Source organism: Drosophila teissieri, chromosome 3L (assembly GCF_016746235.2).
Source record: "Drosophila teissieri strain GT53w chromosome 3L, Prin_Dtei_1.1, whole genome shotgun sequence".
Taxonomy (NCBI): Eukaryota; Metazoa; Arthropoda; class Insecta; order Diptera; family Drosophilidae; genus Drosophila; species Drosophila teissieri.
The window spans coordinates 433,435-684,441 of record NC_053031.1 but is presented as its reverse complement, the minus strand read 5'-3'; the positions used below and the strand labels follow the sequence as shown (position 1 = coordinate 684,441).

Sequence of the window (251,007 nt, the reverse complement as noted above, 5' to 3'; positions counted from 1 at the left end):
GAAAATGTTCTGCTTCGTTTCATTTATGGCCATGATCGTTGCGTGTTTTCCCAACTTGGGGAGCTGGTGATCTGGTGAGCTGGTGATCTGGTGAGCTGGTCATAGTTGCAGGATGGGTGTGGAGTACTGCTCTGCAGAGTGGGCGTGGCCACAGGCGGGCGGTGGATCCAGGTGCTGCGTGGGCCAACTGCAGGTGTTCCCACAGACTGATGGGCGCCATTAGCAGACGCGATGTGGGCGCCGCGGAACGCCCATTTCAATGAGAAGGCGCCAGGAAAAGCGCAGCGGCGATCTTTGATGCGAATTCCTGCGCGGCCGCGTCGCTCGGCAGTATGCAAATTACCCGCGACGGAGACTCGGCGACACTCGGTGACACATAAAACGCAGTTAAAGGTTGGACACTAACTGGTTGTCCGACTGTCGTCGCTCCAAGTGGCTTGCAATGCAGTGGTATGCCATGTGCTGTGTGCTATGTGCTATGTGCCATGGGCAGCAATGTCAAAGGGGAGACACACAATTACGCTAATGGGACACCAATGGCAAATTAATTAGACGCAGTCAACGAAACTTTAAGCAGCTCTGACAGCGGCGAGAGAAATATTTCTGCAAATCAGTAGTAGTTTATGGCAGTGCGGTAATGACGTACTAAACAGATATATTCGATTTGCACTCAACATGTACAGATATACTTTTTATGGGTCAATATATTCAACCAAGTGCAAAAGCAGCGGATCCCCAGGAAGAAATCCCTGAGTTTAGCAAAAGTTGCATGCATTTCAGCAGCATGATTGCCGGGTAGGCCGCTGCAGAAGGCATCTGCTAATCAAGTTTAATTGGCAGCGAATCGCGAGCATTATGGCATCGGACAGGTGTCGATCACAAAGGCGCACTAGATCGCCTTGCTGCCCAGGTGTAATTGGATAGATTCGGTAGCCGTTTGTGGAACCGCCCTCCCGATCGCTAATCGAGTGCAGTTCGAATTGCTGGCGCCGCGGCAACATGTAGATTTCGTTGTAAGCCACGAGCAATAACAATAATGTCCATAATTACACACACAGAGCGCAGCCAAAGTCAATGAACAAGCGGCGACAACAATGCCAACAGCAACAGCAACAGCAGCAGCAGCAACATGTACGGCAGCAACAATGGCCAGGTTCTTATCGCTTACAACTTGTTTCGATTCCGCTGACGCTGACGCTGACCAACTATGGTCAACGCGCCTAATTTGGCCAACTCGGCGTAGGCATTGTTGTTGCCGATTGTTTAATTGCCCGCGTATGCGGCGCCATAAATGCCGCACAAAAGCCCGCAAACCGGAGGAAGTCGCAGGAAATTGGAGTAGCAGAAACCTGCGATCCGTAATTGCGAGGGAACAATGCCAATTGATGGCATCGCAAGGATCCAGAACCATGTCGCCGGATCCGCAAGTCTGGCGGTGGCTAATGATGGGCCCCTGCCAGCCCATAAAAGCGAAAAGAACATCCACTTGAAGCGCAACCAAAGACGGTCAGCAGATCGCCGTGACTCCGCCAATTGGTGTGAAATTGGCCAAGTGGCTGGGTCGCCTCGCTGGCCTTTTCCAGGAAGCCGCAACACCCGAGCCGTGTAATTAGGCGTATGCCCGCCCGATCTCGCGGCTGTCGAGGATGTTTAAGGTCGGGGCCCTAAAGCTGTTGCTGCTCGCATTTATCAGTGCAAACAAGCGCTAAGAGGCCGCTTAGCCCAAAATCGAAAGCCGCGAGAGGCGAGGCCAAAATGCGATATCAAACTGGAGACCAAACAGGCGAACTTGCTCGATATGTGATTCCTATATGAAATATTTCTACTTAACAACCAATTAGGCTCAACGTTTGCCAGAAAATCTATGCCCTTCAAAAGCGCAATAAATTGTATATATAGAGAGTTTAAACTCCTCTCGTGCTATTTTTAGTTGCGCTCATCGGGTGTCCACTGTACGCCCTTCGGCGAGGGGACCGATGTTTTATGCCACAACTAATAAGGATAATTGCAACGCCGACTGGGCGTTAAGTGAGCTCAGACGGGCAGTTTCCACTGGGCTCGCGGCTTTGGGCCTTAGTTTTAAGTTGCGCTTTAGCCTCAGCTCCAATTTCGATGCGGAAATTTGACAAATTGCCATCTTGGCGGCTGCGCATGCGCATGTTGCTGCTGCTGCTGTTGCTGCAGTTGCTGTTGGGTTGTTGCTGTCGTGTAAACGGTTGCAGGTGTTTCGGGTGGGCGTGGCCGCTCCGATTTGGACTCGGATTGGGTATGGGATTGGGACTGGGACTGGGCATGGGTCTTAGACCCTCGTAGTGCGATCAGTCCGATTTGTATCGCTGTCCAATTAAGCGGCGCAACATGCGGCAGCAACATGTTGCCGCTGTGCGATATTGCTAACGAACCACTGACAATGCAACTGCCGTCACTTTGACACTCCCGCGAAAAAAACGCAGAAGGCGAAAAACCGGAGGAGAACCGCGAAAAATTCATTACGATTTCGATTTAAGTTGAATAATTATTTATCTAGATAATGCCGACTGCCGACTCTTGGCTCTCGACTCTCCGTCGCGGCCTGTGATTCATATCGCCGCAATTGCAGGCGTGTCAGCGGCAACAGTTGTTGCTGCAGTTGTTGCTGCTGCTGCTGCAGTTGCAATCTCGTCCGGCAAATGGCAACGGCCGCTGCTGCCTGACACAAAACAAATAGACTGTCAGTTTATGTAGCGTTTGGTATGACTAAATGCCGCTGTGATTGTGCCGAACGCTCTGCGATTTAGGTGGACGCTGTGGGTGGACGGAGGATAAACGTAATTGCAACGGCAGCAGGAGTGTTAGCTGCGACCTGAGATCCCCCACAGGAAGTGCAGCATTTGGCCCAACTGGAGGCACAACTAGGAATTCAGAGATATCTAAACGATTCGTGTAGTCATTAGCATGGAGCATGGAGAAGCGGTTAGAATGCGATACGAGTATATCGCTGATATACAGCTGATGTAATGCCGCGATTAATGTCACAGCAATGTGGCCATATAGGGAGCAGCGCGACTTGGCCTGAACTCTGCCTCTGCGAGTGACGATGGCGATTTGCAGAGAGCCACTGCACCTGTCAGCTGCCATCTGGAGAAACTGAAGGGGGAAGGGGAGCACATGTGCTTAGCATATTTCCCAGGTGGAGCGGTACAGCGATAGAGCGGTAGAGCGGTACAGCGATTCAATTACATTTGGCCGGCTGCACACGACATGTCATTATCGCCCGCCGCAGATCGGATATATATATATGCGATAAACTTGCATTTGAGGGGAGGGGGCGTAATTAAAAATGCGTGAAAGCGCGCAGAATTTTATCTGGCCGCCGCCGAGAGGAACTGGCATAAATCAAAGCGTGGACCAGTTTGCAGCTCAATTGAAAAGGCGAAAAATCAGCAGAAAAACATATAAATAAATAAATAAGGGAAATCCATTGGCGGGCAACGGCAATTTTGAGGCAAGATTTATGTGGCCATAAAGGCGATTAGAGAACCAGGCGAAACGTCAAAAGACAAAATGCGGCGCAAGAAATCGGAAAACCACCATCCAAGTCCGAGTCCAGTTTGCACTTTACACGATTTTGTAATTTATTTCTGACGCTTCGATTGGCGGCGACGGCGGCATTCTAATGGCAAGTGCACACATCTATGGTAAGTGTTGCATATTGCAAGGGGGAAGTTGCTGCTGCCACTGCTGCAGTTGCTGATGTTGCTGCTGCTGCGGGGCTGTTGCCACTGGCTGTGTTCACACTTCCAATTGCCAATTTGCATATTTTTGGCATACGTAATGCCGACAACAACAGCAACACATGCAGCAGCAACAGCAACACATGCGGCAGCAGCAGCAGCAGCAACAACACGAGCATAAATCAGAGCCGCGTTTATATGCCTTATCGCCCGCCAACATCTCCGGCTGGCAATCCATCTCGCACTCAATTTCCCTCCATTCAAAGCCATGCCATTCCGTTTCATTCGTTTTGTATTTGTTTACGCGGCGCATAATTAATTCCATTTGCACATGCGAGCGTTGCAAGCGTTGCGCATACGCCGTGTGGACTCGCAGGCAGAATGAAGTCGCGTGACACGGGCGAAATTGAGCCATTGAGCTCATAAGCTCGGAATTGAGCCATTTCCTTGAGGAATATGAATGAAAGATTTTAAAGTTTATAACATAATCAGTTTATTCTGCGTCTTTTCTTTCAGTTTGCTTTATATACTATATTACTTTATATTAAAGATATAGCCTTTTGTGCCTTTATATTAAAGATATAGCCATGCATTTTGCCATGCTCACGACGCCAGCTCTATGTTTTGCCATCGACTGTCTTATCGTTTGAAGTGATTTGCGAACCGCCCCGTTTGAAATTGGTCTCGCCTCATGTGGGTGTCTGCAGCTGGATGGGCTGGCGATTTCCCAGCCTTTTCTGGCCTGGGAAGCTAAGGTGCCACAGAGCTCAATCTCCAAATGCGTGGCCAGTTGGCTATTGGCCTGCTCCATTGGACTGGGCCATTGGCCATTGATGCTGCTGATGTGTTTTGACTGCTGCGCTGATTTACGGCCAGCGCCTGCCGAGCGGCAATTTGTTTGGACGTTTAGTTTGGACCAAGGCCACAAACGAGGAGGCAAATTAACGCGCCAGTCGGCACATAACTCGCCGTACGCATAAAACACGTTAAGTAATCAATTGCCGGCACCGGGGACCTGCAAGGCGGCCAAGCAGCGAAATGGCTAAACGGCAAAATGGCAAAACGGCAGCCACATAGAACATCCAGGCAAGTGTTCATGGCCAAAGCCGGAGCAAAGCCAGAGCCATTGCCATTGCCATTGCCAGCGGCCAGGCAACAATTGCCGCATTTTTAAGGGCCGCGAAACACGTGCAGCTCCTCCTCCTCACTTCCGCGCTTCCTCGCTTCCTCGATTCCTCGCTGAAACTTCAAAGTGTCCTGCGGCATAATGCGCTTAATAAACCATGAATCACTGTCCGCGAGGAGGCTGTCAGAGCTTCAGCTGCAGCGGCAGCAGCATCAGCAGCAGCAGCAGCATCAGCAGCAGCATCAACATCCCCGCAGCAAGATCGCAGCAGCAACGGCAGCAACAGACGGCCAACATTGATTTTGTCACGACGCAAACACTTTAAAGGCAATTGCTGAAGTGCGCTGCTCTGCGCTGCGTCCCTGTCTCCTTTTCAAGTAAATGATGTGCGCATGTGATAAAGGGCCGTCTTGGCCACAAACGAGCTTTGGGCCGGGTTTACTCCTCTCCTCTCTGCTCTGCTCTCCCCTCCTCTCCTCTCAGTACTCCCCAGCTGGGATCTCCACTCGAGCTGGGATCTGCGAGACCCTTGTTGCAATCCCTGTTGTCGCCGCTTGAGTGGCATAAAAAACGACTTGGACTCGAGCGGGTTCTCCTGCCGCTTCTTCCCCTTCCTAGCCATCTCGCCACCACTCCCACTCCGTCGGCTGGGATCCATGGGGCTATCAACATTCTCAGGTGCGCCTGCGCGGCCTTTGTTTCGGCCACGGCCATTGGGCATCGCCATCGCCTTTGCCTTCGCCTTCGCCAGCTTTTGTCAGCTCCTTACTCAGATGGCCGAAAATTAACTGGACATCTACGCCTGCACGTTAAGAAAAAGTGAGGACCCAAAACTACAGTCCCGAAATGGAAAGGCAAAAGAGTTTGAAACTCTTTAAACTGTACTGTACTGTAGTAGAGAAGATAATGATAACATTTCTCGCAGTGCTTTTATTGGTAACCCTTAGCCCACCGCTGAACTAGTTAAGTTGTTAGCCGGGCCTCGGGGATTTGGCCGGGGTCTCGGGAGTGCAACCCCATCGGATTCTGCAGTTGCTTTGGCCACTGCTGCCCCACTCCGTCGCTGCCCATCCCGGCCAGGCATCATTAATCAGTTTGGGTTCATCAGCGGCAACATGGTTCATTAGCTTTGGTTGCTTGCTGCAACAGCAGCAGTTGCAGTTAGTGCTGCAGTTGCTGTTGCTGTTGCTGATGTTGCCGCAGTGCCCGTTTGGCGGCCTGCTGTCGACGATTCTAATCATAAGGCACAGCACCAGGAACGAACTTGGGTCTCCGGGTCTCTCCGGCTCTCCTCTGCCGCCGGCCAAGTTAATTGGCTAGAAGTTTTGCATAGACCTCTATGTCTATGCCGAGCTCAACCTCAGCGGCAACTTTGTCGGCTGCTGCTGCGGCCAAATGCGAATCGTCTGCCGCTACTTATTTGGTAGCAGCCGAAACCGCAGCAACCTCGGGCTCTATCAGCATCTGAGGCGCAAATCCTCGGTGGACCCAGCATACACACTCACATGGCACATAGGGCTCAAACCATATAGCATATAGCAAAGCTCTGGCAGGGATCTTGTCGCATAGTCACGTCCGATAATGCTGACAGTTTCCAGCTGCTCCGGCAGCTACTGTTGTTTACTTGTTGGGTTGTTTGGCTGACTGCACGAGCGTGGGAATAAAGCTGGCAGCACGCTGGGACTCCGACTTGGCCGCCTGTTGCTACCGACTGCCCACACTCACCACTCACCCATCACTGCGCCGATATTTGTCCATCTCCTGAAACTTACAAAGTAAACTGCAGTCTTTCTTGGTAGCTGTCAAGTCACTTCTCCTAAATCTATCGTTGTATTTAAGCTTACCAAGTGTGGTGACCGCGCCCACTTCCTTAGCTTCGGTCACCATAAGCAGGGCTATAAAGTATACCTGTCTATTATGAAATGTACATGGGAATAACACGGGAATAACCCATGTAAAGAGAACTCAGCACTCCCTAGAATCTGAGCACCTCACCTGACCACTCCACTCCACTCCACTCCACTCGACTCCACACCAATCCAATCCAAACCAGCCGCCGTGGAGTCGTTGACAAATCGCGTCGGCAGCCAACAAGTCTATCAAGGCTTGACAACATTTGCATCTGGACCGGGCCAACTCGAGATAACTCGACCACATCGTGGGGCAACTTGCTGCGGCTGCCGCATGTGGCTGCTACCGAGTTCCGCGACGACAGGATGCATAAAATTTATGAAACAACGACGCCTTTTGCGCACATAATTAAATCAGACAAAGCGTAGCTCATGTAAATCCCGAGTGCCGGGTGCAGCCCATTTCATCCCATCCCATCCCATCGCATCCCAACACATCGCATCCAAACCGAAGCCAAATCACAGAGACACCAGCCACATGGCCACCGGATACTGAGCCAGAAATGCAGCTTGATTATTTTTAATTACCGGGCAACATCTGCTCCATCTCGAGCTCCAGCTGCCAGCCAAAGTGGGGTGGCCTTCAGTGATGGACACATCGTGGTGAGGATTGCATGCTGAATAAAAACTCACTTGGCTAAACTACTCTGGAAATAGATAATGAAAATTAATAATAAAACGGGCTTGATTAATGTAAAACAGAAAATATGCTAAAATATTATATGATCTTATAAAATAGTTTAATAATGTTGGATCAAATTTAGTCTTTATCATTTCCTGTATAGTCCACTAAGTTATAGTTTATAGCTCATTGATCAACTCTACCCATATAGATTCTGAAAAGAGGTGCTTAGCCCCGCTTGTTCCTGCGTTTTCCCACCTCTGGCTTCCTGGCAGGAGCACTCTAATTGTTGTGGTTGTCATGCGGCTGCGGATGGGATGAGATGGGATGGGTTGGGCTTGGATTGGGGCAGGTGATCGCTGGCGGTTCAGAAAGAACCGATGACACATAAAACAAAACCAAACGTAATACTAAGATTTAGAAACATGGTAAGTGGTTTAAAAAAAACTTTGGCAATGCTTTCGTACTCCGCATAATTTCGCAAAAATTCCACATTAAATGTATTGTTTTAATCAAGCTAATGCGCTTTTCTGCGAGTGTAGGCATGCCGCATGCGAATCAATTACATATTACAGCCGTCGCAGCGATTAACTGCAGTGACTTTAGAGAACTGTTCAACACTAACCTGTTCGAGTCGTCGATGCCGCTTTCATTAAAGTGCAAATTATGACTTGCCAGTTCCGCCAGGTGTTGTGCCCGCCTGGCCTATTTGTCTTGAGTGGCCGCTCCTCGTCGGTGGGAAAGAGCTACCACCCGGCGGTGGCTCAGTGGCTCTGTGGCTCAGTGGCGGGGCTCTGCCCTTTGCGTATGAAGTTATCAACGCCATCGTCGCAGCGGCCACAGCCCCACTTCATTTGCCCATTTGCCGCACTTGCCACTTTAATTGCTACCTGTGCCCGGAGTTGCAGATGAATCGCAGGCAGCGGGCTTTAGATCTATATATAGGCTGCGGTGAGAACTGGAAAGGTATTTGATGTGCACCCGATGAGCAACAGTATTCATTTTAATGCAACATTTATTAAAAATGATAACCAGAGATCAGCAAGTCAGTTATGTATTCTGGATTGAATCCTTTATCAGAATGTCTCTTTTTGGCTCGAATTAATGGCAATAAAATAACTTATCCATAAAATTACTCTCATGTGGCTTTGCAAACCAAATCCAACATGTTCAGGTCACTAAGTGCACTTCATGCAGCGAATGTTCTCAATGAAGAGCAGATTGTAGCCCTCAATCTTGAGCACTTGGCTCTGGATATTCTCCTCAATGTGCTTGTAGGCCAGGTGCCAGCAGCAAGAACTGCTGCGTTTCGCATTGATGATGCTGCAAAACAAAGGTAGCTAAATTCGTGCACATACTGCAACGGCTTAGATCAAACTCCTTACCGGCACAAGTACTTCATCACATCGTACATGTGGTCCAGTTGGTCGCTGCTAATCATATGGGAGACCTGCTGGTGAATGAGATCCACGTCCGTCGGCTTGGGCACCTCCTCGCGACTGACCCACTCGTTCAGCAAGTCCTTGTAGTTGGCCCCCATCAGCAGCTCGGGCAGCTTGGGTTTTGGGATGATCTTCAGGATATTGGGATTGACGAACTTGGGAAGATCCTCAATGTAGTCGGCCACAATCTGATCCGATCGGATGCCCTGCTCCTGCTCCTTGCGGTCCGTACGCCTTTGCATTCTAGCCACAGCCGCCCGGGAAGTAGATGGCTTAAGATCGCTGGCGTTTAGCGGGCTCACATTGGGTGAGCGGTTGCGTTTTGATAAGGGCGGTGAGTTGAGGGTCGGATAACGTGGAGGAGCCGGTTTCCTAACCTTTCCACCGCACTCGGCTATGGACAGGTATTCCTCCCTATGGGCCAACACCTCGAGGCGTATATCCTCCGGCAGCTGTGCCAAGACATCCTCATCCAGCTTTGGCTCCAGGGGTACAACCCGAGTTTTCGGCTTTGGAGTTTCCTTTTGACCCTTGTCTTCGCTCAGCTGGTCACGTTTCCTGCTCTCCGCTGCTGCCGTGAGCATACTCATCACATTCCTGGGCTCTCGGGGCTTAGGTTTAGCTTCAACCACTGCTGGTTTGTTCGCTGCAGATAGATATAAAGGTCTCAAATATGCTGGAAAGTTAACCATTTGCGGCTAAAATACCTTTATCATCGCCTGTGGGCTTTTCGGCAACTGTTCCTTGGGTTACAGGTTTATCTACAACTTTATGTATATTTTAATAAATTGGGTGTACAAATTTGGTTGGATTAAATACCTTTCTTCATCTCGGACATCTTGCCGAACATCTGCATGATGATGTTCTCCTTCCGCACCTCGCTGGCATCCTCCAGCTTAGTGAGGTGTATGCCAATGCCACGCAACTCGTGTGGCGGTAGATCGGCTTCCTTCATCAGGTTGAGGACCAGCGAGGTTATTACATTTACGTCATCCGTGGCATGTTTGATCAGTGAGGACTTGTTGATGGTGTCGCAAACGCCGTGGCCCATGTACTTGGAGGTTTCGACTGGCGCTTCGGCGGCGCGCACCATTATCTTCAGATTAATCGATCTAGCCTTGCGCTTGATCTCAACCAGACGCTTTGTAACCTCCTCGCTGAGCTGGCGCAGAAACTGTTCGCACTCGGCGGATTTGGTAAAGCGAATGCCGAAGTTCATTTCGGCGGAAACTGTCTTGCGGGTCTGCTCATAGGCCAAAGGACGATCATCGATTCCCTTGCAGTTCTGGAACAAATTCTGACCGAGCTTCTTGCCCAGCACCGTTTCCAGCTTCTCCAGCGATGAGTTCTGCACATCTCCGCAATTATTGAGTCCCGCCAGCTTGAGCTTGTGGCTCATGCTGCTACCCACTCCTGGCAGTAGTTCCAAAGACATCGGCGCCATATAGGCCAATATGTCCTTTTTCGCATCCAACAAGAACTGGCCGTTCGGCTTGGCCTCCTTGGTGGCCATACGTGCCAGCAACCTGTAATAATAGTTACATAGAATATATAGTAATCGTAAAAGATTAATTTGCTGCTCACTTGTTGCCTGCCACCCCTGCTGAGCACGGACATCCCGTCTTGGCGTGCACCTCCTGCCTGAGATGACTCACAAAAGCCATCACATCAACATTGAGTTCGCAGACCAGATCGGTTAGCTCCACAAACATCTCGTCGCAGCTCACGGCCTCGATGTTCAGGGTGTACTGGGCCACTGTGTCGTACAGAGTGGAAGCCACCTCCTTGTAGCCTTCAAAGTCATAGGGAATCGTCTTAAGCTCGGGACAAAGCTTCAGAGCCTGGCCCACAAACATGCCATTGCGGATGCCCTTCTCGCGAGCCTCGTAGCTGCAGGAGGCGATCTCCGAGAGCGACATTTTCTTCTCGAAGCCCGAGCGCACCTTTTCCGCCTTGTCGCCATCGTGGAATTGGTGCTCGAAGCGCTGGGCAAAGAGTTCCAGCTCTGCCTTTCTGTCCGCCTGTGGATGCACCGGCACATCGGTGGCTGCGTTGCCTCCCTTCGAGTGGGTCACCGCGATTGGCTGCCCACGAAGCTCGGGACGGGCTCTCAGGCCCACGGACACAAAGAAGCAGTCCATGTCGATGTGCATCACATAGCGCTCCGATCCGTCTCGCTGGGCTCTTGCGAGGGACTTCAGTGTCTCCCTCTTGGGAAAGCCCTGGGAGCCGTGATCCAGACGCAACTGGCAGACATACTGCTTGAAGCCCGCGCCCAGAGTGGCGATGTGATGCAGCCGCGAGTTCTTGTAGAATTCACTCAGGAAGTTCGGATCTGCGGCTGTGCGGGCGGTGGTCGAGTTGCTCGAGGTGGCTGATAAGTTAGTGATCTTGCCATCTGATACACTGGTCTCCTTTGCTGGCGAAGTGGCCACTGCCTGCTGCAGCTCCTTGAGAATGCCGCCGAGCTCCATTTGCATTTCATCCTTGGAAGAGTCCACCTCCATTGGCGTTTTATCTTTCGGCGGCTCCACATCCACATCCAATTTGCTCTCATTTGCGCTGCTGTCCTTGGGTTTCCCGAAGATGAGCTTGGGCTGCGATGTCTTCTGGTTGGTGTACAGCAGATAGGGCTTGTAGTCCACTATCTTCCCTTTTGCCAGGCAATCCACCACCCACTTGGCGCCGATGAACTTGCTCAGATTCATGTTCCGCACCTTGACATCGGGCAGCACGGAGGCTATTATGTACGTCGTGTGGCTCCTCTCGTAGTGGTGGAAGGTCCCGCCGTGTACCATCATGATCCGCTTCAGTTCATCCGCCGAAGGGTCGGTCCGCCCGTTCACAAATATGGAGATGCCTTCGAATAAGTCCGACTTGCGAAATGGATCGCTGGCGGCGGCGAACTGCTCCTCCAGCTTCGATTTCTTGGCCTCGAAGTAGCCACCCTGAAAAGAGCGGGTTTGGTTGATACTTTTCAGCACTTTATTTACAGCTTACCCATTCACTAAAACCATTATCCTCGTTGCGGGCCATTTTTAAACGTTTAAAAGCATAGAAAAGCTAAAATTGAATTTCGCCAATGCCGCTCAGCTGTCGCACTGATGCCTAATATTTTTACGCCAATCTGGCAACTCTGTTTTCGCATGGCCGCGTTCCTTTAAATTTGCAGGGGGTTTTTCTTTCGATATTTAAAAACTAATTTAAATTAAGTAATCGCCAGATTAATTAGTACAAATACTCCGATTTAATCTAGTAAGTACTTAGCTTGTGAAGATGAGTGATTTCAAGGCGTCGACTACGCCCATGTCTTTCTGCACAGCTGCTTGCGAGCATACAGTTTTGGCGTTGTCCAGCACTTACGTTTTGCTTTGTGTTATCGGCAACAGTGTCATTTGCCGTCTATCGCTTATCGTTCTGTGTGATATTTTGTTTATTTTGTGAGAAATTTGCGAAATGTGGAAGTACGGCCAGAACCAGGGAAATCAGGGACCTGCGGGCGGCGGCGGAGGAGGCGGTGGCCCCAACATGATGCCCATGGGCGGATTCGGCATGCAGCACGGCAACATGCAGCAAATGCACATGTCGCCGCAACATCAACAGCAACAACAACAGATGGGCATGATGGGCGGACCGGGCGGCATGCAGATGAATCCCCAGGGACCTGGAGGTCCTGGCGGCCTGATGCCCGGCATGTCTCCGCAGCACCAGATGCAGCAACAGCAGCAGCAGCAGCAGATGATGCAGCAGCAAATGATGGTGCCCCAGCAAGGTGTGGGCGTTGGAGTGGGAGCGGGTGTGGGTGTGGGCATGGCCGGCGGCTTGGGAATGGGCGGAGGTGGCGTGGTTCCCCAGCAGCAGCAGCAACAGCAACCCCAACAAAACATGCCACAGCAGAACATGCCCCAGCAGCAGCAGCAACTCAATCCGGGTGCAGGAGCTCCGCCTGGTGGAGCCGGGGGCAACAACAATATGCTGGCCATCTCGCAGCAAAATCCACACAAGGAGATCAACATTGTGCAGCTGTCCCGTCTAGGCCAGGAGACCGTGCAGGACATCGCCTCGCGCTTCCAGGAGGTCTTCGCCTCCCTCAAGAACATCCAGCCCACCTCGCACAGGGACAACAACACCGAGAAGAAGGTGCAGGAGTACTTCCGCACCATCCGGCTGCTCTTCAAGCGGGTGCGCATCATCTACGAGAAGTGCAACGACGCCGGCATGGATTACATGAGCGCCGAGAGTCTGATTCCCTACCGCGATGAGCCGGAACCGAGAATCGAGCCATCGCAGTGCGATGAGTACCGAAAAGTGCTGCAGGAGAACCACGAGCTCATCGAAACAGTCAAGCTGAAGAACAGGCAGCTGCGCGAGATCATCGACCGGACGCGCATCATCATCTGGGAGATCAACACCATGCTGGCCATGCGGCGCTCATAGGCTTACAGATTCTAGACATGTAATAACGTATAAATAAAACTAAGAAACATTGCCAAAAAGCAATTGTAAAGGATTTTAAGGTTTCTGCGATTCCAAAGAAAGTATAATGGAGTATTTATCAATTTAAAAATAAGCGGCAATCGCAAGGCAGTAATCGCATCACTGCTGCGACCTATCGATTTTCGGCCATCGATAAATGATTGCCAGGAAGAAGCAGAGTTTGTTGTGGGCGACTATTTGAAGACGAATTTAGCCTTGGAAAATTAGCTAATCTAGCAAATTAAAGTTAGTCAAAGCATCGGCAGACATGGCGAAAATGGCATTCCAGCACCAGGCCGGCACGGCGATGGAGTGTTTGAGCGTAAGTTGCGACTGAACTAAACCTGGCTCGCACGCACACTCGCCTGCGTGTGTATAGGTGAAATTGGGTCGCTGGAGAGTACAAAACAACAAAAAAAAACAAGCTACTTTCAAACTCAACGAGCAATAGATGAAATGTGACTCACAATTCCCACAGATACCCATCACGCTGCACAAGGAGAAGGACTACGACCAGGAGGGACGCGAGATCCTCAAGTGCGGCTTCAAGATCGGCGGAGGCATCGACCAGGACTACAAGAAGAGCCCGCAAGGATACACGGATTATGTGAGGAACTTGGGCTACCTTAGAACCTAATTTTAGGCACGAAAGAGAGCTCTCTATTAAAGTGCAAGAATTGGGTTTAAGCTCTGTTGCTTCAGTTCACAATGTGTAACATTCTTTCCCATTTGAAAACAGGGCATCTATGTGACGGAGGTGCACGAGGGCAGTCCCGCCGCCCGCGCAGGTCTGCGGATCCACGACAAGATCCTGCAGTGCAACGGCTACGACTTCACCATGGTCACCCACAAAAAGGCCGTGAGCTACATCCGGAAAAACCCGATACTCAACATGCTGGTGGCCCGCAAGGGCGTGACCTCCACATAAGTGGTGCTCGGAGCGGGGTCTCCACGGACTACAGCAGTATTTAAGCGGCATTTAAACTATCCCCTCCAGCGCCCCTCGGGGCCAAGGATCTCTTTGCCTCCTGCAACCTATGCGAATACTTAGATTTACCATATTATACCATACCATTATACATATATTCATTACGCATGCATATCGCGCACACATGTAGCCAGCCGTAAACGTAGCACCTAGTAATGCTTCTTGTTGAATTCGATTTCGCATTTCTTTGCCTCTCCAATCCAATCCAATCCATCACTTGTTGAACGAATCGCCAAGCTCCAGAGCATAAAACAGATTGCCAAATACCGATATAAACAAACAATCCCAGAAACAACCGACTCGAGTATAAACAATTTTGTACTTTTATACGTGCAGACCATTCCAAAACCAAACTGAAGCAGCAGACGAACGCAGAGTTGTTGAAACGAACATACATTCATAGTACATACTTGTGATAAATGACTTTAACTGTGCAGATATGTGCGAGGAAAGCGCATCACTTAAGTTTAAAATTGAGTTTTTAATGTTATATTGCATTTGAATAAATGTTTGCTAAATAAATGTGCAAGCTCGATGTCTTCTTGTAATTCTGATGCACTTAATGGGATGTATTGATTGAGATCTGACTAATTGTGCACCTGTGTGTTTACTCAGGCACATAGTTTACCTATGTATGTTACTGCCAAGTGAAATCCGCCAGTGCCACCTTGTCTACGACCTTAATTACGCGATTGCGCCAATTGGTACGCGTCAATGATGCCAGCGGTCACCGAGCGCGTAAATGAGCAGCAAATTACATGACAACAGCGAAAAGCCTTTTTAATTACAAAGTACTTTGGATTACATACATACGCACACTTGCACACATCGAAATGGGCGAATACTACACGAAATTTGGAAAGAAATATTCACAACTAGAGGCAAATAGAAATTGCTACCTGAGCCATCATCAGGTGTAGTAACTCAGGAACTTGCGGAACGGCAGAAACGAGGCAAGGCAGCAAGACAGCAGCTGGCAGCTAGCAGCTCTACTTGTTGGCATACCCGTTGGGGTTTTGGCTCTGCCAGCGCCACGTGTCCTCGCACATCTTGTCGATGCCCCGCTCGGCCTTCCAGCCCAGCTTCTTATCCGCCAACGTGGCGTCCGCATAGCAAGTGGCCACATCTCCGGACCGTCGGTCCACCAGCGTGTAGTTGACCTTCTTGCCGGAGGCCTTCTCGAACGCCTTCACCATGTCCAGCACCGAGTAGCCTACGCCGGTGCCCAAGTTGTAGGCGAAGAAGCCCGTCTCCGCGATGTTGCGCAGCTTGTCCAGCGCCTTCACGTGTCCCTCGGCCAGGTCCACGATGTGGATGTAGTCGCGCACTCCGGTGCCGTCGTGCGTGGGAAAGTCGCTGCCGTAGACACTCAGGCTGGGACGTCGACCCACGGCCACCTGGGCGATGTAGGGCATCAGGTTGTTGGGCTCGCCGTTCGGATCCTCGCCAATCCGGCCGCTGATGTGGGCACCCACCGGGTTGAAGTAGCGCAGCGAAACCACGGCCCAGCGCTGAAAGAGCGATATCTTTAGTACCGAACTTATGGTCATCGGACAAGAATGAGAGCATACCTTGTCTGACTTGCAGAGATCCTTGAGAATCTCCTCGGTGAAGTATTTGGTCTTGCCGTAGGGCGATGTGCAGTTGCCCGTGGGATGCTCCTCGGTCACGGGCAGGAACTTTGGCTCGCCGTAGACGGTGGCGCTGGAGCTGTACACGAACTTGAACACATTGTTGTCGGCCATCGCCTCCAGCAGGACATTGGTGCCGGTCATGTTGTTGTGGTAGTACTGCAGTGGGATGCGGCAGGACTCGCCCACGGCCTTCAGGGCGGCAAAGTGGGCCACCATGTCGATTTTGTGCTGAAAGGGATAGAAATATACTTATTAGTTTGGAAAATCCATATCTGCAATAACTATCTGTACAGTAAGCACAACTATAGTTTCATATTAAGTAAATAATAATATAACTTTGATTTCAAGGTGATTAATAACAATTAAGCGGTTTATAAATAGCTGTGATAGTGCTGATTAGGTAAAATTCCACCAAAACAAATATTGCTTATTCTACTCAGTAATCAGTGCGCGTAAGCACAAAGCTATGTCCATTTAGAGTTGAATAGAAATATGAAAAACACTCAAGTATCAACCTAAAGTTTGGGTTAAGAAACTAAGATATTTCATGGCTATTCGGGCAACAACGTGCATTTTAATAATGTTTATCAAATTCATAAACGTCGATGGCTAACGAAACCCCACCATTCGTTGAGCATCTCAAGAATGCGTGAAAACCTGCTCCAATTGGCGAATTCTCGTGGTTATCAGTTGATGTAAACACTGCAATCTGGACTGCCTACAATCTGGAGTGCAGTGTACGTGCCCGGGAGCTGCTATGGATGTGGATGTGGATGCCAGCGCACCAACTCGAATGCGACCTCGCCATGTGGGTCTTTCATTCAGGGTCGATCAGCGCGGCGGCTCGTCGGAAGTGCCCCACCACTTGAGCAAACAACAAAACGAGCGCGAACGAGAAAAAAAGCTGATAGCGCGCATGTCAGATAAGCTTGATTGAATGGTATCCAGTTGGCACATTTAGCCCAGAACCTACGAACTGCTGACGTGCCAGCTAAGCATCTGTACATATGTGCTCACCTCCTGGAAGACGGAGCGCACTTGCTCCCTGTCCGTGATGTCCACCCTATAGAAGTTGACCTTCTTGCCGGTGATCTCCTGCACCCGGCTGAGCGCCTCCGGCAGCTTGGCGCCGCTGCTGTAGGCGTTGCACAGGTTGTCCACGCAGATGACGTTGTAGCCCGCATTGAGCATCTCCAGAACCGTGTGGGAGCCAATGTAGCCGGCTCCGCCGGTGACCAGTACCGTGGGTGGGGCCATCCTAAGTGGCGAAAGGGGAAAACACACGAAATTAGGCCACACGAGTAACGCGAGTGGAGTGAGTTCTCATTGACGTCACCAAAATCGTTCGGCAGGCGTGCGAAACAGCCGTCTGCTTGGCGAAAAACGGGTAACTCACCTGTTTACAGGTGATTATGGTAGAGAAGCCCCGCTCAGTGATTCAGATTGGCTCTGGCGTCTAAAGACGTGCCCTTGAAACGATTCCGATGCGGATTCCGATGCCTAAAAACGCCTCCGATCTCCGACGAGATTGCAGATGATGTAGATGGCGTAGATGGTGTAGACGGTGTGTGGATGAAGATGCCAAAGATCGCTGACCGTTGAGTGCTATCGCTTGCTAACCCGTTTCGTGCACTCTTCCTCATTCATCTGAGTTGTCGTACGTCTGTTTTGATCTGCGGTCGCTGGCCAACTGAACTGCTGCCTCTCCACGGCGCCTATTTAACTTTAACTTGTTCTCCGTTCTCCGAACGCGCACTTCTTATCAGTCTCGTTGGGTTGGTAGACTGCGTGCGCTGCGCTGCTGTCACTTGAATTCAACTGCTAACTGCTGGCTGACTTGGTCGCCGGACTGCCGAGGTCACCTCGAAGTGCATCCTTATCGCCGCTGACCGTTGACCTCCGGTTCCATGCCCATTTATGCAATTTCCAGGTGCTCTTCACTGCGCTCTCCGAATAAAAGTAAACAAAGTCGTGGCGTTGCCACGCGGCGTGGGTCGTTCAGCGCTGCCACATCCGCCGACTTTTCAGCCGTCTGGTCCGACCTCGATAACTTTCTTGGCTGCCTATCGATATGCACATTTTAAAACCAAAATTGCGCTCATATCGGTGTTTGAAATTTAACAACATTCGGAAGAAGCTAATAAAAGTGTTAAACTATCGAAAACAAACTGGAACTTTACATTGCAATGCGGCCTAAGGCCGACAAAACAATTGGATAGACAAATGGTAACAAAATAACACAAAAATCATAAAGCAATCTAACGCATTCTGTCCCAACTAGATTTTATCTGATCTGGCATCACTGCCACCTGCTTCTGTAAACTTACATGTAGATAAATTGGAATTTTACATGACTGATTAGCGGAAAAGATTCAAATTTAAATGTAACACATTTTTCACTCGTGAACTCGACGGTTGATAACAAAAAACTTTAACACTTAACTAGAATCGCAGTGCGGACAGCTTTTTGGTGACCCAAATTCTGATCAAATCTTTAATGATAAGCGGAAGTGCATGTGCTCAATACGCAATGGAAAAGACCTCAGAATGTTTACAACTTAATTGAGAATGTATTTGCGCAGCGACGAGTCTCTCAATGAAATGCGTCTGCCGGCGGTTCTGAATGAATGGAATGCATGAATGGATCGAAAGCTTTGGAGCTTTAACCTAGATTGGCATTTGACCAGCACTCTGATTGGCTTTATCTTATGGTTTTTGGATTGTCGACAATTGGTATTTGACTGGTTCTATCTCATCCAATAAATCAGTTTAATGATTATGGGTACTGTAGCCCTAAGAAATTGTGGCACAAGTGTCCCCAAATTAGAACAGACCCTCAAAAACTGTTTTGAACACAATAATCTACATAATCATCTTGAAACGAATCGATTCTCGAAGGCGGGGGAAAGCTCACTCGATACGATAAGGCAGACGTCTTATGTACATACCACAAGACCATGCTTACCGCACACCGCATGTACATGCATACATATGTACATCTGCATACATATATATTCAGATTCTCGGGCACACACACACACACTGACAATTGAGGATCCGGCCGACACATAACCGGAAATGAGTTAGTTGAACTTCCGTCATTGCTCGCCTCTGAATGGCGCTGGCCTGCAATATTTTTTATGTGAGCGACAATAATTTGCACAGTCACAGTCACAGTCGCAGCCACAGAAACAGCAACACCAACAGCAACAGCAACTGAAACAGAAACTGAAACGGAATTGGAAATGGAAATGGAAAGAGAAGGAGAAGGAGAAAGACAGAGCGGACAAGTCTCCAAGTGGAAGTGGTCGATCCTAAAGCAATGTACATATGTACATACATACATAAGTATTTGTACATAGTGTGCTGCGGTCTGGTCTATATACTCGTACATAGAAGCGAGCTCCCAATCCGATCCCGCCTGCGCTGCGTACATATGACATTATGAGGGGAGCATTATGATACGCTATGGTTATGGCATCGGCATTATCAGTGCGGTCCGAGAGTCGGATTGCTGGTGGGGTTAAGGTTTTCGGGGGGTCTGGCCGTAGCCCGTAGCCCGTAAGCTATGTCCGTCTTCTTGGGCGAGCGATCGCCAGATTGCGGACTTTAGAACGCTCCACAGGGAGCCAAGTAGCTCGAACCCTGGCGCAGATAAATAAAACATTTATATTCGGAGCTAATATGTTCAAATTTGAGCGATAGGCTAGGTCAAACCATTGCCAAGTCTCCGCTCAAATCATAATGTTACTTTACTTTTATTACTTGCCACTCCATAAAGTTTGCTTGTACTTATGGTAAATTTCGGTTATCCATCTTAATAAAACCAATTTTCCGCATTATTGTTTGTGCCCGATAATCATCTTTGTACGACGTTCTGAGTTCCCCGAGAAGAGCCCACCCCAGATAAACCCGGCCTCTGGCACTTCAATTTGATCTCGGTTCGGTTCGGCCTGGGTCGGGAAAATGAACTGGGAAAATGGGGAAATAGTGAAAGTGCTGCACTTTTCACATGGCCCTGAGCCGACGGAGAGCGACTTGGCACTGGGATCGCCTGGGCCACCATAAATGCTTATCACAAATTAAGCAATTTATACATACTACATATTTCGTGGCGTTTTTCGTTTTCGGTTTTTCGCCTGGCAGAACCCGCATGGCCCGGCTGAAAGTTTTTCAATTCGTAAATTGAAGATATGGAAAATGAAATTCAAAACGCACATGAACATACAATTAGCCAATTATCTAAAACTTTTCTATGCGCGATCCGAAGTCGAGACTACACACATAAATTCATCACACTTGAATGCTTTGCTAGCTGGGTGGACTTTTGGAGTACTTCGAGTCGGCGACAAGGCACTGAAAGAAAATGTGACTACTCTTCTTTCTCACTTTAGTGTGATAACTAAGCTTTTGAGCTGAAGGATATGGTAATCCTTTGTATGATTAAACTATATTAGAACTTGGAAGAAAGGAACCTCTTCTATACCTATGCTTTATGTTGTGTTGTTGAAATATATCTCCAATTATCTACTGTGATTGCAATACCTATGTTTGTATACTTTTGTATAAAAGTTCTATCTATTATTCTCGAGTGAAGAGCCCGATTCTGGACTTGAATTTGAGTGCGAGTACGATGCGCGATCGTTTGAGTAAGTGGAGTACACGCGCATGTGCGGCGTTTCGGCAAAAGTTTCTCACCAACAACAGGAGACACTGGGAAGCAACAACGACAACAACTACAACTACAACAACGAGTACAACTACAACAACTATAATAATAATAACAACAATGATCAACAGAGCAACAATGCCCACAACAACAACTACGACACGACTGGGCAGAGTTTTACGCAAGTTCTCGACTTTCCAGTTGTCAGTGATCTCATTTCGTTGCTTTTTTTGGCAAAACTACCACAAAGGCTTAGAGGGGTTACGGCTTGGAGGGGTGGGGGAAGTTTGGGTAGGGGGGACAGGGGCTGGCACGGCCGTGGGGTGGGTATTTAGGGTATCTCTCGGCCTAGCAACAGGCAACAAATGATGAACACGTGTGCTGCTGGCTGTGGCGGGTAAGATATAGTCAAGAAACAGGGGCAACCACCCTGAACGGCATCGGGGATCGGGAATCGGGGATTGGAGATCGGGGATAGGAGATCGGGGTGCTTTGGGCACCCTCCGGTTTCACACACTTTTACGAGCTATTGATGGCGGTGGCAATGGGCGCTTATGAATATGAATAGATCGCCCTACTTCCTACCTGGATCTTGGATCTTGAATCTTGGCTCGCCAAGGTAATGGCAACTTAATAAGACTGCTTCTGCCCGAGGATCTCGAATCCCTTCGAACGGGGTTAATGCGACAAAAGCGCATTCATACCATAGAAAATTTAATTAGTTGTCTGCTGGCTGCCTGCCCTCGGGGCATGCTTATTGTTGCGAAAATGGGAAAAATATGAGCCACGAGGGCTGGGCTGCGCTGCGGTGCGGTGCGGAGCGGTGGTTGCTGCAGGATCGGGATGAAGCCAAAGGACACGAGATACATCTGCAAACGTGATCGTACACGATGCGCGAAACAAACTTCAAGTAGCGCCGTCCTTTTGAAATTTATTCTGAATCTACAGGATTTTCACAGGGGTTCCTTGTGCGTCGCTATGTCAGCCCAACGCGATCATTAACAATGTTTGTTTGCGTCTTACACCCTTTTTAATTGCTGCCATTCAGCTGGGTTTCTAATTATTGTTTTTGCGACTCGTTACTCTAATTACCAAAGCAAGGTGATAGCAATAACAGCCCTAAAATAACACGCTACCATCTTTATAACATCAATTGCGATTGGGAAACTCTCTCTGCGAGCAATTTCCTGCAAGTTTCCGGAACAATGCAAATCAGGATCTGTTAACCGCGTTTCCTTCGCCGCGCTGTGATATAATCTCCGTGGGAAATTTGAGGCGGAAAACGAACCAAATGGAAACGTGAAACGTGGCCAAGTGAAGGCCAGCCGAAAACCCAACCCAACCCCAACCCAAACCCAGATCCAAGCCCAACCCACATCACTTGGCCAAGAGTACAATGGAAAGTGCATTAGCAGAGCCGCCGGTGATTTTTCTCTTTTTGTGTTTTTCTATTGCAGCAATTGCGGCTCTTTTCTCTTGGCCCACCAATGTATCTGTATCTGTATCTGTATCTGTGTTCGTGGCTGCAGCTACATCTGTAGCTGTATCTGTAGCTGTATCTGTGTGGAGTGCAGAGCGAGGCTTTATGGCCAAAACCCCATGCCCCCCTCCTCGCCCGCAAAACTTTCCCGGTTAGTGCCACCGACATTCCAATGCGTATCCGGGATTGTGAAATGTTTTCATTTCAAGAAACGAAGACACATTTACCGCCGTCTAGCGTCTGCAGACCGTCTGTATCTGTATCTGAGCATGCACTGTATCTGTATCTGTATCTGTTTGCGTACACTCACAGAAATGTGCCCAATGTAGGGTAAAATTAGCTGAAAGTACTTTCAAGCCATAAAATACTATACTCGCAGTTGGTGTTAATAACTTCTTGTCTTCTGAAGAAAACCGCGTGGCTCTTGGTCCTAAAGTGCGATCAATGAATTTGGTTTTCAGCTCCAGTTTCGGCGAGTGTACCCACGAATGTGCTTTCGACTGTTTCTCTTTCTCTTGGCCACTCTCCTTCGGCTACGTGCCGCATTTTAAACAATATCAGCACAGTTCACTGCGAGCCAAGGAATCGCAATGCGATGAGCTAAGCTTGGTAGAAGTTTCTCCTGGCCAACTATTTTTGTATCTTGGCCATTTACAACACTCGGATCGATTCTATTTATAAGCATTTTATTGCAGAAAAGCCACATTCCACGTCGTTTATGGCCCTGAATTAGAGGTATCAACATGGATTTTGATGTTTACCCCCACTATAATTAATAATGCCTGTGATTAGCGATTAATTTGCACACAAAATGCGCGTTTATTCTCAAACACATTTGGTTGATAAGGTCTACAAAGTCTTAAAAGTGAGCATGTAATACAATAATTCAATATATGTAATTTGGTAGTAAAGTAGACATTAGAGTAATGATTACAAAGTTTATGCAAATTATGCAAGACCAAAAACTTTGGAGCTTTATGGATAAGCACCAAAAATCCAGACTGCTAGACTCCGGCATTTAAGTAGACATAAACAGGCCGACAAATACGTGTTTTCGGATATCTCTCGGCTTTGATCTTCCATCCTAATGAGGCATAACACAATAACTGCCCACTAAATCGCCATGAAAAGTGGCACATCTCGGGCCAATAAGGCTTTTAAATTTAGTTACACAAGGGGCATTCCAGTCCGTCGTCGTCGCTCCAGTTTGCATAGCATGCGAGTCATTTATTGGATTCTAGGAAATCGGAACCGGGAAGTGGGGAAGTGGGGAAGCGGGGAAGAAACAGCTGCAGCTGCCACGGGGCATTTAGAAAGTCACCCCAAATCCAAGTGCCCTATTCCTATTCCTATTCCGATTCCTATTCCAAATCCAAATCCGAATCCATCGCATGTACATACATGCATACAAGTATGTTGTACGTGCACCTATGTGGAAATCGATGTGTGTGTGTGTGTGTGTGTGTGTGTGCATGCTGATTAGCACCTTGGCATGTGCTATATGCCAGAAGCTATAGCTATGTACTAAGCGATATATGCTGGCACTCATACTTATGTAAGCCAACGCGTGTTTGTGCTGGAAAATAATCAATTGGTAAATATGTTTATCACGACTTTTTCGGCTCCTCTCCACCTCTCCAGCTCTCCCACCGCTGTCCAGTAGTCCAACGTGCTCCACTTTGTCGATCGTTTCATGAATGAAAAACTTAAATCGTCGGTCGGAGTTTTCGGCTTTCGGTCTTCGACGGGGGTTCATTGCCCAGGTGGATCGGATTGGATGGGATTGGATCGCCTCGACCGGGTTACGTATGATACCTATGCGTACTATACCTTTAACTACATACATACTACTACAGCGCTTATCGCCTGCGCAGCGGCGTTATCAGCGCCGCGTTTACGACCGACTCAAAAGGGCTTTTGTAATGGGCAAACAAAGCATAAAATACCAACATCAAGTTGTTTAGATTCGCTCGCCGCTGGCATGCCTGGAATGCTGTTTACCCAAGCGGGCCTTCATTGACTCCGACTCCGATTCTCATTCTCAATACGATTCCGACTCCGACTCCAAACTGAACAGAAACGACTCCACACTCCACGTCCAACTTCAAACTCACCTTGGGATGACAGTCGGAAAGGCGAAATAGAAATACATTGTAGCTACAGCAACGGCGCAGGCGCGGCTTCTACACTGAGAAAAACACAGCTCAGTTCATTGAATGCAACCCCAAATTCTAGCTCATTAGAAATGACATTTATCTGAACATTTAGCATAGATGTTTTATTCTATGATTAATGTAACAGTTATAAAAAGGTGTAATATGTTATACAAAATACATGTTTTTAGAAGAGTAATAGGCAGTTTTAAACATATCACACTATTTAACTAATTTATTATCAAAAAATAATGGAAATTCTTAATTAGCTGGTTTAAGATTCTTACCAAAAGCAAGCTCATAGAGCCATAGCACTGTACTCACCACCTTCGATTTCCCATCACCATCACCAACTCCATCCCCATGCCCATCATCTCGATCCAACTTTGGATCGGTGTCGGCATTAGTTCAAAGCTTTGTTACACGATATCGCTATATCTGTGTAGGCACAGCGCAGTATAGCACAGTGAGCAACAAAAAAAATCGACCATCGGAATGTGGAATGTGGTATTCATTGACAAAATCAGCTTTCAAAATGATCTCACTTGTATGAAAAACAGTCAAACCAAATCGAAAACCGGTTTCGTAGTCAAATCATTGGAGTTACAAACGCTTTTCGTTCGCTTTCCGTTTTTCCTCTTTCGATGATCGTGGTCTTTATAAAGCAACAGCAACAACATATCACATCAACAACAACAAGAACAACATCATCATCATCTGTATCTGAGCGCTTTTCACGCACGTGCCTGGCTCACATTTAATAACTATAATTAAAATGTATGTCAAGTCGACCGAAATTATACGCTGCCAGTTAACACTTTAAAAAGCAGCGAAGAACGAAGAACGAGCGACTCAAAAAAAAAAAATAAGATCCACAAGAGGCGAGAATAAAAATACCTTGGCTAGCCTAAATATTTTCACACGCGCCGCGAGAGAAGAAACGATCTTAAGGTTTTAGTCTGTCTTTCTTTCTTTTCTTCTTTTTTGTTTTGTTTCATAAAAATAGCACACAATTAGTGGCGCTGAGTTTTTGCTTTTGGTTTTGTGGGTTGGGGGACGTGAACTGTAAAACGCCTGTGAGTTATCAAATTGGGGATTACATACCTTTATAAATAGTTTCTGCGCAGGCGCGCCCGTATTTCTCCAACTGTATCAGTGTATTGGTGTGTACACTCACACACTCACAAAATACACAATCTCCATTTAACAATCATTAATTTAGACGTCGTTCCAGCGGGAAAGGGAAGCGTGCGAAGGGAACGGGAACGAACGGTGGCGCTGCTCCCGCGATGATCACACGCTGCTGGGAATGGCCTGGAATGGGAATGAGCTGGAAGCTGTGTGGGAAAGTATGCGCCGCCGCCTCTGCCGCCGTCGACGTCGCTGAAATAAACAAGACCAAAAGCAAAAGCAGCAGCAACAACAACCCCAACTGGGCCCCGAAAATTAGGTCAACATTTTTTCATTCACTCTTTTTTTTTGTGTTGCTGCCATATTTCGACACACATATTTTGTGTGTGTTTAAGTTTTTAGGTATTTTTTATTAACACAAACTTTCTATTGAGCGGCGAATAGTTTTTGTTTCTTCCCCTTTTCCCCTTCTCTTCCCCCCTCTTTTCACATTTCTTTCCCACTCTTCGCAGCCACACACGAAACTTCAGCAGACCGTAGCTTTTATATTAACCGTTAGCTTTTTTATAACACATTTTATGGCGATGCGACGGGCGGAACTTGACAATACAAATATCGTTTTTAATTGACATTTATGATGTGATATAAAAACGCACAGCACAGCCTGCTGCCCTTTCCTGTAACTCCTTCCTTCGTTCGTTCGTTTTTCGAAAATGCAAATTGACGGGTCCGAAAAATCGAAAACTCCGTTCTCGTTCTCCCATCGATAGCATATCGATATTCATTCTGCTGACTACGGTTTCCACGAACGGGAACGGGGAAATGCAGACGATGAACTGCAAAACAAACGGGATAAGTCAGAGCGAAGAGAACGACCCGATGACACTGTGGAAAAATGTGACATTTAGTATCGCATGAAATACGAAGTTATGACTCTGCCCCTTTTATATTCTAGCAAGTTTAAAAACCTTTAAGAACTCAAACCAAATAAATCCTGCAAAGGATACTCTAGTGTCATAGTTTCTTTAAACTCTTCTAACTCCTCGTAATGCAGATAGCACTTTTACAAGATCTTATTTTCATGTTCACCTTTACTCCTCTTATTTCTCGCAATGTTTTCCGCTCCCTTTTCCCTTCGCCTGTTGCGCCATCCCGCTCGCACCCTGCCGCCGCGTGCCCCGCTCTTCTTCTTTTCTCAGTAAAACGGTTCTTCTGCTTGTCGCGCCTTCTCTTTCCGCCACTATTGCCGTCTCGCCTGTCTGGCAACCGCATTCTATGCTGGTGGTTGACTTGTTTGTGTCTCCGTCTCCCCGCCTCTTCGCCTTTTTGTGCTGAGTGATGCAACTTTTATGACTGTTCCCGTTCCCGTTCTCATTCCCATTCCCGATTCTGTTCCCATTCCCGTGCTGGCGGCGGCTAACTCCTGTTCCCAGCGAAGGTTAGGATCGTCGGGAAGAAATGAAACGGGTCTCGAAAACCCACGCTCAGTCGCATGACTCACGCTTGAAAAATTTCAATTTGAATTTCTAAATAACAGCACACACTCGCACACACACACACACACACAGCATCCATCCAATTTCAGCCAATAAACGGGGCTGTGTGTGTGCGTGTTGTGTGTGAATTCCGACTTACGAGTGTTCCCATCGAAGGTTAGGCTTTATTTTTTCCGTTCGGATGTCAATGGAACCCGATCGGCCGACGACAAACAGTCTAAAAACCGAAAAACCAGTTTGAAGACATATTTTCTATTCGCTGCTGCTTATTCTGCTGCTTGTGGTGCTGTTGCTGCTGCTTCTTCTTCTTCTGCATTCCACACACATACACTGGCACTGGTACTGAGTTCGAGTTTAGTTTTCCACTTTCCCCCTCCTTCCAGCGTTATTTGAACTTTCTGGAATGCGGTTGTGTCTGCTCTCCTTGGTACCTCCTCGCTGGAACCGCTTTCCCGTGTTCATTTGTTTTAGGTTCATGTTCATGCTCAAGTTTAAGTTAAGTTAAGTTAAGTTAAAGGTGCGTTTTGTTTTTATACATATGTACGTACACACATATGTTAAAAAAAAGTTAAAAGTTCACACTTTGGCATTTATGTGTTTCTCGTTTCGGTTTGTTGCGCGAACAGCAAGAGCAATAGCAAGAGCAAGAGCAGGCGAGAGCTGCACAACCATGCGGCTGCAGCTACGAAATTTTACTGAATGAATATTTTCTTTTCTTTTGCGCCGATCATTCGTCTTGGCGTTGGAATTCGAAGTCGGCAGAGGCAGCGGCGGCGGCGGTGGCAGCGGCTTCGGCGTCGGCAGAGGCAGCGGCTGAGGCAGCGACTTCGAAAAAAGTTGTACCTTTCGAAAGTCATTTTCGTGTGTGGCTGCGTGCGTGTTGGTGTGTGTGTGTGTATCTGCTGGATCTGCGCCGCGCTTGTGTGTGTGTCGGTGTGCTAGAAAGTTTCGATGCCGAACTATGTTTGAAGTCGCATGCATAAGAAACTTACAAAACGGCATTCCACAAACAAACTGACACTGCCCCCCTGCCCCTGCCGCAGCCCCTTCCAGTCTTCCCCCCCCGCTTTCAGCCGTTGTCGTCTTCCAAGCCGGCGAGAAAAGTATCTCTATCTGCATCTGCATCTGTATCTGTAGCTGTATCTGTGCTACTTTTGCATTTTGTCACATCAGTATCGGCGTGTAGCGCCCTCTCCTTCTCGACCCCCCCCCCCCCCCCCCCCCCCGAAAATTCTTCAGCCTCTTCTTCTCGCGTTTTCCTATATGTTGTAATCTACGGAACAATAAAAAATGTTGTGTGGCTTTCGTAAGTGTCTTTTTGGAATTTTTGTGTTTTTTTCTGTTGTTGTTTTTGCTTATTTTTTTTGTTTTTGTTTTTCTTTGTGTGTTTGTAGCTGGTGGCGTTCTGTTTTTTTGTTTTTCGTAAACAACGCACACACACACTCTGGAAAATTCGTCATTGAACGGTAAAAAACAAAAATTCCAACGTGTTTGACTTTGTCTCTAGACAATCTCGCTCGTGTGTGTGCGTGTGTGTGTGTGGATTTTTTCAATTACAAGTTTGTAAATGGAATTTCTGAACTTTATGTGAACGAGGTCATTTACAACACACACACACTGGCACACACATGTGTGTGGAGAAGGGCGCGGGGCTAAGGTTGCTCAGGGAATTTTTGTTACATTCGTCATGAACTTATTTATAGGAAATTCAATAGGCTTACTGGTTATTTATGGCCGCAGATCGCTGGGGGGATCTACTGGGCCCAAAAGCGGGGGAGTGTTGTATCGTTGTATCGTTGAATCGGCTGACATGCATATCAAATGCCAAATGGGACAATCCCCAACTGCCTTGGAAATATCACGAAAACGGAAATAAATCAGAGCCCAGTGATCGGGGTTTTCACTAGCTACTAGAAGGTAAAGGTAAAATCTGTTGAGATCTAGATCTAGATCTTCACCGGAATGTAATTTATGAGGTTCGTCGGGTAACTATCTTTCAAAAGAGATATGAACTTTAAATAGATTTCATTTATTAATAAAAGGCTGAGAATGGAACATGTGCAAACTATAAGATAAGATCCCGATAGGTTAAGCAAATACAAGATTTCTATTTAATTGCGAGCGCACCCCTTCTATAAATACCGCCAACTATGCCAACTCCTTTTGCTTACGCTTTGCACCTTTCTGGCGATTGGCAATTCCCTGAATTCCTGGCGCCAGGTGTATTCACGATGGCCCACAATCAACGCAATCAATCCACCCAACTGCCGCGTACCGTATCAGTGCCATCCATTGACCACCTTTCCTGCTTTCGCGACCCTCCAGCCCTCCAGTGAAGCAACTCGGGAATCAGTGGCTGGACGACGATCGTCTGAGTGATAAGGTTTTCGGGGCGGCTACTTGACGCAAGAATTTCTGGAATTTCGAAAGTGCACACACACCTGTGGATCCCCTCGGAAGAAGCGGACCAGCCAAAGCCAAGCAGCCCAGTCACAAAGCACGCGCCCAATCTACGGCTTATCAAAAGGCCCACGGCGATAGGCCCATTTAAAGGCCAAACTATAAACGACATGTGATGCCATAGCCATAGCCATAGTCGTGGCCACAAAAATAGGGCCAGGGGTACGAAAATGCTCAAGCTTGAGTCACATGCCTGGCACTTACCGGGCGGAAATTGAGTTTCTGCTGCTCTGCTCTGCTCTGAAGGAGAAAATGAAAAATGTAAAAACAAAGGGAAATTCCACGACGGAGCAGCGGAGTACAGAGATTTCCCAATCAAAAAGCTTCTTGGACTTTCGACCGACTGTTTGTACTATTTACAACATCAACGGAGCAACGTCAAGACCATAAAAATAATTAATACATCTTATCAGCAGGGCCGCGATATACCACCACCACTTGAGGAGGAGCACCTATGACGTGGAGGCACTGGCATTACCGTTTCCATTTCCATTCCCATTTCCATTCGCAGCCCGGGCTGCATGGTCAGCGATCGTACGGTAGATGCGATGCGATTCGATGGCAAAAGAATTCCCCCACTCGGTGTAATTGCTTTTGGCCTGGTCGAAAGTCGGCCCGAACCACACCGAAGCACACCGAACCTAATGATAATACCCGCGATCTAATAGGAAGCACGTGATGCGCATACAGCCCACCGATCATTAAGAAGCCGCAATGCACTTGGAGAAATTATCTTTTGTTTTTTGATTTCAGAAAGAAAGATAACTTCTCTCATTGCAAGTAGCAAAGTGGTTACCTTTACCTTGGCACTTTGAACTTGTATGAATACTTCAATCCAAAAACAATAGATAAAAGATCCAGTATCCTATCCAAACTTCCTTTATGTGCACCCGTTGGAGGCGGAGTGCAATGGAATCGGAATCGAACTGCAGACCGTAGACCGTAGACCAGAGACTACTGTCTAGAGACTAGACTCTAGAGACTAGAGACCAGACCCCTGGCTAGACAAATTGCACATAATTTCTACTCGAGTGAGCGCGGTCAGCCGGCAAAAAGTGCACCGAACCTGCCCAAAACAACGGCAACGGGATGGACGTGGACGTGGATGTGGATGTGGATATAGCCGGTGGCTATATAGTGGTACTGGTACCACTCGGCTTGGTTAGACGTCGGAAAAAGACGTCGACAACGACGCCGCACCGGGAGGATCCCAGCCATTTCATGAAAAATTATGTCGTGTACAATTTTATGCATGAGAGACTTGCACAGCACAGCACAGCACAGTACAGCAGAGTACAGCAAAAACTGGGCAGCAAAAAACTTGGCAAAATTAACAGTGGCTCGTCAGTTGCACTCGCAGTTGCAGTTGCATTTGCACGGTGGTGCAGAGGAGCAGTGGTGCAGTGGCCGCCAGGTTGGAGGAGATAAGCCGCTGACGCTGACGCCGCTGCAAATGGGCACACGCACACTCGAGAGTCATCAACTGCAACTGCAATTGTGGCAATGGGCAGGTACAGTGGGTCAAATTGGTATGCTACCAGGATACAAGGTGATGTCTGGCCGGTAAGAATTCCTACGAGAATCTGCCACATGTAACAGAGGGCTTAAAGAACATAACTGCATCTATGTAAATGCATAATAATGAGATAATAATAATAAGGCATAATGTTTTTTTGGTCCCACTGTGCTGGGAAAGCGAAGGCTGTTGCATTAGCATACAAGTGTTGGGCAGCGCCACAAAGTCGCACAATTGAAAGGCAAAAAAGGAAAAAAAGAGCAGAAAGAAAGAAAAACAGAGGCAGTAGTGACAACAATTGGCCCGCTAACGAACCGCCCGACGGACGCCGCCCCACCCACCAGTCCCCATTCCCCATTTCCCATTTTCCATTTCCCTGCTGAATGAACCCGAACCCGATGATAATGACGGGCGGCCGGGAAAGGGGAAATTAGGGGGAGGCGCAGGAACCGGAGCAGGAGTGCATATGGAAATGGCAGTGGATGTGGCTGTGCATGTGGCTGTGGAAGAAAGCGCAGTCGAGCGTCTTGCCGCTTGCATCTTGCCACGCCAGCCGACCCAAATTCCAGTTGAATGCACTGGCCACCGCCCGCCTTTGTGGCCATAGTATGGTGGCCATTGGATAGTTGCATCCGTATCTCTGTCGCTTCCCAAGTCCGTGTCACCAGCCCACCGCCGACAGCTTTTGTTCTAACACGGCGAGTGATAAGTGGTCGCTATCGGTGACCTTTCAAAGATGTCCAGTAATCTTATATAGTATAGTTATAGTATTCCGATCAACCAACATCTAGGTAAACTCCCTAAACAGCATACAGCCCGTTCTTTGGCATTCGCATTCCTCGCGAGGCGGATGCAGAAAATCGCGGAGTGGCCAAGAGCTCTCTCTTCGCTCGGCTGGCATAATAATAGCACATTCCTCGGCCAGCCAGCAAACTGGCTGCAATCGGATGTGGACGTGGATGTGGATGTGGCCAAGTAGGAGTCGCAGTCGCAGTCGTCGTTGGAGTTTGGAGTTTGGAATCCGCTCCAAATGTGGGCGTCGCCCGGGGCACCGCTACACTGCCTACTAGATGCTACGATGCTACGAGATGCTACTTCCCCTGCGTCCCTATTTGCGTGGCCCCCGCTGTCAACGCATGATTTGCTTCCCGCTCGCATGTCCGGATCTGATGTATTAATGACATTTGGCCCAGTTTCGGTGCCTCCATGCCTCCATGCCATGCGAGTGCAGCGTGGGGCACTGGGGATCGAGCGCTGCGCGTGGAGGAGGCTCATTCATATTCATAAATTTAACGTCTTTTTGCGTAAGCCCCGCGGCGGAAGTAGTGCCCCTCCCACAATCGCCGACGCCGTCGCCACCGCCACCGCCTTTCCTGATCCGAGACCCATTCATTCGCCCTTTTTCGCCACGACTATGGCTAAAGCTAAAGCCAAAGCCAAAGCAGCAGCAGCAGCAGAAGTAGCAGCAGAGGCAGCCAGACAATTCGCCGCTCTATTTTCGATGCATTCCCAGCCAGAAAGAGTCAGACACACACGAAACGACAGGGACGGCGGGCGGGGGAAGGGGTGCGAGAGAGGGAGACGGGGCAGCTAAAGTTCAAAGCACTATTGAACTCGGGGCCCAACAAAAACAAATTCCACCAAACACTTTCGCCATAAATAGCCGTCGGTGCGGAAGCGGGAGGGGTGGGAAGGGGAGGGGAGGGGAGGTCGGGACTGGGTTTTATCAACGGAAGCTAAAGTGGGGATATATATGCGTGCATATATGTAATGTGCATATGTGGGGATATGTGGGACACATGGTGGGAGTGGAGACGGGGACGGGGGCGGGTGCCTCAAGAAGTGAAAACAAAAGTGACTAATGCGAGTGTGCGAGCATTTCCGCTCACTTCCGGTGCGTCCAAATGAGGAAGTGCTGCCAACTGCATTTTTGGAGTGGCCAACATACAAGCACACCGAGAGAAAAGCGAGTTGGAAATGGGAAGTAAGTTGGAAAACATTTCAACTTCGGAGATTCGAATTTCAACTATACAGATTGCTTTTCTTCGGAAGAATAATTCTCAGATTAAAACGGTTTTCAAGTTTGTATTGTATGACCATCAGATTTCTTTAAGTGTGCAAAATGTTGGGACCAAAGGCAGAGAAGTGGCAGCTGGGGAGGTGAGGAGAGGTGAGGTGAAGAGTAGTAGTAAGTAGGCAGAAGACTATGCTGCTGATGAAGAAGAAGTTCCGACGCCCCAGCTATAAATAAAAATACAAACCCAGCCAAAAGCCGCCAGGCCGGAAATAATGTGACCAAAACCACACCGAACCAAACACGAGTTGTATCTGTGTGTGTGTGGGTAGCTGCACGTGTGGGTGCGCCAGTGCGCGTGTATGTGTGTGTGTGAACTTCATTCATTCATAACCGTACAGAGTACATAATCACAGTTGTGGGCAAGCTAATAGTAGTCATAGGGTAAATATTAGTTGGATAGTACCCATTTTTGGTGTGTCCACTACGACTGATACTGTATCGATGGAGCGTATATACCATTTTATTTATAGTTCGGTTCACATTTATTTTTGTAGGCTATTAGTATAATCGCCCACCGGAAGTCCGTTTAATAGAGTTTTTATTATTTTATTGCCATAATTGTGAGCACAATCGTGTATTGTGAATGAACGAAATCAGCACATTAATGGAGCTCGGATGGGGCAGATTCTCTGTTATGCTCGGGTCGATTGCGACAGTTCCAGAGCCCCCCTCCCATTCCATTCCCCCCTTGCAGTCGATCGTATTGAATGACTGACCCCATAACAAACAACGACAAACGATAGAGATACGGATTGAGATACGGATCCGATCCGATCCGATGCGAACTTATCAGTTATTGTTGTTGCTGCCGTGCTATGCGTGCTCAATGAAATTTCATTGAAATTTAGAACGAATCTATAAAATGCAACGAAGCCAGCTGGCGGCGGGCGGGCGGTGCGGTGCGGGGAAATGGGGAAATGTGGAAATTGTGGAAATGGAGACTGGAAACGGGAACCACGGTGCTACGTTTGCCAGAGATAAACCAAGAACACAGCAAGAAATATATGGAAGATTGTGAAGAAAAGGGGGTTTAAATAAATAGCTGGTAAGTAGGCTACATTATTTTTGTAGAAAGTGGGTCATGTTCATAGTTTCCTTCTAAACTAATCTTAAATAAGCCGATTCCTACCTAATTAAACAAATAAATTTAGTTTGAAATATTTTTTCTTTAAATAAGAACTTCAAAAGGTTTTGTGTACACTTAGCTGCCTAATACTATTATTTTTAGCATTGGCATATCCTATGTCCTTCGTTCATTTCTTGCAGTGCATCAGCAGCAGCGGCATGAGCGCATTCGAGGTTGCTGCTGCCACAGTGTTGCCGCTCTTGTTGTTGTTTGTGGAGCGATGATACGAGACGCCGACGCAGGCAGAGGCAGTGGCAGTGGCAGAGGCAGCGGCCGCAGTGGAGGCGTGGGAGGAGGAGGGGCGGCTGTTGCTGCTGCTGCTGCATGAATTTATGAATGAATCGAATACGTATTCGTGTGTGCGTGCCGTCGCAATCGGGGCATGTGTGTGTGTGGGTGTGTGTGCTGCGCTCGCATTTAATGAATGAAAATCGCAGGCAGCGACAAAAACATAATACACACACATGCACCCACACCCACACTCACACTCATACTCACATCCCATATGCACGCTGACGACACCCACACGCGCGCACACTCGCGTACACCCATTATAGTAGTAACGGAAGTAAGGCGAGCAACAACAAACACAACTCAACTAACTCATTCAAGTCCAAATGCGAGTGTCTAAATAAGTCGCTTGAATGCCCGCTTGATTCCCAGCCTCTTGTTCGGATTATATGGGCTTTGATATGGCACATGGTCGCGGCAGATGTATCTGAATCTGAATACCCAAGGCGATATGGTCGCCTCCGATACCCAACCCCTCAGTCCCTCAGCCCCTCGAAACTCCCCCACTTTGCCTGAATTGTCCTGGATTTGCACTAGTTAGGATACGCTTCACTTCAAAGAAGTGCCACTGAAGGAAAGGTAGTTGTGAATATCACTTTTTTGCTCTAAAAACAAAGGGAGTAGTAATGGGCAACTAATTAGGGCACTCACTTGTCTGTGTGACAGATTTTGGCCGTTATGGCAATGAAACTATATTAAAAGTCTCACTGTCTCACACTAGGAAGAGTTAGTACAGGTTAGTTAGCTGTACAACACAGCACTTCACTAATCTACATGGCCCTTCTAAGACAACTTATTATGATAAATGCATTTGGAAGTTTTATTGCTTGATTACAATGAGCGATTCCCAAAATTGTTTTTTAAAACCCGTCGCAACTCGCCGCAAACTGCTTACTAAGTCCGCTGATTCACGAAAAATTCTGTAAAATTCGGGCGACCCTTGGGGTTTGTAGCGATTAGAAAACGGCAACGATTTGATAGTTCCCAGAATAGGAAATGGGATTTGCACATTTGCAGATTGAGTCACAGGCGACCTATGAACCAGTCCACGACCAGCTCCAAGTCCGTATGCAAATGAGTCCAGAATAGCCTGCACTTAGTCACATCACTTTCGGGGAAACTCGATGAGTGCGATCAACGACCGCCGACAGATTAGGAGTATATAGAAAGCTCCTGCGCAAGTAGATATGGAAATATCCAGGGCAGTAACGAGATCGAGAATTACGAGAATTACAGAAAACTATGACGCACGCAACGCAACTTATGAATGCGAATGTACATATATCTGTGTAATTTGTGCAGGGCCTGGACTTTTACGACTTTTACGAGTTGATATTATTATTGGAGATGCGGCGGCGATAAAATTGCAAAACAACTACTGCCCAGAAGGGAAAGAGCCGTGGAAATCGCTGCCGCGCAAATGACGCACAAAAACTTTACAAGGTTGTCTGCTGCGGCAATGTAAAGGGGTGGTGGAAGGTGGGAGGTGGGCGGCGATTGTTGAGAGGCCAATGTGTACGTCATCGAGAGCTGAATGAAATCGAAATTGACTCGGGCCATTTTACGTCAGAGCCAAACACACAAGAAGCTAAACGAAGAACGCTAGGCTAAACGATTTCCAGGCAGTGCCGCGATTTCCTCTCAGATCTCTGAACTCAGATCGCAGATCGCAGGTCTCAGATCTTGTTAATATTTGTTTGGCCGCGTATTTGGATTGCGATTATTTATGCTGCTCGATGACGTTCGATTGTAAAAGACTTTGGCCAGCGCCTTAATTGCGCCAACTGTGCGCCTAATTATGGCAGACACTGTGGCAGATATAGCTACCCAGAATCAGAATCAGAATAAGAATCGGAATATAGCTGGCAAGGAGAAGGAGAGATCCGTCGCGGCATTTATAAATAAATCGCTGTCTATACGAAAATAACTAAACGGATCATTATCGTCGGACATGTGCGACAGCGTCTGGTCAATTAAAAGCCATAAAATGTCATAAAGCATCTAGCATAGAGGGTGTCTTTCAAATATACTCATTTTGAAAACTTAAAAGGTGAATGCAGTGAGAGAGAAGTTTTATAGTTTTAAATGCTGGGAACTTTCATTTCTACCAGGCGTATACGTTATATTTTGGTTCAAAGCTCTTGGTTTGGCGTATACTTGATATTTTATAGATCTTGGATATTAAAAAGATAATAAAATTGGATAAGAAATAGAAGAAACTTTTTATACCTATTTCACATTTACTTGCGGTTTTCTGGCTAAACGTATTTTCCACCATATGACATAAACATTCGGTTTTTGAAGAGAAAGTAACATGCTAATTGGAGGCCTGGCCAACATTCCTGCCTTACCAATTACCAATTTGTAGTTAAGCCCTTAATTTCTTGCCATTATGCTTTGGTTCCCACAAATTAAGCAAAATATTCGTGTCAAATCGAATCGAATCGATCAATCACGAGTATGCAACATGGAGCATGTGGTTAAATGTTTAACTTAATTTTACCCCCAGAAAGCGAAATTATTTTAATTCTTGGCTCGTGTTTTTTATCTGCAGCCAAAGATCTGTGTGGATTTCGCGGATTTGGGCTGTGCGATTTTGATCAGATTCGGACGACGAATGATAAATGCGTAAAACTCAAACTGGTTCAATTTTGTGAATACTTTGATCTTGTTACCGCCTCTGTTGTTGTTGTTCTCTTGCGGTTCGTGTTGTTGTTGTTGTTGCGCTGCCACGGGCAGTGCCAATCTTAATTGCGCATTTAAATATAATAGAAAGACAGAAACTACTACGGAAAGCAGAAAAAACTACCATACAACACACAACACAATAACTATAAACACAGATACAGATACAGATACACAGATACACATGGCGACTCGTTTGCCAGTTCATTCCCTCGATGCGAACTTGAGGCTCCGATGCGAAGAAGGCGCCTCCAAGTACAACAATGCCAACAACACCACCAGCCATTTAGAACTGGGTAGCCCTCGTCCCTCTCCGCCCCCTGAAAACAGCGAAAACCCCTTCCGAAAAACTATTGAGTGTTTAGTGTGTGCCCATCTGTATCCGTATCTGTCGGCTCTGTACTGAAGCTGCGCATATTGCGCCTTCACTGTTTATTATGTACTATATGGTACGTAGTAGTATTTTTACGGACAATACGCAATGGGGCTGCAAACTCATTTTGCGCACTAGTTTTGCCGCTCACCAAATTGCCGCGGCGCTTTGGCAACCCTAATGGGTTTCAAATTACCAGAGGCACACAACAAAAAAAATATTAATAATAATACTCGTAACAATGATCAATTATCGAATTAAGTGATTTCATTCAAATGCGCTCGATCCACGGATCTACGCTAACTGGGTTACAGTCGATTGCTGTAATTGAAAACCATTCCCGTCCCTTCTGAACTGAATTTAATTCAAATTAAATAGTTCAATAATAAATAATATCTGCTTAAAAACTTACAACTTTTACCACCGGCTTTAAACGTTATTTAAAGTATGCAACACTTTTTTAGTGCACTACAAAATTCTCTTAACAAGAAAGAATTATATTTTTTATAATTTTTATATTAACGAATTCAACTATTAATTTTGAGTATAACCTTTGAGTTTTATTTGATAAGTTTGATAATTAATTGTTATCAATTGACCCGTACAATATTAGTTCCCCTTAGTGAAGTTTGCCTGTACTTGGGTTCACTCAAATAACCGTAAATGACAATCTGGCAACGCCGCGCGGAGAGAGCACTCGCTCGCTCGCTCTCCCTCTCTCGATTGCGGTGTCGGTTGCGTATACTTGATATTTTTTGGTGCGCAAGAAAGTCTCTCAATGGGAATGCTTTAAGGACACATGGCTGCGCAGCCGGTGTCGCAGTCGCTCTTCTTGTTGCTTGTTTTTCTTTACTTATTTTTTCTTTTTTAGGACTTGCAATCGAACAGCTGTTTTGTGTTATGGCAAACAGCTGTTCGCGTTGCACTCACATGCACACAAGGGCGCTGCACATTTTCCCACACGTAATAATGAAATGAAACAGTTTTAAACAAATTGCATTCAATACTTACAAACAAAGCCCATTAGACGGTGATTATATAAGCACTAGACTGCCAGCCCTGACAACTCAGTGTGATGGTGTTGGTGTTGGTGTGTCTGTTGGTGTGCCTCTTTGTGTGCCTGTTGTTGAGTGTAGTGTTGGTGTTGGTGTAGCTGTGCTGTGGTGTGTTTTCATTTTTTTTTTCGTTTTCCGTTCGCTGGTGTTGGTGTGCGTGTGTGCCAGTTTAGTTAAATGCTGAGCACACGCACTGAAATTCAGCAACAACAACAACAGCAGCAGCTACAACAACACACCAACAACAATAAGGCTAGGCAGATAGGCAAGTTTGCCTTTTAGTTGTTTCTGTAGTTTACTTTGTTGTTTTATTTGTCGACAGCGGTCTGACTGGCTAGCTCTGGTCTGGTCCCCGCCCCCTCGCAGCCCCCTTTCAACACAGTCCCCGCCCTCCCCCCGGCTATATGTCGTATCTAAAACATTTGCGCTTTAAATAAATACACAGAGGGTATTATAAAAAGGCATAAGAAACGAAACGAAACGAACGAGGAAAACTAGTCGCGTACAAAAAACAGCAAGAGCAACAACGACAAATTAGTTCAATGCACGCCGCCAAAAGAGTGTGTGTATATAGAGCTTATCCACTCGCACCTTACACCTCTGTTATTATATGGTGTGTTTGTTTTGATTTATCTTATAGCTCGGTATCTTCTAGGCCCTTTCATTGATAGTACATCGGTCGTACATCAGCGTAGGGCAGAGTTTCATTCATCATTCATCGCTGCCTTAATCATCATCTGCGTCTGTAGTCTCATTGTCACTGGTACAAAGTTCACATGTACACTTATACATATGGACATGCAATCAAATAAAATATTTTTGATTGTATAAGTTCACAGATTCTTTGTGCGCCATTTTTTGTTCTTTCCAAATACTTATATACGTACGTACGTATGTATAAGCGTTTCGGGTTCTTTATTTGAAATTTATTTAGTGTTTTTTTTCTCTCTTTTTTTTTGTATTTACTTTTCCGCTTCTAATTTTAATTATTCAGTTGCGAGGCTCAAAAGTCGCGAGCGAGTTTGTTTTTAATTCTTGTTGTTGTCGCGTTTGTTGTTGTGTTCCCCTAGTTTCGCCTCTCTCGCTTAAGGTTTTTTTATTTTTTCGATTTTTTGTATTGTTAAATACGTCGTTTAAGTTGCTCTTGGCTGGCTTGCTTTGTTTTCTTTGCAACTGCGTCGCAAAAAAGTTGCAAAATTTTGGGCAAATTAAGCTTTACGTACACTACACTTGTTCGGCGACACTTTTGCTTAGACTTCAAGATTCGAAAATTGAAAGAATCCCGGCACGTTACTTGCCAAGAACCCTCTTAGCAGTGTGACCAGGTGCCAGCGACAGTCCTACTCCACACACCACACACCACACACCATAGACCACAGACCACACTCAACACTCTACACACTATAATTCCCAAGTGCTGAGTCCGGCTCACCGCCTCCTCCTTCTTTTCGATGGCGCTGTCGGTGACGTACTGAAACAAATGCCTCACGAAACTTTAGTTTGCGGCGGAATGAACGACACACCAATACACCAACACACCAGCGGGGAGTTCACACGGACATCGGCTCACGGATGGATACACGAGCGCAGGCACAGAAACAGAAACACACACACTGACAGGGGCAAAGCAACAAGTATGAATGAATGAGCGCTTGCCGACGCCTCTGCCGACGCCTCTGTCGGCATCGCCCGTAGGTGTGAGTTTGCATGTAATGGTTAACGCCACACAATCCGGGTACTCGGCATCGGCATCGGCATCGGAATCGGGGAATCGGAATCGGGGGCCGGCGGAGGGGGGGCCGCGGAATCTAAAATTTTTTAGCCCGCTCTGTCTGCTTTTGTTGTCGTTGTCGCTGCTCCTCTGTGTTCTGAAAAACATAGCAAACAAACCTCGCGCGCACACACACACACACTCTCGCCCAGATACTCGCTCTGTCCCTCTCTCGCCGCCTGCAAAAGCCTAGCTGCCCGACTGCGTTGGTGTGCGAGAGCGGCGTCTAAGCACAGCGAGAAATTTTCATTAACGAAACGATCGAAAGCAAAATGGCGGATTTGGCAAGGCAATCATAACGGTTAATCGCACGGTTTGCGGTTTTTGGGGATCCCACACTTCGAAATGGTCTTTACATTATTCTAATTTTTGCATACATTGCATATAAGGTTACAAAGTTTTACTAAATACAATAACACAAAGAGTTCATTTTGTGAAGTATTTAATTACCCAATCAGATTTTCAACTTGTATTTGCCTTTGAAAAGTTATAATTTTTATAACAATCCAATGTACAAAAGCTAATTTTAAGCTTTGCTAGAAATATACATAATATTACGGTATAACCTAAGGTGTTTTCTTCTTTTATTGCCTTTGATTTCATTGATCAGTTATTTGTAATTTAATTAGGGCCCATATATTCGTATTTACTTCACCTAAATCAAACCGAATACGTCTAAACCATCAAGTACGACCACCGTTTAGCAGAACAGCATGCTCATGTAAAAGGCTACTTAGACTCAAAACAATCAACTAATAATATTTAATGCTATTAATAAGCGTAAAACGAGTTTATTTTTATTGATATCAGCTTTGTAATTGCACTGGCATGTGATTGAGGCTAAGTCAAATCGATTCATGGCGTTTTCTAACAATTGTATAGTACTTTATGTGATAGAAACGCCATTGGAAAGGAAGATTTTAAAGTCTGTGTAGAGTAATTAGTTGCAATTAAATATACATTAAGTGCAATTCAATATCTTATGAATATAGTTGCCTAGAATAAGCCTAAAGAGGGATATTACGTAAGACGAATACTCCTTATATAATATTACGATTTTGTTATAGGAAGACTCAACTCACTCAACTTTAAAGTAACTTCAGAGCGTTATTTTCCTAGTACCACCAAGCTGGTCTCGAACTCGCATCACTGCCTGGCTGCGAACTTCACCCGCTTTGTGCGCAGTGTAAAGATTCACACACATACGCACACGATCAAAAGGCAGCAACAAAAAGGCCCAAAAGAAATCGGACAAAAAAAAGAAGAACGAATTCCTGTGGCGGAGGCGCGCGAATGGGGAGCATTTTCGGGGTTCGAGGGACCGCGACTGGGGATTGGGATTGGGTTTGGGTTTGGGGTTTTGGCTTTTGGGTTTCGGGGGACTTGGAGAGCTAGTTACGCACACTGTGAAGATACAGATACAGAACCAGTCAGTGTGCCATATGAAATATGTAACATCAAGCTCATGTCACAAGCGAACGACAGCGACGTTGGCAACTCACCGACACAGAGATACGGATACAGATACAGCTACAGCTACAGCTAGAGGTACAGATACAGATACATTTACGAGTACTACGCCGTGTGATTGTGGGTGTGCGAGAGGGCTCTCAGCTGTGTGTGTGCGTGTGTGCGCGTGTGTGTGCCATGGGGGCAATATTTTCTTCTAGAAAACGCATTTCAGATCAAATCATATGGCACCCACCCTTCACGGCCATCAGGGCCATTTGATGAAATGAATGACGAGCTGAAGCTGAAGCCGAAACCCTAAGTAGACCCTTTAATTTACCTATTAAGCGACTTCTTGGAAAGAACTACGAATGATATGCGACTGATATCACTCCACTGTTACCCCACCCCCCCTCACCAATCCCCCAGCCACGAATGGGATCCTAAATATTTCGAGTTAATTAAACGCCTTAATAACAGTCCACGTGCTACTGCTGACGTAAGGGTCGTCGGTCGTCAGCAGTAATACGACAACTCATAGGGGCGTGCACAACATCCAATACCAGTCCGAATAAAATGAAAACCACCACACAACGATACTTTGTTGTGCCTTGGTATTTTACTTATTTTTTCGGAGCATTTCTCACGCACACATCGAAGACACATGGCATCGAAGACTCTCGCAAGGCAAATAAAATATTTGCAAATTTCTACGCCCTAAATATGCCAATTAATAACGAACCCCACCAGTAATCCCCCCACTTGCCACCCACCAACTATCCCCAGTCGCCAACTGAGCCCATTTAAGGAGCAGCGGAACCTCCAGGACGTCACCCAGTACTCCCCCACCCAGAGTTCTTGGTCGAGAGCGCATCACGTGGTCACCCACCACAAGCCCCAAGCCCCCACATCCCCCCGCCCTCCTCCTCCTCACTCCCAAAAAGCAAAATGAAACAGCAATCCTCTCGCACAAACACAGACACACGCAAAAGTCACACAAGACAGGCACCCGAATTTAGCAATAATCTCGCCGAGAGCGAAATTCACGCAAAAAAAAAATGTATATAAAAAAATTAACAACAAAAAAAGTACAACAATGAAAGAGACCGAAAACAAAATGGCCGTCAGGTGTAGAAATTTCTGTGGACGTGTTGAGTTCCAATTCCAAAACTTTCGGCCATTTTCTAACCCAATGCATTTGCATTATCGACTGCTCGAATTTCACACACATCCGCCGTGTAAATATGCGTTTGCATTGTATATATGTATATACCATATCCACATATGCATATACGAGTATATATAGTGATATGATAGATGCCAACAAAATGGCGCCGGTCCAGAATGGCGTCGGTTTTATTTGTAACTCTGCCCTGTAACAATATTTTTTCCCCATTTCGTTTGATACGCGATCGGCTTTGAACTTGGAAATCGAGAAGCTCCAAGCGATATTATCAACAACAAGGATTTCCCCTACGACTATTGTTGATAAACAGTGAGGAACACAAGTGTTCCCAGAAGTGAAAACTGCACCCTTGATCATAAGTTAAAGTTGCAGTGTTTATTTGGATGTTCCGAATGCATTAGATGATATCTACCTTAAAGCTTAAGTAGTATTCTTTGATTAGTTATTTGAGAAACGGGTAATCCATGTAGTTTTGTTTATTGCGATATTCTTACCTATTCATATTAACTATGTATAATATCCATTAAAATCGTTGGGCTAAAGAATACAGTACCAACTCAAAAACTCCTGTGAATGCAACTATGTATCTGAGCAGTCAATTTATAAATCCCATAAGTCACACACATTAATGTTTATCATAAAGATCAATTGAGGGCTAGAGCCCTCATAAATATTAATCGAGCTGCAGTTTCAATTAAAACTCCCAACGGTTGTCAATTTGAGCTGCTCCATGTAACATTATTACCATAGTTATAGGGCTATTATTCTTATCATGGTTTTTAGGCACCAAAAAAGCACCGAAAAGTAATACAAGTGCCTCCAAGAAGCATGCCAGCCAAGTGGCTTAATTAGTCGAAAAGTGGTGCGCTCGAGTTGCATGTGTCGCAAGTTAGCCGCATAGTTACACCGATTAGGCATTTAATCAAATTTGACCCCAATAATTGGCATTCTGCAGCATTTGGCCGCACGTACACCTCGTTTGCATCCGAATCCGAGAGATTGGACGGGCGACAGCCTCCATTAAAATGCCCCACTAACTGCATTCCAAGAATTTACAAGTCAAAGATCGAATGTGCGCCGCTCAAACGATAGTGTCCCGCCCCCTTGGGGCGGCCCCCTCTTGGGTGCCCCTGCCGGAACCCCCTCTTGGGTGCCCCTGGTACCCCTGGTGCCCATCAACATCATCAATAGCCAGATGCATTGTGTTTGCGAGCGGAGACTGTGGGTCCAGGGCCACCGCCAGCGATCAGCAGACAACAAAGACTCAAATTGAATAAATAAAGCGCAAGATTTATGCATACGAAATTAATAAATTGAAATATATGTACAATAAGTATTAGGCGCCAACAATGCAGCAAGCTGAACTGCATCGGACGTTTCATTTCAATGCCCACCCATCGCCCTCCCGGCTGCGTTTATCAGTGGGCCACGGCCCGAAAAGCGGAAAACCCGAAACCGAAACTGAAACAGAAACAGAAACCGAAACCGAAAAACAACAGGGGAGATTAACATTAACACACGCACAGCTACAGTGCGAGAAACCAGATATGAATTATGTGCGATAAGAGCGAAGTGCATTGGTGTCAAAAAACAAGAATGGAACGCTTAGGGCTCGCAGTGCCGCCGCTGCACCGCACACTCGAATACCCTGGCTGATCTGCGCTGCAGGTGCTGATGGATTTACGATCAGGGATCGCTAAGATCACTAGTTTCACATGAGCTGATGCAGTGTTAAGATACAGGATGTTCATGGATATATTACCTTATTAAAAACATCTATTCACCCATCTTTATATGCCAAGATTACCTTAGGGCTCTTCGCCATATAAAGTTATGAAGAAAACTAGGGATATGCGTGTTCATTGGCTCCTGATAATAAACTAGCAAACTATTTTGCATAAAGTCTAAAGTAGCTGAAGAACCTTCAACACCACCCTTTTTACCACATATCATTATATTACTATATATTACAATATATTACTACTATAAAAAAGTGATTAAATATGGGAACTTCAAATGAATGCTAGACTGCTCCAATAAAGCTGCACCCATGCTATATAGAACTGGGAGGTACTTAATTCAGTTTTCAGGGCTATGCCCCGTTCTACATAGAGTATTCCAAATAAAAACACAGATCGGAGTGATGAAATGCACGGCAAAGTCGGTGGAGTCGGCGAAGTGAAGGTGGTGCATCGTGCAGCGCCAAAGCGGTCGGCTGCATATAATATGAGTACTATGCTATATAAGCCAGACCAGATCTGATCAGCCGGCGTCTGCGTCGGCAGCGGCAGCAGCAGCAGCAGCGGCGGTGGCGGTGGCAGCGGCGGCGACTGCGACAGCGGCAAGTTTTATGAATGAACGAGTGCAACTGCAACTCCGAGGAAAAGAGACGGGTGGAAACGGCTTGTGAATGGCAAGCGCGAGATCGAACTATTGTAATTACTACGAGATTATGCAAAATGCATATGCAATTAGTGGCAACTTCCCCTCGCCCTTCTCCCCACCCACCCCATCATTCGACTTCTGAGTCATGGGGCAACTGGTTTGACTTGACTGGCGGCCTGAGAACCTAAAAAGTGAACACAGAATGCTGAACACCGAACATGCCGAGAACAAGTACAACTGTGAGTACTCGTACTGGCAGTCAGTACTCCAATATGAACTCATATGATTGGAATTTCTGTGCCGTTGCCGTTGCCGATGATGATGATGATGACGAACCACCAACATCCAAACCACCAGCCACCAAGCACAGTCGCACAGAAGCTCTAGAAGATTGTGCAATTGTGCCCCAACCTGTTTGCCACTTTGTAGCACCGAGTAGTATTCTCCGATCTCGAGATGCACATGCACATGCAGATGCAGATGCAGATGGCAGATGCACATGCACTTGCTGCGAGTCACATCGAGTCGAGTCGAATCGAATCAAATGGAATGGAATCCACATCCACAGCCATTGTCCCTCGTTTGTCCAACATGCACATTCCATTCTTTGAAAAGCGATCAATGCCAAGTCAATAATAAAACGATGCCGATGCCGATCCGTTTGGTGGCGGAGAAGAATATAAATTTCTGGCCTATCAGTTGGCTCCGTAAAAGAGGGTACCGAAGCACTGATAATAATGTCGCCTGCGAGAATTCCTTTAGCGGCATTTAGGGCCACTTAATTATGACCCCCCCGCGTGCCCTTTCCCATCCATCCCTTCCCTTCCCTTCTCATTCCGTCACTCGCTTGGAAAGCAAAGAAGAGCCCAATCCTAAATTCCTGGAATTTCGACTTGGTCTCTTGTTAAATAACCAACTGCTGTATTTGTTCATGTCGCTGGCCCTTCACTCGGAGAAAATGGGGCATGCTTTTTGGGAAATGCATCAGGAATGCAGTTTCAGAAGGCTATCAATAAACGCTGAAATTTTTAACTGCCAGGAACAATTGAAATAGTTTTTGGATTTTCATCAACATCAAAAGGACATTCAATTTCAAGATGATAAGTTATTATCTCATAAATTTCCCTAAATAATTATTCCAAAATTCTAGACATAAGTTTTCCCCATTTATTAAAGTGCTTACCCAACTCCGCTTAACTGCTTAGTTGTGGGGGTACTCTGCGTTTCTTATGGCCTGGCCTATGATGATTGTCCACGAAATTGGCAAGGCGAAAAGGTGCTTCAACATCATAATCCACGTTCCGGCGATGGCAGATGAGAACGAGGCTCGGGGAGACGACTTGGACTTGGTTCGATGAACCAATTAGATCAAACAACTTACACCACTCCGCACACACACACACATACACACACACCAATACTGGGTGCAACAATACAACAACAGAGGAGAAGACTGCGAGAACAACAAAAAAGAATTCTTTACGAGCCTCGCTCCGGTGCACGGTCATCAAGTCAGCTCGTTCAACATTCAAGAGGCATCGATGATAATATTCATTCATTTGATCAAACCGCCGACGATGTCGACGGACGGAGATGCAGACGACGATGGAGACGACTTTCATTATGGGCCTGGGTCTCCAGACCTCGTCCCCAGTAGTCCCCCATCCGAGCTCCATCGCCATCCACCTCCGTCTACTGGGAGGCCGCCCAAACGCAGTCGAAAACCAAGTCAGGAACCAAGTCGGTGGTTCCAGGGGAAGTACAAAAACATATTGCCAAAGTAGCAGCAACAGGCAAAGCAACTACGGCAACATCATCGACCAACAACAGCAACACGAGAAATCTCAACAGCAGCATTATGCATCATTACACTGGGAGAAACAAGGGCAAGGGGCACACGAAAGGTTTGGGCAAGCTGTAAGTGGTTGGATGGATCAAAAAGGATACTCTGGCAAAGAGTATACCAAACGTCAATATAAAGTATTACAATTTAACTAGGATCCGCAGTAATAAACTAATCTTTATCTTTCCTTTCTAAATGGTAAATTCTATTCTACTAAAATAATAACACACAATAAACATTAATGAGTTTCTTGTGGAATAGTTGTCCCATTTATTCTTGTAAGCCACACACTTTCTTTCTGGCAGTGCACTCAATCGACACATTCACTTATAGGTCTCAAAATCGATGGGAAAAAGGAATATGTTGAACGGGTGGTGGCGGTGGCGGCGTTCGCTTGTAGCACGGCTCAAAACTGCTGTCCGTTGTCCGCTTGTCCGTTTGTCCGCCGTCCGTCGATCGTCCGCTCACACACACACAGCACACAAGGGCACGGACACACCTCCACACACACAGCACACGCACCCAGAGTGCATGTGTATGCAGACGAAGCCAAGACCTCTTTTTAATGTATTGCAATTCCAAGAATTTAGGAAGAGGAACGTGAGAAACTTTGTTTTTGTTATTTTCTTTTCTTTGCATTTCATTTCAAGATACGATGCCGATCTCTGACTCCCTGCCCCGCCCCCTACGCCCTCGCCCACTGGCGGTGTTTACGTCTCGAGCGTCCAGGCTTCATGGCTCTGTCCACTGGTGCTGATAGCCTGGCTAGCAAATCTGGCTGTTGTCCTTTGAAGATTCTTCCCAGGTCTTGGGACTTCAAAATTCCCAGTTAGGCATCCTACTCTTTTGGCTACAATCTTGCTAGACACACTTTCCGGTTTTTTGAGAAAATCTATTAAAAATAGATTCACCTAACCCAAAAATGCATTCTTCACACATTGCAATCGGAATTACGTACACAAACGGACTTATATGTATCTTCAAACAAATGTTTACCAATAAAATACATTTTTCAACTGCTAAATATGGAGATGATCTGGCTAGTATGCTTCTGAAAATAGCTTGAATACTTTCGCTTGAATATTGCATTTGAGGCATACATATAGTTTGGCATAGTTATCATATCATAAATCAATGTGTAATTCGTCATATTTTCTTTGTTTCTGAAGAAAAGTGCCATATATTGTACACATACTAGGTCTAAATGCAAATTATGGTTGTTTCATTATAAACCCCAATATTCAAGTTATCTATAAGGAGGTGATCTCTTTCATGAAACTTGGAACTGAAACCTCAGATCTAGCTTTTTTTCGCCACTCCCATGTGGGCAGCTCTGGAGGCCCAGGCTCTCGTATCCATAAGTCACCGAGGCGTCTTCGTCTTCGTCTTGGCCTCCGCTTCTTTTTGGTCTTCGGTGGACGTCGCTGCCTCTGTTGGCGTTGCAGTTTGCAGAATGCCCAGACCCAGACATTCATATTGTATACACTTAAGATTCTTTGTGGAATTTCGGTGCAGTGGAGTTCCGCGACGGGGGGGAGCTGGGCGGTGGGTGGTGTTTGGTAAGTGGTGAGTAGTGAGCAGTGAGTAGTGAGTGGGCCGGGCTCTTAGTGGTGTGAGTGCTCGAGTACTGGAGTGCTGGAGTGCTCGGTGTCTCTGTGCAAGGCGAGTGCAGACTTGGCTAATAAAGCCGGCGACAGGAGAAAGCCAAATTCCAAGAGCACAACATTGTAGCACTTGGGTGGTGCCGAGGTAAACAACAGTTCCATGGCACAACAGGGGCAGGGATCTCCGTTTCCATACCCATCTCCATCTCCAGATCCAGCTCCATATCCCGCGAACTGCATTTAGTTATTCTGTTTGCTCGCCAATCGTTTCCTTTCTGCATTCGCTGCAGATTTCGCCGAGTGTATGCGTGTGTTTGCTGGTGCGTGTGCTGGGCGCATTTCTTTTTGGGATGCCGCTGATCGGAACATGGATGTGGCTGAAGATGAGGATGAGGTTGTGGTGCTGGTGGTAGTGGTGGTGGTGGCTGTGCGCCTGCCTCCGGAATGTGCAAACCCATAGCCATTCGATTTTGGCGAGAGGCACTGAATCAGTTTCAAGTTAAGCTCTTCCAAAATAATAGAGCACTTAGTTTACTCCATGAAAGGTCGTGCTTTTACAATGATCAAACCATAATTGTAAGGTAGTTTCCTAAAATCACCCGATGAAGAGCTTCCTTATCCATTTCCATTTCATGTTATTTCTATCTTACATCATATTTTAAAACAAGCAGTTCTTCTAAAGATCGGATATTTGGGAACAAAATATATGACTGGATCTTTAGCCCAGGGTATCCCTTATTCGATCCTTTACCGATCAGCATTTTTTTAGTTTCGGCTTTGTATTCTTGGCCTTTTGGTTCTTTTTCTCCTTTTTACCTTTTACTGTGTGGCGCAGGGCAGCAGCGACAAAATAGCAGAATCCTGTTGCCATGATCGTTAACAAGATGCCAAGACAACGAGGGAGGGGGGCGGTTGCTGCAGGGGGAGGTGGGGAAGGCAGATTGGTGAAGGAATCTGGAATCTGTGGGAGCTTCGAAAAGTTTGCGGCAGCCAAATTAAATAGGCGCAAGCGCTTTGAGTTAGCCACGAGTTGTCCAGAATCCAGAATTCAGAATCCAGAATGGGATTTTCTACTTAAGTTTGTTGGTGTTGTTGTTGAATTTTTGTTGCATTGTTTGTTCGTGGTGTGCTGTTGTTGTTGTTATTGCTTAGTTGCTTGTTGTTGGGTTTGTTGTCGTATTTTGGTGTATTTTATGGTGTTGTTGTTATTACTGTTGTTTCTGTTTCCGAACCTTTCTCGTTGCCTTTTTTTGCGAGTGGCTTGCGAGTTGATTGTCCTGTCCCCTCAAGTTTTTGGCAGGAATGCTGCCTCACGGGTAGAAAGAGAGAAAATCTTCTCACCTGAGAAAGGCGGTGTGGCGAGGGGGGTTTCCACAGGGGGAGTGGCGGAGTATGCTGCAAGCCAAGGATCGAGATGCGGTTCGTTCTTGTTTTTCTTTTGAATTTTAGCTTTGTGTGCTGATTTCGTTTTTTGCTTTTTTGCTTTTTCGCCGGTGTCTGTGGCCAACTACTTGGAGTTCTCACATGTATCTGTGAGTACATCCCCATCACTGAACGAAATCAGGACTCCTAGACAAAGTTTAGGTAACGGCGAGTGTAGTTATATTTAAAACCAAGATTTTCTTCTCTATTCTGTTAGTATTCTGGTAGGTATAGAAACTCTTATGATTTAAACATCTTAATCAGAATTAATGGTTTAATTAAAGAGATCTTGCAGATCTTAAATCCATGGGTAAGATTCATTCATTCCACATCTGCAGTTGTGAGGATTTTGAGCATAATAATTCTTAACTAAAAACTTCGATTCCAGCTGGATATTTTTCCGCAGTGCACGTACGTCGTTTATTATGATTATTTTGTTTGGCTGCCTTTGGCCTGTGCAAAAATCCGCACATAATCTGGCAAAACCAGTAGAACAACAACACCAAAGGATGCGAACAGATCGGCTTGTTGGTTGTGCGTGTGTGAGCCAAGGCGCAAAATCCCTATCCTCACTTACATACCATACCATACCATTCCATACCTCTCGGTTCGGTTTGGTTCGCTTGGGTCTGTCTGTCCATAGGGTCCATAGGAGGGCTGTCCGATTGTCTGGCTTTTTATCTTTTCGGGATTTCGCCTTTTGTCCTGCTCAACGCATTCGAGTTTTCCCAGAAATGTTAATTATAATACTCGCAAACATACATAATTACTCGCATTTCGCATTTAGCATTTCGATGCCCGTAGTTCCCATATCTCCCATATCCTGTTTACGTGGCTCCGGATTCCAACCGTCGATTGTCCGTTCTCGTTTCTCGCATTGCGTTTATTAATGCGGCAAATAAATTTGCATGCCGTGCACATTTTTCGCCGTTCATTAATGCTTCTTGTTTATTTATTTTGAATATTTTTCTGCACTTTCCTGGCCTTGCGTCCTCGGATTTGGTCAATGAAAAGGGTTTGCTGCGTGTGAATTGTGCAGATAATAGAGGAAGCACCACCGGTGCATTGAGATTTGGGAGTGACATGTCAAGGATGCCACTGATACCACAAGGATACCCTAATAATGAATGGCGATCGAATTCTTGCGACTACATTAGCATATTTTCCCATTGTTCAGTTAGGTCTTTATCTTGGGGAACTTTGAATAAGGTAGACAAACATATGTAGTCCATATTGATGATACAAATTATTGGGAAATAACATTTTTTAAAGAAAGTTTCAATAATTTATAGTTTAAATTAATAAAATCTTTATAATTTAATAACTCAAATATATTGTTGGAGATCATTTGGTTTAAACATAGCCACAAAAACGTAAACAAATAAACAAACATTGTTGTTTCGCCTTAATTTATAAAAATATTTAATGTGGAATTAATTTCAAGTTTATGGAAAAATATAAAATAAATTTATAAATAATATAAACAAAATATTGGCAATAAAACGTTGAAAGCGGTAAGAACGAATTTGCATTTGCATTTTTGAATACCGTAAGCCGTTTTATATAATTAGTATAATAAGTGGATTAGACCAACTAATCAACGGAAATGGAATTTGTCAACCGATACTTAATATTTAATTGCTTAATTGACACAGAATTGGAAATTGAAAAACAAAAGCAAGGCAAAAGCCATAAAATTTAAACAATTTGTTACAACGCAGTTTTTAAAAGTTTATAATAAAATCGCCGCCATTATGTTTTTGCTGCCCCACCGCCCCACCACCCCATTTTGCTATTCGCCCTCTCCGCTCTCGCCCGAAAACTGAAGAGCGCAAAAATATACGACGGCCTCCCCCTGCCCCCTGCCCATGCCCACCCGCCAAAGCACAACAACAACAGCAAGAATGTCAAAAACTAACAAAAACCTAAACAGCAACGACGTCTCTCTCCCAAGCACACATACCAATACTAAGACCGATATCAATACAATACCAATACCACTACCAATACCAGTAAATAATGCCAAATGATCGCCAACTCTCTCGCACTCACACACACGCGCGGGCGCCAATTTATCACCTACTCACTCACGAACACACTCTGCCCCCACACACCCCAGTGCGCATGTGTAGGTGCTCTCTTTCGGGCACACACCAATACCAGTGCGCATACTAATCGCCGTGGAGCGAATAACAACAGCAACAACAACAACAACAAGAGAGCCGATCACGTATTGCGCAGATACGTGAGCGTGCGATTCGAATTCGGGCGGAGAGAGGAGTGGGGCGGGGCGGATGGGGGGGCCAACTAACGCCACCCTTCCAGCAAAGCGATAATGGACAGGCAAAGCGACAAAGAGCGAGAGCGAGAAAGAGAAACCAGTTGCCGTGGCACGTCGACCACATTCCAGGCGAAAGAGGTTAGACCTCTTATTTCATTCACAATTTTCAACGTTCGAGTTGTTGCGTTGTTGTTGTTCTTCTTGTTGCGTTGTTGTTGTTGTTCCCCTTGCAGTGACGCCGGCGCAGTCGTCGACTGCAGTAGAGGCGGTGGCAGCGACTGCATTTGGGGGCCGCATTTTGGAGTTCCACTGTGCCTTGTTTTTTTTTTCTCGTTTTCTCCACGGGATGCTTGGCGCTTGGCATGCGACACCCCAAAGAAAAGAGACGAAATAGGAAGGGGGAAAACCCTAAGTGCCAAGGAATAGGGGCATGCGAACTTAAAATATCCATTTCATTAAGGAATATAGTAATATTCCTAAACATTATATAATAGATCCATTTTCATGCATCTTCCATATAAACGTCGATATGTACCCCTAAACTGTCCCAGTTTTAAAAAGGTAACAGGGTCTTATGAAAGCAGCTACTCCTATGATAGTCTTCATTATAAACTTGGAAAGATATACTATTCCTTCGCTAAACTTGGTACATAATGCAAACTTTGCCTGGGAGCCAGCGGCCAAAAGAAGTGGCGCCCACTGCAGGGCCCGAAGAAGAAGAAGCAGCAGCAGGAGGAGCAGCAGCTTAAGGCCGATCAATCGCCATCGATATCGGGGTGCCTTGTATTTGTTTATCTTTCGCCAGCGCCTTTCAATTCATTCCATTTCCATGTTGCCTTGCAGATAAGGAAACTGTGATAACGCAACGCCCAAGAGAAGAAGAGCAGAGTGATAAAGAGACGGCGGCGAGCGGCATTTCAAATGCCCACAATTTATAACCTGTTTGCCTTAATTTCTTACTCAAATGGCTAGCGAATTACAATAAATTCCTTAACCAGGCATGTAATCGCGTTATCATCATTATTTACAATTATAACAGCGGCACGCACACACATGCACTCAGACGCACACCTTCGTATCTGGGAAATGGATGTGGCCGAAGAACCAGCAGCAGACTTTGCTTGCACCAAGAGAAAATGTGCTTACTTAATGTCTGATAAACAATTCCACAATCAAATATACAAAATATTCATCAGATCAAGCGGGAAAAATGTGATATTTGGCAGTTTATCTAGAGATTTGGTATCATTTCTCGATTTTAGCCCGGTTACTTTTAATATCCCTAAAACTTCCCCAAGTGGTGAGCATAACTTATAGATATGCATGGGTATCTCTAAGATAGTTTCGCTGTGGCACATAGCAGCAACAGCAACAAGTTGCCCACGAAGCGGACGCGAAGACTCGAGACTCGAAAGAGTGTGCACAGTGTGCATACCTACACATACTTCAATGTTACCTAATTAAAGTTTACATCCAGCCATCCAAGTACGGGGCTTTCTGTCGCTAGTTATAAGGCGGCACCATCAGCGGCATGATTCATTGGAATGCAAAGAATTTTTATATGTTTCTATCTACATACGTTGATGGCTGTTGCTTGTTGGCTGTTGGCTTTTACAATTTCAATATGTGTGTGCGATGAATGATTTTGTAACATCTGAAGCAGCAGCAGCAGCAGCAACAACAGCTACGGCAGCAATTATAACAACGGCAACACCAACAGAAACACCCTAAAAACATCAAGGCAAACACTGTGCATGTGCAGTAATGGGCCAACCATAACAAAACAACCCAAAAATCGGTGGATGGGGGGATGGGGCCAGCAAGGGGGGCCCCCAAAAGAGGCGGCGGGAGGGGGAGGGCCGCCGGACACAAAGTCCGACGGACGGACGGACGGCAAGTCAAATAGACAAGCAGGCAGACAGACAAACAATCCAATAGATAGACAAATAAGCTTGGCACTATTCGTATCCGAGAGATACGAATGCGACTACGGCGACTACGAGCACCATGCTCCAAGCTCCAAGCTCCATGCACCATGCCACACATCGAGCGAATTACAAACGAATACAAATGGAAATGGAAATGGAGACGGGGAGTATGGCATATCTTCCAATCGAACGGCACTCACTAAGCAGATCAGATTAGAGATCCATCAATGGACCAAAAACCATTACGCGGATAAGATCCGTGGAGTGGAAGCGAGTGGCGAGTGGAGCGCCCAAATGGAGCCCTCACACTTCAGATGGCCAGCGACCCAATTAAAGATTGGTTCATCGGATTAAGTAGGGAACAAACCAGGATAATCAAATGCGCGATATCAATAAGTTTCATAATTCCAGAAAGATTCGATTAGTCAGTTTGTAAAACAATATTATGGAGATTTTACCGCCACTTACAATAGTTCATTATTACATCAAATTACCACCCATTCTCGACTTCAGCACAGCATTTCCCAGCGTCCCTTTTCCCTTTTCCCGGAAAAGTCAACGCCATTAAAGTAAACAAAATTTATCAGACCCCGGATGACCTTCGAATGCTCTGATTGAAAACCACTTTCCCTCGATAATTTTTCCCATTTCCCAGTCTCGGTTTCCCAGGCTCCGCAGCTCAGGGCTGGCGAGAAAATTAGTTCCAAAGGATAAGAAAATATTATGACGATCATGAATGGCATTTACAGCCGTCGACACTGCAACTGACCCGAATTCCTAGCCACTTGTGAGAAACGGGAAAGTATCTCACGCTGCTTCTCCCTCTCCCTCGCACACACAAAACGCAGTATCGATAAAAATTGATTGCACATATACAGTAATCCCGAAAAGGTCTCCTCAGGGCGATTCCAGGAAGCATCTTTGAGATGCCGCTGCCGAAAACCCAGAAGATCGCCTGGAATCGGGGATGGGAATGGAGATGGGATGGGTTTGGCTTTGGTCGGGACTGAAATGTCGTCGGGTATCCGTACTTGTTTGTAATCAACACATCACTTCCCACACTTGACGACGCGGCGATCGATCCTTTGATATTGGCACACCCACACACCACACACATGGAATGTCCCATTCGTGCACTGGAAAAAAACAGGCCACTTTGGGATATTCAATGACGGGTGAGTTACGTTTAAGTTGTGAGTAATACTTAGCTATTTGGGTGAAAAGCGAAGCTGGAAAAGAATCTTCAAACTCTTCAATATCATAACGTTATTGTTTTCAAATTGAAATGTACATCTCTATTTATCTCATACAAATGCTGCGCAATTTTTTCAAGTGCACCCATAGCTCGTCCTAATCACTTCACATTTGTATTCATTCTGAAATCTGTGGCGTGGCACAGGAAGTTATTGTCAGCGAAATGATTACACGCTGGCCAAATCACAAGTGTCCACGGTGGTCTGCCCCTCTACGTTCTTGGAAAATCGATTCGAGCACAAGGGAAACACTGAATGCTGGTGACCAATCTCTACATGAGGAGGTGCCCATTGCCGTTCAGTGGAACGTCCGTGTCCATCCGATCCTATTTCAAATGGCTCAATGACTTCTACGAATTTCGCAAGGCGGGCGAGCCACTTGCCACTTGCACCACTGGCACCACTTGCACCACCGAGCCAAGGGACCAAAGAACCTCCACTGGGATGTCGCACGCAGAGCTCTGCCCAGCGGGTTGGCCAGAGTTGGTTACGGGTCCAGGGTGCAGATCGGACGGCATTATGTGCCCAATTTGTTTGTTGTCGATACGCTTTTTGAAATCGCCGCCTACAATGCAGTTGCCGTTGCAGTTGCAGTCGCCTTATTAATCCTCGTTGCTCCGTGCACTTGAGTATTTCGATCTGGACTCGTTTTGTTGTGTTTTCTGCGTCTGGCCAATGTCTGTCTTTATCTTGGTGGGAATACGATTGCGGGGAGTTCCCACTACTACTCGAAGTGCATCGAAAGAAAGTTCGATTTATAATTGAAAAGTCACACAAACATGCAAGCGATTTGATGGGAAATCTTCGAGTTTCTCTGCTTTGGGCATGGATAATTCAGTGATCATGTAATACAATTCTAAATATCACTAAACGTATATGTTTCGAAATAAAAAAATGGCTGGCTGATGCATAATGTTCTTCGAGTTCAGAGAGCCAATCAAAAAACCGTTTTCGTGAAACTGAATAGGTTTACTTAAAAGCAGGCCCATTCATCCACTCGACAAATTCCGAGAATCGACAAAAAATTCCATCAGCGATTCATTCTTCACAGCGAACCGAAACCAAAGCCTTAGCCGTAATTTGCCCTATGAATAGTCGGGATGGACTGCATTCTTGATGCCCCGCGAAGTCGTCGAGGTGTCAAGAGTTTAATTTTCAATAATTCCCAATCGAGGAACCTGCCACACCCCCTCACCCCGCCCCTGCTGCCCCATGATGGGCGCTGTAAATTGGTTTCGCACCCACCGACAGCGCCAGTTGCTAGTTGCCAGTTGCCAGTTTCCAGCCAACTTTGTTGGCCAACTCTTTCTCACATTCTCGGCCAGGTTCAAATCGACTCTCTCCCCCGTGTTTGCTCAGCTTTTGAAGTTGCAGCGACAACATCATCACCATCGCCATCGCCACAGCCATCGCCGCGTGTTGTGCATTGTTGTTATGTTAAGTGCGGCTCAGCCACAAATCGACGTACCTTCGGATGGATGCACAGCGAGAAAGTAGGGCTGCTTTCAATTTAAATGAATACATCATCTAAATGGTAGCCTTTGCCTGATTTGCAGATAGGAAACTCGCGTTGCACGTACAACTGAGAGGCTTCAAATCATTTCAAAGCTTTTAAAGCAGTCGCAAAGGATATTGTCTTTCGCAACAAATCGTAGCATACTTTTTATGCGCCTAACAAGCCAAATATCTTGCCACACCCACAAAACCTAAAATATATACTTATTTACTAGCTTTGCTAGTTTTGGGAACTAGATCATGAGGCTGAAAAGCTTTTGGAAATATTGCATTGATCATTTTAGGTCGCATTAAATTGCAAACGAAATTTTCGTAGTGTAGCATCGTTGGGTTTTTTCTTTGAGTCCGAGTCCGAGTCTGAGCCCAAGTATAGGTTTAAGTTTGCTTTTGAGTCTGGGTCTGGCTGCATTTGAATATGAAAAACGTCGCGCGTTGTTGTTATTGCTGTCGCCGCTCTTCGTCGGAATGCGAGGAATGCAGTTTTCCCCGCTGATCTCCGACCCTTTTCCTTCGTCTTGGTCTTTGTTATCAGCTGGAGGGCCCTCATCTGTTCCTAATGCCTGCCATACATAAAGTTTGTCCATCGCTACACCGCGAGAAAAGGGATGGTGTTCACTAGGCTACATAGTAGTACCCTGGAATGTGTGGGTAGCTGTATCTGCTGCATCTGCATACAATACATGCAACACACTGGTCAGCCAGATAAAAGGCATGGCTAATTCTTGCCGAATACGGTTGCCAAAGCCAAAGCAACCATCATCATTACCAGCTGCAACTGCAACTGCACTTGCCCCTTCTGCCCCCTGGAAATCGCAGACCCAGTGCAACGGGCATTTTCATGCAAGAACGCGGAAGAATGACTCAAGAACTGTGCACAATAATTCGAAAATAAATGCAGAGGAAAGCAGAAAAAAGATGATACTACTGGATGATGGCTAGCCGAATGTGGATATGCCCTAACAAATACTGCGAAACTGTATCAGGGATCGATGAAAATGGCAAACCAAAAGATTACTAACTAAACTGCTGGCAGAAATAAGTATGATTTCCTAAAATTATATTAGTGAGCAAATGTAGCAGAAACACTCGGTGGAAGGGCATGAAAAGCGCTTAGCGTTCGCATCTCGGCACATGCAATGCCAACTTAGACGGATGCGACTATAAATGCGACTCTGCTGTGGTTTTTGCTGCTGCAATTGTTGCTGCAGCGTTGCAGCAGTGTTTGTTGGTCTAGACCTGTTCAACCACTGTTGCACTGGAAGGTTGTCTGCCGTCTGCCGCTCGCTGAATGTGGCCACTGTTGCCAGGAGCGGATCGAAGACACCTTGGACGGAATGGTATTGGGATGGGGATGGGAATGGGCTTGGACGACTATCAATCAAAACATCAACGGCACTGGCCGAGCAGCGGGGTGGAGCTGGGGGAAATTCAGAGGGGGCCGCGATGGGGACGGTCTAAGTTTAGACCGCCTATTTGGCGGTGTTCGGATTCAGATACTCAGATGCTCAGATGCTGATGTATCCATAGGAATAGACGAGCGACGCACACACATCTGTGGCGCTGCTGATCTAACTGTCTGTGACAAATTTTATTTCTGTAGCGGATCTGTCTGAGTCCCCCTTCTGGCCAAGCCCCTCGGCGCCCGCCGGCAGCCTCGGCCGCGGGAAAATCTAATGTCACTTCGCAGCATATTTAAAAGCACATAAAGATGTTTTAGACAAAAATAAAAACCGAAACTTCTTAGCGTCTGCGTTTGTCTCCGCCGCCAGTTGAACTGACCGACGAATCCGCGACGATTACACTGGGGGAAGAGCTGACCAAGTGCGAGATTCAATTGAAAACTAGGTTGAAAATATAGAATATGGAACTTGAGACACATCACTGAACATATTTCCCTTGCTTACAAGGAAATTGCCTCAGTTTATGTCTGTGATAAGCGAAGTGCTTTTTAATTAAAAGGGTACACACACTGTGCTGTTTTCTCGCTCTGTACTGAGCTTCCTGCAGACGAAAACATGGCCGAAAATAGATCGCAGACTGGCCAGACGACAACGTTGCGCGGATAATGTCGCAATGGTAATGGTACTGGTGGCGCTACGCCAGCCAGGGCTTCCATTTCCTCTTCGTGCCAGGGCTGCACCACTTCCGGCGCTTATCCTGGGGCTTTGAATGTTAAGCATTGCCTACCTACAGGCGCCTGGCGGAAGTGAAAGCAGTTCGCGCATTCCTGCCATTACATGCCTCACCTCTCGAGGCCGCAGCCCTGGTGCGCAGAAATTCGCACACAAATTAAACATTGTCTGGCCGGATCGCAGTCTCTGACCGACATCAACATCCACAACCACATTCACATCCACATCAACATCAACGTCTCGCTGGCAATTCTTTCGCGACGCTTTCTTTGAGTAATGGACGCAGCAGAGTGCGCATACGCACGTAGACAGCCGAGGTCAAGGAAATAGGATCGCTGTCTGACGTATTAAACGCAATTTCACAGAAAGCTAACGACTCATTAACATGACTTAGCAATAGATAGAATATACTATATTATAATTACATTGCAGAATACGTAATACCTCGCAACTCTTCACACTGCGAAGTAAAATGGGAGATGGACACGACTATATAAGTACTATACATACCAGTTCCCTACCAAACTCAAATTCAGATTCACTTGCCCACCAAATTAGAAACTTAGCAACAACAGAAATACATTTGTCGCCGGCTAAAAGTGGCGACAATCTCCACTAAGAAGTCTATCTTAATGGGTTTAGTCAAACTACGGATCTTCGTTGATTCAACTTCTTTAAACGAAAACCAAACGAAATTCAAGTTTAGAAAAACAAATGGGGAAAATGCATTCCGAGGTGATGGTTGCCTCTAGACACGTTTAGCTGTTTATAGAATAACAAAGGCGACTCCTACAAGGGGCAATATGCACACCTCCCGCTGCCTCCCCCGCAAATTTTATTTAAAGTTCTTTCGGGGAGGAGGGGGCGCTTGGCCATCACTCCAAATGCCTTTGTGTTCCCTCGCTCTCGGGGAGCATTGTCTGGGAATGCCCAGCGCCGTCGGTTTGGTTTGCCGAGTGCTCCTCAGTTGGCGCAGGAATGCGACGTAGGCGTCCCCCATTTTTGGACGATAGTTTGATGCCTGAGCAGATGGGAGAACTTGAGTAGAACACGCTTACGAACTTACGGAGATGTTTTAAGGAAAAACACAACAGTACAAAGATAGTTTATAGATGTAAGAACACAATCTCACATCTGAATGTGGGCTAAGTAGAGGGATAAGTTGACTAAATGAAGTACCTATGTCCACATTTAAACATATTTGTTTTATATTTACTTTCGGGTATCTCCCCACAACTTTTTCCCAAGTGCAGGGCGGCTGACTGACACGTGAAGACGCTGTTGTGGCACACATGCATTCCATTCATCCTCCTGCACATGGGGGATGGACTGGAGAGAAACTAGAACTATGGCCCAATCACTACAACTCAATCATCGGTCGAAAATAGCAAATTTCTCCCGAGATTCCATCCGTTGCCCTGCCATATTTTTGGAAGCCATTGAGGGGTCCAACTGCCGGAAGAGCACCCCAGTCACGCGGATCCACCCACCTCATCCCGCCATATACCGCCACATCCCACCATTCGCCCAGATTCCCAACCGAAACGCTGAGGAGATCTCCCCGTGATTTAGGAACACTAAATCCGAGCCGACATGGGGGAAAGAAAATGCGCGCAAAGGTGAAACTCCAGCGGGAATGTTCTATTTCGGGCATACCGGAACTGAAAACTTTCTATCTTTATTTACAGGGGAGGATTCCAATGCAACTGCTGCTGCGTGCTGTTCCGCATGCAGTTTCTGAGTTTCGGAATTTCTCTTTCTGAGAGCTCTGTAATAAAATCCAAGCAAATGGTGATAAATCCGTGTGTTTACAACCTTATATATGGAAATCGATAGAGATTTGTCACTGCTAAAATAGGTCAGTTGGCATCTAAGAATAATGAATAGTTTCAGAACTAACGAATCATACGCTCATTGCGCTTGCAAAGTAAATGAGTGTGACTAAATTGAGGCGTTCTCAGAAAATTATGAAAAACAGAAGCACCTTTGTCACACAAATCAGGAGTTCGATAGGACACGGTCATAATCCCGAACCCAATAGCACCAATAGCACCACCCCGAAGTATCGTATTTCACTCCCGACTTCGGTTCCCATCAGAATCAGAATCAGATTCAAAATGAGAATCAGAGGCAGAGGCAGAGGCATTTTGGCGAAGAGGGCAAAGGGGCTAGGCCCGTTGATCTTCACCGATTTCCTGCCGATCGCACGTAATTGGGTGTCCCGCTAAAAAAGTCATAATCACCTGTCCATCCTTTATCACGGCAAACCCGTACAGACAACTTTGGGAAACCGACGGCCAAACGCCAAACGCCAAACTGAGGCCCAAAAGTTTAAAACTCCGTAAGCGATTTTTATGCACCAAGTGCATTCGGACCTGGACCAGCAAAGAAAAGCAGAATCAGGCAGAACAGAAAGCAAAGAAAACGAAAAGAAACGAAAAGAAACCAAAAGAAAAGAAAAGAACAGAGCCGAACACAACAGAAAGACCAAAGACAAATTCCTGCGTTTTTCCAGGAATTCACTCAATAAACTCAAACAAAACCCAAACATTTAACAAACGAGCCCCAGCCACATTCACATCCACCGTCCACATCCACATCCACAACCATATCCACATCCCAGCCAGACGACGGCGAGGCGAAGATGCTGACCAAGACGGAAGGCGAAGATGAGGATGAGATGTGGGGGCCTCAAGCGGGGAATGCTGGAGGAGGATGGTGATGTGGATGTGGATGGGGAAGGGGGACGACTACGATGCGAAGCGCTGAGCAAAACACAAAATAAACCAAAAAGCAGCCAAGGAAGGAATTTCAAACAAGAACACCATGGTGTTGTCGCACTCCACGAGCCTGGAGCTGTGAATGTGAAGCGGACGGTCATAGACACAAAAGTGGATGTAGTAAAGTACGGTATACGGCACAAGAATGTCCTTCATCGAAATAAATAAATATTGATACGAGGGTCGTTTGATAAGTCCGTGACTTTTTGTATTTGCCGCGCACCTGCTCTAAATACAACACTGCTCCTGTCAGCAGTTATCGATTAACAGCTGACTGTAAAATTTTGAGAAAGCTGCGTTTTTTGGTTTGCGTTTTATAGGCATTGAAAGCAGACGATCTCGTGAATTTTGCTGTTCCATCAGGACAATGCACGGGTGCACACGTGTGTAGTCAGCATGGCAAAATTTCATAAATTGGGCTACGAACTGCTACCCCATCCAGCATATTCTCCAGATTTAGCCCCCTGTGACTATTTTTTGTTTCCAAACATGAAGAAATGGCTCGGCGGTAAGCGATTCGGGTCAAATGAAGAGGTCATCACAGAAACAAACGACTATTTTGAGGGCCTTGAGAAAACCTATTATTTGGAAGGAATAAAAAAATTGGAAAAACGCTGGACTAAATGTATAGAGCTAAAAGGAGATTATGTTGAGAAATAAAACGCTTCTTTGACGAAAAAAATATATTTTATTCAAAAAGTCACGGACCTATCAAACGACCCTCGTAGTACTGATATTGATAATAGCAACCATTTGAGTCTTGTTTTCTTCTCTCGCCTAAGTAACACATCAAGTTCATCCCTCAGTTTGTATTTCTTTGACCCAAATGATCCCCAAAAGTTAGTTTCATTAGCTTCCCAGGTACTTAATGAACCCGGCTGCTCCTAGAGCTCTGGTGTCCGTTTGTGGCGCGGTGCCGAAAAGGAGAGCTGGCGAGTTGGGGAGGTGGAAAGGTGGCAGTGGCCATTCTAGTGGGCGAGCAGACGCAGGATGGCGGATCCCATGGCGGTTTGGCTGCATTCCAAGTCACACAGAACCAAACAGAATCGAATCCGAAGAGCAGAAAGAAGTGGCTGCAGTGGAAGCAGCCAAACCTAATCCGACGAAGACGACGACGACGACCCAACTCCGATGAGATGAGGAGTTGTCGTGCCAGGAGAAACAGGAGAAGCTGCCGGCAGCACAGGGTTTAGCTTTTATGCACGGCAAGAAAATATTCACACTGCGTTTTTTCTTTTATGAAAAATGTTTTTGGAATTGTAAAGGTTCGAAAATGTATTACAAATTAATATTAGAAAAATCGTTGATTATGTGTGGAAAACAAAAGAAGGTGGCGGTAGCAGTAGAATTAGCTGTTATGCACTGTCAACAAAAACTAGCTATTAATCTGCAATGTATTTCAAAATATTTGCTTTTCCGACTTTGGTACATCTACTTGAAATTTCATTAGTTTTATCATTTACGTTTCATGCACATGAATAAAGAAAAAATTGTTATCCAATAAACTATACAACTTGTGCATCTTTGTAAAATAAACTTTTAACTTTTATATTTGTTTTGCTAATATTTATTATCAGTGTAATGACGCTGGCGCTGCTGGTGCGGTACTTTTGCTGCTGCAGCTTCTAAAAACTCCACTAAAAATTATTTATTAACATGGTAGAAATTCGCAAACAGGTTAAAACGACCAATCAAAGCGGCAAGAACAGCAACAACAACAACTACAGCAACAACAACAACAAAAGCGGCGGCAGCCAAAGACCCAAAGTGCAGATAATATTAAAAGGCAGTCAGGCAGCCAGCCGGAGTTGCACGAGGATCGAGGGACCGGCAATGGGGAATGGGGCAGGGGGGTGGAGGGGTATCCAAAGGGGGTTTCGGGGCATCTGGGGGCGGAGAAGGAGGAGGAGGGGGGGGGGAGGCGGAGGAGCTTTGGCCCCGACTTCCAAGCCAGACACATTTCGAAAAGGGCCAACACCGAATTCCAGGGGAGTCGTTGACTCGCCTTCGCTTGGTTACTTTTCTTGGGAAAGTTTTTGTTGAAAGTTGGACAGTAACTGAATTTTGCCGTTTTTGTTATTTTTTAGCTCGCTTTTTAGTTCGCTTTCTGCAACCGCCAGAGAGCCAAGTTGGGTTGCGGCGATAAGGCGACGTAGAGCAGAGCAAACAAGCTTTGTAGGTGGTAATCAGCGGAGTTGCACCTCCAAAAGGTCTGCAGACTTCAAGAGGCTCGGGAAAATCCAAAATGCACTGGATAATTTACATACGATCAATGGAATTCTTATCACATATAAAGATCCCTTTCTAATACTCAGAGTCCTTGTTTTGTGTAGGCAATTAGTGTAGAATTATTTGTAGATCGTATTTAATAGCATTATCAAATGTTCTTCTGCCTGATTTTTTGTTTTATTTGGGAAATTCCCTTTCCCGGCAGTTCGAGTTATGGCATTCCGAACAAAGTCCAGCATTCCTAAATGCCGATCAAAAAAGGAGAGACAAAAACAAACCGACAATTTGACAAGCAGAATGCACGGAATTTCAGGATCCCTTTCCAAAGAAATCCGACCTCAAGTCGTTAAATTCGCGTATTATTTATAGCCAAATCGAATGGAATTGGCCAATGACAACGGAGAATGGGTGCTGCCAAAATAATTTGTGGAATGCTGATACTTCTTTATAATTAAGTTACTTTTATCAGCGATAAAATCATAATAGAAAACGGAAATCTATTAACTCAACACACACTCGTTGTGCTTATCTACAAAACATTTTAAAATTAAAATTAGTTTTAAAGTAACTACTTGGACCTACAACTTAATTTTCTAATATTTTCAATCTAAACATATTTTTTTGAATTTGCCGCCAATTTTTTGTGCCGTGGCGCCACCTAGTTGGAAATAACATGACTACAGTTTTAACAGAGCTCTGTACTTAGCAGAAGAGTAAGCCGAGACTCCCACCGTCAGTAGACCGCCAGGTGGCGCATACAAATCAACTAATTTGAGCGAAATTTTGTTACTTTGCTTATTTGTATTATTAAACTGAAGTGATATGTAATTAAACATTTTTCCGGTTCTACCGTTAGATGAAATGATTATGAAATCGTGGAATTGTTCAACACTGGGGAGAAAGCGCACTGTTTTTAGAAGAAACACAAATGAAAAGCAAAGAAAGTGATAAGAAAGTCGTTCTTATCTGGGCAACAGTGTTTGCTTCGCCGAGTAATCAGTGCAGATTGCAGATCGATACTAATTTGACAACATGAAACCAGAGATAACCGCAGCACTCGGCGAAGATAAAGTGCCATTTTAATCCGGCTCGGCATTTGTATGTATGTGTATGCATGTGTGTTCCGATGCTCCGAGGTCCGCGATTCAATTCGATTCGATTCGAAACGAAGCCCTCGGAATTGGAATCGGAATCTGGGGGCAGCAGCTGCTGGTGATAACGAGGCGGATCGGCTTTCGTACAAAACAATAACAGAATGCCCCCAGCTCACGTAGTTCGCCGGCTGATTTCAGTCGCCAACGTTCGACGAGAGTCGCAAGTCGTCAGTCACACGTCAAGAGTTCTCGAGCGACATTTTCAGAGATTCCCGGCAAGATGCGCAGCCTCAGCCGCTTTCGCCTCATAACCTTCGATGTGACCAACACCCTGCTCCAGTTCCGCACCACTCCCGGCAAGCAGTACGGCGAGATTGGCGCCCTGTTCGGCGCCCGATGCGACAACAACGAGCTGGCCAAGAACTTCAAGGCCAACTGGTAGGAGGCACAGATATATTATATTATATCATATGATCCATCTAAACTGAACTGATCTTTCCAGGTACAAGATGAACCGCGATTATCCCAACTTTGGGCGCGACACGAATCCGCAGATGGAGTGGCAGCAATGGTGGCGTAAGCTGATAGCAGGTGAGTGCCCGCGAAGTGTTTGTCTACTGGGGGGTGATAAACATTGCGGCTTGTTCCAAAGTGCATTTGGCGCAATCGCCACTAAAAGTGCTTAGTATCCGCAACTTCTCTCAGCAACAATGGCTAGAAACACCGCTTAGTAGGTAGCGAAAGCAAATCCGATCATGACAAAACTATTTGTATGATTTAGTGTAGAAAACTGTCGAAAAGAAATATCTATTCGAAAACATTGCATTAGGCACATTAGCTAAAAGTTGCAGACGTCAACAACGATGGCGCTCCAAAGATTAGAGATTAATGAAACTTCTCTTCTAATGCAAAGATCACACAAGCGTTTGGCACCTGCTAATTTCCTGTCGATTAGAACAGTTATAAACTCTATTTCACAAAACACCCAAGTGGTTCAGAGTTGATCATTCATCGATGCTTAAACACTAACCAAACTGTCCGACTCCATTCGCAGGAACTTTTTCGGAGAGCGGAGCGGCCATTCCCGACGAGAAGCTGCACAACTTCTCCAACCACCTAATCGAGCTCTACAAAACCTCCATTTGCTGGCAGCCGTGCAACGGCAGCGTGGAGCTCCTCCAGCACATCCGCAAGGACTTGAAGCCGGAGAAGTGCAAGCTGGGCGTGATTGCCAACTTCGATCCGCGGCTGACGACCCTGCTGCAGAACACCAAGCTGGACCAGTACCTGGACTTCGCGGTCAACTCGTACGAGGTGCAGGCCGAGAAGCCCGACCCCCAAATCTTTCACAAGGCGATGGAGAAGTCGGGCTTGGACAACCTCAGGCCGGAGGAGTGCCTGCACATTGGCGACGGACCAACCACCGACTACCTGGCCGCCAAGGAACTGGGCTGGCACTCGGCGCTGGTGCACGAGAAGAGCTACGCATATCTGGTCAAGAAATACGGCGAGGACATCGACCGCGATCACGTCTTTCCCAGTCTCTACGACTTTCACAAAAAGATCTCGGACGGCGTCGTTGTCTGGTGATTGATTGTACACACATTAAATTAGTTACACCAAAGCAGTCCGCGTCTTTTGCTTGGAATGGGTTTAGAGTGAAGTAATTTCAGATGGGAAATGCATAATATTATGCCCGAATACCATACAGTAAGAGTAATCTTTAAGAGCACTATCTTTAAAAGTGTAAATCACTAAAGTCGACTGTAAATGGAAAGTACGCATTCACTTTATACTTTTCCATTTTAAACCAGCCTTATTCACCTAACAAGCGCCAACCTATTGAAATTCACCACACGCACAACTAGCTCAGACAACAACCAGAAATCTATCGAATGAGAATGTGGGGAATTAATAACGAATCAAAGTATGAAATTCAGATTTGTTCTAATTCACTTTTTAAAACTATAAAATAAGCTTTGTTTATCAATAACACAAGATAACACAAACACACAGTGATGGCTGTTTTTTACAGCTGATTGACCATACCAAAGAATATTTTAGCTTTCTAGCTGCTTTAAACATTTTTTTTTTTTTTAATTTTTGAATTTTTTATAAGGGGTAACATCATGATTTTTTTTCAAAAAATCGAAAAAATTTAAAAGTGTCGGATTTAGACGCCAATAGTATGAAACAAAAGGGAATTTAAATACGATTTAAATAAGCTAATAATATTTGAACCAATATTTTCAAAGCTGTGGCCAAAATACTCTTAATTTTTCAAGGATAAATCACCATATGGAAAAGTTATAGGCTTATTGAAAGGCTTTTTGTCAAGACCTGATATACAAATTGCTCTTTAAAAGTGGTAAACAAACTCGTAAAAAATAACAGAAATAACAACGGGTGCCAAAGCACTTGGCTTCCGTATCTTATCCCGCCAAACATATGTTTATATTTGGCGTGCAAAAAAAGCGTTATCAGTTGAAGAGTGCTTCAGTTGATTGGTAAGTGGCCCATGGGATCAGGTGATGGGTTAGGCTAGGCATAAATGGGTTAGGTCAATGGAATACCCATTTCACACCCACACCCATTTTTATCCACCTTATTAAGCATAGACATAGCATAGCATTAAGGGGTAGCCCAGGTATCCCGCAGTCGAGACTTCCGTTCAGCTGTTTGGATTTTCTCTGGCCCAAAGAGTGATTCTCTTGGCTGGCAGTCTCTCTGTTTGCTCTCCGTTCATTTCGATTTCATCCACTTTTAAGTGGCGCAGTGGAACCGCTGGCGTCAGTTGCTCGCCACCCTCGGAACGGAACGCATCGGATTGGCTCGGAAACCCGCGAAATAGCGACTAATATACACACTGCACCTCAGCTCGCCGCTTTATCACTAACGAAAGCAAAACATTCTGAACGCTCACACAGCTGCGGATACGGATTTCAGTTATTTTGTTTAGCCATTTCAGCCATTTTAACCATTTGCGTGCGACACTCGCCTTGGGCCAAGTTTGAGGCATTTTCCAAGTTGGCATTATTGTAATTAGCCCGTCCGTCTGTAGAGACTACAAAACGAGACGAACACAAAAATAAAACGCAGAATAATTGCGCTGGAAATAATGTGCGCGGCTAAAAGCGCTAACGTAACGGCTAAATAATAGTAGAAAGTTTTTTATTGTTATCTCTTCTTCTGAGCCGCAGCTGCCAAAAACCGAACAGCCATAGCAAGAGCTTTAAAATTTTGCGTGTGAACAGCAAAGAAAAGAAATCCGCATTCGGCCCCATATCTTCGACTTAATGTGACTGTGTGTGCCCGGCTTACCAAATTGGCCACGTTCGCACGCCGCCCGGTCAATAAAGCCAAATATCTAAGATACGCCATAGTCAAAATACAAAAAATACAAACACAAACTAACCAAACAAAACCAAAAACATGTCTGCTCCACTGCCCGAAATCAGCGAAGAACAACGCGCCATACTGGAGAAGGTAAGCATTTCCCGTGGGTCTCTTGGGGGAAGTACTCGGTATTTGCCTGGGGATTCTTGGCAGGGGGAGCATGCAGATAAAGCTCCAGCTCCACAACGAGGCTGTGTTTACCCACTTTATAGTAATCGTTTTGGTTCAGGGACTCATTCCGAGAACATAGTGGAGAAGTTAACAAATAACTTAATCAGGTAAACGTGTTTTGTCAAAAGAGAAACTTATATAGTTTAAAGCCAGTGAGCCCTTTATGATACTTTCTATGATCGATAGGTTATCAATTAATTTATAAGAAAGTTACAGATATTTCCAAGCAAACTAATTTTGTTATATTGATGCGCCTCCAAGTGCCAAGAATAGTTTCAGCAACGTTCTTTATTCAACGTAGTTTGCAACAAATTGCCTCTATGAATTTCCCAATGATCAGTGATTTATTCTAAACAAAGTAAAACAGAACAGTCATCGTGCAGTCAGCGAAGCATATTGATGGCTGGTTATGGAAATGAGAAATTGCTCGCTTGACTTCCCTTTTTAAGTGTTGGCAAATTCATCAGACTCTGCCAAAGCAGAATCAACTGCAACATATTAAGTATACTCCATTATCTACCCAGAGCTGTAGTCGAGGAAATAATGGGGGCTACTTAAAAGAGATTGATATTCTGTGCAAAAAGCCATAACATCATAAGAAGTACTTTAAGAATAATACTATTGAAACCCTCGAAACGCCTTCCAACTTCGCCACTGATGCATGTTTTTAATGCAGTTGCGCATTGTTGACGTCTCACGAGTTCTTGGTTGGCACACCGAAAACCGCTTGCGAAACCAAAACTCAGCTGAAGTCGAATGGTGACACACAAACCGATCAGTTCAATGAAAATATGCAAATAAAATACACATAAAACGGGCAGCCGAGGAGAACGCCTCATAAGGCGCTGTTAATAGTAAGCGAAACTAAATTGGACACTTGTAGATAAACTACTCAAATAGGTAGAATGCATTGTATGCAATGAGAGAAGTAAATCAGAACCCTTGCAAGTAATTAAACAATGAATAAAAAGGGCAATTAATCCATCATAATAGGCGGATTAAGAGCGACCCCTGCCCTTTTTTAATTGCCCGCGGGATGCTAAGTGCGACATTTGTGCAATTTCATGACAACGACTGCGATTATCCGTATGAATACACATGAAGTGTTTAATGATAAACGCGACCCAGTCGTTAAGCGAGGAGCATTGATCCAGAACGAAATCACCCAGGGATCGACCCTTAGACCCGGCGAGATCTACTGTACAAATCAGGTAGAATTAGCATAAATCAAATCATCCAAGCAACAGGTTTCAGCGCAGGTGTCTTCGACTGCCTAAAATCCGAATGAAAAGAAGAGAAACTTCGTTGTCTTCTGGATTTCGAGCGGAATGCAAAACGACTGCAACATTGCCCATCGTTAAATGCTAGGCTAGCATTATTCAAGCGGCAGACTGAAGTGTAGGGCGACCACGCCAAGTATAGACTCAATTTCGAGTGGCTCAATGGGTATTAACCTTTCCGTCTGTGTGGAAAACTCAGTCAAAGTCAGGCCAAGAAGTGGAAGAACAAAGCAAGTGGCCAAAAACCCAGTCTTACGGCCCGCCGATAAAACGAGGAAGTACGCACAGCCAAAGCCAACAGAACTGGGCGCTAATGACATCCACAGGCGGGTAGTAGCCACAGCTTGGTCTTTGGCCAAGTTTGCAGCCAAGCTGCGAAAAGCGAAAACTAAAGCCGAAAACAGAAAAAACCAAATAAAAGAAGCGGTTAGCGGCTAGCGGTGAGACGGCCTCGTTATTGAATTCCAAGTGGTTTTTGAAGTCGAGCCTGAGCCGAGTGACTCAGCAGTTGGCAAGCAACCTAGACGCGAGTCAATTAAATGATTGAAATGGTGCTAAGTATGCACTTGATCGAATGCAAATTGAAGTACGTGATGTTTACGCGACAAATAAGTTAGTTAGCAAAAGGCCTCAAAGGTGCTGTGAGCTCTGGCTCGTAAAACAAATGCAGCCGATTGAGTGAACTCTTGCTATCAGCTGCTGTGCGAATCAGCTTTCGTTGACCACATCCGAATTTGGCAGTCGGCACAAGGCCAATACAAATTAACAGCAATTAAGACAACAAAGGCCAATATGCAGGTGCGCAGCCCCAGACCCAATAAACGTTATCGCTTGGAGATAGGAAATTTACCCGCTCAGCTCTTCGAACAATCCGTCAAAAGCCGTCCCTCTGCACGGCCTTCGGCAAATAAATCATTCAAACAAATTGGATTATAAATCAGATTGAAAATAGCTGTTTTTTAAGCTGGGGTGAACTGCAATCTGCTGAATCTACACAAGTTACAGGGCAACATTAGTGCAATAACACATATCACTTGCATCTAGGCCGCGTTATCTATGTAACTTTGGCTCTAAGTCAACAACTCCTAATAGAGGTAATAAAACTGTGCTCGCTAACGCTTTAAAAACAATTCAAACAAAAACTTTATGCATATAAGCTAGCAGTTATTTGAGATATATTATAAAAGTTACCCTAACACAGCAGCTTTTACTAATTTTAAACGTGATCTGCGATTTCTTTAAGTGAAAGTTTCCTTAAGATATATTTGAAGCCTGAATAATATATCACTGCACAATATGAATCATAAATATGGTGCTCAAGTATAATGATTCATATCAAAAATTGTAATATATAGTCATTGATAACAACACATTTATTGTACTTACAGTTTCGCAAGCAGATGGATGATGCTTTGGTGGGAACCCACGACGATTACTTCTTGGTGCGCTGGCTGAGAGGTAAGTTACTACTTCAATATAACCTAGATGAAAACTATATTTCCTTCCGTTCAAAAACAGCTCGCAAATGGAATCTGGAAGCCGCGGAGAAGATGCTGAGGGCTGTAAGTACAAAAAGGATTAAAATGAATGGCTTTACTGATTAAACTGTGTTATTACCTCGTAGAGCTTGAAAACCCGCGCCATGTGGAATGTGGACAACATCGAGAAGTGGGATCCACCGAAGGCACTGCAGGAGTATCTGCCCTACGGCCTCATGGGCTACGACAACGAAGGATCCCCGGGTTGGTGGCGAATGCTCGGCACAAACAAAGCCACAAACTAAGCAACTGCATTTTCCTTTTCAGTGCTGGTCTGCCCCTTCGCCAACTTCGACATGTGGGGCATGATGCACTGCGTCACGCGCTTCGAGTTCCAAAAGTACCTGGTGCTGCTGCTCGAGCGCTTCATGAAGATCGCCTACGACCAGAGCCAAAAGCACGGATGGCGGGCCCGCCAGCTGGTCGTGTTCTTCGACATGCAGGACGTGAACCTGAAGCAGTACGCCTGGCGACCGGCAGCCGAATGTGTGATCTCAACGGTGAAGCAATACGAGGCCAACTTCCCGGAGCTGCTGAAGATGTGCTACATAATCAACGCGCCCAAGCTCTTCTCGGTGGCGTTCAACATAGTGAAGAAGTTCCTGGACGAGAACACCACCAGCAAGATCGTGATCTACAAGTCCGGAGTGGACCGCTGGCAGGAGCAGCTCTTCTCCCACGTCAACCGCAAGGCATTCCCGAAGGCCTGGGGCGGCGAGATGGTGGACAGGAACGGAGATCCCCAGTGCAAGGCACTGATGATCTGGGGCGGCAAGCTGCCGGAGGAGCTCTACATCGACCAGAGCAGCCAGCAGAGCGACCGAGACTTTGTGGAGGCCCAGGTGCCCAAGGGCGACAAGTTGAAGCTGCACTTTAAGGTCAACGTGGAGGAGCAGAAGATCCTCTCGTGGGAGTTCCGCACCTTTGACTACGACATCAAATTCGGCATCTACAGCGTGGACGACAAGACGGGCGAGAAGCGCAGCGAGGTGCCCCTGGGAACGGTGTACTCCAACGAGATGGACGAGATTGGCTACATCTCCACGCGACCCCACACCACTTGTGAGTAGAATAGCTTCGTTTTGGTTACCTCTATTAATGGCATGTGAAAATCATCCTCAGACACCGTGGTTTTCGACAACTCCGCCAGCTACCTGCGCAGCAAGAAGCTCCGCTACTGGGTGGACCTCATCTCCGAGGAGGAGGAGGGCATAGCCGAGCTGACCACCCAGATGGACAACACTCAGATTGCGAATCAGCAGTGAACGGGATCGAAGCCCCGCGCGACCAGCAACCAAGCCAAATACCAACGGGAGTAGATAATCTATAGATTATTAGATAGACGACAACACAAACTAACCTCGGTGCAATAGTCACAAAGCATTTGGCCAGATCTCCGCTGCCATCTGCTCCTTCGGAGTCGGAGTCCGCATGGCAGCAACTCTGGCGCGTCTGCAATCGAACTATGTGATAGAAACAAATTAGCAAAGGAACACACAAGTATGACTCACACCTATGTACATTTATAGATAATCGATAATCGTTTTATTACATACCTAGCCGCACTGTTTAGTTAACAATTTATAATCTTGGATGTGTAATTTGTTTCCATGCCCAATCTTTCAGGGAGTACAGCACAATAATAAAATGTATATAGCACCTGATCCCCAAATGAGATATCATGTCGTGCCTCTCTTTTCTTGGGTCAGGTGGCTGCTGCCAAATGTGCATGCAAAACATTTTTGGTCCTTGGTCAACAGGAACACCGCAATATTGGTGAAATGGAATCTTAAGGACTACCAAAGCAGACTTTCATTATAATATTTGACATATTTGACACATTTGACAACTCCAGTTATGTTTGGAGTTGCCAAATACAAATGAATTAGATACTAGCATTAACTAAATAGTGTATCGTGGAGTGGATCGATTTCTTGGTATGTAAACAATCTACAAAATTATAGGGGCAGAAAGCGCACCATGTGCAGTTTTGCGAAGCTTCAAAACTGCTCATGGATTACTTCGTTTGCTACGACTTTTGAGATTCCAAATCGACTCACCCCAGAGCAGAGGGTGTTCTGTGTACGCTTATCCAATAAACTCGCTTATCCCATAAATAATCGATCGCCGTTCCGGGTTGCCAGCTCACAGGCCTTCAGCTCACGGCTGCTGCGAGGAGGCGCGGCGCTTGCGCCTTCATCACTGCGGGCCACCGGGATTGGGGCCCATCTGCGGGTAGCCGCCGGGACCCACTGGACCCTGGGGTCCCACCTGCTGGGGCAGCTGCTGCATGGGCATCATCGGATTGGGACTGGATCCCACTCCCACTCCGACACCCACACCTACTCCGACGCCCACGCCCACGGGAGGTCCTATGGATTGGTTGGGCGGTGGCTGTGGCATCTCTGCGGCCAGCTGAAGATTCGTCAGCAGATCCGTGATGGCTGGGAAGAGCGTACACTGATTCTGTTGCGCATTGAACTCGGCAAAGCGGCGCAGAAGCGTGCTGGCAGCGGTCATTGTGGGCGAGGTCACTTGTCCCGTGCGTTCCGCCAGCTGGGTGACGTTCGTCTGAATGTCGTACACAATGGGCAGCACCAGCGAGGGGCTGTCCTTCCAGTCCTTGCCCACGCCCATGCCCGCGCCATAGGGTATCCTCGTGATCTGCAGGAAGAACAGTATCTTCATGCGTCCCAGAACCACGCAGGCATTGCCGCTGGGCACAATGGGCACCGCCGAGGGCGGCATGCGCAAGCACATCTGCACCGTCCACTTCAGTTGGTCGCCACCCAGTTCCGGCTTCAGCTCCAGACGCATGATCTGTACGAAATCCTTGAGTACCTGGGCGGGCAGGTTCAGCAGTCGGCAGATGCTGTGCAGGGAATTGGGTCGGTATGGTGGAGCTGCCACTCTGGTGTCAAAGTACTGCTCTATGACCAGCAGGTCGTCCTGGCTAAGCTGGAACGGCGGCGGCAGCTTGTCGGGCATGGGCGGCAGCTGCGAGATTTTGAGGTGCAGCGTCTGCATGTGCATCTGGTTCAGCACCACCTGGCACTGCAGTCCGTCCACCTTGAAGAGCACCACTCCTGGTTCGGTGCTGTTCAGCGCCGTAAGCGTCTCCTCGCTCTGGATGTTTCTGTGCAATTGCCTCCTCATATAAACGCAGCCCAGAAAACGCTCTAGCGGACTCATGTCCTGCACATTGATGTCCTTGTTGGGATGCGGACTGGGCCGACACAGAGTCTCCAAGGCCTCATGGGTGAGCAGAGTAGGCACTGCTCCAGCCCAGGGCCGATTGAGAGTGCCCCGAGAGCCGCCTCTATCCGCACCGCCGGCTCCTCCTGCTCCACCACCTGTGCTTTTGTGCTCAGGACTCTGTCCGGGTCGTGGAGATGGACGCGGCATGCTGGGGGATCCGGGCCAGTTGTTATTCGCCGGCGACATGGCGGTGAAGGGAGAGTCCTGGTGGCTCTGCATGTACAGCGTGTTGGGTCCAGGGCTGTGGACCATGTGCGGACTGGGCTGAGGATTCAGCGGAGACGAGGGCATCAAGCCGCTGGGCGACGGATGCGGCATGTGCGGCGCTGGCGGTGAGGTCAGGTTGAAGTTGCCATGTCCCTGGGGTCCGCTGCCGCCACCTGCGCCCGCACTTGGATGCGGACTGGCGGGTGTGTGCGGATTTGAACTGGAGGGCGGCGTGTGGGGGGCAGGAAAACGCAAGCCACTGTCTCTGGGCGACTGCGGTCCCCGCATTCCAGTTCCCAAAAATGGTGAGGAGCCACCAGCACTTACCCCCGCAACACTGCTCGGTCCACCGAAGTTGTCCTCCATTCCCATGGGCGACAGCGGATTGTCGTCCTCGTGGGAAGCCCGTCCCCTGTAGACCGCCGACTCATCCACGTACTTGGAGAGGAAGGCTTTCAGGCCCTGGATGGGCGTGAACTCCTCCACCACGTTGCGCTCGAAGCGACTGCTCGCTCCATCTCGGATGGACACGAGTCGGTTGGCACGGAAACGCAACTCCAGACAGTAGACTGCCTGGTAAGTCAACCTTATCAGGCACGGCGATTGTGCCAGCATGCAGAACGATAGCACTGGCACCTGAGGGCGCTAGAATCGAGGGATAATGTAATGATGTTTGATGCACAGTAGCTAAGTGTACTTACCGGTATCCCCAAGAAGGGCAGCACTGGCAGCTTGGCAATGGAGCTCAGCGGGTTGTAGGTTTCATGCAGGATCTGGGCGACCTGGGTGATGCTATGCTGCTGGTTCAAGTGTTGCGCCAGCTGGTCACGCATCATTGAGTGCGCGTTTACGGCTGACATTCCACCCACGAACGTCAGTCGGAAGCCGTGCGATTGCACCGACCAGTAGATATTGCAGCTTACCTCTTTTTTGGGTCCGTAACCGAGTAGCAGGTTCATGTAGCTGTATGACTTGACCACCAGCATGTCGCACAGGGAAAGGCGTTCTATAAATTGAAGAGAAGTTAATAAATGCAAAAGAATGCACTGGTGTAAACTCACTGTTTCGCAGCTGCTCAGCAAAGTCGTGCACCAGCGTGTACAGGTACACGATTTTCGACCAGTCGTTCAGCAGATCCTCAACTGTCTTGGAAAAGTCGTGGTTCGCCTGCTCGTAGGTGAGGTAAACAGTCCGCCGACTGCCCTGCTCCTTCTGGTGGCTACTTTGCAGCGGCGTGCTGTAGAAGACGAACTCCACTACCCAGATGCGGACCTGGCTGTTCTTGTTGGTCTGCGAGCGCACCGAAATGGAGAGAACGCGACGCATCAGGTCGTCCCACACGTGGGGGTCGATTTTCGGCAATCCTGAGGCCCCACCTGGCTTGTTTTCCGCTGCTCCGGCAGGTGCTCCCTGTTGCTGTGGTTGTTGGCTTGCAAAAGTTGTTTTGCCTGGCTGTGGTAAGGCCAGGATCTTTAGCACGAGTGACGTGGCATTCGCCTCCACCTGAAGACCGCTGTGGGGAATATTGTGCTTGGACAGCGTCTGGGCTAGGTTCATGAAGGGTATCTTTTCGTCACACATGGCCACCACGTGAGCCAGCTCGGGAATGAAGTAGGCAGGAAATATGGTCTTTTGTTGTTTGGCCGGAGGAGCCAGCAAATCTCCATTCGACTTTCGTTTGTGCGGGGAAACCTCCGCTAAAAGATTCATTGTTTAATTAGGTGGTTCAAGGATTTAAAGTGCCGCTATGCTCACCGTCCACCTCAGTGCCAGGACCATGTGTGGCCACAAAAGTATCAAACTCGATGAGGCGCATCAACTTGGTGTAACACTTTGGAATGTCCGAATGCGGCTGGGCCACTACAGACACCAGCTGCTTGGCGGAGTCGTCTATAACATCCAACTCGTCCTTTTGGAAGGCCACGAAGCCCAGGTGAAAGGTGTATTCCATTTCGTTGGGCATGGTAGTCTTTTCCTTGAGTTGAACCACCTGAAAGAGATCAAAGTTGTCATATTTTCTTAATTACACTCACTGAATGTATAATTACCAGCACAATATTGGGATGCCTGTGCAGTTTGACATAAATCTTGTGTCTGCCCGGCTGCAAGAGCTCCTGATCAGGCTGCACAAGAAATGGAAGTGTCTCGGTGGCCGTAGCCGGAAGATGTTGTAGGGTTTTATCGCACCTCCGATGGGTGATCCAGAAGCGCAGCTCCGAAAGCAATCCGGGCAGCTTGCTGCGATCCCCATTGAGGCAGTCCTGCATCTCCTCCGTGATCGGACAGTCCAGATGCTTGGGCACATGACAACGGAACATGCCCGTGTGGGTGTCAATGGTGATGTGTATCTGCTCGGCCCTCAGACAGGGGGAGAGTACGGGCACGGTCAAAATGGCAGGAGTTCCTTGGAGGTTGACTGTCGAAAAGATGACCGGAATTAGTTAGTCCTCGCGCACAACTAGTTAAGCTTTACGTTACACTCACAGTCAACATCCTTCAAAAAGGCCTGAAACTCCAGCTTGAGATCGCTCAGCCTGGACACCGATCGTATGTAGACAGTATGCACAATTAGGCGCTCCATGGAAAGGTGCTCAGAGCGAACGGCCCGGTCCGCCACTTCGGCAGACTCCTTGGCGCCCAGTGAGGGCACGTGGACCACTGCCAGCGGACGCCCGATCTCGCTGGGATCCGACTGAACGGTGAGGCGGTAGCCCAGCTCCGACTTCAGGTCACGCCAGTACGAGACCGTCAATTTTACACCTGGGACGTACTCCTCCACCGTTATGTTGTTGTCGTCCAGTCTTTCGTAGTTCAAACGCAAGGTCTGCGTGTACAGAACCTCCAGCTGCAGGGATTGGCAGAAGTAGTGCAAACAGTTGTACACCTCGCTGAGGGCATTGGGATTCTCCACCAGACGTGCCTGGATGAGCTGATGGATGTAGTTGACCTGCAGCGGATGCACCAGGGATTTTCCATCTAAAGACAATGATTTCAGTACATTATATAGAATTGGAAGAGAATATTAGATTCCTTACCTCCTGTCTCCTTGTCCTCGACGAGCACGTCAATGTCCAGCAGCCGCCAGGGAACTGTGGGATTATCTCCCATTACGGTCAGTGAAACGCTGAACTCGTGCTTCACCTCGAAGGTGACTCGTCCGTTGCGAATGCGGAATTCTCTCATCTGCGGCAACAGTTTTCCTGTGACCAGGCGGTGCTGGATGACCTGGTTCAGACGGAGCAGTGTCTGTCTCTTCTCCGCCGGCGTAATTGCATCGGCGGGCACGATCCGCTCGCGTATACAGGTGGGTAGACGATTGTATGTGCCAGTGGTCAGAACTTCAACGGCGGCGGGTATGTGAAAGTTGGGCAATCGAGCACGAACCAAAGTTTCGCGGGACATGCGCGCCAGCATGTCGGCGGTCTCTACAAACAGCATGTTCTGCTTGTCCAGGAAGCTCATTATCTGCGACGATTTGTCCACCTTCGACACCGAGTTGCCCCATTTGACCAGCGCATTCAGTCGGGTGAACAAATGGCGAGTGCGTGCCGCATAGTTGTAGATCTCCACCTTGCGTTCCATGTCCGTTTTGCGGGGTAAGCTGGAATATTCACGGCAATCAAGCATATGTAAATGTTGTATACATGTTCAAACATGTACTTACAGTTCAGCCAGTACAGTTAGTTCATGGTAAGTCCGCTGGATGATGAAATCGATCAGCACCGACATGGACATTGTGTTGATCCGGGGGCCGCCCTCCTGTGATGCACAAGTGAATTATATATCCATAATATAGGAATGGGACAGGGGAACTCACCTGGGCAGCGGGCAAGTAGCCTCCTCCGCCGCCGCCAACACCGGGCATTTGCTCGAGGGGCAAGGGGGTGGGCGCCATGATGTTTGCTGCTTGTTCCCTGGCTGCTCCGCGTCTTTTGCTTTGCGTTTCTTATGGTTTGTGGATGCCCTTTCTAGTTGTGCATATTTTAGTGCAGTTTTTGCCCGCTTTTGTGCGTTTTCCGGTCAATTTCGCGAATATTCGGAAGCGCAGCAAGTTTCTATTATTGCCCGATTGACGGCCGATAAACGTGTCATCGATATGAGCAGGCGTTAGTTGTGTGAAGGTATCGGTGTTACCGTTTGACTTGTCACGTATACTCTTTAGTATTTTACATTTATACCGTAATCCAGTAATTTACGTATTTTGACATATCATTTTTAAATATTCTACATACAAAATATGTAGACAATATTGAATCTTAAAAATTATCTTTTCTCATATTTATATAATAGAAATCCTGTTTTTGCGTTTATCTTAAATCTATTAGTTACCGCTTTTAATTTATAAGGTAATTAATATTTAATTAATAATCTTATGTAGTTCAGAGTTTGCAGTGTTCTTTTGTTGGTCTCTATATAAAATATTAAATTATTTACTTAAATATATAATTATCCTACTCCTGCAGGCTCATAACCAAATTCCGCTGGCACGGCCAATTATAGACAGCGGGTAAAGTTCATTGACCAAGTCCGCTTTCCATTACCATTACCACTGGCACTCGGGTGTTTTAGTTTTCCTCATGTGGCGGCTGTTAAAAATAAGGAAAACAAAAACATTTCCGCTTTTGTTTCTTTGAATTTTGACACGGTTGATGTTTGGCTGCCATTGCACATGGCACTCGGAGGCTACCCTCTCCCAATCCCGATCCCTCTCCCGATTCCTCCCCCAATCCGATCCCCAATAAACAGCCACTGATTCAAGTGGCGGCACATGCCAACCCTCCGTCTCCATCCTCATCTGAATCTCCACCCACCAAAACCAAAACACATTCGTATGGGCCTTGCAAAGTGGCAGCCACCTTCGGAATCGCTCCACTTGCTCTTGGAAAGTTCTCGCAGATCGGAGGCCGGGGATCGGGAATCGGGACACGGGACTGGGTACTCGGTACTTGGTACTCGGAGTTTGAACTTCCCGCAACTATAGCTCTCCCCTAATTGGTATAAATAGAACTTTATGATCTCGCCACGGAACGGCACGATCCAAAACTTTGATTCCGCGCCCAGGAATTACTCACACTCACATATCCGGCCAACCTCCCTTCCTCCCTCCATCATCCACCATCCATCCGCATCCAGATCCAGATCCATTTCCATATCCATCCGACCAAACCCTTGAGCTGCGAAGGAATTCCCGTAAACAGGATGCGGCTGGACCTGAAATGAGGTGCTGAAGTTACACTGCGCCGCATAAATTATGGCCACTCGAGATCAGACCAGATCCACGGATCTGATTTCGATCCATCACAGCGATTGGGGATAAGGTACTAACCCCCATCATTGGGCAATTATTTACCAAACAAAGGAGGAGCAAAGTGTTTCTGTGTTTGCCGCTTTCTTCGCTTTCTTGTTGAATTTCGCATTACGGCGGATTTGGCTTATTTATCTGCGTAAATAATTGGACACCCTCTGGAATTTGCGGATGTGGATTCGATTCACTTGCGGATCCAACGCAGACGAGGTGGTGGCCACATACTTTGCTACTTCAGTAGCCAAGTGCACCACACAGCTCTCCGCCTTTTACCTACGCAGAGAATCGGATCCGAACCACCCGATCTTGATGGCAGCAGTTAAAAATAAAGATCCAGGGGCACTTAATAAGCGGTCATGCACTGAGCGAAATAACATTCTCATGGGCTTGAAAACACTCAAGTAACTAGGATAGTTCCAAGTACAAGCTACCTTACGGATAACTCGTTCGAACATCATTGTTTTTATATAATATCCTATGAGTATGTAAGGGTTTTCTCTCAGTGTGGTGTGGGGCAAGGAGCTGCGGCATGGGAGACTGGACCCCGCAATTGCGCAGCAAGTGGGAAACGAGTGCCGATCACCGACGGGGTCTGGGACCTGGAGGGACTCAGAGGGTTGGGGCACTGAGGCTGGAACCAGGACGAAAATAGATTTATGGCCGCCAGTCGCGCCGTCGTCGGCGGTTTTCCAGAATCGCACGCTCCGGGTGAGGCCATGGATTATGGGTATACTATGGGTATGGGGTGTACTATGAGACGGGCCGATCCACAGTGATGAGCCAACTTGCTGGGCTGCAAGCTGGGGACACTTCCTTTGTGGCACTTCCTTTCTCGTCTTATTAATTGCCGTGATTAAAGTCGATGCACGATGTCTTTAGCACATGTCACGTTGGCAGCAGAAGGCCTTTCCCGGGTCCAAAGCTCCGCCGTGGCGGTGATGGTGATGTATGGCTATGGCCCATCCTGACCTTACCACTCAAATTGCATTTCCATGTTGGCGCCAGACAAAGCCCACCCTTCCTCCCTGCTTTCCTTCTACGCCGCTTTTCCACCAGCCGATTTCCTTTGTCTTGGGCGCGTGGGCTGCAAGTTGCAGAGTGTGAAAATGCCACGAGAAGTGCGAAAAATCGGGGAGTAAAGGAAGCACTAAACAGATTAGTTGGAGAAGGGGTGGCCTTATAAATAAACCCATTACAATCGCCGCCCAACTGTAAAGATCTTTTGTGAAACATCAAAATCCAATTCGAACCAGAACCAGAACCAGCAGACCGCCGCTCGGCATAAATCAAATCGAATATATGCATAGATATATAGAAAATACGTTAGCACCCAATACATCTGAAGAGCCCAAGCGAAAGAAAAGCACCCAAAGGGGCGACATTAAGTTCATTACGCCTGAAAAGCCGAAAATGAAAATGGGAAAGTGGAAAGTGGAGGAAGCGAGAGCCAGCGACAACACCTGCGAGAAATCCGTTGGGGCTCTGCGTTCTAAGGCCAAAGGAGGGAGGGGGAATTCGCGGAATGTACCATTTCGGGGGAGGATTGGGTGGGGCGGTTCAGGTGAGCGAGTCTATTTTGGATGTCCGCAACAAGTACGCAGGCGAGGAAAATGCCAAATTGCATGCGACTGCGTCACTCTTCGCGAAGAGCACCCATCCCCATTCCCATCCTCATCCCTATCCCCATCACCATCACCATCACCCATCCCCATCGACCAGGAGAAGAATCTGAGCAGCAGGAAGACGAGGGACTAACGAAGAAACTGCCCAACCACGAAGCGAGCGCACTGCCTCTCTCTCTTTCTGGGCAAATCAGCATGGGGCAGGCGAAAACACACTGACACATGGGGCAAATTCCCACAGCCGAGGTCACCGAAATAGCACTCACTACGGATGTAGCCATCGGTCTCTCAAAGTGATTATCTCCCAGTCAAATCGAACTATGAAACAAGAAGGGGAAGCTAATGAGTAGGCTTCTAATATATTAAACATTTGTCTTAATATATGGTATGCATGCCTCTACTTCATCCTTTCTACAAAGATATTAAGCAGTTCGGGTAATAAGATTCAAAAGTAGTTAGTTTTGTTCATTATTCTTGGGAAGTACTCCTAGTATGCCATCCCCGTCTGTTCTGCAGCGAGTGCGCAAGGTTTTTGACACTGACTGCGGATCGTTAGAAGAATTCTGCGCAGTGGTCCTGCCAGCAGGAGCGTCGTCACCTCGGCGGGCGCAGTTTTCCCTTTCGGAAAATGCAAGTGGAAAGCAGTGGAGAGCGGGGGGAGAGAGAGGGGTGCGCTGCGCGGAGAGCGGTATCATAATGAAAACATTATTTTTATTTTTAAACGACGCACACTTGTTCCGTCGTTGTTGCGTCGTGGTTCGTTCTCGAAGTTATGTTCGATCCGATCCCGATCCAATGCGATCCTCTCCTCGGCTGTACACGCAGCGAAACGGGGGGTGCCATGCCAAATATAAGTCAAGAAACATGGGCAGTGTTAAGGGAAGTAATTATATCACTCAGCAGTTGCTGCACGTCTGTATTTCATGTACAATCCCCGAATGAAAGGCTACTTTTTCTCAGTGCAAGAAGACGTAGGAGAGGATGGGAGGCCGTGAGGTGGACGCCGCCGGAGGCAGAAGAACCGCCGCAGCAGCAGCAGCAGAAGCGACAGCAGCGGCCGCAAGATGTAAAAACTGTAAGTGGTCTGGCGAAGAACGCTCAGTTCTTCCTGGGATCTCGCTGCGTTCGCTCGTTCGCTCGACTTTACGGATGCGCCATCATCCGTCCGTGCGACTAACCAATCGGTTTGACACTTACCAAAGCATCAGTGCGATCCCCAACTCCAGAATCCCAGCAGAATCCAGAAGCAGTATCGCGGACTCTTGGCGGGTGATGAACCTCGTGTGATATAGCATTCACTTCTCCCAGCGGCAACTGAATCATCCGTCTAAATTCGAGGCAGACCGACGGGGTGGATTGTTTTCCGGAAACTATTCGAACTGCGTGGGGTGAGTTGGCAAAATGGGCAAAGTGGGTTGGAAAAAGTGGGCGAAAGTGAACTTTACCTTCACCCTACCTTTCGGTTACACAATAGAACACACATAACTTTCTGCCCAGGAACCGAAGCAACAAGATCGAAAATCTGCTTGGCAAATTGGGCCAACAGATTCGCGTGACTGCGAATGGGCGGCGTTTTCCGATCCCCAATTTGTACCCCCAACCCCCTTTACCCCCTATACCCCCTCCACCACGAACAGAACGGACCGCACTTGTTAAATTAATATTATTATTTCTTTTGATATTTTGACATTTACGTGAGCAATGTTTGCATTGGCAATGAGCTTCCCAGAACGGGAAATAGTGACCGAGTACAGTATAGCTGCTGTGGCATCTTTCCGCATGGCTATATGGCTATATGCATATGGCTGTAGCCATTGTCTCGCCTTCTCGCGGTGCTAGATGCGTAGATCCTACGTCCAATTTAGGCGCATAAACAAGCGATCAGATATGCAGCTGATTAATGGGGGGGTTGGGGCTGGCGGATAATTAACCGCCGTGATTTACAGGTGAAGCCTGCTCCTTTGTGTCCTTTCCCGTCCAAATGTTTATGCCCCGCGTTCGTAAACAAACTGAAACGGGAATGGGAATGGGAACGGGAACTGCAGTCGAGGCAACGATTGATGAGGGCCTGCGATCTGGGGTAAACAAAAACTGATGCCCAAATCCAGCAGTGGGGGTGGTGTGGGTATACTCGCACATACTCGTAGGTATACCCATGTGATGTACACGCTGTCTGCGGTGCATGGCATTGACTCTGGACTGGGAGGCAGCCAGAGGTTGAGGCTGGCGCTCCGGATTTTGTTTATTGTGCACTCGCTTCTTTGCTGAACTAAAATGTAAACTATGCTGGGATCACTGCCCCTCCCCTGCTCCCTGGGATCGCATCAGGTATTTATAGATGCACTGCAGCGAGGGGAAGACGCATGTTAAGGCCACCGAAGCCAGCGAAGACAGCGAAGCCACCTCTGTTGGCCATCGCCATTCTTCTTGGCCTCTGCGAGCATTAACAGGACTTTGAACTCTTCCCCGGTCCGGCGAAATACGGACACGGTCTACACGGCCGGAGATGCGAGATGGGAGATCGCAGATGGGGGATCGGAGATCGGAGGGCGGAGACCACGCAATTTGCGCAGATCTGCGGCGGCATGGAAACGAAAGGAAAAGGGAGGAAAGGAGAGGAAAATGGCAGGCGGAAAGTGAAATATTTTACCCGGTCCGTGGTCCATTGTTCGGCGCACATGGAGCGACCAAGATGCGGATGGGGGAGCAGAAATGAGTCAGCCAACTTCTGGGGGACTCTAAGCAGCTTAAATACACTGTGGGGAAAACTGTGTCTCGCAATATAAATATGTGTGTAAAACTATTTACCAGGGGACATATGAATCATTTACCTATAAGCAAATGGAACAGTCAGGGAAAATCACAAATAGTGGTATATATTTCAAATATTTTCGTTCTGCTCCAACGACTGACTCCCCGCTCAAGAAGCTCCCCATGTTCTCCATTGGACTTGGCGATCCCTAGCCACCTTCTTCCTGTCAGCCGCGATTACCGATCTGCAATCGCACGGGGCCGCGGAATAATTAATTAACGACCTGTCACAGAAACATGCGACATTTCGTATGCCCCAAGCGAAAATGACATCGGAAATATGGCACACACACATTCATTTCTTGGGGAAGGGGGAAAGGGGGTCTTGGCTTTATAAGATCCATAGAGGCGGTCCACCGATCACTTGTCAGCTGTTTTCCCCGGCGAATTCTCAGACGCATATTGTTCTTCAGAGACGCGAGCATTTCGTGTTCGATGGAAATCGGGTATTGAAAATGACGCGATTAGGTGGAAAATGGCATACATTTGAGCGCTATGTGCTATATTTAAATGTATACGGCAACCACCTGGGAACAGTGGGAAAATCTAGGGGAACATGGGGAACAGGGCCTCAGGTGGTGGGGAATCTGAATAGATGGGGGCCGCAAATTGCCAAGACACAAATTATGAACGTCTGGCGGTTGGTTGCTCACACCCACTCAGCAGGGGAAAAGGGGTAAGGGGAAAGCGGCGCGAAAGTATTTCCTTCATGGAAAACCACTTTCGCACATCGCACACATCGCACACCTTCGGCCACCTTGGCAGCGATCATTCCGCTTAATTGCCGCAGAAACATTTTGATGTACTGCTCCCCAAAGAAAAGCCCCCCAGGAGGATGGGAATTGGCAATTGGGAATTGGCAGCTAGGCGGGCGCAACAGGTTGCAGAATTCGTTGGCGGGGGCGGATGGCAGCTGTTCAGCTAGTTTGATTCGGCGGGGGGTGGGAATTTTCCCCCACATTTTCCCTCGGTGCCGAAAAAAGAAACACACATCAGGCGGCTGGCCTCAGGCGAAATACAGAGAGTGTTAGAGAAACAAACAAAAACGAAAGCAAGAGCAATTTCAAAACAAAAAAAAAAGAAAAAACCAAAACACCAGCAGAGTATTGCACATGACCTCCTCAAGAGTGGAAAAACAGCGGCGATCCATCGATTCTTCCAAATTTCTCAATGGATTTCGATTATTCGGAAAATCTTTTGGGGGCAGAAAAATAAATGAGAAGACTTTCACATGATAAACAAACGGTTGAGTGCGGTGGGGAATATACAAACCGAATATAATGGCGCCGTTCTGAAAGAAAAAAAACAACAATATTTTGAAGAATATTACAAAGTGAAGGCATTCATATTTAAGGACTTTCAGCTTGGCAAACAGTCCTGAAACGCAGGTACAGTGAGCTCCAACACATAACAGTCCGAAGCCCACCTGACTTTCGGATGCGCCAATTACGAGCGAGATTAATCAATGCCACAACAACATGTACAAATTAAGCGCACTCATTTCGACATCAATTTATTTGACCACGCAAATAGGCGAGGATGGCGAACACCGGCACCACCGAGCCACAAAACAGCCAACAAGTGCCAGAATCAGAAGCAAAATCAGAAGCAAAATCAGAATGCGAGATGCAATATGCAGTATGCAACATGCGGTATGCGGTATGCGATGACGTTAATCATACGCCCCGTGGGCACTGCTAACCCTCAACCATGTGCGATAATTCCTATTCGGCAATGATGATGATGCAGACGACTTTGGCTCACATCTCAGACGCCGAGTGTGGCCTCTCGACTCTGTCCTTAATTATAAATTGATGCATTTTCAAATAAACAAACTAGAATTATGGCGTAAGCACAAGCAGGGAAAGATCTATGATAGGTGGGATGATAGATGGCGACGATCGCACTTTGAATGCGCGATCCCATGGCGGTTTCTCATGCCGAATAATTCGATTATTGGTGTATTTTCGGTGCACTTGCAGAAGCTATAACGAACCACTAATTGGGTAAATGTGAGTTTAATTAATGAGCATATCGCTGATGTGAGTTCTTAACACCACAATGGGGGAAATGGGGCAGAAGTTGCAAGCTACACTATTACTCATTTTATTTTATTTAAAACACACCATTGACGATCTAGTGGCTGATATGTATTAGCTGGGTGGTGACGCACCACGTGCGCATTTAGCGGGAAATATTAGGTGTCTAGTCATGCTGTTTTCATCATAGAAAATCCCCGGTGCTTTTCAGGCATTTGTGCACCTCTTCAACGCGATGACGAAGGACCAGCAGGCGACACCCATTCCCGAGGAGCTGTACAATCTCACCCAGCTGGCGGAGGTCACTCTGTCGGTGGGTCCGCTGGTCACAGACGAGGTGAAGCCGCTGCCACTGCCACTGTACGCCTCCTCCTCGGACGACGACTCCAACTATTACAGCCACAAGGTCTTCGATCGCAGGAAACTGCGTCGCTGCACCATCTCCGATTCGAATTCCTGCACCAGCAGCAGCTCCAGCTCCACATCCAGCCGACAGTCCTCGGAGGAGCACCTGGGACTCCAGGGCCACTCGTCGGCGCACCACCACCATGCGGAGCAGGGCGAGATCCTCAACGGCACATCGCTGCTGGAGGACGAGCACGTCTGTCCCGAGTGCGGCAAGAAGTACTCCACATCCTCCAACCTGGCGCGTCATAGACAAACGCACAGGTAAGTCAGCAGCATAAAAACCAAAACCAAAACCAAAAAACATTAATACATTTTTCATGGTTTCGTAAAGGTCAATCATGGACAAGAAGGCGCGCCACTGTCCCTACTGTGAGAAGGTGTACGTTTCGATGCCCGCCTACTCGATGCACGTGCGCACCCACAACCAGGGATGCGAGTGCCAGTTCTGCGGCAAGTGCTTCTCGCGGCCGTGGCTCCTCCAGGGCCACATCCGCACCCACACCGGCGAGAAGCCCTTCAAGTGCGGCGTCTGCGAGAAGGCGTTCGCCGACAAGAGCAACCTGCGCGCCCACATCCAGACCCACTCGAACACCAAGCCGCACACGTGTGCGCGTTGCGGCAAGGCCTTCGCCCTCAAGTCCTACCTGTACAAGCACGAGGAGTCCTCCTGCATGAAGAACCGCGGCGGTGGCTCCGCATCGGCATCGGGATCAGCATCTGGTAACCGGGCTTCCACTTCGCCCAAGAGGCAGCAGTCGGAGATGGCGGGCGGCTCCATCTCGGCATTGGGTGCTGGATCTCCAGCTGCAGTGGTAAGTTCCCTACATAGAACTGACTTCTCTTCAGTTACAGTCGCTTTAACGTTTTGGTTTCTTTCAGTGCACTGCCTCCGACTCAGCCAAGTCCACGCTGGCCAACAAGCTGCTGCAGAAGGAGAAGGAGCGCAGGCAGGCGGCCCTGGCCTTCCAGGGCTTTCCGGCTGGCCCAGAAGCCACGGCCTACGAGGAGTACGAGAAGTTCAAGCGCATCAACGTGATCCAGCCGAAGGTGCTGCCGCACAGAGTGCCCAGCCTCTACCAGGACCTGCTGCCCAATCCCCACGTGCCACTGGCCTTGCCCCTGGCCATGCCGTACCACTTTCAGGGCCAGGCCACGTCCACGTCCACGTCCTTGGCATCGGACACCAGCTCCGTGCAGGAGCAGCCCGTTGACTTCTCGCCCAAGAACAACTTCACGCACTCGGCCAAGACGAGTCCCTTCGAGCTGACCGGGAACTACGCCATGGTGGCATAGGATCTGCCCAGCCAGGAAACCCAGAAAAAGACACCGGAGAGAGCAAAGCAGAGCACTACCCAAAGCCATTCACGGAGATCCCAGTCCCACTAGATCCCACTAAGTCCAAGTCCCTTCAAAGCCCACCCCAAATCCAGGACACTTTCTTACTGTAGTCAACGAATATGTGATAAAAATGCAAAAGAGCTAAAGTACCATTAGAGAGTAGATGATTCCAGAGCGACGAGGAGCACGCACAACTCATCATCTTCGCGGAGAACTCCAGAGACGGCGAGGTCATACACCGTAGATATAACATATAGTAGAGAGACAAGGTTGGATCGATTGGATCGCGATTGATCGTTTGATCTTCACTTAGTTGTAATGAGAGACTTCTTAGAGACTTGCCAAGAACAGCGACAAAAAACCAATGTAACCAGTATTTTTTTATAGCACATACGATTACGATTACCGATCGGAGGGCCGGAGAGATCCCAGCATCCCAGATCTCCCAGCTCTCCGGACGATCGAACTCCGCAGCAAAGCTACAAACTTTACACATAGTCAACTAGCTTTATGATTTTACAAGAACTAGGCATACGAGTATCCCAAGATATCCACACACTTACACACTCACACACCATTACTAACTCCATTAATCACTTCGCATTAAGGCATCGGTCGACTTCCTGCTTCCGGCACGGAAGTCGGTCCCAAACGAGAGAATTTCTAGTCTTTACATTTAAATTCAGCGCACACTTGGCGGCAGAAGGGGTATCACCCATCTCCTCACCTTTGTGCGCGGCCTTATTTTAAGCACTTTACGGCCGCATGTGGTGCAATAATTGACATAACTGTATCGCTAATTAGCGCCAAGCACTTTGCCATATTGCAATATGTATATCTGTATATTTCTACGTTCACGACTCGGAGCAATCGTCCATCTCATTGTAGCCCCACCACCTACTCATCGAGAGACAGACACCCACTGCATTTCGACTCGACCTACAGCTAATAGCACCAAAGATACTTCGATTTAGATGCGCACGCATACTACCTTTATGTACTCGTACTTACCATATACACCAAAATATATATACACGTATACGTAGCTCTAAATGTACTATAGATTTGCACATTAACTCGAATTAAACGAGCGATCCGCTGATCCCCGAGAAAATACAAACCGAAGTGTTCTTATTTCCAAACTGGGCGGAGGCAAGGGTTGCTTCTTTATTCAAATGCATTCAAATGAGAAGATCATTGATTTCAGTTTATTAGTTTATTAGTTGCCGAGGGAAGATGTGCGATGACTGATAATTTTGGACTGCCAAGCGTAAGGACCCCACTGTAGTATTCCAAATCCCAAGTACAAAGGTAAGTGTAAATGCAAACAAATCCAGTAACAAAAAATGCAAAATGAAAAAAAAACGTTAAAGGTTCTCCCTCGGAGTATCGCTTTCGCGAAGTCCGAAGCCCAGGCCCAATCGCGAAGTCGATGTCCCCGAGCTAGGCGACGATGCCTGCGAATAGGGAGTTACGACCTTTATCACCGGCTGATCCTTGATGTCGCCCACTGTTTCCACGGGGGTCTTGCGCTTGCCACCGCAGCGCACGACCAGGTCCTCGTAGCTCTTGTTGTGCAGCAGGCAGACCAGGATGACGGTCATGTTGTCGCCGCCCAGGCCGCTGTTGTGGCCATCCGGAGCCAGGCAGCTGCTCATCAGCTCCTCGCAAATGAGCTCCGGCTGCATGCCGTCGCATATGCGGCTGCGCACGAACTGGCAGACGTCCGAGCTGCTCATCACATCCCAGATGCCGTCGCAGGCCAGCAGGACGAACTCCCAGTCGTCGGTGATGTCACGCACCTCCACGTCGGGATTGGCGGTCACGATCTGCTCCTCGGGGCTCTTCTGTGAGTTCTTCTTGTAGATGAAGTCGCCGAGGGCGCGGGAGAGGGCCAGATTGCCATTGACCCGGTTGAACTCCACCCAGCCACCGCCGGCCAGGATCCGTTGGGTCTCCCCCGCGTCGGTCGGCTTGTGGTCCACGGACAGGGCGTGAACCACTCCGGCAATGCAGGCGATGGCCCGCGAATCGCCCGCGTTGGCGCAGTACAGGCGCCGCTCGCGAATGAGCACCACGACGGCAGTGGAGCCTGCCGTCTGCTCGCCAATGGTGCCATTGTGCAGCATCTCGCGATCGAAGTCGAGGAAGGCCCTCTTCAGGGCCAGCACCACGCCGTTGTCCCGATACTCCGGCCGCTTCGTGACGAACTTGTGCAGATGCTTGCCCGCGAACTTGGCCACCGCCGCTCCACCGTGTCCGTCGTACACGGCGAAGAAGGCCGCCTGCGGATCCTCCGGCAGCGCCAGGATGTGGGTGTGGGCGTCCTCCATCTCCACGCGCCATCCCTGCATGCAGGACGAGCCCACGCGGTAGCTGGCATTGCCGCAGCAAGCCGAGTCCTTGGTGGTCACCGGTTCCGACAGCGTCTGCCCCATGATCAACCTAAGCACCAAGTGGGCCTTTAACTTCATTAAGCTACTAGGCGAAATGCTCACCTGTTGCCCTTCGATCGGTGACCTTATATCGCGATTTCAGTTGGGCTATGTCCTCCTTCAGGTCAGCTACGCCTTGTGGATACAGGAATAATAAATAACAAATGGTTTGATTTTTGTTGTTGATAATTTTGGTTTTGTATTTGTTATCGTTTGTCGTTTTTTGTTTCTCTTTATTTTTTCCTTGATTTTTTATAATTTGGTTTGGTTTACTTTGTTAGCGTTTGTTTTCATATACACAAATACATCTAAGTATATATTGATACGCTCATATCGCGCATATTAAATCTTGTTCGTTTCATATATAGACATTTACTTTTAATTGTTGGTTGTGGCTGTAGATTACTACACGTGTATCCTTTTAGGCATATGTACGAGAGTATGTAATTACCATAATTTATATGCATCTGCATCTTTGAGTAGGTGTATCTGCAACTCCTTCTGCTTCTGTATCTGAATTGCCCTTCGTGTGAGTTTCAAGTTTCTTAATTAATCCGTTTTGTATATATCTCTTTAAAGTGTAAAGACACTAAATTTCACAATGTTCGATTTCTTTCCCCCCCATTTGGGCTACTCCCCAAAATTTCCGAAGATGGGTTTGGGAGGGGTATTCCAAGCCAGAACTAGCCGAAAATCATTTGGGGAACTAAAGTTAATTTGTCGTGTGGAGTATGTTTGTGTCTGAGTATGTAAATAAGTTACGAAAATCTTCGGGCTTATTCATAATATATTCGTGTATGTATATAATTCTATATCGATATAGTCGTATTATAAAATCTCTAAACAGCCATAAAAGTCAAAAGTTCTTATTCATATCTATTAATTATCTAGACGCGTTTACACTGCCACTAAGTTGACGTAACTTGAGTTAATCTTTATCATATCTTTATCATTACCTTTATTGTTAATATTAATCTGTACTTTTTGTATTTCTCGCTTAACTCGCTTGCTGCCTAACTCTTCTGAAATCGGAACTCGATTGTTATAGGTTTTATCTGTTGGTTAGGGAGGGAACTCTATACATAAATACAAACGTTGCGGCTCATTGTTTCGTTTCGTTTCGATTCGTTTAGTTTGATTGGTTTTGAATTTGGGTTTTCTTTGCTTTGCTTCGCTTTGGTTTGGTCTCGAGACTTTTAATTCAATTCATTCACTATGGCTACGATTATTTGTATTTGTATTTGATAAATTAGCTGACCTCCTAATATCTTGGGGGCCCTCAAAAAGGTACGCATATCCGAATAAGACAGAGAGATATACTTATTACTTCGCGTATATATATTTTGATTCGCATCTAACTCTAGTATCGATAGCTTATCAAGTACAATGCTAAATGTATCGGTGTGCTTGGTTTTTGATATAAGTTTGAATTTCATTTCCGTTTCCGTTTCCTTCGATTTCCATTTCCTTAAGCCTAAATAAGAGAGGACACCAAGTAAAACATTCAGTACACGTTCATTGGAATACTATTAGAATACAAAAAGTGTGATTAAGTACGATTAGAGTGTTTGTGGTTGAGTGTTGGTGAATACTAGGAATGCGGTAATGGTGAATTTGTGTTGTTGACTTTATGTTATGTGTTGTTGAGTTGATGTTGGTGAAACTTTCAATAAGATGCTGTTCAACTGAACTGCTGTGAAGTGTTTGGTGTTGCAGTGTTGGTGAAACATCTTGAGGGTGTCTCAGTGTTGGTGAGCTGACTTTGACGAAATGGAGGTGCAAGGTCAAATCTCTTCGTTGACGATCGAAAACATTCATGTTGCGGGTTGCGTTCTTGGGACAGGAGCTTCTGGTTCCACTTGCCCGGCAATTCGTTGTTGTCTAACCCAGGGATCCCTTGATCAAATCTGAGGTCGGGGACTCGTAATCGCGATACTAGGACTAGGGGTCAAGGTCATGTACTACCTATGAATATGACTTGGTGCCCACGAGAAGGAAAACCTAGTGGGGTGGTGTGTTGTGTGGTGTGGTGAGTGATTCAGAGTCTTTTGAGTGTTTGGAGTGAGTGGAGGAGTGTGCGCGCACTTTGATTATCCGTCTTTGGTTTACTTCCCTTCACTTTGTAGTCGAATGCAAAGCCTGGCCTCTACTCGCTATTTTTGCTAAACGTAAATGTATATGGAGTCTCTACTCGAGTTCGTATATAAAAATATTTAAATTCTTTAATCTGAAACGCGCAATCGCCCAAAGTGCGGACTGCCCACCGCTCTAAGTACATCTAGATTTTCGTATATTTCATATGTATATAAAAAGCAAATCCCATAAAAGTGCTCTCTCTGATCTTTTAAAACATATATTGTTTCGATTACGTTTGTTCATCACCCAATGACTCCGCTTTGCTCTGGCCTCTTCAAATTCTGGCTTGTTTTGAAATCAGCAAAAGGTACGATCATTTAAATTCAATATCTTTACCGTTATTTACTAAATATGTTCGACTGTGAGTATGATCTCAGCTCTAGCTGCTATTTATCATATCATATTCGTTTGTATTTCGTGTATATATATAACACATATTGTTCTGTAATTTGGTTTTCTGTAGGTAGGAAATATGCTAGTCTTATAAATTTCACACATCAACATTTCGGTTATCGTTATGATCTCTCCACTTGCCTAGGAAATAATTTCTTAGTTAATAAAATATATATCCGCATATACATATATTCTGTGTGTGTATTAAAAACTTCTAATGTCGATCCGAACCACAATTTTTAAGAGAGTTTTAGAAGTGAAGGGGTTCTTCAAGTGAAGGAAACACGAAGAGAGGTTATCGATATCGTAATAAAGTTACTGGCCTACTAAGCCTACTAAGTCGCTATTATGCGCATCCGTAAAATTATGCTATCATTAAGTAGGAGAGGGCCCCTGCTAAGTTTTTGGATCTCGCTCCAGCTGTCCAGTTGTTCAGGTCCAGCTCAAACGAAAGAAATCTAATTATGGACGGGTTCTTATCAATCTTGTTTGTCAACTCCTCTAATCTCCATCTCCAATGGATCCAATCTCCCTCAACCCATCTGCTACAGATTGGTTTTGAATTTCCGGTTCCGGTTCGGTTTCGGTTTCATTTTCGGTTTCGGTTTTGTTTACGCTTGCTCTGTTTTGGTAAATGCAAAACAAAATATCTTTACTTTCCGGTAAAAGCTCATCAATTGTTGGTCAATCAAACAACTTCGTGGAGGGTGGTTCAAAGTTCAACGTTCAAAGTTCGAGGGGTGTGGCGGGTCGGGGCGGGGCGTGCGAAATTAATCTATAATCTGCAGAAACCTGGTTGGTCTTGAACTAAATCTAAATCAGCTGAAGCTAGCCTCTGGCGGGGAGCAACTAGACTACTAGGTCCCCGAATCTAAAATGAAATTGTTCGCACAATTTGCTTTGACTGGCTAATCGTTATCGATATAATTGCACAATAACTATGATTATTATTAAGTTCATTCACTAATCGTTTAAACTTAAAAATTATTTACTCCTTTGTAATTTGGTGGGATATATGTTGTATTTGTTGTTGTTCATCATCATCATCTCCGCGTGATCGCTTTTGATTAAGTTGTTCTTAAAGCACTAAGAAACGAAATAATAAGGAACTGAAGAAAAACGAAAATTGCGATATCTGTTATGTATATTTACGATCTCTATATTTTGTAGGACATAAGTAAATGTAAGCAATATATATATGGTGTATGTTGTGGCTATGTTCCATTATTAAACAAAGTTAAGCAAAGAAACAAAGTAAATTAAAAGTACATTTAAATGGTTAAAATAGTAAAGTAGGGGAAACTCATCCGAACTCAGTACGATTAAACAAGTACATATAAGTATGAAATATAGTATAATTAGTAAACATCGATCGGCATTACTCGCTCTACAGTATCAGTATCGTATATCATATCATCATATTTTGTTGTCGGGAATCGAGAGGACGACGAGTACAAATACTAAGGCTACACAGTTAAAACATTTCTCATTTAAATATATATACTATATACGTATATTAGAGTGTTTGTGTGGATCTCTCCGCTCACTTCGCTGGTGGTGGAAGCCACCCAGAGTTCCTCCTCCTAAATACAAGTGCTCCGACAGTGGGCCACAAAAGTCTGCTAACGACCGGGGTGGCTCCAGCTGCCTGCTGCCTGCTTATTGAGTGTGAGTGTGAGTTTGTTTAATATAAGTTTAATTTGTTGTTGTGGATTTTCTTTAAATATAAATGTAATTTGTTGCTTGTTAATATAAATTTAATTTGTCGTTTAATATAAATTTAATTTGTTTGTTTGTTTGTTGTTTTCATAAGTCTATTAACGTTTCGTTTTTGTTACATTTAAAGCGTTCATGATTTGTTTTCTTGTTTTCATGTTTTTTGTTTTTTGTTTTGTCGGTTTTGCTTTCTCCTAATTGATGCTCCTAAATATTGAGTAGAAAGAGAAGAAAAGTTCGTCTGCCCTCGCAGATACAGATATTTAGCATATACATAATATATATATTATAATATAAGTTCGCACACTGAGTGGGTGCAGGACAAGAAACACAAATCGGAAACACAGATCGCAACTTTCCGCTGACATCTAAACGGTCACACAGCTGTTTTTTGTTTTGTTTATACAATATTCATGCTTATTTGACTACATGCTTTAGTTGAATGGTCCATAAAATTTCTATAAAAAAAGAACTTGCTGAATACATCTATGTCTATTATCTAGATAAGGTTCTCTCTCTCTCGGCTTCAAACAAGAATCTTAAACTGCCGAGTTGTGGTTTTCGTTTATTGTTTATTACAATTACAATTGTTAGCTGCTGGTTGCCGTTATTGTTTATACACAAAATATATATCCATAATATAAATGTACTCGAACCACGTCTAGAATCTAGAAACTAGAATCTAGAGTCTAGGTTTCTATGTTTTCGTATTTACTCGTATATATTCACAACACTAACGTTTCTTAATTACGTCTATGTATGCTACAATTTATCTCCTTTTCCTACTACAAAAAGTGTTATTACTCGCTTGTTAAAAATGTATTTGCTTGGTTAAAAAAACGATTTGTTGTCGTGCTAACGCTATTGAATCCTGCACACTAATTAGTTAACATATAGATGCATATTCCGTATCCGTATCCGTATCGCAATTGGTTATTCGTAATTTTAGGTAATTTCTATTCGCCGCCGACGGCGACTGACAAAAAACTTTTGCGGACTTCTCTGCTTGCTTCTCGCTCGTTAAAAACTACATCACAATAATTATATGCTAGATCATTTCCAATCGTCGGAGTTAATTTTAATTCAACCCGATCCCGAAATAGCTTACTGTACACAGCTGAATTGGGAAGGGGCGAAGGATGGTTTAAATATTTCTGCTCTGTATCAGTATAATTCATTATATAGGAAGTGCCACCCTCGAAGGACCGATCTTTCTAAACTCCCGGTTGAGACAACCGAGTAATCGAGCCCAGGAGGGCGAAGAATTAGTTGCTGCTCGGTTATTTAATCGCGAAGAGTTATGTTTAATTCTAACTACGAAATACTTTAGGAAACCTATTTAACAAGATTTATAGTTTAGTTTATATTTTATATTAAGGATCTATAGTGGGCGAGTTAAAGTAAGCCAGGTTTGTACATATCAAAATTGGATTCTATATATTACATCTTCTTCTCTGGGGAAAAGCCTAAAACAAGGGACTTGTAGTGGGACAAACTCTAAAAGCCTAAACTGCTAGATTGCTTGTTATTTTTGTTTGGTTTTGTACTTTAGTAAACATTCTTATGCGCTTTCCCCATTTAAGAGAATAACCAAAACGCAGATCTTGTTCCGGGACACAGAGAGGTTTAAAAGAAATGTGAAGTCTAAAAATTAAACGTACCGCAGACTAACTGGCTTCGCTGACCTGATTTTGACAACTGATCAGTTTTAAAATCGGCTTTTAGTTGCCGGAGCCCAACTAGCTTTAGTACCGATATATATGTAAGTATATGCGTATTATGTACACTTGTTCCTATAATTATTTGTTGTTGCTCGTTAAACATAATTTAGAATTGTTATCCGTTATCTGTTATTTGTTAGTTGTAATTCTTTTCTCGGCTATTCCTATGAGTGAGTTACGAGTGTGTAAAAAACGTTCGCCCTTTAACCTTCTCCCGTTCTATCCACTAAATCTATGATCTATGTAATTGTTAAGTTCTTTGTTGATATCTCCTAGGGTATCTATTTTATTTGCTTGTTTGTTTGTTAGTTTGTTTGCTAGTAAGGTTTTTGCGGTATTCAATTTGTTGTGGTTCTCTACTAACCTCGTCTAACTCCTACTCCTGCATCATAATCATACTCATACTCATAATCCTGATCATAATCTTCATCGTCTTTCGTCGTCTCAATTTGTTTTGTTGCTTGTTTTGTGTAAAAGGCAAATTGCATAACAATGTTGTTTATTTTCTTAGCTTTTCTTGCTGTTGTTGCTGCTGCTAGGTTTTTGATTTTCTGAGGTACTTGCTAGGGAATTTCGAAGCTTTCTCTTACTGGCTCTCTGGCCTAATGTTGCAGTTGTCGACGTGCCGTAAACTCTAGTTTTGTTTAGCATTCTCTTGATATATAGTATTCATAATAATAGTGTTACATATGCATGTATATAATATATAAGTGGATAATAGAGAATATTATGTGGAAGTTATCAATAAAACACACAACACACATTAATAAAACGCTTTCGTTTCGTGAAGAAAAACATCGCTCGATATGCACCTAATTCGCATATTTCGAGGGTATAGAAGCTATAGCTGTAGTGTGTGTGTGGGTGTGGCGCTGTGCTAATACACAACTAGCCAAAAGTTTACCTGAGCACTGTACACCCAGCTGCGTGTAGGAGTGCTTTACATTTATATTTAATATTATTTAAAAAAATAATAAAAATTAATAGTAGCAGAAATGAGACCCCACGGGACCTCGAAAAAAAACTAGCTGAGAACTGGCAACGAGGTTCGGGGACTTGGACATGGCTTAATGTTGGCGGCGTGCTTTACGTGTTGCGCTTGTGTCTGAGGATGTTGCTGATGCTGATGCTGCCGTTGCTACGGCGTCGTCGCTGCCCGCCTGCAGCATGGAGTTGTTGTGGATGATAGTCTGCTGCATGAGCAGCATGAACCACCAGCACTGAGTTAGCTGCAGCTGCTGTTGCTGTTGCTGCAGCTCTTGGCTTTGCTCCGGCTGATCACCTGAATCGCCCGAGGCCACAAAAGATCTGGGAATGGAAAAAGGATATACGATCATTAGCCGTTTGATTCATGATTTGATGGAGAAGTCTGAATTCGGCTCGGCATCCCGGCATTTTCGACTCACTCGAGCGTTGAATCATTCGATCGGGCTCTAGCTCAAGATCATAACAACAGTGGTGATGGTGGTGTTGTGCGGTGTGTGGTTGGGTGGTTCTTAGTTCTTGGTTCTTGGTTCATGGTTCTGGGTGGGTGCACATCCTCGTCCCGCGTCTCTCCTCATCGCCCCTCTCCCCGTCAACTCCCATCGTCGGTCTACTCAGCCCCATACCATATGTTGGTGGGCGCGAAGTGCGCCGCGTGTTTGCTGGCGGCTACCTGGGCAGGACTGAGCGGTCCAAACTGGCTGTACTGGGTGGGTATCTGAATGTGAGCTGGCAGCGGGTGTGATGGTATCACCTGAGAAAACAGTAACATGTAGCGATTAGCTTCGATTGAATAAAAGGTAAGATGTATAACCGAACTCACCTGACGACTGGAGCTGTTGTGGGCCGGAGGTGGGGCCACCACCGCCCGGTTGGCGTAGGCATAGCTAGGTGCCGCCTGTGAAACGAAAACTGTGGGCCGGCGATAAATGTCGCCCTGCGCATAAATATCCGGCTGCAACAAAGCGGCCGCCGCCGTCGAGGATGGCGACCCGCCCAGCGGAGTTCCGGCCTGGTGATGATGATGTCCATGACTGTGATGATGCGGATGCGGGGCCACACTTGACGGCGGTGGCTGGGTGCTTCCTGGCAGTCCCACGCTGCCCGGCGGCGGCTGTGATGGCTGACGATAGACCTGTGGAGGACCCCACGATGGGGGACCGACGCTGGCCGCCGCCGCTGCAGCTGCAGCAGCTGCTGCGGCAGTCGCAGCGCTTATCGACGAAGATGATGATGTGGAGCTGCTCTTGGAGTGGGCCAATGGTGGAGCCACAGTCGGGGCCACATAGCTTATTGGCGCTACAGAGGGAGCCTCGCGCTTTGGATGAGCAAGCGGCAGAGCGGACACCCCTGAGCCCGAAGATGTGGGAGCCCAGGAGGAGCGCTTCGTGTCCAACTGTTGCGGCGGAGCCGCTGCATACTCCGGATAGAACTCGGCTGGCTCCTGCTTGGTGGGAATGTGCGGCAAACTGGCCGAAGATGAGGGCTGGCTGGGTGCCTGCGGCTGGTAGCCACACTCGCTTTGGGCCATGGCCAAGATGCGTTTCTTTTGCGACTGGCCGGGCTCGTACTTGATGTTGGGCTGAGGCTGGGGCAACACCTGCTGCGGCGGTGGCTGCGGTTGATACTGCTGCTGCTGCTGCTGTGGAGGAGGAGCAGGTTGTTGCTGCTGCTGCTGCTGATGATGATGGTGATGCTTGGGACTTCCCACGGCGGCTGCGGCGGCGGCATGATGACGACGACGGGCATCTTCCGGATCATGATCACCTACGGTTACGCATGGAATTACTAGCTGGACGTGCGATGACTTATGGCGACTGAGATGCGACTGAGATTGGGAGGAACTGGGGCAGAGGACAGGGGCACCAAACTGAGCGGAAGAGGAGGACATGGCAGAGGAGGAGGAGGTGGGGGCGGGATGATGGGGATGATGCTGATGGTGACTGGAAGTGGAAGCAGACGTGGAGGAGGACGTGGACGTGGCTTGGTAATGAGGATGCGTCGCCGGCTGAGTGTGAGTCGGAGGCTGTGACTGAAGCTGATGCTGAAGTTGCGATCCCGATCCCGCTGCCGATCCCGCTCCCGTTCCTATTCCACTTCCACTCGCTGGCTGATGAGGCGGATTCAGATGATGAGACGGATTCAGATGATGAGGGTGGTGGTGGTTGTGGTGACTACTGCTACTGTGGCTACTGTTACTGCTATGGCTACTGCTATGCTGGCTACCCTTGCCGCTGTTGCTTCCCAGTTGGTTTTGATTCGGATTCGGATTCTGATTCTGAGTCTGAGCATTACCATAGTTTATCTGCTGCTGCTGCTGTTGCTGTTGCTGCTGGGGATGTGGATGCGGCTGCTGGTGGGCGCTGCTCCTGCTACAGGAGGAGCTTGGCGCGTGCTGCAGCAGACTGCTGCTGGTCTGCGACTGGGCATGCGCCCGTTGCTTCAGCACCGGCACCTGGGCTCCTCCAGCCTCTCCGCCCTCGTCCTCGCTGTCCGAGATCGTTATCACAGCCGTGGGCGAGGGCGTGTCGTGGATGGTTATCGTCGGCTGCTTCACGTGCTGCGGATGCTGCGAACTCTGCGGATGCGGCTGCTGGCCATGCTGCTGGTGGGCATGTGCCGGTGGCTGTTGGTACACCACTGCTCCTCCGGCTCCTCCGTTGGCGTTGCAGTTGCTCACAATGTGGTGACCTGAGGAGCTGCTGTAGGGCTGGGCATGGGCGACGGGGACGTGATGATGGTGCGAGCTCGACGAGCTACCATTCACAATGTCTGGGGGAGAGGGAAAATATCAAATTAGTGGATCTCATGCATTATTCCATTCAATTTTCAATAGCTCAAAAGTTTCAAATCGAAATGAGAATGGTCTGGGAAGGTTTCATATTGCATCTGGACTCACTGCTAGCGGAGGCAGCCGAGGAGGCCACCACCGATCCGGCACTGGCGCTGTAGCCACTGCCATTCCCGTAGTTGCAGTTGTGGTGCGTGTGGTACTGCGGCGAAACGTGGGCTGCGCGCTGGTACCGCTGCTGGTGGGGCGGCGAGCTTTCCTTCACCCGCTTCTTAACCGGCGACAGCTGCTGGTGCTCCTTCTTCTCGTGGCGCGGCACGCGATAAGAGTTGCCCTTGCTGAAAGAAGGTAAGTCAAACATAAGGTTGGGCTTTTCTCAAGGAGTTGCCAGTTAACACTCACGCGATATGATGAGCCGGCGACTCCTTCTTGAGATCGTTGCGTGGCAAGTTGAGGTGGTGCTTGGGATAGATCTCCTCCACATTGAAGAGAGGCGTCGAGTCCACGATGAGCGAGTGGGCGGGCGCCTGCTGTGGCCACGACGGCACCAAGGCCATCTGCCTTCCAGTTTGTGGCCAGGCTACTCCACTGGCCTGCACACGATTCGTGAGAAGCATCCTCTGACCAGAAGTTGGCTCCACCATGGAAACCGGTACGGGCACATTGACGTACTGCTGCGGCGGCACCTGCAACGGTGGCTGCATGGTGGCACTGCCCACCACCACATGTTTGGTGGGGCTGGGCATCGTCTGGTACGAGGGCGGGCACAGGATGTTCGAGACCAGCTGGTGCTGGAAGCTGTCCGTCCGGGTCTGCGGATACTGTCGGGCCACACTGCGTCCGTTGTAGATCTGGTAGAGTCCCTCGTAGGCCAGAGGACGACCATCGCGCACTAGGCGCTGCACCTGGCTGGTCAACTGGTTGTTGATCGTGAACGTCATGTTCTCCGTGCTCGAGGGCACGAAGTTGGTCACCAGCGTCGACGCGGGCTGCACCCTGTCGGAGATCAAGGAATTGGGTTATTATAAGATAATAATTCGGTTACCTAGCTTCTCAACTTACGTGTGGAAATCGCCTCGGCGACACACCTCCATCATCTGCACGGAGGCCTTGACATTGTTGCAGTAGACATAGTCGACGAGATGGGTCAACCGTGTAAACGAGTGGTTCAACGCTTCAGCGGGCGTGAGTCGCCGCTCCTGGTCAATGGTCAGCATGCGCTTCAGCAGATCGATGAACTCCCGCCTGTCCGTCTTCTCCGCCAGCAACTGACCTCCCTCCAAGTCAGTGGGCACATTCACCTGGCCAATGTCATCCAGACAGTTGAAGATGTACTTGCGCGCCTCCTTGCTCTTCGTGTTTGTCTCCGCCTCATGCTCCTCGGTGGTCTTCAGCCGCCAGAAGGGATACGTCGAGTCCACGTCGCGGTAGAAGAACTTCGAGGTCTTCGAGGCGCTGTTCAGCATGTGCTCTGTGGGCAGGCCCTGTGTCTGTGAGATGTAGCGGATCTGGTCGAACTCCGAGCTGCCCGGATAGAGCGGCCAGCCGAGGAAGAGCTCTGCCACCACGCAGCCCAGTGACCACATATCGATGGCCTCACAGAAGGGCAGGCCCAGGATGATCTCGGGAGCACGGTAGTAGCGCGACTGCAGGTAGGTGTTGCAGACCGTTTTGCTCACGTGAGAGGCGCTACCGAAGTCGATCACCTTGACGCGGTAGGGCTGACGCACTGGGTCCACCAGCATGATGTTCTCGGGCTTCAGGTCGGCATGGATCAGACCCAGTTGTTTCAGCTTCAACAGGGCAGTCAATACCTAGGGTACCAAGAAGAGCAGAATTAGTTAAGGATCTCCGGTGGCTTTTAGAAGTGGTGACTCACCTGCTCCAGAATGGGCCTTATGTACTTGAGGGGCAGCGGCGAGAACTTGTTCTGCTTGAGGAAATCGTACAGGTTCTGCTCCAGCATCTCGAATACCAGGCAGGTGTGGTTCTTGTGCTGGAAGCACTCAAAGGCCCGCACAAAGTTGAACTCGTCGGCATTCTCCTGGCTGAGGCGCGAAAGGATCGAGACCTCGATCTGGCCCTGCCGCGCATACGAAGGATGGTTCTTCAGGATCTTGATGGCCACGATCTCGGAGGTGCCGCGCTTCCAGCACTTGACCACCTGGCCAAAGGTGCCGCGGCCCAAGAACTCCAGTACCTGTAATCAAAGAAGTGGCTGTTAGTAGCCGAAAATATACTTTCAACAAAGCAGAACCCACCTCATACTCCGCCGACAGGGAATAGAGCACCTCGTGCTGCACCAGCTGGTAGTCGCCATCCGCTCCACTGCTCGACCTTTTGCTGGGGGGCTGCGTGTTGGCATGACCCCCCGAGGTGGCGACCTTTGTGTGCGCCGTCTTGAGGCTGCTGATACGCCCGATTCCGTCTGGTCCTGCTCCTGCTCCTGGTCCCGATCCCAATCCCGATGCCGCTTTCGATCCTCCAGATCCTGCTCCCGCTGCTGCTGAAGAGTCCTGCTGCGCTGGCGGGCCGTGGCTGGAGTTATATGAGTCTACGCAGCCGCAATCACAATCTGAAAGATTCGCAAAAACCAAATTGTATTAGTTAGCAATTCATTTGGTATCACGGCAACTCAAGCTAATGGTCCACCTTTTCTAAAGAGCCTTCTTATGACTAAGGAGATCATTGTTCTTTGTGTACGTGTTGTGTTTCTTCCGCTTCTTTGTCAAGGAAAATTTCCTGTCGCCACCTTTTTCGATGTCGGGCAATTTCGCTACCTCGCTATCTAGCCGATAAAATGCAACTGAACGCAGTTCCACCTTTCCATTCTGCCCGAGACGCACTCATATTGTATGGCTATATGGCCTATAGAATCTGTATCTGTGCACTGCACTCGCATCACCATTTGCGACTTGTCAACGCCCCCAACAAAGCGGCGAAGAAAGCGCCGAAAAAAGGAAAACATTATGGGAATTGGCCAACAATGATGAAGATGACTAAGTGAATGGGTGGACAGGGAGTGTAGGTAGATATGTAGATGCCACGGAAGTGGAATTATGACTTTAGGCCAAGAAATTCATTAATGTGCTTGCAGAAGTCATCAGCTTTCGAAAGCTGTAAACGATGCATCAGCTTAAATGGGTGAATTGAATGTGTGACTTATCTTTAAATAAACCATCATTTCATTTTGTACTTTAATTGTGGGAATTATGGTTCCCTTAGAACTTGTTCAGCACAACGTGATGCGATGGCATAACATCATTATGGCGAACACATGTTGAGTTCCATGCCATCCACTTCGCCTGACTTGCCCGTAGTTAGCAACTAAAAATAGAAGCAGTTAACTAGGCAGGTCAGGTCTATGGCAACCTCCCAACATCGATTGCTACTTCTTCACGTATTCACATAACCTAATTAATTTACGTCAAAGGACATTTGATATGAATGGGAGCGAAGGGCGGAGGGCGAAGGAAGGACCCTCACCCACGCACTCTGGGCAATTATATATACCGGGAAAGGAACGGCTGGTTTCCTGGGCTTCCCAGCAGAAGGGTCGGGTCACGTGGGCGTGGTCAGCGTGGGTAAGCTAACTGGACAGCGGCGAAGTGAGGAGTGAGAGGCAATCAATGCTAAAATTAAGGACACACGCGATGGAAACTGAGACGTGCGGTGGGAAATTTATGGCGAAACTTGAGGCGGCGCCAGCAGTGAATGAAATGAAAATAATTTGAACTAAAATAAATGCAATAAATTATGCAAAACGGGGCAGAGAGAAAAAACTTGAACACCAGTTGAAAACCGAAAGACGAAATTGAAATGGAAAGGCAGGCAAAGGCAGGCAGCCAATGGAGGTCACCGCGAAGGCAAAAGTCGCCGGCGGAGGCAGCGAAGGTCAAATCGAAGGTTGCCCAGTTTCCAAGCCTCCTCTGCCTCCCCAACCACCTCACCCCTCCCAGCCAGCCCACAAACTCGATTGCTCTCTCGTGGACCAGTTCTGCTCCTGTCGTGGCAAGGACTTCTTGCACAACGCTCACGTGGCAAGAGCATTTGCTGCATCATCCTGCCAGCAGCAACAAGTTATATGGACACACTCGCAGAAAACATGTTAGCCTAACAAAAAGGTGTTGATTACCAAATACTTCAATCAAACTATTGGCAACTTGAAATCAAAGATGTAGAAAAGTATGTTGTAATATACTTTAAACGATTTTTAGTGCCAATCAGCTGTAATTTAATTGAAATGGAAACACTGCTCAAGCTAACCTTTCTTATTATCATGTTTATATTTTATAAGTTATGCAAGTGCATATGTTTTACTGTCTGAATTGTCTTAATTTTCCCCTGCAAGTGCACATTCAGCACAAAAGTTGCCAGTGCTTTGACATCATTTGTCCCTCGGGTTACACAACGCAGCAGCGCCGGAAAAAGAAAAAATATATAATAAAACCGATTTTGTTTACGCAAATCTCGGCAGCAGTAGCTGAAATTTAGAGAAGAGGGGGAGGAGGAGGGGCAGGAGGCCACACGGAGGCAAACTTGCAACGTGACGCAGTTTTAGCAAACAAAACGAATCTGCGCTGCCTGCGGTTTCCACTCGTATTTGTCTTTTAGTTGCCCCCTACCCTCCGCTCACCCTCCTCTGCTTTTTCCAATTTCTGTGTCTGTTGCATAAAAGATGCAGCCAACTGTAAATGGTGGTGGGTGTGGGGATGGGGTATGGGGGTGGGGGTAGGAGGGTGCATGAACCTAAAAGGGGGCGTCGTATCGAGTGATTTGCGGGGGCGTTTGCCCGATGCAACCGATCAGCTCTCGGGGATCCAAATTGAATTGGATTCGCTTAGGCAGCTCTATTCAAACCAATATCGTTAGTCCAATGGGTATTCAAAGTGATTGAAGAGTGCAACAAAAATTATTCCAAACTACGCTTGAACAAAAGAATGTCGGTGCTAGAAATGTTTAATGCGAAATATCCCCAGTTAACACTTATAAAAACCCTAGCCACTACTTTTAAAGTTCTCCCATTAAAGAATGTGGAATTCCCCAAGGTATACTTGCGTTTTTTTTTCCTAGTTATTCGAACTTGTGTTCCATGTTAACCCCTTGCTGCCCCAGTGATTTCAAGTTGCCATTATCGCCGATGTTGTTTGTTATCGGTTAATGGTTGATCGCCCAACGAGTTCATTGCTGTTTTTAAGCAGAAAACTGATAAACACCCCGGTACTGTGTGACTGGATGGGAAATTGGCTTGGGTTCTGAGTCGACTTGGCAGCCAAGGGGTTTCTCTTCATAGATGTTTGTAATCCCATTGCACAACTTCAGAACGCTAGTTGGCAATTATAAACTAATCCCGAGAGAACACGTGCAGTTATTGCTTAATTTCGATTACGACATTCGAGGAGGATAAGTTCGATGTCAGGGAACTACTACAGTTACCATTGCCTTAGATAGATTTGCCAGATAGATTTACGAGTTTTGGAGAAAGTTTTGAGAACTTTTTGGCTATGTGGTGGGACTTTCCAGCATTTCACTTATGTATACGCCGCGTTGGTATATGCTTTCAACGGGAAAATGCAAATTCACCACTTTGGCTCTTGTGCTTTTGTTAAAATGCAGCCCAAAACCTTGCAGCGGAAGTGAAACAAAGCGAAAAACGAGCATAATTATATAGCATCGAGAAATTCAAAATAAATTATTTACAAAACGGAAGCGGAAAGGCGCTAAATGAAAAAGAGGGAAGGCAGCAAACGCGCTAAATACAAAAACATAAACAGCAGCAGAGCTGCGAGGGGAAAACACTGTGAAAGCAACAGGTTAGTTGGCTTGGACCCAACTTGTCTGAACTCCGGCTTTAGCTATAGCTGCGTGCCTGGGCTCCATGGAGCCATGGCTCCTCCTATATTGTGGTCGTTGTTGTTGTTGCTGTTGCAGTGCGTTTGCCGCATATTAAATGCGCTGATTAATCGCCGCAAACAATGAACAAGGGATGGGAAAGGGGCAGGGGATCGGAAAAAACGGGGCCAAGAACCGGGAGAAGTTTACACTGAAATAACAGAAGTGTAAGCTTACATTTCCATTTTAATATATAAATATTTACTCCAAGTTGCTACTGAACGTCATAATATTTTTGAACTTAATAAGCACTTAGAAGCTACCAAACAAGTTGCGGCCAACTAATGTGCATGATTGCAAACACTAAGCGCATTATAATGAATGTGCATTATCACGATATGATATAGAAAACCGGGAGTCAAGGTGGCTGCCCTGAAATCATACTGCTGAAACACTATAATTTCTGTTTCTGTGTATCGCAGTCGCAGTCACGACGAGGGGCTGGAGGGGGGGCTTTGGCTTTCGGGGTGGCTGGGCGTTTGGGCGAAAAGCGGGCGGCTGGCAGGGGAGGGAGGGGGAGGACAGTATAAATATTTGTCGCTGCAATGAGAGCAATGCACGGGCAAGCATTTCCACTTGTCAACGCACCTGACGAAGCCAGCAACAACAGCAAAAGCAGCAACAACAACATAGGTGGCACCTACAAAACATGAACCTACAGACACGAACAAAAAACAAGTTCCAAAAGCAGCAGAAAAACAGCAGCAACAGCGACAATTGCCCGGCCAACAAAGTTGCCGGCGACCTCTCCGCCCCCTTTCCACCTCCTACTCCGCCCCTCACCCTCCTCTCAGCAATCAGTGTGAAATGGGAGCAGGCAGAACGTGCAAGAACAACGGAGAAAGTCGGCGCTGAAAGCCGAGAAAAAAGAGACGTGGAAGGCGGAGCAATTTACCAGAAGCTTTCGTGATTCTTCTGCTGCCGCTGCTGCTGCTTCTTCTTCTGGCCATCATTATTATGGATGTTGCTGCTGTTGTTAATGTTGCTGTTGCAGCTTTTGTCAATGTTGCCGTTGCTGTTGCTGTTGCAGTTCCTGTTGCAGTTGCAGTTGCTGCTGATGTAGCTGCGGGTTTCTCACATGAACAGCCTTCCTTCTAACTTTATTACTGCCGTTGCTGCTGCTGCGTTTTTCATAGTTGTATCCACTACTACTGCTGCCACTTATGTGGCTTATGTTGCATAGACATAGCTTTGTATTTTATGGTGTTGTATCAGTGATGTTGCAGCTTGTTTTCCATAGATATTTCTGATGTTGCTGCCGTTTCGTGCCAGAGACGTTGCTTTCATTGCTGCGGATGCTTCATGCATTTGTGCACTTACTGTTGCTGATTTTTCTGATTATGTATCTGACTTCGCTGCTACTTCTGCTGCTGGCGTTGCATATTTCATGGCCCGTGTTGCATATTTAACACCCGATGGCAATCTTGCACTCATTTGCATACTCCACCCGCCACTAGCGCCCCCCTCTTCCACCACAACCACTGTGATGTTCCCAACCACAATCAGAAGACAAGTTATCCCAGGCAAAAGCAGCGAGAAAGAAGCGACGATCTTTAAAATTTCAGATAATGTCAGATGTGGCACTCGTGCAACAAATTGCAGCGACATGTTGCTGCTGCACGAAGAAGCGGGCCATGGAAACAAACTGTCGCCTTTCTAAAAAACGAAGCAGAAAACATCACATGGTACTTTCACAACTTCCAGCGAGAGAAGATGTACCAAAAACAAGAAATAAAGGAGAATCACTCAAAATGCATCGTTTCATATTAACAGATCCCCTGCATTAACGATCGCTGTAGAGATATACTAAAGACTAAAACGTCATTAGTCTGTGATCAGCTCGTTTGCTGAGCTTCTCCCCATTTTTAATCAGCGCAATGGCTTCAGGTTCTCCAACCAAATCGATGTGTTATCCCAGTTAGTGGCTGGCCACCAAGTTAGACGGGTTCTCGAGTCCATCCAAAATGCATCGTTAGCTCTCCAGCTGGCAACATGGCATCGATGGATGATGATGATTGAATCAATGGCCCGGCAGCAACGGGCGTTGCATGCAACATGTTGCCAAGAAACGCCATTTACATATGTATAAATATTTTCCAAATGGCAATCGGAAGTTCGTATTTTCGCATTTGCCACGCTTAGCCAAATGGAAAATGCAATAAATCAAATGCACCAGCGGCGGCAACAACAACGCTTCAGTGCATTTCTTACTTCAAGTTGGCAGCTCAAAATAAAAGTTGCCACTTTTATATGTATGCTTAGACCCCCCCTCATTTCGTCTCGTTTTGATTTGTGCGCCTTTGCAGCTTGGCAACAATATGGCCAAAAGCCGAGGCCACGCTGGCGATAACGACGCTAGAAATACCCTCGATTGCAGGATATAATTACTTCTCTTAAGTAATGTGGGAGCAAAACAAATTGTGAACTTTCAAATGAATATTTTTGTTAAAATTGTACATTCATAATAGTTTCAGAAATAGTTTCTGTAATTAACAGCATTCGAGACTACCCGACTTTTAGGCGAATTTCTAGGGTTATCCAGAGTAAGCAACAACAAAGTGCTGAATAATGCTGAAGTTACTGCAATTGTTGTTGCTTTAATTGTTTTAGTTTTCCTACTGCTGCCTCTGCTGCTGTTCTGGCTCGTTGTTGTTGCTCCCTCCATTTGTGTAATTGCATTGCACACTTGATTGCATTCAAGACGTCGACCGAGGCAGCGCAGTCCACTGCAATGACGCCAATAAAGCCAGCGCCCAGCAACAACAAATCCCCAACGATCGCTCCCGCTTTGCCATTCGATATCGCTATTTCTCTCTGTGCACGGCAAGAAATTGTTGCTATTTCCCAAGAAAATAAATGGAAACAAGGCTGATGATCAAGCGGGTCTAGACAGTGAAACAAATCGACTCTTTGTAAACCCCTATTGATTATTATTATTTCGCAAGACATTCAAAAGCTTTTCTCTGCGTGGAAAGCATAAGCTGACACTGCCATTGGTTAATGCTCGAATCGGGTTTCTTTCGAATATTGCCATTATTGCCGCGGAGCCACAACAATGCAGCCAGCAAACAAGATTCAATTACAGCAAACACAATAACACAAAATGGCCTTTAAAGAGCAGCTTTTTGTGCTGCTTTTTTTCGGTGCCGCTTTGCGGATCTGCCAAACAGACAAAACAGCACAAAAAGTTAAAAAAATCAAAGAAATTTCCATTGCAATTTCAATTTAAATTGCGCGGATCTACGGCAGCTTGGTTTCTGAGAGTTTTCCAGGCTATTGCGCGGCGCAGCTAGAGCGGCAAGAGGAAAAATTAGGTAAAAGCAAACACCCACAACACGATACACACACCCAGTATATAATGTATGTATGAGGCATTTCTTGAAACAATCTTGTTTATTTATTTATAGAAGGTCTGTAGAAACCATAAAAATAATGATTTCGATAGGTCTCTGTTTAACTTATTTATTTTCCGACACTATTCTCTTGGTCGCGAGTGTGCGCGGAAAGGTAAACGCTTGTGGAACGCAAGTGGATTTATTTCGCTGTGCGAAAGCTTTTGGATGCTGACTGAGCAACGGATACGATGGCTGGTGGCGTTTACCTCCACCCACAATGCCACCCCCTTTTCCCGCCCACCCAAAAACCCCCCCGCGTAACGATCCACTTTTTGATCGCTTTTTCGGTTGCTTTTCGCTGCCTTTCGGTTAAATGTTGCATGCAGTTGACAAGTCGACAGCGGCAATAGCAACGAAATCATTTCAAATTAAACGTAATTCATGGCAAAAGAAACCGAAAATACCCAACACAAAACCGAAACAAACCAACAAAATAATACAAAATTAAAGGGAAATTTGTTCGCCGGCCACTTTTCGGCGGGTGAAAGTTTTGCTCTTCGCAGATTAAGATCAACCATTCGAAATGAACCGAATTGAAATTGGCAAATTGCACAGAAACTTGAAATCGGACGATGAATGGCGGGCTATGTAATGAAAGAAATGCAGAATCATTATGTTATCTGAATGGTTTCGAAACCAAAATGGCAAGACTCTTCTATCGAAACAGAAAACATTTAAATTCCAAACTAATATAGGTTTGTGCATGCTACATAGAATATAGGTAGTCGATAGACCCGAACCTATTGTTTGCTATTCAGCATTGTTAGAACATGTAAATAGTAGAACCCTAAACACTCTTTGTTAAATTTGTTCAAACTGTGCAAATGGTAAAGAGCTTCTTAGGATGCAATCTGCTATCAAGTTCTTTCATCTAACCCCTGGAAACAGTGGCTCTTATCACCCCAGGTTCCCGCATTCCTCGCATACTGGTTTATCTGATAGAACCCATTGTAATTAGGAATTCTGAATCTTTCTCAGTTTTGTTTGCATTTTTCCATGTGGCTAGACTAGCGAAACGACTTTGTGTTGAAGTAAACAAAGTGTTGACGACCGCTTAAAGGTCGCTTGGTTTTTATTTTTTTTTTTTTTTTTTAGTCTGGCCATAGAATGACAACTACAACAAAAGTATAAACATCGGGGCGCATAACTCTCGCAGTCACAGTCACAGTCGCAGTCGACGTCGACGTCCTTCAAGCGAGCATTAGAAGCGTAACGCCAGCTGCAATGACCTAAAGTAACCCGGCTGAGAATCGCAGAGAGGGGCGCAGCGTGTTGCACAATGCGGCGACAAGAGGGAGGCAAGTGGAAGAGGCACGAGGGCGCAGGGGCGTGAGACGACAGCCGACGGAAGTGGGCGTGGGCGCATAACTCTTCAGGTGTGCTGGTACAAGTGGGCGGGCGGTGGTGGGTGGTCTTTTCAGTTGGAAAACAACTTTGGCACAAAAAGAATCGAAAAGAAATAGCCATGAGTGTGCGGCACACAGAAAATTGGCAGCTTCAAAAAGAATAAAACTGATCGTAGATGCTATGTTTTCTAACGAATGGTCGCTATTAACAAATCAATAATTTCAAAATCTTCTGAAGAAGCGGTTTTTCTAACACGAAAAACAACCTATGCAAAATATTAATTTATTATTATTCATAATATTCCTGTTTTCTGCAACTTTTTTAAGTTATTAATAGTGCTATTAATGGGCTGCTGCATTCAAGATCAAGATTATCTAATCTGAAGACAACCCTAACTTTGGTTTCGAAGAAGATGAATCTCTTAAATGGTGAGGATTGATTTGTTAGTGAATGAACTCTGTGAATTGATCATATAGCGATAAGAACGTGCATATGGCAGGGTATTTTTGTAACAAACAATTTGAGAAGCGCCCAGCCAAGCGGAGTTAACTTCAATTGAGGTCAAACGCGGGTGCACTGGAAAGTGGAGTGACATGGGGGTACGGGGTGGATTCTATGGAGGGGTGAAGTCGCCTCGAGACGCGACAAGAGCTGCAAAAACAACAGCAACCAAATAAAAATAGCATCAGCTAACCAGGCCTCTGTCCGTCTCTTTCGCCCAGCATTCTCCCTCTCCTTCGGCCGTGCGTCAAGTCTAACAAGTCTTCATCATAATGATCATCGTCGAGAGAACTGGAACAACGACACTGCATCTACATCTATCGACAGTCGACGGCAACAACAGCTAATAAAACTGGAAAATATTTTGACGCATGGAAGCAGCGCAAATAAAATAAAGTATGGAAAAACAACATAAACAGCAACTGAACAACAGTCGGACAACAGTCACTGATTAAAATCATGCACTTCGTGGGGTGGACATATGGTTAAAAATATTGTGTTACTCGCGATTGGAAAGGGCACATTTGAATTTCAGATAAGCAATCAACACTCACTGTCAAGGCACATATGGAAAATATCACAATAAAACACCCCTTCAAGCCCTTTAATATCAAGCCGGGAATTTAATTAATGATTTTATTAGCCTAATTATACTGTTTTTTTCTTCAATCCTCAAAAGTTCGAGTATCATATACTCCCCTCGCGATTTCCCACTCCTGGGGATCATTTACGAAAAGTATCACATTTTTGCAGCGGCATTGTTCAAGCCAATCCCACAATCCGCGTTCCCAGCAGACCCAAAATGAGAAAAACCGAGCGAATCGTTTTCAAATTTCGGTATCCAATGTAATTTAAATGCAAATGCAAACAGCCTGCAAAAGCAGACGGGCAAAGGAAATGAAGCAAAAAGGGAAAGCGTGTCAATTTGATTGAACACACAACATAAGCAAAACAAGTCGAAGGGGTTGGCCAAACGAAAGGAAAAGCCAGCCAGCAGCAGTCAAGAAAAATAATAAAAACCGCGCTGCAAATTAGAAATCGAATGAAAATGCAGAAAGGCAAAACCAGTAGCCAAATGCAATCTAGATATAAAACACACGACTTTTCAATTATTTCCCGCTTCTCTTTCAAATTAAAACATTTCGCTGAGACTTTCGAAACAAACAATGTTCTTTTTTCATTTTTCCACGATTTTGAGTCGTTTGAATAGATTGTAGATTATTCATAAAAAGCCTGATGCAACTTTTCACTTATTTGCAGCATTCCCAATAAAATATTTCAAATATTTCTGGTTTAAGCTAATTTGAGGAAACATTTTGATTTTGTTTGTCTGTTTTTATTTTGCTTGGCGAAAATAGAACCTAATGCTGTCCACCTGCACTGAAATCGCTCGTTCGGTTTAATTTCGTAGGATTATGTTCGTGCCTCATCATTAACATCATTATCATTATCGCATCCATAATATATTCATGCTCGTTGTTCTGCTGGAACTGTCATTGTTGTTTTTTTTTTGCCCACAATGGCGGTGACGAAGAGAGGAGTTCAAGAGTGCAATGACATTATTATGTCATCCCGCCCTTCTTCTTTGTGCTAAATACACTAGCAAATATATAGCTATAAAATCTTCATATAGTATGTTCATAAACACATGGCGATATAACTGCACTTTATTTAGGAACTATTGATAAGGATGATGCACATTTGTTCTAGCAGCTGTGAGTGCGATAAAGGAATCGCGAGTTCGCTTCGAGTAAAAGCAACTAGTTATCAGAACTATTGTTTCAGTGCAATTATCGGTGCGTAGAAAAATGTAGAAAACTCGCATTGTAATCGGCTTGAAGTGGACATGAGTTATGGGTCGGGAGTGCGACACTTGAGTGATGAATTATTCACCCCGCCCCCGATTAGTTTAGCCTCGTTTCTAGACGCCCAACCTCGTGGAAAACGAAAATAAGCCAATTCCAATTGGGCTGGTCCGCTCGCTGTTTGTGTTCGGGCATTATAAAATATGGATCAATCGATGCAATATGAATTATGGCTACAAGCAGGGGCGCAGGAGGAATTCCATATAGCCGCTTGATTGGTTGTTGGCCCGGAATGTTGGAATGGCGTGATCTAGTTAATGTAATTGACACGCCTCTTTTGCATGGGCATTTTAAATTTTTCAAAATGATTGTTCAGAATAGGCCTCGAAATCGGGCAAAAACAAAAGACAAAAAGGCATATAAATGCCCAAGAGATCGGGCGAAAGAAACAGCTATAGCGTATCCAATTTACCATTGCAATTTTCTCTGCGTTAATTGCGCCTAAGTACATCTTGTATTGAATAATTTTAAATGCATTGAGGTGTACGAACGAAGCATTTCGTTAGCAAGACGAGCGAGCGGACAAGGGACCACACGACGTATGCGCAATAAAAGCACAAAATATTACTCATACGCCAGGCGAACGCATAAAACGCACGAAATGTGTTTCATTTCAGGCAACAGCCATAAAGTCGAGCCAGCTGTAGAACCCAAGCGCCAAAGAACAACAAAAGGCCACATTTAATGTTATGAGCCGCAAAAACGCACGAAAACAAGTTCAAAGACCCGAAAGGAAGCCAATACCGAAGATCCCCCCTTTAACGAACATTCCCATAAAAGCGGGCGCGAAACTTAACCCCCGAAAATAGTTCAGCGGAAATGAAAACTTCAAGTCGAGCGCTAGAAATTCAAATGGAATTATAAGCATATGGCATGACAGGAAGAAGGAATAGTTCGGAAAAGTGTAATAAGAAGGCTATGGCAGACCGAGAAGGTTGAGAAATTGAGTGGCCAGCAATAAAAGGCCATAAAAAAGGGAAAATTGTTCATAAATTAACATAAAAATGAACCAGAAAAAGAAAAAGTAAAGCAGCAAAAAGCTTATGAAATTTCATACGAAGAGAACAACTAGCGAAATGTGGAAACGCCAGAAGGAAGAGCACTTCCCATAATAGTACCCAAGTTCCGAGAAAACCCAGACAAAACACAGCTCTGATAGCCGGGAAAAGCAAAAGGGAAGAGGCCAAGACTAAAACCCAAACAAAAACCGAACAAAACACAAACTTCTTGTTTTCGTTTGGGGTGAAAACCAGCAGTGACATTGGGCTAGGTTAAGGGTATGAAAGGGGGAGGGCATATACTATACTATATAGACAGCGGATCCCGCTGACATCACTGCTCTATAATCCATTCTTGGGGTGGCTCGACCGACCAGGCCAATAGCCACAACTGCGGAGTGAGTTTATGTTGCAACATTTCGCCGAACGAATGGCCAATGACTAATAGAAGTGGAAGGAGCTGGCAGCCATCAGCCGGGGAAAGTTCTTAGCCGAAGATGTAACACGCTTTTGGGATTATGAAGCAGGCAGTATATCGATGCGAAATTACTTTTAAGCTGGCGGAGATGGGACGCAAGCAAACTCTTTTAAAAGCCATATCAAGATAGCCTTTTATGCTTCTAAACATATACACATTCGTGTGAAAATCAAACAGAAGGGTTACTTTACATCTAAATGCCTGCTTTTCAAATGCGATATTCGTCATTAATCGGTTTAAAATACATCCAAATAGGCGAAGGTTTAACCAGTGCAACTGCTTATTAATTCGAATACGTTTCTAATCCCATTTAAAGCTTTCTCCGGCAGATGAGTCACTTGTCCAGAGGCAACCCTTTTTGGGACAGGGTATGCAAAATGTTTCGCAGCAAATGGAGGCAGCGAGCAAACAAACTCAGTGCAAACTATGACTCAGAGGCGCAACCGAGTACAGAGCAACCAGGGGCGTGGCAAAAGGGGGATGTGGCAGCAGCCACACCGCGACGAGACGAAGAGGGGCAGCAACAAGGGGCGACTAGTTTCACTTGGCTCGTCGAGTGGGCTGGTGGAGAAGTTTGGCGCCGTCGTCGTCAAATGCGAATGCGAATGCGAGTGTGGGCTGACAGTTGGCAGCGGTTACACCCGATCCCCTGGCCACCCCCTCGCCGCCCATGGACGGCCCCCCACTTCCGCCCCCTCAGCAATTGCAAACTGATTCAGCAGAGAAACCCGAAGAAGGACAGACTCACAGGCGGAGAGACAGCGGCGAAGGCTATTAACATAATTCATCACACAAATAAGCGTTCATTTAATTAGTAATACAAAAATGTGAAACATTAAATTCATAAATTATACAAAAATGCATAATTAATGTGCGAGTGGCTGGTCGTTACTGTCGTTAATTCCGCTCTTTGCACGTATTAATCAAATACCAAACAGCAGAGGAGTGAATGCCAGCTTAGATTTATGATTGTTTCAAGCGAGTTTAATGAGACGAGCTCGGGAATTGGGAAAAGTGATGGGTGGAACCCACCCACAAAATGTAGAGAGAGGTACAGGAAAAAACCTTAATTTTCGCAAACAAATGTTTATCTTTAGTTATCAGCGTTTCATTCGCACTTTTATTATCAATCATAAACCGAAACAGTTCTTAAAGATAAGCGGCGCCTATAAAGCAGTATATATGGCTCTATAAATCCCATTGCATTGCAGCAATCAGACGAGAATAAATATAAACAAGATTTTTACAGGAAATTAAAAACTGCAAATCAGAAAAGAGATAGCTGTGCTTAAAACACAGTATTCCAACCGATTTTCTATTTTAATGAACCGTAAAGCCAACAATGCTGTGATTAAAAACGCCATTCATTTCGGCGGACTAAAATTAAAATGAAAACAGCAGCGAAAATAAATGAAGTGAAATGCATGCAATGTCCAAAAAAGAATCGCCAGACAGGGAATGAAAAGCAGAAAGAATATTTTCAACCTAATTGCCCAACCAGCAAGCGAGAAAACGAGAAGAACGAGCACGGCCACCTTTTGCCGCCCAGAAGACGGGCGAATTTCATTTTAAATATTTAAATTTGTGTAATAAGACAAGAACAAATATATATGTGGAAATGTGCACATGTATGCATGTATGTGCGCCGCCTTAAAGGCAAAACAGGCCGAAACAAAAAAGAAAAAACAGCTAAGAAAAGGAGAGCGACCACAATGTTGCCTAACTGCTCTGCACTTTGGCTGCAACTTTTTGCTTTTCTTATCTGCATTTTATGGACGAGTTTTACACGGGAATGTTTGCCCTTTTCCCCCCGCTTTCCCCGCTTTTCCCCGCCTTTTCCGCCTGCACAAATTGCAGAGGGACTGGTGGGGGGAGGCAAAGGGGGCTACATTTCTGTCGCATAACTTTGCCGTGTGTTTTTTATGTTTTCCTTCGCTTATTTATGCCTGCCAACATCAACAACGTCGAAAACGTCTTTTTGCATATTCAATATTTTCATTTTGCTGGGTTTCTTCCCTGGCTCTCGAGTTGAATCGCTTGAAATGCACAATTTAAGATTGAAGGAACTGGGCGTGGTAATTTAAAACAAAAGTAGAACGAAAACAACACAGCGAATTGCCAAGAAAATCGCCTTTAATACATAATGCGCACGGGCAACTTGATACTTTGTGCTCAATTTAAAAGCCGAAAAAATGCACGGGCCAAATTTGCTGGAACCAATTGCAATTTGCAATTTAAAACACCTTGATCAGTCGGGTCTATGAAGCACATTCATTAAAATTGATAAATTAAAGTCAGTAGAATAGAAGGTTTTGTTTTTTTCTCTGTTCCTCAAACAGACGCTTCACACAACCTTGACGGCTAAACAAATTTGTCTAATCCAAATCTACTTATATCCGCATATCAGCGGAGAGCCGAGCTGTATGGAAATACAAATGGAGAACCAAAATTTAATATAAAAACTCCAACTTTGCTGCCTTTTATGTGGCGTGTATTGTGTGGAACGCCCCGGCACGAACGTATGAAAACAACAACATCAATTAATAATGGCGAGTAAAAACAGTTGGAAACTTGTTTTGGCTTTTAAACGCAGCAGAAGGCAGAAAGGTATAGAAATAGCGAACAGCTAAACAGCAAAACAGCAAATCTCCCATTAGTCATACGATTTCAGCCCCGAAGCAAAGCAACAACAAACATCTACACACCTGTAGAAAGCGAAAATGACAATAATAACAGGTAAACTACGGCCAGATAGTTCGATAAGCGAAATAAAACCTGGGAAAAGCCGAGAAAAACGGGGTGGAGTGCGGGGTGGGGTAGCAATTTCTGGATTTTAGCTGCTAAGCCGACAGACTTTGCAAATGAAGGCCTGAAAAACGGCTACAGTGCGCCCCCGAGAAGTGAATCTGTGTGTGGTAAGCTGAAACCGAAAAATGTATCTCCAACATGTGGAGCAAAATCTGTGAGGTGAAAGCTCAGCTCAGCTCAGCGCAGCTCGGCAAATGTCTCATTTCTCCTGCTACAGTTTTCTCCGCAAGTATTCCTGTAGGCACTATTTGAATTTTCATACTTTTCTCGCATTTCCACTTTCCTCCGGCACCCGCACCCGCACCCCACCCACTTTGTTTATCTATTCCCACAGCGAGGAAAGGATTTTAATAGAAACTTCTCTGCAGGGCGTCCCAGCATGCAAAATGGAATTAGCAAAAAGCGATGAGAAACCGAGGGAAAACTGTGGGGTCTGCATGAATCGCACACTGAAAGAAAACTCTAAGGTACTCTAAGGTGCTACACAAAGATGATAAAAATAATAGAAGAGTTTTTGTTTAAAACTGTATCTGATCAATACTGATTATATATAGATATGATTGTGAGATAGATATCTGATTCCTTACTCATATATGTACAAATCTCAATAGAGTATCTCAAAATGGCGGTAAAGTTCTTCCAGTGTAATTGGGAAACGACCCAATCTGGACAAAACAGGCAAATAGAGGCACGTGTTGCGGTGGTTTTCCTCTCTCCTGCCAACGCCGGATGAAAATGTATCCGAGCTTTTCTTTTTGTGTGCAAAACCAAGTCGCATTTGACGTTGATGTCGTTGATGTCGGCTTTTTCTGTTTTTTCTGCAGCCTTTCAACGCCCGCGCACAAGTTTGTTGCCTTGCCCGATGCTGTTGCTGTTGTTGTTGCTCTTCAATTGACTTTCTATAATTGCGTTTAATGTGTTGTGACGGAGGCAAAGACAACCACCCCCCAATTAATGCCGCCCCCGACCACCACAACTATATATACTATATGTATGTGGATACCACCCTCGCTGAGTTAGTTGTGTAAGTCAGAGAATTCTATTTCTGTGCCCGGTGTTCTCTGCATTTATTTCTGCTTTTCCTTGCACCTATCGCCCTTCAGCACCTTTCCTCCCCCCTTGGGAATCTATCCCCCCTGAATCTATCCTTGGCTTAAGCAGCTTTGATAGTACTTAATTTGCTGCTACAGTGGCCACTGGCTTAAATTATTTGTAAATATTTAAAATTACTCCTAATTTTGAACTAGGTTAATGCCACAGTAAACTTCAAGTGGAGGAAGAGCAACTATGTTGTAATTAGAACAAAACCTGGCACTCAAGGCGAACTTTCACTGTATTTACTTTTAATGCTACTTTCATTCATCTCACTCGTTGTGAATTCCCTTCTAATCTGTTTTCCTGCTCTTTGCCTTGCCTAATCCCTCGCAATGTAAATGTGCGTGTAAGTGGGCGGTGGGCGGTGGTTTTCCAAAGGTGTTTCAAGGCGGGTGCCAGAATAGAAGCCGGCTTGGGTGGCACTCCCAAAAAGTTCTGAGAAATTTCATTAAAATTGATTGATCGAAATGGAAATTGAGAGCGAAGTGCGAGGGACATTGATACGGCGCAAGTGGATAAGCAGCTATGGTTAATTTAAAACCTAATTTAATACCTGCTGAATAAATTCCATTGGATCTTGTAGTATAATGAATGGCTTTCATTGGAGCTCACTGTACTTGGGGCAGCGCACAACATTTCGGTGCTTTTGCCACTCTGTTCCCAACGTATCTTTTCATTCTCTGCTGATTCCTGGCTCCCTTTTCCCCCGTGTTGATGCAGTTTTTCGTTTAAATAACAGTGGGAGCGGCGGGGAGGTGCCAGATCTCTGTCCATTAACACTTGTTAACCCAATTTAGTCTCAATTTCCATAGACGACGCACGTATCTGTATCTGTATCTGCAACTGTAAAAGTATCTGTATCTCGGGTGTGTGCCCAGTATATGCTGGAACGTTGTGGAATACAGTTCGAGTAAAAGGCCCTGCATTGTCACACGCACCGATACACAGATACACAGCTACACAGCCAGCAGACAACAGAAAACAGACAACAGACAGGCAATAAAACAAGTCACGCAGACATTGACAGCCCGCTCTACAATGGCAGCAACCTCAAGGCTTACCGCTCGACAGTTTAAAGGGGGATACACACCGGGGGTCAGCACAATAGCAGCAGCAACCATGTTTTTACTTAAATAGGTTAGGCAAACAATATATAGATGTTGAAATGAATGCATCAATAGTCGTAGCACGGATTCCAAAATATTACTCATTTTAAGCAGATTACTCATTTTAAAGCATATTACCCAACCCATTCTACATCACAATGCCCGCAGCTGTACTGAGGGAAGCTGAAACAGTTAAGCTTTTAAACCAACTTGTGTTGGCGAATTTTCTTTATACCGCTTCTTAACGCGTTTATTGTTTTTTCTTGTTTAAGTTTTTTTAACATTTTATGTTGACCTCCATTTGTCGCCGTTCCCCAAAGCTGCAAACTAAAGAGCGGAAACTCCAAACGAGTAGCAGAGAGATGAGAATCGAAGGACGTGGCGCTTAATGGCAAATTAGAGTTGCCCTTTATTGGACCTTTGAGTTATGGCACCCATGGTGTAAAGCTATCTACATTTCGCAATCTATCCCATATCCCAAAAGAAAGATTCTTACTGTACGTACAAGGTATCCTTTAGTCGACTTCCCCACATCCTCATAATTCTCACTTGTTTTTCGGGGACTGCAAACTCAATTAAAACTGCCAACTGTATGCGCAATGAACGTCTACAGACACGCGAAACAAGTTCTCAGGCTGAAACTGGTCCGATTTCTCAGAGGTGCTGCTGCTCGGTGCGGTGAAGATCTTTCGGGGCACCGAGACCCCAGCTCAGAAACCAACGAAAAACGACCGAAACTGACTTGAAATCAATGTATGTACATCCACGAGGAGAAAGAGACGGCTGAAAGCCATCTAACCGTGAACGAAAGAGCCTCAGCAACAGTACACAAAGTTCAGATCTCACCGGGAGTCATCATATTCGAATACATCAAATGGAAACTCACTTCAATCACTTCGTGGGGATCATCGAATCGATTTTTGGCTTACCTGCAACGGAAGAGAATGAATATGCAATTAAAATATGGCAATTAAAAGGGAAAATCATCATTGAATTATCAGTTAATTAAGTGCCTAACAATAAGATCGGGTGGGGAATTGTAATAAAATTACAGCTTGGGTAATGAATTGTAATGGAATTGCAGGAGGGCTATTGGAAATCTGATATGGATTTAAACTAGGTTTTCGTACTTCTGGGTACTTCTGGGAAAATGCCATCCATGTGGCCTCGACTAGCTGACCCCATCCACCATATATCAGCAAATATACGGACCACGTATGACAACACCAGAAGCAAAAGTCAAATTTGGTGGCATGTCAAAAATAATTGAGGGAAAAGCTAAGCAAACTAAATACACATCATAAAGATAATTTGGTGCCTGTCCTCTTTTATCCACTGTATCCACTGTATGTAGTATGTATGTGGCCTCTCGTTTTTACTGCTGCCTTGCGTTTTGGTTAATTGAAATGTTTGCCATTGCCGACTTGAGCTGAGTGTCTAAGTATCCGTGCATCTGGCAGATACACACAGTCAACAGTCTACAGTCCGCAGTCATCACGGACAGCTGTCATTTTCACGAGTTTCCCTGAGTGGCGGACCCTTTAAGTGCCCGCCCAACCCCAGTTTGACCTTCCCGCGTTTTGAGTTGTGGAAACACAATTTTATTTCTGCCATTGATTGAGTGCGGATGATCTCGCTGTATCGATCGTAGGATCCTTCAGTCCGCCAGATATTCACCCCAGAGCCATGACTACTCGTATATTCATGAATCTGCAGCGAATCGGTGTCGTTGGCTCATTTAACCATTCCGAAACCAAATTTCAATCTGAATTTTGTTTACCCGTTTTGCTGTTTTCTGTTTTCGTTGTCTCTGCACTTTGAGCCTACGTGATGTCTTGCATGGAAATTTCATTTACATTTCTCGTCCGCATGTCTCTTTGGCTCCGCTTCTCGTCTTTTCCTCACATGTCAACCAAGCAGCCAAAATATATTTTCGGTCGGGCCAAAAATAAAAGCCAAATCAACAATAATATCATTGGAAATTAGTCAACATTTGCCTAATTTAAATCACAATGAATGCCTCAAGTATGTAGTTGTCCCTATCGACATACAGGTACTGGTTTATTTTGAAGCTCTGATGAATTTTAAAGAATCATGAGAGCTGTGAAGCTGGGAAAACATGAAATATTAATTTGAAACTAAATTGAACTTCTCTCCTCAGCAAAAACAACGTAGAACGTGTCAGAACGACACTGATTGACATGTGAGTTTGCCCTCCCGTTGGCCGTCTCGCTCTACGCCGTATTCCCCTCTCTGTCGCTCTCTGGGGCTTCACTGTAGTAGTGCGTGGGCTTGGTAGAAGAACGCCTTTGAAGAAACCTTCGCTGCTTTTGGCTTTATTTTCTGTTTTCTGTGTCGCAAAAGGGAACACCGAGAGGCACGCACACACAGACGCCATTAATGTATCACATAACCAAGTGGCAAGTAGCAAGTAGCTAGAGAAGCGGGGAAGGGGAGAAAGGGACCCAGAAGAAAGGCGGGCGGAGAATAGGGAGCCGTCTGAGTTTTAATGAGAGATGCACGCGTGTACCAATTTCCCTTTGGGAATTAATGTTGGACACGTTCGACATGTGGAACCTGTTTGTGTTTTGTTTTCGGGAACCCAGACGGTGGAACCTGTTCCCAGATTGCTCCCAGCCCAATCCAGGTAACTCCGAGAACCGGGCGCATCTGGTTTTCCTCCATATACGAATATTGTTCAATTGTGATTACCCCACATTGAGTCATCACACTCACGATGCCATCTCTAGAGTATAGAATAACGGTGTCAGGCTGCGGCAGAAACAACGAGGCGAAGTGAAAGATTCTCGTTATTAAAGATGGCCAAAAGAAGAAGGGGAGCAGCAGATGAGAGCAGTAGACCAAGATTTAACTGTCTCGAATACTCTTGTGGAAAGGGTTTTCGTTGGAATAAGAAGTTCCAAGTTCCATGCAGTACAGAATAGAGTGTACCATTCGAAGCCTTACTAATTTAAACTGATTATCATCAGATACAAATACTATATCTAGGACTGCAACACTGCTCGCCAAAGTAACTCCTGAAATATCCTAACGATTTTAAAGCTGTAACGTCCTCGAGCAGAAAACAGAGATACCCTCAGAAAGTGAAGCGCAGGAGAGCAAAGGAGAGCAGACAAGGCGCACCGGTTATGGGCATGTGTTGGTGTGTATCTGTGTGAGCCGGGTGAAATTGCGAAGAAACAGAACGCCTACACAGGCCGGCGGAGAAAGGGGGTAAAGGGGGTCATAGGAGACCTGGAGCCGAGGATGACTGGGCTGGGCGCACAGCTGGCTAAGCTCCTTTCACCCACTCAAAGCCAACGTGATCCGTGGCGAAATCTTCGGCGGGGTTAGGGCTCAAACTCGGCTGAAATTATTAGCAGCCGGCGGAGATTTATGGGCGAAAGTATACGTACCGCTGGCTATCAGTAATGAAAAGGCAACAGAGTAAGCGGAAACTTTTTGATGCCGCTGATCGACAGGCAGCGGGAAAAAAAAGAAATAAGTGGAAAACCGCAGAGGAAGTCGAGAATGCTGAGCGAGAAGTGAATTAGGGCAGAATGAAAAGACACGAGAAGAAAGCTGAGCTCACCTACTTGTTTGGCTTATACAAACTTTTATTGCTACAAGGTAATAAAATTAGACGAAACAATTATCCCAAAGCACTCAAACCTGTAATGTACATACTATTTTTGGCAGAAATCAATAACAAACGTTTTCAGTCGATAAGATTGTGGAAATAACCAAATATCTAACCCCTGACAGCCCGAAAATCAAGCGCCACTCACAAAATCAACATGTTGATATCGCAAAATGCGAACATTTTCTGGCTATACTTCAGAGCAAGACCAGAAATAAAAGCATCGTATTCCCGTATCAAAAATGAGAAAAATAAAAGCATTATCTCGATTAGTGGCCAGCCAAACAAAACAAGATAAACATTTCGCAGAAGAGAACAGCAGCAAAATGTGGGGGAAAAATTACCGAAAAACAAAATAATACAACGAATTCCAGCCACTCTGATGACGACAACAAGCAAACTGAAAAACTGGCAAACTGGCGAACTGGCGAATGGGGAGCGCAAACAACAACTGGAATATTTTTATAAGTCGCAATAAGCGAAAAATAAATAAAGCGAAGGAAATACTGAAAAAACAGTCGAGCAAAGAGGCGGAGCTCTTTTCGCTCAAAAGCGAAAACTTAGATTGGGAGACAATTGGGGTGGTAATTGCGTCCGCTGGAATTTTCAATGAGCTCGGGGAAAAGGAGATATCAAACAATAACTCATACCATTCACAGCGCAGATAATGTGAATGAAGCCAGGCAGCCAGTCGAGCAGCGAAAAAATCATCATCTCAAATTGTAAAGGGATTATGGCAGGAAAATTTCCTCAAGCGCCCAGGCAGACATGCTCGAGCATGCAAGCGTAATCGCTATCGCGGATAGCGTGGAAAACTCAGCGATACCAGCCAAAAGTACAGAACAAAGTCTGGGAACGTCCGCAAACCCAAAAATACAAAACGGCGACAAACCACCATGCGAATTATCGCCTCCTTGCTTCCCCTCCCCTCTTCACACCGACAAAAAAGAGGGAAAAAAGAAGAAAAAAGTTGCCATGGCGTCTGGGGGAAAACGGGCGATAAGAGTGGCGAGAAGAAGTAGAAATATGGCACGGCAACCAATAATAATAAATATTGCGCCTAGTATTACTAAACAACGGGCGCGTGTGTGATAACGATAACTCGAGCAAATCAAGCGATTGTCACAATAATCGATGAGTGCTATCACCGCGGAAAGGGGCAATCAACCGGACGAAATGAAAACAGCTGGCAAATAACCCATGATTCATTCGCCAGACTGCTGAAGGTGATGCCAAGCTCAGCACAAATTGATCGGATAACTTATTTAACCGGATAACTTATTTATCACTTACATATATCGGTGTCCTAACATATCGAACTCAAATGTTATCGATATAGCATTCAAATACTTTTAGGGGGATTTCGAAAGCCTAGTGAAAATCTCTAGTAACTATGGCTAGGAAAACTCACCTGTTTGACGTTTTCGCTTGCTGGTTGCTGCTGCAGCTGCTGATGCGGTTGATGTGGATGTTGCAGGTTGCCGTAGAGTGTGTTGCTGCTGCTGCTGTTGTTGTTGTTCCTGGTGACGCGTCCCGTCCGCAGCTGCCGTTACCGTTTGATCGCCGTAGAAGGACGTCGCCCTGAGTGATAGACCCGCTCCTAATCCCGGACAGAATCCGGATCCCCCGCCCCCGGCAACGGCGTAGTCAACGAAATCGGACGCTTTTGGATGGTGGGACGTTTTCATTGGCGCATGCTATCCCGCTCGACGTGGTCGGCTGTCTCCCTCGCACTCAGTTGGCTTGCATTGGGGTTTTGGGTTTCGGGTTTTCGCGTTTTGGGTTTTGGATTTTGGGTTCCGTTCTCCTATTTTTCCTATTTTCCGACTGCGCTTACAAACTACGTTTGTACAAAACGTGGCGAATCACTGGCGAATTTCGAGTGACCCCGTTTGAAATTTCCAAGTGAATTCAATATTTTAAGACTTTTTGAGTAAAATAATTTACGAAGAGGATGTATTTACAAGAATATACTTTTTTCAAAATACAAATACGATTTATGCCAAATTAAAAGAGAATCTGAAAGTAGAGTGAGAACACAATAGCAACACAATTAGTACGATCGAATAAAATTCGGCAAAAATCACGTTCCAAAAATATCATATCATCACGCTCGCACACCTGCCTCGCATTCGCCCATTTTTATTTTAATTCGCTTTTGAAACTTTCCATTCAAATAAGTTGTCCAAAAACAGACACACACACACACACACACACCAACTATTATTTCAAATTATTTACAAATATTTACAGGGCGGACTGGCTATAGTTACAATAGTTACGTTGAAGAAACTAGTTACGTGGTCTGTTTGTGCCCTTGAAGGGTTGGTAACTTCTTGAATGCTGCACGCAGAACTTCCTTATCTAGGGTCCACTGTATTTGTTTTGATTTTTACTTGATACCGCTTTTAAACTACGCAAAAAGCGGCGTGGAAGAGAGCAAACTATAAAAACAAGCAAACACATTCACATTTCGGGTGTCGGTGTCGAAAAATGGGAACCACAAAAGAACGCAAAAAACAAACAACAATAAAAACATTTCGGAGATTACGCACTTGGCCCCGCACACAAACAACACGCACACTCGCGCACTTTTGGCCCACACGGATACACACGCACATACACACACCACGAAACCCTTTTCTACGCACTTTGCTGAAAATTCAACGAGGCCCCTGAAATTAAACCTAATTGGCAACTTTCGTATCCAAAAAAACAAACCCGAAAAGCAAATCCACCAAAAACAACAACAAATTATAGCAAACACAAGCCGGTTCCAAAGTTATTAATGGATTGCCAGCGAGTGGAAAAGGGAGAGATGATGCTGCTGAATGGATTTTCGTTCTGCAGCTGCCGGGCAAATGGATATCCGTAGGATGCGTAGGATACCCTGCAGATACTTCCTCTGCGGACATCTACTGCATGGAATAGGAAACCCCAAAGCAAAAAATAGCTTTTCAAAATACCAATAGGTCAGCGTAGTTGAAACCACACTTCGTAGGTAACTACTAAAACAAGGTTTTTATGGCACTCAACCCAACTCAACCCACAATACCCTACCTACTAGGTCGATTAGTAACTCGATAAATTAACAACTTTCATCAGTGAAGATGAGCAGTGAATACATTTGAGATGGGACTTTGGGAAACCCAATATCCTTTCCACAATTTACACGCACTCTCTAACTAACTAACGTCTAGTACGACGGCCCTTAGTTAACGACGTCGGCGGGAGGAGAAGAGATGATGAAGGGTAAGTGGAAGAGAGAGACGGAGAAATCCGAAACCGGGCTAAAACAAGTTTCTGGCAGTGCTTCCTCTTGCCGCTGTTATTGTCCATCATCTCATTTTGGGTGTAACCAAAATTAATATTTATGCCCGTTGATTTGTTTGCGGGAAAATTGCAAAACATAAAAGGTTTTCTTTCGTAATATTTCACCGCATAGCACCGCACTCACACACACACTCGCACACACACACAAGCAGAGTTCAGAAAACACCTGCCAGCGAGTCCGGTGTTTATTTATGCATCTTAATTTGTTTTGCACCTTTTCGCAGCAGCTTCGCCTCACTCATATGTATATGCAGATATATAACTTGGATTTCTGTAGCTGCCACTTCCTCGACGGCTGTATCTGAAAATGTATCCGTATCTTCTGTGGCTGCAACGTCCGCTCGCGAAGCCGTTTGTGGAGACTCTGAATCGAAGAATTGAGGCACCGAAACTTTGTTGCCACAGAGCCGAAAAACCAAGAGAGCGGCCTCTCGCCGCCGCTCTTTCTCCGCTCCGGATTCTTCCAGGCGCCTGCGCAAGCCCGGTCTCCTCTCTTCCGCCTCCTGCCGCCCCCTTCGCCTTTCTCCTTTCTCTTTGCTCCTACTCCTTCTTCCCCCCCCGCTCAATCTGCCACTTTTAGGGCTCTGCCCGGGGGACGAATCGCGAAATTATTTTTGCTTGCTTTCGCTGTGGTTGTTGTTTTGGTTTTTCCTTCGTTTGCTACCCTGCAATGTCCTGGGTCGCTCTAATCTATGGCACAACGATTACATGAACCCATTACCACTCCATATAGTAAAGTTTATAATCTGGTCAAGTAATTAAGTCGTTTAAACAAGCAGAAATGGGTGAAAGCGAGTTCTAAGTTCCAAGTTCCATATAAGTGTTAACTGATGAATAATCCCACTAAAGAGTATTCCCTTGTCGGATAGCTGACTCATGGCTTGATTGCTTACGTGGTTGTCCCTCTTCGGGCGCCGTCGAAAAGTGTGAGGGCTCCATTTGACACGTAAGGATTTGCGTCGGCAGCAGAAACCCGAAGAAAGGGGCGGAGAAAGCGCAAAGGGAGGCCGAGAACCGGCGAAAGGGGCACCTTGCGAAATAGTTTTTTTTTAGTTTTTGTTGAGGTGGGTCGCGAGGGGGTTGGGGATGTGTGAATGGGCCAAAGTGGTTGCGTGGGGGGCAGCCGCCGGGTGCAAAGAGGCGCAGAGGAAAACTTGCGTCGTGGGCAGACTTAATTACACACATATAGAACAAGATGGAAATGGCTGCGTGGTTGGAACACACTTTCGAGCCGAGGAACTGCTTCAGTTTCATGGGAGAAAGGTACAAGCTGTGCCCTCTGCTTTTCCTGCAAAAGGATCAAAAGAAAGCATATGGCTTCCAGCATGCAGAACTGAAAACTTGATTATACTACGCCTCATTTTAGACAGCGAAATAGGGAATGGCGAAACTTTCTTAGAAGAACATGGACTTGGAAAGCGAAACTCAACAACCTTTCTGATGAAATTCGCAGTACTCTTATGAAAATAAGCCAGTGCTTCAAAGAATTCCATGCATGCCATTTTCTTTAAGAGAAGGTAAAGCTTAAATATAGTATTCCAGTTTTTGCTCATCATTTCGGTAGTTTGCCATATTGTAGTAGCTTGTCGTTAAATCTGGAATGGACTTTCGGGATGTACTTAGCACAGCAGGATGCGAGTTGGACAAGTCTGTGCCCCCGGGGGCTCCCGCAAAAGACTCGATTAGTTGCAGCTTGAACGAGTAGGGTGCTACTTTCCGTGGCGAGGTCAGCCGTCCACACCCCTTGCACTTTCCTGCAGCGACAACGCCACAATTCAATCAGCAATATGGTTGGCAGCCTGGGCATCAATTACGGGCCAATAAAGCTAGCTAGTTCTCCACTTACCCCCCCTCCACCACCTAATCTCATTTTCCAACAGCTGTTCGTGGGCGGGGAGGAGACCTGTGGGCGGGACAGCCAACATATGGAAGCTTCGGGTTTTCATTTTTTCTCCCTGTAAGCTTTAATTGACAGCTGCCAAAGTGGGCGACTGATGGATGGAGGAGGGAGGGAGAGAGGTTTACGCCGGGAAAACCCACAAGCTGTAAGCCGCACCCCTCCCCCGGCCAAAGGCTCGTTAAAGTTGTGCAACAATTTCCCTTTAAATGATTTACATAGAAAACCCTCGGGGAAATGACGAGGGAGAGGGAGAGGGCGGACTCTCTCGGTCTCTCTCGTTCGGTATCCTTGAATGGAGGCAAAGAGAACATAAGTGGAGAGAGGAAAGAGGAGAGAGCAACCGGCGGCGGTTTCTTTGATGAATCGACAAACGCTGATTATGATGACGCAGCGTCACAGGACGACAAACGAGTGACAGAAGAGAGAGAGAGAGAGAAAAAGAGGATAAAGGAGAGGAGGGATAAGGCAGTTATTTCCATTTCCGCCTGTCAGTTATCGTGCCTCTTTTGTTTTGATAAATGCCAAAAGAGTTGGCAATAAATCCCAAACAATAAAATTGCCCGAGGGAAGGGGATAAAAGTCCCAAAAGTGGACAAATTATTCAACCTACTGAGACTCATTCTGTTGCAGAGCATTCTAGACCAACACATTTCATGGAAAATGAATGAGATTTGCCATATTATTTTAAGTTGAACGCCTTTTTTATCTTGTTTTACCCATTAGACAGAACATGATTTTTTCTCAATAAATATGTGAGTTCCTATATCAATGAAAATAGAAAAGGGGCCAATAAGCATATATATTCTATGGCTTCGACCCCTACTGTTGATTAAAGGAAAGCCACGCCGATTGCGGGTTTATTGTGTGCGATTGTGAATTTAGTCGCGTTTGCTAGGGAATTCAAACACAAAAAAACCTTAATTAACGAGCGAAAGAGAGGGCAATACCAGCACCCGCATTTGAGAAAAACAATGGAAAACCCGAGTTTTCCCATGTGGAAACCGCCCCAGGAGAGAAAGAGAAAAGTCCGCTGCACGGAACACCCTGTTAGTAAATTGTTGCTAACAAAAGGCAGTCGAAAAACGCGAGAAAAACAACAATTCCATCGCGAAAACAAGTTAAAAATGCAATTGAATGTTGTTACGCTCTTTGTTTTTCTCTCCCTCTCTCTCCCACGCACACACTCACACACACACAAGCACCATACTAGTGCGCTACTTTGAGTTCATCGTTTTCAATTCATTTTCGAGAGTTTCTCTTCTCTCTTTGCACTGCTTCTTCTTCTTCCTGAGCTCAGCAAACACAACACAGCAACAAAAAAAAACACGCTCCCACACACACACACATGTACATGCACTCGCAGCCAAGGGAAAAGGCTTTTCGTTTCATATTTCTCTTACTTTTTTAGCTTCATTTACGATTATACGTGGAAAGTGCTGTGGAAATTTGATTATAAAAAAACACTCGCCATGATTCCGATCCTCTCAAACTTTTCGCGTTGTCTCACTCACGCACACGCAACACTCTTATTTTCTGTCTCTTTTTTCTCGCGAGCCCGACGAAAAATTCCGTCCGCTAAATATTTTCCACGATTTTTTTCGTCGAATTTTGAAATGGAACTAAATGAAAAATACCCTTGCGTGTGCTCACAAAAACCCTAATAAATACCAAGGGGTATTTTGCAGTATACCAGAAGCATACCGCAGCAGTGTAGGGTTGCCAGGCAGCAAGAAGCCAGTTTACTTAAGCTGGTCACTCTGACTCCGCCGGTTTTTAACTATTTTTCTGAATACTCGCTAATTTAACAATAAATATAATTATGCTGTCCCTGAGCGAACCCGGCAATGCAGGGGGCATTCCCGACAAGGCATGGCAGCCGCACTTCGTGACTCTGGAAACGAGGTGAGTCTGGTATTTGCATTCTACAGTATCCGCTCGAAAAGCACCGATAAACAATTGATGTTGAGAATTTGTTTACCACTTAATTTGCATCCTGCAGCATGGGAGAAATCACCGTGGAGCTGTACTGGAAACACGCGCCCAACACGTGCCGCAACTTCGCCGAGCTCTCGCGGCGGGGCTACTACAACAACGTGGTCTTCCACCGCATCATCAGGGACTTCATGATCCAGGGCGGCGATCCCACGGGCACTGGCCGCGGCGGAGCCTCCATCTACGGATCCGAGTTCGGGGACGAGCTGCACGGCGATCTGCGGCACACGGGCGCCGGCATCCTCTCGATGGCCAACTCCGGACCGGACACCAATGGGTCGCAGTTCTTCATCACCCTGGCGCCCACGCAGTGGCTGGATGGCAAGCACACGATCTTCGGAAGGGTGTACACGGGCATGGAGGTGGTCAAGCGGATAGGCATGGTGGAGACCGACAAGAACGATCGCCCCGTGGATCCCCTGAGGATCATCAAGGCCAAGGTGGAGAAGCTGTGAGGCGCATCTTGTAGAGAAACTGCTAGAATAAGTACTATTTGACTTAGCGAAAGGTAGCTTTCCATGCGAAAGAGTTGAAAGACACTGCAATGTTTAAACACTGATTAAATGTATTTACGGAATGACTAGAAACACAAGATCTTTTTGATTGATTCATCACAGGATAGCATAGCCCTCTTTTACATGGTGCTGTCCAACATGTCCACCAGCCGCTTGATCTGCCTTCTGCAAAACAGAAAACCCATTACATTTGGGACATTGGGGATCTGAATTGGACCACTTGGGCCCACTTACATGCGCTGACCCACTTGCTCTGTGGATTTCATCGACTTGGTGATTTCCTCCGTCTTGGCGAGCAATTGGTACTGGCACTTAATGTTGGCATCCAAGGTGTCCGTCAGCTTGTTGACGGCGTTGCGGTGCACCTCCACGTTGTCGGCCGTTATGGAGGAGATGGAGTGCAGCAGGTTGCCCAGGTTCTCCATCAGATTGTCCACCGAGCTGGCCAAGTACTGGGCTTCCAGCTCGATGTCGCTCAAGACGCTGCCGTCCACTTCGGGAATGTTGCGCGACTGAAGGAACCTCCGCGTGAGCAGACCGTTGCCGGAAGTGCCTCCCATGGGACACATGGAGTTGAGGGGCGTGGTGTGCTCCGAGGAGTAGTCAGAGGCCGCCACTCGTTCGCGCAGCTTGGCTTCCAGATCGTGGGCCACAAAGTGGCGCATTCCGTCGGAGTCGCTGGTTTCACCCTCCAGCTCGTAGGGCACAGCTGCAAATGGAAAGATGCTTAGTTTAGTTAGAAACTAGAAAACCTAGAACCTACTGCTCTCTGCTTTAACTCTGGGCCTCTCGATGTCCCCGGAACTGCCCTTGGAGTTGCTATTCGAGTTGCTGTTGTCCTCCTCCTCGAGGGGATCGTCTTCCTCGTCGGGATCCTCGCCAGAATCCAGGTTTAGGTATCTCTCGCCGTTGGGTCTTGGCTTTGAGCTTCCGGGGATTGCAGGTTGGCCAGTGGCCGTGGGCGTGAGATCCTGCAGCACGTGCTCTGGCACCGCTCCCGGATACTGAGCCAGAAACGGAATTTCCGTGTACGAGGAGGCGGGCGTGGCTCCGGATCCGGAGCTCCTAGTTGCCCCGTCCACTGGGCCACTCTCCTCGGCCACATACCCGTAGCGCGGGCGGATGGGAATGTCCTGGTGGCGGTGCGACATTCTAGTCCACTCTTGTCAAAGCTCGACTGAATCAAAGGAACTTTAGACAAAGAAAGAAATTCAAGTCGATTTTTGCAAAGTTCTCAATGAAAACCAAAACAAAGTATTTATTGGTATATACCGAAAGACAGGACCAGGTGTCGATTACATCTACGTATCGAGTGTCTATGAATTAGGCCCTGTTCAGGCTGAGGTCGAACTTCTCTACTATCCTGTCTTGAAAAAAAAAGTTAGGCAACACAGTGTGGATAGGTTTTATTTGGTAACATTTTTTTTTAACGCAGTACCAGGTTTTTATTAAAACTATTTAGTTAAGGGTGTGAAAAGTTCGATAGTATCGTACTGAACGAAATTGCGATTACAAGATCCACGATTTTGTATCATCCCAGAAAAGGTCACACTTCAGCTCGCACTATCGAATCATCGATAAGCCCGACAAATCGAAGACAGTCGTGTTTATAATTTGCGGCTCCGAGGTTTGCGGCGCGCATTGAGCAAACTAACACAAAATTAGTTAGTCGGTAAACAAGTTAATGTGCAGCGTTCTAATTTAATTGCGCGATAAACGTGTAGAAACACACCTACGTAAGGCTGCAACAAGAGCCACCTTTGATTTTTGTTTATATGTTCGCGTTTTCATCGTATTCCGCGTCTTAATCGTTTTATTTGTTAATGCTCGTACGCAAAGTGAATTGCCAACAACTGGGGGGCTAAAAAGTGCCAAAAAGAGCCAGAATCCAAAAGGAAAAGAAGCGGCTAAAGAGGAATAAGCGAAAAGGAAGCAACGGAAACGGTGTTTTGCTCTCTTTCTCCTCTCTCATCCTCGCCATGTGTGTGCGTGTGCAAATGTGTGTGTTGGCGTCGCTAAAAAGTGCATGTGAATATTAGGAAGATATTAAGAAAGCCTACGAAAAGTAAAATAAAAATCAATGCACAAAGTAAGAAAATTGGTGACAAACAATGCATAAGTGGCATACACGAAATAAAGTTTTTATGTGAAAAACCAAAATCGACTGCAGTGCGTGCACTTGTGTGTATGTGCCGCTGCATATGTGTATGTGTGCAGTGTGGAAATAACGCAAAAGAAAAAAAACTGTTTTTGCAGCCGGGGTACAAATTCCAATTGGAATCTGAAGGAGCATAAAATCCCATTCGACGCATGCGTGGCTGCCAAAAAAAAGCAAGTAAGTTTAATTGTTGATATTAAAGAACATATGCAATTAAATATTGTTAAAAGTGTACAAAAAAGAAAATGAATTTTTTTTTTGCCTTCTCTGTTTTCTATGTACGTATGTATGTGTGTGTGCTCTCTTCTATTTTGTTCTCGACTTCTTGTTCTTTTCTTCTTCTTAGCCAGTTACTCTTATTCTTTGTCTTTCTTCTCAGGCCGTTCTGCTTCTTTCTTTTAACTGCAATTTGTGCAGTCAGCTAGTGTGAGAGCGGGAAAGAGACAGCGATCGTTTGTTTCTTTTTCACCCACCCACTTCTTCCCCTTCTCCCCTAGCGCCCATATTCGCTTTTTTGTATTGGTGCTTTTCCTATCTATATCTACCGTTATGTTTCGATTGCGATTTCGTAATAACTGCGATAATATTTGCTCTCTCACGCTCTTCTTCTCTTTCGCCATTCCACTCTCTTCACTTTTAGTTTTGTGTGTGTAGCTGTGCATTTGAATTGTTGTTGTTTTTATCAATATGCGTGGGTTGATTTTTATTTATCAATATTTTTTTTGACATCGATAAAGTGCAAAGAAAAGTTGGATTGATAGGTGGACAAGAAAGGCATGTGATTAATCAGGAGAATGGAATTACCTTGTCTATTTGCTTCTTTTAATATAAATACAATACTATAATATAAAAAAAAAAAATTAAATTAAATATTTGTAAATTTTATTAACTCGTTAAATGTGTAAAAACCCAACAATCCAAATTAAAGAACCCAATTTCTGTATGCTTGTTTTGTTAAGTATTTCCCTACTTCGCACTTCGAATTCCCTTCCATTTCTTTAAACAAATGTCGTCGCACTCTTGTTATTTATTTACATCGCATCGAAGAGAGATTTCCATTTGCAGAGGCGACACTTGAACAGGGTTTTCTCTGGCCTTTTCCCACAACCATTTCCTCGTCGAGCACTTGAATGAAAATGTTGTTTTATTTATTGATTTCCATATTGCATTCATCTCGCGTTTTCCCGCTCGCCCACTCGATGACCCGCTGACCCAGCGGGAAATGGAAAACCGTTTAATGGTGCCCTCTTCCTAGATTTCCCACCACCCGCCCCTCTCGTGAGTTTCCCCATTTTCCTCGGGGCGGGGTTAAGGCGATGCCTTGGAGCAGATTAAACGCGCGTCCTAATGCGATTTGCATTCGTCTTTCCGTCTTTCCCCCGGCTTTCCATCGACTTTCCAGTACATCGTGCCTGGTTTGGGGTCAGCGACTGGGAAATCTAATTGAGGAAATTCATATTATTTTCCACTCGCGCGCCGCCTGCTCTTTCATTTTCATTTTCCCCAGCTTAACCCCAAAGTGTTTTGGCTTCAACGCTCACGTGCCGAGTCTCTTTGGGCCAAAGTCCTGAAGTCCCAATATGCCAAAATCCCATCTCATGTGCGTGGCCAATTTTGGCCAGGTCTTGTCGGCCTTTGAGCCATGTTTCTTCCTCCTCCGAGATAAGCGTGTTAATGGCTCATTAGCAGAGGGACGGTTTAGGTCACTTTGGAGCCAAATTGCCTAACCGAAGACGTAAAGATAACCGAACTCTTGATGAGTTTTTAGGCCCAAATCTCTCCCACACTCTTACCGGCTTTTAAATGGCGAGAAAATAATGGGGAAATAAATAAAAATCATCCAGCGGGAAGTTGAAAATTATTGAATTCATAAAGGAAGCGAACAATCAATCCCAAAGAATGATTGTCAATATCTAATCTCCTAATGCTCGATTTCGCTCAACACAATTGGGTGTAATGCCACTTTCCTATAACTGTTTTCCTCACATTTTTTGTAAGCCAAATTAAGGTCAGGAAAATTCTTTCAACTCTTGTTCTCTAAAAGTGAAAAAAGTCGGCATACAAACTTTTGCCCGATCATCTCTACACTTATATTGCTTTGTTTGCTCATTTTGGAACTAATTTGGGTAGGAAACTTCAAAAGTACATGAATTTATGATCATTTGGGGTTCATAACTTCATAATAGTTGTAGGTTATTAGAAAGCAGTACAGAATAAATAGAACACCTAATACTAGGTATATATGTATCTCTTCGTCCAAGAAATGTCTTTCTAAAACAAATAACAAATATAATTTTGTAACTGACATTTTATTCACACCCACTTTTAATATAACTTTGGTGGCACGCTTTTACTATTTATCTTGCATCATTCGCCCTTATTTCTGATGCTTACCACTGCACACCCTTCTAGGAATTCATCCCCTGCATTTGAAGTTGTTTGTTATATAACTATCTGTAATACTGTTATACTCACCCCCCGACTTTAAATTTCCACCCGATGCAAGCGCACTTCATTCTTCCTCGCCAGTTTAATTACAGCATTCCTGATCATTGATTCACTTGCTTCGCTGAGCAGCTTTTACAGCATGATCTCATCTGGATTTCCCCACCCCAAACCCCACCCCCTTAATTATCAGTTTCATATACTCGTATATGGTCGAATTCATTCCGCAACGTTCCCGCGCTAAATAGACTTTTCCACAAGAAATTGCACAATTTATTGCGGAAATCTTTCGGGGAGCTCTTCATTTGATTTTCCCTAAGTGAGCTCACTTTGCTTTGCATTTCGCAAGCGCCTGTCGAAGTTCCGTAAACATTTCATCTCCAAACAACTGAGGTTCTTCTTGTGTATTGCTGCTCGTTCCACTTATTCCGCCAATATGGATTGACCTCCTTTTGATTTGTTTACAGCCAGCGGAAAACGAAGGGTTAAAGGAGAAGGAGGGTCAGGGGGCGGTGCAGTGGATGGCTATGTTTTGTGGAAGGTGTAAAATGAAAAGCGAACCGTTTACCTGGTACTTTTTTGCTTTAGCTGTTGCCTTGGTCTGGTTTTTCCTATTGGGAAATGGTTTTTCGTGGCCACGTAAATAGAATTTGGAGGCATACTTAAGAGCAATTCAATCGCAAACCTAATTTTTTATAATTCCAACTGATCGTACAGTATATATTGTACTCCGCACCTGTTTGATTTTGTTTTGATTGCGTTCGATAAATGAATGTGCATCTGATTGACGTGAATCATCTGAATCAGCGGGGTCTTTTCAATTTGTTGATCAACTTGCGATGAGCATTTCCCCTTTCCCTTTTCCAGCGCACAACTTTTCCTTTTTTCTGTATTTTTTGGTGTCCAAATATTGACTCCGCTGTGTCGTCTTCTGTCTTCTGCCTTCTCCTTTTTAGTTTTCCCGAAAATATCTTTTTCGGCTAACGATGTCCGCATTGTTTGCAGCTCATTAATTTTCCAAAGGTTTTTCTCTAAGTTTTCCCCGCTCTTTGATTTTTTATCTGCATTTCCGCATCGAGTTGGTGTTTTTCTCCTTAGCTTCTTTTGACGCACACGAACATGCAACTGTTTGTTGCATGTCTTTTCGGGGGGCGGGGTAGGAAAGGCACGCCCACAAATTATGTCAAACTATCTGTAAACGAAAATCTCATTTGGCCACTGTGTCAGCTGCCGAAGTCAATCACCAGCCGGTCGCTAATTAATTTCCATCTTTTGCAGCAGCAGACGAACCTGATTGTCTTTGTATTGTTCGGCAGGCTAATTTGTTGCTATCAGCGTTGATTATTTTGCATTTGAAATTAACCTTGAATTCGCTAGACAAACACACCAAATTTATTCAGCAAATTCATTGGCAACCGGTTCGCATGTTGTTGTTTAAATAGTTTCGCATTTTTCAGCGTTTCTCGATGGAGAATCAGAGGTGTGTCTCGGGGAGGTGTTCCAGATCTTGTTTGACTTATTCACTAAGCGGTTTGGGATTCTCTCGGCCTCCGACTTTTCTGCCATTTTTAATCCATTAAGCTATAAAACGTTTATAATGTGGAATTCGAGACTAAGAACTAGGTATTCAAATCTTTTAATAAGTTAACCTCCTAAATATAGGAGTGATTTGCAATGACTACCACTTTTCAGTAGTTCAAAATATTCATAGTTTTGGTTAGTTGGTTAGTTATTGCTTGGTTTTTCCGAGGAAGTGTTTAAAATCCCAATTGCATTGAACGATGTTTACAGCCAAATCATTTGGGACATGAAAGATACAAATGCTATTTGACTGCAACGCAATTAAAAGTTTGTTAGCCAAACTCCTGACCACCTTATAATTGAGGTGATTAACTTGGCAGGAATGCTACAGCCGCTAAAGTATCTGAGATGTACGCAAAGCATTCTGAATTGGTGCCAAGTCCAGATCGACTATTTGGAGTCTAGCTATTTTCGGTATTTTGCTTGCATCTCGCATCTTGGTGATTCTTGAATTAGGCACTGCCGCTAAGATGCTGGGATGCATCCGCCAGAGGAAGATACATTTCAAAGGCGCGCTGCAACTGCGGTGCGTATCTATAAATACGAAGCGAAGCCATTCCATCATGACTAGAAAACAACTCTATGAATAGACCGTATGAAGAAGCGCCTCGAAATGATGAAGCGCTCGAGGAATTTTTATTATCAGCTTTGGAAGTGGCAGTGTAACTTGTAGATCTTTCTTCTCCGCCAGAATTAATTGTGCACTCTTGTGCCTTCTTCGCTCGCTCCACTTCTTCGATTCTCCGATTCTCCGACTTTAATGAACCACAGCGCGATAAGCGAGGAGTTGATGGAGGGAATTCTCCACGGGAATGGGGCTTGGTGTTATAAATAGTGCTCGAAACATGTGCGACATGCACTGGAAACACTGGCGAATTGTGGAGGGTCGATCTTCCTTTGCCGGTTGCCATTCTGGAAGTCAGGGATTTGATTTACAGCAATTTCCCTTTTTGACAGCTCGGAATTTTCCCCATGTCGGCGGTGGAAAGAGATCTAGGAAGAGGGGGAGGAACTGCTAGAAGTGCTGTCAAAGTTCTCAGCTGGAATGCAACTGATGGGCCTGAAATTAAACCAAATTGTGTGCGGATGGATCGGAATCACTCGTTTATGGGGGGACTCGTAATCGGGGATCGAAGGGCAAAGTTCATTGTTGGAGGGTGATTTATGGTCAGGCTAAATCGGGAATACATTTATGATCTTAATAAAAGATTAAAATTTTAGGTTCCAAGATTCAGCTTAGAAAATACAATCTTGTAATGAATGATACAGACACAAAATGCATCTCAGGACCAACTCAACCACTTTAATCTGCGCAATGGTCCATGTCCGCTTAGTATTTATGGTCACTTCAACGCCTTCGAATATATGGGTATCAATGAAATAGCTCTTAGAGTGATTGACTGACCGACTGTTTACAACCAAATGCACTTTCTGCCGGTACTCTTAATTACCCGGCGAACAATTAATAACCCGAAACCTGTGAACCGAAACCGACGCCAAACGCCATGGGCCACAAACGAACAGGGAAAACGGCTCGAAAAGGCCGCCGCCAAATGAGAAAAGTAAAAGTCCCACACTGACCTTTGCAGGAGGAAGAAAATGTGGTCGGAAAATCTCCGAAATTCCCACACACAAGCTCAGGCTTTTGAGCACACCCGAAGATCTCTTTGATTTTGCATTTTTTGTTTGCTGGCTGTCAACTGAAGAATTTTCGTTTATTTTCGGCTTGATTGCGGCTCAAGCGAAAGTCGTCGCTAGTCGACGGTCGCTTGGTTTTCCTTGCTACCATTTTCAGTTTTTGTGATTTAATGCGCGGCTTTTCCTCTCCTCTCCTCTCCGCCCCGCCCCACCCCGCCCCGTCCATCATCTCGCTCGCTGCTCGCGATTTTCCTGTGGACCAGCGGAGATCCCGATTTGCATATCGCAATGCCTGATCGGCCATGGCAAATAAAAATTTATGCAATTAAGCAAATCGGATGGCGGATAACGAAATGAACCAGCCAGCAGTCCTTTAGCCTGCTCCCCAAACGGGTGCCAACCGCCTCCTCCTCCTCCTCCGCCGATCTGATCCGATCCTCCCCAGCTCACACTACTCCCAGCTCCTCCCACCCAGCTTGACTTCCTCCCGCTCATGTGTGGAGTTGGGTGGAGCGTGGTGGCTCATCGGAAATCGCGCTTGCTGAGCTGAGCATTCGATAAAAGTGCTACAGTTTTGGGCTTGCAGATGGTCGCGTGACACGAGGAGAACAAGAAACAAATGGGTCTTTTTTAAGCCTAAAGTTTCACAGCTAAAGAAACAAAGCTACCGAAATGGAATGTTTGGTGGTCGTATTTATTTATAAAATTATGAGTTTGATGACATTTCCATGTGGTAACCTGCTCCATCTAGATGCTCTCCCATCTCTAACTAATCGCATTAGGCCCGCTTTGGAACCGCCGCCGGTGCGGATTTTGGGATTGCAGGAGGGCGTTACGCTTCGTCGGGCGATAGTCATCGCAAGGAGATCGCTAGGCTCATAAATTAAATTGGCGAGCTCTTTAGTCTTGGGTGGGGAAGCCTTGAGCTGCAGTTTTCCGAGGCATTTGTCATGTGTGTGCATTTGAGTGTGTGGAGGAGTGTGTGTGTGGATTGGAATGGCCGCGCCCACACACTGGTTACTGGGAAAGGTAACACGGTGTCCATCAATTCTTCACTTCACTTTACTTCACTTCACTTTCATTTGAATTTAGCAGGAGGCTTAATTTTCGTCGGCTTGGTGGGTGTTTCGCTTAGTGGGGCACATTTTGGAGTGGATTTATTTATACTTTTATTTTGGGGCCTGTTAATTTGCCTGCGCGGCCATGTGAAAGTTTGCTGCATGCCGCAAATTGCACAGACGTGCGAATGTGGCTCTAGGAAGGGGTGGGGTGTCTATCCTCCGAGTTGCCTTGGCCGGCTGGTCACCTGTCCCTCTGCTCGACTGTTCCGCGGTTGCACGGTTCCAACATTCATATTTCATGGCGCATGGAGGAGCCCCAGGGCAGGACAATGAGTCTTAGGTCCATTCGCAGTCCATAAATCCAGCAAATGAGGCAGTCCATCTTGTTTTGGTCCAGAGCCGTGCTTTTGGGCCATGTAGCTCGGATAGTGCTAAGCCGAGATAATGGCCAGCTTTCAGTGCTTGTCTGGTTCGATTTAGCTGAAAAGTAAATTGAAAATTGCTGATGGGTCGTAATAGGAGCGAAAAGAAACGAGAAGGAGAAGATTGTTGTTAAGTTGTGTGGGAGGGCTAAGAAGGGCCGCTAAGCCCATTACAGAATGTAGAATAAAGTGGTTCATCGACTTGTGTCTAACAGGCAACTTTAGCGATCTTCAGACTCGTTTCAATTACTCTCCTTAAAATAAATTTCTACTCGACTTACAATCTTGTTGCCCGCGGGCTAAGAGAAAAACCACATTCAGTTAGCTAATAAAATTTGTTTTATGACTATTAAATAACAAGTTGCATACTTTGCAAGTCTTTTGGGCTTTATCAAAATGTTTTCTCATAATTTTCGCAAGTAACCCGAGGCGGACATAAATCTCCCCATGGGTCCAAAAGCCCAACCCAACTGAAACCGAAGCAGTAAACCTCCACTTAACCTCCATTTCCCATTGCCATTCCCCATTTGTGGACCCCACAGAAACATGAGCATAAATTGAGATTTTGCTAAACATTCGCAAAACTTATTAGGACTGACAAATGTTGACAATTGACGAATTGACACGCGGGGGGCGGTCGGCAGGCAGGGCAGGGAAATGAAATCCGTCAGAGGCTCAAACAAGCGGTTTTGGCCCGGTCTTGTCGCTTGTTTTCCCTCCGTGCGGTTTTCCTCCCCGCTGGCAAATTGGTTTGGCTGCCATTTCGGTGACATTAATTTACAGTCGGCCAATTGCGCTGAGGAAAAAAGAGAACAGCGACAAAACTCATTAAAGAAACACTCTGGAGATAAGCGAGCAAACCTACAAAACCTAAACCAAAAACCTAAAAAAAGAACCAAGAAAAGAACTTACGAAGCTGAAAGGCGCACAGTTTATTGCCGATTTTTGGCAGTTTTCGTTTGCTCAGAAATTACTTTGGCCAGTAAGCAAAAAATAATGAGAAATGAGCCACTACTTCGCATGTAATGCGATCTGCGGATCTCAATCCAGAGATCAATTGGTACAATCAGATGCGATCATAAATTAGCAGCGAAGTAATGTTTTTATGGCTCCATGCAAGAAAAGAAAGTTAAACGCAAAAAAAGGAAGTTAACTGGTGTTTAGCATACTCTCTTGCTTCGAGTTATTGTCTTGTGTCTTTAAAATTTTATATACTGTAGTATTTAATTCTTAAAAATATATATTTTCTTTTAATATGTTTGACTAAAGATTTGAAGCATGCAGTTTCTAAGACCCCCATTTATTAGAAGCCATTTTAAAGGGTAATAAATCGAAACTGTTAAAAAGTTGCATTCCATTCATTGGGACTAAAACTCTTTCGACTGAAAAACCGAGGGAAGATAAGCTTCTCCGCACGCACCCTCGTACAAAAGCGGGCATTATGCAATGATCCTCTGACCACTTTTGTTGTTGTTTTTTGTTTTTTGAGTTTGCTGCATTTTTCTGACCACCGAGGGAAATGAGGTGAATGCCTTCTTAGCAGGCGACAAGCAAAACAAAAACCAACACTGCGAAGCGGAGAAACTGAGCAATTGAGAGACTGAGAAGAGGAAGCGGCAGCCCAACGTCCGTAAGCCAAGCGAAATCGATATTTTTCAGGGACGCTCCGCACCTCCCTCCCTTCCCCCCTTGCGGAAAGCCCCCTAACTCCTCCCCATTTCCTTGCATTCTTCAGCTCTTTCCTTCGTTTTCTTCTTGCTCATGTGCACTGAGAGAAACACACACTCGATTATGATTGCTCTACAAAAAATAGATTAAATGCTTACTTATAGGTTTGTTGACAAAAAGTAAAGATTCTTATTCATTTTTGTTCACAAATATAAAGTGAATAATACATTTGATCGCTCAAGAACGAGTTGTTATTGCGTACATTTCTCGTTTCCTGTGTATTCCTTGCTGTTTTCAATGCGGTTTTAGCAATTTCGTGCTCATTCAGAGAGGGTGACGTTTAGGGAGGGGGGTGGTGAGTGGTGACTGAGTGGCTGAGGGGCAGGAGCAATCCAGGGAATGACTAGTTTCGAACTGGGCGGTGACTCACCCACAGAACATTTGCCCCAACTGGCAGTTCTCTTTGCACTCGTATCTGAGTATTTGTATCTGCATTTGACGCTGTTTGTGTGTTTCAGTTCGTATCTTGTGGTTTCGTGGTTTCGGTGGTGCCGCCTTTGCCGCTGACACACGTGAAGCCACATCAATCCATCAGCCGACTTCTGCACCTAAACGTGTCGCATGGGCTTGGCCCATTCTCTGGTACTCTTGGATACTCTTCAAGAACGGGTGGAATCTCAGAGGTAGTTATTTGTTATTATTGGAATTATTGGTATGCCCAAATGATATACGCATTAAGTAAAACTAAGCATTTCAATAAATCCTAGTGTCGGGCTAATGAAAGAGCAGTAAATAATTAACAGCACTATTTTGCCACATTTGCATTCCTCTTAAACTCACAAGCATTCACTGCACTCCAGCACCAACCCGAGTTTACTTTCACATTCGCAATTCTCGACGCGCAAGAACATAAACCTGCTGCAAGTTATCGCCACATCTTTCACTCGTTCTTGGACTTTCCGAAGCCATCAGCGCGGAGTACTCTGAGCTCCTCCCTGGAGGCGATACTCAATTACCTGCACTTGTCACAGAATCCAGATGGCTTAGCCGGGATAATGACGAGCACTTAGCACATGATCCATTCCATGTAGTTAGTAGTTAGTGACTGAAGAGCGCGGCGTCATCGCGCGAAGCCCGTGATTAGCGGCCAAGGCATAAATTCTGAGCTTTATCTCGTAGATTGCGTAACGGTTTCTTTGAGGTTTGCCCAGACTTTCCCAGATTTTTTCTGCTTTTCCTCCTCGCGATCGTGTGAGCCATAAATGGCAAGCACTAATTGCTAGGCCGCTGTCATAAAACGTGGAAATGTTGGTCGAGTGCAGGGGCAGGAGCAGGAGCGCATAATCGTTAAAACAAATGCTCGTTTTTAACTCCGGGCCAATGCAAATATCTAGGTATCTGAAAGGAGGGGAAAGCCAATCGATTCAGCGATCCATCGATTCACCGATCGGTTGTTCATCGAAATCGTCGGTCAGGCCCTTAGCCTGCGGCCTTGTTGAAATCACTTGTTTCTGAATTATTTTTGGGAAAGCATCGGTTGCATAAGTAGGACACCAGGGCGGGGTCCTCGAATGGGGATTTTGGGTTACCGAAACGGAGAAAACAGGGAAACACAGAAAACCGAGAAAAATGCCCGATAAGGAAGCGATTTATGTGGAGAACTTTTGCTTTTTTTTTCTTCTTCTCGGTAACAGCACATAGCTGACCTCTTTAGATGAAATTTTCTGTGTATTGGGTGGGAATAACAAATGCTCCATTCAAAATGTCACAAAAATGTCACACCAACGAGTGGCGCCTTCGCCTCGTCGAAATGTGTGAACAAATGTGCTCTTTGCCACGCCCCCTGATCGCCACCCCGCCCACCGATCTCGCCCAGAAAATGCAATTAAATTCTCCAAGAGTTGGAAGTTGCCTCAATGTGCAGTGGTTTCGATTTGGTCTTTGCTTTTGGCCTCGTTTCGGGTGTGGATGGATACATGTGTGAGGATTCGGGGAAGCGAGTTGAGGTGGCGAATTCCTAGGGGAAATCAGGTTTATTTATAGGTTGTGTTGGGCTGGTGGAGCTATTTAGTCGATTAAGAAAACATTTAGTGGAGAATATCTAATCCGTCAAGATAAAGTATCATTCTGTTCAGAGGAACTGTGTAGGAATATTTATAAAACTTCCCTATTTAACCTTTATATTAATCTATTTTATTTCTTTCTTTGCAGGTGAGTTGAAAATGATATATCACAGATGGAATAATATGACGTAAGCAAAATCACTAGGCATTTCTCCATTTAACTCGTTAAGTTAACTATTTCCTAAACGACACCCGCTGATTTCCCGGTCAGTAATGTGATTTCCCTTTGCATTTCCGAGCAGGCGGATTAGATGGCATCTAATGCATAATTATGCACACGTAGGCCGGATATGGACACAGTAATCCGTATGCTAATCGTATGCAGATGCGGACAGTCTTGATCCATCTAGGGAGTGTAGGAAGCATTGCCTAACCAAAATGCTTTGGATTGATTCAAATATTCAAAGGTTGCTAGCTAGTTATTCAAAATATATAAAAACAAACATAGGGGCTTGTTACCATTTCAATATTATTTAATAATCCGAAACTGCACTTAATTTGGGGATTAGGGATACAAACAAGTTCTGTAATTCCTCAGCTTCTTGAATCCTTTGAGGTGTGGGGGCGTGCGATGCGGATCGGGGGGCAGTCGCAAGCAGCGGCGATGCAGTGCCATCATGGCCAGATCCTTGTACTGCTGCTTCCGCTGCCTGTCCATTCGCTTCCACAGATCACTGGCCACTCGCTGGAGTCGCACGAGGTCCTTGAGGCTCAGCCTGTAGTTGGCCAGCTGCTGTTCTGGCCGTAAGCCGTGTAGTTCTCTCTCCTGTGAGAGTAATAGTTGGTAGTAGCCCTCGTACATCTCCCGCACGAAGTTCTGGAAGGCAGATGTTTCCGCCTGCCTCACCGCATCTCGGGTTTCCAGGTGCTCCAAAGTGCTGGGCGAGAAGCTCACGTGGCGACTCGTGGATGGAATCACAAATCGGGGACCTCGTGGTTCGCTTCGCAGACTTAAATGGGTCAGCAGGCTCAAATGACTTCGGGAAACGGTCAACAAAACGTTGTCCTCTGACCTTTTAGGTGGATCGGTGAGGGAGTCAAGTACTCGCCAAAGGTTTTTCCAGTAGCTCCGCATTTTCAACTAAGGGCAGGATGCGTGGACCAGCATGGCCTGCTGCTCAGTTTTCACCCCCCTCCCGTCATCTGTCGTGAAATCTGAAATAACAGACATATTTTACTTGATTAGTCTCATATAAACTTGATCATAAAATGGTGTAAAATTAGACAGCAAAAAACGCAATCTATTGCAATTCTTAACTCAAAGCAATATCCCAGATATAATTAAACAGAATGAACTTTCAAGTGACAGCGAACTCAAAGACTTCTGTGCGGAATCTGAAAATCATGTCTGAAATCCAGGCTTTTCGAGATCTGTGAAAATGTGTTCATATTTAAAGATTATTACTTATATTTGCTCGGGCGGTTGCAACATTCCTTACAAATTCCTTCAGTTATCACCCATTAGGCAAACCGATCTCGACAATTTATCAAACAGAAAATAGCTCCAAAAGGTAATCCCCTGAATCAAATTAATTAGAGATCATTAAGGCTGTTTCGCTCTCTTTCTGCGGGGCGTGTCAGGGTCAGTTATGAAATCGCCTCGAATCGTTTATCAAAGTCGATGGGTCAAACCCAAAAGGGTTTGGATGAGGTGTGGTCCGTGGATAGTTCGTTGACCCACTGAGCCACACCAAGACGAAGAGCAAACCAGACCAGTCCAAACCAAACCCAAGCAGACAGTGTTGAGTTGGGCCACCTGAACAAATTCAACGCTATTTGCGAATCGAACAGTTTTCCCGCTTTTCCTCGGCTGTGGCTTCCCATTTGCATTTTCATTAATTTCTGTCGTGTTCGTGTTTGCCTTAGATACCCTTTGAAGGGGTCCTTTGGATTCTTATCATCCCTATGATAGGCACGAATAAATATATATCTTTAATCAAAGATATCCAGTTCTTTTTAACTTTATCAATTCAAAATGGATGCCCTATCTAGCTGCCTAAGAGGGTATCCACATATGCGGTGTTGCTGCCACGACTTCCTAGTCTTTTCTTTGTGTGGCGTCGCCTGGGCGGCAGAGGATTCTGCTTCTTGCCGGCGATAGACCCGCTCCTCGGAACCCCTGGATAATTTTGGTTTTTATTTTTATTTTCACTGTCTGTGCGGATCATTTTGAATTGACAGCAGCTCGTTTTGCTTCCTTGTTTGCCAATTGCAATTGCATTGGCAAGCGACTTGAAAGCATTTGCATCGGTGGGTGGGGGTTGGGGGTTCGTTGGAGGAGAGGAGAGGAGGCTAGGCAGACACTCACTCAAGCACTCAATCATGCATTCATTCATTCATTCAGCCAGTCGCTCATTCAATCATTCGCCCGCCCCCTCCCGCGCTGCCATTCAAATTTGGTAACTGTTTTGTCTGCCAATTTGACATTTCTGCCAGCTCTCCTGCGATTTTTCCAGCCCGAAGTCCCCGAAATCCACCAAAACCCCTTTAAGCCTCGTTTGTAGGTGTGTTTTCGCCGGCTTGTTTTCCTGTGCGTGGTTTGCTCCCCCCTTCGGCCCCAAGAATACGATGTCATGTCTTTGGCTTAAATGCAATAAATTTGCTAATACAATTTAATATGATTTTTCGAGTGGAGTTTGTTTGCAGTTCGTTTGGGCATTGAGCAGCGGGATTGAGGGCACTCCCTGAATTTAATTGGAACCCTGGGAACCTATCTGCGAACTGCGAACATGATGTCAGAACTTTGAGTTTGTCGTGTTCAATCCAAAGAGGAGCAAAAAAGCTAAAAAAGCAAGCAACTTTAAAAATAAACAAATGAAAGGAAACATTTGATATGTTGACAGCTCACAATTCAGCGTAATTAAAGCAAACGAGGGGGAATAAAAAAGATTATCACAACCCGCATATACCAATGTACATATGTATGTTGTGTGGAAACTTGAAGTACAGTCCACAAAACATTGTGCATGTCGTCGGATAAGAAACGGGTGCGTTCTCATATAGGAATTGCTGAAAGATTAATGAGGAATTTATCAGAGAAGTTAAGAGAAACTGGTTCCACAGGATGATGACTAATTGGATTATGCTGTGGAATGTACAAGAAGTGACTGCTTTATACACTGCTATGTGTAACTTTGTTTCTATTTTCAGTTGATTTCCCTCAGAATTGGATTTATTTATAGACGTAATTATTTGGGAAGTTCCCGACCCTTTTTAAACCCGAGCAAATCACTTCTCATATTAACAAACAATGCTGAAAAATTAATGCATTTTTGTGCAATGCTCCCTGGTTCCCATTACTGCTGCACAGCCACGCCTTCAACCCACAACCCCCCACAAACCCCGCCCACTTTTCCAACTCCCCTTTTGCGGCCTTATTGTGCGTGCGTGCTGTGTTGTTGGTAACATCCAAACAACACAAGGAAGCAACTGCAAACCAATCCAGGCCACTCCCCCGATTTGGCCGCCCCTTTTGCTGCCTAGCCAACTGACATGATTCCCAAGGAAAATGTTAATGGCATCAAAAACAACAGTTATGTCTCAATTAGGCTCAAACCAGTTTGCAAGCATAGCGAAAAGCCAGCGAAAACAATATCAAATTAAACATTAAGAAGCAGCTAACAAATTCATTATAAAAACTAAACACGAGCCGTCAGCCACAACATTGCTGGCAAACAATGTGCATCGTAAAACATTACAATAAAAAAAGAAAATAAGGAAAACAGCTAGTAGAAAAACTCCACGCAATGCAGCTTTTCCTGCTTCCCATGGCCCCAAAAACAAAAACTTGGCCAGCGCAGAAAATTGTTTTTCATATAAATTAATTTCCTTTTGGCGGCCAGCAGCTATGGGAAAAATCCCAGGATGCAAATCCGATGGTAGCTGAAGAGGGGAACTGAAGGTGGGCAAATGGAGTGAGCCTTTAACCTTAAGCTGCAGGGTTTGCACTGTCCGTTTTTGGGAAATTCGTTGATGGGGAAAAACCCACGCGGACTTCGCTACTTCAATGGAGACATCAAGCGGTGGCTTCACTCATGGCTTCTCTGTGCACTTTTCGTGTATTTGTTGTGGCGCCGCAATTGCTTTTAATGGTCACTTGTGGCGCTCCTCTCCAATCATAGAAAAACCCCCCTACAATCGCCCTCCTCAATGGCCACTGCACTTTCCGTTTGTCAACTGTCACAACTCTGTTAAATTTTTATTTATGTTTGGCCACTCCATGAGGGGTCCGTCCATATGCTATTCTGTATATACTCTCTCATTGAGCAGTGGCACGCACGCCCCCGCTTTTCCAGCAGTTTTGCTCATCCACTCGGCAAACAACCAAATGTTGCACTCTAATATTGCCCCTTGCTTGATTGCCATTGCGGCATTGAGTGGCATTTGAAAATCTATATATAACTATCAAGATATATTTTGACATCTTGCCGGTAAAAATGCTATCTATAACTATGGTTCGGCGTCCAGTGTTGTTGAAATGTATTTCAATTGGAGACGCCATTACTTTGTGCATTAAAAAATAGCAAAGTTGTACTGCATGCAAATAATTTTAATTTAACACTTAATTTACTTACTTAATTTCAAGTCGCGCATCAAATTTTCCCCATAAATTCTTTATTTTACATTTATGAAGTTTGTCCAATTGCAGGCTTAGACTCGCAACTCAATCAATAGTCGATATTCGATATGAAACTCATGGGTTCCACCCAGGGTCGTTCCGCTTTGGCTGTCCAATGCTCTTGGCACGCAATTAGCATTAAAAATTGAAATATTTTCCTATGCTCTAAGGTCTGGCTCAACTCGGTTGGTTGTCATTTGAATATTTCATTACCAAAGTCAAGCTCGGATATCGTTGTACTATGATTTTAATGGGTTTGGCTTTGAGTCGTTCGAAATTTGGATTTTTGTGGGTGCTTTGTAATAAGAAGTGAATGAGTGAAGATGGTGAAAAGGAATAGTATGAATAGAAACATTGTTAAACGTAGAAATATAGGGTTAATGTAACTGCGTTTGCCTGTATATTGTACTAATATTGTACTTAGTGCATCCAAGAACATATCTAGAGAAATGCACATAACATAGCTTGGAGAAAACTGTTCTTTTATTATTTTTCATTACTGTCGGCTTCGTTGAATTTGCAGGAAACTTTCGCGTTTCGAGTTCTGGTGTACTCGTATAATTCAATTTCGTGGAACTCTGTTCACACCCAGAACGAAATCGGTTTTCCTTCCTGCCCCTCTGCCGATGGCAGCCTGCAACCTGTTCCCAAGTAAACCAAGTCCATTCATCAACCCGACTGGGTTTCCTCCTCCCCCCGTAACGCATTTACCTCGTACCTGTCTGCCCACCAGTTCAGTCCGACACTCCACTACACTTGACTCCACTGGCCGGCACGCACTTTCCGATTGCAGATATGAGCCAACCGAAAAAGCCGAAAGAGCCCCACAGATAATGAACCGACTTTCCAATTGACCCAGTTAACACCGTACCTCCAACGGCTTACTCAATCCGCTGCGAAATGGAGCGCAAAAGGGTTCGGGTCTTATACATGTTAAATGTGGGAGCCCTTGGGCTTTATAAATAATCTGGCGGCAAAGGTTGGCTGGGCTTACGATTAATTGGAGGAACACGTGAGACAAATGCATTTTGATAAGTTTATCGTGAGCCCATCGCGGAGATCGAGCGAAAAGATTCGTTGCATCATTAGCACTTCCAGTTAGGGGTTTTGAAGTGGATTTCTGTTTGCGAGCGGAAAATGTTTCCCTGAATAAATTATGTGAGCTAACTGATAAAAAGTGTAAACATAAATAATTAAAAGGGGAGAATTCGTAGACTTCAAATACACCTTTATAAAAAGGAATATATGATACAAATTGTTTAACTGGACTTCATATTTTTATATAAATCCCAGCATATCTTTCAGTGTCAACATTAAGCAGTTTAATAATATGCTATCAATATACCAGGTCATTTTCTCAACGCCAAATGGAGTCATTAAGTTTTTTGATTAGGCCACACCTAAAATTGATTTTCGAAATTAAGCAATTAAAGTTCTGCCACGGTCGCACCTCCTACTCCGCGTTTATCGATCAAAGATCGAGTTCTAATTGAATGCTGGTGGTGTTTGCATTCTGCCACGCCCACTTTTCCGGCCGCCGCTCCATTTTATGGAACCGTTAGGAAAACAGAGATGATAAGTGCATTCGCACTGCACTTCAGATACTCATAATAGCGGCGAGGAAAAACAGAAGAGGAAAATCGTATCCATGACTGCATTTACGCGCCCAAAACAGCTGACTAATGGTGCAGGAAAAATCGGGGGAGAATGGGGTGGAAAAACACGCCCCCCTCAGATTAAAGCGTGTAATTGGTTTTGGGTAGATATCCCCCATAGCAAGAAGAAGATGATTGCGGAAGGAGAAAAACGGGGAAAGGGGATCAAGTTCATGAAGGTCCAAGGTTGGTTCTAAACTCGTCTCTCAACAATAAACTGTATTTTCCATTTACCATGGCAATAAATGGCGAGCATTTTCCATGTTTATCCATCAACCAACGGCCGTTGAAGTGGGCGAAGGGAAAACCATTCATGTTTTATTCAAGTTGCGGCAAACAAGTGCATGCAAAGCCAAAATCAATAAAAATTAGTCGACACTCTCTGACAATGCATTTTATTTTCCAAGGAGGCGGGCAGAGACTTTTGCCAGCTGTCAGTTCATGACATTCAGACATTGATATGAAAAGGAGAAGGGACGCGACCAATGACTCTGACTTTGCTTTAATGCATTTTCCAGGAAGGAATACACCAGTTCACCAACACACCATTACACCACTACACCATACAGTGAGCTAAGCGTCATATGAAACCATTCAAGTTTTCCCATGCGCAGCAAAACTTGCGAGTGGTGGTGATGGGTGATGGGTATCCTGTTTGCATATTCAAACAAAATTGATTAAACCTTGCCTGCAATTCCTTTCTCCCAAGATTGGTTTATTTTGTACAAGAAACGAAGTGATTAAATGGCTGTTACTTTTTCCTAATCCCAAAGGCTAACTGTTTTATGTCCATAGCTAAATGCGAAATGCAAAGTTTCCAAAGTAATTAGCTGAGTTCAAAAGGTCTTATTGATAGGACTGTCGATCGTAATCGGCGATGGTAATCGGCAGTCATGTTAATCATTTGTCAGTGGTCTGTCTGAGGGTCTGGGTCTGCCATCGCATCGAAACAATCAGTTAAATTAATTAAAATTGCCTTACAGTAGCGGCAGCTACATCAGCAATCACAACTAGCAACCAGCAACCTGCAACCTGCAACCAGCAACTAGCGGCGGTCGCAGCATCACGTCATGTCGCTTAAAAACGTCATTAACATCAGCATTAACCTAACCTCCTCAAACAACGGCGGACTTTTCACCTTGGAGTTTGAGCCCCAGACGGCGACTGCAATTTTCCAAACGAGACAGAAATCAACTCATTAAAGCCGCCCGTCCGCGGAGAGAGTCCAATGCAATGGAAATGGAAATGAAAACGAAAACCAAAAACAAAACCAAAACCAAAACGCCAGACTCGCGGAAAAGAGCAGGTGGGAGTTGCAGTTTGCATTCGGAATCAGACTAGTTGATGGCGTAAAAGTCGGGGCTAAAAATCAATGCGGGTGTTTGGCTCTGTCTCCTCAGTCTCCTCTGAGGCAACATTCACTTGTCGCCGGCGTGGAAACAGAAGCAGCATGCGATGTGGCAAGTTGCAAGTTGCAACTGCAACTCCACCAGGGGAGGATGCAGTGGGCGGTCTGGCGATGGCTACTGTCACTGGTCAGCGGTCAGCGATCAGCAGACAGCGGACAGCGGTCGTCTCCTTGTCCTGTCCGCCTTGGAAAAACAAATGCGAGATTTGAAATGAAATTTATCACATGTAATTTCGCAGCCAAAAGAAAGCCCACACACATCAGCCTTTGGCGCCAGTCTATGAAAAGTGCCATAAAAGTGTCAAAAAAAAAAAATAACATGAAGCATGCAAAACTATTTAACTTTAAACAACTTTGACCTTTCTGGAAAAGATTGGGTTTCCAAACAAAGACGCCTTTCCGATATTATTCATCCTATGAAGACCACCTATTTAGCTGAGAAGGAAAAGTTAATTAAACAATAAATAAGGCAAACAGATTTAGGCTAATGGAAAACTGAAGAAAGCCAGGAGAAAACCTCGTACTTCAAGCTCTTTGCATACGCATAAGCATACGCACAATTTGACTTACTTTTCCTGCAAATTTTTGTCGCTTTTCCCTCCGCCAGCTTCTTCAGCTTCTTGGTGATTCTCTAATTTTCACCTGCCATCTTCGCATCTCCTCCTCTGGGGCCACGAATTTCACCCATCAGGCCAAAAACTCTTGACAAATTAATAAAACAACTTGTCAAGTGGCTTTCCGCACAGGAACGGAACCTGCGGCTACTCACTCACGTTTTCGGTGGTGCAGATTGGCGGTGGTTTTTGCTTTTTCCTTGGTCCGGTGATCTTTTGCAAATTGCATTCTTAATGGAGACTGTCGAGCCCCGGGGCCGAGAAGCGAGATGCAAAGACTTGGGCGTTGGATTTGGGGAATGGCATTTGGAGAGCTGTTTGCTCAGCGCCATGTCACATTTTCGTAATCTTTCTTGGGCGGGAAAACTTAGCACGCAATGTATGTTGCTTAACAAAGAGTAATTCGCTCTTAGTAAGTAAATGGAATGCAAAGTGTACAACTCATTTGAGTTTCACCAATTTTCTAGTAAAAAGCGCTTGCAAGCGCTTTCCACCGCATCATCCAATTTATTTTGTACATTTTACTTCGTACAAGTGTCATTAAGTGCAATTTGAAATACTTTCAATCGAATGCCGCCCTCGCATGCCAAACGGTTTGCTGTTCAATTTCGCTGCGGTTGTCTGATTTATGACTATTTAATTACCATTGGAAGGCAAAGAAACAAAAAACCAAAAATGCATTATTAACAATGCAAATTGCACGAAGAGCGAAAAGAGACACTGTCCGAGGCGCCACCTGGCGGCAGGTCGTTGAACGTTGGTGCGCCGATTGCAAAATGCAAAACCGCCAATAAAAGGGGTTTAATTTTTTCCGTAATTATAAAAGGTCTCTTCGCTGGTGCTTTGGAAATGTGTTAAATTTTCGCTCACACTCGTATTTACAGTATTTATGGGCGGGCCACGCCCACTGCTGCGGCCAGACACAAGTGCTGCTAATTAAAATTCAACGTCTGCCCACCACCACCTTTAACCGGCTAATTTCAGGGGGTAAGAAACATACAAACATCAGTGCCATCGAAAAACAACAAAGGCAACAACAACCGAGCTGCAAAACAAAAGTCGCTGCCGCCGGCTTCTTTTTCGTGTTTTCGTTTTTTAAACTTGGCTCAAACACGCGATGGCCGCGAACTTCGCAGAATGCACTGTACACAGAGTTTAAGATACCCTTCTTGGAGGCATTTCACGTTTTAAAACAAGGGCATTGCACATATTATTTTAGGGATAAAACAACATCTTTAAGCCAATAAGTAACACTCAATGATAACCTTTTGAAAAACTGTTCCCATTTGAGCGTAACAAATACCTAAAGTAAATAACTCCGTTTGGCAGTGTAAAAGTTCACATAGTTCGCATGTCAGAGATCCATAAAAAGGAGAGTTCACGAACGAAACCTTAATTCTAAAAGGCGGGGGGTCTTTGCCCAACATTGACATTCAGGAAGGACATACACACGTGAGCAGAGCCTTGAATGGAAGTGGAGTATACTATATTTGTGCAGCTGTTGAGCAGGAAGAAGTTTTCTGTGGGGGTGGGACACACACCCAGCCACCTGACCCAAATGCAGTTCATTTGAAGCGATTTCACCGCACTAATCACGTGAACTCCATCTCAAGTTCAGGCTGCGACTCAAAAGGTAACCTTAACCCCCATGATTAAGCGTTGAGAGTTACACTTTCGGCCATTGGTTTCACCCAATGTGAAAGTGGCGAGTGCGATATGGTAAAGCAAAGCACACACAATGCGAACTCCTAGTTCGAGTATCTAGTATCTGCTAGATGCATTTATGAAATGCACTTTTCGGCGCTTTCGGTTTCTTTCTTCTCTCTTCAATATTTCGGCGGGCACGTACACACTTTTCCCAGCCTTGAGATCAGACAATGAGATCTACTGAGGAGGGAGGAGAGTGGTGGGGGATTTGGTAAGACACCTGAAGCGGCGACGTCGGCGGCCGTTGCATGTCATTTTCTGACGCTATCTCAATAATTCATACGCAATTGTATTGAACAATAAATTAATCACACGAACGAGCCGAAACAAACGACTGCAGTCGCGGCAAACAAAACCAACCCAGCCACACAAAACACACATGACTCTTTCGGCTTCCAGCTCTGGAGTCCCGGACTCCGTGATAAACGTCATAAACCATGAGCTAAGTGAGTTCGCCTGGAGGTGGGATCGTGACACGCGGGGTGGAAATGGAGGAAATCATAAGCAAGCTTAACAATAAATGTTAAATGTTTAAAACGTTTTAAATATCATCATGGGTTCAGCAAGAAGGAGTTGATATCCCATTTCACTCACGCTGCCATCGCTCGACCAAAAACGGTTGCACAGATGCACATTTGGAAAAATGCATAAATATTTATACCAAACACGATCCGCCTGAAATGTCGGTGGAAATTAAAAGAGCAATTTCCCAATTGAATAAAGACGACGAGAAATGGCTTGCGAGGAGCAGCAGCAGTTAGGAGCAACTAAGAGCAGCTAGGAGCTGGCGAGGTGGCCGCCAAAGGAAGCAAAGATCAAACAAAGATCGAACGTGTTTTGGGTGCAAAAGTCAATTAATCATTAGAGGAAAACCAAGCGAAACAACAAAAGCCGATTCCATGTTGCATGTCTCTCGGTTTTGATGAGGCACAGGAAGTCCAATGTTCGTTTGCCAGTGCCTGCCGAAGTAAAAGTCCCGAGCTGTGACAATGGCAGAGTTTTATTTTGTGCAATTAACGAACATTTTCCAGATGCCGGCCACACGCTTTGGATACGGCTGATCCAGCTCCAACTCCAGCTCCAGCTGCGACTTCTGTGATCCTCGCCAGATTCCAACAAGTATTCCAATTTCAATTTTGGACCTAGCGTCCATGTCGCTCGTTGTGAACTGTTGCTGCCTACTTTTTGTTTGCAGTGTGCTGATGCCTTTTTAATTGCTCTGCGACTCTGCGCTTTGTTTCTGTTTTCCCGTCTTTATAAGCCACTATATCTAGGGTGCCCCCGCCTATCGAGTCATATGTACATATACTGAATACTCGTATCAAGTATGACTTGCCTCAGTTGAGGCAGTCACTCAGTTAGTCTGTCAAACGAGAGGCGGCCTCTCATATCGGCTGGTTTTTCATATGCGAGCGAGGACTTTACATAATCGACACCAGGCGACCTAAAAATAAAGGAAAACTTGATATTGAGCAATTCTCGTTGGCCAATTAAAAGCAAATTGGGGCAGCAGAAAAATGACCAGATTGGGCTCGTATGGCAGGGCTAAGTTGCGAACAGTCTCGTGAATGATTTGTATAAGCTACCTTAAGCAAACATAAAGCAGCTTATTAATCTGTCAAAAGGGGTGTAATTATGGAAACCATTAGTGCTTAATACAGAAGTTACTTGGTGAGGGTTAAGATACCTTTCCGTATCTGACATAAGCAGTTCCCAGCCAATAAAGACCATTAAGCACATTAAGTATTGCGAGCGAAGATCACTTTTAATGCTCCCAACTCGACATTATCTTCAACTCATCCACAACTGCCATTTAGTTGTCACTGATCTATCGCAGACATCTTGGCCCATTTGATCGTATCTCAAGAAAGATCTCTTCAACTTGTCGTTTGCTGATCGCTGATACATGATACTATCCAGCAATTGTATCTGCAAGTTGAAGATCACTTTGATTTCATTAACCCCGAACCAAAAGCAGTCACAACGAACGCAAATAAGACCACCTGAAGATCACCAGTTCGCTGTGAACCTTTCACACTTTCAATCAAAATGGAAATGGAAATGGAAGTGTAAGTGGAAAACGAAAGTGAACCGCACCAAACCGAAGTGGATACAAATCGAGACTCTAATTGTTGGACTGTCTTCCTCGGTTTATGGCTTGTCACAGCTGGACGCGGGCTTAATTGAGTTGCGAATAAAATGGAGCTGTAAACATATCAATTATCCAGCCGACCTGCCGCTGAACGAGGCATTCGTTTTGGCCCAATTATCGCCAGTCGGACACCAAACTACCATATAGATGTGCACATGTGTCTCTTACGCACGCCAGATATTACCCATTACCATTACCCATTGCTCATTACCCATTGCCCACTCTGCCCCGATTTTCCACTCTTCCCCGGTTTTTCACTCCGACTGCGATTATTTCGCCTGCTTGCTCTCGTTTCCTCTGTTTACCTGCTGCAACTGCAGTTGCAACTGCAATGGCAAAAGTTCGTTTGCAAGATTTATCGCCAGGCGGTTTGCAGCAGCGCCATCTCCTTCCCTCATTACGACGCCGATTCTCACTTTTTCTTTCTTCGCCGGGCTCCCAACATGTGGCTGGCATTTTATCAAAATCGAATCTATGGCATTTCATTCCAGTCTCTGTGCTGCCCCGCATACTGAAAACCGAGTGCCGAGTTCCAGCCCACACATCCCCAGCAAGTTGGGGACACTTTTGCTGGCCACACATGGGGGTATATCGACTACTTGAACAGAGGTGGATCAGATCGTATAAGAAATGATTCTTTAGGGTGGCCTTTTCTCTCTCTATATATAGAATTTATATATAATTATATATGATTAACTTTTCTAAACAATACTTTAATCTTTTAGGCAGGGTGTAGGAAAGCGAGCCTGAATACGAGCTTAGATCCGATTTTGTTCGACTGTGTTTGGCTGCTTTCGTCGTGTGTTTCCACTTTCGAGCCGCAGTAGCAGAGTTTGTCATTGTTTCGCGGCCATTGAGAGGAGCCGTCGCAGTTGGAAGTCGCGTCATAGCTGAGGAAAGCATTTTATCTATGAGTTGTCAATGCTCAACTGCCAGGCATTGTTTTTACTGCTTGGCTGTCTCTCGATTTGCTGCCTCTGCGCAGACGACTCCGAAAGTGAATCTCAAATATTTCTTGATGGCTATCTCGGCTGGAAAAGCGCCAAGGATGGTGTCTCGTTTGGGGCATGTGGATGTTGAATGTAGGTAGATGTGTAGATGTGGTTGGTGGCACCCATGTTCGATGCACGTCAACAGAATTTGCGAACAAGGTCATGGGAGCTGGGAGCCCAAAGGGGTAATGGTTGGGAGGAGTATTGGGAATGGGGGGCCTGTCCATAACACATATCGTCGCCATCTCGCGCTCATTTGGAGGAGATTTTCCATAGCCATAGTGCAAGAGGTTTGTTTTGTTTTGTTTTGCCAACGCATTTCACTTTCTACTGCATTTCGAATGCATTTCTCCCTGTCACTCTTCCTCTTTCGCTTTCGTTTGAGTTTCGTTAATGAATCAAGAGGGTTTCGGCTTAAATCTCCATCGAGCTGGTTCTTTTCACGTGAATCACACGAATTGAGATCTCTTTCAGCCGTCGAGAGTTCTGTGAAAGCTCTTGATGTCAGTTTTGGTTGCATTTTCGTGCCTTTGTTGTTGGTGGGGCAGCCGAAAATGTTGCATTTGCGTCTCACCTGACAGAATTTCCGTCTGTTCCGCATCTGAGTTTTGCACTTTTGGCTTGAATTTCGTTTTGGCGGCAAAAAAAAGAGGAGCGATACAAACAAAAGAGTTATGGGAGCGTTGGGTAAGTGGAGAATGTGCTGGGTGTTTGAATAAAAGGGTTCTAGAATTACTAAAAGGAATGTGTATGAAACTGAATGCAAATGGAAATCACGACAGTACAGTTGCGCATATGATCATTAGGTTACTGATACTGATACAGAGCACATGGAAAACGAATATAATAAAATTACAATTAAAATCATAAATAATATTATGTAGTAATTTTCAACCACCGCACTTAGGACTTTAATCGCATCTGGCGTATGTCAGATACTCTTAGGAGCCACAAGAAAATTTCCATTTCCCACTGAACCAAAAACGGGGCATTGAGTTTCCATCCCAGTCGGGGGCTCTTCCCCCCAAAAGCTCCCCCCGGAAAACCCCTAACTCGGAGACCGACTTGGAAAGGGATCCAATTATCGCCTGGAGACGTTGTCGTCGTCGTCATTTGTGGCTTTGTTGCTGTTGTCGACCGCTGACGATCGGCGTTTGTGCCCATTTCCGACTTTAGCAGCTTGACCACAGAGGCACCCTGCTGCCCCCTTTCCCCGACTCCTTTTTGTGTACTTTTTGTTTATTGTTTGTTCATTTTTTTTTTATATTTTTCTTCTGTGACTTTGTGTTGAGTAGTTTTACTTATTTTGGTTCGTGCAAATTTCGCTGAGTTTGCAGTTATTTGCTGCGGCTGCTGCTGCCGCTGTTGCTTTTTACAAATTGCCTGTAAATGATATTTTCACAACTCGCATCGATTGACTGGCTTACTGACCCCCACCTCCCCCCTCGAGCTCCACGAAGAGCGAGAGAGTTCGCTGGGGTTAATGCGACCAATAAATTGTTGTTGCCGATTTCGGTGTTCGATGCTGGATGTTCGATGCTGGATGCTTTATGAGCCATATTGTGCCTCTCTGTTCCGCTCGCGAGATACGAATTTTGGGTCGGGAATGCCGTTTTGGCCGTTGTCTTTGGGCCGCTGAGGCTAACGGCAAATGACGGGAAATATTGAAATTTCGCAGCGTAAAATTGTTTTCAATTTAATCGACATTGTTCAATTTTTCATGTCCAGCTCGTCGGGGAGTCGGAGTTTCCTCTCGTTTTCCGTTTCTGCAATTTGCAATTTGAGTGCAAATATAATTAATGATAATGAATTGTTATGCGAGACGCCCTCGGTCAAATCTGCACCGACAACAAAACCACAAAAAAAATGTCGTGCAGCGGTCGGAGTTTGTGGGAGTTTGCTGGCAAGTATCTAACTCTTTTTGTTTTGGCGGGTTTTCGGTGCAGCTGATTTATCACTGGAGACAGCTCCGAGGTTGCGGCGGTGTCTGGCGAAAGGTTGCCATAAAAATGTTGGAGCAATAAAAGCTCAGACTCAGAAGTTGGAGCTGGCAATACCCTTCTTTTGGTACATACACTTTCTTACTGTAGCTAACTTATAAATAATAACATCTTACTGAGGAGTCCTTGAAGGAATATCAAGCCGTTGTTTCCTGGTGGAGAGTTACGAAACCACCAGGAAAACAGCAGCAATTCTTCCACTTGAACAAACCATGGGACGTAAATGGTAATTGTACAGTGAAGCTTTATATAAACTAATTTCCAGCTGGCCATCGAATTTATGATGCCCCCTGCTAGGGTATCCAAATGTTGCCAGACAAATATTGGCGGGTAAAAGTTGCTGTTTTGTGTTTTGGCTCAGTTTCTGCGTTTGGCTTTCCATTATGCAATGTCTGTGCCAAGTGCTAATATCAAAAACATTGGTAAACAATTTTCCAATTTTCCTACGCTATGCTATCTGCTTGTTGCTGTTGTATGTTGGCATTAGTCAAACTCCGTTTCCGCTCCATTCAAACATTTTCACATCGATTCGCTTGTTTGTTTTAACACGCGTTTATTTATCATCTCCTTTATCTCGTTGCAGCCGAAAGTGAATTGAATGGCATCGAATGGATTGGTTGGATTGAATGGATTGGATGGATATGTGCTCGCCGCAAAGTCAGTGAATGAATTTTGACTTTCGCACATTTTGCGCTCTTTTCACACTCGATTATGTGAGTAATTGTCTGTTAATTAACTCTGCGATGCCTTTTTGGGAGAAAAATAGCTGTGCTAACAAGCGTTTCCATCCGTATCTCTCAATCTGTGCTTGCTTTGCGGCGTAATGGGTTAATTAAGAGACATCATTGCGCTGCAAAATGGTAGCTACTAGGAAGTAGGCCAACTCCAAGTTCAAGGCAACGCTGCGTATGCGCAATGAGGAAAGTTCAGCTGGGAGGATAAAGTCTATAGAGATGTGAAGGCATCTCCACATACTTTTTCTATTTATTATGAGCAATATATTTTGAGTTAGTTGCTATAATTCATAAGCTACACTCTGTTTCCCCTGGCTAATTAGCTTCTCTGCACGACTTTAAAGTGTTTTAAGTTTATGTTTTTTGCCTTTCCTGCACCACTTAACCCACTAATTTGCTAGCATATTGCCGGCTGATCGCCGGATTGGGGGTGTGACTGTGGGTGATTTACTGCTTCGCCACCTGCCATCCGTCGAAAGAGTGGCCGCCTGTTCGTTTGGTGGGTCAGTTGGTGGGTCATAAGAAACCACTTCTCCACGCCCCTGAAGGCGTGGTCAAATCGGGACTAGTTTTCCCAAATCCATTTTTTTTTTGTTGTCTGCAGCTTGATAGCTTTTTGCTGTGTGTCATGTGTAATGTGGTGGGGACCCCAAAAACGATCGCAGAACACACGGAAAACGTGTTCGAACCGCAAAAACAGACAAAACACAAAACATTTATCATTTATCATATGCTCAGGAATGTAGACAGGTGTGCGGGGTTAGAGGGGGGAAAATGGGGTGTGGGGCATTGGGAGAAGTAAAAAATGTTTATGGGTTGTAGACAAATTTTTGTTAGCGACAACTTAAAAGCCGCAAACTGTCGAACGGCGCCAAAGTACTTTTTATACTCACAATGCACTACCGAGGCATAATTTTCTGAAAATATACGATAACTAGGATGGGAGGGTGTTTGGGAGGTGGCGATGCAATGCGCGCATGTTAACCAAATTTGTCCCCACTTTCGGAGATACGATAACTTTCGTTGTTTTCTCGGTCTCCTTTATTTTTCCACTGGCGGTCCACTTCTCTAATTGCTCTTGCGCCGAAAGTCCAGAGGAGTGCAACCAGCCAAAAGAGTTTCCTTTTGTTTTGGCCCGGCTTAAGTTTTAACCATGTTCCACGTCGCCATGTGTCGCTCTACACTTGCAGTTGAGTTTATTGGTGTTTCTTTTTGGAGGAGGACTTTTGACTTTTGCGGATTGCGGCAAAGGAACATGTCTTAAGGTTTCAGTTAAGAGTGAGGAAAATAAACAGTAATGAACCAAATAAGCCAGATCGGTATAGAAGTAAACAGTGAAGAAAGGAATCGTTATGGCTTGGTGAAAAACTATGGACAACAATTGTTGGCTACCGTGGGCCATACAAGTGGGGAAAAAGAAGACGTTGTAATAGATAACCAAATAAAGAAGGCTAATAAAAGGAAACTACCAAGAAACTGTGTATCAAAGAACTAAGATAGTTTATGAAGAAGTGAAACAAGTGATTATTAAATATAAACCTGCTTAGCTTAAATAAGACTGTATTTCAAAATGTGGCCACCAGATAAAACCCTTTTAAAACTAGATCACTAACTACGATAGTTTCAGTTATCTCCCCACCATCGCCGTATCTCATGTACTGGGCGATAAAAGTTTGTCAAAGTAAGACACGACCACAACAAATTAAACAATTCATTGTCTCCGAGGCCACAAGAAAAAAAGTATGACTTTGTGGGCAGACCGACCGCCTTAATTTAAAGTAGGTTGCACTGGACCACATATTGTGATTGTTTCTGTGCTTCGCCGTTTCTGCGGTTGCCTGGTGGCTGCGCCAATGCCTTTGCCACGAAGTTGGTTTACAAGTCAATATGGTTATTGTTATTGTCGCCAGATTGCCAGCGATTTGGCCACTTGGCCAGCACTCACGTGTGCCAAAAGTGACGCCGCCTCCCCCCTCTGCACTCCTTGCAGCGTCCCTGCAGTTGACAATTCATTAGGTGCTACTGCTGCAACAGCTGCTGTTGCAGTTGCAGTGGCAGTTGCAGCGCTGTTGCTGCAGCAACTGTCTTTGGCGATTGGCAACTTATGGCAGGCTGGCTGCCTTTGGAGGAGACCCCTCCAATCATGGCTTTCGGCCTGGTCAACTCGGCTTGAATGGCCAAATCGGTGTAACACAGTGCTGGCAGTGCCAACGCGATTCTTAGAAGAATTCGCAGACAAGTCGCTTGGCTGCTGGCTCATATGAAATATAGCTGCGACTGCTGCAATATATAAACAATATTTTAATTACGCTTTGGTCTGCGGAATGTCGTTTCCTCGATTGTCCAACGCTGTGTTCGACTTGGTGTCTGCCAGCGATTTCAGCTTTTGCAATTAGAGATGGTGTTTCTGATCGACTGCTATAAAGTTATTTAATTGAACAAACACTGTTTCCAACTTCTGATTTCCTTTCCTTACAGTGACATGGAGAATTTGCCAGTGTTAATATATGTGTTAATTATTCATAATTGAAGTAGTGTTGATGATGCAATGATTCCTTTAAATGGTTTTTTAGTTTGCGATACTTGTTAAAATCTCAGCTCTGTTAAATCACTCTTACTCATGACTTCGCACTCAAAACCAGCTGATGACTAAATTATGGCCCAGTACGCGGACGGCCAAGACTTATTGTGGCCAACTATACGATTTTCGAGGTCTTATCTCGACTGGGGCCCCAGATAGTGATACCTCGTATTAAATTGATTTCATTTCGGGCCACTCGAGTGTCGCGGAATTGCCTTATCGACTCTATCTAATCTTGGGGCACGAGTAAAGTTCATCGAAAAACTGGGCAAACAAAATAATTGGCTTCTCAGTGGTTGGCACTTGATTTTCTTAATTTGGTCACCGAGTTTTCCAGCGTGTGAATAAATAGCGATTTAGTGAGTGGGCATCCGGTTTTCGGGGGTTCTCCGTTCTCATTTCTTTTGTAATGGAACAAATGTTTGGCAGATAAAGAGCAAAACGGAAGTGAGTGGAGTTCAAAGTAAGTGAAAATGAGTTGAAAAGGTTGGGAACAAGAACAAAGAAAGTTTTGTTTTCGTTTTCAAATAGTTCTTCAAGGGAAATCAAGCGTATTTGAAAGCAAAAGTGTATCAATGGATTTCTAAGTTTAAAAGTACATTGGGTGTTCTTAAAAGAGTAAGTCATTAAAACATGTGCAATTTCAACAGCATTTAGAGATTTATGAGCTGCGATACTCCAGTGGAAATTGAAAGTTATTGTTACCCAAAAAGATGGAATTCTAGGCCCCCCAAAGTAGATTCTATTGTCATCTCTCCCGGCATTTTATGGCGATGAGCAACGAGCCCTGGCAGTTTTATGAGCTTCTCGAAAACTTCGTGTCTGGCATGGACAATATGGACAATATGGAGGGAATGAGGGACCTTCGATGTGGAAGACCAAGACCCCGCCACTGAAACCACTCCCAGCAGTGCCATCCACATGTTTGTTGACTTCACTTTGGTTTCGTTGGCTTATTTTTACGCAAATATTTGTCTATTTTTAGCCCTCCCTTTGGCTGCCCCTTTACTGCGGCTCCTCTTTGTGCTCATTAATGGCCTCTGCTTTGGCTTCTTCTTCTGCTCTGGGCTGAATGGGGTCTCGGATCTCTGGGGTCTCCGATCTCTGGGGTCTCAGATCTCCGAGGTCTGCGGGCCTTGTGGCCAAACTTTATGTTCCACATGTTTTGGTCGGGCTTTTGACTTTGCTTCGCCAAGATTCGCTTGAAGATCGGTTTTCTTTGGAACTTTGGTGCTATTACCGAATGTTTGCAGGTGTCTTATGCAAGAGTTCAACAGGTGGTCAAACAAAGTCAAGAAAAGATTGAAAGGGAAACTCTCCAGGGCAAAGTGAGTTATTATGCGAAAGTGTTAAATATTTAGTAGAGACATAATGAGGGAATCAATTTGCATATTTGTGAAGCTTTAATCATGGCTTTATTGTGCACTTTACAGAGATTTCAAATGCGTTGTTTGATTGTCAAAGAGTCACTAACTGCTGATTGCAATTGGAAATAACAATGATAACTCGGAATTCGTGGCACTCATAAAGTTAAATTAAAAAGAAATTACCTGAAATGGCCCCTAACTTGTGCCATTTCCATGCGGAAGCTCGAAGCCAAACCTAAAAGCCTGAAACTTGAACAACGTAAACTGGAAATTCGCCATTTCCCAAACGAATAAAATAAGTTGGCAAGGGGAGGAATTCGAGTATCTGTTTCTAATTTTCAACGCCTTTCGACGGCCTTTCGGTTGTTAGCCATTCGCGGCTGCGAACTCCCATTTTGCATGCAGGCCGAGTGATAAAATTTGCATAAAATGGGAATCGGCAGACGAAATCGTCCCCCATTTTACTTTCTGAGTCATAAACCAAACGCTTAATTTTATGGCCAGCACGTTAAGGAGTAAAGGCATCCGCCGCATTTATTACTCAATTATATAATTAATAATTGTTTGAGGCTCGCAAAAAGCCATTAGTATGGTTCGAAAATAATGGTTCTTTGAAATGGAAAACGGATTTTAAAATAAGGTAGGGTAAGGTAATATGTACGGAATAAGTTAAACTCTCACTTGAAATGTGTGGTAAAAAACTTAAATCCGATACAGCTTAATTCAGAATTCAACAATACTACTAATTATTTGGATGTAAATAGCTTAGCCTGGTTTGGGCCACTTTATTTTGGCGATCTGTTGATTATTATATAGATTATTCAGACGTCGATCACTTAACTTCCGACTGCAATCGTGTGAATAATGGGCTTAAACTCCAATTTGCGTTTGTTTTTACCCTTTTTTTTTTTGCCAAAAGGCCTGGGAACTTTATTTACAGCGCTTAGCATTGATTTGTTTTTCGGGGCACACCCTCCTCCCTCAATTACAACCACATCCACCCACTTTTTGTTGCCGATTTTATTATTTTCCACATTTTTCCCTCTTTGGTATCCGGCGCTCAAGTGGCTAAATGAACGCTTGCAGGCCACTTTTGGAATTGCAATTGCAATTGGACAACTTGCAACTTGCAACTTGCACCGCCTTTTCGCCAACCAATTTGCATACGAATATGGCCCACAACTGTTTTTCGCGACAAATTTCGTATGAAAATTTGATTGCAGCGCGATTAGAATCGCGTTCATTGTTTTTCATTCCTCGCTGTGTTCGTTCGGGAGTCGTTGACCAAAGCCAAAGCTCTGAAATTAAGTAATATTTTGCATACGTAATTACTATAACTTCCCCACTGCCCGCCAACTCCTTCGCTTCCCGTCGCTATTACGTGGTTATAAAGTTGGTTATCCGCGGTTCACAGTTGCTTTTAATTGTCGTTTACTGTTTCGTTTGTTTACTTTGGAGTGGGTGTGATGATATGTGATACGAGATATGAGGTTCTGATAGGGCCGCTGCACTCGGCTGAAGTTCTACGGGAGGTAATTATGCAAAAGTCTGGGACGATTGGAGGGGTTAAGATAAGCGGTTGTTTCATCACAGCAAGTGTGTTGCAACATCTGATAGCTCGCAGTGGTGTTATACCAGAAAATGTCTGCTTAAATAGTGGGTCAAATGGGGAAACATGAAGTTATCTCCTGTAAGCCCACAATATGTTTGATACACAATTAGTGCCCCTTTGAAAACTTCACTTTTTCCGCCTGAACGGCCAGTGGTCATTTAAATTCTTCATCGACGAAATGCACATGCTAGCAACTAATGAGATCCGCCTAATGCAGAAGATGCTGCAAAGAAATGGTGTAGGAAATGAATCCATATTAAAGACAGACCCGGCACAATTCGCTTTCTGATTTTAATGGCTTGCCTATAGTAATAATACCCATCATTAGTAGAAGCAAAATGAGAAACGAATAACTGCAGTGCTCTGCTAATTATGCTGCCCCATGAGGTGGCCCCCTCGTATCATAATCATCATAATTATTATAATTATCATTTCATCTCCGCCCTCCTATTTTCCCTCTAATTCGTACGATTTCCTTTCAAATACGAGTAATGTGCAATTTCCCTGCTCTCCTATTTCGTTTCAGTGGAATTGAATTAGATACGCAAACTAGCCGACATTTTATCAAAATAACGAAACAAGTATTTTGCATAAAAACGAACGGAAATCGAAAGGAACGCCCTGAAGGTCATTGCCAGGGAGCGGAACGGCGGCAACGGAACGGGAAACAATGGAAACAGGAGGAAGCCAGGCAGACATGCAAATATTGGGCGGCTTTTGAGGGGTTCGATTAACATAACTCGCTCTCTAAATAGCATATAGCATATAGCAGCCATCCCCCCATGGAAAATAAAGCCAAATAAGGTTGAAAAACAATGGAAGTGCAACAGGAAAGCGAAGCGGGAAGAGGGGAAGGGGTAATCCCGAAACCAGAGAAAGAAGTAGCGTTGATAAGTAACCAAGAGACTGAAAAAGCGGCCATGAAAAATGGTGGAACAGAAGGTTCGGCGCGGGATTCGGAGTCCCCAAGCGAGACCGCCACCACCCGAAATAAAGAACACACAACGAAACCCCTTAAATTGGATGGCATTTTCGCCATGCCAGCCACGCCCCCCAATAGGGGCGGCCTAACCACAAAGTCGGCCAGCAGTAGCCGCAGCAGTTCGCTCAAGAAGCAGAGACGCGGATCCAGAGGAGGTGCCACTTTGAATGCAGCAGGAAACGGGGATGGAGCTCCCAAGAGCAGCGCCCCTGGCGGCGGACAGCTGAACTATGGCAGCAACAGTGCTGGAAACGACCTTATGAAGCAATCGCAGTCCATGACGTCACTGCAGGCCTCGAATGAGGAGCAGCAGGAGAGTCGTGACGTCATCCAGGCCAAACTGCACCTGGAACGTCCCTACAACAGCCTCAAGGTGAGTGATCCCAAAAATGGGCATGTGTTTTTTGGGTGGCGAGGAGTGGAGAGGGGTGGAGTAGTACGGCTCGGTCATACGGGCATACTGTATACAGGTAGTGGCTGTATCGTGTGCGCATAAATTTGCAATTGATCATGAGATCAAGAGTGGGTTTCGCCTTAGCCAATACCCTTTCTCGGAATATTAAGAAGAAAAACTACAAAACTTGTTTACATACACAGTATTTAAAAGTAAAATCAGTAAATTAGGATGGGAGTCACTGTTTAATGTAAGGATTTTGAGCAATTGGAGCTAGAGTATTTTATAGCTTGACATGCAATTGGGTGACTTACTCCTCCATAGCTGTTGCACTTTTAGACTTCGTTCCACACGCTAACGAGTTTGGTCTCTTAAAATGACAAGCGGCCGTTAGAACTATTAGCTCTCTTGTTCTTAGTGGCTGTCTGTGTCAGCGGAAATTGCTTTCATAAATTAATAATTAGCATGCCTTTATGAAACCGAGTTGCAACGGTTAAAAGTGTGCAACTAAGTTGGCGCCACTGGCCGTGGACACAAATTGCTAATTTATGCTCCAAACTGGAATGTCAAAACAGGCCTCTATTCTTCTTCTACGGAGGCGGAAAATGATCATATTGCAAAGAAATCTGTAGTAAGAAAATCCAAAAAATTAATCAGCTTTAGGAAAAGGAATGCTGAGTACAAGTCTTTTCAAATTCGTAATTCTTACTTCAATAATTGCTCAAAATATAAACAACGGCGTTAAAGTTCAGTGGCGGAAGAGGGCGTGTCCCAATCGTTCAAGTAAATCTTATCAGCGTGCGGCCAACACAAAATCTGCATACCAAATAGTTTTTTGGTCCAGTTCTCACACTCATGGAGATTTATATACTTTATTCCGCGATATAAATCTGTTGATTTTTACAAGACCGAGACCACAGAGATATAGTTTTCAAGGCCTCCAGGTGTCACAGCTTGCATATTTTACAGCTCATTTGTCGACAGACTTTTCTTAGTCACTGTGGGCGAGTTTCTGCCCGAAATGCGAGTCACTCGGCGATAAATCCCGCCCCACACCCCGTTTTCCTACTCACTCATTTAATCAATTACTGAGATCGACAGAAACAGCAATCGCACAATTTCATTTTCAATTTCGTTTGCTTTTGGGAGTATGATTGTGTAAATAAGGAATTTCCTTCCACGATTTCAGCGCGAATCGGAGACTTTCTTGGACAAATGAGCAAAATGCATTAATTAATTGCGCGCGCTTTGCAATTTGAAGTGAATAAAAACCAGTTTGCTTCGGCTGCCAGCCGGGAATCTGAAACGCAAGCTCCCAAGATGGCCAAGCATATTGTTTCGGCCGTATTTGGCACGCCTCAAATTGCTCATTTATTAAAAACTCTAAGCGGCTTCCCCTTCCTCTGTTTCTCTGTTCACTTTTGGTGTTTGCCACTTCAGGGGCTTTATTTTGAGGTGCTTAAGTCAATCAACATTTGTCAACATTTCTTTGTTTCCCATAAATATGGTTTGCATTTCGGTTTGTGTTTTGTTTTGGGTTTTTTAATTCGTATCCTTGTGCATATAACTAGTTTTTAAGTATCTTTAAAGCACTGTACACATTTTTTAGAACTTAAGTTTGGAATTTCTGCATATTACACTTTCAGAAAAATTCGCATAGCAATAAAATGCACCGTTATTCGTGGGGAAGCGGAAACAGTCAATGCAGCTCCACCAGTCTGCACAGCAGCGCCACCTTGGGGCTGGGCTCGTCGGGCAAAGACGACCTCTGGGCGGCCATTCAAACGAACTACAACTACATCATGGACACGAACCTCTTGGACACTTGCAAGGAGGCGCGCTGTGAGATAGAGGGCGCCGCCACGGTGTTGGAGAAGTCCAGTGAATGTTGTTTTAAGGTAAGAAAAAATCACAAACTTCTAAAACTAAAAATATTAATTTGTTAAATTCGTGAATGCACCTGTTTCTTTAGATGCTCGATGAGACCCAACGACCGGAGGGTCTCTGTGAGGATCCCAAGGAGTTGCGGCGTTGGCTGCGCGAAATGGAGAGTAAATTGGAGAGTTCGCCGACAATCACGGAGCTGACTTTGTTTGGCAACGCGGAATTGCAGCGCCACCTAGCAGTACACTCGGTAAGCAAGCATGTTCATTTCACAACTTTTTTATTGCATACTTCGAGGCGCGAAGAAATACTTTAAAATCGCATTGCCTAATTTTCAGCAAGTTTTAGTTGTTTGAATCATGAATTATCCTAGATTAAAATATTTACAAATTATACTTTTAACTGTTTGTAACGCTGCAATGCTTGAGAAACGTTTGGCCACTGCCAATAATGATTATTTACAATGTTAGTATAATCTCGTGAGGTAAAAGTGTAGCAAATCGTAAACAGCTCGAAAAAGGCAATTTCACGCATAATGTTTTATTGTTTTCCATACGCGCCACAATGACTTGTGTTTTTTTGCCCCTTTTCTTCTCGCTTCTTTGAGTTTTCCTTTGAGTTTCATGCAGCGGCTTCCGTTAGTGCGTTTTGAAATTGTGCAACTTGTTTTGTATCTCAAACAGCGAAAAAACACCGAATCCGTCAGTCATTCTCATTGCACCCGCCAACTGCTTGAATCCCCTCAGTTCGTCTGTCCATTGGCTTCCCCTCGAAAATCAGACAACAATGTTCCCTTGTTTTCTTCGCTCTTTTTCTTCTATTTTTTTCTTGATTTTGTTACGAAAATTTATTGAACAGAAAGTGAAAACTGCTGCGAGGGAGAGGAAGGGGTCTCGAGATAACCTCCTCGAACCCCTGCTTGATAATTGGCATTCGGACGTTTGTAACACCTTCAATCGAGACTGAATTCAACGTCTCTGAATTGCCCACAGATTTGTTTCTGCACTTTTCGGTTTTCTTTTTTCTTTTTCGAATTTCTGTGATTTAGGGGGATTTTTATCTGAACAATATTGTCTGTGAGCAAGGCTCTTGGCTCCCCACATTATGTAATTGTGTGTGAGTTTGGGAAATCTAAGACGGAAGAGTGTCTGTGGCTTTGGTCTCCGCCTTTGGCTTTGATTTGTGTCGGATGCAGTTGAGCTTTGACCGTGACAGAAGTTAATCGGTGCAAACAGGAAATGCTCGAATTATTACAAACTTCGTAGTTATAGCAGTAGAATTTTCAATGCTGTAACTCCTCTAATAAGTCTACATGTTTAGTATTGCCTTTGAACTTCCTCTTTACTTACGTAAAACACAAAGCCTTTCATCACCCACTTTCCTGACCCATTCAGGAATTATTTTCTATTTTTTGGCTAATTGAACATTCCTATTAGGCACTTTTCAATGGAATTCCTTGAAGGAAAAAGCGCAGCCGGCCACGAGCCAAATGAAAGTAAACAAAGCCAGCAGGCCAGACGAAAACTCTATAAAACTCAAGATTGCATTGTGGGCAGTCAGTCGAATGCGATGCCGAAGACAAAAGCTTAGCTGGCTAAACTCCGGCTGGCTGCCCCTGATTTACGACAATTGTTTTGTCACGCTGTCGATGGGAGAAAGAGAGTCTCGCAGATAGAGCTTTGCTTTGCGAACGCGAACTAGGCAGCATCGAGCAAATGTCAATTGCCCAAAATGGTTAAACATATTTCCAATAAGTTGTTAGGCGTTTGTCTCTGTCAATTGTTTGCGGCTGCCGTTGTTGTTGTGGTTGCTTCTGCAGTTCCCGGGGGCGGAGACACGCATTCGGTGTCCAGGTCCCAACTGTTAACTAGAGTTCCACTTCCAATTCCACTTCCAATTCCAATTGCAGCTCCAACTCCACAAGCCGATCGACGCAATCAAGCCGCACAGACAGCCACTGGCCACAGACCAAGTGGACCGAATGGCAGCCGGGGAAGATGGCGATCGAGATCGAGATTGGGTCTGAAACTGAGATTGGGATTGAGATTGAGAGATGATCGCCGTGAAGCAAAATCCAAAATTTGTCAGCTGCCGGACAATGTCGGTGGCCATAACGAGCGGAGATCTCTGCTGGTTCCCCAAGGTGCTGGCTGCAATCTCCTTTTATATTGGAAACCAGCCAGCCCAGTGGCTATGCTTGAAATTTATTTGTGTTATGTGGGAAAAAGCTGAGGGAGGACCTACTATTCAATGGAATGCCCCCAAACTCGCCAAGTTTCTCCAAAGTGAATTAATAGAATTTCTCAACTTAAAATTGGTTGTTTGTGATTGTAGACATACCTCCTCCACAAAGGTTTTAAAATTCAATGGTAATCAAAGATAAACTCTTTAGCAAGCACATGGACTAATGGCCAAGCACAGTGTTTTCGGCATTCGCTGTTCTGGTCAACTGAGGCGTAAACTCTCATGTTCCCTGTCGCCTGCAACGACAGGATGTCTTTGTTTTCCGCCAAACCTGGGCCTCCAAAAATGGTCAAGACAAGCGGCAGCAGCAGGCAGCATGATAAAGCGGGAAAATAAGTTTGTTTTCCCTGGTTTCCGTGGCTTCCCTGGAAAAGCCGCGGGAAAAGTGAAGGTGGTGCAATTCGGAGTCTGGCCGCGCGATTAGCTAAGCGGCTGCGACTATATAATCGCATTGACAATTCCGATTTGTGTGCGGGAGTCGAGGAAGTGCTCCACTTTATGGCAGTCATAATTTCATGTCTGAATGTTTAAATGTTCGAATGCTTCGCCTCGCTAGGATTCGGATTTGAATTCGAATTGGGAACTTACGATTTGCGATTTGGTCCGCTGCCCGAGCCGCTTGTCCGATTCTATCGAATGGGTGTCCATTGTGTTTGCGGCAATCTCCCTCCGCCAGATTTGCATAACAATTGCTGGCTGTAACCTTTCGCCCAATAACTTGGCTGCAGTCCAGCTCCAGCTCCAGTCTGGAGTTGGAGTTGGAGTCGGACTTGGATGCGGCCCATGTGGCCAGCTGCAGTTGCTGGTGGCTCGTTGCTGGGCGGCAATAAAACATCCACCACCGAATTAGCCCAGCCGGAGAGTAGTTAGTGCAAGACCACTTAAAATTCAGTTACGACTGCTGTCCACTTGTCCAGTTGTCCAGTTCGGTTCGGTTATAGTTCAACTTTCGCGTTAAATGAACCTTTAAATAAACTTTCCATTTTATTTGGCATAGTTCGGTCGAACTTGGGCCTAACTGAATTGCAATATGCAGTCACGTGCAGTCACTTAGCCGTTGAGGTGTTGATTGAGGTCACGAGGTACTCGGGGCAATTAAGTGTGTTTGAAATGGCATTAAAAAGTGCTTTGAGTTGGAACTGGATTACATTATTACCGAAACATTGAAACTGAAAGCCTACGCAACTATGGCTCAAAGTATTTGAAAACCTTTCTTTCCTTCATCGATCCGGAACACGCCCAATTCCACACACGAGATGGAGATGAACTGGGGTCTCTCGAGTTCAATCGAGTTTCACTTTCCTTCGTGATTTAAATTAACAATTAAAGCGGATAATTAACAAAAAGAAAACAAAAGCAGGCACACCACATCGCAGGCAACTCCCCCCGAGTGGCCAAGAAAAATATTATTACAAACTGTTGGATAATTTATCAAATGAACTGCGGATCTCGGGCGGCTGGGCGACGGCGACTGCGACGATGAAGTCATTACCACAGACCAATAAAAAATGAAAAACCACACAAAAGGAGAGACAGGCCCCAAAAAAAAAGACTACGTCACATGTGAGGCGGATCAAATGATTTCGTCATAGTCGAGCAGCAAATTACTATTTTTCCCCCTAATAGAGAAATAAAATTGCCAAACTCTGGGCGAGAAATTTACTTTAAACTGGGAAGTGGAAGGAAGTGGAACCTACCTGAATGGTAGCAGCAGGCTGTAAAACCAAACCAATCTGAAACTGAAACTAAAACCGAAACCGAAATGAAATGTGGGGAAAATTAAGAAGAAAACGGTAACAATAAATCTTTTGGCAATAGGAAAAACAAAAGCAGCCACAAAAAGGCCCCAAAAGCATGTTCACAAAATCGACTTTCGAACACAATTTATTTTTATATTTTTGTCTGCTTATTTCTATGGTTTTTGGTTTGTTTTTTTTTTGTTTCTACCAAATCGCTTGAGAGTTTTTCTAGCCAGCGATTTAATAACCCGAATCGAGTAAAGCCCCAAATGAAAAACAATGAAACATTCATGTACGATCCACTCAGGTTCATCATTGTCGCCAGATCGAACCGCAGCAAACCGGGGGAAAAGCCAAAGGGAAAGGCGGTTGGCTCTAAGAGTGTGTCGAGTGTTTGGCTTTGAGTGGAAGGCTGTGCTTTGTCGCCAGTTTAATTGGCTCAAATTAAAGACGAGCTGGGACTGGGTTTTATGGACACGACGGAGGAGGAGGGGGAGTCGTAGATGAGGAGAGGATGCAGCTGCAGTTTAGAGGCGTCTCTTTATTCCGCTGATTAATGATGAAACGAAAAAATGAAGAGACGAAAAAATGCAGAGACGCAGAAATTTCCCCTGGACACTTGTCACCTTGTTAACGACTTTATGTGTCACTATTCGCAAATAACAAAATGTGCGAGGTGAAATTACATTTAACAAAATTTAACAAAATGTCTCATAAAATAATCAGCGAGCCATTGAAGCCACTTGATGCTGCGGACCATAAAACAATTTTCCCAGCTGTAAAATGAGGAAAATGGAAAGTGCTGGCCACCAAAGGGTGTTAAGTACCTTGTTTTACAAGAATGATTTCCTTTATGCAGGGAAAAACGTACATCATTAAGTTGAGCTATACATCTGTGTACTACATAATAATAGTAAAGTGCATTGCTGTAAACTAACAGAAAGATATAATAGATAATTGAACCAAAAGAAAGTAAGAAAATGTTCGATTTGTTTGGTAGTTTATTAATGCCGAGTCGATTCAAAAAGGGTTGTGCTAGTCTAACCGTGGTAGATGTGGTGTCCGTAGGCGGGCACACCGTAGGACTTCAGCACAGGCACATGCTGCACCACTGGCACATGCTTTACCACTGGGACGTGCTGCACCACCGGGACATGCTGCACCACCGGAACAGACTTCACCACAGGAACCACTCCGTAAGAGGGCTCGATGTAGCCAGGAGCAGCAAGAGCCATGGCAACCAGGGCGAAGAACACAGCGATCTAAAGAGATAATATTCGTTATAAGCAATCCTGAGGATATACTATAGTTCCTTGCACTTACGAAGCGGAACATTTTAGTGTTTTGTTTTGAGCTGAGAGCTGAAAGTCTGTGGTTATCAAACGTTTGAGTGAGCCGGACGACTGTTGATGATTGACCATCTGTGGAATCATTATATATAGTAGTTAGCACCTCAGCCGAAAATAGCCCCCAAATGACTTCTGTTCGAGTGCCACGCGCCAAACCAGTTTAATTATCTCCAAATTGGTATGTTCGATTAATGCGCATTCTATTTGGTTTCATCTCCAGCGGCGAACTTCCCGTTATCGGTCGTTATTGCCTAACCTTTGGACATAATCTCCATTCAATGACTCCTCAATTGTTGGCTGTTTTCAGATCCGTTTGCCTATTATTGTTTACTTCCAAGACCATTGTCATTATAGCGATCGCTTCACGCGTTTGTGATGAGCCAAGAACCAAGGTCACGACCACAAAAAAGACCTATTTGACGCACCTACATGAGGTCAACTGATAGATCCATTCTATCAACTAAACCGAAGAATTATGGCCAAACACGTTTGCTCGTTTAGAAGTCATTATTGAAGTGATTTTTGGCTATATAAACTAACTGATCCATTGGTCAACATCAACAGTCGTCCGACTAGCAGCCTAGTGACAATATCTCCCAGTCAAGTTGCAAATCTAAAACCAAATACCAAAATGTTCCGCATTGTAAGTGCATGGAATAGTAATACACCTTGGTTTGTTCATAATCAACAATCTCTCTTTAGATCGCTGTGTTCTTCGCCCTGGTTGCCGTGGCTTTCGCTGCTCCTGGCTACATCGAGCCCTCTTACGGAGTGATCCCTGTGGCTAGCGTGGTGCCCGTGGTGAAGTCCGTGCCGGTGGTGAAACACGTTCCGGTGGTGCAGCACGTCCCAGTGGTGAAGCATGTGCCAGTGGTGCAGCATGTGCCTGTGCTGAAGTCCTACGCTGTTCCCGCCTACGGACACCACATCTACCACGGTTAAACTTTGGAAGAAGCTCAACCGATATCGTCCCGGAATAAATGAAATACTTATGCTCGTAAAAGAAATGCTGCCTATCTTTCTTCTCACTCTACAAACCCAAGCTAAGGCAAATCAAAGGCACTTTTAAAGAGTTTATGCAACTTCTGTGCTTTATGGAGGTGCTATTCGCAGTCTATGCAGATTGTTTTCGCATCCAAAAACCCATTAGGAGCTGCAACAGAATTTTCCTCCGTCTTGACCGATAGGAAATTCTTCACGCAAGCCGCAAATGCGCGAAAATCTGGCACACGAATAAGTATTCCTCTGTTTTTGCGTTAGAGGCTTTGTAGTTTATTTGGTGCGGATCGAGTGATAAAAGCCAAATGTGCGCCTCGTTCCAGGCACCCAAAAGATACGGAGATTGAGCGGTTGCGTGGAACACATTTGGCAGGCTGTTCGGAATTGACTCTTTGGACCGACTGAAGGTGATTAATGAACGCAGCCAGCAGTGGAGTGGAGTGGAGTGGATTGGAGTTCAGTTGAGAAGAGTTGGGAAGAATTGAGATTGAGAGTATCCGTGCGATTCTTCTTAAACGGTAGTTAAAATCTAACTAACACGCGAGAGAAAGAGTTGCAGAGTTGGCTGATGGAAATGCCTGCCGCTGGCATTGAAATCTTCTTTCTATAAAATGGAAAGGGGGAGGCTTTTCTTGCTGACCCACATCGGGCAGACAGAAAAATTTATTTGCCTTTGCTGGCTGGACTCTGCGAGAATTGTGAACAGCAATTTAGTGTAGTGTATTCGCTTCTTCTGCGGCTGCTAAGTGTATTTTATTGTTTGCCAATTGCTGTTGTTGTCGTGTTAACGCTTTTTATAGCCGCTTTTTGCTTTTCGGCCAACTCTATTTGTCGAGTCTCGAGTCTTTCGCTCCATGCAGATGTATCTCTCAGATACATTCATTAACTTGTTTGCAGTTACAGTTTCCCCATTTGCCCGCTCGCCCGTTTCCCCTCGCCGGTGATTTATGCCATCGCCAGCTTTTGTTCGTATATTTAGACATTTCCTATGTGTTGTCACCTCAATTTTTTCCTGCACTTGCTCAACTTTTTTACTTTAATTGCACTTTTTGGCTAATTAAAATAATCAGGTAATTGTGCAGTTATGAGGAGTGTCTCCAGTCGCCGGAGCAGAGGATGATTGTGTGAACATGAGAGACCTCAAATCTCAAATCTCGTTATGACTATGAATATGCATCGGCGCTTGATGAGTTCCCCCTTCTCCCCTTCTCTATTTTGCAAAGAAGTTGAAGGCGTGCCCAGGCAATTAGTTGGGAGTTGGGCCCTTCGATAGAAACCTTCAGGGCTATTTTGGCACGTTGTCAGGAGGTGGAATGCTGGAATCAGGCATTGACTCCGGGCGAAACTTGTTCTCCACACCCAGTATCCATTGAATAGAACAGGGTTCTGGGTTCTGGGTTCTCTATTCAGGATGGGCTCATAAATAGAATAAGTTACAGGCAGCTTTCGACTTTAATAGTTCTCACTTTAATGGATGTTGTACGCCCATGCTAGCTCGTTGAGATCGTGGCTTTAATAGACAGTATTCAACTATTAGAGTTTATGAAGAGTTCAATAGCATATGTAATGCCCTTCCTAACTTACATTCATGAAAACTCCGGAAGAACTGTAGCTTCCACAGCTGTATGTGTATTAATCGATCCCAAAGAGCCAAAGAAACATATATTAAAGGTAGGCTTAAACTGTAGCTATCTCAGTCAAATATGTGATTGATTTTCCAATCTTTCCCCACGAGCTCTTGAGAAGCACTCCACTCCGGCCTGGAAAACTGGACTTGACGGCGATGTCATCCATATGCTTGTGGCGCGGCCGACAATTGGCAAATAAGGGAAAAACTTGTCAGCCGCGCACACGTTTCCTTCTTCTGCTGGCTGGTGGCTGGTGGCTTTGGATGGCTTCTTGGAAAAGCGGGGCCAGCAGAGGAATCTCTTCTATTTCCTTGGGAAACATCTCTGGCATTCGTGTTGTGCGTTGTCTTTGATTCTTATATCGAGCTGCGATTCTGCATTCTGGATTCTGGTCGCTCTCGTTTCGAAGAGATGCGATCTTTTAAAAGGCAGTCGTTGCTCTATGATCTACTTAATGCATCGCTTTTCAGTTCGAGGCGCGTGCGAAGACCGCAAATCGATGCAGGAAATCCGATTTGTGGTAAAAGTTTTCCTTTTTTCTTCGGCTCCCCCAGTTTTCCTCATCTGGGTTTTGCTTCACTTTGGTAAGTTGCCGTTTAAAGTCGTTGCACTAAGTAGAAATATGTGCAAAACGGCGGTTGTGGGGCTTCTGGGAAATCAAAGCCGGTGGTCTCGAAAGGCGGAAGAGCGGGGCTTTGGGTGGGCGATAGGTGCCAAGTGTTAAGGGTTGCCGTGGGTTAATAGTCGTTAAACGTTAGCGGGGTCAGTGGCTTACCAGGGTCTAAGGATATTTGAGATGTGGAGTTTGCTTGGAGTGGAAAATGCAAATGAAAGAGTCAAGCTATAATTGCAGATAGTCAACTCGAAGAGCGAACTGTGTGGTTTACTAAATCTTTAATGTTTATCATCAAGCTGAAAAACAAGAGAGTTCTTTTATAGACAGCATCTTCCTATACAAACTTATCGCTAGTAAATCGATATCTTGAATTCAGCTCTATAAACAAATATATGAGAAAGTCTCAAATATTCCGAGAAGAGGCTCTTCCAAAACATCAGCAATTTGGCTCTATCTCTTTTCTTTATTCTGCGCCTGTCTTCTCCACCATGACTATCATCATTAAGGCAAATCCGCAGAGGCTCTAAAACAATCGGATCGATCTATGCAAATGATACTCTAATCTTCGAGCGCTCCTTCCTGTGCCTTCCCGTCTCCATCACGAAGAATAGCAATTCGTCATTATGGCAAACAAAGATCGAAGACCAGTTTTCACCTCAATCTAATGATGTTTACCTTATTTATCCTGATCCGCTGTGATCCGCTTGTAATCAATCCCCATCCATCCTCAGCCGGGGGCAAGTTCAAGTTGCCAAGTTGCCAGCTCTCCACGGCGATCTGCTCGGTTCCTTTATGATCTCGAGTTTCATCCTTTCCACTCCACCTGGCTTGAGTGGGTGGCTCAACATAATGGGGGGATCTGCCGTTATTCGGCTGTATCCCGATCACAGCCGCAGCTGCAAATAAAATAAGAGTCGACTTCAACACTCGACTTGGCTTAATGCCAAGTGCCGCTGAAGAGAGATGCGTGGGTGGGCCCACATGGGAAGCCAACTGGGTCTGCGACTGGGACTCCAGATAGACTTTGGGATAGCTGCACTGCCAAAAATTATGCGACTTAAATCGTATGTCTATCCTGAGAAATAAATACGAAAGCTATTTCGATTCTTTTTAGTAAATTAAACTGCCCCCATGAGATTGAACGATCTCTAAATAATCAAAAGCAAAACACCATCAACTATGACTATCTATTACTAAATAAAACTATTTCTCAGTGAGCGATTGTGCTTCATTAACAGTCGCCGCTCGCTCGCCTCTTTCTCTTCAAGTGCCGCTTTTTGTTTGCCGCAGTTTTTGACACCAAACTTGGCGTCACTTCAAAGCCCTGGCGATTAATCTTGAGTGCTGCTGCTTGGAAAGGAGTGGTGGTGGGGCGGTGGGGCTTCTCCAGAGCCAGATCTTCCAGATCCGGTCGGTCGTGTCGGCAATTTGCGGGCATTTTGTTTTGCATTATCCAAGATTCTGTGCTGGCGCAAACAACAAGCAACTCATTTGCCACTTTTCACACCCTTGAAGCCGAGTTTTCACCTCTCTTTGGCTGAGCTTTAGCCGCAAATGGAGGAGCCGCCTCATAAATCATCGCCCAGGCCACCGGTGGGCGTCGTCCGACGTCCAATATTAGAAGTGTGCGGAGGCGCAGCAGCTGCTCACTCACCCCCTCTACCTCTGCTCCCCGCAATTTCCCCAACTCATTGTCAGCTGCAAAGGTGCCAAAGAATTGCACCAACTTCGCGGCTGATTTGGGCATTTGGCCAGCCGTATATCCATTCATATTGTTCGCCAGATTGCCAGATTGCCAGGCGATTGTGGAGCACTGGGTCAAGCCAGCCAGTCGGTGGTAATGCAGTCAGTCAGTCGGTGAATTGAAGTGTGAAATTCTAAGGAAATTGCTTTATTGTTCGCTGATTGAAATCAATTTGGCGTGCGAATGAGATTTTCTATACTCCGAGATCGCAGAGTTCCCATAATCCAGAGATCCCACTGCAGTAGACTTAGTGAGACATTCCGGATCAGGAGTTCATTAGACCGAGCGGTTTTATGTGTATGATTAGGATTGGTAACAATCGCTGGGCAGGATTACCTTCTACCCATCGAAGGTAAATGGGGAGCAGTGATTTGGCCAACTTCGATTATGGCTCGGCGTTCGGCGGTAAGTGGCAGGCAGGGCAATGAAGTGGCAAATGTTAGTCGGTTAGTCGGTTGGGTAATCTCTGCTCTCTGGTTAGCCGTAATAAGCATTAGAGGGCTGGAGATCGGGGTCATCTGGGTATTTCTCGAAAGAGGTTTAGGGATCGCTGCGGTTTCCTTGAAGATGGCTTAATTTCAAATAAGCCATTGATTTTGAATTCATTTACACGCCTTAGCTAGACTTCGGTCTAAGGATGGAGCTTTGATTAATGATACGCAACTTAAGATTTAAGACTTAAGCAAATCATGTTCTTCTTTAATTTGAAATGCTCCACTCTCAACCCCATGTTATGCAACTCTCGAGCAGAGAGCTTTGCCAATTATCAAATTACCATCGCTGCCCAACGGCAATTTCTGTTTTCTGTCATTTCTCTTGGCTCAGATCACCGCTCTTGCCCCTCTTGCCCCTCTTGGCCACCTTGTTGGCCCAATCGATCAGAGCCAATGGGCAATAACTTTGCGGCCAACGCAATGCGGCTGCAGTTCGATTATTATTTTTATTGCTTCAGCAGACTTCTGGAGCCCCCGGGCTCTTCGTACCTTTCCCATTCCCCTTCCCTTCCCCTTCAGCAAAATACAATATTGTTGTTTCCCGCCTCTTTGCTGTTTGTTTGCTGCTGAACAGGAGTTGAATGCTTTGATTCTTTCTTTTTGCTCTTGTTGCTATTTTTGCTCCCCGCACTTTCCATCGCTGGTTCTTTCACCGCCAAGTTGTGAACATCACGCAGAGGCAACGAAAATTGGCCGAGAAAATGCGGAAAATGGTTTTGCCCGCGCCACGAAATGATGCCTCGAAATGGAAAACGCATCTTCTGTTATCATTTGCCGCGCATCTGCCGAGAACATGAAAGTTGCTGTCGACTGGAATACCGGAAAACTCCCAGCTGCCCCCAGATCCATTGCGATGCTCTGAAAAGAGAGCTGAACACTTGGAAGAAGGCAGAAGTTGCTGCAATCTTTTGAAGGGGGAAAGTGAGTCCGCAAATCTGTGGGAATACTTAAATGCATGCACTTTTCTTGGCTATCTATGTGCCCAAACAAATAGAAGTTGTGAAAATTGAAAATAGGTTTTGGATACCCATGACTTATGACTACGAACGAACTGCTTCTTAGGTTGATTTCTAAAACCAATGAGCATTAACAGCTAAACTTCGAGAGTATGAGTCTGGATGGATTTTCAATATCCTTGTGGTGTCGCGAATATGTTTCCATTTTCCAACTGCCAAGTGGGCAATTCACTTTTCTGGTTATCACGAGTGAACATTTAAGTTATATATAGTCTGTGGCTGCTTCGGCCGTAAGAAAGCGAACCGAGAATCGAGAGAGTGGCTCGAAAAACATTGTCAGCCTGGTTGCAAGGAGATTGTAATTACGTTAAACTACGAATGGCAAACCACTTTTCTGACGTTCATAAAAATCGAGCATAAAAATCTAGACAATTAGACATCACAATTGGCGGCAGATGCTAGGGGTTTCCTGCCACTCACTTGCAAGTGGGAGGCATTTCCACTCTGCAAGTCCATAACTTTCAGCTGCTGTGTGGGTGGAGAAAGCAACTGCATTGCGGTTGAACCCAAAGGCTGGGAGACAAAGGCAGACAAAACTGCAAATGCTGCCATCAATTAGACTTCCACCTCAATGGGGTTGCAACGGGGAGCATGGGTAAATGGGTGCAACGGTGGCAATGGTGGCAACAGTGGCAGGGGGGCCTCAGCTGGAGCGCGGGACCTTGCGCTTCAAACTTCAATTAAATACTGAAAGTCGTGCATAGACAATATTTATCAATCACCATTATTCTAACTGTATCTGCCCGCTTCGGCAAGACGAACGACGAACTCCTCTGAACTGATGACGCTGGCAGACGGAGACGGAGACTGTGTTATGTATTTAAAAAGGCAGCTCGATTGGCTTAGGGATGAGATCAATCGATCTATAAATGGAGCCTAAGAAATACTACTTAGCTGGTTATTTTTTGTATATCTTAAGGGGTATGTAGCTCAGCAGAGTGAGTCCTGTTTATACTTCGGCTGGTTATCGTGTCACGCACCCATCGCGATTCGCATGCGCTGCACTTCGAAGTTGTTCATAACGAACGCAAAGTTCATGCGGCGGTTCAGTAGAACAACCGATGTCGGATGAGCAGGGGACTCCGGAGGAGAATCCCCTTCTCGAGGCAGTTGAGTGGGTAAACGGTGGCCGCTGCTTGCTGCTCGCTGCTCCTTGTGTTGCATGCGCCGCTGCTACTGCAGTGGCCTCTCCATTGGGTCCGGTGCATGCCACAATGAACTCGCAACTTTTTAACTGTTTTCATCGTCGTCGTCGTCGTCGTCTGTTAGCGATTTGTGAAAGCTTCTGGCTTCTACTGCTGTTTCTTCTCTTTCTGTTCCTGCCGGTGTGCTGTTCACGGCTCAGTGGCTGTTGGCCTGACCAACAATGCATAAATTGTGCGCACCAAAGGCCACGAAAGTGGCGACATTCGGCTAGACCAAAAGGCCTGAAAAGTGGATCAAACGCGCGGCGAGCGAGATTCAGATATGCAGATTTAATGGAAATGGCCAAAGTTTGGGGGTTTCAACATCTGCCGTAAACTGCGCACACTTATGCGCACTTATTAATTACGTTCAAAGCGTAATCTCTCAAACGCCAAAGTGACCCAGATAGATTATCGCGATCCTGAAGATACTTTTCTAGCATCCGGAATGGCCAACTCCCCTATCACCTCGCACATCATTTTGTTAAACAAATCTTTCTCAACATCTCTTCCCCGCTCTTCTCGTTTCAGGTAAGCAAATTGTCCAATCCAACTTTTACCCACAGCTGATCGCTCGTGAAGCGCAGCTCCACATAAATGTATCTTATACTGCAACGTAAGTAGCACGGCCATAAATCAGGCCAACATCTGGGGACTCTGTGACAAGCTTCGGGCTGCGGCGGTCTGTCCGGAGTTTGGCCAAAAGGTTCACATAAACCGCTTTGATGATGTCAATATTATTATGCAAAGCCCTTCAAGTTTCTGAACTCTACTGGACAGCATGTACGTTATTGCGGGGGAGCAGCGGTGACTGGTGATAAAAACTATCGAAAGTCAGGGGAGTTGAAGCCATTTAGAGGGAGAGAGAATTGCGGAAATGACATACTTCAACTGCGAATAGAAAATGCCATAAATTTGAAGCCAGAGGTCGTTTGAGAAAATAAGTTTTACACAGGAGGTCGGTACTAAACATTTTGCAAGTACTTGTTTCCTCTCAAGAAGTCCAAAGTTGCATGTGTATAGATCTTTTTCCCCATATTCCTTCGGATAGTTGTCTTAAACCTGCCATCATCATCCCATTTGCATGTAATTGACCGATCTTCAGTCAATTTGCCTCGCATCTGACACAACATTGACAAATGGCCGAAAATACATTAATGTTTCACTGAGATTTCCCTTTGTGCCCCGCGATCATTGGCTTAGTCTCTCTTGGCTTGAATCGAATTTTACGCATTTTATTTCACGTCCAGCGCGAGGGGAAATTAATGTGCTTAAGGTCTGGAGTTTCGGAGGCGACCAGGAAATGTTTTTGTGCAATGTTTTACAGGGCATTATAAATAATTGGGCTTGTTATGAAATTTACATAAATTTGATTACGGTTTGGGCCGAATAAGCTTCGCTCGGGGAGATTCTTCGCTGGCGTCTTCTTGAGTTTGCTGCTGTTTTTTCCCTTTTGCTGGCATCCATCATTTGTCAAATCGAATTATGTTTTACTTTTCGTGTGTTTTCCCTCGGCCAAGTTTCTGTATTTTTACATTTTCGCATTTCGTGCTGTCACCGCCCGCGGCTAGACCGAAATATCGTTGTCCCTTCTCTTAAAAAATTGCCGCCCAGCCAAGGTAGATTAATCAGTTTGCGGGGGGAAAAAAGTATATAAAGACATAAAAATATATATTTCGGTGGGTAACTTGCATAAGCACTTCGATGCGTGGACTTGATTAATTTGTTGCGATCATAGACGAGTTGATAGCTGAAGATCGTTAATAAGTTCGAGCGAAGAGTTGAAGGTGTGGTGCGGATTATGCAAAACTGGGCAGTATCATATGGGATTTTAGTGTTCGAGGTGGCGCTAATTCATTGTGTGTCTCTTTGGGTGGAGTGGATGAACCAGGTATAAAAGAAAAAATATATCCAAATCCCTACCGATGGGTCATGAATCTTCAAACGAATATTATTAATTTGCTAGTTGCGTTCTGATGTTGAGCTCATCAGCTGACGTTTCCCGTTTGTTTATGTCCATGCTAAAAACATTCTTACCAACATTCTAATTGCCTTTAACACCTCGCTGCCGAGGCAATGTCAAAGACCTTTGCTCCGTCCTGGGAAAGTGGCGTTCGATATTGCTGTTTTCCTATGGATTTTCCTGTTGCTGTATTTTTCCGTCTTTGTTAATTTGCGAAATTCTTGCCGTGCCAACCACTGAGTTAGCACCCACATATGAACAAACAAAGCCACGTTGAAACACACACACACAAACACACTGGGGTAAAATGTAGCTGCTGGCATTTATCAAACTATTTCCTTGATTTTTGGCGGGTTTCTGATAGGTTTTAACTGCCAAGCACAGCTCGGTTATTACCCATTATAAAATCATTTATCTCTAGTTTTTAATTTTTATATAAAATTAATTTGTAATTTACAAACATATATATATTTTCAAAATTAGTTAATAGATGGGTAATACTTTTGTAATATTACACACTATAACATTTACTTCAATAATCCTGGGCCGAGTTTGAAAATGTTGCGGCAACATGTTGCCACCGAAGTCGCCGCAAACTTGCCGGACGGCGGCAGCAAAATGTATCTGCGCCGTGAGCGAGCGACTCAGTAACTCGCGAGCGGTCCACGCAAATGAACAGCACTTTCGGATCGGAACGGTTCCGGGAGTTTTGAGTTGCAGAGTTGCACATAGGCAAAAACAAACCACCAACAAACAAAAAACGCGCGCAACGCGTACTTACAATACACTTTTGTATCCGATGATCTATGATCGCCGAAACATGGACTTCAAACCGACCAAGTGCCAAAAGTGAGCTATTTAATAAGTGAATACACAAAATGTTTCGAAAGCAAAACTGCCGGCATTTATGAGAACTTTGCTGAATATTCAAAATGTTGCTCAAGACCTTGCTTTTGACTGAAACTCCACACAGAAACTCACTCGAGCACTGAGAACAAACAGTCAGTCAGCTTGTTTTATGTGCACATACAAACATACATATAAATATAAATATATATTCGTGGGATATATCACAAGCCAAGTGCCGCCTGCATTTTTGTACAGAATTCTCGTTCCGTTGCGTCTGTGTTTGTGTTTGTATTTGTTTTCTACCCCAACTCCGGAGTATCTGTGTGAGGGTATCTTTATCTGAGTGTCCGCGTGTATCCGTGTATCTGTGAGTGCGCAAAACACTCTGTTTCGGGCCCAGAGGTAAAAACTACCTACTTTGCCTGCCGAAGGGCCGAATGCCCGAGCAGCCGCAAAAGTGTACGAAAAACATACCGAAAAGAGGAGAGGAAAGGAAAGGAGTGGAAAGAGGAATCGCCGACATATGGACGATAATAATATTATAGTACCAGCACATTACTGAATCAAAGCATCATCTCTTGTGGTTCGGATCTCTGATTTACGACCTTCGAGGCACTTCCTCTTTATCGGCATCTGTGGCCTGTGCCTGCATCTTCGTCGTGCATCTCGTGGATACGTGGATACTTCTCTTCGGATTTAACCCATCCCCAAAAACACTCGGGTATGTCTTCATACTTCACTTCCTCCTCGAAATCCCAGATCGCTCATTCCTTATTGTTCCTTATTGTTTGGTATGCCATTCGAGTTCTTCTGTGAGTTTCCTGGGCATTTGGCAGCTTTTTATTACGCCAGTTCTGTCTTCCACCGCTGTAATAAATTTAAAGAATTATTTGCTCTCAGTTCTGCTGAGTTAGTTTGCCTCCACTGCTAATGACTCGACTGGCTCGAGTCGTGAGTTGTTTTGCTTCTTACTTTTTGCCTCTTTGCCCCGCTGTTTTTGCTCTTCTATATATATGTGCATATGGAAAATCATGTGTGAGCAATTTTAATTATAAAAGTGACAAAAAGCGGACGCGCCACGATATACATATAGTCTTATGTAGGGGTTCTCAATCTAGCCGGCAATTTGGACAACATTTTTGCTGAATACAGGAAAAAGTAGGGGCAAAATATATGAAAGAACCAGAAGAGGCCAATTTATAGTATCTTATGTAGTAGTTTTCTTGCTTTGAATTCGGGGGAAGTGCTTAATTATGTGAGGTATATGCTAAAGTATCGCAGTAAATACAGCGAAATGCAGTAATGGAGTAATCAATCTATTCCATCATAAAAATCAAGGTTTCATTTCGTAATAAAAGTGGATGTTTATGGTAGCGAACTGGGCAATGATGGTTATTTTTTTGGTATAGTTTAATTAAATAGAACCAAGATCTCCTTCTGCAATTTTCTATTTCATGTAAAAATCAAACAGTTGTGCTTATAATTCGTATCCGTTAAAAACACAATAGCTTCATTAAAGCTTTGATTTCATTCCTTTTTTCACACCATATGCTGGCAATTGAATCCGCGGTAATTCGATAAATGCCTCGGTTATTTAGCCGCCCTTTCAATTTTTTACAAGAACTTAAACCAATTCCCAGCTTAACCCTTAACACCTCACAATTGACCAGCGTTCAACCCCAAACGGATACCAAAGGATGTTTTATTGGCAGCGAAACTTCCCCAATGACAGAGGAACTTCAAACATCTGTGGTTGCTGTTGAGGTTGAGTTTGTAAAATTCGCAACATCCTGTTGCATTCCAGGCGGAATCACCCTGAAAAAGTAACAGTTTAGCTAGTTGAAGTGAAGCTTCTCCCCAGCAAAAGTCTGCTGTTTCGGGAATATTTTGCAGCTGCTCGAATGACGATTGTTCGAAACTCTTCCTTCCTGATGACTATTGCGTGTTTTGGTTTGTTGGTTTCCGACGAGGGTTGGCTTCGTGTTCCATTCGTTCCATTGTTATTATTGGTACAACAAACCGAGGCAATTTAATTTGATGGTCCCTCAACCTGCAAACGTGGGGGAGATTCATGGCTAGGAGGTGTTTGGTGGTTGCTTTCGCAGCTCTAGGATCAATCACCAACTATCCATCGATTATTTTATTACCACTTCAGCACTCCGCCACTCCACCCTCGGTGATTGCGAAAGGTTTCTATCTCCGAGCCGAAATTTCATATTCGAGAACTTGTCATCGTGCCACAAGTTGTTGCCCTTTCCCCAACTCCCGACCCAGAAATTCTCCACTCATGTGTTCTGTTTTCTGTGTTCCGGCCTCCACTAATTTTCGTGCTCTGCCTTTTTGTCTTTATCAGCTGCTGTTTATCGGTCTCTGTTCTTATTGAACTTTCGGCTGGCTCTTCTCCAGACCAAAGACAAACACTCGCGGCTCGCGTCTGTTTTCCGTTTTCAGCACTCGGCTCTCGGTCCACTGAATTGATTTCGTTAAGTTGGGCAAAAACGTGTTTTGGCTTTTTGGTCGAAAAAACCCGTTTTAAGGACGTTCTGGGGATGCAGATGCTGCAGTGGCTTCTGTATATCTGCATCTTTTTCGAGTTTCAGTAATTTTATGACTCACTTTTGGGTTTTGGGGCTCGGGAACTGGAGTAGTGATCACCAGCTGCCGGATTTGATTGAAGTTGCAGGTGTAAATCATGGGTTTAATCGTCGTTGCCCCGTGTCAAAAGAGTACCGCAGGTGCTTTTAGAATAGCTTTCCCACTCTAGATTCCAGATTGTCTTTAATCTTTTCATTGTCATCATGCGTGCCTTAAATTGTCGAGCTTTTATTTTAGAAAGTTATTATTAATTTCTGGTCGCTGCCTTTAATCTAATCTTATTGCAATGCTTTTTAACTATGACGTAAACGATGTCAACAATCAAATGTATATAAATTAGTAAAAACAGATAACTATCAATTTCTTATCCTGGGCTTTGCTGTTTCTCTGTAAAATAGCCAAACAACTTTCAGTAATAAAGAAATTAAGTGCACACCTCGTGTAGGTATAATATTTCCTTACGCAACCTCATACTTCTTTTAATGATTTCCCCCGTAAGCCGCATGTTTTTCCGTTGAGTTTCCCCAATAAAAGAGAAGACCCATGGGTGTACAGTTTCAATTATCATCGTGCGTGTACGTCTAGGTATTATCCCACTCTGCACTCTGCACCCTTCGCCGCTGGCTTAATTGCATTGCCCCTGCCACCGAAATAGTAATGACAGTTTTTATATGCCGCATCCTCGTTCTCATCCTCTGAACCTCGAACCATGTGCCCAACACGTGTCCAGCTGCAAGAACTTTTCCGTCATTTGCAGAAATGAAAAACATTTCCAGTTTTTCTTCAAAAGGGAGAAAAGCGAAGGAAAGAAGCTGAAATGCTTTTTTCCCTTGAAATGATGCGGCCGAGTGGCCGGAGGAGGAGAGCGGACAGCGGAGGAGAATGGCACTAGGAATCTGCGAGTTTTATGACCAAACCAAGGCAAACCAGTCGCCAGAAGAAAGACGAGGACTCCCGGGTTCTCTAGCCGGGAGATTTATGAAATTTGTGCAAGGCTGACAAGTAACAGCTTTCGAAGCTTGTTGTGCCTTAATCAGTTTTGGTTTATGGTCTCTGTTCAGAGCCGCGTTTCCCAAGCCGACTTATTTGGCCACTGCTGTGTTTGCTCATTGCTCATTACCATGAGAAAAGGTTTTCTCACTTCTTTTATTATTTGCTCCCCAGTGTGAATTATGGCCCCAAACTTTTCCCCATCCTCAAGCATCCAATGCGAAGGAGGAGGAGCCACACTTTGACATTGAAACTCATTCGGGCAAATTGCTTACAAATTCCGTATTAAATTACCGATCCACCTCCCGAAAAAACAAAAAACAATCACAAAAACAAAAGAAAAGTGAAATCTGCCACGAAGCCGAAAAGAAAACTCTTTTGGGGCATTTTCTTCTGCAGCGTAGGAAAGTGAAGGAAATTGCACAAAAAGCTACAAATCAAATTAATAATCATATGTCTGCTGCATAGAAATGCATTCGGCAGTGGGTAAGGTAAGGGTAAGTCTCTCGGTTCAATCTCTCCCAGATCGAGCTCGTGCTTTCAATTCAAATTGACGCCCCCACAGATCGGTTTCCCTCCCCACTTCCCCACCTTCCCTCCTCTCCATCGCTTTTTTTTCGACCGCTGCCCGCACGTAGTTTCATTTTGGTATCTGGGTTTTCGCGTTCAGCAATTTGGTACGGTCTCATTATTTTAGGTAATGATCTTTTCTATATATATTTGGAAAAACATTTGTGGATTTTGCTGATCGTTTTTGCTTTCCAGTGGCTTGCACTGCCTTCGCAAGTGCCATGGCTGGGACGTGAAAGGTTAGAAAAGGTTAACTCGGATTGAGAATTTGCAGATCACAATACCTGGAATCACTACAAAGGTTATTTAAGTACTTAAAGCTAACTATTTCTTGGCAGACTATTAATAAAGTCCTACACCAATTTCTGGCTCACGTTCTTGTCAATCTCCAGGTCTCTGTTTGTTTAGCTTTGCCTACAAAGTTCTTCTGCATAATTTCCATTAATCTTCTGCCGAGTGATTAATCGCATGGTATTGGATTTAACTAAGCCCTAAAACGATTTCTCTGTTGGTAAATCCCTAATGATCTTCGCCTGACATCTACTTTAGGCTATGATCAGACACCAGTGTTGCATCATTAACTATCGATTAATCGAGTCGTGCGCCAAACGCTGCCCCGGGCACTTGGCCACTCGATATCTGTAATCGATTTTCACCTGGTCTTGCGGGTTTCTCTTGGCTCTAATTAGTAACTTCTAGGGAGGAAAACTAGTTTTGTCTTGCAACACCGCGTTTCGATTGCCAAACGAAATATGCCGAGAACTCCAACATGTTGCAATGTTGCAAGTGTGAAGTCGTCGGTGGGAGGGGGACTCCGCTGGGGGGTTGTTGGTGGGTTGTCATGCTCAGTTGGTTGCACCGAAAACAACTTTTAACCATTATGCTGTACAGGTTGGGTCTTTAAATTTACCGTTGGCCAAAAACTACTAGTGCTATTCATTCATTCCCTATGTTAATGTTAATATTTAAAAGAAAAGGTATATAATTATTCGTTTTGTGTGTAGGAGTTACTTCTTCACGTGCCCGCGAATTCTTCAGCATCATCGTGAATGCATTTTTTGCTGTGCGTCCAAATCGCGTTCGTTCGCAGGCGAAGCGACGACAATTCCAGAGAAACAGCTGAAACGTGCTGAATGCAGCTGGCTCCTGCTTTGGCGTTCGTCTCCGTTGCAACTCGGCTGCACCTCCTCCCTTGAGAACCAACCTCTCCTCCCCCGCCCTCGCAGTGGAGTCCAGGCCAAGGCAAAAGTGCCGGTCAGTTCTGCTTGTGACGGTGTGTGCTCTGGATTTATTGCCACAGCAGGAGGCAGCATAATAGGGGCGTCTTCCTGGGTTTTGTGCACAATTCGTGAAAAGAAGCTCATCTGGTCTGGTTTTCTTCGAATTCAAGGGTAAATAAACTAAGCAAAGGCTGACAGTAAAATTGGTACAAATAATTGGTATGATTTAATCATCGACTCCGGCATAGGCAGTCAATTTTTCAGCTCAAGGTCATAGATCGGGCTGCCAACATTTAACTTGAATGTTTTCTTTATTTGACTTGAGATTGAGAATCTTGAGATTGCAAGATAAGCCCCATTCTTGTAGCCTCAATTGTAGGTCTGGTTGTCGTCCAGCTGAGACGCGGATCAAAGAGGAGTTTGGGGAGGGCTTTGGCAATGAGAATGGGGACTGTGGCTTTAGCCTGGCCATCCATTCGCATCCCATCCCATCCCATGCCATCCCAACCCATTCCATTCCATTCTAAGCGAGCCACGGGGTCAATGGCTTCGCCATTGGACGACGCTTCGTTCTGTCGCTCGCTGGTTGGTGTGTTGTAAAAAATGAAGCGCGAATTATTATTTTAGCGAGGCGAAATGGAAAATGTTGTAATAATAAAGTGACTTCCACTCCATTACGGAGACGAGACGGGGCCAAGCCCCTTCTTCTGGGGCCGGGCCCGTTCTTCAGTCGGGCTTACATCATTTGCTGGTGAATCCGAGGCAATTTCTGTGGCGGGGGGAAAATCGAGGAAATCGGCGGGGGGATAGACAAACATTTCCGTTATATTGCGTCTGACAAAACACGCAAAGCTCGAACCACTCCGAAAATGAAGTAAGGGACTTGAACGGAGCTTAGCCTTCGTTTTATAGAATAATCGCGCGGTTCTCGGAATTGGAGTTGAGTTGCGTCGAGTTGAGTTGAGTTGCGTCGAGTTGAGTATGGTCTATAATTCAATTAATTGTGAATTACGCCGCATGGAGTTCGGTTCTAGAAGGGTGAGCATCAAGTGGAATGCAGGATGATTGAGCCGCAGATTGAAAGATTGAGTTCCACAGAAGATGTACAAAATGAGTGATGGCGCGATGTAAGAAAAGTGTTTTGTAGAGAAACTGTTTTAAGTAACTATATGAAGGTTTTTATAGTTTCTAGCATATCTTAATTATCCGTAACTCCTGTAATACATTTGTCTTCTATATCATTTGCACTCTCTTGGCTTCATTATTTATTCTTTAATAACCATTTCAAATGCAATACAATTTTATCTAATCAGTTTCGCCTCGCCTTGTTTGCACTTAATGACTCAATTAATGTTTACCTGGCTTTGTCTGTCTGCCTGGCTGTCGCCATTCGTGCTTGATTGATTGAGATCTGCAAATAGAGTAATGTTGCTTAAAGAACCCAAGAGTTCGGACACCAGACAGAAGTTTATTTGCTCTTCAAAGTGTGGTGCATGAGAAATGGAAAGTGTTTTTTCAAAAAGTAAGCGTTTGAAAGATTAAAAGCATTCAAATGGGCAATAGAAAGCTCTTTTACAGACATCCTTTCCCTATGTAAATATTTACTTTTAAGAATCTCAGACGCTTGACTTACGTCTCTATAGCAACTGTCAAACAAACTGGACCCAAAACAAAAACCAATCCATTAGCCAGCTCGGTCCAAACAGTCCCCAATTCTTTTTTGATCTCCCGCACACCAGATGATGTTGTATGCCATGAGCATTTGACCCCAGCCTTGTCTTTAGCGAAAGATACCGAAAATTTCACTTTTTCGGCGCTCTTGGACTTCGGTTAATTGGTTTATCACGCATACGAGGTTGCACTTGCCACCAATTGGCATCGAAAACACTTTCGTTTTTTGCTGAAAAGCTCAAAAACACAAAAAATTTAACCAACCGATGTGGAGTTGTTGAGAGATAACAAATCATACAAGTCCGGGAAGCAAGGGTTGTAAATAACCGTGGCTCGATGGTTCATTTTATGTCTGCACTGCGTTGGCTTAAGAGTAGTAAGATGTTGTAAGACGTAGTAAGACTGAACTGTAATTGATACCTTATACTCCCTTGATTATAGGCATCTGTGGAGGTAGACCTTTTATGGCATAGACAGTGTGTTTCATAAGTGAGTGAAACCTTGCATACTCTCATACATATTTTGAGTGTAACTGGATTTGGCCAATTTTCGATCGAAACTGTTCCGAAGAAAGTGATTTATTAAAGGAAATCAACGGCCAGTTATCGCATTAAGGCTGTTTCATAAAGGAGACAATTTCGTAATTTTCGAGTTATCGCGTATGCAGTTTAACACAATACCTTGCTATTATACCAATACCATGATATTGTGTACCATTATTTTTGCGAAGCTGCCCATCATATCCTATTTCCCTTCAGTTTAGTTTGAACTACTTTCAACCGCGTCCTTATGAATTCATCTTGCATATAGAGATGTAAGATCCACGTATGAAGATATCTGTCTGTCGCTAGTTTCTTTTCTTGTTTTTCTGCAATCCTTCTCTCGGGAGCCCCCACATATTTCCCCGCCTTTTCCAACCGCAAAAATCTGCGGCTTGCGATCTCCTTGGCTGGCTTTTCTTGGCTTCGCTGGGGGCTCGGGGATTTTGGGGTTTCAGCTCTGGAGTTGGGGCTCCGTCCCCTGCTGCGAGCTGAATTTTGCATAATTTCTCTGGGCTGGTAAGTGAAACAAAGACATCATCGATATCAAATGCCAACTGCGGACGGGGAAGGCAACAAGTTGGCTGGGGGGCTCTTGTCTGGCTTCTCCTTTCATGAGGCATGCAGCATGAGGCTGGCGATTTTCAGTTTCAGGACTTGGCTTTTAATTGCTCATAAAAGCAGCTAAAGCTGCCATATAAACGTTATATTTAGAGACGTATTTGGTGTTACCTAAGTGGATTTTCGCCCCAGTGGCCAGTCGTAGATGCATTTGTATCTACGCTGAGCTGCAGATCATAGTTAAAATTATAGAGCAACTTGCACATGCTGGTATCGCTGCATTCAAATCACCAGCAATTTTTGGTCGAAATTGAAATTTTAATAAACGTTTTGCGAGACAAAGAGTTCAACTTTTCCTGCCGCGGTGTGATAATATTTACTTTTACAACTATTTAATGGAGAAAACTGCATTGTTGCGCTCGCTGCGGTGAGATGCAGTCGGATAGTTGGAGCTGCCATAAAAGCGTCAATCAAAGCTACTGTTTGCAGGTGTGAGTGTGTGTGTTTGGTCTAATCGCGGCACTTTTGATGGCCAAAATGAAATGGTTTTTGGGTTGCTTCACGACGCGGGGGTAAGATACCTCAAAATGAAAGTGAAAAGTGTGACTTAAATGCCTCAGCGGGTTCAATTAATAAACTTAATTATGCGTTCCTGTGGGTCCTTAGACTTTATGCACAGAAGATTTTTATTATTCATGTGGGTAACATAAATTGAAAACTGTTTAATGGCGCTTAACCAGCTGTGGACTCAGTTTATTAGCTATATAATTGTGGTTTGGGAGGAGTTTATACCCTGCAGCACTAACTTTCATTCGGTTGGTGGTTGGTTACTTACAATAATAGACAATTCGTTTGACGAACGGTTTCAGACCGGTTTGTTAAAAAGGGGTTAAGAGCTTCTCTGTCGGATTTAAAACAAAGATATCACACATGAAATGGGTACTTAAAAATCATTTGAAGCTCATCAGCATCTTGAGTCATAGTAAAATGGTAACCACAATTGTGGGCGTTAGTCGCTCTCTTGATTCGGAGTTTTACATGGCTGCACTCTCTTTTATCACATCATCATCAAATTAGTGGTTTAGTTGCTCTAGACTCAAACACTAATTAAACTAATATACAACTAGGGCCCATAAACTGCCCCAGTAACATCGTAAAATTTCACTCAACTTTGTCGCCGACTTCGGAAAACTTGTGCCCCCTTTTAAGTAGGTTCTTCTCCAACTTATTCATAGTTTACGACACTTCATCTGCTCCGAAGTGTGTAGCAAAGTTCAAACGCGCACTAATTTTAATGACCTTCCGACAGACGAAAAAAGAAAAGTCAACTAATAAAATTCTTTGAAATTTTCTCTCGTTGCAGGTAAGCCAAAGTCCAAAGTATTTTACCTATGAATATTTCGTATGAGCACTCGTAAGTATTTCGCCTGGCTTAATTGTCTCGGCCGGGCCAAGCCTTTTGTTGGCCAAACCGCAAAACGCGAATAGAAAATTCCAAGAAAACAATTTTGTTTTTCCACGCTGCGCTGCTGCGGCTTTTGAATGGCCAGGCTATCGTATCGATGCAAAGCCCGAATATTCGAGCATTATGTGATTGGCGGGGGAAAATCGGTGGGTATTTGCCGACAAAGCGATATCGCGATATATATATAGTCGGTCTGTTGAGAGCTGGTTGCACAAGAGCGATCTGTCATAACTGTTCAAGTTGGACTGCGACTCGATTTGCGTGCCTTTGCTTTCAAAATCTAATTAGACAAACAATGGGCAAACCAAACAGCATTATGGCCATAAACAAACCAATTTCGACAAGACCAAGAACAGTTTTTACTGTGTTTTTGGGGCTGTGTCTTGTGGTGGAAAGTTCCAAGTTCCAAGATCCCAGTTCCGCTTGCAAAACAGCACAAAAGCGAGGAAGGCAAAAGCAAAAACTGAGGGTCTGTGCCACAAAACGCGATCGTTTGTTTCTGCCTCTGTAGACCAAAAGCCGTAAATGGCTGATGAGGCCAGCTTAATTATACCGTTGCAAGAGACGCTCTTTGTTTTTTTCCTCTTTCCAGTTTACTTCATTTGCAAATTGCGGCACGGCTTCAAAAGGAGAAGCGGGTTGTGGGGGTTACGCGAGGAGAGATTGTTCCAGTTTTGCCAGGCCAAGTCAAGTTTTGAGGCATTAATTGTCGGGCGGTAGTCAAACCCCAAGGCGACTCCCTTCTGGCATCCAAATATTAAAGTAGCTCGCGTCAGTCATGATTCTCGCCCATCACTGTCGGCTCTCGGAGGATGTAGATCACGTAGTTATTATCCCATGGTAATGATACCACATAACTAAAATATCACTGTCAAGTTCGTGTCAAAAATGTACTGAGGGCATTCCATTCTGATGGAATGAGTGGAGTTTGAGTTCACTCCTTAACTCTTTCCTAGTTTATTCCCATGCAGTTACTAATCTAAATTAATACATTGATAAAAATTGAAGTAGTTCCGTTCCATTTCCCTAAGAACATCAATGAACCGCTTCGCTTTGACATCATTTCCACTGCCACTTTGTATTTTTATCAACTTTGATTGCATTCGCTTATCTGCACCACTAAGTGCGCTATCAGAAAACCAATATGAGTAAAAGCAAATATCATAACTGTGGTGGAAATCAAATTAAGTGGATCATTAATATTTTTCTGCGCCGCAGCACAAACGGCACCTGCATTCGGTCACATAAGCCAAAAGCACATTTTCCGAAGGGACACCGCCTCATTATGGTCATGAAATATGGCGTGTTTGGCAGGGAGAGGAAGTGGAGGAAGTGGGGAAACGAGATCGAGGGTGGCAAATGCAACCGATAAGGCATGGCACACTAGTGCACTCAAGGCAGCTTAGTTTTCCCTCGTCAAACTAATTCCAATTAAAGTTCAACTCAAAACACTAAAAAAAGAGGCTAAAAATAATAGTAATCATAAAAAACCAAAATTCGACCGGAAACAGCAGGAAACTTGCAATTGTGGAGCGGAACGAACTGAAGAGCAAACGGGTTTCATTTCGACTACTACGGATATCATCTGGCATAGACCCTATGCCGGTTTAGTACTTGCTATTTGCTACGAGCGTTGAGCTATTTGGTATGAGGCAATACTAATTAACCCAGTTTTGTTTGTGTCAGCTGTGTTTTGTGTGGTCACACTTACCGAAGCAGCGTAATGACATCCATAAAGCGGGCTCCCACTGGATCTCCCGCCCTCAGCCGTGAAATTCATGGTGTAACTCGAGATTCGAGATGCAATACGTTGATTTGTCTCAGCTGAAGCAGCCAAACTATAAATTTATGTAGCGACAGTTATCTAACGGACGAGATGTGTGAGATTTTCATGGAACAGCTGCTGCTAGAGGGAGGATTCATGCAGTTGGTCCCAGGGGTGAAACTAAAACGGAATATGCCAAGAAGGAACTATTAGCTAGGAGAAGATGTGAAAGCTCTGAACAAGTGGTATTATAAAAATGTTGGGATAGCCACTAGCTATATTGATTTATCGACCAGAACAACACACCATTAAGTATGGCATTTCTAATTATGAAATGTTTTTCAAAAACCCAAACTTGTGCTGACAGGTATCAAACGAGTGATTGATGTTGGAACGTGGTGCTCTAATCACAATATTTAATAACAACCGAATTTTGAACCAAGCACCCCATTCTCCGCTCTCAATTCACCGGCTCAGATCCGCCCAAAACAATCGCCAGCACATGCTACACTTATTATCATGCTCGGAACCCGCTGCAATTACCATTTCCATACCCATTTCCATTCCATTCCATTACCATTCCCCATTCTCAGTTGGCCAGAACTAGAGTCAGAGCCAGAACTAGAAGTACGACCACAGAGCGCCTTCGTTTCTCCTTCATGAAGTGCTGTCGTTCCAATTCACCGGGTTTTCACTTGGGTTCTTTCCCCTCCTGGCCACCTGCCTGCACTTTGCACCACCGACGATAACTACATAGTTTTTCCATCCATAAACACAGAAAACAATTTCCCTTTATGCGTTTTTGTTTATTGTTTCGCTTGTTCTCAGATTGGAGTTTCTCCCTAGCATTTAGTTACCCCAGGAAAACGCTGAAAACCAATCGCTGAGCAAAGAGCGAAGAGCCCAGAAGAGCTGTGGAAATTCGTTCCATCACCAGGTGATGCAACTTATCCGTAATGCATTTTTTGTGTGTGGCGGGCAAAAGTTCATTGCCGCCTTTGGCGTTGACCAAATGTTTGGCTCTTTCGCTTAATTACCCACCTGACCAAAAAAGTCACGTGCCCCGGGGAATCCCCTACAAGTCTCTCTCCCTCCCCCTTTTCCGACCGGCCACGCCGGCATAAAAAACGCACTTGACGTTCGTGACCTTCGCCGCCGGCCAAAGTTTTTTCCGCAGCTGTTTTTCCTTTGCTCTGAGCTGTTGCAGTAGTTGCTGCAGTGGCTTTTCCGATGCCGCGGTGACTGGATGGCTGGAGACCTCCCCAAGTTCAACGGAAGCCATTAAAGAAAAGTCAACACCAGGCAACTGAAAAACTGAAAAGCTGAAGAGCTGAAAAGTGCCCCTCGGATCCGCCCCCCAAGCATAACATTACTTTTGCATTTTTGGAAGATGTTGGGGCGCTGATAACCCCGCCGCATCACCAAATTGAGCCAAGACAAACCAGAAATCGCAACTGCAAAGGAATGCATGCCACTGAGATCGAATAGTTTACTACCCTGTGATCGAGGTTGTATAAATTGAAACTATACAGATAACTAACTAAGAATGGTTGGTGTACATTACCGAAATACATTCCCTGTGATCCTCACTCAGGCTAATGAATTAATCTTTTATTTATCTACAAAATCTGAGTAAGCTACCACCTAAAACAGGGTACACAAATGCAGTATTTGCGTTGGGAGACCACGTAAAAGTCATGCAAAAGTCTTTCCTCGCTGCGCGGACTCTGGGGTTTCGTTTATCTGCTCGGGGGCATCTCTCTAAGCGGTGACTGAATGGGAAATTAATTCGGTTAACCCCTGTCGACACCTCCCACTCTGGAGGTCTTTGCGACCGCCAAAGCCAAAGCCCCTTAAAGCCACCATATACTCGATACTCGCACATAGCCAATGAAGAAGACACTGGCACTTGGCTTTCACCATATTTCCCCAGCCAAGTCTCGTATCAATTTCGACTTTGTCTTGACCGCATGCAAATAGCCCTGAACCAAGGAACCTTCAATCCCTAAGCCTCCTATTAAACCTGCCCCTTTTCCACGGAGGTCAACTAATTATGCAAAGAAGAGACGAGTACGTACTCGTCTTAAAGGAAGCCCGAAAACTGCCAAAACTAAATGATCAGTTTGCCTCACCTTAATTCCCCTCCATTCGCCTCAATTTCCACAATTTGACGTACAAATTCGTTTGCATAATTGAGGGTGGTCGTGGTCTATAAAAGAAAAGCCCGGAAATCAACTGTGCCAAGTGAAAAAACTGCACTGAAACTGAACAGTTCACGCGCGATTTTCTGTGGCATGTGGCGCCGCCCTCTCACCACGCATTTCCACTTGAAATATTTGTGCGAAAAGGCGCATGCGGAAACGCAAAGTTGAAAAGCATTTCCACTTAGCCCGAGTGTGAAAACAATCTTTGGGAAAAATGTTGTGGTTGAAAAAGGAACACAGTTTTATGAGAACTATTTATAGTGCTACCACTTTAATAAAAGACTTTTAGTGAGAAAATTAATTTTTAGTAACGAACAAAACATCTTTGGAATGGAATTTGAAATCAGCCTTCTTTGGTTAAAAGAGCTCAACTATCTCGAAGGCGTTCTTCTATGAGAAGCCCTAGAAATTGCAGGTCTCTGCCAATGAAAACTGACATTTGGCCTTGCCGCGGATTAGAGGTGTAAAGTACGCCCATTCGCCCAATCCTCCGTCATTCTGGAGTCCACAAACAAGAACGATTCGCTCTGGAAGCCCCCATTTGCCATGACTACCACACCGCATCCAATTTCCAGCCCAATTTCTGGACGAAAGTGTAAATTATAGTGCAGTTGGAGCTACTGGATTTGGATTCGGTGCGAGTTAACTATAACTGGCAAGTATCTTTTCGGGCCCAGGGTAATTTTCCGTAATGAAGAAACCGATGAAGGATCGCCGAGAGCAATCTCTTCCGGCGCGGAACGCCATGGGTGTCATTTCCCGATTTTTCCATTTTCCGATCTCCCAGGCAGAATCCCGCGAACGTGACCAGATCGGAGTCGGTCGCAAATGAGATTCGGGCTGCTGGTGCAGCGACAATTATCTGAACAACAATCGCAGTGAAATTTTCACGCGCCACTGTAAGTGTGGGCGTGGCTGGGAAAAGGGGTCGAGGGGCTGTGAAAATTGCTATCCTGTCAAATGAGCAAACTCAATGGGAGAGTCGAGCTTTAACCACCTGTTTCTCAGTCTTGTAGTTCGGTAATTGAAACTCTTTTTTCTTTGTCTTCCATAATTGGTTTTTTAATATTTAAGAGCTTTCCGGTTAATTTAATAAAATGGGAAAACTGGTAAACAGCATTTAACAACAACTGAAATAAAACCGGACACCCGAGTATCGGATAATTAAAAATGTATTTGCAAACGAGTATGGGAAAGTTGCGAACATTAGGTGGGTGGCAACTCATCATTGTGAGTGGAGCCTCCTCCTTCGAAGGGGAATCCATTCCCATTACTTCTCCGAAACTGTAGGCAGCATCCGCTTGTTTCTGCCCAAAAACCTCGAGCTGCACACCTTGGTTCTAGTTTCTGACTTTCTCCTGTGCAGGCACATCAACTCTATCTCCATAATGAAGCCCCGACCTTTCCTTTTCCATTTGGATTTATAATGTCTAATCGCGATGCTCTTGAATTGCCAAACACACAACGACCCATCCTCGCATTATCTGCACAACAATATCAGTTTTCCGGCAGACAAGCCCCGAAAAATTGTACATCTCAAGTTGAAGGCGCAAATAAAAGTTGATGGACGGGTGCGGTTCGGGCGCAACTTTAATTTATGAATTGCTAACAAAAAATCAAAAAAACAGAAAATGTGCACAATAATTTGTAGTTGCAGCCGAGGATTGTCGGCAAAAGGTTGATCAGAGTTCAGGAGTCCTCCTGTTATGCAAGACAGTTAAGACAGTTAAGCTCTTAAATTAAGCGAAGATTTCTCTCATTCCGAAAGCCCAAAACGTTTGGCAGGCATTTATAAAACCATCAAACTCATCAATTTGAATTCAAGCACCCAAAACGAAGATTCAATTTGATTCCTGGCGAGAAATGCGCCATCGTCACGCAATCCCAAATGACAACGTCATGGGATGGAATTGCTGCGATTGGATTGGGATTTGGAATGGGATGGGATGGGATGGGATGGTCTAGGATGGTTCGATGGCCACCATCCCATCCTCAAATGTTGCATGTTGTACGCGCATCTGTGGGCAGATACTCAGCTACAGCTCCCAGTCCCCTTCGAGCCCCAAAGAGTGTTGAAAACTTTATTATGCCTGTTATCACTTCAAACGCAACTAGGAGTTCGGAAAACGCACAGATTAATTTGTGCCCTCGCAACTCGGGTAACCACTTCCCATTCTGTGGGGGCGTCATTACTCTCCGAACAATAGAGCTAGGCTTGGTCGAGGGTCTGGGTCTTGAATCTTGGGTCTTGGGTATCGAAGCTTGCCTCACATGTGTCTGTATTGCCATGTGTTTTTTCTGTGGGCTGACACAAAACATTGTAGGTACACCGAACTGTTGGGAAATCATTTAGAAAATAATTAAGCCCATGTCGCCGAACTCCAAAAACACACAGCACTTGAGTACAAAGCACTGGAAGCTCTGCCCACATAAAAGGGAAGAAATTGAATTATTTCGTTTGAAGCAGCTGACATGTGTAACATTTGCTTTTTAAGGGGGAAGAACATGGGAAACAGAACCAGTTTGGATCTCCGCAAGAATACGCATTCTACACATTCTCCCAGGTTTCAAGAATACGAATCGTATTTAAATTTAATAACTACATTTTAAGGGGATATTACTATTTGCCAAGTGAGATTCCATTCTTCTCCATTTGCTATTGCTTTTCAATTTCTGCAGGGAATCGCCCGCAGGCCATGTAATTTCAATTAAAAAGTCGTTAGCCACCCACTGGGTGAGCCACCAACTGGTCGCTTGTCATCCGCTGTCAGCTCTTTTTGGTAAACTTTGACTCTATTTACGGATCGGCGTAATTAAAGTGGCCAAAAAATTGAATTTTATTGCCCCGGCGACGCCGCTTGCATTGAAAGTTGCAATGGCAATTGCAATTGCATCTGCAGTTGAAGTTGCAGTTGCAGTTGAAGCTGCAATTGCACAGTCGCAGCAGTTGAAATTGGCCGACTGGGTATCGGAATGGGAATGGGAATTGCGGTTTGTCTTCTAGCGTAATTTATGACTTTTAATTTCTACCACTTGCGCAAGATTTATGGCCAATGTGCAGAAATTGAAATGCAATCAAAAAATATTATGTTAACCTTTCAACCAGGGTGGCGAAAACGGCGTCCCACCGCGGAAAATGCTCACACAGAATGGGGAAACTCGAGTCAGAAAAAGCATTTTCCCTGGCTGCCGAAAACATCATGGGCTCGTTTCCCTCGATTTCTCCCAAACTGATTGACAGGCCATGAAGTGGCATTCAAATTTGCTGACAATTTGTGCAGCTCCAAGTTATTAGTTGCTGTTAACCTTTAGTATCATCCTTTGGACTGCATCCTGCTGTGAGTTGGACATGGTTTCACCCTGGAAATACCCTTTTAATCCGCGGATCGCCGGGTCAGCGACCTCTCTTGCCACCCACTCATGCATGACCGATGTCTATGTCGATGCCACCCGTGCAGTTGGCGGGCATTTCCTAGTTGCGGCCTTGCCTTGGAGCTTCCTCTGTTTACATAAACAATTTGCATATTTCCACTTGCGCTTTTTTTCCCCTACCCTCCCCTTCCATTCCATTCCATTCATGTGTCTCAGCCATGCGGGAATGTCTCACTCAACTTGTCCAAGTTTTTCCCCTTTTCACTGTGTTTTTGTGTCTCTGCTGGCGTAACTATAAATTCGTAATATTTTCAGGAGTTTGCCAATCCATTGGAGCGCATCAGGGCGGCAAAAATGTGACGTGGAGTGGGGTGTATAGTAAACAAATTTGCTTACTTGAATTCCGCTGAGAAAAAGAAAAGCCTGTGCCCCATCAATAAATTGAACTAATTTCTCCAATTAATTACCCTCCATTCTCGCACCAATACTCCATATATGACTGACTTCTTTGACCCTGATAGCGCAGCATATTATGATTTATGCCCCCAGATAGTGAAACGCTAACCAAACAAAACAATGAAAGTAAGCTTCCAACTCCAAACAAACTCTTTATCTTATCGATTTTGTCTGCACAATTTGGGGCAAAGTTTGTTGTTTGTTACTTGCTTGCTTGTTATCGATTTCTTCCGCCAGTCGCATTATGTGTAGGAACTTTCTATCGACTGGGAAAAATGCATTCCATGAAAATCAGGCCATCGACGGCAGAGAAATGTGAGTGAAACAGAGAGCGAGCGAGTAGAGATATGAAAAACCGCAGGCCAATCGACCGAATTCGTCGCGTGCCCAAGTCCCCGATTTTCCCCCCCTTCCGTCGGCACCTTCCACCACTTCACTGCACTCCACCCACATCCACGCCCACACCCACGCCCACGCGAATGTCACGAGGCAGAAAATTGGGTGAAAAGTTTTCCTTTGCCCCCGACCCCTGCGCTCTCTGTTGATACATAAATTTCCCAGTTAAGTGGAAAAGCTTTTCTAGTTCGCTTTTCAATTAGCATAACAAACCACCCCTGTCCCCAACTAAATTCATTCGGGCTCCACTTGAGTTGGAGATTTCCCATGCATAGTACGCACATATGTGGAAAACTTCCACTTGAGAGCTGTCAATTTGTGGATTTCTGGGCCACCCACCCGCAAGATTTCAATCCCAAATAGAGCGTTCTGGAAGTGGTTTCCCCTAATGTCGCCATAAATCCCATTTGAAATTGTGTCACCACCAACTCACTTTTCCCCTTTCTTTCTTCTCTTTCTAGGTAAGAATCGCAGACATAAGTGCCTCGTTTGCTTGCAATCATAACTCTAAACCATATAAGACCGCCAAGGTTACGTAAGTTTTTCCCAAAAAGAAAAAAGGAGCCATTTCCATTGGTTTTCCGTTGATTTGTTTCCGCAATTAAAGTTGCCATTTCTCAGGTCCGAAACTATCAACAATATTTGCCCGTTCATATTTGCCATTATTTTTCACCGTTTTGGCATTGCGTGCAATTTTTAATTTTTCATGGCAATTTCAAAACGAAACCGAACAAAAATGCAGACAGCCATGCATACATTTGCCATTTGCCAATTGGCCAGTTTTTTTTTCTGAAGTTTTGGCGATGATGGACCGAGATTAAGGATTTATTTCGGACTGTTGAAATTTTTGAAATTTCATTTCATAATTAACATTCATTCGTGTCTCCATTCATTGGCTTTCTCTGTCTCTGTCTCTGCTTCAGTTTCAGTTTCCTTTTAAAGTGCACTTTAATTGTTGTCATTTACTTTTGCATCGCTTTTTGGCACACGTAATATCGATTGCTGTTGAGTAAATGCTGAGGTAAAAGATGATGGGGATATAGGTTTCCATAGAGACTTCTTCAGTGATAACAAACCATGCTCATGTTTATATTAGAAAGTCCTGCCACCTTTCGTGCTGTTTATAAAACACCATTCGCAGGAAAATTCAATTTGACTCGATCACGTGGCGATTTTATGATAATGACCCCGCTCGTTTTCGCCGCCATTGTCACGTAAGGATCGTACAAATATGAGGGTTAGGTGCAGCAGCCGGGGTTCACCGAGAAGATTCCCACTCCCAGGCGCCGAAAGTGAAGTCCGCAGACCAGGTAACCAGGTGCGAAGAAATGCAAATGGTGGAGCAAGGTGCCAAAAGTCGTGATGTGACTCAATCGCTGCCTCTTCGCAACTGGCGGAAATAGAAAAGAAAATAAGAAAAGCAGAGACAAAAAGCCTGGAAGGGAAGGGGAAACCTTTTGACATATCAAACTGCAAATCGCCAAGACAAAATCTCTTTGACAGCCTTCAACATAGAGGAGAAACACAACGGCAGCGAGTAAGCCGATGCAGCAAAAACATTGTAACACTGCCGGAAGAGAGTCCATGGCAAAAAACACACAAAAACACAAAAGACCAAATAAAACCAAAGCCAAAACCAAGCCAAACAAAACAAAATGAGCGGCGAGGGAAAAAGTTCAGCATTAACAAAGTTCGAATTGTTTCCAATATCGAAATGCACTTTCTGCCTTTGACAGACAGCAACAACAAAAGTCAGAGATACACAATCTGACAGCAGTCCGAAGACCCAACCAACCGACCGACAGATGGGAAACCATCGAAAGGATGGGATGGGGGGCGATTCAAGGGGCCCACTGCGATCTCCGGATCTCTGGATCTCTGTGTTTATGCTTCTTGGCATTTCTCGAATGCGCAGCTGAACGGGATGAGCTCGGGATCTGGTGGCTACGACGAACTCTGGCCATGTTAGTCTGTATCGCAGGTCGATCGAAGGCCGCTCATCGCAGGGATCAGGAACATGTTGCTGATGCAAATTACCATGGCAGCTTTGCTGGCAGTTTGTTCTCTGCCCCAGCTAATGATCTGTGTGCATGCGGGCTTATCTGCCTTTCCATCTCGATATTTGGCTATTTTTAGAACGGCAACAATTGACACAAGTTATTATGCATTTAGAGCTCATTACCCACCTGACCCGCGGTTGATTTATATCCCTATTGACTGGTCGCACGCCACAAGGTGAGGCTTTGATTGTTCATGCCACTTGTTACTGCTATGTGGCAACTGCCTCCGCCACAAACACATTCAATAATTTGGCCGCATGGGCGTGTATTATCCCCAACTCCAACCAACAACTCCTCCACTTACTTCAGCCAACGAGCTGCTCCCTCATTCGACGGCTGGCCCATGTCTCGTCTGGCTCACTTCGTTTCATTCAAATTGGCAAATGGCTAATAAAGTTTTGCGCCGATTGCCGAATTGACAATAAATATTGGCTTTATTTCCAGCCATGCCGACTTTTTATGAACTTGGACTGGAGCAGGAGCACGGTGGGGAATACGGTGGAAAAGCCTCTAAGGAGGTGCTGATGTGTGTGGGGACGAGGGCGTTTATTGCGTGAAATCAATTGCGTGGAATAAGTTCGCTTATGCCTGCGGTGGCGGCGGCGGTGGCACTAAAAACTCTAAGGAAGATCAATGGAACTTTCACTGCCGCGAGAAACGTTGACAAATTCACGAAGGCTCGTGTGAATATTAAAAAATCTCTGGAAGAGAAAGTTTAGAGGGATAGAAGGATTTGAAACTATTCTCTATGATATGTAGTTAAAAAATAAGTTTGCCACTATTTCCCTATACCATTATTTATCATCTCCCCAAGTTGTTGAACCCGCTGCCTTTAAAGATGATTATTAACGCCTCGCGAAAATTGTTTTGCGGTTGATTAAATAATGTCGCCGAGGTTAACCGATTTCGCTGCCGCGGTAGCCATCACGTTCCCTCAAAGATAATCATCTGAATCGAACCACTGGACGATCGATCGATTGATCGGTCCGAGGAAAGTGTTTCCCTGACCAAAAGCGTCAAAGGAAGCGGGGTTAATGAAGCCGTGGAAAACCGTGCATGGGGCGGATGGGGAGGTTAAACTCGAGTTGAACTTTTACTTGGTACTCCACCCTTTGGGATAACGAGGTGGAGGAGGTGGAGGAGGCTGAGTTCCCACTCTGCAACTCTGTTAAAAATCAATTTTGGGTCGTGCTTGCAGGTGGCTCCGCTGCGCTCACATGTCCAAACAACATCGTCATCATTGCCCGTTCGTTTACTTTTCGGCAGCACTGTGCTCGTGTCTCGGCCTGACCCTGCACCTCCAGAGTTATGAACTTGTTCGGGGCCTAATGAGTCGGAGTGCCCACCATAAAAAACCAAAAAAAGACCATCAAAGGGGGAGGAGCTGCGGCCGCAGGAGGTGGCTCCTCTGTGTGCTGTGTTCGTTCAGATTTTCATGGCTTCTGGGCATGGGAAGCTGGGGCCAGGCCATCGCAAATTGAGGTGTCGTAATGGCGGGAAAACTTTGGGATCGGATCGGTTCAATGCGATGCATTGGGATGCATGTTCATCTGCCAAGCGGAAAGGCGATAGTGAAAGTGAAGTGAGGCGAAGCTTTCATTGTTGCTGCTGTCGCGGATCTTCAAAAGGCCCATGTCGTTGTCGTTGTTGCCCAAGGATACACCCCTTCCCAGAGAAATAACGAAAATAAAATCAGAAAAAAGGCGAATCCCCCAGACCACACTCATTTGCAATGTTAACAAATTCAGCCAAAATTTGTTTGCCATTTTTCATCTGTTAGATTTTAATTTGTTTCCTTTTTGCCCCTCGGCTCGGCATTATTCAGTTGTGTTTATTGCTGCTGCTTTATCTCCAGTTGGTAGATCTTTCTATGGCAGCTGCGGCCCGTAATTATGGGTATGGGGATTTGTCTTTTATGGCCACTCAATATGGTTAAATGTCATTGGAATGGCTGGCCAAAGGGGTCTCTTTCAAATGGGTTTTGAAGCAGGGATTATTTTTGCAACTCCTTGCCGCAGAGAACCGACTGAATTACAGAGCGGATTGAGACGCTGTAAAGTGTTATTAGCGGCAGCAGAGAAAATAAATTTGTAAATATGCATATTTAATAAAATGTAGATTGATGGCAGTTTTCTGCTCTTCGGGCTTATGAACCACCATCCATTGCTCCTACTTATCACACATTTTCCGGTATTAAATTTCAATTATTACAACACTGATTACCACCAGCTGCCTCTTTTCCGATCCCTCAGCCATATCGTTTCAGGTTCCATTGCCGCTTTCAGCTTTCTATTTATTACACAATTAACAACTCGTTAGGAGGGGCTCAGTTTTGGGGTTTTTGTTTCTGCTTTGGGCTTCGGTCTTGGGCCTGAGGTTTAGCGGTAACTGAATTTCCCTGTACTACATTGATCACAGCGGAGAAGAAAAACAGGCACAGCCGTTGGTAATAATCTCATTTTAATTGCCGCTGGCCGAAAGAGAAAAAAAAAACAGAAAAAAAGAAGACAATGAAAGTAGCGTAATGAACATTTCATTGGCCAAGCCCGCCAGTTGGTTGCTCAATTTATGGGGTTTAAGGAGCTGGCCAAGTGGGAGTTAACCCTTTCCGCCCACCGCCACGCCCCACAAGCCAAGTTGTAACCAAATTCATGACCTTGTCTGCTGTCTCCCGGCATCGTAGAGTACCTCTTTTTTTATGGTTTTCAATGCGATGTCCGCCAGCATCTTAATTGCACTTGAAGCAGACGAAGATTGAGAAGTCCAAACTGTGTTAATGAGAGGGCCAAGTTTGGTAATCGGATAGTGGAGTTGGAGATGGATATGGAGACCACACAAAAATGTTCACTCTAGTGGTGTCAAATATCTGGGTGAACAAGGGAGAATCTCTTCAGAGCCGAAAGCGAACTGGATTTTTTCCCCACTCCATTTCGGATCTGGGGCCACCGGCAAAACCCAATAAAACATGTCCAATGCGGCACGAGGCGAAAGTAAATCAAATATTTTGAATTATTGAGGAAAAATCAACAACAAATTGCCAATTGTTTGCCGCTCCAACCGACGATCAATACAGGCATGTACACATGTAGCAAATCCAAATCCGATTTCGATTTCAAATCCATTGTTAATGGCAAGCATATTTCATGATTGATTTCCAAAGCGCGCTAAGCCGCGGCCAAAAATGGAAACCGAGGCAAGAGTGGAGGAAAACTGGCGAGGAAATGCATTTGCCAATGACGTTTTCCATGCTCCATGCAGATGGATGGCAACGACGCATTTTCACAATTTTTGACAGTTCACTTGGGTCAAAAAACCAGAGACGACAGAAATGACCAAATGGGTTTCCATGGCAAGCAAATGTCCAGCCACCTGGACATTTGTTGTTTTATCATCTCTTGTTTTCTTATAGTAAATTATCTTGATTTCGGTTTCGATTTCAGTTTCAGTTTAGCGCTAATTAGCCTGGAGATCGTGTCATCTCAGTCGGCCTCAAATTATATGCAATTAATCGAATGATTTCGATTGGTTCGGTTTCGCTTTTTGATTCATCACCCAGGGGCAAGGCAATTTTCGGTGAGTTGTGCCCCTCAATCCGAAGCGCTGAAGCTGCGTCATTTGCCTAGGGAAATTATCTTTAATTGTTCCGTTGCAGTTCTACTCGATTGAAGGTTATTTGAAGCGGCGACAGTTTTACAGTTTTTCCGGGGGCCGATTCAATTCAGCAGAGATAGGCTTAGCTGGGGAGGTCAACAAGTTTACAGATTACAGAAAGGGCGAAATCAAGTGAGAACATTATGTGTCTCAAGATAAGGGAGACGTCAAAACTATCAGCCTGAGGCTTAATGTATTAATTGGGGTTAAGTTCGTTATTGATCTCGATAAGGGAACGCATTTATGACAGCTAACGAAAAGTTGAGAGATCTTAAATATATGAAGAGCTTCAAGAACACATGACTTGAGTAGAAAGTTCAAGTATTGAGAATCGGCTTCCCGCTTTTCCTCGAAGTACGCTTTTCACTAGCGGCTTGAAAGCGATGTTTTTTCACACCGTATCCGTATCAAAATATGTTTTCCCTAATTTCACTGAAAATAAGCACGAAAAACAGTTAAAGTCGCCCCGGTCAGAGGCGGCAGTTGAGCAATTTCGTAATCAGTTTCCATGTAACATGTTTCTAATGAGACCACAATGAGCAGCGAGATTTCCACGACAAAGCGGCAAACTTGTTCTCTGGCTGGCCCATGGCTCCGACCCAAGAACGTGATGCCAACAAAGCCAAAAGCGAGACGAGACGGGATTCCGGCCATCATCTTTGTCGCCGGCGAAGAGTTGAACGTGACACTCGGACGTGATTATGTCAACGGTGTTCGGAATCAGATTCATATTCAGAAGCCCCTGCTAACCCAAAACTCCTTGTCCGATGCTGGAGTGTGTGTTACTCAATAGGCCAGGTCGGGCTTTAACTGCGTCTCCCGACTTAACTTCACACATTCGCGGGATCTCGGGATCTTCAAAGAGAGATAATTCCCGATGCATCCGATGCATTTGGTCACGGCACGTCGACGACATCCATTCCAGTTGAGTTCTAGTGGAAACTGGAGAACTGTGAGTGCTTTTTTGGGTCAGCTGATTAATTGCACTTTCGGGGTCGTCTTTCAACCTGGAACATCTCCATCATCATCATCATCTCCTTTTCCCGGACTTTGTCAATTTGTTTGCCTTCTCCTTTCCGTTTGAATTTATCAACTCTCTCTGTGTCCCTTTCCATCTCCCAGGTTTCTTGGGTAATTAGAGTCGCTGCCTGATTTTCGTCTAATTCTATTTGGTTGAACTCTATTTTTAGGCCGATTTGGAAGTGTTCCAAATGTCGTGACTACTTCACATAAAAATGTTTGCAAAAAGACAAAAAGGAACCGCATAGAAAACGTACAAAAAGAGAATTTATTTTTTGTTCGTGCGTTCCCAATTTATGTGACATCTTGGAAATGTTCTCTATAAGACATTTCTGGGTGGAATTTGGGTTGTTGTCGTGTTCCCGCTTCAAGAAAAATTGGCTATAAATTTGATTTCTTCTAGGAAGAGATTTATGCCAATTTGATAGGTTTTAAAAAGGCGAAGACTTTCTATCCTTTACAGCTACTTTTGTTACATATCAGTTCTTTGAACACAATGCATTACTCATAATCTTTGGGCAAATGACTTAGCCACGTTTTGGTCACGCCTTTGAAGCCTTTAATCGCCACTGTTGTAGACACTAAATAATGTCTTTTGGTAATTTATAGAATTCTGTGAGATTCTATTCATAATCAACCTCTGGCGAATCAAACAATATCTGAAGGCGTTGCCTGGCACAGCAGGCCAATATAATGTAAACCCAAATTGTAAAATTCTAAAAACGCGGTCGAGGTCACGCACTGACATTTCCGATAATGAATGTACGATCCGGTGGGCCATTGTAGCTTTTTTATACATACATATAGCCCAAAGCCGAAGCCGATTGCTCAATTCTTTGGTCATTCTCAACCACGCCGAATTACAGCAACAGCAGTCGCAGTCTCGCTGAGTCAACGAACCTCGGCCGCAGACATCCGAGATACAGATACAAAGATAGAGATATAGATACGCGACGCGCCCAGCACACTACACAGTTTCTATTGAGTTGCGGTTGTGAGTAAAAATAGCCAACGCATTAGAGGAACTTATTTTAACCGATTCCGAGGGGCGACGAGCATTTCGCATGTATGAGCACAGCGCAAAGGAACCTGGCGGGGAAAATGTAATTTGGTAGGCAGACTTTTGGAAGACATAGTGAATTCCGATAGTGCCTTAAAATGTGTTGCAATTCGCGTGACTAAGTAGAGAAAAATGGGCAGATTCGGCCGAGAAAAACAATTAGCCAGCTGGCAATAAAAAGTCAAGGGGAAAACTAATTTTTCTATGCGTTAAGAAGAACGCAATCATTCAACGAGATTATTATTTATGAACAGATTTTAAATTGTTGGGGAAATATAAATATGGAAGTTAATCTTCGAAAAAAGGGCTTTATAAATATGCAACTTGTTGGTGCTGGTAAAATCAATAGCCTTTCGGATTCTTCTTCGCAGTTCGTAGAACCTATTTAAAGCTCTTGTTTAACATCCTCAATTTCTGGCAATTCATGCTCTGAAATGGAGTGTTTTTTCCAGCACTTTCACACCCCCGGTAGGCCAACACATTCACTTTTCTTGCCATTCGTTCGTGCTGTTTTTTTTATTCCTTTTTTGTTTTTTTGCATCAGATTTCAATCTTGAGAACTTCGCACTGACTTCAATTTGTTTTCCCTGATTTCTCTTATTATTTCCTACGCCCGCCAATAATCTTGAGACCTCTCGAGAGTCTGGCGCGCAGAAAATAATAAAAATAACAAAAAGAACGGCTGCTCCTCAAGTTCAGCCGGCGGAGATTAGTCACGAACTTTGCATAAAGTTCTGCAGTCTGCATACTGCAGTCTGCATTCTAAATTCTCATATTTCCAGCGCTCCCCAAGTGGGTGGGTGGCGGCAAATGCATTAAGGCAATGCCTGCCCAGACCTTAGAGTCGTGCCAAGATTGGGAGTGGTTCAGCTCAGTTTGGGCCCGGATCGCTTGCTTTTCGGTTTTTGGTTTTCGGTTTGGGAGCCGAGACCGAAAACAAAGAGAAAGGCGTTCCTCCAAAAAAGACACAATGTTGTGGTTTCGGCTGCTTACTAGGGTTGGGTCTGGGCTTCGACTTTGCCGGGGTCTCTGGTTCTTCGGTCTGTGGTCTATGGTCTTCAGTTCCTCAGTTCTGGTAATGAGCCTCAAGTATCGCAAATAAGCAGCCCACACCTGCCTCTCCTGATGCTCCTCGCTTTCAAGTCTGCACTCCCACTGCCGCTCCTCCTGCGAAGAGGTCTTACTTGCCATCTACGACTATTTGCAAAGTTTGTTCTGTGCCAGAGGCGCTCTTCTCCGATGACTCGACTTGGTTAAGCTGGGTTCACTTCATTTATCTATTTGCCTAGCCAAGCAGGCCAAGCCTCTGAAAATGAGTCGAGTCGCTGTGCCGATCAGAGTTCTTTTGTTTCTGCAGTCGCAGTCTCATAATTAGCTATAATGATAAAATCATAATGCAAAACAATTTGATGCAGAAAATTGCTTGGCTTGGCTTGGCTAAGTCCTAAAATGGCGTTTGGAAAATGCTTTTGAAATTTGACAAACTCCTCGAGTCAGCAGCCTTCGCGATTAAGTTATTAAAATTCCCCCCAGTATAATTAAATTTACTGCCCAGAAATATAGGATGGCGGTAAAAGTAACCCACCGAAAAAAGGAGAAAAATCCCAGGCAGCCTGTCAAAACTTTCCCGCTTTTCGCCGTCGCCAAGGGAGGGGAGCGGAGGGGAGGGGGAAGATTTGCCAAGGCTTCCCCATAAATCTTTCTCGCAGCGCCGTCGCTTTCTCGGATCATTCTTCAAACGGCAAATGGCAGAGTGCAGTTGCAAGAGGTGACTTTGCGAGAGGTTTTGTGGCAGCTGCCTTTGAGTGTCAATTTGGCCATTACCAAAGGTAAATCAAGAGCAGGAGCAGGAGACAGGGAAGGGGAAGGGGGACAGGCAAACTGAGTGTCTGTCCAGGAAAATCATTTTCATAAATTTGCCATTTCTTAAAGTGAACCCCAATCAGTGTGACATTTCAATTTGCCAGTGCCGAAAGGGAGTCAACGATTTGCAGTTCAATGAAGATCTCAAGCAGGTGAAAATGAAAATGTATGTTTGCATTGGCTTTGGGTTTGGGTTTGGGCTTTCGTTTGGTTTTATGCGAGGGGCTCTAGGCTCTAAACTGCCATTTGAGTAAGGATGTGTCCGGGGCCATAAATAAATGTCCGTGCTTCGAACAGTTTGAACACTTTGCACACTTTGGGGTGAAGAGGTTGGCTCTAAGAGTGCCTGCTTTTCCCCTAACTTATCGATTTCTAATTTCAACTTTGCGCACCTTTTGTTGATTTTTCACATTTTGGCGGCGGTGATGCAAGAGTTCGCCGGGTTAAACTGTTTGTATGGAGATCAATGTCCAGATTGTGGAAGCCCGCTTGGGAGTTGTAAGTTGGGAGTTTTCATGACTCGCATTTTCCTCGCCTCGCATGTGTGGGTGTCACTGGGTGTCACGCCCACCTTTCCCCTGCTGACCCCTTGGCGTCAATTGTCTTGTAATTATTTTCTTGATGTTTGATAAATTGAATATCGCTCTCTACGGAAAATCTTTCTTTTCTCTCCCCCCTTTCTGTGTGATTAATCATGGAACAATGGCAGAGCTTATGCAATGCGTGGGACTTTTCCAGCTTGACCTTTGCCTGGAGGAGGATAAAGATGCGGATGGAACTCAACGGGGATGGGGATAGAGCCAAGGCCCGGCAGCTGTTAAAATGACAAATGAGCGATGCCATATCGCTGCAGATGGGCGGTAAATGCTGTGGCAGGCAGTGGAAAAATTTCCCAATGGCAGGATGAAATCTTGCAGATAGTGCTTAACGGGAAATCATTTTCTTATTGGAAATTAAATAAAGCTGATTTAATAATTGATTTAAACGATGCAACGCGTAAGGGGTATAGAAACATACATATAGAATTTAGATTTAGCATTGCAACTGAGAAAGCCATTAATGCATTATGCATAACCGCTTACTTCCAACATAACTTTAATGTGGTTCGCAACACTTTGTAACCATATCCTTTGCGGCAAGCCTTTCTCTTGCCACAATGCCACAACTCCACCCTTTCACCTCGAACCCTTCCCTTTCGGGCATTGGGGCATTGTTTGCCTAATCAATTAGCAGCTTGGGCATATCAAGTATACGTCATGTTAGCCACATACCCATACAGTTGAACCCAACGAGCACCTTTTTAATTTCCCTTTTTGTGTGCGCTCTCTTTTTGATTCCAGGTGTTGTACCATGAAATTGCATCACACGCTCGAGTGGTGAGCTCTTGCATTCAAGCCGCCAAAAAGGAGCAGCAACTCCAACAGCAACAGCAACAGCAGCAGCAACTGTCGAGTCAGCAACCCGCCTCATTGACCAGCAACTGCTCCAGTGAGTCAACCAGCGAGTCGGCCACAAAGTCGAGCAGCCTGAGCAGTGGGTTCGCCTCCGATCCGGTGGCCACACCCATAGGAACCACCGCAGCGGCTGCCCCGCCTCCCAGTAGTACCCACCCGTCCAAGAAGGGGGAGGGCAACTTGGAGCGACTCAGGGATCGCTACCATCTCTTGTATCTGAAGGCGTTCGAGCTGCAATTGTGCCTGGATAATCTGCTCAGGAAGCGCAGTTCCACAGCGGTAAGTTTTCCATCTATCTAAGTTCGAATGCAACTATTTCCCTTGATATTTAATATTTCCTTGTGGCTTTTTAAAATAAGAAAATACCTTCTTGCAATACCTAGCATCGTAAACAACCTACGTATATGCCACTAATTTATGGCCCATCCACATGAACTTGAATCGATTAGGGATTTTCCGAAAATAACCTCTGCGAGCAGTGCCCTTGGTCTGCCTTCGACTTTTGTCACTTCGGATTATCTTGCTGGCTGACAAGACAAAAAAAAAAAGAAAGAAACTCCCAGCCGGCAAGGGAAATGCATTCGAGATGCCAGGGATTCTTGGAAAGAAAGAAAATGCATTTGGCGCCGCTTTCCCTGCTGGTTCGTTGCCGTTCATCGCCGCGCATCGCGCATTGCCAATTGTGGAAATTTCTAATTACGTTTTAGTATAACGCGGCTGCGAGCGATTTAATTAATTCATTTAGTGAAAATGCCGGCAATGCGACAAAAAATGTATTGGGAAAGCGCTGAGGTGCACAGCATTGCGATTGAATAGTGAGACAAAGTAGTGAGCTTGCGAGAAAGATGAATGAGTTTCGCCTGGCTGGTGTGTTGGTGGCTCATCAAGGTGTGTCCGCGTGGTTCCTGTTCGCTGGGAAGGAGCGAACGAAAGAACTGAAAGTGAAGAATGTTCCACTACGAGAGAGTATGGCCTATAGCCGACTCAGCTTCCAGATCCCCCAGCCGATCAGCACTTCCTTTTCCTCTTGCCATCTCAACTCAACTAGCAAGCATTCCCCTTCTAGTTCGCCGATCTGTTCTGTGCCTCGTGTGGCATCCGTTTCGTGTCTAGATCCAGTGAAAGTCAATTTCGCCTTATAGACACGGTGGCCTAGTTTCCTGTTACCAACGGGCGTGGATAGATGGATGGGTTGGATACTCCTCGCTGCTCTAAGCGCTTCCTGGTTAAAGTTCTCTGCCCCTCTTGCTGTCTGGTAATTGGAAAGCGTTTTTCATGCACCCCTCTTAATTGTGGGTAATTTGCCGAGTAGGAAGCGCAAAATGCTCTGGTCTCGTGCCCCGGCTTAGTGGTACAAATAATTCATTCAAGACACGCACTGGATGGAAGAGGCGTCTTCTGACCCACACATGCCAGTGTTCTTCTGGGCTTTCTTCCCGCACCTATCATCGGCAGACCTCCGGCTGTGGGGCAGTTAACCTTCTTGTGTTTTCTGTTTTTTTTTTTTTGCTGGTGAACCGCTTCATTTGATTTCGCCTCGAGCGGGCTTTTATCCACCCCTTCCGTGCTCCGCCTCCTGCTAGATTCACCTCGTTGCTGCGCAAACAATTTCATTTTCCACCGCCGCGCTGCTGCTGATGTAATAATTTGCATCCCCGCGGGATCCGTCCGTGGCCAATCTCTATGTGGGCCGATCCAGTTGGCAATTTTCAACACTTTCCTGGCCACATTCGGCTCGTTTTGGCCGCGGGCGAATTCGCTGCTCCACATTTGCCATGCATCCAATTGCTGGTCAAAGGAGATTAGCTGGGCCATTCAGGCCATGGCTGGACTTCAAACGAAGGCGATGCCAGGAAAGCGAAGTGGGGGACGGACGGAAATGTCACAAGTGCTTGCACTCGGAGAAAATGCGATCTACACAGAGTTGTAATTCAAAAGCGCATATCCCTGAGATGGTCTTCGTCTAAACTTAAGTATTTCTCTCGGTGCCCCCATTTACCAATTGCCGTAATAAAGTCACGGCTTGCACACCAACTACTTCCCCGCTGCTTCATCAGCGGGGTTGAACTTAAGTAGCTGCCATAAAGAAATGCATTTATATCTAAGGCAATATAAAAATCAGAAACTGCGAAAGTAAAAGTGAAATTTATGCGCCCTCAACTGCAGAGTTCAGAAAAGTCATCGGCAAGACGGTAAACTCCGGAATCAGCTCCAAAATCAGCACCGAAACCAAATGAAAGTGACCGAAATGAGCAGAGCAGGGCAAATGGAATTGGAAATAAACCAAATCAAATCTACGACGTGCCTGAACTTTTGAAAACATACAAAAAACAGAGGGAACACGATGGCTAGCTTTGGTCGATTTATTAAATACCCTTACTCTCTGAGTAAGTTATTTGCGTGGATAAAAAGTCTGTGTTTCAATAAGTAAAAAGTTATAATAAAGCTAGTTCTGCTCTTCGTAACTTTTTTCTTTTCCCTACTTAGATTTATGTGTTTTCCAAGCTGTTTTCCTTTGTTGCATCTTCTTCAGCTTCTCTTTGTTTCCCACACTTGGTCGCTGGCAACATGTTGCAAGTGGCAGCCACAAGAAGTTCAATAAACAAATGCAGTTGAATTGCATTGAATTATGCCCCATTATAGTTGTTATTATTGTTATTATATCTCGCCCGAACCTCCTCGTTTTCCCTCGGATTGTGTTGTTTATTCTTGGGAAATTGTGTTTGTTTAGCGGACGGGGACCTGGGACCACGAGACCTTTGGCTGCTTTTCAGCGAGTTGAAGGTTGCACCGGAGGCTGGGAAACAGCTGTCGGTTGAAAGGGAAACGATCTTGGGAATCTTAGTCGAGTGGGAGACTGTGCGGAAATCAAGTTGACTTCTTGGGGCCTTGAAGCTGTCATCATTTTTCTAGCATTACTAATTGGCCAGTATTTTCATGTACCAATTAGCGTCCATCAATGCTGCATGATCAAATATTTATAAACTTAATTGGCCATCATCAGTGCAACAACAGCGGCAAAGTGGTTTGCTAACCAGCAGACATCAATCAAATACCGACATAAATCAATCCCCAAACTTGCTACCAGTCTGCAAGTCCGTCCACACCCAAAACACACAAAACGAAAAGATATCTGAAAACGAAATATGCAAATTTCTTTGTTTGCTGTCCCTGCCTCTCTGCTGTGAACCACAAAACCAGGCTTTAAAATGAGTGAATGCAAATCGCATAATAATTGACAATTGGAGGCGGAGGGGAGTGGCCAGCCATTTTACTGGCAGTCACGTCGGAATCGAATCGGAACTGCAATTTATGCATGATGATTGCTTACACATGTTGCGCGTTTCAAGTTGCGAGTTGCAAGTTGCTGGTTGCAGGTTGCAGCTTGCTTGCTGCACGGTTCATGTTGCTGTTGAGCCCGGAAAGCAGCTCGACTTTGAATCACAATAATTATGTAAAATCTGTGGAAACAAGGCGTGGACACACCCACAACTTGGGATTAAACGCGGAAGACAAGCGATTGCATATTTCTAAATCGCTATTTTAGTGCCAGGCGGATTCTGCTTGGTAAATTAGCCTCCCCTTATAACAAAAAATTAAAACTTAAGTGGCCAGCACAAAAACTGGGCCACATGTAATGGAAAACTGAGTAGCCGCAGGAAAAAGTTGGGTGGCTCTAAAAATGGTTTTATAATGCAGGCGGCTAGGCCAAACCGTTAGCTGCTCCAGTTTCTGGAAAATGACTTGGATAATGACAGATTGCGGCGTAATATTCCTTGGGGTTTCCTTTCTGCGGAATTATAGCCCCGACTAATGATCGCTGCCACCTAAATGGTTCATTATTTTATGCCAGCCCGATAGAGGAGTAGCGCATTATCGCGCATAGGATTGGGGATTTTCGAACTGATTTGAACTGATTCGATCTGATTCGATCAGATTCGATCTGCGATCGCACACACTGGCTTTCTGGGCCATTGATTTATGATCGCCGGGAAAAGCCATAAAGAAAAGCCAGAACAACAACAATGAACACCGAACGATCAACAAAAGCAAATTGCCAGCAGCTGTTGGTTCAACGTGCCACATTCCCATATCAATCGACTGCTGGGAAAGTCGGGGCATTCGGGAATCAATACTGGAGTCGACTCACAGTCCAGTTGCCCAACGCGAAATCCAAAAATGCAAACAAACGAGAGCAGCAACATGTTGCTGCGGTGTCGTGTGGCGCAACTGCGACATCTTCAAATGCGATTTATTGTGCTGCCAGCAAGCTGCTTACTTGAAATTGACATTTGCCAAATGTCAACTCGCGACTTTTGTTCGCGCCTTTGCATTGAATGACATTCGCCTGCAATTGTCAATATTTCATTTCCATTCTGTCAGCAACACCTTAAAACGAAAAGCTATTGCCATGATTTGTAATGCTGGCAAGTACTCGCATACCTTGTCCTTCCCCAGATGGCATTAGGTTAAAGAACTGCCAATCCGCCTGCAACCTGCGAATTATGAGCAATTGCGTGGCCAGGAATCGGGCATTAGCATCTCCTGCGTGGGCTGCCTGCTGGTGGATGCTGGAATGGTGGGATGCTGGGTTGCTGGGATGGTGAGATGGTGGGGCGTGGGCAGCACCCACGCCGCATCGGTCATTATGGAGCCCCGAGTGCGGCGGCAACATGTTGCACTGTCCGCAGATTAGGGTCAGGCGGCAAGAACGAGAATTGGCAGGGGTCTGAGTGCAAATATGCAAACTATGGCCGACGGCTGCTCTCTGTGGCACGTTGCAACAGTTGCTGCTGCTGCTGCGATCAATGCAACTTGCAGCTTGCAGCTTGCCTCTGCCTTGCTAAATTTAGCCTCTAATGCGATTTGTAATAGTTGAGCTAAATTGTAGACGTCCAAGTGGCTGCTGTACCAGGAAATGTTTGCCGTGCGCCAGCAACACCAGCCACCACAATGAAAGTAATAATATTGTCGCTGCTGTGGGTTGTTACTGCAGTTGCTGTTGCTCTGGCTGTTGTTGTTGCTGCTGTCGGGGGTGGTGCATGGTGGGGAGGTGGAGAGGGGGCTTGGTGGTGCCGCATGTTGCCCGCTTTCCATATGACTTGGAGTTTGAGTTTCCATGCTGCTCATGTTGCTCGCTGGCCAATTGCTGTTGTTGTCTGTGCTGCGGGTTGTCAACGCGGCCGATGGCGATGTTATTTTGCTATTGTTGGTGTTTTTGTGTCTGCAATTTTGTCGCGCCATCGGCAGTTTTTCCACTCGCAGTCGAATCGGAGTTGCCTCCGATATTGTGTTGTTGCCGTTGTTGCCGTTGTCACCGCTGGATTAAAATTCATTGAATGTTTTGTGCCGAATTGAGTAATTGTTGCGAAATTTCGCTGGGTTTACGGAAAATTGGCGGGGCTAATGAAGGGGAGTCGTATATTACTAGGATTATGGAGATAAAGAAGTTTACGTTTCTGAAACACAATCATTTCAGCCTGAGAACCAAATTATAAACACTAAAAAGGACATAAAATAATTTAAAGTTTATAGACACATACAATGGGACTGCAAAGGTGTTATAAACGAAGCCATTCACGTATTCGTATCTCCATAAATTTGATTGTTTCAAAAACTGAAATGCACTTTAATTCTCCTCTTTCTGGCCAAACCCATCGATCAACTACCCAGAAACTCACCTCTCTGCATTTGATATCTCTGACGAAAAGTGCGGCACAAATAGAAAATAGGTAAACGCCTGGCGAATGCAACTCACGTTTTTATTGCACGATAATTACGGTCATACAAGCACATGCTAATGAACACCTGCCCCTCTCCCCCCCTTTGATATAAAATATAATAACCAGATATCGACGATATGGCAGCGTTTAACGATAATTAATCGCTGGCGTGTGGGAAATTCGTAAGTTTCCAATGGAAAGCATAGAGAGACAGTAGGCATTGTAGGAGAATTTCCCACACTTCACTCAAGTCACAGCGATTCTTATCGCTCTAGTTTATACTCGCTGAAGTGACAACGAAAATTGTGACATGGCCAGCATTGCGTGCTGAGATCCGAATCGGAATGGAAATCTCAGTTGGATTGTGGACTTAGCTAAAGAAGATGCATATGGGTGTAAACGAGGTGCTAAGCGACGGGCACGACACGTATCCCCCACCGTTTTCCCTTTCTCAAAATAGGAGTTCTGCTGAAGTGCGTCGAGATGAAGTTCATTTCCAGTTGAGTGGAGGAGATCACTCCACGAACCGCGTGGAAGTGGAAATGGAAGGCGGGCCCAAAACTTGATGGTTGTCTAGGTTCTGTAATCCCCTTGCCAGCCTTTCCGACTTTTGCATAATAAGAACATAAATACGTGTATGCCATCCAGCACTGTGGGTAGTCTGCTGTTCCCTAACCAGATTTCTTGGGATTTCTTGGCTTAGACTTGTTGGCTATTTAGGTTCTCAACTTGTACCGTTTTGTCAACGGAGTTTTTCCCCTTAATTAGTTTTTCATTGGGTTAAGAGATTGGACGAACAAATCAGATGAAAGCGTGACGCAGGGAAGACACAAATAAAAGACAAGAGAGAACGCTATAGTCGTGTTCCCCGACTATCTGATACCCGTTACTCAGCTAGTGGAAGTGCGAAGGCGAGTCTTCAACACTGACAGTTTTTTTCGGTTTGAGGGCGTTAGAGTGGGCGTGGCAAAAATTTTTTGGCAAATCGATAGAAATTTACAAATCAAATACAAAAATGAAAAAATATCAAAACATTTTTCAAAATTGTGGGCGTGGCAGTTTTGGGCGGTTTGTGGGCGTTAGAGTGGGCGTGGCAAAAAGTTTTTTGGCAAATCGATAGAAATTTACAAGACTAATACAAAAATTAAAAAATATCAAAACATTTTTCAAAAGTGTGGTCGTGACAGTTTTGTGCGGTTTGTGGGCGTTAGAGTGGGCGTGGCAACATGAATCGACAAACTTGCGCTGCGTCTATGTCTCTGGAGTCTGTATGTTTAATCTCAACTTTCTAGCTTTTGTAGTTCCTGAGATCTCGACGTTCATACGGACAGACGGACGGACAGACGGACAGACGGACGGACAGACGGACGGACAGACGGACATGGCCAGATCGACTCGGCTACTGATCCTGATCAAGAATATATATACTTTATATGGTCGGAAACGCTTCCTTCTGCCTGTTACATACTTTTCAACGAATCTAGTATACCCTTTTACTCTACGAGTAACGGGTATAAAAATCAGTCTGCTGATCAACGGTTGCATCACTAAATGCGGGTGTTATGCTAATTTGGAGAAAGCTTCGAAACCAGATCAGTTCCAGGTGGAGGAGAAAAGTAAAAGCTTATCAAAGGTCAGATCAAAGGGGGAAACAAATGATTCGTTGATAGATCAGTAAAATCGCTGTGCCTTTGATGCAGATGAAACCGATATGGATAAATACAAATTAATAAGATCAGTAAAATCGCTGTCTCATTGCTGCAGATGAAACTGATATCGATAGATACAAATTAATTCATTCAGAAACACAATTTTTAGATCGCATATTTGCATATCGGTTTTTTTGGCCATTATTTTGATCTCATGTAATGTAATCTCTACATTCCTTGATCACCTAAAACGCTTTGAGTTCGTAGATTCGCTTTGCACTTTTCGCTGGCCCACTACTTGTTTACCCAGCACCTCTTTTGATGGCCTGTCTGGCCTCCTCTTACTTCCCTGTTTATTTACAACACTTGCGATGGCCTGGTCCATTTACACATTTCACCTCTTTGTTGCTCGATAGCCCCATAGCCCAGTGCTTCTGCCTCAGCCTCTTGCCTCTGTTTACCATAAACAAAAACAATCAAATGGCGCCAAACAAGAGGTGCATAAGCAATTCCCGGCCATAAATCATCTGGACAATTAGCCACATAATCTGCTGGATCTCGGATCTCCTCGGTGGAGAAGGAGAACCAGCTTCTTCAGATGTTGGGGCGACCTTCGGGCGGCCTCCACAAGATTTGTTCGAAAACATTTGCCCGAACAACGCGAATTACGCAAATCCGAGAAGGCGAAAACACTAAATTGCCCAGCTAAAACATCTGATGGCCATAAAAGCCATTCCACAGCTGATTGCTGATCGTCAGGGGTGAGGTCTCTTGGGTTAATTGTGGAATTTCGTTAGTTTTATTTTATAGAGTGTTAAGACAACATTTCTGTATGTAGTTAAGATCGTGGAAAGGGAAGGGGGAGCACTGGCGGATGGACCAAGGTCACTTGAGGTTGTGCCACGGGCTGTCTATTCCCCGGCAGTTCTGGTAAAAAGCGAAACATATTTGAAATGCCATCAAGGCCTCTTTGGACGCCTGCCCACCGTTCACTCACTCACCCACTTGTGTGGGCGTGGACATGGAAAAAGAAAAGGGAAAATTCGAGGGTAGACTTGGGAAATACGACGATTTGAGTACTCTTTCTTGAGTAATATCGAACACATATTATAGTCACCTTCTTGAAATGGAAAAATCAAAGAGTTTTAAATTCTAATTTATATAGAAGAACTTTAAAGGATGTGACTTGGTCAATTGGGTTACATAGCTTACTATAATTTTTGTAGAAGAAATTATGAATTGGAAAGGCGTACCAGGCGAATCTTAATTTTCGGAGAGGGTATACGCCAACTCTTTCGCGCCTCTTGGCTTATCTGACATCTGTCTGGCCAAGTGTTTGCCAGTTTGCCAGTTTGTCTCCCTGTCTCTGCTTTTCCGTCCGACTGTCCGTTGGTCCGTTTGTCTGTTTGCCAGCCTGTCGCTGTCCGTGTCCGTGTCCACCCGCTGATCCGATGCGAGAGCTTCGTGTGTCGACAATTGAAAGCAATTATAATTTTAGCCAGCATATGGAAGAGGAAGAGTGTTGTTACGTGATGGAAACAGGAAGAGCAAATGAATGAAAAGGAGACCGGACTGGTCTGCAAATTTTCCCAGGTAGCTGCCAGTGAAAGATCAAGATCACACGAGTTGGCCAATTAAAATTGGTGCCTCTATTCACAACTTTATTGAAGCAAAGCACCCGAATCGCCTAATGAATCTGTCCAATCTAAGATCCATTTTCTCTCTCCTTGCAGAATGGTTTGGATGACGACGAGGACGACGAAGAGGAGGACACCGAGGACGACTCCTTTGGCTACGAGGGCGAAGCCACCGAGGACGATCTGAACGAGGTCAACTCGGATCTCGATCTAGAGAACAGCGAGTCCAAGTCGGCCACCCCCGCGGAACTCATTCTGCAGCGCTGCCAGATTGCAGCTACCCAGATTGTGTGCGGCCTGGATGAGAGCCATTCCCAGCCAGTCACATCCCAAGCGAAGTCGCCGTCAGCGGATCAGCCACGCGATTGTCTTGCACCTCAAAAGGTAAGCCATACGACGGTGGATGGTAGATGGTAGATGCCCCTTTCGTCTGAATGATTTGCATATTCCGAATGTATGTAGTTACTGTTTGACTTGTCGTTCTGTTGTGTTCCTAGCTTAGTTGCATGCCCCCGCCTCACATAGTATTGTCAACTTTCTGAGCCTGACCTATCCTAACCCCCAGCTCAAGCTAACCAAACCACCTACCACATGAACCTAACCCGTCAAGAAACGTTATCCGCAACCCAACCATATACGGAAAAACAGAAGACTTAGCAAATGATCTGGGAGACTCCGGGAAATGCTGATATTTTTGGGCAACATCAAAAAACCAGAAAGAACCAATCGAGAAACCGTTCTTTGCATCTTAAACAACTAGTTGCGAATAACAAATATTCAGGGAAACTGACTCCTAATGACAGAGAATTTTTATCAAAATCCTACATTTTGCACTCCTATCCCAAAAAAAACAAACATATATTTGTACAAAACCTTAGTTGGCATTACTTGAAGGGCAGAGCATGTGTTTAATGAGTGTGTGAATCCCATGAAAACCCAACCCGACCCGACCCACATCCCTTTGTGTGACCCACTTAACACTTATCCAACCATCCGAACACTTGACTTGCATTCAGCCCGGCGATGAGGCCGACGAGGAGCTAGAGGAGGAGGACGAGGATCCCGATCTCGGCACCGATGTGGTGGACTTCCTGATTGCCAAGCGATCGTGGAGACAGGCGAACCACCCGAATCCCAGTGGGACAGCCACGCTGACGGATTTCGAGGCGGATTCCGAGAGCAGTGACTTCGAGCAGGTGCAGCAGTTGAGCAGAAGAGGATTACCCCTGGCAGTGGGCAGCACCCGAAGGGTCCTTAACCTCATTGAAATGCCCCAGAGCAGCAACGGCAATATCAACAGCAGCAACTCGCTGCTACAGCAGCGAAATCACAATATTGGCAACAAAATGCTGCCCAACAAGGCGCACGGCAAGAACATTGCCGTGGCGGTAATCACACCCAATTCACATGGCAACACCAGTCACGGTCATGGACTCGGTCACGGACACGGACTCGGCCACGAGCTGAACAAGTCGCCTTTGGGGCTGCGCAAGACGCGCCATCACCACAATGACACCTCCAAGTTCAACCGATCCAATCGCAAGTCGAAGAACTGTGCGATCTTCTACTTCAAGCACCTGGACACGGACAACGAGCAGGGGAACGCGGCGGGCAGTGATCTCCAGAGCGAGGATGATCCCAGCCTGATCCACCGGCGCAGAGCTGCTGCAGCTGGAGGCGACGTAAGTACCGTTCTCTGGTCACTGGTGGCGGATCTGTGCGATCTTCGCGATCTCTGCGTGCATTTCTCTCGGTCACGGGTCAGACACATCAGCCGCTCATCGGTGGCATTCGTTCCACTCGCGAGGTGTTGGGGTCACGTCCGTGGAACATGGTTCCTACCTACTATATTCTTCCAGAGCCCTCTCTTCTTCAATAATTAGCATGCATCAATAGCTCGCCATTTCTGTAAGCTAACATGTATCTAAAGTATTCATAGTGGCATGCCTAACTATTTCTTAATTAACTTTTGTATTCTATTATTCGGTAGTCTTCATTATTCACTACTAACCCAACACCATTAACTACATACAGCATCATTCATCATTGAACGCAATGATCAAAGCAGGCGAAACACCAAAAGAAAAAGCTCTTTCGAGGGCAAAAAATATTCGTAATTTAGAGCAAATCCAATTATTTGTTAAAAAGTTTGCTTTGAAAAGAAGCAATATGGCTGAATCTTTAATCTACGTAAGATTCCCTCAAGATCTCGTACTTCGACTTTTTAAGCTGACAGCATTCAGACTTAATTTGTTTGTCTGTCTGCCTGACTTGTCTACAACTTCTTTACTCCGCCTCCATCGATTCCTCAGCACTCCTCTTCAATACTCCAGTCTTCCTCCCACATTTGACAACTGCTGAGGTCGTCACCATTCGAAATGGAAATAAATTGCCAGCATAGCGTAAAGACAAAGGAGAGAAGTCACTGGAGTTGCAGTTGGAGTTGGAGAAGTCAGAAAAGTCAGGGAGAAGGCGTCGTTGTCGGCAACCAAACGAAGTTTCAAAGATGTTGCTCATGTGCAGCAGCAGCGGCAGCAGCAACATCGCGTTGCAAGTTGCCAGTTGCCAGTTGGCAGTGCAGCGGCACAACAATTTGCCATTTTGCGCAAGTAACGCTAATTAAACTTCATTTTCTACCACTTCATCTTCATCGTCGGTTTCTTCTACAGTTGGCTTTCCTTTGGCGAATTTTGTTACCACTGATTTTAATGTTCCATTGCGTTTTCCCTCCCTTTCCATTTCCCTCTCCCTTGCCGTCCGCCGCCTTCGTGCCACACAGATACTGAAATCGGCTGATGCCTCAACGGATGACGACGACGAAGGTTGGCTCTACACGGCGACAGCAGCAGCAACATTGGAAGTTGCCACACCAGCAACTGCAGCACCGACTGCCCCAGCAGCAGCAACATCGATCGTGGATGGTCTGCAGTCCACAACCATCTCCTCGACCACGGCCACGGGTGGACCACTCCCGCCCAGCGACGACTCCGATAAGGAGAACAAGGTGGCTCTGGTCAGCGCCACGACAATCACGGCGGCAGCAACCACAACTGCAACTGCAACATCCACTGCAACACTGCACGGCAGCAGCTACGACAGCAGCAGCGCCTGCTCCTCCTCCAATTCAAATTCAAATTCGAACTCCAACGGCAGGCTCACAGAGACCTCAGCCACCTCGCGAGTCACCCAGCTACAGATGCAGATTCACTCGCAGTCGCAGATGCAGATGGAGCTCCAAATCAATGGCAATGCCATCGAAGGCAGACACATCATTAGCAACAACAACTGCTACAGCAGCATGCAACATCAGCCGCAAAACAACAACGAGGGCGAGGCAGCCGAGGATCTGGCCAAGATCAGGATGGGTATGGATGCCGATGAGGCAGCTGCTGATTTGGCAAATGGAAACGCCAGCAAATCTCAGGTTAGTGGTCTCTAGATCATAAGCTTTCATAATAATGAGGGATCTGGTGTCATAATAGATAGTCATTATGAGTGAGGCTAACAGGAATATTGCGCTAACAGGGATTTTATATCAATATAGTGTCTGACGTATAAGCTATAAACGTATGTTGACTATTTTCCTGGAAAGCGTCAATCTAAAAATCAAAATAATAGAAATATAATCCCAGGAAAGAAAACCCTTTGTTGTCCAACGATTTGCACAACTTTTCAAGAATCCTCTTGGCCATGCCGTCATTTGTGGAGCACCAGACGGCGGGTTCGATTCGATTCAGTTCGGTCCTCTCGACTTTTGGACAGGTTCCCACAGTCAGTCAAGTGCCAAGTGCTCCAGTCTAGTGGCCATGTCTGTGACTTGTGTCAATAAAAGAGTTTTGTTTGCCGCAACTCCGAGGCGCATGAACGGCAGGGCAGGGAAGGGGGCGACTGGGTTTGGAATCGGGTTTAGTTTTAGTTTTGGGTCTGGGTGCTGGGTGCCGGGCACACAGAGTTTTCAATAAATGGAAAACCTCGGCGGATGATTAAGCAGTTGGGTTAATGAAAGCGAATCATGCAGCGACTACTCCTGCCGCTGCAAACGGCAGACTGAAGCCTCGATCGATGACTACCGACATGGCATGACGTCGTGGTCCAGGAAAAACGATCGCCGTCGCTCGGGAAATTGAGCGGAGCACGTCAAAAATGGGAAAGTACGAAATTAACCGGGAAACGTGTGATTTATTTCTTCATTGAAGGCAAATGAAAAGAAGCCCAGGCCGACGTGAGGCGGCACGAAACGACACAATCGAAAGGGACAGCGTGGTTAAAAGACAGCCTGGCTTAATAGCTTAAAATAACGTTTGCAAAGTCTTTGCGATCGTATTTGGCAGCTAGAAACATTTAAGTTCAATACTATAATTACACATTAACAGGGCTTTTAAAGAGCATTGTGTGGTGAGTGTTATTAATGAAGTTTTCCCTTTCCCACAGATGAGCAGCAGCTCGTACAGTCGCGCGGACACCTGCAACTTCAGCGTTTGGGCGGCAGAAACGGTGGCCAGTTGCCACTTGCCCCCGCGATCCCCGGCCAAGTCGGCCAAGTCTTCGAAGTCCCAGGCCAGCAATGCCACCATGTCCGCGTCCACGCTGGTTTCCCCAGCCAAGGTAAGCCGTAGTTTATTGATTTGATGGCAGGAGGAAATGGCACTTCCTGCTAATGAGATTGAGACATTAGCACGAGAGTGCCGTTTTGTGCACTGCGAATGTGATTAATGGCATACTATTAATTGGCCCACTTAATAATTAGCTGCATGGTGAGGTAGATGGACCCCAAATGGTATCAAAACTTCGACGTCAGCCTAGGGAAGCTAATGTAAGCTTCTTAGTTTAACAGTCTAGGGGGCAAACTTTCTCTTTATAAGGTCGTGATCTGAAGTTCCGCGGGAAACCCTTTTACCAATTAGTGGATTGGTGTTCTAAATTACTCGTATTTTCCCCAACTTCAGTCATCAGCTATCGCCCATGATCGATTATGAGTGCGACCATCGATCGCTGGCCTGCCAAATCGATCGATGTCGGTGGTCCAATTGCGATCCCCTCCCCTTCCCCCTATCACCGCCGATTTGATTTAGCGGTTTGCGTGCGTTTCAAATTTCTCCCAACTGATTTCTGTGGTCACTTTTTGTGCGTGTAAAAGCGGTGGTAAAACATGCCAGGCTGACAACTTGCTGAGCGTAATGGAGTGTAATGCGAGCTGGAGCTGCAGTTGGAGGTGGAAATGGAGGTGGAGCTGTGCCTTCGGGTTGGGTGCGGAGGTGTGGGAATCGCAGCGCAGATAAAGGAGTGCGTATCAACCGTAACTCCCGCCGAGGTGCTCCCATCCCCATCATTTGTCGGTGCCTATCAATGTCGTCTCTGAGGTTTCGGAGTGGCCAACGTGTTTGGCAGTCAACACTCGCACTCTCACTTTTTCCCGGTCAGCGTTTGAACATGTTTGCGCATTTTCGCAGTCCCATTTGCATTTTGCAGTTGTCGCACGCAATTTCCACAGCCATTTTCCAGCCGAGGGCAGGCGGTTTTCCGAGGTTTTCCCCTTATTTCCCTCGGAGTGCAGCGCACCGCGCAGTGCGTTGATTTATTGAGAGTGAAATCCTGTGCAGCCTTGATTAATTTTGACAAATTTTGCATTTTCGCAACCCGATCTCGAGTCCGAACCTGATCCCGAACCCCAAAAAAACGAATCCCATATATCAAGTCGACGCAACCAAAACTGATTCCAAGATAACGAAAAGCGGCGACGTCGGTCAAAGCAGAAATAAATCTTATGAAAAAGATCACAGCCTGGCCATTTTCATATCTTATCGATGGGGCACCCATGACTTGTGCGAAATCGCAAATTAAAAGTTGGCAAACTGATGGACAAAGACAGCATTTAAATTAGTGTTATTACAGTTACGCTGAGACAAGTCCTAATAAATAATTCACTGCCTAGAAACTGATAGACAAGTATCTTACTTATCAATAAATTGCAGATACATCTGCTGAGATAAGATAGATACATGAAAATGAAACCACATATATAAAAAGTAAATGGCTTCAATTATAGGACAGAAAATTATTTTAGCGAAATCAACATTTCAGCTATCTTATCGACGTGCACAAATGTTTTGTGCTCACCCACAAATTAAAGTGTTCAGCAAAGATACGAAATCAAATTGAGCGAAATATAATAAAAGCGTAATGGGAATGGAAAAGTAGAAATCAAGTGCAGGAGCTTCCTATCTATCTATATATGTATCTATCTGACAGCCAATGCCTGCTGCTGCTCGCAGATTTCGGCTTCAAATCGATTTGGAGCATTATCTTATCAGCCGTCGCCCCCTTCCCCTGGAGCAATTATCAAACGCATTTCGATTCCACGGTTTATTTTAATTCGTGGAGCAATCCCCACTACATCCAAATCCACATCCACGTTGAAGTCCGTCGAAGTGCGAGAGTGAGTGCACTCCAGAGTGGCGATGGAGCATTAGCCTCAGTCCTCAGTGTGATTCGCAACGTTGAAGCCGACGGACGGACGGAATCGGGGAGCGGACTGCCAAGATAATGGCGAAAAAGTTAAATAGCTAGCCGTCGAACAATTGCTAGAAAAAACAATAGAAAGCCCAGAGCAACAGCAGCCACATAAGAGAGTTTATTTTGCTTGCGAAATTTGCATTAAATAAATGGAAAATCCAAAACAACAAGCAAAACGGAACAGCATTCCATTCGGAAAATAAAAACACAGCAAACATAACAGTTAAACTCATTAAAACAGTGAATTGATGTGAATTAAGCATTGCTTAACATAACTTAACAAAATACCTGTGATCTTTGTTACCACTCCCTCAGAGTAAATGCAAAACTGTGAGTGAACGATTTAGATTTATATAAAAGAAATAGTGGAAATAGTACTAATTTGAATAGTATTAAAATGTTTTAATCGCGTAATATACATTTTAGCGAGCTCATTACCGCCTAAGTTTCCCCAAAACTGTAAGCATTTGACCTTAATTTCTCGAAGAACAAAATTAACGCGATTAGATTTTGGTCAAAACAAAAAAAACACGTTGCGTGCGGGTATAAATATAAATAAAAGCCAGAAAACCAAATCGACGACTGTCAAGGCCTAGAGTGGTGCGAGCGAGATAGACTAAGACGGGCAGACCGAGATAGCGCTACGACGACAGTCTAAGAGCCACTGCCGCCAAGGAGCTGAAGTTGAAGTTGAATACGAATGCGAATCCGAATGGGAACGTATCTGTATCTGGAGCTGTGGCTTTCCAGTTTTGGGCTTAATTGGCAGGCCGGCGTCCGCACTCGCACTAATAATTGCCTTTAATTATCGCGGACGCCCAATCGCAACTGCTTTTCGCGCTCACTGGGCAACTGGCTGTAACTGTAAGTCGGACATTCGAAGCTGCAAGCCGTGAACGTAAGCGCCGTTTTCACTTGGCATTAGAAAATTGTTTCCGTTTTGGCGGCAGTCGCTCTCAAACTACCTCCAATCGCGTGCCTCGCTCGCCGCAGGAAGTTGTTAATTAAATTAAGCCAAAGATTAACCATCCGCTGACGGCCAGAGTGAGTTTCGGACTTCAGTGGCTGCGATAAAGATACAGATACAGATGCAGATGCAGAGGCAGTTGCAGTGAGAAATAAAAAACGGTGCGCGACATCTGTTGAAGCGATAAAAGCGAAACCTTCAAATTGTTCAGTTGACCCGGGAGAAACTAAATGGTTCCAAAATATCAAACTGGAATATTTAGCCACGCTTCAGTGATTTGCATGTGTGTCAACAAGACATCTTCTTGTAAACCCACAATATTCTGATTTTGTCGCATTATCAGTTACATATAACTAAGTGAATGAGTTCTGTTTAAGGAAGTCTAAGCCCTTTTAAAGAATTTTCAGAAATTACTAAGAGCTGCATGAACCAAATGCTTGTTGGCAGCTTGTTACTCAACTAGAGATTCTGCAAAACAATGTCTCACATGGTGCAAAAATAATATCAGTTGTCATACAAAACGCCTTTTATATACAAGAACTCACTCGTGAGCAACCCACTTACTTGATTGATGAGTTGTGCGAAAAAGTAGTGGTGAGGAAGGCAGGGAAAGGCTGCGATATAAACAGAACTAGATAGATAGTGTTTATATATGGCAAATTCAAGACCCCACTTCACTGCCCCACCCGCTGCACTCCACTCCAATCAATTCAAATCCACTCGACGGTAATGACGTTGAAGTGCACTGAAAATGGGTGACAAATGGCGATAAGCGGGTGGGAGAATGGGTGCTCGGCGATAAGGGAAAGCACTCCCACCACTTCCACAGCTTTGGGCAGTATTTCCCTCGTTGCTGATAAGAAGTCGGCTCTCTTGCGCTGCATTTCCTATTAGGCTGCTCCCCATTACAGTAGAACTTCAAAAACAATCCAACTCAATTTACTAGAAAGTATTGAATTTATTTATAGGGATATAGGAATATAAATGGTCAGTGTAAATGGATTTAAGATATCAACCATTCCTCTTAGGGGAGGCTCACTTTAGTTAGTCATCTTTACGACTCTACTGATTCAACCGCCTGGAGCTTGCAACTCCGATTGGGCACGCTCATTAATTTCCGCTCTCTAAACAAATTTCCCTCGCTCGCTTCTCACATTCTCTCACTCTTCTCTCCCAGGGCAAGGTCTCGCATGATTCAATCAAGCAGTTGGTGCTGGAAGCCGAGCATTTGGTGCGCGACGCCCAAGAGACCGCACTGAAGACGCCAACCAAGCAGAAACATTCCATCATTAAGATCTCGTCGACGGTCAAGAAGCGCGAGGTCACCATGCCCCATCCCATCAAGCAGCGTGTGGAGGTAAGTCCCTTCGAAGCTATATTAATAGCAAACCTAGCTCACTAGGATCAAGTTTCCTTTTTTATGCAACATGTCTAAAAACAAAGTGATATATTTACCCCCTTATATGAACAATTGCTCATCTCCTAACCTCGTCTTCAGGAATGGCTGGAGCACCAGCCCTCGACCCCACAGCTGCTGACCCGCAGCCACACGCACGAACTCCTGCCCAGCTGCAAGCCCGACGACTGCGAGGCCTCCGGAGAGGCGTCCGAAACGGACTCAGTGCCTCAGGCGGGAGCAGGAGTGGCAGGAGGAGCACCGAATGGTGCGGGATCGGATACGTCGGAGGGCTTCACCGATTCCATTGCCACATGTATGCAAACGAGCACGAATTCCTACGGGAATTCCACGGAGAGAATCGGTGGATCGGCTGAACCCATTGGCCAGCCCGTCACGCCCCTGGGCTTTGGCAGCAGCAATCAGAGCCTGAACGTAAAGATTGTGAAGCGAACGCAAACGCGTCGCAAGTCGGAGAGACCGTGGTCCGTCTCGTGTCTGTCCCAGTTGACCACGGATGCAGCCCAGTTGACCACGGCCCGGATAGTGGAGAACTCTCCGCCCGGACTGGCCAGTCACTCGATCAGCGAGAGTGCCCTGGACTCGCTTTCGCCAGGTCCAAGACCGCGGGCCGCTTCTTCCTCGGGAACGGGAAGCAATGCGGCCAAGAAGGCGGACAGCAAGGGGTCGTTGAGGAGGAGGAAGGCCAGGAAGAAGCGCATCTCGGCCGCATCGGCTGGCAGGAAATCGGATTCAGGTTCCGAACTGGGCGGAGATCTCACCCAGACACTGATGAAGTCCTGCGAGTCCATGTCCTCGCAGCAGCTGCAGGAGTTCACCAACGCCCTGCTGAGCATTCAAAAGGGAGCAGCCGTTGCCCCTTTGAGTCCCAAGGGCGAGGCTTCTGGCGCACCTCCACTGGCCGAAGGCGAGGCAGGTGAAACGCAGCTGATGCTGCCCAAGTTCCGGGTGGGCTCCTTCACCACAGCCGGCCTATTGGCTACTGACACGAGGTTGGGCGCCTTAGCTGCCCTCTCAAACTACATGAACGAGGACGAACAGCAAGCAGGTGAGTGGTGGTCCTCGAGGGGATTTCAAAGGATGGGATTAGATTACTGCAACTGTGTTCTCTATCTATCTGTTTTCTCACACAAGCACCCAAGCCGGTCAAGACCAGGCTCAAAGGTATTGCCAAGCACCCACCCCCACTGAAAACCATCATCCTGCTCTCTTAAATACTTTCCTCTTTTCAAATTGTTTTGATACTGTTCATCAATCCTTTTACCCTTCCCTAAGTAATTGATATCATTTGTTAACACGGTTTGCTCTCCCGCAGAACTCAGCACCGAGGACCATCACAGCAGCATCTCGGAGACGGCCTGGGACAACTACCAAGAGAAATACAACTCGGAGAACTATTCCGAGGGCTTTGATTCGGATGCGGCCCGGCGTCTCTTGGAATTCGGCGACGACTATCGGTGAGTGTTGCGCGCATAATGATGAGCTCGACCTTTGAGGCCGTGCCAAGAGCAAGAGCTATTTATAACCGCTCAAAATTTAATCCAATCTGCAGCAATTTCATCGACTCGCAGTCGGACTGCTGCAGTTCCCTGTCGGCGGCCAACAATCTGGACTCGTTCTCGCCGCCGCGCATGGACTCGCTGCAGAAGCACGAGCTGAAGACCCTCCACATCAACCAGGACACAATCACCAGCAGCGTGGACCACGCCCGCCGCCAGCGCGCCCTAGAGCTGCAGTACGAGCGTCGTCGCAAGACCCTGGAAGTCCGCCGAAAGTCTTGCCAAGGTGAGAACCCCAAGTCTATGCAAGTAACTAACAGGGTAACAAGCTTTTGTGCCACCCCAGACATGGACGAGAGCCTGGCTGCTACCCCCCAGTCGGAGCAACAGCAGCAGCAATTGCAGGTCACGCCTTCGCTGTCTGCCTCCGCCACCGCCCTGATGACCACGCCCAGGAACCAGTCGATCAGCCAGCAGATCAGCCAGCGCGCTGAGTCTGTGGGACGCAAGCTGGACTTCGGCGGAATGAGCCACTCGGCGCAGTCCCTGCTGCGTCGCACCTCGGAGAGCGATACATCGACCAGGAGGCGACGCACTGTGACGGCAGACGAGAGAAGACGCTCCTCGCGCAACCTGGAGAAGTGCATCAAGCTGATTCCAGCCACCACTTCCTCGTCGAGTGGCTCGGACTCCGAGGACGGAGAGCAGGAGATGCGATCCCTGCTGCAGCAGAGCCGCGACAGGCTGGACGACACCAGAGCCCTGAAGATCAGATGCCATCTGCTTAGACCAGAGGATTATGTAAGTGAAACTACAGCTGCTTCTGGCATCCCCACTAACTCCATGCTAATCCCAATCCTAATCCACAACCAGAACGAGATCATCAACACTTGCCGCGACAACATCCGCTGCCTGGAGGCCGTGCTGCGCGGTCCGCCCGGCACCGTGTTGTCCAACCACTGCGCTGGCCAGACAAAAGGTGAGTTCCCGCCTCCACCAACTCCACGCAAACCATCATCATCATCACCAGTATCAGCCGGTCTCCGCCGGCGCCGGAGGCGACGTCCAGGGACTGAGCTTCCCGGTCCCACGGAATCCGGGTCCGGAGATTCCCGGCAGATGGTGCACGTGGCCGAGTGCCAGTGTGCACCCATTACGCGCTTCGTGGCACGGGTGATCGAGTTCGTGCTGGACGTGGGCAATCTGCTGGAGCACTTTGCGCTCTACCGATTCCTGGCGGGAACGCTGAGGTCGCTCTACGAGCTGGTAGACCGGCCCGTGGGCGGACGCCTCGGTCGGTTCTTTGTCGGCTTGCGGGGACTGTTTTGAACAGAGGCCGCTGAAAGCGAGCTTTAAGCATGTATTATTCGCGGATGCCTTTGATCGCCGTACAAATAGATCTTTAAACACACTGTATACGATAGTGCATATGATGTATGATTTGAAGAAAGTTTGTTTTTGCATTTGACAGAACGCATTTCGCATCGAATTTACTCAATTTACTTATCCTCAATTGATTATTCGCTTTCTGTTCGATTTTATTATTATTTTAAATAATATTATTTTACTTGTTCTATCCATTTTTTCTTGCTCATTTGTTCTTTATTTTTTTGGCAATAAAATCTACACACCAAAAGCAAAACTAAAATTGTTATAATTCTCAACTTGCGTTTGTATCCGTTTGTCCTGTGAACTATCCCTAACTTAGTTTTTATTTTGGTGTTCTGTCATTTCTCGTAATTCATCATCTCGTAATTCTTAACTCGTAATTCTCGTAATGCCGCTAATGCTTGTGTGTTCGTCAAATGTATTAACCAAACTTAGTTAACAATCATCCATTAACTTTGTCGTTTTTAGATTGCTTTGAGTTTAGTTACTGAGATCATCGTGTAGTCTAGCACTAATATCGATCCCGTTTCCGAAGCGGTAATGGTTTGCTCAAGAGACAGGTGCTCTTTAAGAGCTCTTGAGATAATATATTTAACGTATTTTAAGCATTGATGATTAATATCTAATTTATGATATCCTATAAGGGTTATAAACTGGCAATTTCGTTGTGTTAAAGGCATATTCCGAAGTATCTACACCAATTCTGTCTAATTTTACATGTAGGTTTGCGTCCGAGCTAAAGTTTAGAAAGCACTGAGCTTTTTAGCCCCTTAATAGACGAAAAAATGTAAATCTTTTTAAAATTTTCCCAAATTCTTTGAAGTTTTTCCGCATGTCCATAAATCTGCGCTAGTTAATTTTGGGGATGTAGATATAGCCAGCTGCTTAATTCTGACCCTCAGCAAAAGCAAATTTATTTTGGCCCACTGACGTCACGCACCCACTGCGAATATTTATAAACAATACAAATGTGATGACTTGGTGGAACATAAACTTATGTGAGAGGGTGGATTCTATACTATTTCTGAGATCCAGAATCAGTCTTTTGAAATCTGGACACAATTCTTTTAAAACTGCATATGTATTTTAGTCTTCGTGCGATGTGCTCGTAAAACTGTAGCTTCAGCTTTTGACTTTGATGGTGTCGTCATCGCTTTAATAGCTTTTGTTGTCTGGTTTTGAAAAATATTTTGGTTGCTTTGGGAAAAAGTGACGTCGTCATTTGAAATACAGACTTGTTTTTGTCACTGCTGTTTGGCCTTTTTGCCGCTTGAGCTCCCGACCCTAATCGTATACAATTCGTAGGTATGTTTGTATGTTTTCAGATTGCGTGTGACGAAACCAAGTTCAAAAGTTCTGTTTCAGAATTCTCTCATTCGGATGTTTGCGTGTTTGTACACATGGAGAAATTATAGGGTTATTAGTGTTTCAGTTTGGTTGCAATATCGTAGTGAGAGTTATAAACTGACTGCTTATTTTGAGCGTGTTTGTGAGGAATGGGAGTGAGAAAACCTTTGGCTGTTTAAAAAACAAATAAAGTCAGGGGCAGAACTTAAGGTAACTGTGCTAAGCGAGCACGTTGCCTCCGCCCCTGCCCCTCTCCCTCTGCCCTCTGGCTCTCAGTTTCGCCGCTTCTCACTTCTGCTCCCCCTTTTTCCCAGCTCTCAGCCGTCTCTGCCTGGCGGCGCGACTCTCCACATCTCTCAGTTCGATTTCTGCGCGCGTTCCAAGCGGTTGTTCTCTGTTTCGCTGTCTGTAATTAAGTTTTAACGTGCTTCCGCGAAATTGTGTGAAGTAATCCCACTAGAATCCCGCATAATTCCGCCAAAAAAACAGCTGTGATAAAACATAACTAAAGCAACTTAAGCTCGTAAAAAATCCAACCTAGAAGTGTCCATTCATAAAGTTCCCAAATCGCGTGCTTTCTTGCCTTGCGTATAAGAGTTCCTGTTTGATATAAGAGTTTCGCGTAAATTTCGATAGTTTTCCCGACTTAAACTTAGTTCAATGCAGAACTGTTCAAGTTACAGTGGATACTCCCATAATCTCTGCATGTGTGTGCTTCAAAAAACGAAATTGAAATGCTTTAAAACACAAATTGATTACGAAAATTGATTCCAAGTGGCGCATCGCACGAAAGTGGGTCACTCGGGGGTTGAAGAGAGCTTTTCCCGCCGAGTGCCACCAGGGGAAAACTCCAAAGCCACAAGGGCCACAATGGGGAAAGTCAGCGTGGCCGTCCAGACGGACATATCCGAAATGCTTTCGGCCTCCTCTTCCACCAACACATCGCGCTCGTCATCGGAGCAAGGTAAACACTTGGCCGCCACCCGAGCAAACACACTCCATGGAGGAAAGATATGGCCACCGTTGGTGTGCCGAGATGACGTGATGGAGGGGTAAACATAATTGGGAAACAGGTGTAAACGATGGGGCTCTTGGAGATCGCACAGATCCCACAGAAAGATACGAGTGAAACGAGCAGAGCAATTTCTCAGACACAAAGGGCGAAAAGGGGGGAAGAGTTTGGACGAGATTGTGGTGTTGAGTAAGTAGGTGACTAAGCAGCCAATTAATAGAAAGATAGTAGAAAGATTTGAGAGAAATTTAAGCCCAGTATTGGAAACTTCTTATAAGCTTGTTAGCTAAATGAAATGAGATTATATGTTTAGGATTGCCCAAAGTATGGGTATGTAATGGAGGTGTCCAAGTGTCGAGTTTAATTAGATCAGTTCCATAAGGTAATGCCCAATAACTCTTGGGAAAAAGGTTGACACATTTGGAAACTCAAACGCGAAGTATCAGAAAAGTGGAACAACCATGATCGCTAGCATAAATTCATCTCTTGAGTGGTTGAGCGTTATTCTTACAGCAATGCTCATCAAGAAACGCGAGTTGTTCCTCTTTCGGATTACACCACTCGATTCTGCCAGACGCACTGACCGACTTTGATCTTCAAGCTGCCAAATCGGGCTGCAAGTGGCTACTGCTGCCAGTTGGCTCGCTAATTAGGGTGCTTACTGTAGCGGCCGTGCATTTCAAGCACCGCTGCTCCTCGGCGGCCCGATAATTAACGGTAAATGCAGCACAGTGAGCACTCCCATAGTGAACGCTTTTATGGTGGCAGTCGCTTTTGAAGTATGCTCCAAGTATGTTTTTGTTTTTGAGCGCAGAAAGCCGGAACCGGTTGCCTCTATTACCTCATAACTTTTTTCTGTTTTTTCTGCCGTCGGTGCGCAAGTTCAAGTTCCCAGTTGTCATTCGATAGATCGTTAATTATGGATCGCCTGCCCCATTTGTGGTTGACCTTCGTTTGATTAGAGCTAGAAACCAGATCATAACCACCAAATTGAATGGCCCAACTCAAGTAGCTTCTACATGTGGTTGGTTAAGTGGTTCAATGCGTTTTCCTAGAGGGCATTGAACCGCAGTAACAGCTACTTCCATTTGCATTTGCAATCCCATTTACATTTCTTTGCCGATTTCCGTTTGTAGATTTCCTGCTCGAATCGGTAGATTTATTACTTCATTCATGCAGAAACCCCGCGCACTGAAAGCCATTCACATTTTCAGCATTTCTAGCATCTCTACGATAATTTTCGCTTCGTTCTTTGCCGCTCTCTAATCAGCATTTAAAAATATCCAACGACGTTGGTTTTTTATATTTTCTGCTAGTTTGCTAATTGTATATAATTGCCGTCTCCGTTGCCGCACAAATATGCGATCACATAATTATTCAAGATTAATTTGGCAAATATTTTGAGCTGTGCCTTAGGTCAGGCAGAAGGCAGCGACCATTTGCCTTGGCTTTTTGTTTAGTTTAGTTTTGGCTTGGCTTACCTCACCTGCCCCGAAATGTGCTTTATCTATAAAAATATGATATTACCTGCAGGCAGAGTGGATGAAACTGTCTCCGGGTATTTCTGTATGTGGAACACTCCCATTTCCATACCCTTTATGGCTATTAGTCACGCCAATCCTTTGGGAGTATCCTTGCAGCTCCAGGAAGGAAAACCCATCAGAATTGGGGTAGTCTATGCCAGTTTTCTCTTGGCTTGAACCAAGTGATTAATTGTTGATAGAGGCATACTAATACTGCAGTCATAAGAATAAGATACTTAGTTCATTGCTTATTGGAATAGTTGTCTATTTTTGTTATTTGTTCTCTCGCGAGCGCCTCCCACGTAAACTGATTATTCTCACAATGCGGCCAACAACTGTAGCCAACGTCAACGACCTTGGCCAAGAGCCCTGCCCTCCCCTCCCCGGCCCCTTTGCGGTTTTGGCAATGTACGTCTGCTATTTGCATTTCAGCTATCGTGACGAAATGCATTGCAAAAAGTACGAAAAACAGCCCGCAGGCAATCTGCATGTCAGCAAAGAAGATTAAAAACGATGAAGCAGAGAAATTAAAAATGTTTATGCGCTACAACTGAAATTAGTTGGCGTAGGCTTGTGTGAGAGCTTGATTATAATTATTAACGATTCATGCAGTCTGATTATCGCAAAGAGAAAGTACTTTCCGGGCCAATAATCTCCATCAGCTGGCCAACTTGATGGCTAATCAATTTTCTGTGCAGCTTTTGCACTTTTTGCTGTCTTGGCTGTCGGGCAGTTATCTAGCGAAGATTATTCAATTTCTGCCGGAAAGCAGGTGGAGTCCGACCCCCGACTCCATCCGCAATCAAAATCGGATCCCAGGTAATCTGCGAAAAGTGGCATCTAGTCGCAGTTGCAACGAGTTTCGATGCGAGCCTGTTTCTTTTCGCATAGGCAACCAAACACTTCAAAAGTGCGTGTGATTGGGCTTTACTGAGAAAACATTTTAGTTTTAATCGAGATGGTTTAGGAGATGTGGCGTAAGATTACTATCTTCTCACTTAGTAAGCCTTCTTTAGCAGATTTGTGTGTACGGAGCTGAGCTCCACCCAGCAAACACCCATCTGCACACCTTCTGCAAATGCGATCGCTTTGGTTGCGCTCGAGTTGCTCTGGTGGGTTGGTGGATGTTGGATTCCCCATCCTACGCCCACTTGGTGGAACCCATGGCGATCCAAGTCGAGCTTCGAGCTCCGCTGCAGCCGCGCTGAAGTGCAGTCAACCAGTTTCGGTTTGGTTGCCAACAAGTTCGGATCGGTTGGGTTTATTTTTCCAGCACTCAGAGTGCCTTTTATCCTCCACTGCCTTTTATCACTGGCGAAAATCGCAAATAAACAGGGGAAAACACCGTTTTTGGCCAGCCCCAAGGTGAAAGTAATTTGTGCAGGCCTCGCATTACGCATTGCGTATTTATTACTCAACCTGCCCACACGCACTTGTCGCGAACTCCTGGATTTTGACTGCGAATCCACAATCAAGTTCGCATTTCATACGATTATTCTCTTGTGTTGGTGAGTCTTATCTTCTCATCTTGGGTTCTAGAAGGTACTAGGGTTAATCATTTAATCAATCGAGTGAGTTTTCTCCTGAGCTAATAGGTACCCCAAGGTCGACTACTCATTGCCAGCTTGCTCTTTTGTTTGTGTAGGACTGAGACCACACTTTTGGTTCTGGTTCCAGTCCGCCCAACGTTCTTTCGCTGCAGAATCCATGCCACAAAGCCAGCAAGCCAAATGCCAAGCGGAAATGAGCGGCGAAGGGGGAAACTGCAAATGCAGTGCAAATCGTTCAAGCCAAACAATTTCAATTAGAAAACATTGTTACTGGCTCCCACAACCGCAAAGCGATGTGGCTAGGGCTGTTTTCCTTCGCCGCGCTGTATTTGTTGACTTTGATTTTCCTTTTGGCGGTCCAGAGTTTCACTTTCCGTTGCCATTTGGCAGCGTTTAGAGAAAGGTATTCATTACCAAGGGCTCTGACGGGCAAGTGGGAATGGAAGTATGGAAGTGTGCTATAAATGGAAATAGAAATGGAAATGAGATTGCCAGCGCCCAATTAAATTGCCTTTCTCTCGTGCACCACTTAACTCTGTTAACTGGAACCAGCATCCTCCTTCACCTAACCTTCACCGACCACATCCTCACGGTTCCCGCCTCTGATCTTCTCCCGCAGATCTGCTCGCCGCCTGGGAGGACCTACTTGGCTGGAGCGAGAATGCCTCGGCTGCCCGCAAGTTGCAGCAGGAGATGAGTGTGCTGAAGAGCTCGCTGCAGCGTCTGGGCGACAAGCCCACTCCGGAGCTACTCGATACGGAGCCGGCCATCCAAATAGCCGTGGAGGCCCTCAAGGTGAGTGTTGAGTCAAATCGAACCTTCCAATGGCAACAAGCTAACATCATCATCCCGAATTTAGTTGGAGCAGACCCAACTGGCCAGCTACAGGACCAACATGCTGCGTCTCAACGCCTCCGTCCACAGCTGGCTCACCAGGCAGGAGCGGCGATTGCAGAGCGCCTTGGAGGAGCAGGAGCAGCAACAGGAGTCCGAACAACTCAAGCAGCAAAAGCCCGTGGAGGAGGAGACGGCTGCTGACGTCCACAAGGAGCTGGCGTCCGGCGGAGCAGTGGCCATCACGGTCACCGACAGCAATGGCAACCAGGTGGAGGCTCTGGCCACAGGAGAAGCCTCCACCTCCACGCCAGCCTGGGATGTGCACTCGCTGATGTCCGCGGAGCAGGAGTTCCACAAGCATCTGAAGAACGAAGTGAGCGACATGTACAGTGCCTGGGATGAGGCGGATGCCAGGTGAGTTTTCCCACAAAACCTCGAGTAAGATCACTTCTAACCGATTGTACTTGAATCCACAGAATCAACACGCAGCTGGAAATGCTCACCAACTCGCTGATTGCCTGGAGGCAGTTGGAGTCTGGACTGAGTGAGTTCCAACTGGCTTTGGGCCAGGATAGGGGCACCCTAAAGGGTCTCGAAGGAGCACTGGACAAGGGGCAAGCCACGCCAGTGGAGCTGGCCCAGAATGTGAAACTGGTGGCCAAGCTGCTGTCCGAAAAGGTTCACGTTAGCCAGGAGCAACTGTTGGCCGTACAGCAGCACCTGGACCCCAACCACATCTACCACATCACGAAGTTCACTGCCTCGAATGGTTCGCTGTCCGACTCCGGCATCTCCGACGGAGGAGCCACCTCCGATGGTGGCCTGTCCGAGAGGGAGCGCCGTTTGGGCGTCCTTCGCCGCCTGGCAAAGCAGCTGGAACTGGCTCTGGCGCCGGGAAGCGAAGCCATGCGTTCGATTGCCGCCCGAATGGAAAGTGCCGAGGCAGAGCTGAAGCACCTGCAGAACACCTGTCGGGACTTGATTGTGCGCACTGCAGCTAGCCACCAGCAGAAGCAACAGATCCAGCAGCATCAGACCCAGCAGGTTTCTCCGAAGACCAATGGCCAGCTGAAGAAGCAGGCCGCCAAGGGCAAGGGAGAGCCGCAGTCGCCTGGAAGACGTGGAAAAGCAGCACGGAAGGCGCGTCAGGCCAAGAAGGCTGGGGAGGATCAGCAAGAGGAGGAGTCGGGTTCGGGTCTCAGCCCGGAGCAGCAGAAGATGGTGCTGAAGCAGATCAAGACCCTGACAAGTGGTGGCGATGGTGGCGACGATCCCTCTGACGATCCCTCGCTGCTCTTCAACCTGGAAAGCTCCGAGGAGGATGGCGAGGAAGCCGATCCTGCCCAGGCCTCTAAGCGCGGGTGGGCGTGGCGCATCGCGAGGGCGGCTGTGCCCATGCAGGTGGCCCTGTTCACCATCTTCTGCGCCGCCTGCCTGATGCAGCCCAACTGCTGCGACAATCTGAACAACCTGTCCATGAGCTTCACTCCGCAGCTGCGCTACATCCGTGGACCTCCTCCGATCTGAACAGTAGGACACAACGCGACTAATTAAGCAGGCCGCTAATCGTTGTAGGTTACCGTTACGTTATGTTAAGGCATTTAACAGCTGTAACTAGAGTTAACCAGCGCAACCAGCCACTTAGACAGAGCCACTAAGTGCTCGCTTTTGGCGCGCGTTTTCGCGTTTCGTCGTTTTGGCGTTTTCCGCGCTCGAGGTTTTACAATCCCGAACAGACCGCTCTGCTCCGAAAGGTGCGACGCCCAGAGGCAGCCCCATTTTATATGTCTAATTTAGGTAGCGAGCGCGAAAGGAACGCAATTTATTGTAAGGATGTATTTGTTATTTCGGTTAATTTCCTACGAGTTTAGGTTGCTGTTCGATTGAACACTGAAGATGTACTTAGGCGTACTTAGGGGCGCAGCCAATGCCCCGCCACGTGTAAACTGCCGCATAAAGGAACAAAGGGGCGGATCGTCCCCCAGATTCCGCACCCAGTAAATATTCTACAAACACAATGATCAATTGAGTGGCGTTTTTGTATACTTTTTTGTTTGAAAAACACTAAAGTGCCTACAAATGCGAACTGTGAACAGTGGACGAGGAGCTATCAGCAGATGACAAAGGATCCGGCGAGGAGTCCAATACGAGAGTATCAATCCAAGGCACCGAAGCAAACAGAAGCTAAAAGCCAACCACACTAGGGAGCTACGAATGGAGCTCACCATAACAGCGATGGAGAATCAGAGTTTATATTTTTATACGCAACGCAACGCAACGCAACGCAACGCAACTATACAAACAATCAGTGCGGAGACAACGAATCTTCAGCCCACACACATCATACGTTTTATGTCTATTATATTAATAGGATAAACCTTACACTTATTTTGCAAGAAAAAAAATTCAACAAAAAAAAAAACGAGAAACTATCTCTTAGGTTTGTGTTTGGAATTCCTAGACTTAGTTTACGATTTACTCACTCCTGGCAGAAGATCATTGTAATATACTTATAAGGTTTATATACTTTGTGCGTTTTCAAAACTTTCACTTGGCATTAAAAATACAAAACAGAAACTATCATTTATACACAAAAACATTAAAGAAAAAGTATTAAAAAAAATCGATTTTTGGCTTTAATTTAACTTTTTGTAGCTTGCTTCTGGGCATATTTTTACACATATTTTGGCTGAAAATAGGCTGCAAGCTTTTGAGCTCACATAAGCAATCAAAACTGCTACTGGGTGCTAACAATCTTTCATATAAATAGCAACCTGGACTTGCTATGGAAACATGTACAATCTAGTTTGCAGCTAATTTACTTCATTCCACCCAAATTTATCAGCCTAAAATGGTCGAGGGAACTTTGCTGCTAAATCAAGTGTAAATAAAAATGCTCTAAGAAGAGGCGGGAAACGGCGACAAATAGGGACACTAGCGGGTCCACCTGGAGGGCATTGAAAGATAAGGGTCTGTTACTAGGTATTCCCGCACCACTTGAAACAACAACTTCGCCATGGCTCTGGTTGACGAAAGCAACTACGCCTATGTGAAGCAGGTGGCTCTGGACTGGCGGGAGCTGGTGCGCGAGAAGCGGCAGAGCAATCTCTTCTCGCCCGTGCTGAGCATGCAGGCGGTGGAGTCGCTACAGCGGATGGCGGACACGAAGTCCCGGACACAGTCGATGATTCCGGCGGAGAGACGCGAGTCCAGCTTCTACCGGCACCGCTTCTCGCAGCCGTCCCAGCCCGTGGAGATTGAGTGCCAGGAGCCCTCATCCATGGAGCCGGACCGCATTCGGGTCAGCGGAGACGTTCTGCTCTACATCTACCAACCGATCCTAGTGTCGAAGGCCAGGATGGCCTCCATTCAAATCTTGTCGCCCAGTGACCTGAGCATAGTGTCGGCCAAGCAGGAGAAGCCCATTGGAGAAGAGAAAGCTACGCCAAAGGTGGATCCCGATCTAACACCCGAGTCCAAGTCGCCATAACCTTGGCTTCCGGTGATTATTTTTGTACCATCCTAAACGTTAAGCACTTGTGAGCAATAAAGCAAATGTGAATCTGGCCATTTTATCAGAAACGTAAGGCTTATTCTAGAGCCCTAGATAGATTTTTCCTCTACAATGTCTTGCCTACTCTCGTCTAAACTCGATATCCTGTTTGCCTTCCATCGAACATCCTCAATTTGCGGAACGTCCGCTGACGTTGATGGATCTGCGCCAAATGAAACGCTCTGCAAAGCTGACCTGAACAAGGGAACACCACCTACACGCCTCACGACGCCAAAGGTGAAGCCCAAACCAGGGCTTCCTTCGAAAGTTTCGCTTATGTAAAGCCGAGAACCAATGAAAATGGAGGCAAGTACATAAATCGAACTTCCCCTCTTGGGAGAGACGCGGTTTTCTCTGTCTCACACACAAGCAGCCATATCTGCTCATCCCTTTTCTTTGCATTCGGTTCTACTGCTATCCCTGTCCACTGTTAAGTGCATAGCATGGACACGAACCACTGTTAAACCGTTAAGCACGCCGTAAAGAGAAGTAATCAATGGCAATTATTATAAATTTACAAGGTAGTAAATGGAGTCTAGACTGAGTAGACAATGTAATAAATTAAATTAAAGGATTGGATGTTAAGCTCTGAAACGATGGTTGTAAAATATATACTAATACTAATGATTTAAGGAGATAAATTTAACTTAAATCAAAGAGACCATTTCCTTCATCTTCCATTTTCATCCAGACTATCTTCAAATGGCTTTAAATGAAATGAACGAAGCGTGTCAAGTGCGCGAACAATAAAAACATAATTTTCTTTACGCCTCCAGGTTAATCCTTCCCATATTGTACGAAAAGTCACCACCACCGGAATCAGAAGCCCGAGAACAGAGGGCTCAACAATTATTATAATATGCTTACTTACCAGCAGGCAAAATGGGCGTGGCCGGGTCCTTGACATCCTTGCACGCTTCTCGATTCGCGTGTCACGGCGGAAGCCAACTGAAAATTAAATTTATTTAGTTTTTAAAAATGAGATGGTAGGATAGGATGAAAGTCGCCCTTAAAGGGGGAAATGAGACAATTTGTCTTCAAATTGTAGTTCCAGAAAAAGAGATGCCACTTTAAAGGCAACAAACGTTCCAAGAGCGCCTTATACTATTCCATTTTGTAGTGCCCTTAATCGGATCCAAGTAATGCCTTTTCTTAGCAATGGTTTTCATTAAAGATTGTTTTTGATTTGGATTATGGAAATGAGTTGAAGTTGGCCTGGCTGATTGGGAATTGTCAATAAGCAGCACAGGAAGTTGACTGGAGGCAGACAGGGGCGACACACTCCCCTCAACCCTTAAGCTATTCATTAAACTTTGTGATTAAACTGACCACAGCACTAGGGGGTGAAACGAGGAGGTAGAAGGCCTTTTCACCCCCGGACCTGCAGCAGTTTAGTGAAGTGAAGTGAGGAAAGCGAGCTACGCTGACAGGCTCATTAAATGCCGCATTCACTCGTCCTTTGACTCCCGACTTCCTTCGTCCTTTGCTGGCCACGAGCCAAAGTCAACACATCAAACTGAACGCCCCTCCCCATTGGGCTAATTTTCCCAGCTCAGCCTTTAAATTCTCATTTTTCCAGAAGAGAAGAGAAGAAAACACACTTGAAGCACAAACGGCAGAAGGCATATAAATAATACAAGGAAAATTGTGGAAAATTGCCGTAACAATTTATGTTGACATTATCTCGAGACACATTTTTCTGTCTCGCTCGGCACTTTTCCCTGTTGTGGATGATTAATTACCGCAAAAAGAAAAATATTTGAATATGAAAAACGATACGCTGGGCGGGAAACTTTTTCTTATTGCTCCCCAGTCGCCGATAAACGGGAAGGACTTTTAATGAACTAGGCATTTCATAATCTTCCTGGGGAAAAAGAGATTTGGAAAAACAAATTTGCTACGAATCTCAGACAGGTGATGTTTTTATTCGGGAGAATATCTACATCAAAGCTTTTTGCTTGAATATAACACATTCCTTTCACATAATGAACTTTCACACATCCGTAGATACTCGAGTACTTTTAGATTGTTCGATTTTGGGTCTTTAAAAATGCCTTTTCCATCAGCAGCTTTAAGAAAAGCGTTTTCTCCCTACTTTGAAATTCTGAAATAGCATTAACCCTTAGAAGTGCCGCTCTCCACCTTCGACCTGCTGGAGGATTCACCTTCTGCTGGGCTGCCAATAAAATTCGATTTCTGTTCGGCATCCTGACCCGAAAGAGGCCAAGAAAAGGTCGTGCCATTAAATGTAACTGCGCTGTAATTTGCATAATTTTCTATTCATTACATAATTCTGTCAATTTCCAATACATTATAATTTGTTAGAGAACACAGGGGGAACACAGCAGAGGAACAGCACAGGAAAATATGCAAAGCAGCAGCCGATGAAAAAATGGAACAAATTATATGGAGGACATTTCTCGAAGTTCTCTTTCTTCCTCTCTCCCTCTTTTGTTGTCGTTCCTCTTATTTGTAATTTGTTTTCGGCTTAAAAAGATTATTTTATGGTGAAAACAACCCGAGGCCAAGTTGTTCAATTTTTTATGCGCAATATGCCGGAATTGAAAGGACGAAAACAGGTCACCAGCGATGAGGGGTAGAGAAATTAACACATTCGGCAGGAGATTTTCCCGATACCGCAGAAACAGTATAAATATCGGCGGGCATGAAAGAAACCGCAAACTTATCTAATCCTCAACCGGAACCAATACGAAAATCACGTAGCCATTATAAATGCAAATCAAGTGTCAATATTGCACATTTGAATATTTTCGCCACAAGGATTTTCATTTGCCAGGCGAATCCGAATCCGAATGCGAATGCGAATTTTCCGTGTTTTCTTTTCCTACGTTTTGCAAATCAGCAAAGCAAACATCTGAGACAAAGAGTGGAAGGCTCGGTGCGAAATCAATTGGAATCCCAAATGTCAACTGAGTGAATTCATCGGGAGTTTCCAGGACATTTGCCAAACATCTGGCCAGGCATACTGATGAGGGCCACCGAAAAGATAATGATGGGTTGCCAAATGAAGGGCTCTTAGTTTGTGAGATTTTGGTGAGACCAATCAAAGGAGGAAGAGTAGATGAGGGGCTCGGTTCTAAGACAGCCATCAAATCAGATCAAATTTTACTTTCTCTTACAATATCTCTGTTACTATGTCTGTTTATAATGTTCCTCCTTTAATTCTTTAACTACTCGGCTATAAGCTCATTGCGAAAAGTGTGAGCTTGGCAGTACTACGTGCCAAGTAGCTGCAAACTTTAGTTTCCTGTTGGCCTCCACCCACTTGGCGCCAAATAGCCGTCTAAAAAACCTTGCTAATTAGCATTTTAAGGTAGGCAAACTTTCAGCCTCGGAAACTTTTCGCCGGAGGGGCCCAGTCATGGATACACGGATACCTGTCCCTCTTTATTCCAACCGCATTTCCCCTTCCCCTTGGCGTTCAAGTTAAATAAGTTGTCATCGTAATGTGACCTCGGCTCGGAGGCGCCCTGCCCCGAGGAAATTACAAATATTTGATGCTCGTAACATGAGATTTAATATTTCCCAACCTCACAGCCCCGACTGGAATCGAACGTCCCCCCAACCAAAAATTTGCATTCGTGACCGAAGACAATGCCGAAAAAAGAAAAAAGGAGGGAGAAAGGTAAAGGCAGCGAGACACGCGAGTCACGCGAATTAAGCAAAAATAAGAAGGAACAGATATGAGCCTGAGATATTTGAGAAAAGGTTTTCCCCAGCAGCTCATAATGCTGTCATATGTCTGCCCGATGGGTTTTATTGGGGAGCCTACGTTCGCTGACATCTCCACTTCTCACTTGGGGAGCTTCTCTGTTTGTGCAGTTTGTGGAGTTTGCTGGCGTTATCACGAATACGAGTGTTATTTTGTTTTCTCTGACTCAAAGTGGCGTGTGAGCTTCTTGGCTGCTAATGGAAGACAAACATTTTATGGCCAGCTGACCTTCTGTACCCGCTGGAAAGCCCCTCCCCCTCCCCGTCGTTCTCCTTCTGCTCCGATTACGTATTCGCATTCATTCAATTACATTTTTGCGCACACTCAGCACTAAAGGGACCGCTCATAAAGCGTCAAAATTTCGGCCAAATGAGCAGGCTCGGCCATCTGATGGAAATCCTCCCACTTTGTTGTCCTTCATTAGAAACTGCTCCCCGGGGCATTCGATTCGTCCAAGTCTGGGCCCACACACACATGAGTTCGAGGAGAAGTCAGGACTCCGAAGGACATGCCGTGTCAACGCCATCAAAGTGTCCGGCCTCTATTAAAACTGAGCAAGGAGTCGTCATCAGCTGAACCGCAGCGTAAACATTGCGGCTGCCTCAATGGACCTTGGACCTCAAAGCTGACATCGCGAGGACTCGAGTCCTGTACCGTGTCCTGTGCCCTTTCCCTCTCCTGCTGACCATTGCATTTCCCCCGAGGCCAGGACAAACACTTTGCCACACTCAGCACTCTTGCTCTGTTTTCCCCATTTCTTTGCTCAAAACAAAGCTCACTGTGCTGCTCTGGTGGATTGTTTCTTAATTCTTGAAGACTTGAGTTTCAGACTGGATTAATCATTTCATATGCCAGAAATTTGTAATTTTCATAACGTATCACCATTAAAATTGGGAATAAAAAGTTGATCAAGAGTTGGTTATTTCATTTTATTATCTATAACTCTCTTTTGCTCACTCCCATTTTCAGCTTCTTTCGTCACGCCTGAATTGTTGTTAAAAAAAAAGGATATAACAATTAAAACCCGAAATTTTTATGATTTTTCTATGCAAATTTACTTCCCTATTTCTTTTCCTTTTCCATTTTTTTCAAGCGCCGCACAGGTGGCTGATTTAGTTTTATTTTATAGACGGAACAATATTTCCTTTTATTGAAATATATAAACCTGTGTTGGAAATTAGAGTGAAATCTAAATTAGATCCGTTTCACACAAATAGAATACGAAAAACTCAATGACCTGTAGGCATTTTATCCTATAAATTGGAATACTTTAAAAGAAGTGCGTGTCGAAATTCTATTTCGTAATATGAAAGCTTCTGCACATCCTTCTCGAACATTTTAAAATACAAATATAGATACAGATAAGCGCTCTGAGTCATAAAATATGTCACATTCTGGGCTAAATTAGAATAAGCTCACAAGGACTCACTCCCAACTAAAAAGGATGTTCGGGCTGTGTGTGTGTTGTAATTAACCCATTTGCTTGCGGATAAAGAGCCACGAAATCTGGCGTGAAAACATTTAGAGCACTCTTGAGGTCTGCCACATGTGTAATTATCCTTTCGCTCCACTGCTCCCTGCTGATGAAGTATAAGAATTTTAAGTAAAAGGAAGGGAGGTAGTCATGTGCCAGTTAGCATAGAATATTGTGAACTTTAAAGGACTATATGAACTATTTCGTTTGATTGGCTAGAAAGCTATAGTTCTGAAAAGTTATTGTTGTGTTTTCGTTCAAGTAAATAAAATCTAGTTTTCCTCCATAAACTCCCTTACCTCCCTTAATGCCTTGCAAATTGACACTTGGTGAGCGCCCAACACCCCTGGTCCCTCACCCCGCCTGCTCTTCCGCTATCCCTGGGAAGGACTCGAGTCCATCAGGAAAGTGATGAATGTGCAAGTTCCTGGACGCGCGTCCTGGCCAGTGTCCTGATCTGTGTCCCGAGCTGGGATGGCATCCGGCGCTAAATTGGATTGCATATCATTACTTTGCACTTGTCTGGCAACAAATTTTCGCACTTTCCCTTCGACGGGCTGCGTCGGGAGAAGCGGGAAAAAAGTTAAGGAAAAGGATAATTTATGCGTCTTGCAGGAAGTCTCTTTGATGGACATTCCTTTCAACTGTTCAACTCGACTGGGAGGGTGGTGTTTGAGTATCCTGTTGTCCTCCAAAGAACTCCCGGACTCCCAGGACACAATTGCTGGACAAATCCAATAAAACAAACTGCAAAGTTGCTCCTCATGTGTGTAAGATAATATTTGCTCGACTTTCAGACCTTTGCGCACAATAAAAATCAGCATGTGAAAGCAATTTATTGCCTAACAATGATTAATGTATTTCATGGAGCAGAAGCAAAAGCAAGTAATCGAAATGAAATATTTCATTCCACATTCTACATTCATTCTAAGGTACATCATT

At 45.4% G+C, this 251,007-nt stretch overlaps 18 protein-coding genes across 24 annotated transcripts; 10 read left to right on the top strand and 8 right to left on the bottom strand.

Annotated features, from left to right (window-relative positions):
- Window positions 1-8,385: 8,385 nt before the first annotated feature.
- On the bottom strand, window positions 8,386-11,928 carry LOC122616312 (DNA repair protein Rev1). Of its 2 annotated transcripts, none has more exons than XM_043791722.1 (6): window positions 11,814-11,928; window positions 10,398-11,761; window positions 9,633-10,339; window positions 9,521-9,574; window positions 8,757-9,459; window positions 8,386-8,694 (listed from the first exon to the last, which is right to left on the bottom strand). In XM_043791722.1, exons 1-6 carry the CDS (start codon window positions 11,847-11,849, stop codon window positions 8,550-8,552), a joined length of 3,009 nt encoding a protein of 1,002 aa, XP_043647657.1. In that variant the 5' UTR covers window positions 11,850-11,928; the 3' UTR covers window positions 8,386-8,549. The 2 variants fall into 2 exon arrangements, with proteins under 2 accessions (XP_043647657.1, XP_043647656.1); XM_043791721.1 differs by having other exon boundaries at window positions 8,387-8,694; window positions 9,521-9,580.
- A 271-nt stretch (window positions 11,929-12,199) lies between these two features.
- LOC122617266 (mediator of RNA polymerase II transcription subunit 30) lies at window positions 12,200-13,313 on the top strand. Its single transcript, XM_043793036.1, has one exon. It carries the CDS (start codon window positions 12,270-12,272, stop codon window positions 13,248-13,250), a length of 981 nt encoding a protein of 326 aa, XP_043648971.1. The 5' UTR covers window positions 12,200-12,269; the 3' UTR covers window positions 13,251-13,313.
- Window positions 13,314-13,448: 135 nt separating this feature from the next.
- On the top strand, window positions 13,449-14,825 carry LOC122615833 (tax1-binding protein 3 homolog). Its single transcript, XM_043790976.1, has 3 exons — window positions 13,449-13,611; window positions 13,768-13,896; window positions 14,029-14,825. The coding sequence occupies exons 1-3, from the start codon at window positions 13,558-13,560 to the stop codon at window positions 14,215-14,217; spliced, it is 372 nt and encodes a 123-aa protein (XP_043646911.1). The 5' UTR covers window positions 13,449-13,557; the 3' UTR covers window positions 14,218-14,825.
- A 206-nt stretch (window positions 14,826-15,031) lies between these two features.
- Window positions 15,032-17,864, bottom strand: LOC122615832 (UDP-glucose 4-epimerase). The gene is made up of 4 exons (XM_043790975.1): window positions 17,308-17,864; window positions 16,929-17,169; window positions 15,849-16,139; window positions 15,032-15,788 (listed from the first exon to the last, which is right to left on the bottom strand). Exons 2-4 carry the CDS (start codon window positions 17,166-17,168, stop codon window positions 15,267-15,269), a joined length of 1,053 nt encoding a protein of 350 aa, XP_043646910.1. The 5' UTR covers window position 17,169; window positions 17,308-17,864; the 3' UTR covers window positions 15,032-15,266.
- A 28,704-nt stretch (window positions 17,865-46,568) lies between these two features.
- On the top strand, window positions 46,569-61,914 carry LOC122616385. Its single transcript, XM_043791825.1, is given in 4 exon segments — window positions 46,569-46,798; window positions 46,800-46,968; window positions 46,970-47,131; window positions 61,816-61,914. Coding segments are annotated over 4 exon segments (660 nt in total).
- A 3,559-nt stretch (window positions 61,915-65,473) lies between these two features.
- Window positions 65,474-66,922, top strand: LOC122617309 (rhythmically expressed gene 2 protein). Its single transcript, XM_043793132.1, has 3 exons — window positions 65,474-65,733; window positions 65,798-65,886; window positions 66,350-66,922. The coding sequence occupies exons 1-3, from the start codon at window positions 65,576-65,578 to the stop codon at window positions 66,883-66,885; spliced, it is 783 nt and encodes a 260-aa protein (XP_043649067.1). The 5' UTR covers window positions 65,474-65,575; the 3' UTR covers window positions 66,886-66,922.
- Window positions 66,923-68,100: 1,178 nt separating this feature from the next.
- Window positions 68,101-73,357, top strand: LOC122615803 (SEC14-like protein 2). The gene is made up of 6 exons (XM_043790931.1): window positions 68,101-68,781; window positions 71,531-71,600; window positions 71,661-71,704; window positions 71,767-71,884; window positions 71,948-72,742; window positions 72,803-73,357. Exons 1-6 carry the CDS (start codon window positions 68,728-68,730, stop codon window positions 72,943-72,945), a joined length of 1,224 nt encoding a protein of 407 aa, XP_043646866.1. The 5' UTR covers window positions 68,101-68,727; the 3' UTR covers window positions 72,946-73,357.
- On the bottom strand, window positions 73,199-79,253 carry LOC122615802 (mediator of RNA polymerase II transcription subunit 14). Its single transcript, XM_043790930.1, has 9 exons — window positions 78,963-79,253; window positions 78,810-78,904; window positions 78,181-78,746; window positions 77,630-78,121; window positions 77,194-77,561; window positions 76,901-77,135; window positions 76,207-76,842; window positions 75,847-76,151; window positions 73,199-75,790 (listed from the first exon to the last, which is right to left on the bottom strand). The coding sequence occupies exons 1-9, from the start codon at window positions 79,038-79,040 to the stop codon at window positions 73,880-73,882; spliced, it is 4,686 nt and encodes a 1,561-aa protein (XP_043646865.1). The 5' UTR covers window positions 79,041-79,253; the 3' UTR covers window positions 73,199-73,879.
- Window positions 79,254-83,192: 3,939 nt separating this feature from the next.
- LOC122616916 (protein snail homolog Sna) lies at window positions 83,193-89,788 on the top strand. Its single transcript, XM_043792505.1, has 4 exons — window positions 83,193-83,460; window positions 87,134-87,591; window positions 87,662-88,142; window positions 88,210-89,788. The coding sequence occupies exons 2-4, from the start codon at window positions 87,158-87,160 to the stop codon at window positions 88,621-88,623; spliced, it is 1,329 nt and encodes a 442-aa protein (XP_043648440.1). The 5' UTR covers window positions 83,193-83,460; window positions 87,134-87,157; the 3' UTR covers window positions 88,624-89,788.
- An 81-nt stretch (window positions 89,789-89,869) lies between these two features.
- On the bottom strand, window positions 89,870-91,397 carry LOC122618322 (probable protein phosphatase 2C T23F11.1). The gene is made up of 2 exons (XM_043794679.1): window positions 91,167-91,397; window positions 89,870-91,113 (listed from the first exon to the last, which is right to left on the bottom strand). Exon 2 carries the CDS (start codon window positions 91,104-91,106, stop codon window positions 90,036-90,038), a length of 1,071 nt encoding a protein of 356 aa, XP_043650614.1. The 5' UTR covers window positions 91,107-91,113; window positions 91,167-91,397; the 3' UTR covers window positions 89,870-90,035.
- Window positions 91,398-94,516: 3,119 nt separating this feature from the next.
- Window positions 94,517-130,804, bottom strand: LOC122618321 (homeodomain-interacting protein kinase 2). The gene is made up of 11 exons (XM_043794678.1): window positions 130,603-130,804; window positions 125,381-125,988; window positions 103,106-103,419; window positions 102,724-103,044; window positions 101,907-102,658; window positions 101,247-101,840; window positions 100,953-101,182; window positions 100,349-100,825; window positions 98,877-99,820; window positions 98,476-98,807; window positions 94,517-98,377 (listed from the first exon to the last, which is right to left on the bottom strand). The coding sequence occupies exons 2-10, from the start codon at window positions 125,655-125,657 to the stop codon at window positions 98,664-98,666; spliced, it is 4,053 nt and encodes a 1,350-aa protein (XP_043650613.1). The 5' UTR covers window positions 125,658-125,988; window positions 130,603-130,804; the 3' UTR covers window positions 94,517-98,377; window positions 98,476-98,663.
- Window positions 130,805-130,938: 134 nt separating this feature from the next.
- Window positions 130,939-131,778, top strand: LOC122617549 (peptidyl-prolyl cis-trans isomerase-like 1). The gene is made up of 2 exons (XM_043793454.1): window positions 130,939-131,104; window positions 131,202-131,778. Exons 1-2 carry the CDS (start codon window positions 131,022-131,024, stop codon window positions 131,647-131,649), a joined length of 531 nt encoding a protein of 176 aa, XP_043649389.1. The 5' UTR covers window positions 130,939-131,021; the 3' UTR covers window positions 131,650-131,778.
- On the bottom strand, window positions 131,742-132,967 carry LOC122617547 (BLOC-1-related complex subunit 6). The gene is made up of 3 exons (XM_043793450.1): window positions 132,473-132,967; window positions 131,944-132,418; window positions 131,742-131,874 (listed from the first exon to the last, which is right to left on the bottom strand). Exons 1-3 carry the CDS (start codon window positions 132,858-132,860, stop codon window positions 131,829-131,831), a joined length of 909 nt encoding a protein of 302 aa, XP_043649385.1. The 5' UTR covers window positions 132,861-132,967; the 3' UTR covers window positions 131,742-131,828.
- Window positions 132,968-133,292: 325 nt separating this feature from the next.
- LOC122617545 (pneumococcal serine-rich repeat protein) lies at window positions 133,293-243,330 on the top strand. 5 transcript variants are annotated; one of them, XM_043793445.1, is made up of 19 exons: window positions 133,293-134,044; window positions 160,535-160,664; window positions 166,772-167,600; window positions 169,268-169,519; window positions 169,594-169,755; window positions 214,129-214,521; window positions 223,348-223,635; window positions 224,268-224,933; window positions 226,031-226,675; window positions 227,683-227,856; window positions 231,909-232,088; window positions 232,230-233,196; window positions 233,464-233,605; window positions 233,701-233,933; window positions 233,994-234,448; window positions 234,521-234,626; window positions 241,088-241,263; window positions 241,328-241,719; window positions 241,782-243,330. In XM_043793445.1, exons 3-19 carry the CDS (start codon window positions 167,061-167,063, stop codon window positions 242,830-242,832), a joined length of 6,822 nt encoding a protein of 2,273 aa, XP_043649380.1. In that variant the 5' UTR covers window positions 133,293-134,044; window positions 160,535-160,664; window positions 166,772-167,060; the 3' UTR covers window positions 242,833-243,330. The 5 variants fall into 5 exon arrangements, with proteins under 5 accessions (XP_043649380.1, XP_043649381.1, XP_043649382.1 ...); XM_043793446.1 differs by lacking the exon at window positions 160,535-160,664; XM_043793447.1 differs by lacking the exon at window positions 224,268-224,933.
- On the bottom strand, window positions 145,299-172,904 carry LOC122617548. Of its 2 annotated transcripts, none has more exons than XM_043793451.1 (2): window positions 172,338-172,904; window positions 145,299-145,960 (listed from the first exon to the last, which is right to left on the bottom strand). In XM_043793451.1, the coding sequence occupies exon 2, from the start codon at window positions 145,878-145,880 to the stop codon at window positions 145,311-145,313; it is 570 nt and encodes a 189-aa protein (XP_043649386.1). In that variant the 5' UTR covers window positions 145,881-145,960; window positions 172,338-172,904; the 3' UTR covers window positions 145,299-145,310. The 2 variants fall into 2 exon arrangements, with proteins under 2 accessions (XP_043649386.1, XP_043649387.1); XM_043793452.1 differs by lacking the exon at window positions 172,338-172,904 and adding an exon at window positions 146,064-146,105.
- Window positions 174,529-174,823, bottom strand: LOC122618365. Its single transcript, XM_043794760.1, has 2 exons — window positions 174,812-174,823; window positions 174,529-174,750 (listed from the first exon to the last, which is right to left on the bottom strand). The coding sequence occupies exons 1-2, from the start codon at window positions 174,821-174,823 to the stop codon at window positions 174,529-174,531; spliced, it is 234 nt and encodes a 77-aa protein (XP_043650695.1).
- On the top strand, window positions 175,399-175,779 carry LOC122617550. The gene is made up of 2 exons (XM_043793455.1): window positions 175,399-175,480; window positions 175,540-175,779. Exons 1-2 carry the CDS (start codon window positions 175,469-175,471, stop codon window positions 175,777-175,779), a joined length of 252 nt encoding a protein of 83 aa, XP_043649390.1. The 5' UTR covers window positions 175,399-175,468.
- A 765-nt stretch (window positions 243,331-244,095) lies between the features above and the next one.
- On the top strand, window positions 244,096-244,887 carry LOC122617585. The gene has a single exon (XM_043793501.1). It carries the CDS (start codon window positions 244,322-244,324, stop codon window positions 244,793-244,795), a length of 474 nt encoding a protein of 157 aa, XP_043649436.1. The 5' UTR covers window positions 244,096-244,321; the 3' UTR covers window positions 244,796-244,887.
- Window positions 244,888-251,007: the final 6,120 nt, after the last annotated feature.

Bases quoted from the DNA above. Each gene is read 5' to 3' on its own strand.
- LOC122617548 (XM_043793451.1), bottom strand. From the start codon at position 145,880: ATGCGGAGCTACTGGAAAAACCTTTGGCGAGTACTTGACTCCCTCACC.
- LOC122618321 (XM_043794678.1), bottom strand. From the start codon at position 125,657: ATGAAAACGTCCCACCATCCAAAAGCGTCCGATTTCGTTGACTACGCC. The intron at 100,826-100,952 runs GTGAGTCCAGAT...CCTCTCCCCCAG, and splicing joins CTCGGCTGCCTCCGCTAGCA to ACATTGTGAATGGTAGCTCG. The intron at 98,808-98,876 runs GTGAGTTCGGTT...CTGTTTTCTCAG, and splicing joins ACAACAGCTCCAGTCGTCAG to GTGATACCATCACACCCGCT.
- LOC122616916 (XM_043792505.1), top strand. From the start codon at position 87,158: ATGACGAAGGACCAGCAGGCGACACCCATTCCCGAGGAGCTGTACAAT. The intron at 87,592-87,661 runs GTAAGTCAGCAG...GGTTTCGTAAAG, and splicing joins CGTCATAGACAAACGCACAG to GTCAATCATGGACAAGAAGG. The intron at 88,143-88,209 runs GTAAGTTCCCTA...GGTTTCTTTCAG, and splicing joins CTGGATCTCCAGCTGCAGTG to TGCACTGCCTCCGACTCAGC.
- LOC122617309 (XM_043793132.1), top strand. From the start codon at position 65,576: ATGCGCAGCCTCAGCCGCTTTCGCCTCATAACCTTCGATGTGACCAAC. The intron at 65,734-65,797 runs GTAGGAGGCACA...TGATCTTTCCAG, and splicing joins AAGAACTTCAAGGCCAACTG to GTACAAGATGAACCGCGATT. The intron at 65,887-66,349 runs GTGAGTGCCCGC...CTCCATTCGCAG, and splicing joins GTGGCGTAAGCTGATAGCAG to GAACTTTTTCGGAGAGCGGA.
- LOC122617545 (XM_043793446.1), top strand. From the start codon at position 167,061: ATGGAAGTGCAACAGGAAAGCGAAGCGGGAAGAGGGGAAGGGGTAATC. The intron at 223,636-224,267 runs GTAAGCCATACG...ACTTGCATTCAG, and splicing joins ATTGTCTTGCACCTCAAAAG to CCCGGCGATGAGGCCGACGA. The intron at 227,857-231,908 runs GTAAGCCGTAGT...CTTCTCTCCCAG, and splicing joins CGCTGGTTTCCCCAGCCAAG to GGCAAGGTCTCGCATGATTC.
- LOC122618322 (XM_043794679.1), bottom strand. From the start codon at position 91,106: ATGGGGCAGACGCTGTCGGAACCGGTGACCACCAAGGACTCGGCTTGC.
- LOC122615832 (XM_043790975.1), bottom strand. From the start codon at position 17,168: ATGGCCCCACCCACGGTACTGGTCACCGGCGGAGCCGGCTACATTGGC. The intron at 16,140-16,928 runs GTGAGCACATAT...TATCCCTTTCAG, and splicing joins TGCGCTCCGTCTTCCAGGAG to CACAAAATCGACATGGTGGC. The intron at 15,789-15,848 runs GTATGCTCTCAT...TCGCTCTTTCAG, and splicing joins ATCTCTGCAAGTCAGACAAG to CGCTGGGCCGTGGTTTCGCT.
- LOC122615803 (XM_043790931.1), top strand. From the start codon at position 68,728: ATGTCTGCTCCACTGCCCGAAATCAGCGAAGAACAACGCGCCATACTG. The intron at 68,782-71,530 runs GTAAGCATTTCC...TTGTACTTACAG, and splicing joins AACGCGCCATACTGGAGAAG to TTTCGCAAGCAGATGGATGA. The intron at 72,743-72,802 runs GTGAGTAGAATA...AATCATCCTCAG, and splicing joins CACGCGACCCCACACCACTT to ACACCGTGGTTTTCGACAAC.
- LOC122616312 (XM_043791721.1), bottom strand. From the start codon at position 11,849: ATGGCCCGCAACGAGGATAATGGTTTTAGTGAATGG. The intron at 10,340-10,397 runs GTGAGCAGCAAA...CTATTATTACAG, and splicing joins GCAGGGGTGGCAGGCAACAA to GTTGCTGGCACGTATGGCCA. The intron at 8,695-8,756 runs GTAAGGAGTTTG...TTTGTTTTGCAG, and splicing joins GTGATGAAGTACTTGTGCCG to CATCATCAATGCGAAACGCA.
- LOC122615833 (XM_043790976.1), top strand. From the start codon at position 13,558: ATGGCGAAAATGGCATTCCAGCACCAGGCCGGCACGGCGATGGAGTGT. The intron at 13,612-13,767 runs GTAAGTTGCGAC...CAATTCCCACAG, and splicing joins CGGCGATGGAGTGTTTGAGC to ATACCCATCACGCTGCACAA. The intron at 13,897-14,028 runs GTGAGGAACTTG...ATTTGAAAACAG, and splicing joins CGCAAGGATACACGGATTAT to GGCATCTATGTGACGGAGGT.
- LOC122617585 (XM_043793501.1), top strand. From the start codon at position 244,322: ATGGCTCTGGTTGACGAAAGCAACTACGCCTATGTGAAGCAGGTGGCT.
- LOC122615802 (XM_043790930.1), bottom strand. From the start codon at position 79,040: ATGGCGCCCACCCCCTTGCCCCTCGAGCAAATGCCCGGTGTTGGCGGC. The intron at 77,136-77,193 runs GTAATTATACAT...GATCTCTTTCAG, and splicing joins GGCATCCCAATATTGTGCTG to GTGGTTCAACTCAAGGAAAA. The intron at 76,152-76,206 runs GTGAGTTTACAC...TTCAATTTATAG, and splicing joins TGCTGAGCAGCTGCGAAACA to AACGCCTTTCCCTGTGCGAC.
- LOC122617549 (XM_043793454.1), top strand. From the start codon at position 131,022: ATGCTGTCCCTGAGCGAACCCGGCAATGCAGGGGGCATTCCCGACAAG. The intron at 131,105-131,201 runs GTGAGTCTGGTA...TGCATCCTGCAG, and splicing joins TTCGTGACTCTGGAAACGAG to CATGGGAGAAATCACCGTGG.
- LOC122617547 (XM_043793450.1), bottom strand. From the start codon at position 132,860: ATGTCGCACCGCCACCAGGACATTCCCATCCGCCCGCGCTACGGGTAT. The intron at 132,419-132,472 runs GTAGGTTCTAGG...TTCCATTTGCAG, and splicing joins CAGAGTTAAAGCAGAGAGCA to CTGTGCCCTACGAGCTGGAG. The intron at 131,875-131,943 runs GTAAGTGGGCCC...TCTGTTTTGCAG, and splicing joins GAGCAAGTGGGTCAGCGCAT to AAGGCAGATCAAGCGGCTGG.
- LOC122617266 (XM_043793036.1), top strand. From the start codon at position 12,270: ATGTGGAAGTACGGCCAGAACCAGGGAAATCAGGGACCTGCGGGCGGC.